Source organism: Pholis gunnellus (genome assembly GCF_910591455.1).
Source record: "Pholis gunnellus genome assembly, chromosome: 15".
In the NCBI taxonomy this organism is placed as follows: Eukaryota; Metazoa; Chordata; class Actinopteri; order Perciformes; family Pholidae; genus Pholis; species Pholis gunnellus.
In genome coordinates, this window is record NC_136542.1 from 5,627,902 (window position 1) to 5,916,259 (window position 288,358).

At 41.8% G+C, this 288,358-nt stretch overlaps 7 protein-coding genes across 7 annotated transcripts; 2 read left to right on the plus strand and 5 right to left on the minus strand.

Moving 5' to 3' along the window:
- Positions 1–36,109: 36,109 nt before the first annotated feature.
- On the minus strand, positions 36,110–41,867 carry mbip (MAP3K12 binding inhibitory protein 1; the record flags this gene model as incomplete). Its single annotated transcript, XM_079174310.1, has 9 exons — positions 36,110–36,424; positions 36,515–36,553; positions 38,553–38,650; positions 38,848–39,006; positions 39,452–39,517; positions 39,885–39,981; positions 40,550–40,759; positions 40,945–41,061; positions 41,748–41,867. 9 exons carry the CDS (start codon positions 41,865–41,867, stop codon positions 36,317–36,319), a joined length of 1,014 nt encoding a protein of 337 aa, XP_079030436.1. The 3' UTR covers positions 36,110–36,316.
- Positions 41,868–60,898: 19,031 nt separating this feature from the next.
- nkx2.1 (NK2 homeobox 1) lies at positions 60,899–62,558 on the minus strand (the record flags this gene model as incomplete). The annotated part of the gene is made up of 2 exons (XM_079174117.1): positions 60,899–61,572; positions 62,192–62,558. The coding sequence occupies 2 exons, from the start codon at positions 62,556–62,558 to the stop codon at positions 60,899–60,901; spliced, it is 1,041 nt and encodes a 346-aa protein (XP_079030243.1).
- A 7,670-nt stretch (positions 62,559–70,228) lies between these two features.
- On the minus strand, positions 70,229–71,352 carry nkx2.9 (NK2 transcription factor related, locus 9; the record flags this gene model as incomplete). Its single annotated transcript, XM_079175254.1, has 2 exons — positions 70,229–70,797; positions 71,193–71,352. The coding sequence occupies 2 exons, from the start codon at positions 71,350–71,352 to the stop codon at positions 70,229–70,231; spliced, it is 729 nt and encodes a 242-aa protein (XP_079031380.1).
- A 14,217-nt stretch (positions 71,353–85,569) lies between these two features.
- pax9 (paired box 9) lies at positions 85,570–92,445 on the plus strand (the record flags this gene model as incomplete). The annotated part of the gene is given in 5 exon segments (XM_079174666.1): positions 85,570–85,573; positions 86,178–86,792; positions 88,725–88,782; positions 88,784–88,844; positions 92,188–92,445. Coding segments are annotated over 5 exon segments (996 nt in total).
- Positions 92,446–96,315: 3,870 nt separating this feature from the next.
- On the minus strand, positions 96,316–181,337 carry slc25a21 (solute carrier family 25 member 21). Its single transcript, XM_079175293.1, has 11 exons — positions 181,222–181,337; positions 181,015–181,099; positions 123,753–123,801; positions 112,223–112,306; positions 104,824–104,890; positions 104,012–104,071; positions 101,028–101,135; positions 100,760–100,924; positions 98,983–99,164; positions 97,868–97,920; positions 96,316–97,685 (listed from the first exon to the last, which is right to left on the minus strand). Exons 2-11 carry the CDS (start codon positions 181,082–181,084, stop codon positions 97,624–97,626), a joined length of 900 nt encoding a protein of 299 aa, XP_079031419.1. The 5' UTR covers positions 181,085–181,099; positions 181,222–181,337; the 3' UTR covers positions 96,316–97,623.
- Positions 181,338–184,593: 3,256 nt separating this feature from the next.
- plekhh1 (pleckstrin homology domain containing, family H (with MyTH4 domain) member 1) lies at positions 184,594–210,348 on the minus strand (the record flags this gene model as incomplete). The annotated part of the gene is made up of 29 exons (XM_079174160.1): positions 184,594–186,676; positions 187,294–187,440; positions 188,077–188,160; positions 188,423–188,552; positions 188,782–188,924; positions 189,027–189,168; positions 189,384–189,481; positions 189,963–190,118; positions 190,950–191,127; positions 191,249–191,346; positions 191,542–191,718; positions 193,070–193,182; positions 194,140–194,251; positions 194,346–194,525; positions 194,747–194,827; positions 196,303–196,461; positions 196,878–196,964; positions 197,219–197,329; positions 197,451–197,587; positions 198,144–198,291; positions 198,444–198,535; positions 199,635–199,713; positions 200,400–201,151; positions 201,371–201,553; positions 202,123–202,204; positions 202,529–202,612; positions 202,700–202,849; positions 203,571–203,633; positions 210,202–210,348. 29 exons carry the CDS (start codon positions 210,346–210,348, stop codon positions 186,524–186,526), a joined length of 4,266 nt encoding a protein of 1,421 aa, XP_079030286.1. The 3' UTR covers positions 184,594–186,523.
- Positions 210,349–275,390: 65,042 nt separating this feature from the next.
- On the plus strand, positions 275,391–279,968 carry zfp36l1a (zinc finger protein 36, C3H type-like 1a). Its single transcript, XM_079174885.1, has 2 exons — positions 275,391–275,602; positions 276,723–279,968. The coding sequence occupies exons 1-2, from the start codon at positions 275,549–275,551 to the stop codon at positions 277,794–277,796; spliced, it is 1,128 nt and encodes a 375-aa protein (XP_079031011.1). The 5' UTR covers positions 275,391–275,548; the 3' UTR covers positions 277,797–279,968.
- Positions 279,969–288,358: the final 8,390 nt, after the last annotated feature.

Genomic DNA, 288,358 nt, shown 5'->3' on the forward strand with positions numbered 1-288,358 from the left:
GTACTTCTGCACAATATTTAAAAAGCAATGCAGATTTTTTTTTATGCATGGCTTTCAATCCACTTATTGTGGTTTCACCCCGCTTGCTTCTACAGTATATGCAGCTATACAGATGGTGCACTCACAGAGCACTTTCGCCTGGCTAATTCTGCCATGCGGATGTCAATAAGGACGTTCAGCAGGAAAAACTCATTACACAGTGTATCCTGTGTGTGTGTGTGTGTGTGTGTGTGTGTGTGTGTGTGCATGATATCTATTTTCTTTGAAATCCCTCTGCACTAAAATACTATCCATTACTAAATAGTGTGTAGTGTACTGTGGTCAAGTATTCAGATGGAAGGTCTGCACTCTAAAATCCATCATTGAGGGTTCTTTTTTTTAGGGGGGCTATTGGCTAATAAGAAAGACAAAATTACACAAAGAAAGACCAACATTTAAAAATCCTTTTCCACAGACTGAAAAGGAAGTGTAAGTATAAGATGTGGCCAATGTATTTATTTATGTTTGTGCCTCAACACATAGTATTGAAATATAGAGAATAAGAACATATTTATTAAAGCAATATGGTAGTAAAGTCAAGACAATGTGAACCTTTGTTTTTTGTGGTATGAAGCATAATTCTGCCTATTTATGCAAAGCACTGTTTTGTTCACCTTCAAAGCACTCTGTAAACAACCTGAAACAATTCCACTTTCATGTCAACATGTATTGATGTCAACTGTATTTCCAAAAGACTCTCCTCGTCTGTCAGTAACATTCATGTTTGCTGATTTTATGACAAAGTTGGAGTTGAATGTCGGACTACTTGTCATTATGGCACTCAAAGGGGAGAAGAAACCTTGGAAATTACTTATTCATATAATTATAACAACCCCAAAACTGTCTTCAGTCAAATCAACAGCTCATCACTAAGATCTAGAAGGTTTTGGATGGGGTGGAAGTAACGAATTACAATTACTCTCTATGCTGACATAAAGTGGTATTTTTGTGAACTCGCAGGCTTTTTTGGAGTATTGTATATTGTACATCGATACATATCATGTCCGTTAAAGAGTAATAAACAAAAGTCACGTGAGAATCTCCTGATAAAGAATAGAGCGGAAGAAGAAAGCCCCGGAAGTGATACAGTGTTAACTGGGGTGCGTTCGCACCTGCATTAATCCCTCCATGACGAAGGCCCGCTCTACTCTGCTTCTGATTGGCTTACCGTAGAACCCTAACCAATCACACGCCTCATCCCGAATCCTAGCCAATTCAATCAACAAAGTGCTAGCCAATCACAGGCAGAGTAGGGCGGGTCATAGCTTCCCTTAACAAGAATCGTAAATTAGCGTCCCGGATGTGGCTGTTTGAGAACAGTCCAAAATGCCGAATTCAATGAAATTACGAACTATATTGTTATGCATTATAGTTAATATTGACCCAAATCAAACGCATCCAGGTGTTAAGTAAACAACAGGTAGGCGTTGAGAATGAACGACCAGAGGCTGAATCTATGGTGGAGCCGGAAATACGTCAGACAGGTGAGTACAACAACACACTCGTTGATGGATGCAACTCTAAATGTGTGCAGCCCTCTTTTTGCTTCTGTGTAGTTTATGTTGTCTTTACATCTCTGTATTGTCTGCCCTGGTGATGTTTTACTCTATATTTATTAATCATCCTTGTTGCGCCTGCTATGCTGTCCTTAACTTATTTTGTTAACTGTTGGTCATTTTTGGAAAATTGTCTAAGCTTAGTCTCTTTTCTGGTTAAATATTGTAAATGTAAACAGAGAAAGGTTTTTTTTTTAAATTTACAATTGATTAATTGGAAGTTGTGTGATGTTGTTCCACTATTGTGTTAGTTAATACACTTAAGATTGTGCTTAAATGTTTTTTTTTAAATGAATAATTATGTCACATAACGTTATTATTATCAAATTATTTATGCAAGTAATTTTACTTCCACTAGAGTACAAATATTCTAATACTTCCATCCCTGGGTTGGAGTCATGGGTCTCTGCAGTTCTTTCACACAAACATTTAGAAAACCTTTTCTTTATGGACCTCGCTTTGTCAATCGTCATGTTTAAACAGGAATAAGTTATCAAAAGTTACCAAATCTGTTAGCAGGAAGATTACTATATGTAACATCTAAAGGAAAAATAACACATTAACTACATTTCAGCATTCGTCATTATCCTGTAACTATCACTTGTGGTCACCGTTACATAGATCGACTTTAAGAGAACCTGAGCGATCTGTCTGGGGCTGTCGGTAGTGTTTCTGTTTGCAGTTGTGGGGAAGAGTTTCATTTTGGGGCAGGGCTGAGTTGAGTTTTTTGCAATTACAACAAACCGTCAATAAATGGCCTTGGTTAACTGAGTACTGCACAGACATGACAACATTCAACACAGCATACTTCTAAAACAGTGGTATGAATTAAATAAGAGAACACATGAAATATAATATAGATAAGATAAGATAAAAACGTTGAAATGCCAAAGGTTTTTACAATTCAGACGTTAAATAAAAATACCAAGAATTCCATAAGCTGAAAACAAGTTCTCCACACAGTTGAATAAAAACCTCCTCCCAGAGGACGTTTCCTCAAATGGGGGAGCTGAGAGATGAATACATAATGGGACAGGACATGATGGAGGAGTTTGAGCTCTGAGCCTGTTTGTGTCTGTGTGTGTGTATGTGTGTTGTGTGTGGGTGGTGGTCTAGTTAAGCTAAACTTGATGGGACTGACTCTCGACACCCCACCAGTCCTGTGCAGATGTTTATGAACCAGCTCACGTCGTGATTTTTGGTTCTGTGGTTAAGATTAGGGACTGAGGATATTTTGATGGTAAGCCAGCAGGAAATGAATGCAATGTTCTCTCAAGTATGGCAAAACCAATGTGTGTGTGTGTGTGTGTGTGTGTGTGTGTGTGTGTGTGTGTGTGTGTGTGTGTGTGTGTGTCTGGTTGCTTGTGTGTTTCAGAGGGTGGGGTTTAGGACTGTAGAGGGGTGAAGTGCCTCCAATCCTTGGGAGTGGAACGCATTTCCCTTTGTTGCCCTCCAATTTTTGACTGGTTTGCCCCAGCACATGAGCATGATGGGGCTGTTTCTATTATCCAGCTTCCCAGACCCCCCCCCCCCCCCCCCACCCCTCCCCTCCATCCATCCGACCCTGTTCTGCCTGTTCCCAAAGCGATTGGCATTCCTGGGGGCCACCAGTGAAGCAGCTTTAGAGGGAAGGCCCGCCGGCTCCTGGGTGGCCTCTTGTGCACGGGCTCCAAGGGGAGGAGACAATGTCTTATTAATTGACTGGGCGTCTTGGGCAGAGTGCAGGAATTTGCAGAAGGGGGAGATGGAAAAAGTGGGGATGAGGGATGAGCTGGGAGGGATGTGTGGGGCGGGACGACCGGGGAGACTCACAGTCCACCATTGGAGATTCATTGACCTCTGTCTCAGATTTATTTCCGTTTGATTCACATTGCTGCGGGGAAGGCGTGAGTTGTAGCGATGTGGAGATGTAGCTGTAAGGACCTGGAACCGCAGTCTTTTCGATCCATTTTCATTTCATTGTGTTGGGAACAGAAGAATGTTCCTTGATTTCCAATCACAGTAACTCTGATTACACTACTACGTTAACCTCATAGATTTAAGCACTAATGGTTGATAAAAAGCCAAATATAATGACAATAATTTGCATGTTGTTGCCAATACTTTGAATTTGGGGATGTTCTTGTAATATATAAAGGGTTTATTGTAGTTTTATACTTAAATAAATTACGTGATAATTCAATTCGATATTAGAGAAAACTTTATTTTCGGCTGAATTTCCTTTAACTTTCAAGCTTATCTAATAAGTTTTGAAATAGTTTCATAAATCCGAGCACAGCATAAATGTCTCATCTCATTATTAAAACATAAAAACAAAACACTAGTGATTTGATTTTTCGACACACTCACATTCTGCAGGTTAAAACGTCATGGTGGGCAGTCAGCCGTCCCTCCACAGCAGCCTCCTGGTTTTGTGCATGTGTGATGGAGTGGGACAGGACCGGGAGGGGTTGTACTATCTCTCCATGTGGTCCCCTCCCTCCCCCCCAGGTGTCCTCACCCTAATCCTGTTACATGTGTCCCCCATTAGCACTAATGGAGCGGCCATTGTCCCCCTGTTGTGTGCTGTTGTGCCCTCGGCCCAGTCACCTTGAGTCAGTAAACTCAGCCCTGTCATGTTTTGACTGCTTCCCACACACAGGGGTCTCCATGACGACGATGGACACCACCCCGCACGCACGCACACACACACACGCACACACACACACACACACTCCTCTCTTCCCACCCACTGACACACAGCGCTGAGGCTGCTGGGATGCCAGATTAAGTGGTGAGGGACTCTCATCATATCAAAAATTCACATCAATGTGTCAGACTGGTGTTTGATAAATCTCTCTCTTTGTTTTGTAGCGTTTTATTTTGCAGGTTGAACATTTTGATTCTGCTTGTTTTTCTGTATTGTTTTGGCTATTTTATCTTCCTGAAGAACACTTTCTTTGTTAAAAGTTTCTTGCTAGTAATTGATAAAGGCAAAAATTAACTCACTATATTTCAAAGTGAACCCAATAATTCAACATTATATCTCTGATTAAATCTCAAAATCAAAATAAACATATCCCCCCCCCCCCCATGATATTTAGCCTTGCAGATATCTTTATGTGTAGTGGCGCCCAAACAAATATGTTTTTGTGATTTGGGTGAACTGATGTTTTTAAATTGTGCCGTTCAAGTTATATTAAGATTATAAGTTAATCAAAATCACAATTAATTAATTACTCCTCTGGCACATTAGTTGGTGCTTTTAAATGATTGTTTGCTGCGTTTCAGCTTTGTGCCAATGTATTTTTCCAACAATCAAGGAAAGTTTTATACTTAATCCTTAAATTAATCTGAGAAATTCAGAATTAACAAATTGAGATTGTTGTAGACGGCAGCGGCATGTCCACTTTTCTATAATATTCTACTAACAAGTTATATAATCAGCTGTTTGGCTTAAAAAGGTGCAGTGAAATGTCCTCATCTGGCTTTGCATGCACTAAAATGTGCTGCCTCTTTTTAAAACAGTGGTGTGTGTGTGTGCGTGTGTGTGTGAGAGAGAGAGTGAGAGTGAGAGTGAGAGCGCAGAGGCTGCAAAAGGAGAGCAGGACGGTGTGTATTGGGCCGCCATCATTTTCAGGTGACCCGTCCCCCGCGCTTCATCCATCATATAGAGACTGATTGAGCTGACCTTCAGGCCTGCCCCGCCGACCCCAGGGCTTCCTGTTCTTTGTCAGCCTCTCACAATACCGCTGGTATCACACAGACTGGGGAGGTCTGAGAACCAACCAAGGGAGTCCACCCAGGCCGAGGCGGGTGGGGTGAGGTGGAGGGGAGCAGGGCTAGAGAGGGTCTTCGGGGAGGGAGCTGAGGACCCCCTTTTCAATTTCACTCGGTCTTTCCAAATGAGAGAAAAGGCAGAGAGTGGTGTTCTCTGTCACCCTGCCACACAGGGACCTTTAAAAAGCAGCCTCAGTGGTTTCTCAAGTGAGGTGTCTTCTCAAGAGACAAAAAAAGAGGAAAAGAATGAGTGGGCGAAGAATTTAATTGTGGTCCTGTGTGAGGGACTGGCAGTGGGAGGATGGCCACTCTAGCATTTGTAAAGGGCCCCGCTAGTTTCCTTGTCCTTCTTCTGTGCGTCTCTTTGGCCCTGTGAAATCTGAGGTGGGCCCAAGAAGAGGAGTGACATCACTGATCTTTCTCAGGTAACTGTCACTCACAGTGGTGGACGAAGTAGACGGATGCTTTACATATGGAACTAAAAATATTCAATTTCAAGTAAAGGTCCCGTATTTAAGATCCTACTTATGTGTTATCAGCTAAATGTATACTTAAAGTATCAAAGGTTAAAGTACTTAACAAATGGCCCCAGTGACTGATATTGTTGTATATTACATTATTAGATTGTCAACACTGAGGCATCTATGCCTAAGGATCATTTTACTGTTGTATCAAGTTGGAGCTAGTTTAACTACTTTATATGCAGCAGAAGTTTAATCCAGTGGTTCCCAACACTGTAACAGGATAAATCTGAGTTGTAAAATGAGGAATTATTAAAAAGATTAGAAACACAAACGTTCCTCTAACCTTGTAAAATATTGGATACTTTTACCTTTTTGGGCCTTGAACAATGACAGTATTTTGATTCCCGCTCCGCTCAAAAACGTGTTCATTGTGCAGAATTTGTCTGAGTTTTTCACACAAATTGAAACAGATTCAACTGCTCTGTGCTCACTTTGAATCTGAGTTTAAAGAAGTAAACCTAAAAGCTGATTTTGTGACTTCCTAACTAGTTTTGAGGCCAGTCATTGTCCATTATGCAACTTACACAAAAGCGATGTAAAAGCTTGAAATCTTCAGAGCACACGCACCAAGTAGAGGACGTATAAAAGAAGATTTGCATGTTGAAATGTATGGATTTTTTCAATGAGGGACAAAGTGACAAAGAGCTCCAACAAGATACTTTTTGTAAGTGGTCATAAGTGTAAAATGGTTGAGAACTACCGGTTTGAATTGGTTTGAGCTGCAATGCAATTATCAACCATCATTTGTAAAGTTAATGTAGTTTTGTAAAAAGTACAATATCCAATCGACCGTTAAACTGTTCATTGTTCCGTACGTTGAGTAAATGTACCCGGTGACATTCCACCACCGCTGACTGAGAGCGCGACGCATAACCAAGAGCGCAGTTGAAGTATAAGCAGAACAGCCGCGTTGAATTGTCTCTCATGTAAATTTCACAGCCTCTCTCACAACGCCGCCTTTGTCTCGGTCCCCTCTGATTTCTGTACGCCTGCTTATGCATTCATGTGCATGTGTGTGTGTGTGTTTGAGTTCTCACTCCATGAGGATGCATGCAGCTTTGTCTGAAGTGCTCACCGGTTACCATGACAATACTTTTTTTTTCGCGGGGGTTTCGGAACAATCGCCTACCTGTACTGCCTCCCAGTAGCAGTGATACTAGTGAGATTTGTCCTTGGGTACCAACAAACATGTGCACAAATCTCACTAGTGATACTAGTGAGATTTGTCCTTGGGTACCAACAAACATGTGCACTGTGTGAAGGTTTAATACATTGTGTTAATCGATCCGCTTTGTATACGGATGCATTTAGCGGATGGCCAAAGTAAATGCATTCCCACTCCTTCAACACAATGTGTGCAGAGTCCTTGCAGCATTGTATTTTTTATGAATAGAAATCAATAATCCTGCATTGGACAACCGTCCCATGAACCGGATAAAAATACTGAATGCGTGACCATTGGCAAACAAACTTTGTATGTGCATTTCCAGTAATGATCTGCCCGTCAACCTAAAACCAAAGTGCCACATTGTGAAAGACGGAGAGAAACATAATTTCATCAAATATCTCAGAAACTATAAATACTAAAGACATCAGGTTTCCAAGATTTTTGCCCTCACATAATAAAAAATGGCATCAATAGCAACATAAATACAGCAAGAAATGTAGTGTTTTGGCTAATAGCTCATGAACCGTGAAGCGTTGACAAGACTATGGATGTATTAAAGGAACTAGGGCTGTCCTCGACCAAAGAAATTCTTACTCGACTAACACTAATTTGTATGGTACTCAATTAGTATATTTAATCGACAGATCTGTTAAACTGAGTTTCTTAACGAAGAATCCCACCAAAGCAACGCTTTAAATCTTGTGTTTACCAGAGATGTGCTCAGAATGTCTTGGAAATAAGTCCCTCGTCATGTAATAAGAAAAAAGCACCAATAAGAACTGGATACTGAAACTCAAAGATGCCATCCACTCCCTTGAAATGAAAATTGCAAATAGCTTCAGAGTTTGCTTCCTCGTCGTGTTGCCCACTGCTCCTTCTCATTTGTGTTTCTGCTGCTGGCTTTTTTGCTTTTCTAGACTCCATGAAATTTTTACAAATGTGAACCTCCATGAATTAACAATTCCTAATAGAAAAAGTAATAATTTACGTGTTTAACGTGCTGCAGCGAATGAGCTAGCATGCTAACTGATACGAGCAGTGCACGTGTCCCCGCTGAGTGTTTGTTTGGCTCGTTCAACTAGCGGAGGTGCAGGACAAGATGTGTGCTCAGGTTTGTTCGTTAGATGAGGAGGAGACTCTTGTGTGCTAATTGTTGATCAGAGTCTGTGTGTGTTGTGTAGCTGCTGTCTGGCTCAGTGTGAGAGTTGGTTACCTCCATTAGTGACCGTGGCCTCTGTGAATAAACAGCTATAACTCTTCAATATTAGCTTCAATTACAACCAAATTTAGGTTACATGTGCACATACGAACATTTCCTTTACTGTATTTCTATTAACATTACAGGTAAGACACAAGTACACAGGTGCCTCCTGAACATCTGCTTCACATACTGACCGTAAAGTTTAAAAAAAAAAATCATTTAAATTTCACATATGCATGTTAATAAGAATGATTTTAGAAATGCAACCAAAAGGCTGATTGAGCTAACTTAACGCCGCGTACACGGCTGACTCCATGTCCCACTGTCAGCTGCTCCTCGTCCCACGGTGTCCTGGCAGCACTCGGTGTGGAGGCTGATCTGCTCTCTCCCAGACTGCCGGCCTGTGGCTCAACACACTGAAGCTCCACTTCTTTTTCTTCCATTTCATTTGCAATGCTAATGCACAGGAGACAGCTGTCATCTTGCAGCGACCATGATCAATCCAAAGCCAGGAGGGGGGAAAAGGAGGAGGGAAGCAGCAGGAGGAGAAAAAAAAAAAAAGATAAATAAAACTGCTGGGTAAATAGGTCGGCCTATTATCTTCTGGCCTTGCTTGGGTGCCGGTCCATGAGAGCATGAATTTCAATGACAGTCTCTTTCACCGGGGGAAAGAAGAAAGGGAATAAAATATGAAAAGATGCCTTCAAAAACAAATAAGAGCAGAAAATAAATAGTGGAATGAAGGAAAGCAAAAAACAGTTTGGTTTTCAGCTGCCTTATTGAAAGTGATCTTTATAAAGCAGTGGAGCGCTTCACGAAGAGTAGGGTGCTTCATCTTCATCATGCATATGTGTGCGAGTGCTCTTCATTTAGGATGTAGTTGCCTCTTTTTCTGGAGAATACATACATCTGATTACTCAGGTCGGTTCCCTATTTCTTGGGAGCCTGTCAGTCGAGCATTGATAATAACAGCAATGTTCAAAAATATGAATTCAATTGGGCATCGCAGTTTTCCAAGTAATTGATATGCTCTTGTTGCAACAAGCCCTTCATTTGAATACAGGGTTTTCTGCTTGAGTGCTCGCATGTTGGAAACATAAAGTCCAGATAAAGAGACTTTCATTTCTTCATTCATTCTTTGTTTTTTGCATTATTTCACATGCCATAAAGCAAAAAATATGCTCAAAGATTATCAATGAGATACTATATAATTACAGTCAAAAAATGGTGGAAAGTATTAGTTTTACTTTACATCCCTCCTTCTTTCCTCTATATTTAGTCAACAGTTATTGTTACTTTTAGACCTATGAATTCAGATATTCCGGTATCGCAGTATGTGGTGGACCGATAAGTAACAAGAAATTGCAGCTCAGAAAACAAAATCCATAACTGGTTGGACTGTAGTTACTTTGGAAAAAATACATATGATGAGCTTTTAAAATATGATTGTTATACAACACATTAAACATAACGGTATATAAAAAGGCCTGCACCTGTAACAAGTTACTATTATTAATGATCAGCATCACTTGCTTTGTCTGAGTCCGAAACCTTTCAGATTAAAAACAGTAAATCCTCACAAGTGAAAAGCTGGAAGTAGATAATATTTAGCATTCTTTCTTGAAAAAGAACCGATTATTAAAACATTTGCTTTGCAACTAGTTGTTTCATTTCTAATACAAGAAAAGATCAAATTAGCAACACAACCATATACAAATGTTTCTTACAATTTCATGCGTCTGTATTAATAAATCAATGCTATAATATAGAATACAGAGAGAGCTACCACATAAAGCACTTTTACTATTTGGCTGATAATTACTTTTACTTAATTAAACATTTTAAAGCAGGACTTTAACTCATAACGGAGTATTTGTACACCGTGACGAGCGCTTCTTCCACCATGGCAGATAGGGAACAACAGATCATAACATTTAAATGGTGGATTAATTAGTTGTGTCAGGACAGAAGCGGCTACACTAGAGGTGTCATATCCAGACGGCACTCTGTCATTTGTAAACCATATGATGACAATGGAGGTCAGTGAAGACACAAGAAGCTATTACTTTTCCTTCATTGCCTTCACTTTCTCCGCTAATAATGTTTGCCTAAGCTGGATTGAGGGAAATGAGGTGGAAATCTCTGAGCGTGTGTGTGTGTGTGTGTGTGTGTGTGTGTGTGTGTGTGTGTGTGTGTGTGTGTGTGTCATGGAGGTGGGGTGGATCTATTTCGGTGTGGTGGGCGGGTTTGGTGTGGGGGGAATCAATTGATTCCTGTTGTTAAGGAGGAGCGACAATGTTTCATCTTAAGATGTCATCTCTCTCTATCTCGCTCTCGCTCTCATTCCCAACCCACACACACACACACACACACACACACACACACACACACACACACACACACACACACACACACACACACGCACGCACGCACGCACGCACGCACGCACGCACACACACACGCACACGCAAGCCTGTTGATGTCAGAGGCTGCAGCAGTAATCCCTGTGCTAGGCCGCCCAGATCATTATAGACTCTGATCTGCAGTCCCTGAAAGAGGGAATTAGCTGGGAACACAATCCCAGCGACCTCTGTGACACGGGGACAAAGCCTCAGCTGCCGGGGGTCCACATCCCTAAACCAGCCCATATGGCTCAGACAAAACTGTCACAATGGCCGCTACAATGGAAACACGGTGGGAGGGTCTGCCGGCCTGCCTCTGTGTGAGAGTGTCCCCGCAAGATCTAACAGTTTGTGTACTAATATGTTGATCTTAGGTTGTGGATTGTCAAACGGACAGCGTGGGGTGCAGGTCTTCTCCTCCAAGTCGTCCACATTCTTGACACTTTTCTTTTTGTTTCCTGACTTCCAGTTGTGACACACGCTGTACAAATATTTCTTCTTTTCTGCACGGAAGTGTGTAAAAGTGTGTTTCTCACAGGTTTCTCCCGTGCTGTTTCTTACTTCTGCAGTATGGAACCCTCAGAGAGGATTTGAGGATGTGTTTTAGTGCTCCACCCATACAGCCAGTTTCCTATAAGTAAAAGTCTTTCCTCTGCCCTCTTCCTATGAGCTGATGGCTTTCCTAAGAGCCCCCCCGGTGTGTTCATGCTGAGCAGCTCTTTGTGTTATGGGCAATTGGAAGAGACCCCCTGCTTTTAGAATACACACAAGAGCCCTCTCACTGTCTGTCTCTCTCTCTCTCTTTCAGACACACACACACACACACACACACGCACACACACACACACACACACACACACACACTCTCTCTCAGACCGGACACCTGTTCTCTTTGTACGTTTTGTCCATGGAAACACATAAATCTTATATTTTGGTCCTGATCAGATCAGATAGAACTTTCTTTAGGGGGAAATTGTTGTGCAGCGGTTTCAGTACAAAGTAGGAAAGAGTGTAAATATAAAGAGTGTAAAAATAACAAAATCCTAAATATACTCTGCAAATATATAAACAAGGCCGACGTTGAGGGTCATAAGTTTCCTAAGGGGCTCAGTTCTTTGTGAGTTGTATAGATATGTATGAGAAGGGGCATATAGCGTGCACAATATTACATCTCACGCACAGTTTAGTGTAAACGGTTAATTAGAAAAACATTTGATGTTAGTTTCTATTAAAGACAATCACAGCCATTCCCAAACCTTAACTACGTGGTTATCATTGTAATTATGACAACAATGGTCCCTTAACAAAGTAGCATTTATAACCTAAAACATTGTCATTCCAAACACCAAACAAAGTTTTTATTTTATTATTCCTGACCTAAATCTGAGCCTCAGCAGAGTAAGATCTCATAAAGTTTTTATTTTGTTCTAAACATTGTAACTATTAAGGTTGAACACAAAGTTTATGCTTCAGTTTTTCAAATCAAAGGAACCATTTTGGCAGTGACCAATAATTTAGGTTTTATACTTTATGTTTGTTAATGTTTAAAAAAGGATATAATCCCCACAGGAGTTGTTATTTCCCTCTCATATAAGATCTGCTTTAATGATGAGAAAGGTGCAACCCAAAAGATTTACACAGATGACCTTGTTTTTTCATAACTTTGTTCGTCATATTATTGTTCATATATTCAGATAGTTTGTTTCTAGATATTACAACATAGATATACATGCTGTAGTTGGTTCAAGAGTTTGTTTCTACAGTGAATAACAAAGCAGTGATGGGAAAAAGAGCTTAATATATAAGTTTGTATTCTTACCTTTTAGGTTTTATGTCTATTGCACGTCCAGAGATGCTTTGCATAGCTTATTACCGGTGTACCTGCATACAGATCTAGTTTTGTTTATCATTATAAAAGTCTTTCTGTCATACACACACACACACAACAAACAATCTTTTAATACCACATAGGCCATTAAGCACAAACAAACCGCAAAATTGGGGAAAACGTGTGTATTTTGCACTGTTTACTCACAACTCCTATGTGTGTATGAAGTCAAATTATTTATTATATTAAGAGTTAGCATATTGATCTTGCGTACTAGAATACAATAAGGTGAAATGTCTTTTTCTTTTGTTGAGATCTGTGTGTTTTCTGGAGCTTTTAGAGGAGGCATATAAGGAATAATGGGCTCTTCTAATCTTTCAGTGCTCAACAGTATTTGTAGCTGCTGTCAACACGATGAGCCGCGCTCTCTTTGTGGATGTTTTGCACTCGCTCTCGTCTGTTCATGCTTCCACAAAGGCGACAGCGATGGGAAATCGTCACTTCTAATCTATTCATGAATTTAAGTGTGAATTCATTTCATGCCTGAACTAGTCGGATATTTGTTACTTCGAAACTGCAATTCGCAGTCGCAATTCACTACCAGGAAGTGGCGAGTGCTCAGTGCTGCTAAATGGCTCTAAGGCTCCTGTTGTCACCTCTCAGGCCGAGTTGTTTCTCTAATGGTCCTTTGATGATGTGAAGTGGGTTTTTAGAGCGGGAGACTTTTTGCTCGTGTGGCGCCCTTCATCAGATATTTAAAACACTGAGAACAATTACAAAAAGATTTATTGAGCTGCTTTCAAGTTGAAAATATGAACAGTGAGCCTCCACATGACTTATTTCCCGGGTATTAACGTTTGGCATGATCCCCGTCTAGTCAATAGTGTTACAGCAGAGGTGCATTTTCTCTGGGGGCAATATTCTCTCTTTCTCTCTTTCTCTGCGCTCTCTTCTCCACTCTTCACCCTCTCCAATTAGGGGAGCTCCAGCTGTGCACCAGTCAGGATCAGAGGCTCCTTCTATTAGCCAAATCCATTTGTGTAGCGATTGAATCATTCCCCAATCTTCTCTGTCGGTCCCCCAGCCCCCCACAACCCCAAATACACACGCGCACGCACACACGCACACACACGCACACACGCACACACGCACACAGCCTTTCTGACAGAAATATGACAGGAATATATCCATCTGAACAAACAGTGGAAATGGCCCTGAAAATTGTATTACTATTTCTTCAAAAAACACAACTGTTGAAGTTCTTGTTATTATCTTGTTATTAGTTTATTTTGAAAAAAGTTTCTTTAAAATGTAATTTGCGACTTATTATGCGGTAAAAGGAAAGGCCTTGAAATAACTGCTCCACCGAAGTAGGTATTCATTCATTATTAATCTATAAGCGGAAAGATAATTCTTCATATTTGTGGGATTTTATGAGATTATTTTGCTTTTTTGCATGTTCAATAGACCTGCTGTCTACTGACTGAAAGACTGAATTGGGATTAATTAATATGAAGGAATGTCCCAATATCAGATTTCACTGCATGATTATCACGGTCAAAATCATTTATGATAACATTCTAACATCTAAGTCCAATTCATCTTTAACTTTGTTTATTGTGTATTTTGGCAAATTATTAATGACACTCAACATATGAGTGTAGGGAGGTGGAGAGAGAGTCTGTATCCGTAACTGTATAATACAATTATTTTATTTTATAAACACTTCATCAATATATGTGTATTATTAGGTATCAATATTTCTAATTGTTTCTCATTCCCATAATAAGGTAAGGATACTATTTATTCACCACCAAGTGGAACAGTTCCAGAGGAAATTATTAGTAAATGCAAATTAATTTATTATCCTTTAACTGAATTAGAATTTCCAGTAATATGTTGAAGCACGTTTTGATGAAAGGGTTTTGAAATTGCAATAAACTGAAAAGAAGCACTGAATCATAATAGATCTATACAGCCACAGAAATCCAGATTCTTTCTTCCTCCTCTTCGCTCAAACAAAGTTCTCCTGAAGCTGAAGCCCCGCTGAAGCCCGACCTGTCCTTGACGGGTTTTCCCATTTACTCCAGAAGGTGGCACAATTGTGTAGGAGCTGATCACAGGCCAGCCATTCATCAAGCTGTCATTGGTTCAATATAAAAAGTCTGTCAGCGAGGTCTTGTCCCTTTTAGACATAGTCCTACTAACAGAATCTACATCTTTGTTCACTGTATGTTAAGAGACCTCTTGACCCTCCTTTCTTTTCACCCAACAGGGTGAAAAGAAAACCTCAGATGAAGAGTACTGTATGTGACCCTTCCACAAAGTCACATAATTCAAACTCGCCAAGGTCAAGTCTTTTGTAAATCCTCTCCTCCATCAAGTGTTCTTTCCTGTCTTCCGCTCGCACTCTTATTTTCCCTCTTTCTCACACACCCCCACTCACACACACACACACACACATACACCCACTTGCTTTTTCTTTCTTTCTCTCCGTCCTTCTTGGCTCTTCTGACTGACAGTGGTCCTGGTTACACATAAATTGTTCCTCAACAACTGTAATTGCGGTCTAATAGCTCCATAAGATACGACTAGAAACCATCTCTGTGTTCCCGGGGACTTGTACTGCCGCACTGTATTTGTGGGACACTAAATCGCATGGGCGATAATTCAATATGATAATTTTTTTGCATTTCAATCAAGTCATATTGTGATCAAATCATATATATAGAGATGTCTTGATCAACAAATTGCATCGTCTTTCTGAATCCTGCGCATTGGTAATCGCCCGGTGTAGTTAAATCAAACCATTGTCCTAATCTGATTACTATGTTTGTGTGGATGCATGTAAATATAGACAGTGTCTCGCTGTAAGTATTTATTCATTGATTACTCTATAATTTCTCTTGAAACTGTTTATGTAACGGTCTTTGTTAAGCGAGAAAATATTTGAGACGTTTTTTTTTTACGTCTTCAAATGACACGGTATACAAAAATAGGCGTTACCACGTGGTCATTTCATATCTCCACATATTTCACAATTTAGCATGTTTCTTGGTAATTTAATAAATAAATTGTTTTCATGAAATAACCACACTGTATTTCACATATGGGGATAGAAGATTTTGGCCATATGACCCATCCCTAGAATAAACACTAATTATCAAGATGATTTAAGAACAGAACAACCTGCTCACATAAACCCACAGCACTGGGAGAATCTGCATTGAACTAAAGTTTTACTCTTTTACTGGAGGAGCTCTTTTATGAGATAAGCAGAGATTTTAAAATCAAACATAGATTTGAAGTGAATAGATCGGCCTCATTGTCACAGATATCCGATCCAGCTATTTTGAGAGTAATCGGCCCGATTTCCGTGTCGCTTTTGGTGCATCCCTACGTGCAACGTAAGGCATGGAGATCAAACATGGTTCAGAGTTCAAAGTTCTGGTGCCGGCGAGTTTGTCTCAGCAGCCCGAAGGCTTTCAGTGGAAAACAACTGTGCATCATTCTGTTCATCCTTGGATGGACCTGTACCTTCTTCCTGGGGGCAGGAGGGTCAAACAAGTATATTTATAACCTATATGGTCAGTTGTTGTTGACAGTGAGGTCATAGTGATGGTGTTGTACTGGACTGAGAGGTGTTTCTAATATTCTGCTCCCTTCAAAATGAGTCCAGTACAATTTACACATTTACAACAATGAACATTATTGGCTTCACATATATATATTTATGCATATTATGGCATGGCTGTCGTCTTAGAGTGCATTAGATTGTACAGATGTACCTAATAAAGTGGCCACTGAGTGTATGCTTCCCATGTCAGTCCACCCGGGCACCTGCTCGGTGTTTTTGGCTTTAGTGCACCGTTCTGCTCTGTGCTACAAAGCTTCATGTCTCTGTGAGAAAGGGTACGGTTGTGCTTTCAGAGAGGCTGATCTCAGAAAGGTCTGAAGTGCCCCTTTTCTGTGCAACTATATTCCAACTAATTTGGTGGCATAAAAACGTTAGTGGTATCCTTGCGGAATGATTTTCCTCTTTTCAAAAGACACCAGAAAGAAAACATTTGGAGGGTGAGGCATAAAATGTATTCATGGGGGAGCACACCTGATCCTGCGAACACTGATGTGTTTCCCTGCCCGTTCGTTGGCCCACTTCATCGCCCCCAGAAGTTCAAGTCCGAGCAATGCCTCTAGTTCTCTTGATGACATGAGTTTAAGAAAAAGAGCTGTGGCTAAAAGGCTTGGCAAGGTGTTCTGCATGGGCATCCGAGTGTGTTTGTTTGAGGGGGTACACTTGACCTCCTCCCTCTCGAGGAGCGATGGAGGAGACAGTGGAGGGCTTCTCAGGGCTGTCTGTCAGACTGTTTCCTCTCATGCTGCTGCTGCTGTTCGGCTCACAGCTCCACACATGTAAAACAGTGAATACATTGACATGTTGAGTATCTGATTTTTACATCTTTTTTTCAGTGCAGTTCTGCACTTTTGTGCTTAAACACAATAGCCTGTGGTTTTACTGTTTTCTTCTTGCCTCAGCATACGGTATGTGGTTGCTTCAAAGAGATGTGAAATGTGAACAATAAGCATCTGTATACAAATGCATATAAGGGATAAGATATGGAAGAGAACGTATTAATAGACTGACAATTGCTTTAAATTTATAAACTATTTGATTCATTTATCCGTCCCTTTTTGGTGAAATTTGGTTGTTTCTTTATTATTCTATTTCACATTATCATTTCAATGAGTTTCAATTCTTTGAAAAAATCTTTTTGATATGCCCTTTTCTTCTTATTTTGCATGATACTTCACAGAACCCATGTCCATGTAGTCCTAGAAAGCTGAGGTTTTAAAATGAACTATCGCACAAAATAACCTAAGAACAGTCTGCACATTGCCTTTAAATACAACAAAATATAAAATATCTACATATAAAATATATTTGTTGGTTTACAGTCTATTTTAATAGCATTAAAGCTTAGGATATGTGGCCATGGAGCCTTAACGTAGCGTAAAACTAAATTAAAATTAGATTTTTTACCTGCTTCAATACTCTTTCATCTTTTTCTTTTTACTTTTTATCATTTTTATTTATCTGACCAAAATGTCAGATCAGAGGTCACACGTTGTCCAAATACTGTATATTTCCTCTGCAAATAACCTCTAAGAAAGTAAAACTATCCGCCACCATCTTAGAACTTGGTTTTGTTTTCATCATCTCTCATCACTCTCAAGATGATAGTGCTGATTGTGATTTGTATTTTCAAAGCTAGGGCGGGAAAGCGTGTGGGTGTTCAGGGGGTGTAGGTGTTTGCAGCAGAAAAAGACAATACAATTAAATGATTAACGCACAGCGGGGCCACTGACAATTAAAACTATTATAGAAATTAAAATGGCATTATGTCACAGTGGAAAGCTGATGATACCCGTGCCGTCTTTTTAAAAGCAATTTTCATAATTCCAATAATTGAAATTACGGCATATTCATCCATTTACTGGGTGAGGAGGGCTAAGAGCGGCTACTAATGAAATGCAATCATTAGCATCCAAACAAAGTAATTGGGTAGTCTTTTATCCTTGGAGATAGGTGATAAGGCACAATCACCCCCGTCACCCCCCTCCATCAAAATGCAAAAGCAAGTAATTAAAGCACAGACAAAGATGAGACCAGCGCTGCTGCTGTGCTGTACACCTCTGAAAACAGCACTGATTGCCTTGATTAGAGACCTTACTGTACCCTCTGATTTTGTTTATGGATACTCTGACATTCTTGGGGAATAGAAGGGGTTGGGGGTAGATGGGTGTGAATTAGGAATTTGTCTCGGAGATGGCTGAAAAAAATCCAGAAGAATGGGGAAATTCTCTGAACATTTTTATATACACTGCACGCTACGTTGCTACCCAAGGGTCTCCCCCAGTTCAGCTTGAAATCACAACTAAACCCACATTTAGCTCAGTTAGGTATTAGCTCCTTGTACATACTTAGGTTAATGGAAAATAGTGCTGCTGTGTGTGTGACAATTACCAACCTGCTCCAGAGGACAGAGCAGCAAGAAAGGGGAGGATGGGTGGAGGTGGAGAGGTGAGCCGCAGAAGAAGAGAGAGATTGAAGTGAGAGGAAGATGGGCACATGAAGAGTCTTGAGAAAAAGAGCTCCTTCTCACTTGTCTCTCTAGTGCGGACACCCTTCTCTCTCCCTTTTCTTGGCTACCTCCTCTGTGGCGTTTCGGGGCGCTTCTTCCTGGTATGTCAGCCCCCCCCCCCCCCCCTCCTCCTCCACATGACCGCCATCCTTGGAGAGCGTCATTAGACCCTCCTGGAGGGGAGTCAAGAATATAATGCGAGAGGGGCCACCTTCTAAAAAAGAGCCCAGTGGAACCTTTTCTACTTGTGCCGTCCCCTCATTAACACTCTCCTCTGCTCCGCCTCAGACTTCTTTCTCTGCTCTTCCTCTGCTCCTATGTTCATCTCCAACGTGAGGTAGCTTATGAACCCCCCTGATGGCCGTGGAGGGAGCCCATTTCTTGCTGGTGGGGCAGTTGTCATATACCCACCTCCTCCCACGCCCTTCGCCTCGTACCTCTACCTCCTCTGAGATGGACTGATGAGAGGATAACAAAGGGACCTGGAGGGGAAAGAAAACTCTTCTTTTACAGCCTTGGCCCTGAAGCCCACCATTCCATTTTGCAGCCTGTGAAAGTACGGCTTTTCATCTCAAAAGATCAACACATTTCTCTCCTGCAGGCACCTACACCATTTCTCTCGCCCATTTTCTACCTCTCCCCTCTTTCTATACGCCTCTCTCTTTCTTACTCCTTGGCAAATGGGAAAACTGTCCTTGGTTGGATTCTGTTTTTCAAAGGATTCAATTCTCCTTTGTACACACTTGATCTGACCCTGTGACAGGCATTAAGTGTGTCTTCTGCCTGATACAGAGGGCTCGTGCTCTGTGTGCTGATGGACACAGCCCATTATCACACACGAGTGCAAGCACACACTCTCTCTCTCTCTCACACACATACAAAAAGTCTACCCATTTCAGGTACACAAATGCAGCCACATGCACAATACATACTGTAGGCTACTCACACAGAGCCGGGCAGTGTGGCCCGCGAGCCGATGTGCAGAGAATAACGGCGAAGATTGAGGTTTGAGACCATGAGATATGTGCTGCTGAGGACAATCTAATGGCTTTGAAAGGAGCAGGGAGAGGGTTGAAGAGGTCACAGGAGAGAAACATTCATTGCTGAAGATACCTGAATCGTGAAGAGAGGCGAGAGAGTGGTGATTAGACATTAAACACAAGACACACACCACCTCAAAGCAAAGATCTCTGGGTCCTTTAAGGGCAGCAACCAGAGCGACAGGTAGATGTGCAGTACTCTCATTTCCTGGACTTGAGTCAGCTTTGATGACTTCAGAGTCTTGCAACTCTAATAACTTGAAAACTAAAGATCTGTAACTTTACTTGCAATTGAAAATTACGATTTAAAAGACCTGTTACCCTGCTCAAAGTGGACACATTTTATCTGCAGATTATTCCGAGACAGAGCAGGTCAACTACTGCACCAAAGTAGTGACGGTGAACATATCTAGAGACAGGATTTTAAAGGTTTTATGGAAAAAACTACCACAGAAAGAACTACAAAAGGTTATTCTCTTCAAATTCCAAAGCTGCAGTGTAGTCATAAAAACATACAAATCAAAAACACACAGAGTAGTTAGGTTAAAGAAAAGTTTTTATTTGTATTTATTACATTTCTTTTTCAAACTGTTTCCTTGTCATTGTATGAGCATGCGCTCCACAGCTTTGGGTTTGTGTTGTGCTGGTGTTTAAGTATTTAAATTATATAAGTTTTGTACATAGTGGCTTATTCAGGACTCAATCTGAAAGTTTAGGGGTTGCACCAGCTATCTGAAAATCACCAATACATGTTTGTATGACGTCTTTGCAAAGATCTTCGTCTCTACTAGCTTGTTTCATAGTGATTGACTAAATGGATTGCACCATTTAAAGTTTGTTAAACCTGCAATACGTGATCTTTTGGCCACTTGTGGGCAGCGGAAAGTTGTGATAACAACATTGACATATCATCACCTTTTTAATGTTCACATATTTACACATCCAGCAGTTATGGAGCAACAGAACTCATTTGGAGTCGTGTTTCTGTCCAGCTGATGAATGTCGGTCCAATATTCACTCTCTTGTAGCTCTGTTTTTGGTTTCTACCAACTCCTGAGGGAAATATCTGACCTTTTTTTTTGACGAGTATTTGACGAGTTGAAAGTAAAAGGAGTCTAGTGTGGAGAGATGAGACTTGCACCTGTGACGTTCAAACCGATGACTACGTCCCACATTTTGACTGATTGCGACGTGTTTCGTATTCCCAAGCTGCTGATTGGAGGCCAGCTGACCACTAACTTGTAAAGAAAGAGACCAAACTCAGAGCAGCTCCATGTAAGCAGAACTGTAGTCAGCTAATGCTCTGAAAGGAAAGACTATATACAGAATAACAGCCTTGGTACGCATCTCATACATGAAGGTCAATTGCAGCCTCCGTGTTAAAGCAGTGAGGACACTTTTTTCTTTTGCTTAAGGCTACTATAAAACATGAGTGCGTATGTGTGTGTGTGTACATTTCTTTTAAATGGTAAAACATTTTTTTAATTGGATTCAAATCAAAATCATACCAAACAAGTGCAAGTATTTTCCATTTTGAGGATTACAATTAACTAACAGCGATATGAAACTGGCCCATGTCTGCTCTGATTTCAATCTTCAGAAGAAAGAAAACAAGGATCTCCATCACTTATTTCTGTCTTTATTCTCCGCTCCACCTGTCTTTCTCAATGCGCTTTAATTTCCTGTGATTTCTCCCTTGTTGGTGTGTCTCACAGCTGATACAAAAACCCACAGTCTTGAAAAGGCAAAAAAATGAGAAAAGAGGCTGAGGAAAAGAGAAAGGCAAAGACGGAAGAATGCGTTTGATTAGCGCAAGTTTGCTGTTCATGGCAGACTGTCTGAGAGCCGTGGAGCCATTGTGTTCCTCGTGCATGTGTGAATGTTGCAGCGAACAGAGGGGCTAAAAAAAGACAGACATGGGAAACATGCACACTGACATTTCTTAATCAAATATGGCAATCAGGGGGCCAACCAACAGCATACCATTTGCAATCCCTTTTAATTCATAATCAAAAGCTGAGCAAATGAGGGAGAAATTGAGAAAGACTGAGAGACGGGGGGGGGGGGGGGGGGGGGGGGAGCGAGAGAGAGGAATGAGGGAGAAGGAAAGAGAGGGAGAGAGACATGCAGGTCATTACATCTCTTTTTACTGGCCCGATGAGAGCAATGTAGAATTAATCAGAGGCCATTAGGCTGTATTTACTTACCACTGCAGGGGCTCGGGTCTCTCGCCCTCTCCCTCTTTCTCTGGATACAAGCCCTGATATGTTCGTACTCTGCCCGACCCTATAACAGAAGATGGAGCAGGGCTAAGAACAAGGGTATAACGAGAATGATCCCGCATACAATTGTGTGCGTGTGAGCATGCACGTTGTGAGATTGAGTCTGTAATCCTGGATGTTGTATCAGGTGCATGGATGTTGTATGCACCGAGGACCCGAGTGCTACACAGAGGAGGGGAGCTGGAGAGATGCTCTTAAATCACAGTGTGTAATCCCCTGTGGGGTCAGAGCAAGGCCTCTGATGTTGACTCACAACTCAGGCTATCACACAGCTCTCTCCCTTTCTCTCCTAATGCACCACTGCCATTACTCACCCAGGTTCTGTCGGTGCCAAAATCTCTATAATAATGGGCCTGGGTCCCCAAAAGCATTTTGCCACTAAGTTAGTGCCATTTAAGAAAAAAAGGGAGATAAAATCTTTCTAAAAGGCCAGGCTTTATAAGTTGCAACTAATGTATTTTTTAATAGTTAAAAAATAGTTGTATTAGTTATTTATGCTTTATAGAATAGTAATGAGCCAGGAATAACTTGTTTTGCGTGTTCAAAGGGGGAAGTAGCAGTTGAAATAATATCGCTTTTCAAAAATAATTGGCTTCAAAACATACTTTGAACGAATCAAATAAACTTCATCATCATCCAGCATAACTTTGGTTTGTCTTTTTATTTAGCTCTTTAACCTCACTGACTCACTGTTGGGTCCCAAATAACTAATGTTTGCAGCCAAATACTGTTCAAACACAATGAACTTTATTTGTAATTCTAGTGAAGATCCCAATGTTCACACGAGAAAATGTTTAAACTATTTTTCCAACCTGAAAGCTGCTCAACTAGAGACACAAGGTTTAAACTGTATGCTAAGGTTACATCTGCACATCTAAACCCATTTATTAAGAATTTGTAACATTTACAACTGTGATTTGAAGGATGATTTTAGAGGTGAAACCCTTTATTAGTAATGTGCCAATAAATCACATTTGAGACTCTCTTAACCATAAATTATTTTTTTAAATGCTCACATTGTTCTATGTTTTTGTTTTCCTCATAAATTACTTTTTGCAGTATCATGTAAATAATGGCTGACTGTCTCTATAACAAAGCCAGAAATAGATCGAGAGCACAATATGTTCCTAACCGTAACAAAGAAGTTGTAGTTGTCTAAACTTAACCAAACTTTGAACATAAAATTGGCAGCGTAAGTTGGACATGAGAGCTCTGTATTTAGTGCACTAACTTGATGATGATGGTTTATAGTTCAGTCAATTTCATTTGTATTGCCCAATATCAAAAATCACAAACTTGCCTCGAAGGGCTCTCACTTTTGTAATGGTGGTAATAATACTTTTGTAATAAGTGAGTAATCTGTTAATATCAACACTATTTCATAAGTTAACAATTCTGCAGTTATAAATGTCAGCAAGTCACTTCTAAAATGTCTCAGGTTTCTTACTTTACAACAAACCATCAAGTCTGTAGTTATATATGTGCAAGGTATTGTTGTGGAATAATCTTTTATTAAAGTTTACTAACATTTCTAACTACTCAATACTTGAAAGTGGCCAAACCTTTTATTAATAATGTTTGACATGTATAGCTGTTTTATAATAAACCAAGTCTGTAGTTATAAATGTGTAATTCACAAAGAGTTGGGTTGCTACAATATCTGCACTATAAATATTAGTAATCACAGGTTCCTTACTTTACAATGTGCCATAAGGTCTGCAGTTATAAGTGACAGTATGTGTTTGATAAAAGTTTTATTCTATTCTATTGTACTATTAATAGATAGTTTGTGGTTTGGATGCTCTGCAGCTCAAGTGGTCAAATGGTTCATTGAAATGTGGTCTTTTTAATAAAGAGACGGCACAGAAAAAAGAAAGTTACTTTTGAGGATGATGCACACCAATCAAAGGGGTTTTTCTTAACCTGACAAGAATAAAAACCTCCTTTTAGTCCATTAATGGCTCATTCATGACCATAAAGCATTAATAAATTACTTATTAATCATTAGTTACAACTGATAACGCCTTCATAAAGTGTACCGTATTAGAAAATGATACAGGCTTTCTTCCTGCAAAGGTGTAATTGTGAAACCACGTGTTGGAAAAAAAGTTATTTTGCCACGTGACAACCTGAAAAAGCAACGTCAGGGTTTTAGTGAACATAGAGGTTAATTCTCCAGGTGAGACGGCACTTCAAAGCCGCTGGCACTGGCTGACCACGCCATTACAGCACAAACCTCTTTAAACAACTGATAGTGAGACAAAGGAGGCTGCAGCATACTTTCCGTGGGCGATATGAGCAAACAGTTAATGATGTTTACTTAAGATTACTGGGACTCGCAACCAAAGGATTCTGTCTTGGAAAGAGAGAGCCAGCAGAAAAGAGAAATAATGGAAAGAACAAAAGGAAGGCAATTCAACGCTTTAGTCATTTAGTCCACATTGTTGTTTGTCTGTTTGTTGGGTGTGCCAGAGGAGTGGAGGAATGCTGTGTTTAGAAGTGAATAATTCGCTCAGGCCTTGAATGACACATACATGCACAATTTTTACCTGCACAAAAAGACACGTGAAAAAAAAAAACATTACATGAATAAGAGATAATTTTAAGTGGAATTGAACGTACTCAAACAGTGTCACGCATCAAAGAATTCAATAAGTTGATTTGGGAGCGAAGAATGCTTTGTCATGTACAAATAATGCTCATTGTCAGTTCTTAATCAGAGAACATCAGAAGCATTAAAGTGTTGCATGAATTTCTGTTAGTCCACACTTGAAATATCCTTCAGCAAAATCCATTACAGTAACATGAAACTGTCTTGTCTGAGAAAATGATGGCTTAAAACAATGACTAAAATTACAACTTTTTGACAAAAAATAAATAAAATACTGACTAAAATGTTACTTTAAACCAGCTACAATTTTCAGTAAGCAACTAAGACTAAAAATAAAAATAAATAAAAAAATATATATTGGAACAAAGTCACATCCACTCCTCTCCAATCATTTATTTGACCACTCTAGAGACAACACTGTGACTGATTATTTATAGATTAATAGTTGATTGATTGCCAATTTAAGGAGCTCATTTGTCTTCTCTGTTGGTTCTCAGAGAAAAGACATGAGGTGTTGGGGGAGGAGCAGCAGGCCGGACGAAGACAAGGACCTGAGAAACAATACCGCTTGTATGTGTGGAAACTGCAACAGTCAAATTACTTTATTTTTATAATGAGTATGCGTCTGTAATGTTTTCTTTTATGTCTCCGTTCCACAGAAAACGCTGGAGAAAGCAGCTGAAGTACCACAGGGAGGCTCTTCAGAAGCAGCTCAACTGCCTTCCAGGTGAGATTGATGCTGGGCGAACTCACAGAGTAAGAAAGCACCAATACATTTTTTATTATTGATAGTGTTGAATGGAACCAGGGGATTTAAAACATATTCGTCAAAACCACTTGACTCCCTGGACATGCATATTTTATGTATTTAAGATTTAAAGGTCTCCATTTAATCATGGGTCATTTCATGACAAAGGGCCTTACACGTTTTTTTATTGTAAGTCACTTTTAACTCCTTGTCATCATTAGACGCATTGTGATTACATGATATAATCAATATACCTACCAGGGATGTTACAGAATAGTCGGCTATCAAAACCACGATCGACGCTGTGCATGGTTGTAGAGTTATCATTCATTTGGGGTTTGAGGCCGGCTGCATGGCAACGTCGGTCTAAATGAGCTAAATGATAAACATGTATTGATAGATAGTAAAATCTGTATTGCCTTCTGATGCAACCCATGGGGGGCTTTAAAAGAAAGGGCTGAGCCTAAGCATCTGAAGGCTGCATCCTCATGGGGTTTGCAGCCGGGCACTGCCGGAGAGGAGTTGTGTAATATATACTAAGACATCAGCCGTGCTGTTAGGGGGCCCGCAGACTTACTGTCTACACTCACAAACACACACACACACACTGAAGGGAGAGAAGATGCTGAGCTCAGACATCAGCGTATTTGCGTCGTCCACATGTGTAAACACAAGAACCTCCAGCTCAGAAAAGCTTGCTGGATTTAGTCCAATCAGATTGCTGCTCATTTGTAAACGGCCTCTCTGAGCCTAGTCTACATTAGTTAACCATTTGTTGGTTGTATTTGAGACTTTTTGATGAGAAATGATTGATGTTCTTGGTCAGTCATTTGATCCAGTGTCAATGTAAACTTTTAAGTTTTATAGATATTCCACTCAGGATAATCATATATTTAAAATGGCATTTTTCCACCATTTGATCATCACAACAAAATGGTATTCACCTCTGCTCTATCGGTGTGGTGGATCCTTAAACCACAGCACGTGAAACAGGAACATCTTGCATGTCTTTAAGAAGGTAGATGTATCTTCTTCTTTTATGGTGGTTTCTTAAGTGGTTTTAAAGGCAATATTCCATGCAAGCAAATATAGGTAAAAGGAGAAAACCTTTTTTCGTCAGATGATTAATCTTATTTATATACATAGTGTATATACTATCAAAGCTTTCCTCACTTTAGCCGCAAATGCTTAGGCAGACTATGTACTGTATATCTAATGGGTGGGGCTGTGAACTGTAGCTCCCACACCTTAAAAGTTTACCTTCTAACTCTCCTCCTTCCCCCCCCCCCCCAACAAACAGAGCCAGGCGGCTGTCTCCGCCACACAGATACGATTGCAGCCGCACCGTAAAAGGCACCCCAACAACCGCAGCTGATTCCTCCCAGAACGTGTAATTTTCTCATTTAGCTCACAAGCGTTCTGCCCGACACCAATTAGCACGGGGCCCTGACCTCAGACGTCTGTACCAGGAGACATGGCAGCGAACGACGCACCACGTGGCGCACCTCAATCAGTCGCTTACACCCTCTTTTCTATTTTGCAGCCATCAAATCATCACCATATACATAATTCATACACCTCAGATTTGGAGGTTTATTATAACCCCTCTCTAACTCTGAGAGTATGATTATATCTTCGACTTTATAAAAATAGGAGGATGGGCTGTCTTCCTGTTCCACCTCCGTATCATCTCTCAAGAACCGTTGTTTTACATAGTCTCAGTGATCGTTGTTACAGCTTTCAATGTCAAGACAAAGACGAGCTTTATGCATGTCATCTCCACATAATCGATCAATACCTATGATTGAGTAATAATAGTAATAATGTACCAAGTCATAGTATATGTTCATGTATATACTGTGCAGAAATGCAGAAAACACCTATTTTTATTTTGCCTGGCCATGTTATGCAATACCAAATCTCACCATAGGGGGGTGGGGTCATACCAAAGTGCTAGTGTTGTCACCCATGTCCTTTGAATATGAGAGAGCCATGAATGTCAATGAGGAGGGTGTAATGGGCTTTGGGGTTATCTAAATTCAACTTTGATGACTGGAGAAATTGGAGGCAGAATCAGTGTCTATTAAGTGTATTAGGAAATAATAATAATAATAATACCTATGTTGAATACACTTATTGTAAGTCGCTTTGGATAAAAGCGTCTGCTAAATGACTGTAATGTAATCATAGTATCTAGTATTTCCTTACTGTGAAACTCCATGTAGAACTATAGATTCTCAGTATAAATCTGCAGCATGCACCATAAGCTACAATTAGATGAACTTTGGTTGTTTAGTCATTAACCTCTTGAGCTCATCTTGTTGTTGAAATTCACATTTAGTGGACTCGCATTATATCTGATTAGTTTCCTGATGCAATTATTTTGATTTAATTTGATGATGTTTGCCCTCGTGTCTACAGGCTCGCGAAGTATACGTGTGTTACATACGTATATGTATGTATGTATGCATGCGAGTGCGTGTCTGTATGCGAGTCCATTTGCACGTGTGTGCGTGCACATGTGTAAGTGTGCAGCATGCACATGTCTCTCCTCCTTGACGTCGTCTGTGCACCCCACCAGGCAGCTCTTGGCCTCCTCCTTTCATTGCTAAGAAACCATCCATTCTGTGTGAGTAATCAGAGCTGTGCCTCCAGGAGCCCAGCCAAGCCTCTCATCCTTGGGCTGCTCAAGAGCTGCTTTAATTAACCATCATACCACAGATGGGATCAATTTTTCCCCCCACCCCCTCTTTCTCGCTCTTTCTCTATGCCTCTCTCTCTCCCTTCTATCCCGGCTGCTTCTTTCCTGCGCCCTTCTCTCCCATACACAAGCCCCATAATTGCACTGGAACAGTGCCAGCCGGCAGTCGGGCCCCAGACTGCAGGCCTCTCCTCTCCCTCTGTTCTCCTCCTCAGCCCCTGGCCTCACCTGCTCAATACCTTATTAGTGTCAGGATCTGTAGAGAGCCATTGCGGATTAACTAAAGAGATGTGAGATTGATTTCTGCCCCTGCAGATAAAATTGAAGTTTTCTTCTTGTGTGTGCATGTGTGCGTGCGTGCATGTGCATGTGTGTGTCAGCGAGGGACAGAGAGTGAGAAAGGAAAGATATTTCAGTAAGAGACAAAAAAGTGTCTTCTTTTCTTTTTTTTTTTAGTCGACGACCTGGCTGGAACATACTGTGTGCACATGCATGTTGCGTGTGTTTGTGCATTACTATTCTCTAGTATGTATGAGGGTTTTTGAAATGAGGGTTTGCTAATTTGCTGTTGGAAGACCCACTTGAGCCTCTGCCTCTCTCACAACAAATTAATCCCCTCTCTAGCTTTACCTTCATTGGTTTTCATGCGGCGCTATGAAGGCACTAGACAGACCTATATCCCTCAGTGTTGCACTGTATTCTAGAGAGAGCTCCCCCATCCACACACATGAACACACACACACACACACACACACACGCACACCAATTTGAAAGTTCAATCTTGCATTCTAATCTGCCGCAGTAATAGTCACAAGAAATGACCTGTTCTGGGGAATATGTTCACGAAAATAGCGCCCTATTGATTATTCATGGCTCGGTCATGGCTATGTGTGTGTCAACAAGGTCTCAGAGGCAGCCAGTTGGGCGAGAGATTAACATCTATTTCAGAGATCGGTGAATTTGTTGTGGAGGAGAGGTGGGTGCTGGGATGGGCGGGTTTGTGTGTGTGTGTGTGTGTGTGTGTGTGTGTGCGGGGGGGGGGGGGGGGGGGGGAGTTGCAGGGGGTTGGGGCTGGAGTGAGGTGGAGGGTTGTCTCCTCAGGATTGTGCTGTAATCACAGGCCTCCGTCTGCATGGCACATCTCAAGAGTGGTGTCAGCTGGGCTCTCCTCTGTTTGCTAATAGCAGGGGGTCAGGACTCTCTCACAAAGAGGTGCGTTTGATCCCCAGGTATGGGACACGAAGGGAAAGAGGTGACACTACTGAATACTAACAGGGAGCACTACGCGGCTGCTTATCTTTCATCTAGTGTGAGTGTGCATGTTTTGTCGACAAAACACAAATACCATTAGGATATCAAACAGTTAGCTTCGTGGGTTTAAAGCTTGAAAATTTGCTGTGGATGAATTTGTCTCACGGTCTAAAAAACGGAAACTACTGATAAAACAATTCTAATACTATCAACACTGATACTAATAAGCAGATAAAACGGATCATTCTAACCGGCCTTGAGCAGCCAAAGAAACTTTTTCGAACAAATCCGTCCCGTTCTTGTTGTTGCGTGATGGCAGGTGCATTGCCTTTGTGTGTTACAGCTGCTGATTTGTAGTGTGGTGTTTGTGCGTTTGTATAACAGCCATTGTGGTGGCGGTTGTGTAGCAGTTCATGGGTCCCAGGGCCCAGCTGCCAGAGTGAGGCAGAAGAGTCAGACATCATTGTGGTGTGATTTCCTCCTCTCCTTGCAGATGGAGTGTTTTTGTCAGAGCGAGGGCTACTGTGATTGCCTCTTCGCCACCGGTGTCAGCCCGGGATAATACTGCAGCCGTCCCCCCAGGAACAAAACAGGATCAGCGCAATCCATTTTCTTTTTCTCTGCCAAAATGGAATAATTTCAAAGAGACAATCCCTGGTAGTCTCCAAAGCCCAAGAAAAATCAAAAGACAACCATTATGGCAAAAATAGTGAAAGAGGTGTTCCACCTTTCCCCTTGGCTCTGCCAAATACTATGCCCAGCTCTAACTAACAAGCACAGCCACAGATAGACAATGAAAGTGGATTGAAGAGCAAAGCTAGCAATCTCACAAAACAGACGGCTAAGGCGATGCATGAAAGATGCATGCACACAGATGAAGAAACGGCAAGTGTAGTTGCCCCTTCCAGTATGGCCCCTTCGTGTTAGGCGCCACACTCAGATCTTTACATTCAAAATATGGTGGTTTTATCCAGTCCATACATCGGTTCTATGGTATCCTGCCCTTTACAAACCTAATGACACTTCAGCAAAGTGTGGTGGCTGAGAGAGGGCGGGAGCCGGGAGGCTTTCCCCTGAGGAGCTGAGAGCATCTTATTGAGAAAAGGGGCTAAGAGTGTTGTTGTGATGCCCGACTCCATATTACCGGGTCATAGATATTCAAGAACTGCACCTCCCTTTCCATTCTCTCATCCTTTTTGCCGTAACACGGAGTTCTATAGTTGGCCACCTGCAAAAGAGTATCCATGCAGAAATGGCGGTATGATAGTCTGATGTGTGATAAATATGGGGACAGACAGGAAGGCTCCTCTAAAGGTTCTTTCTTCTTCATGTTGTGAAGTGTGACAGAAATGATGAAAAGCGACTTATCCACACTCACCTGTAGCTTTTTTTTTTTTTTTTTTGGCTACCTTTTTTAAGAGAAATAACTCTTCCCATATTTCTCAAGAACTTGTCATGATGTTAGAAGCTCGGCTATGCACAGGTGCTTGAAGGACAATATCGAAGTAGTTTTCTATTATTGTACAGTGTGAATGAATAAAGAGTGATTGAGTGCAGTCCTCCACGCCACCTATATAAAGCAGAAGTATTGCAGTGTGAGAGAGAGAGAGAGAGAGAGAGAGAGAGAGAGAGAGAGAGGCCTAAATGAGGGGAAGGGAAGTGGAAGTGTCCAGTAGGGGGTCTGCTGCTGTGGGAAGAGAGAGGGAGAGAGGGAAGTGGGGGAGGGGGTCTTGTTCTACGCAGCGCTTGGGCCAATGCATGAGGGTTTGGGGCTAAGTGTCTCATCAGCATCCAGCTCAGGTGCTGCCAGGGCCCACGCACTAACTATGCCCTGACTTGATTGTAATTGCCTGAATTCAACTCCCGCTGCTCCCTCCTGGCAATATCACAGGCACATTTAACTCCAGAGAGCCTGGGGACCGTGCAGCAGGGCCACAGAGAGCAGCTGACTGCCTCTCGTTGAAGCCTGTGGGCTGCAGGGGGATCCTCTCTTGTTCTGTTGGCTTTGTGGGGGAGGGTCACAGGTGCATGCATCCCCCTCTGGGTGTTTGTGAACATGAAACAAGTGTGACTGCATCGGGCGTACTCCGACAGTGATGGCATGAGTATGACAGAGGTATTTGCTGTACTAATGCCGTCTTATGGGGAATAAAAACTTGCCCCTCTGGCCTGAGGCCAGTTATTCTAAAACACCCCACGGGGATGTGCAGGTTTTTGTTTGTATAATCAAATCCCGGGCAAAGATTATTCATGAAAAATGTAACTTCTTTTTCAATTTTGGTGCTATAAACATAGGTTTTTGGAGCTATGAAATCTATAAATAATTTAACATTACCTTTTAAAATCTCCACACAATCTGACCAAAAAATAAAGCAAACACTTGTTTCTTTCAGCCTGTGTTTATCACGTCCAATTCAAAGCCAAAGTATGCACTTGATTGATTCATATTGCCCGCTACAGTACTTTTATTTTACACAAATCATTACCATGCTGCAGTTATGCTAATGTTTTGGGGGTTGGAAATTGCTCAAATCTGCTTTCAAAAGTAGAACAAAAACACTCCTGATGCTAGAAATATTTGAGTGAAACAAAATGAGACCACCATCAACAACTTTACAGTAAGTACATTTGGGCTTTCTCCTAACAATGCTTATGAATTTGGCTCTAAATTTGTAGTTGCAGAACGTTCAAGCTGCCTACATTCGAGTCCCTTTGTTTGTGACATTTGTAACTGACAAGGGCATGAATGAAGTACCTCCCTCTTACACCGACAAAAGCCCTTATTCAAAAACAAGATACAAATTTGCGAGCAGGAATAGATTTTCCAGTGGCAATACGTAATCTATGTTTTCGAATCGGCCAGTTCTGGAAACTGCAGCAGGGTTAACTTTTAAAAGTTAGCCTGTGGCGCTCCTCATCCTGTGATAATAGGCCTGTCTGTAATGAAGAACAGGCTTGTTGCCAACAGGTGGTCTATTTAAAAGACCAGAGCCACAGCACTCAGGATGGGGGGAAAAAAACTGCCATGGCAAAATGTGTCAGAATCTAATGTTCTGCAGAGTGAAAAGCCTGTTTTCTGTCTTTTGTTCCCAGCTAGAGATTTAGCCTTGTTCGTCATTGTTCAGGGCACAAACGAGCAACAGTCTTTTTTGACACGGAGCCACAGATGAATAAAGACTGGAGCTGACTAGTCACAGGAAAGAGCTTTCTTTTGCGAGGGCTTGGAGCCCATTAAGAGTTTGTGAGATATGAATGGATATGAATCCTCTCCATCGACCTCACCAAAAAAATACAACTGGACCCATAGAAGACAAGGAACACCTCTGTGTCTTTTTACCGAGGTTCCCAAGGACATTACAAGAAATCAGGCAGAGGGAGGACTGATTGACAGGCAGGAATTACATAGAGTCAATGAGGAAGTGGCTCTTTGTTCATTTGAAAGGGTACACTATTCCCACCCAACCTTAGAGCACTAACCACTGACACTAATGTTGACATATTGACTTTATTTTCTTAGCATGAACTGTAGGAAATAAGCCAGGTAATTACAGTGATTACGAACTGCATTGTTGTGATCTAAACTTTTATATTTTACTTAAATTCACTGTAGGAAGCTGCATGCATAATGTGCTCACGCAATAAAACATGGATAAAGATAATGAGATATTTAGTGAGCCACTTCAAGCAGACGCTAGTCAGTGTGCTCGGCTCAATGGGCAGATGATGGGTGGATCCCAGCAAACGCAGCCCACAAAATACAACCTTTTGTCCAACTCCATAATTCATTTGTTCCACTCAGGCCAATTTGTCCTCATTAACCCTCATAAGGGGACTGTGTCTGAGACAAAAGCTCCTGGGGAACAATGAGCAACCCCCCTCAACGTCCATCCACATCGCTGCAGCTCAAGTGCTCCCCTTCTCAGCACATTGTGGCCCCTTGTTGCCCAGAAGGTTCCAGTCTATGAGCAAGAGACAGAGCTGAACAAGCAAAGTACACCTGAAAGAAGGGGCGAAAAAAAAAAAAATCCCATTTCCGTGTTAAGAATGAAATATCTTCCGAAAAAAAAGCACAATGCAACGTCTTCTATTGTATTCAGGTCACTCCATCAATCAACTCTGAAATAAATCTTGACGTGACATACAAAGAGCAACTGCAAAGAAAAGGAAGGGGAGTTACAGTAATTTCCAAAGATGTGAGAAAGTTGCTTTTTCTCAGTTTCTGTTTGTCACACCTGTTGCAGAATAACTTAGAAAACGTCATTTATATATATATATATATATATATATATATATATATATATAAATGTCTTTTTTTGTTGAAGTACCTTTAAACCTTTATTTGATATAAATCAGTTTATATGTTTATGGCATTGAGGAAGTTGCGACTTTCCTCTAAACTTGGCTCAAACAGACAGCTGTGGTAAGCAAGTACATTTATTCAAGTATTGTACTAAAGTTTGCTATTGCTATAGGTGCTCGTACTTTACTTTAATATGTCCCTTTTTATGCTACTTTAATGTGTAATCATTAGCTTGCTAAGGAAATGAAACTTTTTATTTCTAAAATATCTTAAAAAGACTTTCATCATAGTGAGTTCTGCAGTGAACAGTTTATTAAGTTGTAGTGTTCAAATGACAAATGATTTGATGTCAAATGAAATGTTCCGGCTCCGTTGGTCTTTTAACAGTCAGAATCTTTAACTTCAGTTTATTTCTTCTTGCTCACAGTTTCTCAAGCTATTTTTAGTTTAGGTACAGGCAACAATTATGTTGTGATAATTACATCAGCAGATCATTATAATTTCTCAATAACCTACATGTTGTCATCTAAAATCATATTTTTTTTATTATGAAAGACAGACATAAGTTAATGTTTAGGGTTAACCATAAAACAACATGGCCATGATCCAGCTAACTGTCATTATGTCATCAGCCTGCACTGTTACAAGTTTGGGCTTAAGGAGCTATTGCTCTGATGACTCCATGTACAGAACGGAGCCCTGGTTCACTCATAAAAAGTCAAAAGAGAAACATCACGATCGTTGCCTCAGCCGCTTGCTCAGTAAAAGCTTTATGCGAAAACCTTTTATCAACATGTCACAGCGTCAAACACAGCAGCGTCCCATTTAATGCTGGTTTGTTGGGTCTCCAATATGTTTTCCAAACAGAGTTGCAGTAATCAGGTCATTTGTTATAATGACAACCATTATCGTCTCACAGCAGTCAGGCAGATAAATCAGGTGCTCTCAGATTCATCTCAATTACACACATGCATGAACGCACACACACACACACACACTACCAGCATTAGAGATCAAAGATGAACATTTTAAATGCATTTTATATCAGATTTGTTTACTTCATTTTAATGTGAAGTTCAGACTACTGTATCATCTATTAGAACTGAAACAATTGTCAGAAAATGACGTATACTACATAACCATACTATGATCTCCTGTATCTGTCCTTGTGACAGCAGAGCTGGATGAGTCTGTAGGAGAAAGTGCTCCGCTGTACCGGCAGTAGGTGGTGGAGAGGGTGGTCCGGGTTATCCAATATGGATAGTAGTTTCTTCAGTGTCCTCCTCTCCACCACCTGTTCCACAGTGCCCAGTTTGCAGCCAATGATGGAGACGGCCTTCTTGTCCAGTTTGTTGAGTCTGTTGGTGTCTCCGGCTCCAATGCTGCTCCCCCCAGCAGACTACGGAGATGTACAGTGCACTCACTGGCCACAACAGACTGGTAGAACATCTCCAACATCTTGCTGCACACATTGAAAGATCAAAGTTTCCTTCAGAAAAAGAGTCGACTCAGCCCCTTCTTGTACACAGCGTTGCTGTTGGTCTGTTGTGGATGGAGACACCCAGGCACTTGTACTCCTCCACCATGTCCACATCCTCTCCCAGAACTCTCAGCGGTTGTGGAGCCGTCGTCCTCCTCCTGAAGTTGACCACCATCTCTCTGGTCTTGGCCACGTTAATTCATGCTATACTATGACGTTTTTCGACATACTATCCTATGACTTTTTATATTTTTTCAACATGCTATTCAATGACATTTATGACATTTTTCGACGTGTCATACTATGACAATTATCAACATGCTATACTATGACTTTTGTCGACATACAATACTGACTTTGACGTTTTCACGACATTATATACTATCATTTTCAACATACTATGACTTTTTATGACGTTTTTTTCCACATATTTTACTATGACATTTTTACTAAATATTTTCCAACACACTATATTATGACTTTGACATACTACAGTTTTTTATGACGTAATGTACTATGGCTATTCAAATTTTTTTTTTACATTTTCATGAAATACTTTTATAACAAACGACACTATACAGACTACACTGTTTTGACATTTTCATGAGATACTTTACTATGAACTTTTCATGACATACTATACTGTGTTTTTTCACATACTATATATACACACAATACTGTGACTTTTTTTGACTTCATTATGACATACTACGCTTTCCCATTATTATGACAAAATATACTATGAAATTTTATGACATACTATGACCTTTTCTTTGAAACTATAGCTTTGTTTTTTATGGCATACTATATACTACTCCCTTTTTTGATATTACATTTTTCTTTTTATATTTTTATGACATACTACACCGATTTATTCATATGATACTATACTAGGACCGTTGTAGTAAACTGCAGTAAAATTAAAATAAATAAAAGGTTTTCCAAAGGGAATCTGGTTCTTGGAAACACTTCCACTTTTGTTCACAGGGAGCGCCAAACTCAACACAAAATTAAAGTTCCTTATAGTAGCTTTAGGCTCATGATTAAGTTACAAGTCCAGTTTTCCAAGGAAAAGATATCTTTATTTAAAGTAACAAATACATCTCAGTCAACTACAAAAGCTACTTTGTGAAATACATTTTTTGCCCATGAAATGAAGCTCATATTAAATGTTTTTTTGCTTGCATATTGTGAGAACGGTACTAATGAAGAAGTCAGAAACACAAAAAGAAACCAATAATGCATTAATATACAGTGTGTTTGGAGTGTTGTTTGTGGGGATGTTACAGTGGACACTCTGTTCCATATCCCGGCCCGAATTCATTCACCCTCTTCAGTAGTGCAGCTTTCACTGCACTGATCTTCTCATCCAGCTCAGTAAGACTACAGGCCTGAAGGACAAAGTGAGTAAAAAGTGATCAATCGATCGAAAAAGGTTCGATTTACAATGTTCAGTGAAAGGAAACAAAGCAGCTACTAACCTGAGCAGGGGATGTCTTTTGTCGTTTGTGGAGGTGACCCTACAAAAAACAAAAACACAAGTACACATTAGACCTTTTTAATTAGTAAAATGTCTAAACTGTCTCCAGCCTTGAGAAGCATACTGAGGTACTGGTCTGTTGCCATTCTTACTTTGCCTCGAGGACTGAAAGGAGACAGAGACACAGTGCAATGGAAAGACGTTTTGAAAGAAAACCAATGTGGGTTTGGAATTTCCTAATATCCACTTCATGAAATACAAAGAGGTGAACTTTTATAAGCAAAAAACAGCAGACGGCATACACAATATGTATTCATCAAATTGTAAGGTTATTTTTTACGTTAATCTGCCTTTATTGGCTATTTTGACAATAGTTGGAGATGTTTAACATGGGAATTGAAATAACACGGGTACATCATCTTATGAATGTCTGTGCTCTAAGAAACGTGTTTTTACTTTCAACTTTAAAACCTTGTGGAATTGTTTATTTTTAATTTGTTGCAAAAACTGTTGAGGAGCTTCCTTAACTGTTCAGTGTTAAATTGTTGATCCTGAAATATTGGGCAAACTGTGTGCAGCTCTTCAGCAAACACCAAACTACAGTATTTTCAGAAATTGCCAAAAAAAAAAAAGAGGGAAAAAAAAAGTGGTACTCTGAATATAAAAGACCCCATCAGTTTATTCAAAGACACTCGACATCTCTGGCTCTGCTCACACAACCATGCAGTGAGTCAAAAGCAGATGGAGAGCAGCATACTCACAGAAGCAGCGTGCTGTGCTGAGAGACACCAGTGTGAAGAGACATGCAGCATCTTAAGCACACGCTGGACAGACATCGTCAAGACAGGAAATCAAGAGTCGGTTTTTCTCTGCTGAAGTCGGTCGGGTTTGTATATGAAGTCTAATGTATTACTTTCTGTCATGTTTTGAGTCTTTCCAAAAACCACGGTGTAGTAAAAAGAAGTCATTTCCCGAGTGAGCCGTCGGCAGTGACCTAAAAGTTCGGGTAAATCTAACCACGAGCATTTTTGATTCAAATCAGCTTAAGTGTAACTCGAGGAGGGAAACGTGTTGAAGTATCAGGGCATATGAGAGGAAACTCCATTAGCATCAGCGACAAACTCCTCTCAGTAAGTAGATTTCATTTTGAAATGATTTTGCCTACTGCAAACCAATATTCTACATGCTAATTTAGGCATCCTACACATTAAATGCCAAAGTGACTGACAGCGTGTGAAATGGATGAATTCTGAATGCAAAATTCTGTGGTTCTCTCAAAGTAACAGAAACAAGAGGGAACAAACTTACAGGTACCGTGTTGATTCTTTTAACCATTAGTGTTGTCTTTTCCTGGTTTTAAAGGCTGCATTTCAGTTTTCTTTACATTTTCTGAACTTACCAGTCTGTTGTATTATTTGTCTTGTCCCACTTAGTTACTGATGATATTTTATCAAGAAACTCATTGTGTAAATATTGTGTGAAAGCACCGATGGGCAACCATAACATATCGTCACAAAATCGATATTTGATTTTCTTCAAATCGCCCAGCAGAGTTTTTAATCAGAGCATTCTACATATTGTGTAGAACTCAAGAATATGACCGCTGTATATAATAAGTTATGTTAAATCCCTATAAATGTGTAACGGACTGGGAAAAAATATCTCTAAAACTTCAAGAAGCAGAAATCAACTAACTATCTAGTCATTGCACTGTGGAGTGATTTAATCTGACCACGTTTTACACACACACACGTACACACACACACACACACGTTCATTGAGCATGTGTCTGCCATCAATTTAATGTAAGAGGTCTATTAACTGTTAAAAGTCTGGCTGGCAAAACAATCAGAGCTCCAGAGTTCCAATGTATGGAGAAGAAGAGTATACCTATGACTTCTAGTAACTTGATTATATGTGTGCTAATTAAGTCAAACAGAAAATGATAAACAGCACACTAGCACAAAAGGCCTTCGTATGAACACTGACTCATAATTATCAAGTGCCTTTCCCGTGTCCATTTCAAAGCCAGGACTCACCGTGGACTGAAAGTACTCTGGTGAGAGTCCCTCTAGCTCCAAGATACGATCCTCCAGCTTCTTTAGTCTCTGGTAGACACTCAGTGGGACTGGGCCAGCTGGAGAACAAACACTTGTTGAAAAGGGTTTGAATATTGATCATTTCACATGACAAAATCAACATGTGTAGTCGAGGATTACAAGTAAGTGTAAAAGAGAGGTAGGGTAAAAAACAACAACTTTAAAGAGTATCTGTAATGATATACGACACTTATAACATACAGTGAGACACAGTGTGTGTTTGTCCTTCTCTGACCTGTTGGGAGTTTCAGGTGAGTCTCGATGTTGTGAAGTCGTTCTTCTATGGCTGCGTTTCCACAGTCTCTCGCCATCGGCAACCTCAGCTGCTCCCCAGCCTCTGCTTGGCCTCCCCCACTACGTGTCTGGGGCCCGTAAGTGTTTACAACCCGCGTAACTAGCCGGTCAAGGTACAGAATTAATAATATTAACCACAGACGAGTTAACAGTGTGGTCTACGGTCATTCACAAAGCATGCAGATGTACAAAGGGCTCTCACAAAATACTTGACATTTGTTAGCAGTTTAGATTATTTTGATAAATGTGATAAATCTGTTGGTGCTTTAAATATTAAATATGTTTAATGAGTTCTTGCATCAAGCGGACTCAAAACCACATTTTGTCATGATAAGGTGATAACTGTAGAGTGACATGTAAACTTGATATTTATCAAACCAAAAATAATAAACATTTCTTATCATTTGTCAAGTCAAGGATTATGGACCTATGACTATTTCAAAATAATGTGTGAAATTTCAAAAAGTTATGGTGACAGCTTGTAAAAATAAAGCTGTTAGGAACTGTCACATTGATATTTGTGGTGAATATATATATTTGCTTACCTTTCACGTGGCTTTTGAAACCTGGATATGGAGTGAAAACGGCCTCTGTTCTGGCACAGCTGTTTTCTACAGAAGAGAAAATGTAATTAAAAAATATTTTTTGAATGTCAATAAAAATGTTAACAAAAAGTGATAAACATTTTATATACATTTCTTACATTTTTATTAGCATTAGTGTGTCCTGATTTCTATAACTGGCGTCTCACACAGGCTTTGAATTTTAAAAAGATTTCTCTGTCTCGTGTTTTTCTGGACTTAGCTGGTTGTGTTTTAAGGCCGAGTGCGTTAGCTACTTCAGCCCCACTCTTGGAGCGGTTCAGCCTGACCTCTCGCCTGTGGAAATCAGCTCTCTCCCAAACATTGGCAATCTGTGTGCAGGCTCCCTCTCCACCATGCCCCCCCCCCCCCCCCCAAACCTCTTTCCAATTCTCACCCTGATTGCAGTCGATCACGTTGCAAAATTCGCGTACATTGTTTTCATTGATCTCCATTTGCTTGCGTTCCATAAATGCAGATATTCTTCGCTCAATCTAGGGTTACAAAGGAGAGACAACACAGATAATGAGACGCAAAGGACGGATGAGCTATTGATAGGTGTCAAGAATGCAATCAGTTTGTTTTTTTTTGCCTCGGTAAGTGTAATGATCTGGGGCAAACGGAAATTTACGTTACATGGAATGAGAAATGTAGTGGGGAATTACTCCAGGTAGCCAAAAAAGTTGAACTGCTTGCCATCATCACATGATGGAATATGAATACTGTTTGCTTGGCTACCAAAATAAATGCACAACAGAATGGGGCCTCTTGTCCTTCATCCACATGCAATCTCAGAGTAATGAGCATCCACTTCATAATCCATCAAGGACCTGGCCCTCTCTCAAAGCCCTCCAGCAATGTGGTCTGCTCTACCCAACCACAGCACTGAAGGACCCCTTATTCTCTGCTGAATTCGGCTTATCAGATCTCCATCAAACATTTGCTTCACTGCGGCACGTCAAGCAATTACTTATGATTATTCATTTGCTTGACAGGGACTGAGAGAGGGCACTAAACATGTCACTGCCAGAACAGCTGACAGATCTGCTGACGGAGACTAACCTCTGACTTCCTGGCTCTGATCTGAACCATGACATCATCCGCCGCCGACTCGCTCTCTGCATCCTCTGGGCTTGGAGGACGGTGCTCAGACGGCGCAGTCCACTGCTCTTTGAGTGACGACGAGGTGACGGCGTCAACCGATGTGTCGTCTTTTGCAGATAATGTATCGCGGTGAGCCTCCACCAGTGTCTTTAAGCTTTCTGATACGGCCTAAGAAATGATTGCATCAAAGCACAAAATATGATGAAATACCCTACTAACAAGCATAACATGGTATGATACATTAAAACACATAAATAATGATGTATTGGTCATCAATTGAAAAGTAATTCAGCAAAACCTTTTAGTGTTACCACGATGAAATCATGCAATTTAACAAAATGTGGCCACTTTACCTGTAATTGAGTGACATGCTCCTGCAAACAGTTGAACACACGAGCATCTGGAGATGACGGTAGATCCACAGCATCGAAGCTGACTTCTATTCTCAGAGCAGCGTCACTTAATTTGAGCTTAATTTAAAAAAAGAAAAACACACACACACACAAATTAAGGCTACACTGCCCTAGACATTAGTGTGAAGCAGATTCAGTGTTTAACATAATTATAGGTTACTTAGTTGATTAGTCGTTGAGCTGATAATAAACCAGCAGCTATTTTTTTTAAGCCATTAAAATTAGGGTTAAATACTGGTACCAGCTTTTTCAATGTGCAGTATTAAGTTGTAGGTTATTTCTGCTATATCATTTTTAATTGAATACCTTTGGGTTGTGGACTGTTTGGTCAGACAAAACAATTTGAAAACATAATATAGTTGCTGCTTTCTATTGTTATTCTTGATTAAAAGGGAAAGAACTGTAGTAGATATCACATAATGTACTGAATAATTCCAGCAGATGTACAAACCACATGAACATAATTTATATAGCTCACATGTTGAATACGGGTTGCCGGGGTGAGAAGGGAAGAGCTATGTATGTGACGATGACAATAGAGTTGAAGTGATTTTTCTTAAATTGGTGCTTTGATCTACGTCTTAAACCCGCTATGAGCAGTCGCTCAAAATGACTGTTCACCACCTAAGCAGTGCTGCTACACTGGGATGCTAAAAACATTAGCATGTAGCTAGCTCATTAACTACACGAACGGAAAGAAACGTCTCTCGGTGCTACTTCGGGCTCAAACAATGTCAACCAACCTCTTTCCCGAAGTCTGACAACAGCGTCAATATCGCACATATGCAGTCCCTGTAGCTAGACAATTTACTGGATTCATTAGGAGGAGCGTGGTTTCCACTCAGCTTCATTGTCTCCGCCATTGCAGTCGAACGGCCGAAGGAGATGCTCTTGTACCGGCTGCACAGTGCTGCCCGCTGATTGGTTGGAATGAGACCGCGTGAGCGCAGGAGAGGCTGCACGCATGCGTGCACTAACACAACCGCTGATGTGTGGGCAGTTGTTCAGAATTGATAATAGAGTATACCACTTATTACTTTATGTTTAGTTTCATATAATGCGGTTTAATAGTAATTCATTACATTTCATTTGTCTCTCTTCGGCGTGGGTCTTAATCTTTTAATCTTTATTTATTTATTATTTCTGTTTCTATAATTAACTTTATCTGCAAATGTTTCTTTACAATTGTTAATAGGAATGCTCACTTTTAATATCTTTATTTTTTACTTATTTAGTGTAAAATTATTATTATTTAATGTTGTAGAGAGAAAGATATTGATGCAAGCCTGCAGACAGAATATCCTTAGGGAGAAGTTGAAGTGTTAAAATACTTCACACTTGAAATATTAACAGCAAAATGTAATTAAAAATCAAACATAAAAGTATTCCTTAATGCACAAGTGTTGCTGTATGACATATATTTCAATATATTAGATTAGTCGTATTTATATCCTTATATCTTATAGTAATAGCACCACATGGAACAAATCACCAGAGAATTAAAGTTGTGCCTTATTTCTGACCACCTTAAAGAGTAAGCTTAAATTCCTATTATCAAAGTCATGTTTATCACTTTTATTGGTTTTTAGTTCCTTTTTTTCTTTTGTTTCTGTCTCTCTTTTTTCCATTTGTGTATCGCCTCTGAATTTGTTCATCATATTTTATTTCATTCACGGTTTTAAATTGAGCTTTTACTGCATTACATGCAAGTAAACTCATGTATGAATTGACCTACATTAATAAATTAGATTAGCTTGCCCTTAAAAAATAGAAATAAAAATAAATGCAGGATATTGCAGGTATGATTAAGAGAGGCTTCAGCAGAATAATGCCACTTTGTTCTCATTAAGAGCTAAAAAAAAAAGGCTCACTGGTACATGGCTCGTATAGATCACAGCACTAAAGCCTTTCAGTAATTGGTGGAATACAAAAAAGAAAATGATCTTGCAGCTGTACTCACTCAAATGACCATAATTATATATGTCTAGGATAAAACTTAAATAGCTAAAGTACATCATATCGCTGAGGATTTTCACTCTAAATTATAGCTGCATTATATTATATGTTACATTTGCTTTTCAAACAGGAGGAGGAATGGTCAGTTAATTATAAGAACATTGTCCCACGGAGCACAGCGGTCTGTGCAGCAGGGCATTGGAATGGGAAAATGGCCACAATGGTGGATTTTTCTGAGTTGATTGACTGTGGGAAAATCTCCCTCCTCTATTCAGAAATGTTCCCCTTCTTTTCATATAATGAGGAGAGAGACTGATGAAGGCAACAACAGTAAAAGAACAATTATAGGCGATGAGAAAGCACAGCCACTCAGAACTCAATAATTCTCTCTAGAAGGGTTAATCATTTTAGGAAGGGGTCTGAAGACCAGCCTTTTAGTTAATTTCTCTGGCGTGATATCCCCCCCACCCCCCCAAAAAAGAAAAAAAAACAGGAAGGGAGCTGTAACACTTGACATGGTTTGACATGCTGAGCCATTGCTGAATGTTCCCACACAGCAAGGAGCTAAGAAATAATAAAAAAACTGCTCATTTAATTTGCCTGACTGCAGGCAGAGCTGTGATGATTTTTCTTTTCTTTAAACTAGCAGGAAATGTGATTTAAGGTGCGTAGAGAGTTACAGTAGGTTAATTGAACTTTTTCCTTTTTACAAAATTTGAGTTTTGCAGACAATAACATGCAGTCTTTGAATGTTTAGAAAGAACTTGATGTGGTTGAAAGTGAAAAACGACTGGTGGAAGCAAGTAAAATGAATCTTTAACTTGAATAAAACCACCTGTAGTACACTATAAAAACATTAAATTACAAGTGAAAGTCCAACATTCTCAAATAAAAGTATAGATGTATTGGCGACAACAAGTATCCAGAAATAAAAGTATTCATAATGCCGAATGGGTCCTGTCAGTTATGTATTCTATTTTTTTATTTTTATAGTTGCAACAATATACCATGACAAATACTAGTTTAGTGGGATTGGAAGTATTTAATCATCATATCTGCTTGAGAGGTTTTGAGATGCATGTAGGTGCATTTTTAAATATTTAACCTCATGACATTGAACCACAAGAGAATTAAGTGGTTTTCAAAGACAAACAATGTCCGTAAAATCTTGTTATAGTGTGTAATACACATTATAAACTACTTAACATTTTTACATAGGAGGGTGATACCTTTGTGGTTTTCTATTTAAGTGGAAAATGTTCTACTTTGGCAAACAAGAATGCAGTCTTGGCATGGTGTTAAACAAGAAACGAGGTGCTGGTGGTAGAGGAAAGCAAGTGAAGAGGGATTGTTGCTGCCTCTTGCCTTCGTCAGATCAGCCACCTGCAGGAAAATAAAAAAGGTCTGCTTTTGAGCCTGTCTGCTCCAAAGCAGCAGATGATGTTGACAGAGCATGAGACAGAGTAAAGGCCAGACGGGAGGGTCAGGAGAAAGAGGGAGCACAATGTAGAGAGGCAAGTGGATTGCAGTGGGAAGGTTTTTGTCTCGTTGAACTGAGAGGGGAATAATTAAATGTATTCCTCTCTTGTGGCCTTGAGACTGAGCTCCCCATGGCAGCTGAACATGTAGAAATGTTGCTTTTACTAACTATCGACCAATGCTTTTACCAACCATCTTTTATCATGTGATGGGAACAACTTGTTTACCACGAATAAGGACAAAACCACAGTGGATAAAATGCTGAATGTTGAATGCCTGTTTATAGAGTGCTGCAGGGATGAGGTATTTTTTTTACCGCCTTTTTTCTTTAAGACATGTAAAAGCTTCAAAATTAATGAGCGTTATTTACTAATGTATTTGTATCGTTGCAAAATGTTAAAACACCTTAAGCTTGTGTCAACCACAGACCTTAGTCAAGACATCTAACCTATTAAAAAAACCCACTGACTTTCAGACGAACCGGAGGTGAACAAAATGCTAAGTCATTTCCGGGTATTCGGACTCATGCACTTTATGTCATTATTCAGTGTATAACAAGACTGAAGGTCTACAACCGTGCTACCAGCTCTGAGAGGCTATAGCCTACTTTGGCATGGCGCTGCTTTGAGCTAAAAACGTTTGCATGCTAACATGCTGATAATTACCATGTTCATCGTTAGCGTGCGGAAGCAGACGGGATTGTTATATTAGTATTGCAGGTATTTTGTTAGAAATTAAAGTATTGGAGAGATGTTAAGTTTAGGGATCCCAAAGTTATTACAGTTCATCCTCTGGGAAACATGAATATTTGTTTCAAATTTCATGGCAATCCATCCGATAGTAAGCTAATCGCTAATAAGCACCAAACACAAAGTAAGCCTCAGTGGAGGCTGATGTGAATGTCATTTGTTTGGTCACAAATCTAATGTATTGGCCAAATTCTGACCTGCTGATGGTTGAGGGAAAAGTTAATGGATCAGCAAAGTTGATCTCAATCTTTCACACGCCATCATCAAAGTCAATATATTCATCCACTGGAGACCGTGAAGGCCTTTACAGAACTTCATGATAATCTATCCAGTTGTTGATATATTTCAGAGTGCACCAAAGTGGTGGACCGACTGACCAACAGACAACAGATCAACATTGCTATCTATCGCTAAAGACACACTGACCAAAGCCAGACAAACAAAATGGACTGTTTTTGTGTCTCATACAGAGGCAAACCCAGCTCCACCAGACTCTCAGTGAGTTAATGTGATGGGGAAATCACCACTCTTCTGTGCAATGCAGTCTCCACTGAAAGTTAGCCACAGGAGTAGGCATGCAGGTTATTTTCTTTAAGCCACTTCCAACTTTGAAGAGCATTAATGATATGGACAAAGCACTAAAGATCCTCATACAGGTATTAGCTGGCTTTTACCGCAGCACACTGCTGTTCCTGACACATTTACAATCAGCAAGAGGAAGATGCACTAACACTTCAGCCTTCCATATGCAACCCCTTAATCAGTTTAATACATGTTCCCTTGCACATATTGACAGATTCAAGAGGTCTCTTTCATGACTTATGTTCAGATGGTTTCCATTACATGGCTTTGATGGTAATTTTTTGTTCATACCATATCTGACACATTATAAGACTGGCAAAAATAACTGGTGACATAACACAAGTCAGCACAAGTGCTTTTCATAACTTTCATCAGCAGACAAAGTTTGATGTTTCGAATTTTCTTTTTTTTTCTTAGCACTTTAAGAACTTGAACTTTTCATCCATGTTGACTCAAAAGATATAAGGTTCAAAGTTAATTTTTGACCTTGGTTGAGAAAACCACTGAAATCCTCACTGATGCATTAACATATAAGCAGCAGTTTAATGTTGGAGCTGGTTGAGGTGGAGCTAAGTTTTATATACTGTCAGCTAGTTGCATTGGATATTGATCACCTTATATATTACAATGCAACCTCATAGATTAAATAGTTGTATTTTGTGAAATGATCATCTATTTTGTTTTATTGTCAGTTAATCGCGTGACGCGCCATTCGTCATTTCTATATTAACAAAAGGTGAGATAATATGTACTGTGATGAAACGGGAGACAGACAAAGTTAGCAATCAGCTGGTGAAGATAGTGCCGCATTAAGCAGCTAAAGAAACAGATACTTCCCTTAAGGAATGGGTGGAAACCAAAACAGAGCCAAAAGGAGAGCGATATTGGACTATCAACGGGGAACACAACTCTCAATGGATGCTACTGTTGCTCTCTGTCTGCTGGATGTGCAAGGCAACTGCTCGCTAACAAGTTCCTCCTTTGAAAGTCTAATTTAAATTTAGTACAGATATAGTGGGTATAGCTATTATTTAAATGGAGTAAATAGCACAATATTCACTTCAATTACATAGTGGAGTAGAAGTATAAAGTTGCAGAAGTAAAAGTCAAATAAACGGAGTAAAAAGCACAACATTTCCTTTAATAATGTTGTGGAGCAGAAATATCAAATTGCAGGACTGAAAGTACAAATTGTAAAGAAAAAATATGCATGTGCGTAGTTAGTTAACTCATCCTTCAGTAAGGAATGACCAAGTTACTGGTGACTAGTTAGTCCTCCCTGCAGCTGAGGTGGGAACCAGCGGAGCCTAAATGGCCGAAGTGAAGTGCAGTGAGTCAGAGTGCTTCAATCACTCTGCAGTCTTTCCCTGAGTGGCTGTATGTTGATAGTTCCCTTGTTATTACATCCTCAGTCAGAGCTATGGAGAAGCATCTGAAACATGGCTCTCTGCCAGAGCCAGATATACCGATCAAAACATGAGATAAATGAAAGAAAACAAATCAGAAATGAATGTGATGTTGTTGGGAGCAGCAGCAGAAGTCTCAGCAGAAGCACTGAATGTTCAAAAGGGCTGCAAATAAAATGTTGGTGAGGTAGGCACCATTTTTGGCAGTGTAGTCCAAAAGTATTAGCAGGCCTATGTACTTATGCAAAAGAGTATCCAAAGTAGAAGTAGGCTACTCTGTGCAGCAGAATAGCCAGAGTACTATATTATATACAGTTGGATTATTTTTGATAATTTACTGTGTAAACAGCATTTTAGCCGGTTATGGAGCTCATTTTAATTACAGTAGTTTATGTGCTGCTTGGTATAAAAAAAAAGCATTGTGATTTTATAAGCTGTTCATATGTTTTTTATTTCAAAGTTTGATCAACGAAGTAATTAATGACTCTATTGGTAACACTTTACTTTATCGCCCGTCTTTATAATATATATATAAACATAGAGTAAACAGTTTATTACACAATGCGATGTTGTTGTAAGCAGATTTTATGATATTTACATTTTTTATGATTTTATAGTATTATTAACAATTATAACTTCTCCTATGAAGACATATTTTATATAATTGCTAATCTGTTATGATATAATGTCATCAATTATCTGTTTATATACTGGTATTCAGTTATGGACACGCAAGAGTTCCCATTTAATTTGCATGTACTAATCATAAAACCTAAATGTTTCAAATTAATATAGTGGAGAAAAAAGTACAATATTTGCTTCTGAAATGTAGTTTAGTGGAAGCACACAGTAAAATGAAAATCGTAAGTCAAGTACATCAAATTAAGTGCAGTACTTGAGCAAATGTACTTAGTGACTTTCCACCTCAGGTACTTGGAGTATAAATTGAGCCAAATTCTTATGAATCCTATGTATTTAATAAAGTTGTATCAGACAACCTGTCTCACCTCAGTCTGTAAATGTGTCTCCCAGAGGCGCTATCCTCCCACTCCCACAGCCCACACTTCCTCATTTCATGACACCATCCCTGCCCCCACCTTCAGCCGACTGCACCTGTCACCTGGGGGCCTCTTCCTACATTCAGGATCAATTTACATAACCTCATTTAGCAGTTCACAAATCAGAGCCATTAAGAGCTACTAACAGGAACCAAGGGTTCTAATTTAGCTTGCCTTTCACAGTGGGAAAATTGTTCAGTTCAGGCTTACAAATAAAGATCCAGGTCTTGGCTTTGATTGTTGATTGTGATGGTAAATGTACAGATGATTAGAACAGATTTCCCCCCTGTATTGATTTCCTGCCAAAACACAGCAGGCACTGGTCCTGCACTGGGAAACCATTGTAGGTGTTTCGCGTTTGCTGCAGACATTGATTTTTACATATCTTAAGGTATTTAAGGGATATTAAAATGATAAAACCGCAGTGGCAAGGTGCTGCAAAATATAAAATAAAGAAACGTTAAGATGATCTATCAATCGTTTATTGTTGGCCAGTGTTATTTACTATGCCAAAAAGACATGTTTCCAATTGAAACATTACATTCTGACAATTTCAGAAATACTATCCAGGGAATCAAATAAAAGATTTCATAATTAATTCAATATAACAAGTTATTTACAATTACTTAACATACTGTGGTCTTTGATCTCTCTATGCACATGAGAAAGTATCCCAAAAATGACAGCCATCCAGCCAGCAAATCATTTGAAGGATTTTCTCAAGGCTTAAATGCCTTTATTTACATTTGTGTGGCAACGTGACAGTAGCAAAACCAATTCAGGGAGCCGTGAATAGCTGAAGTCAAGAGCTGAAAAATTATTTTCAATCTGCATTCAATTTGGCAAAGATGGGGCTCATAGAATAAAGAGGCTGATTCAAATTTCCACTTGTTCACCACTAAACTTGGTAGTATGGCATTGTGAACATGTGCTTTTGGGGGGCATTTTTGGGGGAGCAATGTTTAATTAATCAACAAATCAGTGCTCTTCTCACTGGTGTTCCAGACGCATATGTTTGCACTTCAGGCTGTAGGATAAGGAGGACGCTCTGCATGAGATGCCACCAGCCGCCTACAGATTTTGTCTGCTGTTATTTCCAAATGTGATTGCATAACATCAGTCATCAGCGGGCAGATAAGAGCTGCGATAACAGTAGGCTCATGGATGGCAAGGTTTGGAGGATATGCGCTGAAAGACCCAGACGCATGCATTGACTGCATAAAAGCTTTGGGGGTCAAGTCTCACAAAAATGAAAATGTTTATGAGGTGTGATTCAGTAAAGTGGCCCTGTCCAGCTCTGGCCCAGCTCGATTTTAGTCGTTTCACTTGAGGATAATTTATTACAAGTGTGCAGAGCAGGTCTATGTGGGGGTTGGGATTCAGCAGAATGGTGCTTGAAAATGCTATAGCAACCAACAAGAGGTTGTGGGCCTTTGGTAAAAGCAACTCTGATTGTGTAAAAAAAGGAGATAAGATATACTGATCATGACGACGGAACATGACATTTTAACACAACACTCGGTTAAACAACAGAGTGCAGGCTTTTTTTATAAGCAAGTAGGCAGTCCAAAACAAATGAGTGTGAATATAAGTGTTACATAAATTGCTTTGAAGTGATAACAAATGGACAACGTGGAGTTTTTACGCTGTTTAAACGGACTCAGACATGACTCTCAGGCTTATTTGAGATGAATACAGATAGTTTAACAGATGAGCTGCTTGCCTCAAAATCATGTTGCTCTAAAAAGTCCCAGATTGAGATTAAATGCTTTAAAAAAATGGACTTGGACCCCAGCCAGTGTCTTGTCCATCACTCCCTAAAGAAGGACAAGGGGGAGACAACTGTTGTTGCTGTGTAGCCTAGACGAATTACTTTTAATGAACATGTAATTAATGGAAATAGACTCAACGTTTTCAAAGCAAACAACGATTCTAATTGATTTGCATTTCCCCTTTTTTTGGGCCGCTCCGATTCCCTTTGTCCGGCGTCTCTATTGATTACCCGCTATGTGTATCGCTCCGCATGTGTTTTCCTTCATTAAGAGATAACGGGATCCTGACTACTCCCATCCCTGGGTTTAATGTTGCTTAATGTCTACTTTGTTCCCGTGTCATGTCGGAGGGCAGCGAGGATAATGAGAGAGTGGGTGGGCCGTGATTGGCTTGCAGTAAGGCAATAGTGTTTAGGACACCGGCTGCAAGGGGATCAGTGGAGAGGTTAGAAAAGCAGAACCTTTAGGGCTGGCTGAGACGCAGCATGTGGCCTCCGAGTCCGATTCACTCTCACTTAGGCTGCTGTTTTCTGTTAAACTGTCATTTTACTATCAACTCCTCACACCCCTTTATTGAGCTGCCTGTCAGCGTCCCTGAGACGTCTGCTATAGACGTTTTAATAGTAAGTGTTTAACATAAATGTGCCTCCATGCAGCCTATAGCTGCTCTTTGGGGATTAGGATACAACCCCTTATTCTGTCGATTTCCGTTCATTTAGCCTGTAAATTGACCAAGTAAGAAATCACCGGAATAACATACAGTGACAATTGGCCTAAAAAGAGAACTACCGCGTTGAGAACCGAATTGCATGTTAGCTAATTGTTAATTTAAGCGGCTCGCAGTGGCTAATTATGTCGGCACGGCCAAGCCATTTGCATGATGGACCAGCCACCTGCCTGAAGGCGCTGCCAGGGCAAACTATGTAATTACTGAACAGCAGTGGGGCAATTTTTGACTGTCGCCCCTTTTGTGTGACATGAATTCCTCGTAATGACATATTTCATTACGGGGCCAAATATCACCCCTCCTCCTGGTTGGTGAACAAAACACGGAGGTCTCAACAGGTCCTAATATACAGGACCTATTTACATCCACCGCCACCCTGTGTTTTTATTAACCTGTAGTTATATGCGCCTTTACTGTGAGTTAAATGTGCCTTTTCTCAGCTCAGCTCATATGTGTTGCTCGTGTTAAAATGGGCCTGGCCTTTTCTTAGTGATTGCAGCCTGAACTCATTAAGCTGTCAAATGTCTAGCCTTTTGGATCTTGATTGCTTATTGTGTAGCAACATACAAGGATTTTTTTTTAGCCTGCACAGAGACATACCCCTCTTTTCACTCACACAGAAGAATGGACTGACTGGTGAACCATTTTGGGTGGTTTGCTCAAGTATCCCTTTGCAGGGAGAATGTGTTCAGTTGTATTATTTACTTATTTGAACAATAACAAAAGTTATTATTATTATTATTATTTCATTTTAATCATGTAGCCTATTATGCTAATTGACCTAAACAAATAAAGAAGAAATATGTAACTGAATATTGATGTTATAGTGACTTTTCAGGGTTTACGCACACAGAAATATCACTGTAGTATTTTTCATAATATTCTCCTAATCATTCTTTATCATATATTTAGATTAGCTCCCATAAAGTGGTCACTAGTCTGCGAGGATCCACACAAAAACAACAACAAAAATGATAGACTATATATGAAAACAAACAAAACTGTCACAAATGTTACAATACAGCAAGAATGAAATTAACATATGTGAGATTCAGCTTTTTTGACTTTTTGAAAGAAAATACTTTTGACTCTTTAATCTACAACCCAGTAAATTGGGTTTAGTGACCTGTTCAACTGATATCCCATCTAGACGAACTGAGTGCAGTAGCATTAGCAAGAACATTGCTACCACCAAACACAATACATACAGTTTTGATAGTGTTTTGGTAGTTTTGGTGGCATCATTTTGTTAAAGCACAAATTCGTTCATTCTCACCCATTTAATATTGGTATTTAATTCAACATGATTCTCTCTCAGCGCCAAGAATGTTGGTGAAGCGCAGAACCAAGTTAAGTCGTCTGCATATAAAAATATATCCTCATTTTAAAAAACATATATTAAATCATATAAAAAATGTAAAATAAAAGAGGACCCAAGCAACTCCCTTGTGGAACACCGGCAGTTATCTTTTTGCTCTCAGAAAAACTGCTATTAGAAAATTCCTGCTGTGATCTAGAGCTCTAACTCTTCATCAAGGCAAGAGCTAAAGGTGGACACACACAAAATATAAGCTTGTCAATTACAATAAAATATAATAAATCCAAGAGAACAGCCCCAACTAGTTTCCTGACAACCATATGTGTTAATCATTAATGAGTTGTAGCACTGCTGTAGCCCTGGTCCATAAGTGTGCTTTGCTTTTGTAAGGTTTCCATTTATACTAACATAATTCAACATTTGATTAAAAATGGTCTTACTCAGCAAAGGGAGTAACTGCCTTCTGGTTAACTTGATCAAATGCAAAACAATCTACATGTGTTATATAGTGAACAATGTTGGATGATTAGTTAATAACATCTGATTGCATGCATACGATAATATATGAGCACCCTGGCTTTGTCCTTTGAAGGATCACCAACCCAGGGTGCACTACTGCACTTGAGAGACCTTTTTCTAAGAGGAAAAGCGATGAAATTATGGTCACAGCTAATCTTAGTGAAAATATGATTAATACGGATTGAAATATGACCATCGTCCATGCTTACAGAAATGATTGTACTAAGTCACAACCTGGGTAAGCTCGCAACTTTAATAGTTCAAATTCAGTTACTAAGAACAAAGATATCTCCTTTACCTTAAGTAGAAGTAGCAATACTACACTGTAAAAAAATCTTCGTTACAAGTAAAAGTCCTGCTTTTTCATTTACTTACTCAAAAGCAAGGACATACTTAAATAACCAAAGAAGTAAAAGGAGACATTGTGCAGAAGGATTACAATTGGATCATTATTAGTGACGTACATGAATGTTGTACTTTTAATTTAACTATTGCTTCTAATTTGAGTCTAGTTTAATCTGTGGATATATGTAATATATCATATAATGTGTTTTGTTTGTAATCTTAATTTGTAAAGTGTACTACAGCCTTAAAATGCATGTTGTGCCGTAATGAAGTACAATATTTTTCTCTTAAATCTAATGAAGTAGAAGTAGAAAGCACTGCTCTTAATATTGCTTCACATACATTTAATGTGAAATAGTCTTTCTTTCTAAAAAGGTATGATATAATCTTATATCTTAAGTGCCCTCGTGTTTATGGTATGCAGATCAATTTAAATTCACATTAGGTCTTGCCATTTGAAAGGGATAGCCTTGGACTATTCAGACTTTCATCAAATGGAGACGTTATTGCTGCAGGCCTCCAGAGCGAGCAGCGAGCAGCGGGACCCGGGTCGGTCTGGAGGGTTTGGTGTTAACGGGGTTAGTGATGGCTCGTTGGTTTCTAAAGGACTCCTGCTGGTACTGTACACAGACATGACAACTCAGCTTTAGTCCGCTCTCCTTTAATTGGCATGTTTAACGGGCGCACTCACACACACACACACACACACAAGAATACAAATACACACACACATTCTTGAAATTATATCCTTGCGAGCACCCTCTATATAGTCTCTTATTAAAAGCAACCCAAGATATTTTATGTAACCTGTATTCCACTTGAACAAAACTGTGTTAAAGATACATTTACTGAAGTTGGGTTTATGCTGTTGGTGTTTGGGGTGAAAAAAAATATGCTTTTGAAAGAATTAAAAACAGATGAAGACGGCTGTTGGTTTTTTTGCAGGAAATACAAAAGTTTGCACCGATTTAGGCCAATATGGGTTTCATGAGGTGGGAACACTGCAGTATTTATACAGTAAGTGGAATGGGTTGATTGAGATGCATGAAAGCAGGCTTGCTGAAGGCCATTTTTTGAGGGATAAAGAAACTAATGGACCATCAGTAATATTAGTTGGTTCGGGTAAAAATGTTTTTTATCCTGATGTAAGGACATTTGTTTGGATTTGGACTAAACCAAAATGTGAAGGACAGGGAAATGCAGGCAACTTAATGCTTCATTAATCTTCATGAGACTAAAATCTGGTAAACAGGGTGCATTAACAAACAGTGGATTGCCCCGTCTTGTTGTTAAACCCATGATTTGTACGTTGTTGCTGCCTGATGCTCGTCATAACACAAAGTTCAATACAGACATTAACTTAAACTCAGGCAGAGTTTATGAAGAGACCATATTAGCTGTTGCCTTCATGTTACCCTGCATGGTTCTAATCCTAATTTTGATCTTTCAGATCTTTCAAACTCAGATTGCGACGTCTAAGGACAAAACAGAAACATTGAACTGAACAATGACAATGAACACAATTGTATTAGCTTTAGTTTAGAGTAAAATAGCCAATCAACAACTGATTGAAAGGGTTTGACTATCTCTTCCAACACTATCTGACCTCACTGATATGACTTTATACATAAATGATAATTATTGTCTTCATTTGAGGTGCACATTTCCAGTCAAATAAATAACATATGTTTAAGTAGCCTTATGTTTTTAATAATGTTGACCCAAATAAACTCACAACTGATTTGTAAGTATCTGTGCTCTTGTTTTTACTTCGTTTGAACCAATGGGAGGCTATGCTCTATCCTCAAAACAGCCCAACACAACAACATTGTGTTTCAGAGGAGGCCATGCTAGCCCTGTATTTAGCAAGCCTATGATCTACCAACTTAAACTCTACAATTCTTTAAAGGAATGTGCATTCATGGTTTTAGTTAAAATCTTTTTTTACCATTCAAGTTTGTGCATAAAAATGTTTAGGATGAAGAAATATTGTGCAAACTTACTCGGTTTGAGTCTGAATATCATTAGAGGTCTCCTTTGGGACAAAGGACTGTGTTGATGGGAAGAGTAATTGTTCTGGGTATTTTTTGTTGTAGATGTTAATTTTCTTACTTTCTAGTTCGTAACCAAATCATCTTAGGACAATTAATCTCGAATGATATCAATGCTATAATAAAGATGGCATGCTAAAATGCTGACGATATGACCGCCATGGTTGTGTTTCTTATGAAAACACAAAAAGACCAATTTTTCTTAACGACCTGTTTTTAAGGCACCAAGAGTTTCTGCCACGGTTAAAAGATCTAAACGTTTTTCAGTATACAGTCTGTGTCACTTGTAGTGGGCCTGTGATCCACTTAATGTGGTGCCACAGGGATCAGTTGGTGGATCAGTTGTTTTCTGTTGTGGTTCCATCTTTACTCTTGGTTTTGTTTCTTGATTTTATGTAATGTAAATCAACTTTTAAAAAGTGACATTTGTAAGCACCAAATCTCCTTTAAAGACACAGTGAAATGAAAAATGTATTTTCCATTATCTAGTCCAGCCTTGATGACTCATCTTGAATTTGAGGGTGGTTTGTAAATGTATCCAGCTAACAATGGCGACCATACAAAACCATACCTGACCATTAGCTCGTGGGTAGAGCAATATGTTAAGAGGTGTGTGGATTTCCAATCCAATCACATTTTAGGACTTGATTTAAATCAGTCTCAGCTAAACCCCTGCACTTGATTTGAATCAGAAATACATCACATGACTGAAGTTTAGGGCACTCTAACCTCTGTTTCACTGTGACTTCAAACTCTATGCAGATAATACCCTCCTTAAAACCTGATTCTGAAATTATACTGTCTGGCCTTCAAAACTCCCAAAGCAGATGGAAAAACAGCTGTAGGTGGTTTATTAGCTGATTGAGCAGAAGGGGTTAGAAAACTAATTCAGTTATTTTGAAATGAGAAACACAATTACATCAAAATCAGAGTAAAGATGAATATTCTTCAAAAGAATGTCAGAGTTATTTTTGTCATTTCAGGCTTTTGGTTTTACTTGAAATAATCAGGAAAAGGTAAAAGAGTTAGGAACAGTTAAATTACATCAGGTGTGCTACAATTTTGCACATACAATTAAGTAATTATCCATCATTAACCCGCAGGAGGACTTTATACCTGATGGTTATGGGCTAAAATCTCCAAGAATTTGCTTTAATATTTGAGTTACTACTATATATTACAATATATATATATATATATATATATATATATATATATATATATATATATATATATATATATATATATATTTATATATATATATTTCTTATATTCTTTTACCATCATTGTGAATATTAAAGAAACCGCTCAGCATCAAGTCTGAAGGATGCATGATCAACCCCTACAGCAGTCTCAGTCTTCCTGTAGACGTTAAAATCCTGCTGTCCAGTATCATTTCGTGAAAGGCCTGTCATATCAAACCGATAAACAGATCTATTTACAAGTTTTCTGTCTTTTGTGGGGGGAGGGCTAAGCATGAAGTCCACTGTTGAGTATTGAATTGTGAAAGCTTGTGATTTGTGCCGTTTCTCCGCCCCAGCAGTATTATTGAAATGATGATAAATTGCAGCCAGCCCCAGAGACGTTTTATTCGAAAGAAACAAAGCCAAATGAATACCGAAGATGTATAAAATGCGCTTTGTTCATCAGAGGGAGGGAGGGAGAAAGGACTCCACTCAGCGAGCTCTGAATGCTGCATTTCATGCCTGCAACAATTATGCTGAAAGGTCAAGTATTACAGCATCTTGTGCTCCGCTTTGCATGCAAAGTATTTCAGCTCACAAATGACCCTCGTTTGCGCTCTTTTAACAATGGCTTGAAGAACCAGATAAACGTAGGACAATTAAAGATTTTTGCTGCTAGCTGACAATAACATTTACCAAAGGGGGTGATTGCAGTTGCTGAGTAATTGTCCTATTTGTGATGCACATGAATGCTTTGGCCATGCTGCAATGAAATGTTTAAGAACTTAAGAAAGAGGAACGAGAACGGATGTGGTTTAAAATAAGAAAAAGTATAGGCTATTATTTTTGTATTCTCTAAACAAGGTTATAAGAAGACTGCCTTGGGAAAAAATGAGTTTCTGGTTATGCAAAAAAAATAATGTATTCATTTTATTATAGGTAAAATCATAATCAAACTAACGCATTATACACATATCTCGTCTCTGTGCTGATTCTCTGTGTATTTCAGCACCATGGACAGCACCCAGGTCCGCCTCTTCCATCTTCCACAAAAAATAATTAACAAAATAGACATAACACAAAAAAACTATAAATGATTTAAAACTATAAGAAGTCTTAAATTCACTGCCATCTGTTTTCAATTTGTATTAGATTTGTCTGTTTTCAGGGCTTCAATACTTAATCACAGCGCCGTGTTGATGACACTCACTTCTGCGTGATATCCTCATATAATCACCAATAGGAATATATTTCCGAAAATCACACTTGGTACGTTCGCTTCAAAGATATCAACGAAAGCAAGGTTGTTTTGTATTTATTGTATTATTCTTAATATTTTACTTTTGTTAGTTCATTTGTTGTCAGTGGATATCTAAAGTGTATCATTGATGTTTTATTCAGTCTTAGAAATGTAAGCTTGAAAACTATAGACTCTTGTTTTGGATGAGCCAATCATTGGTACTGCACACATATCCATCCTCGAGTGATTAAATAATATAAATTATGCAGTATCCTGAGAGTGTGAAATGTACTTCATGTGTACACCGACTCCTCCAAACTGCAGGTAACATTTTACAACATTTCCCTGAAACACTGAAAAGATATCTGCAATTTAGCATTTTCGTTTAGAAAAAATATATAATTTTGAACATGATAACATAACCATTTTTTTTTTGTTTAATTTTTAAAACCCGTCAATTAAAAATCGTATTGCATTCTTTATAACGATGTGCTTTGCTTTCACTTGTCGACGCCACTGTAAAGATACAAATCAACTATCGTGGAATGTATTGCTGCCACCATTTTAAAACGCACACACGTTTGATATCCCCTTAAACTGTAAATTCAGTTTTAAAAAAGCCACTGATACACGAAACAGCATTTATGGATGCTACATATCATCCAAAAGTGATACTGAAGCTAAACAGGCGAATAAAATTCAACAGCTTAGTCGCTAACTCAAATATGATTACCTTGAGATTAGGGACTAATTGCTCGGGGTTCATGGAGACCAGCCCACCATAAAGCCAGGAGGACTTGGGGAGTTGCACTGTGGGTTTCTACAAAAGAGAGCGATGAGAGCACACACGCTTCCAACAAGTCGTTCTCAACAGCTACAAGCTGCGCACAAAGACCACACACCGCGCCAAAGACATGTTAATGTAATCCCAAAGTTCTCACTTTTCTCCCGAACAAAACCAGCTCTGCAAAATGCCGAATAGAAGATAGTTTCTGATGCTGGTAAGATTTCACTTAAAAGTCTCCAAAAGGGCTTTTTGGGAGGATTGCCTGGTGGCCTAAAATTGCTGCTGCTGCCTTAAAGGGATACACACAAAATAGAAAAGGTTGCTTTCCTATTTGGTGGGAAATCGCATCTTCTATAAAGTTCGATGTGCTTAAAAATACTTTTTTTAAAGTTACATGACCGAAAATAAAAGTGAAAGTGGCCTGAAATTATTCACTCGAGTAAAATAGTCACTTCAAATGCTGATAGGCCCTAGTAGGTTACACTTTATACAAATCATAATGTGAGCAGAAATGAGCTGCTGAGACAAAGTCATAATGCCAAAGATTTGAGTTTTTCTTTAAGATTTCTTCAAAAGAGGAACATATTTAACATAAAAATAAGGATAATCGTATTTACAACATAGTATCTTATAGTTATGGATGAAGATGCAGATGGGCAAGAAGTCCACTATACAAATCAGTGATCCCATCTAAAAGTCAGGTATTAGAAGAGAAACAGGAGTCAGGACCAAACGAGGCGGCTTTTGAAAACATGCACCTTAAACTTTTGTATTTGTAGCCTAACTAACTGTTGCAATTGTGGTAACTGTTTTTTAGGGGGCAATGGGACAAACAGCTGGGTCAAACGATTCAGGGCTATTTCCCTTCTTATTCTAAACTTGAATTAAGAACTCCAAAACAAGTCGTGTTTTGGTGAAATAAAGATGATGCAGGTTCGGATAGGCCATATCGCCTACAAATAGCTCACGCGCATACAAAATTGTGCCATGTCCAGGACTATTATCTCAAAACAACCGATAACCACCCAGAAATCATTGTAGGCTTCAAAACGTATTAAATGAAACGATGGAAGCCTTTTTGGGGGGAAATCAAGACAAACATTTGGACCAGAAAAAAAAGAAAAAAGGTCAATAAATATAAATTCATTGAGGTTGGATTGCATCTTATTCAGACCAAAACTATGTGAAATTACAGCTATAGGAGCTGTGACAACACTGGATTGACAGCAACTTATTTCAGCCGTAATCGAAAATCACCCATCGTTACCTCCGTCGCTGAGCAACCACCCTGTTTACTGTTAATACCTATAGCGCTATTAGGTGGCGGGAGAATAGTCCCTAATGATTATTATAGCTTTTATTTACAGAGCCTATAATTTAGAGGAAAAAAGGAAAAAATACTGGTCGTGTGTTTTCATTATTGCGGCCATTAAAAAAAAAGCACTGGGAGGTATAGACACCCTAAAACACAGTCTAATCTTTAAAGAAATGTTTGGGCTGGTTTGCTATTGACACCGGGCACAAACAGCCTTTCGCCGTTTCCTTTCAATACCCCTGATTGATTATTGAGAAACCTGCTGATAGCTCCCGCGCCGACATTTCGGCCTCGCGAGTTATTTGAGGAGAACACCGCGCTGTTTGGTCAGGGATTTCATCGATAAGCTTTTCTTTGAGCAGCGTTCGCGTTTGATGTTGTGGAGCCGAAAAGACCTCACCTTTCTGACTCACACAGTCAAACACAAGAGAAAGAGAAAAGAAACAGCTCATAAAGGGTCCGTTTACTCTGCAGGGCACGCTTGTGTGAGCTTTAGCCTGTAACGATAAGCCAGAGCCGGTGTGATTTGTCAGAGAATAAAGAGGAAAAATAGGCTCATGTCAGAATAAGAGCCCGCGTGTTGATAAAGTATTTAGTCCTGTCAGTTTGCCAAAAATTAACCTATTTAACGGATTTATTTTCTCACAATAAGCCCAAGAATTAATAGATTTCTTTAAAAAATGTCAAAACCACCCATATTAGAAAACGAGCAAATAATAATATATTCAGACCGTACTGGTTTCATTTTTGCTCTATACTGACTTTTTCCCAAAAGGAATATTTCCGCCATTTAACACCGCATATGTTGACATATTTCACAAAAAAAGCTTAACTTTCTTGTTTCCATAATTTATTAATAGGACTGTTTTGTAGTAAGTCAAATATCTATATAAGTTACAAAGAAATAAAACGTACAAATACCAATGAAACGACAACAAACTGGCAATAGCGTCAAAAACTTTGTACAACAGATAGCTAAAATTCAAACCTTTTACAGAAATATACAAGCTAGATCTACGGCTTACATTAAATTCTATATAAATCAGAGTCATGTGTGTTTCTGAGGGGGAATATAACAGCATCCATATACAACAGTTTCCCTGTTCAGGTTCACTTTGCCCGAACTACTGCGGCCTATCTGACTGCTGATTCGCCTTTTGTCTCAATATAATTTACATAAATAAATCCCAAGACTTCCGCAGTTTCATGGTCAAAAGTGTTTTTCCTCTTCCTTCCTTCCTTCCTTCCATATGAGTCACACTTCCTTCCAAAAAAGGTGAAAATTCAAGAAGAGCGTTGCCGACTTCACTCGGCTCTTGTTCAGATGCGCAAATTTACAGTAAAAATATGTCTTTTTTTCTTCTTCTTTCAATATAAGAATTGGTTTAAATAGCCGGCGCCTCTTGTCACCACGTCCTGCCGTATAACAGGGCTGAACACTGCAGGGCTGAGCCGTACTCTGCGCCGGGGGAATTGAGGTGAGAGAGGCCGGCCACTTGGCTCTGCATGGACGGCGGACTGGAGGAGTGCGGCGCCAAGTCTGGAGAGTGACCCGTGCTTCCCACCTGCTGGCTCTGGTGCTGCCCGAGGACGGAGGTGTTGTTGGACATGATCATGACATTGCCCCCTTGCTGGTGGAGGGTCTGTGCGGAGGATGTGGGCGTGTGGCCGCTGCCTTGACACGGCTTGCCGTCCTTCACCAGCACCGGCACGGCCACCCTCCGCGGGGATTGCTGCTGCTGCTGGCAGGAGCCGCTGTCCTGCTGCATCTGCTGCTGGGACACTTTGTCTTTAGCCTGCCTCTTCATCTTATACCGGTGGTTCTGAAACCAGATTTTCACCTGGGTCGGGGTGAGGTGGATCATACTTGCCAGGTGTTCCCTCTCCGGTGCCGACAGGTACTTCTGCTGCTTGAAGCGTCGCTCCAGCTCGTAGACCTGCGCCTGGGAAAACAGCACCCGTCTCTTTCTCCTCGGGGTGCTGGACAGGGAGCCCATGCCTTTACCCACGTCTGCCAGGGAGCTGAGGCTGCCCATGCTGCCCATGTTCATGCCCGACGACGAGCCCATGAAGCGAGAAACTGATGGGGGGAAAAAACATATAATTAAAATACTATAAAACTGCTGATTTTACTAGCAACAATGATGCATAACATAATCGTTTTTAGGCATAAAACAACATAGAAAATTGGCTTTGAGAGCGAAGACTAGTTGATTTTTTTTAATGAATGAAAGTGGTTATACTGGCACTTATGCAACTACAGCCCTGATATTTATTTCCATGACTCAATAGTAAAACAAAAAACCCTAATGCATGTCAAAGTCCATTTTATACATTATCAACTATACAAACTAAATCTCTGAGCTGAAATTGCGAAAGCTCATGACTGACAGCTGATTATTTTTGGTTTAATGTGATCAGGTAGTCAACATGAAATTAGGACATTTTCGGCACTAAGGATCCTTATTGTGAGACTTTGTTTTTGGATGTCTGGATGCAATGGATGCTTTTGCTTTATCTTTGCCCTCCCTAATAATAAAATCAAAACCTATTGGTGAAATAGAGCAGTGCCCACTATGGCGCGCAGGAACATTCACTACAATACAGTATAAACCCGGAGCATGTACACAAAGACTTTTCAGCATTTTCTCAACACAACTCAAAGCTGCAGTCAAATTACAGGTGCAGGCTGTACTCACTGGTGGAGAAGCGCGGGTCCGGGTTGGCTCCATACCAGCCGGTGGCCGTGGTGCTGCCCCTCATCCCATCCTGGTACGACGGCAGTTCGCCCATGTTGCCCAGGTTGCCGTTACAGTAGCCCCCCATGGCCGTGTGTGACAGCTGAGAAACACCTGCCGCAGTCATGTGGTAAGCCGCAGACACAGTCCCATTATGGCCCATGTGGTGCTGCTGCATCGCCGCCTGAGAGACCTGCGGCTGCCGGTAAGAAGTGAGAGGTGCCCCCAAGTTGTTATTCTCCATACTTACTTTCTTATAGCTCTCCTCAAGGGGACTCAAGATATCGGAAACAGAAAAAGGAGTCGTATGCTTAGGGCTCATCGACATTGTTCTGGGGCTGGAGAGGGAGAAATTAGAAGGCAAGGCAATCTCTCCTTCTCTTCTCTTTTTTTTTTTTTTTTTTGGCCAAAGCCCCTCTGGTTCCTGTTGTCTCAACGTCGATCCTGGTAGATGAACACGTAGGAGAGCGCCTCAAGTCCGCCTTAATTGGATTGAGTGGGAGCTCGGTGCTGGCTTTGGTTTGTTTTAGCTGGGTGCCAGGTTTAAGGCTACCATCAGAGGCGGGGCATCGGCAACAATACAAAACAGCTCTAGCCTCCTTTCGTCGAGCGCAATTTCGCTTACAAGACATGTGCTCCCCTCCCACTGACAATAACATAAGCGCTGCACATGATCATAAATGTCTCGTCCCCGCGCGCTGCACGCGGCGTCCGGCCGCGCTGCGGCTGCTGCATTTGGAGTCTGCGACTTGTTGCTGTCGCTGATAAACACACCGCTGCACCTTGGGACCGCACTGACCACAATACACTTTATTAACTGTAGTGATGTTTACGAGGGCCTCTTGATGAAAGGAGGCCTATATGGACTTGAGAGTTGGAGAACCACTCCTCAGTTGAACTACTGACTTTTAATGGCCATGAGAGGCCTCCAGTGATTGCAGGATTGTTTGTGTTATGCCTTATCGTACTCAGACATGCAAAAGTGCACTTGCGGGGAGGGAAATTGACTGATACTGATAAGTAAATAAATACACATCCGCGTGTTAAGTGGCTGCGTAAATGATTAACCCCCCTCGGTTTTTTTTTCTTCTTTTGATATCATTGGACGCAAACAGCGTGTTACCTATATTCAGATGCACACACTCGTCGAAAAGACCCGGTGAAAAAACAAAAAAACAAAAAACAAAATAGAGTCTGGAGTAGGAGAGGCTCTCATGTGAAGTTAACGGTGAAGTATACTCTCATACAGCACAACGCCAGATAGCCCTCAGTAGCATCTTGCCTTAATGCTCAAGGAGCCATAACAGGTTCACTCAATCATATCTCATTTCTAAAATTTTACACATGGAGCACAAAAAAGATTTTGGCTTCATCCAACCAGCTTTGAAGTCAAGAAATTGTATTCTGAGGGCTTTGCTTCGCCAAAGTCCACTTTTACGTTTCTGCCATTCTTTCATTTCATTTTCTCATTCAAGTAGGCTACTCATTTTTGTAACCAAACATGAGTACTTAATCGAAAAGCAATTGTTTCTTCTTCTTATATTTGTTTTGAATTGTATTGCTAATTGCTATTACCACTAGTTTTTCCTTCGTTTTAAAGATGTGCATAAGATTATTTTTCATAAGCAGAAATAAGTCATCATTTTAAGTTTGGCAATATGTTAACGTTAAGCAATATAGTACAATTCTGTTGTTGTTAATATTCAGCTACTAGTGTATGCATTTTAGGCACGAAATTATAAACTACGTTAGAAAATAAGCAGTGAAGAATTGAAATTGACACAATAGCTTCTAACTTACACAATCTGTAGATGTCAGGATCATACCGGAGCTGAACTGGCTACAACAAAACAACAAACCAAGTATTATTACTAATGGTAGTTTCGGTTTTGTAAAGGTCTCGCCAGCAGGTCTAACGTCAAGCAGCAGCAGCAGCAACTCCTAGCAGAAGACGTCTGCGCCTGCAGGTCGTGCCAATATCTCGTTAAAGGAATTAAAGAAACACAGCGTCTTCTGGTGGCAGACATAAAAACGTGAAATGTTGTGTTCAGTTTTATTCCACTGAGACTCTAAACACGTGTTCCTTGGTTCATTTCTAGATTTTTTAAACTATTTTTCTTTATAGATTTTTCTTAGAAACTCAAATGATTGCTGATGCGCCCTCAAGCTGTCACACTGCAGCCAGACTCAGTGGAAAGCTCCATTGCTGCGGTGACATGCGGATCAAGGACAGTTTGTCACGCGGATCATCGGCCACAGTTCCTGGCTGCAGATTTCAAGGCTGCCTGAACGTCATTGCGGGATAGTATGTGCACTATCTGCAGCGCTGCATAGAGGTGCACAATTATCTTTAATGAAGCAATATTAGTATATAGTCCGGGGCTAAATATTACAGTTGAAATAAATTGTTTGGATGATAGCCGAGGTGCAGGCGCATGATTCACAGGCCATATAATCGCAGCAATTAAAATTGCAGCATGTTTTTGCATCCAAGGTACATTTTGCTTATGCCTGCCTTAATTAAGGAATTTCACAAGATGTTCTTAATCATCTAAATCAGTACCTTTCCCCTGTTCTGGCACACGGCTGTTATGGCCAATTAGCGGTAATTAGTCCAAATGTTCCGGCTAATTCCTCAGAATAATGAGGACACTGAAGTGACGGGTATGAGGCTATAGCGAGCCTTTGTTATCGAGGCTTCACGTTGTTGTTTGTGAACTGATTGGTGTAATCCAGAGAACAACTTCAGACGGGGAAACATAAGTTTGTAAAATGAGAACTAAAAAAAAAGTTACTGTTATTGTTTAACACCAAAAAAACAATAATAGTTTCTTATAAAAAGATACAAAATTCAACGCAAATAGTTGTGTCCACATGTCACAGGTAAAGCAGCAACACTGGAGAAAGATTTACAGTCTAATTACGAACATATATGCACCTTAATATGAATCACTTTATACCCGCTAATGAACCACATTGATCTCTAAAGGTACATGAAAACTATCTGCACACGTATCTCCATTGCACATATCATATCAAGGGTATCCAAAATAAATAATTATAGATCCAAACATTTTATATTTAGGCTATTTTTCATTAAAAAAACATATAACATTTGAGGTCTACTTTAATATAAATAGTTATGCTAAATATGCTATCCTGTATGCTAAATATGCTATCCTGTATCCCCAAAACAGACCATACTAAATCTAATTGTAACACATTTAGGTAATAATGGCCGTCTCTAACAGTATTGGCTTCCCTGAGGATTTATTTTTCCCTCAAAACTTTTTTCTGACTTTTTCCTGCCTTGACTCTGACACTCTGTCAACTCTTACAACTGTTGTTCTACCAGGAAATTGTCTGCAGAAAAAAAAACAGACGCTGAGAAGGAGATGACACGAAGAAAGAAAAGCGTCAACATCAAACACGAGCCTTAATTTCTCTCTTTGAAAGGTGAGGTCAGATTGACTAATAGGCTGACAAAGCAGTTATCCAATCACCTCTCATCACAAACGGGTTACAACGTGCAGATCTAATATCCAGCTGTGTCTCTGACCCTCCGTCACAGCGAACTGTAGGCCACATCACAAAGGGGAAAACTGGACATTTGGAAAATACTGACACATGACGTCACGACAAGCAGGCACACGTCACTATGGGCGGCCATCTTTCTAGGCCCAAAGCAGCAGAGTGGAGATTCAAAGAGTTTTCTACAAAGCACGGTGGGTGTTTTTCTTTTTTTATACTAGTGAAGCACGGCCTCTAGTGGATCACCGGCGGCCTTCACCCAAAGACCCAAAACACACCGTTTGGTCACATTCACTGCAGGAGGTGAGAAAGGATACAGTGTGTTAGTGCGCCATCTAGTGGAGAGCTGGGTCATAAACACATAAAGACCTGATCACGTTCAAGTATTACATGAAGATAACAAATATGTCAGTGTGTCACTACAATTAACAGCTTAACATATTTGAATTCTGATTACTATTATTAAACAAATACATTTCATTTTTTTAAATATTCTATATTATTGTTCTGTACTAATCTTTAACTACATTTCACCTTTTACCAGATCTTGCATCCGCGATCATATTGTGTTTTTTGTTACTATGTTTTATTACATTACATACTATATTATATTTTATATTAATACAGATAAACACTAACTCTCATTGCTTAAACATGTTAAATATGAGTCTGGTGTACGCTGTTATACCTTGGTGACTTTTCTTCAACAACTCACATCACACCAGTGTCTCTTTTGCCTTTTATTGCTCTTGTATGTTTTCATTTTCACATTTAATTTAGTTGTGTATATCTCTTATTATTTATTTTTTACTTTCACCATTTATCTGTACTCATTTTTGCGCTTCTGTAACCACATTAGCTACACTTTTTGTCTGACCTTTGACCTTTGAAAACGTACACAAAAACTCCAAAAGTTCTTCACTTTTTAAAGATTTGTCACAACCGACACCATCTTCATTTACCAGCATTAGCCTCTGTTGAGACACAGGACATAAGATAATGTATTATATCAATAACCTTTAACTTTAATGTTAAGTTACTTCTGGGGCACAAAGGTGTGTTTTCCACATCAATGCCATTAAATAGTTCTCAATGAAGCCATTGATGTAGATAGCAGATGGCAGATTCTGGATTTTGTCAATGAGGTAGAAGAAGTTCATAAGCTTTTTAAGACATTCCTACAAAGTGATTTAACTTTTTTGAAGGAAAAAAAAGATACATTATTAGTTAAATTCATGTATCAAAATCTGTTTCCATGTTTAGTCGGAGATGTTTCAAAACAGAGTGTTGACTGTAAAACACAACTGTCAGTTTTCTTAATAAAGCTTTCTGATTCACCTAGTTAAGAATTGCAAATCTTAACTTTTATTAATTACTGTCTGCAGTGCATGTGCAAAGCGTGATGAACATCATTAAAAGTTGGTTCCCCAGTTCCCAACCTGGGAGCTTGACTTGATCAATCTGAGGTGTTGGTGTTTTCTAATTTTGGTTTGATGTCTCTCTGGAGAAACACCAGATATGTTAACCTCCTATTTCCTCTAAAATGTTTCACAATGAAACACTAAAAGAAAAGAGAAATCCCCGTTGAGTTGAGCTGCCCACAGCAACATGCAAACTGTGAATATGTGAATCGGAAGAAAATGTTTGTTTTAAACTTTAAAATGTTGGGAACTTGTTCACTGTATGAACACTTTCAACTGACTTTTTAAATGCATTGGACATCAATGATATCATTTAATTTTAAAATGAATCAAAATCAAGAGAAATACCACAGACGAGTGGGAACAACAGAAAGCATAAGGGACTTGCTTTTTTCATTTTTTGTTTCTGTGATCATATTGAAGGGTTGCATGAACGCTGCAAACAAATCAACACATTTGTTCATCTTCATACATCATACATCTATCACATTTTAATGCAGTTGCACCATTTAACAGTGGTCTATCGCCAGCTTCATTGAGCTGCAGCAGTCCAATCAAAACCTCAACATTTAGCAATTGAAATGGTTATAATCTGACTCTGAGTCTGTAAATTCAATGTGCCCTCTTTTCACCTGCAGATCATTCCGATCATGCGGCACATGACTCAGAGCTCAGTTACAGACTTACACAAGTCAATACAATTATAATGTAGTCGTCAGTGTGGTATCATATAAGCAAACAAACGTAAACTGCAGTAGTTCTTCAAATGATGCAAATATCAAATAATTGAAAGCTAAATAAACTAAAATGATTGTCCTCTTGAAACATCTTTTCTTTAAGTTGCATATCAAATTTAAACCTCCAATGGACAAATGCTTTGACAGAGACAATTAGCCAGGTTGAGTATAAAACCGTTATATTTTGTGAACGTTGTCTCCTACACTGCATCTTTTCAGACATTCATGCTGTTTGTAAATGGAACTAAGAAACTAAACTATAAGAAACAGAGATTTCAAAGGCCAATATTTAGAAAACGTTTACTGTTTGAAATACATATACGTAACAGCAAAAAGCTTGCAGATGAATGATCTGTGGTAAAATTAGAAAAATAAAACCAACTCTCTCTAACTCTGAGGGCCATTAGGACCTAATACGCATTACATGTTATCTGCAACAACTTAACACAACTCCTCCTGTGGCCTCGTTTATGTGGACCTTATAACTTTCCTAAAAGGGGCCCCTGGGGCCGGCCAGTGAGTAAAACTATAGGATGGGCAGGCTAATACAAACCCATCCTTTTCAGACAATTCCTCTGACCAACTTAAAAAACCAATGGCAACCTCTAAAAGCCTGTCTTTGTCACCCTTAAACCCCAAGATGCTCTAAAACACCATTGTGCAGTTAAACCTCATAAATTTGTCGCAGGGACTGATTAAACATCACGGGAATTGAAACACTAAAGATTTTGTCTCGGTCCCTTTTGGATGAGGGACAATGGTCCATTCACGGGGAGACACGCAGACAAAAAGAGTGTTTAAGGGGAGATGCAGCGAGCTGAGGGGTTCGGCCAGTCCCCTCCATATGTGATACAAGGTGGCCTCAGTGAGGGGGACAAAGGACCAGGTGACAGGGACGATGGGCTGCAGGGTCACAGGACGAGCAAACAACATTATAGGGGGCGTGAAAGCAGAAGACCCCCCTCGTCACTGATGAAATACTGACACGATTTTAAACACTGAGGCATATTTTTCATGGTGAAATATTTAAATTTGAGCAAAGACGGATATGTAACTTTAACTTTGAGAATATGATCAAGGGGGCAGCTTTTCTATGAATCTGTGATCCCTGGAGGTCACGTCACCGTTGGGGATATTTAACAGCACAAATAAGTGTCAATGAAACATCAACACTTAATAATGCTGTAAAATATAATGTGTCTTGTAATAAACAGCCAAACATCAACACAAACTTGTCTTTTCCTAAAAAGAAAACTCTTCTGCTCCTCAACTGCACCTGTTCAGTTATCTAGTAAAAATATTGATGATTAAAGCTGGAAGATAGTTGATTATCCAGATTTAATTCAGAGCTTGTTGCACCCTTAAACAATCATATCCTCTTCAAACCTACAGTACACAAACCGAGATCTCCACAAAAAGCCTGAGTCAAACAGACGTATTTATCCCACTCGCCTCAGAATAACAAAAGTGAATTGTATAAAAGTGAAAGCAGCCCAGACAACAGCAGGGTGCTGTGAAAGAGGCTGTAATGTTTACTGGGCATTCTTATGCTTAACCAAATCCAGTCCTTTTTAGAAGTGATGTTTGCTCAGCTTTTGGGTGCATAATTAGTTTTTTAACATTATAAAAGCCTCCAAGCTCCTGTCATGACCTCCTACATATTTCACATTCTACAAATGAAATATGTTTTGGACCGTATTATGATTTAAAAAGCATTGAACAGCCTTAATTAATAGGAGAAATAAGAAAAATAGATAAAGTTAACTTAAAAATTCAAAACAAAGATTTCTTTAGATAGATTTTTGTTTGTTTTCAGAAATTGAGGCTAAACTTGAAAATAAGCACATACAAAGTAAAATGTATCATTCAAAATATGAGAAACTTTTTATTAATAATTTCGTTCACAAAAAGAAAAAGTTTAAACAGTTAAAACCTTTAAAGAAAGTCTCCTCAAAGACAACAAATAACATTATTTTCCTTCAAACATTTAGGCTATAGTGGCTTCTCTTCTATCACCGCCTAAAGCCTATACTGTAAGTCATGTATACAAATATTATGTTTCAACAGCTTCACTCACAAATACATTATCTCACTGGATAATTAAAAATATACAGGCTACACCAGTAAGCCCGAGTTTGAGAAAATATTATCAGCATTTAAAAAAATAGTAAATTATCAAAATAAAATGTGCAAAATATTCTTCGTTCTATAGTGAAAAACTAAATGTTTAAGTTGCTCGAAAATTTGCAAAAACATTCAGAAAACATTTGATGCCATTCTAAATGAGTTTGTGCGTTGAAATGAGGCCTTCACTTGAAAGCATTAAAGTGGACTGAGTCGCTCCAAAAGTCCCTCCAGGCGAATCTGGAGGCCGCCGCGGTGGGAAAGTGCTGGTGATACCTTGGAGGGAGAGCGACGGGGGACGGATGCTGCAGAGACGGGTAGGCTAAGGGAAAAGGTATCGCCTGAGAATGAGGTAAACAGCCAGCTTTCTCCGTGTCAAGTAAGCAGGTGTGAAAAGGTTTCCCATCCCGGACCAGGATCGGAACAACGACCCGGCGCAGCAGCGGAGGCTGCAGTATCTCCAAGTCGTGTAGCAATCCCTCTGTCCGGCCTCTCTTCATCTTGTAGCGGTGGTTTTGGAACCAGATCTTCACCTGGGTCGGGGTCAGGCTGAGGAGCCGGGCCAACTGCTCCCTCTCCGGGCCGGACAGGTAGCGTTGCTGGCGGAAGCGCCTCTCCAGCTCCAGGGTCTGGGCCTTGGAGAACAGAACGCGGCGCTTCTTGCTCTTCTTGCTCTTGTCGGGCTCCGAGTCCAGAGACGAGTCATCCGGCTTGGTCGAGTCAGGGGAGGCCCCGAGACTACCTTCGTCAGAAGCTGCAGAGATAAATAATGCTGGTTAGTCCAAATTCATATTGAAATAATGTGATACTACGCATTTTATCCTCCCTTCAGGACGTTTATCTGTCCATCTATCCATCCATCCATCCATCCATCTATCCTTCTATCCATCCATCCATCCATCCATCTATACTTCTATCCATCCATCCATCCATCCATTATATATCTGTTCCTCATAATTTAAAAACAAAGCTTTTAAAATAAAAACAATACCTCCTGAAGAGGCCGCATCATGTTCTAATAGGCTAACCATGTCTAATATGGATAAAGATTCATTATGATTTCTAAAAGAAGCTACAATCCTAAAATATAAAATATATATATATATATTTCTAGATTAGGATAGATGACTGATATATGCATGCACTCACATATGCACGGACTCCGGTCGCAGTCCATCCAGGAGCTGTACGGCGAGCTGGAGGAGCAGGAGGAGTAAAGCGGGGAGGACCGCGGAGCTGCCTCCGCATCCTGCTCTGGCAAATCCAGGATGCTCCTGACGGAAAAACTGAACTTGGTCGGGGTGGCCATCGCGTCCGTGCGTGCAGTCCGGGGTTTGTTTTGCGTTAAAAGTAGGCTAGATAATCTAGCCTAGATTTATCCAAGGAGGAGAAGAGAAAAAAAAAACTCAGCGGAACCTCTCCACTTTACGCGCAGTCCAAACAACAGCTCGGAAACCAATGTGTGCACTGGACTCAGTGTTTACACAAACAGCACTCCATAAGCTGCAAACACAAGGCTGCTCCGTTTATAAAGCCCCCTCCCACCGTTGAGTACCTGAATGGCCGGAGTGCTGTCACCCAATGATGGTAGGTGCGGAATAAGAAGAAGAAGAAAAAACCTTTAACAATGAGCGAAGGAAACACTCGTCATCATTACAGATTCGTCCCGTATCGTCAAACTGCGAAACAGATAATGGGAATTGTTGGAGCTGAATCACGTCTTGGGTGGCAACTGACAACAGAGCCCGTCCCATCATCAAACTCCCCCCTCCTCCCCCTTGTTCTCGCCCAAACAACGTGTCCAACATTTGCATACAAAGTGAGCAATTAGCGTGATGCCTGCGAGTTGGTTTAACTAATACGTCCATTAGAGGCGTATTAATTGCAGCCATGAGAGGTTTTGACGTTTATGGATGGTGGCGGAAATTTCCTTTGACATATTTAGGGGATGCTCAACGGGAAATGCTTTCCTTTTGAGTTTTGTGGATGATTTATGATTATATGACCATTTTTTTTTTAAATGGTAAAACTTAACGCTAACATTTAGTAAATGGTTTATAAGCACAGATACATGTTTATTAATGTATTTGTCAACAGCTATAACTCCTCATGTGGGCACCAATCAGTGAGGGCTGGTGTACAAACACGATAAATTAGATACAAATATTATATATAATATTAAACCACAGACGTGACATGTCTTAATAAGTTATAAACAAACGTATGTTAAACACATTTACAGTACAAATAAATAGTGTAGCTTTGATACAAAAACATAACAATAATTGAATTACAGAGGCAAATTCATTGTGCAATAAAGAAAACTCCAAACACGGCTGATTTAGCTTCAGACAGATTGGAGCAGTGACAAGATTTTATTAATTGGTAGCTAATCACGATAAATGATTGGTAATTCATCATGCTTCGCGCGCAGAACTCAGAGGAAACACTGCGGCTTCTCATGTATATTCTTGGTTTTTCTCTCCTTAATTTGACATCGACAGCTTTAAAATTCTGATATCCTCATAATAAAGGGTCTGGTCATTCTCTACCCAATCTGACGCCCACAGGCTGATATCTTGGCTCTTTTTGTCGCTCCACACATATAAAACGCATTAAATGCAAAGTGTGAATCCAGCCTTATGTGGGGGCTTCTCTCCCCCTCCCACCGTATTTGATATTGATATCGGCCCTCATCCACTTCAGCGAGGTGCATGAGGCCGAAGAGCAGAGTGGCGGTGGACATGCCTCCCCAGTCGTCCTGGGTGGTCGGACGAGAGGGAACACAAATACATGCCAACCAGAGGAGGGGAACAAAAGGGGAAAATGTAGCCCCGCGTCCGAGACCCGTTGGAAGCATTTGTTCCAGTCAAGATTTTGCATTTGTTCAGTCCCACAATAATGCCTGATTGACGCCCCGGCACAATGTCCTTTAACTTTGCAGGATAAATCCGAGCTTGTTCCGTGTTGTCATGGTTTTGAATGGAGCTGAATGGGATCTGGGACACTATCTACTGGTCTGCGTCTACTGCCGCCAAGTCTATAGTACTAAACAATATTACTTATGTGATTCAGGACGTATTAAATTCCTGTTAGATTTTCAAAGTTCAACAAAGTCGGTGACCTGTATTATCAGCCCAAAATACTGCAGGATCAACATTTATACAGTTTTTACGCACATTACGCACAAGTTGCAAAACAAACACTATTGAGGAACCTTTAAGATGAAATGTGATATCACTGACGCCCGCTTTTAGCATCATGTCTGTTTACACACCAGCCTCCCAGCGGTGGACAAACACCAGGGGATTACAGTAGCGCAGGTTTGCTGCTGGAGTGGATCGTTTACAGAGGGCACTCGATTGGAGAGCGAAAACACGCAAAGGCAAAGAAAAGTCATGTCCAAAGAGCGGGAATTTCTCTGTCCACAATGACCCAGCAGCCACTTAATCTATTTAACACCCGCAGGCTTCAGCCAGAGAGGGTCCTCTGCAGCTCCCAAGAGCTCTCCACTGCCAAATATTTACTCTGTTGTTCAGCTCTCCATTCCCCATCCCCTTCTCAGCCAAATGGAGATTTCTTTCTCACATGGTTCTGGATTAAGCAGCTGAACTGACAGTTTTAACATTTCGGCCCTCAATGAATATTTTGTAGACTAATAATCAACACTGATTTACTCCATTCTTGAAATTTTATATAAAACTTTATTTAATCTCCCTTCAATGCAAAATGTTGTTAATCCACTTGGATGTTTGAGCTGCATAGTGCAGAATAATATTTGTGCTGAGTTTGACAATTTTCTTTCACTTTAAACTGCTGAAAGGGAAAAGATTATCTTAAAATTTGATTTCAAGACATGAACGAGTATACAACCTTTTGACATTACAACTCATTTGAGAGTCAATCATGGCTCAATTGGTGGGATGAGGAGACTTGAAACCTCCAGTACACAAACACACAATAAAAGCTGTGTGTTTAGAAGTTAAACTTTTAAATTGAAAACATTTGCATTCATAGATTCTGAAGTAGAGTACTTTATTCTATGTCTTCAAACATCATGGAGGGCAATTTCTAAACTGTTGTGTCCATACAGAAACTTAACTTAACCAGCATCTATTAGACTTTGCACACCGTTAGCCCTTTGCATTTCTAACATTTGTGTGCACATTTATAAAAATAAACATATTTTTTGTTGGTTCTTTCTGCTGCAGGAAGACAGCAAAAAGACAATCCCACATATAGGAACACCACCATTAAAAGGAAGGGTACAAATAAACCTCTAAATGTAAACACCATTCAACAAGAGTATAAAAAACGTATCTTCCAATAATACTGCATTTATACTTTTTTACATCCATTAATTAATACTGGATTTACACTATTTTACTTCCATTAATAATGCATTTATACTTTTGTATTTATACTTGTGTTATATATCGTAGCATTGTGTACATAATTAACATTTTATTTTCCAAAGCATTATATATATATATTATATTATATTTTACTTAGTCCTCTATTTCTTTTTTTCTTATATTTCGTTGCTTATAAATAAGAGCAACTGTAACGTACACATTTTACCCTGGGGATCAATACAGTTAGCTGATTCTGATATGAAAATGTATTTTAGGACAGGATTTAAAATGTGAGACTGTTTCAAAGCTGAGGTGCACTACAGCATGAGATCGATACAGAACAACCAGAGATAGTCTTTTTTTTTCATTCCAATTATTCTTATAACTTTTCAAACTTAACGACTACATTGCCCACAATGCATCGTGACCACTGACAGTTTAGTCGGACAACCAGATGTGTTATATTTGCGGCTATAGCCTTGAGATGAGCGGAATATAGACTCACTTCTTTGTAATCCACACCCAAAGATTTTTAACATTATCGAACTTGTAGTCTTCAGCGCAAGGTGACGATAAATTGCCTCAAGTGACATCACATAAGGCAATCAGATTCATGCAGCTCCCCAGCAATGGAAGGCTTTATGCAACGTTTTACACAAATGCAGTGTTCCATCCCTGCAACGCCTGTAAGCAGATGATGATGTGTGACAATTGGTGGAGTTCTCCTTTAAGTCGAATAAACAAACAAATAAATGTGAATCTTCTTCTATTCTGCCTTTTATTGTGAAGCACTTGACTCAACTTGAGTTTTGTAAAAGTGCTGTATAAATAAATCTGTATTACTTAAATCCGATATCACAGATCATCCAAGTAAGTGTCCTTAAACCAAACACGCACAACGTCCCCACAATGTCCTCTATTTTACTTGTGTTATCCAGATCTAAACACTATGTGTCGGCTCAAATTAGAGCTTAAAGCCGGGGATGTTTATCTGATCTCAGTCTGACTGGTTATCCATCACATATACACCCACAATGACCCCTCTGTTTGCTCCTCGGTGCAGTTATGGTAGCTCAGTGTAGCATGATGCTCCAGCAGCTGCACCTGCCGCTGGTGTCCTCTCCCTCTCAGTCCTGTAAATACCATTAGCATTTCGGAGAGGGGCTACAGGGGGATAATTACTTGGCAGCCACATCTCTCTCTCTATGCAGTAAACTGAGGTCTTGTGATGCTACTTGATCATGTAGCAGCTGTGTGCGCTGCTTAGTGAAAGTGTGTCCAAAATAAGTCAGGTTTGTTACGCTGCTTTAAGGCACAAAACTTAGTGTGTACCAACGAGATTCTCAATAAAGGAGTTACAAAGCAGGGAAAAGTGGGACATCAACAGGAAAGTAGACTTTAAGAGCAAAGGCACTTGAAACAACATGTCACACACATAGAAAAGAGAATTTTATCCCCCATTTTTAAGAACTTTAAAGTTCAAATAGTTTGATATTTTGATGGAACTTTTCATGTCTTTAGAAATTGTATTTCAGACCAGTTTTTAAGAAAAATAAATCATATTCTCACTGGTCTTAGTATTGAATTATAGCGATACAATTAAAGAGAATAAACCAACTTTAAAGCCATGATGTTTCCTCTAAGCTCTGTGCATGCAACGAAAGGAATTATTGATATTATATCATGATTATCAAATAATGAAGTTAGCAGTGATCAGTCCTTGCTCTAATTAGACACATAGTTTCTCAAAAATAATGAAATACGTCTTACCTTTGAGTCATCGTCACAGTCTGTCAGCGTTGATAGGAGTCACAGTAAGTTGATGACATCAGACTGACGTTGTTGGAAGAACAACATGTAAACATATTTATATGTGCACGATATGTATCTGAAAGATCTTCCCACTCAAGACCAAAAAATAAAGTTCGAGACGGTTTTAGTGTATCTTTGGTTTCAGCTCAAAGAAAAAGTCTCACTGTTCTCACTTCTGTCTTTCAATAATGTTGATGTGATGCTTTGAAATGTGAGATGACTTATATGTATCTTTAGAAGATCTGCAGCTCCTGAAACCCAGATGATGATCAGTGTTGAACGTCTACAACAGAAGCAGCATCAATTAATACAGTTTTTTGAAAGTAGCAAAATTAGCAAAAGGGCTACAATAATAATCTCTCTTATTCCATCTGCAGACATTTGATGAAGAGGATAAATCGGATATATTTGTTGAAATGAGAGAGAGCATAAAGGGAAACTAAAGGAGCTGTTTCAGCTATGTCCTCCAGACTTTATGACATTAGTTTGCTTCGAGATAAAAAAAGGCCGTGATCATTCAGGATGCAGGTATCAGTCACTAAGATCAAGGCATCCTGAAATAAGCCTGTTGGTGTCTTACTTCCTGAACACAAAACATGTAACTTCTGAGCACCAACACCAGCTGGAGACTCTGGACCGTCTTTGCTCTGACTTGTTGGACATGTGTGATACTTGGTTGCCCTCTAGAGGACACGTTCAAACTGACAGACAGACTCCGACCAACCACAAACGTTGAGTGGAGTTCAGCTCACTTCATCTCTGTCGGAAAACAGATGTGACAGTTCCTCAGGAGTGTCTCTTTAGAGAGTTGTTTGTACCTGTTGCTCTTCATTCTCAGGAGCTTGTTGTGTAACTAAAGAAGACAGAGAATCAGAGGGTGAAATTATCTGAAAGGATGAAACAGGGTCTTTTAGTACAGCAGTTAGTGTTCAGAGCCTCAACAAAGAGGAAATTATATTTGACCATCTAGACCTGGACATGATCAAAGCCTCCAGGTATTCCCTCTGTTAGAAAAATGAATTATTAATTTGATAATCAGTGGAACTTTTCTTTTGGGTTGATGCGTTTCAAGGTGCCTTACAGGTGACACAGGTGTTGGAAGAAGTATTGTGACAATTTGCTCAAGTTAAAGTACCACAAACAAAAACTCCATTACAAGTAAAAGTCCTGCATACAGAATCCTACTTCAGGAAAAGTACATTAGCAGCAAAACGTTAAAGCATTATAAGTAAAAAGTGCTCATTATGTATTAACTTAATATATTATTGGATTATAACTAATTCTTTAATGTGTTGGCGGTATTTTAATTGAAGTAGTGGCATAAAAAGTATTTTAGTGAATGTATTTAGTCACTTTCCATCATTACAAGTGAAGGCAAAAACGCGTTTATATGCAGAAGAAGAAGAATGCAGGAATAGAAATACACGTGTAAACAGACATAAGTATGCCCTTTTAAAATTAAATTTGAAAACTTCAATTAAAACAGGACTTTTTAAATAGCTTCTTATGCAGCAGTGAATTGGTACTAAGGTGCTTCTTTATACTTCTACACTTTAGAAAGAAATATTGTACTTTTTTTCCCCAGCTGGAGTTACGAGTGAATTTATAGAACAAATTTATACAAACAAAACATTAACTCTATTAAATATGATACAGCAATATCCGACAGTATATAAAATAGCATTAAGAAGCTGGTCACTTTTTAAATTGTCAGTATTATTATTCTAATAATGGACCATAGTCAACAAGTATTCTAATATCAAAGTCAATTCATTGTTTTGAACTTTTACTTTAAAGTGACAGTGACGGTATTTTTACAGTGTTATTGCTCATTTTATCTAAGTAAAGAGTACTTCTTGCACCTCTGCTAAGAAGTTATTTATACTCCTTTAAAAGTATTTGTCTGATGACTGGACGTTTGATTCCTAAATGTCCACCAGATGGCGCCACTGTACTTTAGTTTAAACATGCTGTCTGGTTTTAGGACGCTGCAGCATCATTGACCCTCCGACTACACAAGGACACACAGAGAGACTTCAGATAAAGAAAGAAGATGCTTTCACATTTCTGCCTTATCGGCTGCTATAGGAAACACATCAAATGTCTGATTTCCGGAGCATCTGTTGCTTAACGAGTACTGGATGTTCCCTGTTATTATCATTCTTGCAGTAAAATCAACTCAACTCAATGTACCTGAGCCGCCTGGCAACGTACTGCTTCATATTCCTCTAACATGTCGTTTTTTTGCAATAAAACGCATCGGCCTCACCTCATTTCCATGCTGGGAGTGTCACCGCGGTGTATGCTGAGCGGTTCGAGGAGGCCTCGGTGCTGCTTCAATCCTGTGAACTGTTCTCTTCTTCATTGAGCAGAGAGAGTTACATCACAACTGAACTGAGAAATAACATATGAAAAGTTTCTATTTTTCTAATTTCTACCATTTGTAAATTGTATTCGTTTATTTGTGCTGACTGTCGGTAAATTGAATAACAAAACTATATCAGAGGACACAATTCTCAGTGACATTATACATCTGACTCTCTGTTTGTTTTGGGGGATATTGAACTCTCGGTCCACTCGGTAATCTAATCTGACGCTCGTGTGCCCAAAACTGACTAATTGCAGGAATTGTTCTGCGCTTGCAGTGATCTTAATGGATGAGGAAATTTAATATAAATCCAATCATGACTCAACGATTCCTCGGGTTTGCCGCATAACGCGGCGGTGTGGTCTGTATCAACACCCCATTTTCAACAAGTACATTTTTCCCAGTGTCCTTAGTTTGGGACAAAGAGCGCACCAAATTAGGGCGGAATGAAATATCTAATACTAATGGATGCCAGGTGCCAGACGAACAGATGTCAAAGTGATGTATGCTTAAAAGTGTCGTAAATATTGTTTCTTTTTGTCCCTCTCCGCTGAAACCCGGACTTGGCCTCTGAAACACGACTACATAGTCGTTAACCCGCGTTCGTCCTCATTAAGGCCGCACTAAAGTTACCGGGAGAAGTGCTAACCTGCAGAAAGACTTTAATGGTGTCACCGCCGTTTGGGCTGCAAAGGTGAGAGTCATCAGTGCGGGTCATTTTAAAGTTCGCTCGAGTGATGGCGTTGTCCTAAAAAAGTAGTGGCGCTCCTTACATTAAAGCTTCACATAGTCTTATATTATTTGTATCAAACAGCTGGAGGCGACACCACTTCTCTCTGCGCTTTAATAACCCGGATTAGTGGTGCTTTCAGGTGACAAACTGCTGGGCCTTGAAAGCAGCACACGTGCGCGCGCACACACACACACACACACACACACACACACACACACACACACACACACACACACACACACACACACACACACACACACACACACACACATATCTTATTGCATATGTCAGTCAGTTTGGGAACGGTTAGCATGAGATGACAGACCTCCTACTCATCTAAATCACTGCGCGTCCCCATAATAACTCGTTAGTGGTGACTTGGATTTCCCGCATAGGATCATGGGAACATTAAAACAGGAAGTGTCCTTTTTTTTTGCACCGCTCTGCAGCTTTCCTCCACCGATAATCTGAACGGCTCTGCACGTGCGTGGATGACAGATATGGAAGTCTGTCCTGCACAAAAAAAAACTGTATTTATTTATTTTAAACCACAAAGAAGAATCAGTTGACGGATTACAGTTTCCGGTTACTTCTCTCTCGATACAAAAAGTGTTTTGAAAGTTTTGGTTCTGAAGTTCAGGCACTGATACAAAGTCATGCATTATTTCGCAGTAAATTAACGCGGATGGATGTGATTATGACAAAAACAAATCCCTGCATGGAAAATAGAGTCCTCGCCGCTGTGAGGATGACAGTGATAATAATAATAATAATAATAATAATAATAATAATAATAATAATAATAATAATAATAATAACAATGTAGTTTTTGAAATAGCATTCATATTGGGTATGTAATAATAATTAAATACAGATTCTCAAAATGACAACAACTCAAACTACTGATATTGTTTTTCATCTATTTTTCAGTTGACTTGTTAGAGGCTCTTTTCTGAATCGGAAATGTTATTTATTTTATTGTTAGTATAATTTTAAGTTACAGCAGAGAAACACATTTTCATTGAAAATCCAAAATGACTGAAGATCCAATTGAGTGTTTTTTACTTTTGTTTTTTTACTTTAAAATTGTATTATGCCATCTAACCAATATTTCAACCTCGGAAATTGTGTGCTATTTATCATTTATGTCTTATTGTGTACTATGATTGCGCGTTGCATAATGGAGTTAAAACTGTAGGTTTGGTGATGAATAAATTGTCAAGTACGTCAGTTTACTTCTTTATGTCTTGGGTTTCATGCAACTTCCTGCAGACGCGAGAGATGAAGATAAAATGTGATTGATTGAGAGACTGAAGCGCGAAAAATAGATGTTTAGTAAATCAGATTATTTATTACAAACTATGAGGGAATATTTGTGACCTGCATCGGAGCGTATTAAGCTGTTTGGTGAAACAGTAAAATGGTCGATGGCTGATGGAGGAAGCTGAATCCTATCTCCCTCATCATCATCATCATCATCATCATCATCATTCATAGAAATAAAAGCATTTGACAGATGCTGAATAGATCATAACAATAAATCCTCAAAACACCTTCAGTTTAAAGTTTTGATTCTGACTCTGTGATTTTTTTGTTTTCAATAAGATGAGAAAGTATCGTATTGAGTTTGTTGCAGCGTTGCATTAATTCAGTCACTGATAATAACTAACTATCACAGTTAGATGAAGAATACTTTTTGGTCGAGATTCATTTTTATGAAGTGAAACAAATAGACGCTCTTGAGGAATAAATGATGTTCGGAAGATACAAGCGATTGATTTACGTTTGATTTCAGATTATTATTCATTAGACACGTTTTGTATTTAGCACAACATCGTGATGACCCCTCTCCACTGATGAGGAATGGAAATGCATATATTTAGTATTTCCATTACTATTGGAAATACTTACTATATTAAGTATTTCAAATACTTAATATTTAGGTTATTCGATCAGACTTAATCGAAATCCTGCAACTCTTTTCTGTCTCTAATCTTATACTTGATGTGAAAAGGTTCGAGCCTCATAAACCAGGACAGGTATTTGTGTTCACATAGAGCTGCACTGCATCTCTCTCATTGTGGCGACAACAAAAAAAGTTCCATCAAGTCCTCACTTGTTGGAAAATGTGGAAATTAAAGACAAAAAAGCGATTAGGTAACTTTGTTCACACATGAAGATATTTGAGTTGGGAGAGGCTGTTTCACAACAGTTTATAACTGTACAGTATGTAGATGTAAACAAAGTCTCTCGGATCTTTTTGGAACAGCAGTTTTCTCTCCTCTGGTCACATATTTTAGACTGAGGCCGCTGTAGGACTTAGACATATGTATATTTGACATGGTAGCACGAGATTCTGAATTTTCGAAAAGTTTATTCTTGAGAGTGCTTCATTTGAGCTAATGTCAGTGAATAAAGTAGGTGATATGACCTCCAGTCACAGTTAACACAACTTAGAAGACGCTTTACTCAATATTTACAATGTCATGATGTGCAGGTTTCTGATAAATGCCGTCATGAATTTGAGTTCCTCTGCTGGTTGGCATCTTGTCAACTTATTTATTGTTTGGGACCAACAGCACCTTAAATACAGGAATGTAAAGCAGCACAATATCTTTCGCCTTATAGTCAACACGTTTCTTCCATCATCTTGACTCAATATGGACCTTCTCTCTATGAAATCAATTATGAGTAAAGCAAACACTTTTCCCATGAAAGAAAGCTGTGAAATAAACAGGTACGAGGTCAGCCAGTACAGTAAAACAGCTGTTTGCTGAATAAATTCCACAAAAGGTAAACAGAAAAAGGAATCTGTAAACAAAAGAGACAAATAAAATAAACCCCCATAATAGATTCATCATTTAGAATATTTAAAATAATTATCATTATCCTGATATATATAATGAGCTTTCTTAGGTTCATATATATTCACACTGTTTAAACCCTTCACTGTTTATTCTATATGTACATTAATATGCACTTTACAGCTTCCTTGTCTCAGTTATCTGTGCGATGACAATAACGTTTAATTTAATCTAAAATATCTGGCCTCTCCAAGAGTTTAATAATTACATAAAAACTTGATTACATGTTCTTGTAATACGAATGTAAGTATTTTTTAATAAGTTGAGCCATTTTTACAATACAACTTTTTGAAGGCATCAAATATATTTTTAGAGAGAGAAATGAGAAAGTAAAAATGTGCTGCAGGAAAAACAAGAAACTCACGTGTGAGAATACATTATTAACAGAATGTCCATCAAGAATTAAATTAAGATTATGGAGCCCCAATGAGATTGTGTGCTTTAAGATCTGCATTGCTAATTTGTTGCACAAAACCCGTAAACACTGCAGTGCTGTGCATGTTTGCGCTAAAGTCCAATCCAGCAAACGTTCTGCAGGATTTAGCCAACACACACTTTTTTAAGTAAAGTACAATTTAGTACTGGGCCTTTATATGATAATAATAATCAGATCTGTAGCAAATGTTCGGATAAAGTTTGCTACAAATCTGATTATTATTATGTAAAGGCCCATAACGGAATATGTACATTACAATAAATCTGCTGCCAGTCACAGAAACAGTATGAGATGAGGGAATAAATCGGCCCGTTTGTCTCCTGCAGAGAGCTACAGTCGAAGTCCATCGTTACACAATTTGTCTGACAAGTGATGCGTTGCCTTCACAGGCAGTTTGAACAATTCAATTCGACATGGACGAGTTTGGGCTTGTGAGCTGCACAGGCATGTGACAGCCATGCAGAGTCTGGATATCATTATTAGCAAACCATGGCAATGCGCTTTCAATTCTAACGCATAATAACAATAATACTATAATAGCCTATAATATAATAATAATAATCATCGCTGTGCAATGATTCGTCCGAGCGTAATAATCACATCATTTGGCAGACTTTTGTACAATGATTTCAATTACCTGCATTTATTTATGTCCACCATTTTTCCCAGGTGCGGTGTGATGTTAATAGTAAACACGAAAAACCGGTGATGTGGCTGCAGCGTCCTCAGGTGGACTCTCATCTATTATATCACAGACACAAAAGGAGGAAGCTCAGGTGTCCGTTCAGTCTAAAAAAAAAAAACCCGCTGAAGATGGAGCAGTTTGCAGAGACCTTTGATCCTTCACCACTGACCTTTTGTTATTTCAGCCACCAGAGGAACTTCAGTGGAAACAAGTCGAGCACGTTTCCCCACGGTAAACATTATCCTTGACGCATTAGTGGCCTGGGAGCTGTGCAGGGTTGGCAGGTGGGGGCATAAGCGGTGGTAAATATGAAAAACAAAAGCTAACTCAACTCAGAAACTCAGTTGATTGTTGTTAGGTAAAAATAACGCGTCATGTAAACAAAACTATTTCCAGAAAACCGTTAAAAAATACGCATCCTTAAGAGACCGGGCTGCTGACTTGTATGGTGTTAAAAGGAACACGCTGTAATCTGTGCACTTTCAGAGATCTATGCCATCCTGAAAAGGTGGGGAAACGAGATGAAGAAATGTAGGTATACGTTAAACCCCGCAGCATCCAGCCCACAGAGCCGAAACAAACACAGGGACACGTTGTGTACACGTCGGGCCCTCACAGCCGCCCCGGTGTATAATGTCAGCAGAGGTTTGCAACAATATTCCTAATTGCACGGCTGTACAGGAGCGCCGTTTGATGTTTACATGCACGCTGATCCCTTTAGCTTGCACGGAGATGAAGGTCAGTCATGCGCCGTGGCCTTTTTAAAATATGACACGAGGAAAAACCCAAAGCATGTGTCAAAAATTGGGGAGAGAGTGAAGGCGCAAAGTTATGGCGTGTGTTCGTTTCTGGTGTCGGGAAGCAACAAATCTTTCTTATTGCTTGCAAGTGGGGTTTCTGTACAGTGACAGCATGTCAAGTTAGAAATAATCTCTTTACGAGATATTGGTCTGCAGACTTTTAGCCTGAAAGCTAATTACCTAAAGGTTAAGGTAAAAAGGTAATTTATTTATCGAGCTGTTTGCCTCAACGCCTGCAGAACATAATTGGCAAAAAAAGACGACATGTGGCCTGTCCGGTGCAAAAACCGTAATGCAGATTAAATGGATTTGCAGTTTGAAAATTAAAAGGTGAAAACTGTTGAGCGCTTTTAAGTGTAATGTTCGTTTTGCACACGTCTAAATAAATCACACCATATTTAATTTAAAATTGGCACAGGAGATAAAACTAACGTCTGTCATGTATTTTCAAAATGCACGACCAGTAATTCTTTCCAAAGGTTAAACATTTTGACCGCTTCGCTTTCAGCTAAAGATCATCCCCGTGAAGGATTTGTTTTTGGAAAGTGTAGCAGTCGGTTCTTAACGCGTAAAGGAGAGCTAAAACATGGGCGACAAAATGAGGGAAAAGTGTGATAATCCTCGAACGCACTGAGATACAATTTAAAAACATCAGCCAACTGCATTACTCAAAACCAATCAGTCATTTCCTCCCATTTCCTTAATGATGCCATTCAAAAGGTTGCGATTAATGGTGGTGTAGTGGAGCGTAAAAGCCACCCAGACTCAGGTGTTTCACCTTTTTTTTTATTATAGAACTTCAACTTTTGTTGGGGGTTTCATCCCCGTTATGAAAACAAAACAAACACAAATAAATGATTACATGTATTATACGTTATATGGGATTTAATGAGCAAAAGATTGATCATTTATTATGAAAATATTTGTATTTTTTCAGGTGATGGTTCCTTGTGATGGTCACCCACTGGAGCTTTTACGCATCTTTTTATTTAGCGCCACATCGCTGTTGAAAAGGCGAAGATCTGATCCAAAATCTTGATATTTCTTTACTCACCATCTGTCTCAATAACAAACGCATTCATGGTGGTATATCCCCAGTTTTGCTTTCTGATGGGAGCAGGACGAGGAGGAGGACGGGGAGGGGGGGGGGGGTATCCGTGGACCTGTCATGTCAAACTTTTGGACCAATAGCAACGCAGCTCTGAGAAATCTGGAAAGTCTATTGGAGGGGTGAGCCAATCAGCGGGGGAGAAGCGTTGGAAGTCCTGCCTCCTAATTCCAACAGATTGAAATGTAAACCTGTCTGCAGCGCCGTCAGGAAACAGATCGAGCATTTTCGTCCCTCTTGTTCCTTATCGCGCAAGAAGATTTTCTTGGACGCGGTTTTGGACAGCGGACACGCTGGACGCGGAGCAGGATCCACGCAGGAGGCACAATCCGGACACCGTGTTCTTCCTTTGCGGCTTTAACGCGATGGGTGAGTTCAATGTGGGATCGTTTTTTTTGTCTTGTCAGGGATGCAACACACGGTCCAACGGCAAGGTGGTCAACTGTAGCGAGATACCGGCTGTCTGTGGTGTTTTGGCGGGTCGGGTTATCTGATAATCCAGTGGAAGGACACCAGCAGACTGAATTATGACATGTGTCAGTTACGCACGAGTTTTGACTTTCGTCTGAAGTTTAGCGCAATAACAACTCTGTCAGCTATTGGTGTGTGCGTTTCACCCGAACAATACACATAACTAAAAGTAATACATTTGTATTTTAGAGTGAAAACTTTTTTGGGGGTGAAAGCACTTAAAAAGATGTGATTTTGCGTAATGATTGAAATTTTAAATGCACTAATAAAACACGTTAAAGAGTTCTGGTTACACAATGCACTTATAAATGGAAAAACTTAGAATGAGTAGATTAAAACACTTTTGCAATATTTGAATGAAGCTATACAATTATGTGTTGAAATAGCAGGCCTTTTAAATGTGTGGTTTAACCCGGGTTAAAGCAGTCTGTGGTGGGCCATAAGTCGGTTATGGTCGCTGTCTCATTGTTCCGCCGGTTTGTGTGTTTGTTTTCGACACCAGAGCCAGCCTTCGGTGAGGTGAACCAACTCGGCGGTGTTTTCGTGAACGGCAGGCCGCTCCCCAACGCGATCCGGCTGAGGATAGTGGAGCTGGCCCAGCTCGGGATTCGACCCTGTGACATCAGCAGGCAGCTGCGCGTCTCCCACGGCTGCGTCAGCAAGATCCTGGCCCGCTACAACGAGACCGGTTCCATCCTCCCGGGGGCCATCGGGGGCAGCAAGCCGCGGGTCACCACGCCCACCGTGGTCAAGCACATACGGACATACAAGCAGAGAGACCCGGGGATTTTTGCCTGGGAGATCCGGGACAGGCTACTCGCCGACGGGGTTTGCGACAAATTCAATCTACCCTCCGTGAGCTCCATCAGTCGGATCCTCCGCAACAAGATCGGGAATCTGTCCCAGCAGAGCCAGTACGAGTCAGGCAAGCAGGCGCATCACCCACCGCCCCAATCATCGATACCCTACAACCACTTGTACTCATACCCGACGTCCAAAGTGCCCACTCCCCCTGGCATGCCCACCCTTCCCGGACACATGGCCATGCACAGGATATGGCCCTCCTCGCACTCCGTGACAGATATTCTGGGGATACGGTCTATTACAGAGCAACAAAGTAAGCATGGCGGCACCGAGGGCGGTTGCATTTGTTTATTGCACTACATTTAAAGTACGTTTGAAGAGGGTTTTGCGCGCAAGAGTGTGAATGTATGAGAGAGAGAGTGGGTGCATTTGTTTCCATTTTAGTTACTGTGATTGTTTTTTATAGGCCTCAAAAAGTTGGGACGTTATAAACTCTAAGGTCTCTATGGGAAGAGAGAGAGAGAGAGAGAGAGAGAGAGAGAGAGAGAGAGAGAGAGAGAGAGAGAGAGAGAGAGAGAGAGAGAGAGCTTAAGTACCAGTTGACCTGCCGCCTGATATTGATTTGAAAGGGAGGCAGGTTAGTCCAGAAACAGATGGTCCGGCTTGCAGTAATAATTAAGAGGCGGATGTGGAATATTAGAGGGACAGCGGAGGGAAAGGCGGTGAGATGAAGTGCATCAAAATGAGGTGTGCTGAATGTTTGCCATGACTTGGAGCCAGACATTTTGTGCAGGACTGCGTATTCAGCAGGTATAATTAACCTGGATTTTTTGTGCTGCACGTGTTGCGATTGTCGCTTACGTGTCACATGCAGGTATGGGCCCCCAGATAGCGTTGGCTTGCACTCAGCGAGACCACAACTGTTTTGGAAACAGTGAAACGGGATCCGGCATAAATCAGTGTTAATGGTCGGCTCGATGTTGTGAAAAGGGATTTTCTCAGAGCTTGTTTTCCAGTGGCAGGAAGCGAAGTGCTGTCAGTCCATTGCAAGCGGTCCTGCTGTCAGGATTCATGGGCTACCATGCACACAAACACGCCCCGGCTCCTCTCCACCTCCACCGCCATGCGAGAACTTAACTCGGGCAATCTAAACAACACAAATGTAAGGCAGATATTTCACGAGAAATCACAAGGGCAGGAATGTGTTTTGAAACGCTGCCTTTCTAAACAATATGTGTATTTCCAAATGATTAGCAGATGTTTGTGGCATGTTTTTGTAATGCTTAGTTTTACAGTAGGCCTAGTTTAAGGTGAGAGCTCATGTGCACCAAAGTGATTTCACCAGTCAGATTAATAAAAAAATGATTTTTAATATTTATCCTTAATGAGGAATAGCAAAAATCAGGACAATATGTACAGGATTATTAATCAGGCCTAGTGATTTTATTTGAGCTATTTAATTTAACGCGCATGCGGGGACACACTGATTTAAACGCACATGTATTACATTTCTGAATTCATCCAAAAATACTATTTCCACATGTACACAACGCATATATTTGGAAACAAAGGTATTTATCGAGTTATAACTTTGGTGTGCTTGGTTTTCCCAGAATATCCATCACGCACAAAGGAGGGAGACGGTGAAAGTAAATCTAATTTGTCCCCCGACAGGAAGACGCTTTGGTGGGCTCTAATGTCCCTGACCAGAGAGTCGTCTCACTTCCCCGCCCATCTTCAACTCAATCTGATCCTCAGGGGGAAACTAAAACATTTAGTTTCTTTCACTCTGTATACTTGAAGGCACGTAAAAAAACAAATCACAATGTTCTAAGTCAAAATCCAGATCAGAGACAGTTAATGCCTGATCACGTTTATTGATAAATATTGATAAATTTACTGAAACAAGATAATTTATGTTAATATCTCACGTGCAAAAAATTAGAAAGTGTCTCTTATGTAAATATTGTACTGGACACTAAAACTGCTATTCTTGTTTAAATAACATTTGATTCAAACTTTACGCACACGAAAGCCCATTGGCTGTTTGAGCTATTTGATTTGTGCGTAAAATGACAAATAATCGTGCTTTAGTGCAAAATGTCACGGGGTTTATGGTCTAATGCAACCTGCGCCTCATCGATGCATGAGAGGCAGCGGCCTATGCGGGTCATTTCATAATCTTAAAATCTCTTCTTCCTCTCTTCTCTTGCTCTCTTTTGACCCCCCCCCCCCCCCCCCCCAGTTAGTGACAGTGCATCCTTTTCCAGCGCCAAACTAGAAGAATGGAGCACTATAAACAGACTCTCCACTAGTCAATGGCGTGGATAAACCGCATTTAGAACCTGAAGCAAAATACACACAGGTAAAAAGAAAATGGACACCTCATTTTTTGTAACCTAAAAATGCTACATTAGTGAATAGAGTATATCCAAACTGCTGGCAAGCTGGCTTTTAATCTCACTGAACTCTTGAGTATTTCATAACATTTTAATAATTATGTGGTTTGGAAATTTCACAGCGTTAATGCGCTCCTTATGCTGGCTAGTTGGTAATGGTGCTTTTTAAAATATCTTATTATTGTTCCATTTCCTGTACAGCCTGCTGCATAGTCAGTGAATCATCTGAGTGTAACTCATTTAATATTTAGTAGGTTAAATAGATTTGGATAGTCTAGATATTCTCTTGATTCTTGTTTTCAAGCTCGATATGTTATAATATATATATTATATTATTTTTAATATTATGCAGAGTTCCACAAAACAAGAAGATGAATATACCAATCGACGCCGAATTTCACACTAATTTAAAATACTTAGTTTTCCTAATTATAATTATTAGAAATACAATTTATTATAAAACCTTAATCTATTTAGATTTTTAGAATTATTTTTCTCAATCAAAATTAATTTTAGTCGTTTTATAGTCTTTTATTTGTGGTTTTCTGGAGGGATAACCCAAGTGTGCGCATGCATTCGTCCTCATTTTCTCTTATTTTGACAGGGCGTGTGATTATCGTTACATACAAAAAACAAAAAACTATTTCATGCCGCATCATTTATTTTGCCATTTTATGATGGGGGGACTTTTCATGCCCGTTACGTAGAAAACAGGACCGATGCTGTGAGATTGTCAGCGCTGCACAAGTTGTCAAGAATGAGCCAGAACAAGAAAACCAACCGTACAAAAACAGAAGTGAGCCATTAAATGCAGAAAATAACAACTCTATAAATTACAGATTTTATTGCATGAAAAACAAAAGTAAGTAGTGTTCCACCATAAGAACTTAACCGAGCCTTTGTACAGGCAGCTTCAGCAGCCTGCGAACATCTAATGTTAGATCTGCGTTTGTTCTTTGAGGGAAACGCAGTAAAATAGAGATGTCATGCAAGGAGCGTGCTGAAAAGTGTTCAAACTGCAATTCATTGTCTTCGAATTTCCAAAACAAAGTGTCACTTGTCTCCTTCATTTTTCGTAAAGTAGATTGTGTGTAGAAAGATAATTCAAATGGGACCCTGAACGCATCATCGGCCTAAATCATATCCGCTGATTTCTGTATGAGGCCTGAGGGCTGCGGTTAGTAGCCTACCATGTGGCCTATAGGCGCTGTTTGGAGGGCAGATGCACCCACGGGACTCTCAGGTTTTTTCTCTGGAAGAAAGAAGAGGAGCATCACTAAAATAGATTTAAGGTTGAGTCACGAGCTCAGTGCGCGCGGCGCCTCGGAGTTTCGAAAACGGTTGAAAATGTCAGTAAAATGGACTACCATTAAAAAGACTAATGCAACTGATTGACAAAAGAGCTGTGACACTGTTCACACAAAAATGTTGGTAAAAAAGTTGGTAAACTCTTCAAGTAAACACACACACACATATATATATATCGTTTAATAGTTTTACACGCTAAATTAAGGTGCTTTTAAATAAAAAAATAAAAGTTTTAATGCTTTGTTGCTAATATAAACTATGTGATCAGAGTGTGACAAAGCAAATAGGTTTGAGTTGTAATTATTTGGATGAATGGCGTCAGTGCTTTTATTTAATATTCAGCTCTGATTTGACTTGTTCTAAAATATTACCAAGTCAAGAAGCCATCAGAACACCAACACAAAGAAAAATATATATTTTGACTAAAATGAACTAAGATTAACCTAAACAATTTTATAAAAAAGATTATTTACATACAATACACATTTATTTTCTTAGCAGGATATATAGGTATAATAATATTTGTATAGGTATATTAATATGAAATAAAAACCTGTGTGTAAATTCTAAGATATAGAAAATATACAATACATTCTTATCCACCTCTGAAGTAAATATACTTGTATAACAGGTACACATATCTGTCGGTTTGATAACAGCCATAAATACATGCAATGAAAACCTGTATTTGTGTCAGACAGGTGTTGATTCATCTCTGCAGCCATTTCTGAGGCTGTAGCGTTCTTGATTGCATTATACTGTAGTTATGTGTGTGACATGTGGTGCTTTTCATTAGTGGAAGATGTGATCATCCTATAGTCTAATTAAACATTTTTCCAACTGATATAATTGAAAAAAACAAACCCATTATTTTAGCTCAAAGCCTGTGTGGCTGCTTCTGAAATTAGCTTCAGTATCGTTGAGCCGAGTGAAGACACACAATCACCCACAAACACCAACAGACATCCACAGTCACCCAACACAGACCCACAGGCACAGACACACACACACACACACACACACACACACACACACGCACACACACACGCACACGCACACACACACACACACACACACACAAAACTAGGTTTCTCTTTATAGTTATGTTCTATAATTGCCACAAATGTCAGCTCAGAGTATAATTTAAATTTTTTATTTTAAAGAAACAGCCAGTGACTGGTGGACAATGAAGTTAACCAAACTGAAAAGATCCCAATTTTAGAAAATAATTCTCAGTAGTCGCAGACCACCCAGCAACAGAAATTCGGCCTCCCTGCTGAAATGCTTTGGTGAATTCCTCAAGTTAAGTCCTGTCGCTGTGCCAGAAAACCAAAGCTCATTCATGCTCCGAACCCCATGTTTGCCTCACTCTCTATCATATTTCCCCTCTTCCTGCCCTTTCACTCTCAATCTCTCATAACATCTGTTTTGTGGCGCCCCCCAACCACCCCGTCTCCCATCGTCTGACGTGGTACAACAACGCAGCCGGAGTAAACGTCCACTTTTGGGGTAGAAAACAAGTCCCATAGACAGACGGGCAATCACGCATGTATGGTTTTTATCCATCTTTAATATGTTCCAGGGGCATGAGTGCGCATAATTGATCACTCATGCTTTCATCAAAATTGGCAAAATGGTTTTTTTATGCGGTGGCTGTGAAGTTAGAATTATAGTTTCTGCTGTTTTTAATTCAATCACTATTCCTTTCACTTTCCCCTACAGCTTGCTTCAGCCTTTTTCCATTATAACTCAGCAGCTTGTGTGTGTCTACCTGGGTTGGGGGGTCACCAAACAATGTAGCTAAAAATGAAAGTCTTGCTTCTTAATGCACAGCCAAGAGTAGCTTTTGTGGCAGAGCATTTTAGGTTTTCAATTCTGAGGGAAACCACAGACTGAAAATCCCAATCTGTGATTTCCACACCGAGCATGGGGGCCCGAAAAGACAAGTTGTCGGTGACCTTTCAGACATTTAACGCCGATTTCTCTCTCTTTTGTTTCCAGACGCTGAATGGCTTGCCCACAGTGAACAGCTATGTCACAGCACCCAGCATCCCTCCCTACCACCCTCCCACCACCCAAGTGTCACCCTACATGGGGTACAGCGCCACCACGTCGGCCTATGTGACCGGTCCCACATGGCAGCCGCCCAGTGGCAGTGCTCTATCTCCCCACAACTGTGACATCGCCACCTCTCTGGCCTTCAAGAGCATGACAGCCAACCGTGACGCCATGCACCCCGTCACTGCCTCGGCGCTGTGAAGTCAGACTGATGGGAGAGAGCGAGGGAAGGGGGAGAAGGGGGGGGGGGCTTGAGAGACAGCGAGGACAGGAGACAACAAGTCTGTCCCCTGTGGCTTCATTTCATTCCCGCTGCCCCCTTTCCATGAAGGACTCGGCCCCAGGACCCATATTTGTGCCCCCTCCTCCTCCTCCTCCTCCTCCTCCTCCTGCTACACACAGTCAGACCAAAGACACACAAGGAATAAACTGTCTCTTTTTTTTTTTTTTTACAACAAACTTGTTTGAAAGAACTTGCAGGACAGACAGGTGTACTGAAGGACTGATGTATGACTGCTCCTCTATCCATCAACACAATTCCTCACAGATTCTTTATTGCACACTTCTGCAAATGTCTTTGGGCGAAAAAATGGGGTAATGTATAACTTCACAAGTACGCAATCAAAGAGGGGAACAACTTTGCATTAGTGTTTCAGGGTGCTTAATAATTGCTATTGTTTTTTTTTAAATATATATATATATTTGTTTGTATGCTTTTTTTGTGTTATGTTTTGATAAAAGCAACTGGCTTATGGAGCATTGTTTTCCCACTTCTCTAAAAATGTACCTGTATGCGAGAGCTCCAGAGAGAAGTTTATTTATTAGATTAAGGTACGTTGAATGAAGTGCAATTAGCCTTACAGACAGCATGGGACTCTCCACGTACGTTTATAGACAAAATTGGCATTGGTCTTATGTTGGAGTCGAGAGCATTAACAATTGACAAATGTTGCACAATGAAATTGAATGTATCTTATTAAATTGTTTGGCTGTTATTGGTCTTCATAGAGTCTGCCGGTTGTTTTGTGGGAATCGCCAACAGTTTTTATTCTGAGAACAATAGACGCAATATTTATCTTCCCTCTCCCTTTCTGTTAGTAGATAGCTTCAGGTAAATTCAGGGTATTGTAGCCCGCCGGCCTGTTTTACATGAGCAGGAAACCGCTTTTCATAAAAAAAATCCATGTCCACGCTCACGCGAGGCCTGAATTCTCTATTACCGAGCGTCACGGCTCACTAGGAAAGTTCATCAGAAATGCTTTGAGCACAGCTTTTGTCACCACATAAAGCTTTTCTTTAAAATGTTTGAGTCATTAAAATAACCTCACCTCATTACACTTAATATGGCCCTTTCTATATTCATAAACATTTATGCCAGATTATTAGCTCAATGCTAAAGAAATACATGGTTTAAACAAATTAACATATTTGTGAATATATAAACTACAAAATGCAATTTTGCACATTTGTTTCTCAAATAAACTTAGGGTCTTTAGCGCATATTTTATTTATATTTAAAAAAAATATGAAGCTCAGTAGTATTACAGAGATAAAGAGAAGAGATATTTTCTAATATTTAAAAACAATATTTTGGAATTTATTGAAAAGGCTTTCAGTAAATATCTCATAAGTGAGGTATGATTTTGAAAGCCCTACTATCTTTTGTAAATAATGGCAAAAGTCTAATGTCATGCACTATAATTTAAAGTCATGAAGATTTTTTTAAGTTGCATCTCGTCGTGTGCAAGACACAGTAAATCACAACACATCAAATTTGAGATCTGTGAGCGGTAGACGAGGTGGAGTCCGTGTGCCTTCAGAGATCCACAAATAGGCTCATTGGCCTGCGGTGTCCAAGGTCATCAGACATCTGACCCAAACACGAACCTCCAGCAGCCACAAAAAGGCCCCAAAACAGGGCTCGACGAGGCCGACTCAACGTGTTCATTTACAAAAGAAAAAGCACACGGCCCAGTCGACAAATGATATGTTTGCAAAAATGATGCAAAAATACTTTCTGAAAGTTTGGAGGGGGGAAAGTGTAGAGTAATAAATTATGAGTGTGTCTGGCAAGCCCCGTCTAGCCCTGCAGTGGAAACCAGATATTCAAACAAGCCGGGCTCCGGCGTGGACGTGAAATCACAGATTAATAACTTGATAAAACTGCTCACCTGCTCTTTTACATAGCATTACCTGCTGCTGAGGGTTCTGACGGTGGTTGCTTTAGTTATGTTTCCAAACCTCCTGTGTTACAGTGTAAACAGTCGCCCCCGTGTGACAGTGTCAACATTCTCCCCGATGCAGGGGCTGATTTGACTTGGAAAGCACTCTTCCCCGCATCCAGCGGTCACGGACCGTTGCTCAGGGATCGTAGTGTTTCTTTGACCGTATGTGAACCACATCACAGGGACGTGACGATCATGCACTCGCTGTACCAGCCAGCCCTCACGGCCACCCCCTTTGCCATACATCAGGTACAGTAAATGAGGGTTGACTGTCGAGTGGCATGAAAAAGTCGTTACACGCTTCTTCTTTTTTTCCCTCCTTTTACCTAAGCCTACACGCAACAAGGCCAAACAACTTTTCCTTTCAACTAAGCTTCACGAACTGAGCGCAGCCTTGTTAATCCCCTCTGACTCATGCACCAAAATTAAAATGTGGTCGTCTAATTGACACCAGTATTTAAAAAAATAGGAACATTGTGTTTTCTAGACAGGAGGAATAGCTTCTCGAAAGTCTAATAATCCGTGCTCTTGCAGTCTAATGTTGGTCTGTGGAGGCGTGGGCCTACAAGGCATAGCTTTAAAAATAGGGGCAGACACGTGTTTATACTTAATGATGTCGAGTCTGACTTCAGTGTCATATGGTTATCTTTACTTCTCCACATGCAATCAGAAACAAGACAAGCCATGCAGAGTAACACAGAGCAGAGTACTGGGTGAATACAGTGCCTCATGCGTGTGCCTGCTCAATGAACATTTCCAAAAGAAGCTGACAGCAGCCAGACTGTTTTCTTAATGCCTTAAAACAGCAACGTTGAGCACACAGGTGAGCAAAAATAATAAAAAAAATACTGGGCTTGGGAAAATCAAACATGTCTGGTTCTGTGTCTTCGCTACGTACGCACGGGACTCCCGTGTCCAATCACACGGACATGAATCACTGCTTCTTACATCTAATGTAAATGCTGGACATTTGAATCTATATTAATCATTAGCCACATTGGGAAAGACAGGTACGGCCATGTCCTAATTGCAGGCTTGTCTAAGTGGAGCCACTGAATTGAGATGTTGCCGGTGCCGATGAGGAGCGTACATGGCCAGGGTGTAAGGAAAATGAAGACAAGGGGGGACTTTGCTACGGAAGAGTTATGATGAGCACGGTGTGCAGGGAATTCAGGTGAAGGGTGGGTCCGTCGCTTAGCTACCAGCAATACACGCGGCACATGTTGCAAGCTGTCAGGTCTGAAACAAACATACACATTCAGCACCCCATTAGAGAAAGGACAGGTTAAGCGCTTACAATTCCATCAGTCTGCGAGCCGCAGTTGTTAGTCTATCACCACAGGCCCCTGGGCAAAAAACTAGGAGCCGTTGCATTTTGGCGAAGAGAAACTCCCACATTAATGATGACTGTCAAATGCCAACGTGGCTCAATATCAGCTACTGCCAGATGAGGTTGAGATGACTCTCATAGGGCAGCCAGCACCCCGAAGGCTGTGCAACAGGTGTGTGTGTGTGTGTGTGTGTGTGTGTGTGTTTGCACATTTGCGTAAGAAATAGAATGTGTGCGGTAAACCCCCCCCCCCACCACCATTCCTGCAGCCACATTTGCATTTCTTGAGCTTGTTGTTTTAGCTTGCACTAAAACTAAGCGCAGGCACCTAATACAACCTCTACAGCTGACAGGTTCTCAAAAAACTAAGTGCTCTGATGGGGGGGGGGGGGGGGGGGGGGGGGGGGGGACAAGGAGGAGGGTGAAGAAGTGGTAAAGTGAAGGAAGGTGATACGCATATATCAACGCCAAGCTGAAACGCTCCCAGTGAGACACAAACACGCAACAACACACAAACAGTGAGGAACCCAGTGAGGAGTTTAATAGTCTGCTTTTTTAATTTGTTACGATACATACACAAGTACATTTTCACAAAAGCTACATTGAGATAAAAGTCAAATTAAAAATGTCTTACCAATCAAAGATTTCATATTACAATTCAAAGGTTCATAAAAACATCAGTCATGCAAAAGGATCTTCATTAGAAACCTTCTGCAATAGGCCATAGCAATATCAGTGAGAAGAAGGTCTTTTACACAGTAATTATCAGGCACTATTGCGGCTATTTGCTTTGATTAATATACAGAGTAAGGCACAGTATTATAGATGTGATCACAGTATATTTAAGATGTATATGAAGATGTGTACACACACACACACTATGTTTGTGTGCGTATAGACAGTCCTCTGCTGCTGTGTGCACTGTAGCTGACTTTAGAAGCAGTTTATATTACTATTATATTATAATAATAGTAATATATCTTAATATTATTAAGATACGAGTGATGTTTGATAGATATTCATGATCCACTGAGTGCAGCAGAGCTCAGAGTGAGACGCATCTAAACTCAGTATGTGTTAGTTTCATCATATTTGTTATGTACTCAGCAGCTATATATTCATCATCTATACTTTTTTGGTATTTTGTAACAATGCCTTCATTCCATTCTTGGTGTTTCATTTCATTTGAAACTGAACATTATAACCCCTGAAAACTTTGGCTTCAAATATTTAGCATGATAACATTTAGTATTCATGACTAAATAAGCTACTTCGTAAAAGCGTTCTTAGTTAGTTTCAGTCTCAAAGACATCATTTGCTTCTTCAGGGCTGTTTGGGTTTACTTGCTCAGATTTGACTGACTGTACTGGCAACATACTGAGCACTGCCCTCTTCAAACCAGTGAGAGGAGCACGAAATGCATTAACCTTTCATGTAAAATAACCCAAAATGTTCTAAATTTGGCAGAAAATTCAAGTAAGGCCCAATTCGTAGGAAGCTGGTTGAGAAAGGTTTTCAGGGTCTTTGATCCACGGTTAAAAACCTGTTGTCTAGTAAAAAAGTACTGGTCAATTTTCAAATATTGCAGCTGTTTCTAATTCCTGAGAAAGTTACTTCAATGAAGATGTAGTTTTTCCTTAGAAAGCTGCATTGAAATACATGGCACTGCTGATGTGTGATTACGCAGCGCAGTATTGTGTATTCAAGGTAAAAACAAACAACGTATTTGGTCGGACATTACTGGAATCAGTTAACGATATTGGCGATGAGGCACAATCCATAAGGCACTCTTTTGGTTTTCCTTTCTGTGCTTTTTGTGTTTGGTTACCAGTTCTTCTGCAGCCACCCGGACACATATTCATAGACCAGCAGCATCACTGCTCCACCTGAAACCGAACAGAAGACAGTGCCAGAGTGAATCAATCCGTGTTTCCCTGCTAGTGAATGAGCAGCGTGAATCAACAGGAACTGAGTTTCAGCGTCATGTGTGGGCTTTCTGGAAATGTCCATAATAATGGAAATTATAAGGACGATTTAAATACCAATATAAATAACTTTTTATTGTTACCTGGTCCAAGCCTCATTATCTTGGGTACCAACCCCTTGTATAGCGCCAAGTACCTACAGAAAAAAAAATAGGATGTTAATAATGTGCAAATACAAAATACCATAGTTAAACCTCAAACTATGTAGATCCAGTTTTTAATCTATGTATACCTTCAGTGTGTGTACTTGCATGTGTGTATAGGCTGGAGTGTGGCAGTGAGTTCTTGCCTTGTCTGTCCGTCTCTCACCCTGTCGTCAGGTACATAGTTGAGGTCTAACGACGCAGCGGGGGCGAGTACCTTTCCCTTAATGCATTCAAGGTGATCAGTGGCTGCCTGCCTCCACCTCGTGCTCCCTGTCCCGCTCCCTGCCCCCGCCACTGATGGCGTTAATAAGGCTCGACCCACTTCCTCCCTGGCCCTCTGTCTGATTAGATTGACCCGTGGAGCGCAGCGCGGCTCGTTAGGGTCTGCTTAACGACGTCTCCCATAGGGACCACTAATTAGCTGGGACTGTGTTGTGTTAGAGCAGGGGACTGGATGTGGCGGAGGGGGCACCCTCCATGCACCCTCCTGCGACGACAACGTTTCAGTGCCGTTCCTGCAGCAGCCCCCGAGGCTCCTTCGCCCACTAACTACAAACATCTCGCTGGCCCTTGTCTAGTGGAGCTGCATGGGGGAAAGTGGAAAGCCGAGGGCACTGGCTAAAGTAACATACACCTTTTCCTTGAAGCCTCCATTTAGAGCAGCCATTCTCCGAGGCTTGAAAATATGTTAACATTTACTGTACGTCTGACAGAATGCAGAAATGTATGGTCACACACGTGGGGAACACAGCCCGGAACGTAACGTCACTAATTAGCTTCCATTTATCGGATCACAGCTTTGCGTCAAGCTATTCATGCACTTCTCCTGTAGTTAGTGCAGGAAACTCACTCTGCACAGTGAAACCCTGCTAACTTGTGGCTGCAGCTGGTACATTTGTCTTTTCTGACAGCTAGTTTGGCAAGCAAACAGCTATCAATTGCTAACAAAGCAGACAAAGTGCCTCATTAATTCTTGGACACATCAGTGCCAATGTTTCATTTTTTTCTTTTTACTTATGATCCCCTACCTATCCCCCCCCCCTTGTTCTTACCCCTCTTCCCGGTACACCAGTGTCATGGACTGGAAGCAGGTGCGGTACTTGATCTCTCCGGGCACAGGCTGGGGGCCCTGGATACGGCTCTTGGCTACGTCGAAGGGAATGTTCACGCAGGAGGAGATGGTTCCCGACACTAGGCCAATAGCAAACTTCCTCATGAACTCCAGGGTAGGGTCCTGGTAAGGAAGAGGAGACACCGGATCAAAACAAAGTACGCATGTTCAACGAGCACCATTTTACTGCCGATATTTCAAGAGTGGGCACCAGGTGTTAAATATCATTGCCCAAAATATAAGAAGTGAATATAAATTCAGCAATAAAGAGAAAGTAGTGTAATGGAGTCATTGTGTATGTACTGTAAATGTGAGTTAAAGTGGGGGAGAGCATGAGGGGGCTTGTGCATATGACTGCAAATCTGGCATGAAAGCCCTGATCATTTTTATGGTAGCGGGGGGGGCAGATTAGTGCTTCCTGACTGTGGTGCAGCATTCTGATTGGCTGAACAGAAGCACATGTTCTTTGGGGAGCCAAGATAGAGGATTTATAAACAGGGTGCATGCAGGCAGACTGGGGAGGCATATGGGGACAATTTGGGTAATTGGGCTGTGACTCGGTACAGGGGTATTACTGTACCAAAGAAGCCCAGACTCAGAGAGCTCTGACAGCTAATTGGCCGGGATATTTTTACAAATGACAGCAGCCTCTCTGGTCCAGGCCTTTCTCAAGCGGCTGGACACCCTGAGAGTCGAGGTAAATCAACAGCTAATCCCACTTCTTCTTTTTTTTTTTTTCAAGTGGGATGTGGGGAAGGGGGTAACATACCCTCAGGCCTAAGTACACCCATCAACCCACTTCCTAACAGCCTTAAGCAAACATCTCCTCACACATTCACTTGTGTGTGCTATCTGCCTCTTCTGTACCATTCAAATTGAGATATGAGAGAAGCCTGAACTCGGCCAGCTTAATTTGACTATGGACATGTTTGAGTTGCAAGCTCATTGCTCATGTTGCTGACAAATGGGCTTTGGAGATACGCCTCTATCAGCTCAGCCTGTAAGCTATGGGAGGCCGCAATATTTATCCTTTTCTCCCTCAACAATAGTCGTTGTTAGCCTCTCACAAACAGGATCATTCCATCAACGTACATACCGATGGGTAATTCCCAAAAGCGACGGCCACAATCTAAGAAGAGAGCTATTTGGGTCATCCAGCCACATAATTATCATTCACAGAGGATGACCACTTGCTTCTCTGTATATGCGTCACTGGAAAGATGTTGGAAATATAGCAGGGCTTTGGCTCCCACTGTAACCGTCTCTTGAAAATAGTACCGTTGCCTGCTTCCAATTAGTTCATTGGAGTTAATCTAATGCTCCGGTTTGTACATATGGAACTGCCGCATGGTAACGTTTCCATTAAACAAAATTAACTTTTGTTTGGGCCATCAGGCCCTGCCGGATGTGTAATCTGAAACTTTGAGGATGTTATGACGAGCAAACAGACGAGGTATTAGCGGGGCTGATCTTACAAGCTCTCTCTGATTTTTGCTTCCTCCTTGCCGTGGCAGTCGGGCAAACTAATCACACTATCAAACACATGCAATTCCCCACTGGCGAGATGGCTGGGACACGTGCGTACCATATAGCCTGAAGTTAGCGAAAATGTTGTTTCGTCAAGGTTACAAACACCAACGCAAAGCTGAAGTGTCTGACACTTGGCTTGGGTTGCATTTTCCCCCAAAAAACAAAACAGAGTCAGAGTGTGATCGTACCGGGCTGGAAGGAATCGCATCCTTGACATTGAAGTAGAAGCCAAAGTAGATCATGTTGAATACTCCATGGCGTCCCAGTGTCGATGTTAGTCCTTTATTCAGGCCCCTCCGTCCAAATCCGTCTGAATTAATTATGTGCCTTGCTTGAGCGAATGAAGAGAGTTGCTGTATTGGAGAGAGGGAAAACAAAAGAAGGACGTGTCACATGCTGGCGAAAAACCCACTGGGCATCTAGAGAAACACATTATGGTATTTTGTGTCTATCAACCTTTGTGAAGGAGTCTCTGTTGGCCTGGAGACTGACTTTCACCACTTCGAACGGATTGACGACAACGGCCTCAGTCAAGCCTGCGCCAAGCCCCGCTACAGACAGCGCCTGGAGGGGAGATGATTTAGGATTGAGAATGTGCAAATAATATTTGACAATTTTCCTCTCTGTCTACATGAGTTTGTCTATTCTGCGCCGTCTCCACCCAATGTGTCCGAGCTACAAGAGCTTAACGGCGAGTCGCAGTTTCGCTTTCAGAAACTTGTTCCCCGAGTTGCTTTTGTCTCGTCTAAAATGGACATTTGTTTCTGTCAGGCTTGTCAATGGTGTCACGTGACAAATGTTTGAAGACACCTGTGTTCGTTATCATTTGACAAAATGTTAGATGACAGACAAGAAGAGGGAGAAGAGGGTCAAGGAAAGGAGAGAAAAAAAAGGAATGTGAGCAAAGTAAGCTGTTTAAGATTTATCTTTAAAAGGAAGAAGTGAAAAAAAAACACATAATAATCACTTATTTTCTAATAACCAAAGCACTTAATTTAGTGCCACCGGAAGAGTCCTCTACCTATTTATACATGTATAACCCTGACATGTAATTAAGAGTGGATATTGCAACAGTGCATGTATTTGCATGGGGAAGCATACGCTTGCATGTAAGTGTGTGTGTGTGTGCGTGCATGTGCGCGTGATCAGAGAAGCGTAATGGGAACATGTCAAGAACGTGTCTATAGCTCATTACTCTTCCTGCCTCTTTATCCTGCTGTCAGGGCCCCGGGACCCATCCTCTCAGACATGCCTCGCAATGTTTACACAGCCAGCCAGCCACAGTTTAATTCCTTATTTGTATTATTACTGTGTGTGTCCTCATTAATCAGAGTGAAGGCATTCAGCTGTGCCACGCTGAATAGGAGAGAAAGAGAGAGAGAGCCATTCAGAACCAATCCTTAATTCACTCGCACTAATGATCTTATGTGATTACAGTATACTTGATACGCGAGGGCCTCTGGGGGGGAAATGGGGTTTGGAGGCACTTGAGGAAGAGGAAGATGAAGAGATAGAGAAGGAGGTGGATAGCATGATGGATGGAACAGGTAAACATTTCTCCACCAATGGCTGCGAAAACAAGACGAGGATACTCGCCGTGCCGGGGCGGCCTCCACGTTGAGTTACAGGTAAGCCATTCATCACGCCTGACACTTGGCTGCCACCCGAATACGTGGTGTGTGTGTCTGTGTCTGTGTGTGTGTGTGTGTGGTGACCGCACCCCAGCAACGCAGATCTGTCGAGCTCAAAACTCTGACTCAGTATAACAGAAACCAGATTGGTCGAGAGGGATGGAACTACTTGTAGATTCATGGCCTGAGGCGTAACCATTTTCCAGAATTAACGACCGCCAAGCAAACATACATAAGAGACTGTTTATTAGGACTGTGTTATAATTGCCATTATTTTGGCTTCACTCCAATACTGACTTTGAGGTCTAGGTTACGAATTTCAGCTGTAAAAGATGTCTTGCTGTTCACGCCCTTTTACCTTGAGTACTACTAATTTGTTTTAATGTAAAACCCCTCCGATTACATTTAATCAGGAAGTTACATTGAGATCGAGATCTCATTCACAAGTGAGACCTGATTAAACACAAAAACAAATTGCATCGAAAGGGACAGTGTACAGGATTGGATTGAATCTAGCAATGTGGTTTCAGACTGCAACCACCTGAATACCCCTCGGCTCACTCCTGCCTTTCCAAGACGTGAACTGCCAAGTGCAAAATCTTGGTATTGCTGTTCTCCTCGCTCAGAGGCCTTTAGGAAGCGATGGAAGTCCGACGGCAGCTGGCAGCACCACGGTTTTGCACACGTTACACAAGTTTGTTTCACAAGCGTGTCGGAGAACTACGGTGGACTTTAAGTAACATAAAAATGCGAAAGGCGTTCGCTAGAGTTGGTTGTCCGTTCAGGACTACTGTCGAAACATTTTTTAAATTCCATTTTTAGCGAATAGATCCCCCAAAAAGCTACACACCGTCTCTTTAATTTAGAATTAGGATGATTATAAGGTTACAAAAGTACATTCAGCATCAATCCAGATGCCTACGTATCTAATTAGGAACTTGCTCAATCGGTGTACCATTTAAAGTGCAGATTTGAAGACGAATGTTAATTTCCTTTGTGTTATCTGTACTCTAAACAAGTTTAAGGTTGAGAAGTGCATATGGTAGAGTATTAAATGAAAGGTGCAGATTATCATTAGTATAATCTGTTTGATTAGCCCTCAGCTCATTTTAGAATTGGACGGCATTCCTCCACTAGTAAAAATCATATTTGGTATTAGCTTGTGATGTTTAAGGAGGATTACAGTTGCCCGTGCTAATCACGATACATTTTCCTCACACTTAAAGCACTTAAAGGATCCTTTTGTTAATTTATACCCGATATTTGAATGTTTTATTTAGCCATCGAGGACGTTTTCACATGTGCTTCAAACCTAACAAGTGTTATTTCAGGCTCTCTTCACTTAATCCCTACTTGAGAGGTTTACTGTCTAACCTGTCCAATGTGAGATGACCTGTTTAGGGATCAAAGCCAATTATACATTACCACAATAATAAACTCGAACAAAACCATCCAACAAAACAAGCTGAATGTCTTTTTTAAAACTAGCAACAGCAGAAACCGTATGTTAGGGTTCTGCTCAGCAGGTGAAGACAAGAATGTAAAAAGTTAACTAAACTCTCCAAGTGTACTCATGCATTACCTGCATTTGTACATGAAACAGTACATTCACTCTGCATTGACAGGAAAATTACCATTAACTTATTTGGTCGGTAAAGTTATTCTTGGCATTTATCTTTATTTTACCAGCATTTGGCAGGTGAGCGGAAATGTTGGATTTTTGACACTGGGTGCAACGCTCTTTCTGGTCCCGTGCGTTTATTTTTCAGGTGAGCGTGTATTCAGGTGCCTCTGTGTGTAAAGACTCACCAAACCAGGAGACAAAGGGGTCAAAGTCAGCAACTTCTTGTATTGCTCAAAAGTGAAGAACTGCAGAGGGAGGATCAGGATAAACAAACCGTCAGAAAGTCACAGTGCATTCTCAGACATCTGAGCACACATACACACCCACATATACACACACTATTAAAAGCAGCTACTTTAATAACACTCAGGAGGAAAGGGGAACTCGTGTGAGCATCGTATCAACTGTGAATCTTAGAGCACAGTCTCTGTGGAAAGAGAAAGGTCTAATGCACATTCTGAAAAGGAGACACCACTGATTTGTTTATCTGAGCAAAGGGCAAAAGCGGCAGCAGAGGCGTTTAAATCGGAGCTTTAATTTGCTTAAATTCTTCGCCCCAGACATTTCTCACCATCGGCAAGCTTTTTTCGGTGTGTGAGCGATTACCCCCATCTTCTCAGTGTGAGCGTTTATTTTTAAAGTTCACACATCCTCGTCTCCAGTATCTCATTACAGAGCAGCTCCATGCCAGGCATCAAGCCTTCTTTGTGTCACCCCAATTATATGTTGTAAGCCTTCCTAAAACACATATGAAAAGATGGAAGCTCAGGGGAAGGCTTGATGTAAATGGTTGTAAGTCAATATTTAGTAGGCCAACAGTACACATGGGAGTGGCTGAGGCAAACATGGCGGAGGACTTCATGTGTCACGTTGGAACAATTGCGGTAGGAGTGTTTTCATACAGCAGTTTACGGTTAAACAGGAGCCGGAGCATTGCATCGTAGCGCAAGGAGCTCTGCGGGTTCCTACGAATCAACACGAGCATCCTTTTTCTCACCTTGACTGCTCTCTTCGGGGTCTCTGCCACAATCGGAGGAAGGATCCCTTTGTAGAAGCCCAAGATTCTGTAGAGAGAGAAAGTAAACACATTACGATTGTATTATGATGATGGTTACTGTTGTATAACCTTTATGACTTGTCAAGTTCCACCAGGATGTAGTCAAGAGCTGAAACAATCAATCGCTGAGTTGATCGACAGAAATTTAATCAGCGAATACTTTGATAATTGATTCATCACCCAAGTAATGTTTTAAAGCAACATTGCAAAACTTGACCAAGTTCTAACTTCTCAGTGAAGAAGATTTACTGCTTTTCTTTGTCACATGTGATAGTAAACCAAATATTTAGAAGTTTTGGACTGTTAGTTGGACAATTCAAGCCATTTGAAGATAATGAATCAAGAGAATAAACTAATTGATAATGAAAATAGTTGTGTGTTGTTGTAAAGTAGTGATTTAATTTAGAAAGTAGGCCTTTTGCAAACACACCAGTTGTTTTGCATGTGTTATTCCATTTATTACAAATGTGCAGTTTACTTCACACTAGGGCTAACGATGCACTTGCTATGTTTTCATTCAAGGCAGCCGTTGGTTTCCATTCATATCTGTAGGATGTTAAAATCAATTAGAAGACTTGAAATCCACCAGTTCAGTAAATTTGTTCGTCACTTTTGTCCAAAGCGACACACATATAAAGAGTGAATATCAAGTCAACATCCATTTTTGTGATGATTACATCATCACTGAGTCTTTCAAGTTAATTCACACCTAATTACCATCTGCTACACTAGCGCATTAAATGGTCACTTCAGCCGAATGACAAAACCTTATATCTTTGCAGAGACGCTCTGTTGCCGTTTGGCAACATAACTACCAAGATATATTTTCAAACCACAAACCCTGGCTACGAGTTCCCCAGGAATCTGCGGGAGGAAATGATTTAAGAGTTTATGTCAGTCTTTGATATACTGGATGTTTCAAAAGACGGTAGCTGTACAATTTTACTCAATTTGGTAGTTTGCCTTTACTCAATCATACGTCCAGCCATGATTTAAAGCATACTTTGAGGCAGGAAAATGTTATGTATATGGAGATGTATGCCTACATTTTACACAGACTGTATTTGGTAAGCAGTCCATTTCATAGAGTATATTTACAGTAGAGTAAATGGTCAGACTGGTTAGATTGTTACTCACTTGTTAAAACAGACAGAAATGCAATTGGATGTCTCTGAAATGTACACAAATTAATTTATCTAGAGTTAAACTATACAATGCATCTAAAAAAAAAACATGTTTCACTCTAAAACTGCAATATTTAAACCTACATTTTTCAATATCGAAGAGTATTTTCATCATGGGAATACAATGAGAGGAGGTTATGATTTCCCCTTCTAAAAAGCTCTTGGTTGATATTGATGAACATCACACTGGAGGTTTCCCCCAAAATACGCCTGACCAGTCTTTCACGTTTACGTGTAAGAAGATAGTTTTCTGTTTTGCAAAGAGAGCACAAAGCATGTTTCGTATACATTCAGAAGTGCATACATGTGCTTTTCCCCCCCACTCCTGCATTTAGTGAAAACATAGGTGAAATAGTTCATCTGCTTTAGTTCCCACTGACAGGGCCAGGCAGACGCTATGCGACAAGATTTCAATCAAATAAAATGATACGCAACCTTCTTTCTCAAACCCCACCTATCCGTGATATTTGGCAATAATAACGTGGCGGCTCAGGCCCTAGTTCTTAAACACAGCACACCTGAAGCATCAGACACTACTCAATTATTAGCTGTTGGTTTGATAACAAACTGTCGCTGGCAACAGCAAACTACTTTCCTCAATACTAGACGTTGTTTTAAAGGGTTAGTCCCACAGTGAAACCGGTAAAACCGGTCTAAATATGTAAACAAGACAAATCACAACATCATCTCCTTACATTTTGGAACTGATACAAATGTTCCGTATCGGACCATTGCTGCGATGACTATATGTAAAAGGGAAACACAAGACATTCCATGGACTTGATCAGATCATTGGGATGATTTTGGACTCTGCATATTTGATGTGATCAGTATTGTGATGTGGGTTGAAATGAATGCGTTGTCTGTGGTGAGCTGGGCTACTCACTGCGAGTGGCATTGTGGTCTTTTTCTAAACATGATATTATTTGTGGTTGACTCCAGATGTTGATTTTGTTCCCTTCCTCTGTCATTATCGATGAGCTCGATAGAGTAGATTCCTGTTCCAATACGTTTTAAAACATCTTATTTTAAATATAAAGGCCCTTTTATTCAACTCTATCCATATAGAAGGTATTAAAGCTACTGGTTTGCTGTTATTCTTATGAGCTGTGAGGTTCTTACCTATAAATGTGTTTGTATGTTTATTATATGTATAGATGAGCTTTTATTAATATGTGTTTGTGAAGTGGGTTGTATGGTTCACCGGTATTATCATGTGACTCTTATGTGACCAGACTGAGCGTATGTATTTAAAAGATGGCATCTCTGTTATTACTTAGAAGTCTGAAGATAAGCATTAGCTTGAAACAACACTTCTGGATGTGCAAATAAACTGCACCTGAGGCAACCACATTGTGCAGACCTTTATTTATATTTTCATTGCTGCGTAATGTTGGTCCAGCACCTACCTTCAACGGTTTTGAATGTGCGTGAGCACTTTCAATAGTTTGACAAATTGTTATATTATAGATCTTTATGTGAAACCACAGTTTTATAAAAACATGTCCGTGTGAGTGACATTTTTAAAGCATATCTGCGAGTTCAGCCTATGAAAAATATGACCAAGATGTTAAAATGATGAAAAGCTATGAAGTCACATCATTTCTCTTGCAGATTTTGAAGACAAGAACATCACCAGTCTCACCCTTGTTAGACTATAATTCTGAGTAAGATTTAAGGATAAAGTCAAATAATCCAAAGCAAAGACCGAAACAATTAATAAATTAAGTAATCTACTAACAAGTGTTGATATAAATCTGTGTAGCAAATACCAGATTCATCTCCTATTTGTTCCAGAGAGCTCCACTGTTGTTCTGTAACTATTTAAACACGCTGCCTCACTGTGATGAACACGAACACTGTAGTTCATTTGAAGTCGCTTCAAAATACACCATCCTGCTATTGTAAATGCTCACTGGAGCAGCAAATTGATATGAATCTGTAGCTAAATATACTGTAGTACCCAACAAATACTCACTTCACTCCCATCTGAGTGATGGTTGCTAAAAACTAGAAAGCACTGTGTTTAAAAGAAATGAAAGTACATACCCATGATCAGTTTTAAAGATACATGTTTTCATTAGGATTGGATGGTCTTGGTGCTCAGAGGTACAGACGGCAAAGGGAAGTCGTAAAGAAGGGAGAGACACATTTCTGTTTTTGTTTTTTTTATGAGAAGTGTTGAGAAGAACATAAATACAGAATATCACCAGCCTCATCCTTTAAGTCATCAAACCACAATAGAAATAAAAAGCAGAATGGCAAACAATGTTTAACTTTCCACTTAGCTGCTTGCAGGTTACAGGAAGAGAGAGAGAGAGAGAGAGAGAGAGAGAGTTCATATTGATACTGAACACAGCTCTGTGGACAAAGAGGACAACGTGGCATGACCGACTGTATCTTGTGAACAGGCGGCACCAGCTCTGTTGTGGCAACATTCTCTACAAGTCAACATAGATGATTTTGATAGATTGCGTCCACGTGTAAATATTTTCACTGCTGGCACACCTTGGAACCGAATATAACCCGAGAAGAATACACACAGCAGCGAAGCCGCCTTCCAAAAACAGCAGTGAACCACAACTAATTATCAAAACAATGATAGTGGTCAGGGGATAGAGCCAACACCTGAAGTTGCACACTTGGTACTGGCTCTGGTAAATCATGCCATCAACATAATAACAACGTTGGAGTAAGGGATTAAGGATAAGGAAAATTCCTACTCTAAACAGAGAATTAATCCTTTGTATTGTTTGTGTAAACAAGTTATTTCAGTCAGACGGAAGACCCTTTCCTCTGCTCTCTTTGTCCATGCAAATGGTGGCCACAGATTTCCCGGGTGTGGTCAGGTTGGCGAGCCACCAGGTGATAAAGGAGGAGTGAAATTTGCTACAGAACAAATATGGCCTCTAGTGAGTTGCCATCATTTGAATCCTCATTTGATTTCCAATGTAAAGTACACACAAAGTCCCTTTTTGTCTTTCCTAAACAAATGGCCTCCCGACACAGAACGAGGGAAGGGGACACACACATACACACAACACACACGTGTGCGTGTGTGTGTGTGTGTATGTGTGTATGATTTGTCTTTCATTTTCATAAACCTTTCCTTTTTTAACAGCCTCCATCAGTTTGGAGAGGAGCGTAGTACAGGCCGGACCGATTAAATAAACTGACCAATATCATCGGTCAGATAAAAGTTCTGACTTCTTAACAGCTGAAATGTGTAAATGCATAAAGGAAACAGATCTTTTCCATCAGCAGACTTATTCATTTTCACACCACTGCTGTGGGGAAATACGAGCCTCCCCAGGAAACATTTTAACACGTAAACAACCGGCATGCTTCATCTGCAAATATTTTCCCTTTCCCAGCGTCTAATGTAACCTTGACATTGTCACCGACAGAGACACTACAGCAGAATTAGCAGTGATGAGGGTTCACAAGATAAAAAGGCACAAAACCTAAAAATGAATACAAAAATAATTATGAATTCTCATCTAAAGTGAGCACAGAAATGTTCCGAATATATATACAGTATATATAAATAAATGTGCTATTTATGGACAGGGGAATTGCCTTTTTGGAAGAGTTCTTTCCTGCTATGAAACGATGAACTTAAATTTCTTGCTTTGGTGATTAAACGTTATATCAATTATATTTTGTGAATTGGTGAATTTGTCCATCGGACAAATTTTGTGAGTAATGACATTTTAAAATGCGTCCTTTTGCCTAAATGAGTTAAGTGTAATTTTGCGCTAAAGTAAATCAATGGTTTAGAATTTCACTTAGACAAATAAGCTCTTGTTTTTGAGTTAAAATAATAGTTTGGAATTTTGTAAAATGCGCTAATTCGCTTTCTTGCACTCATGTCTGTACGCTACATAAGACTGACACCTGGTTAGCTTAGCTTAGTATAACGACTGGAAACAGAGGGAAACAGCTAGCATGGTTCTGTCCAGAGGTAACAAACTACCAGCACCTCTTAAACTCCCCAATTAACACGCTGTATCATTTTTAATCCATATAAGAAATGAGGTGAAAAATCGACTCCTGGCAAAGACACGAATAAGTTACTCAAAATGTCGAGCTATTCCTTTAACACGATTGCTGCTTCAAACAAAACATGCCTGTTTTTCCATAGCTAAAGATAGATAATCTGATGGACACCTTTATCTGAACCTCTTCACACTTCCATGAAAGTATATTATTTTTTGCATGAGTGGTCCCAGCTGGAATCAACCGCCCTGCTCAACCCTGCACTGTCAGTTCCAGGCATTAGTCATTGATCTACTGTCTGCGGGCCAACGCGCTCTGCTTTAATGCAAGGACCCTTTTAATATTCCTGTGGCCGTGCTTTGGGTCCCGACCCACTCTCTGGATACCACACTGGTAAAGAATGCTCGAGAATAGAGACTTTTTGTTTCCCTCCAGACGGAAACACTTAACACATGCTCATGGCTGCTGCACCCACATGCAACAGAAAAAGGAGCGCGGTCTGTAAGGCAATACACCAACCAAGAGCTGGTGAGCATAGTTCACACTGTCACACACTTATGAGCACAGCTACAGGATTTCATGCTCGATTTTCCAGATTAAATAACAATTTAATGTCTAATTACTTTTTAACTAAAAAAATCTCCACCATAAAGCTCATTTCTTAACAACAAGCGTTCAAAACGTATTCTGTGTCTCTATAAAAACTAAAGTCTATTGTGTTCAGGCTTCAAACCGTCTTTAAAGATGGTGTCACACATGTGCACATTTCCATGTCTTTCTTCAGTTAAATCACAGCGCTGGAGCAGAGTGCTCAGGTTTCCTCCCTCATCACCTCAGAGAGAGAGAGAGAGAGAGAGGCCTGGTGTTAGCCCCGTCCTGCCATGAGCTGACGGGAAATGTTTATTTTTAATAATAACTCAAAACAGTGGGGCCTAACGCTATTTGTATAAATTATGACTAAGTGGTTTGGCCTGGAGGTAATCCACAATGTGCTACTGGGGAGACATTACAGCCTCAGCAAAAATATACTGTTAGTGATAATTGGTCGACAAGAAAGTGGATCTTCTGTCTGTAGGGACTGTCTGACACACACACACACACACACACAACTTTGTCGAAATCAGTCTACAGTGAAAACATCGGTCACAGTTGATGATGTCGATGTAATTTGACAACCATTGTGTTGCGTAAGATAAATGTCCTGCAATCCTAATCCCAGGAGACACACCCGAAAGGCATGCAGCCACAATGGCATTAACTTTCACGATGTGAGTGTGTGTGTGTGTGTGTGTGTGTGTGTAAGGTGAAGAGGGCCCTGCTACTGTAGCAGGATAGCTGTGTCTGTTGAACTGCAGCCAGGGTAAGATTTCAAACTGTCACTAGCCGGCCTCTCACTCACACCTCGCAGCAGATCAACTTTATATCCGCTGTAAAGCTGTCGACTCGCCGTAAACAGAGCGAGTGGAAAACACTTTCCCCTGCACCTGCACTGTCTCACAGTGCTGTCACAGGGCAGGCAGAGGAGGAGGGAGCACAGCAGGACGACTGTCTTTAGTTAGTTGGGAAACCTGTAACACTTTCAGCTTTCCAGCCACTAGACCATCTTAATGCCAACATACCCGTTTGTGACATTTGAATAAATCAGCATGACTTTCTATTATATTTCACTACACATGTATTACAATATTTTCCTCTGCAGCTTATTTTTGAAGACAAGAGGCTGAATATACTCTCATATGGAAGCTACTACATCAACACTTCCAGTTAAATCAGTCCATTTATAAATGCTTATGAATATTTTTACATGATGAGCCTTTGTTGTGTTGAACACTGTCAGCCAGTTACGGATTGGCTACTTTTTTTTTCTTCTTTTTTTACATTATTCTGTTTTTCAAAAATGATTTCATGTGTGTGAATGAATTGTTTATGTGTAATTGTGTTTGCAAATGTAAATTGCCCCTTGACAGATAAAGTATGTTGATTTGCATTGAATGAATACATAACATTAAAGCCACCTTATCACTAAGCTACCCGAGTGAAGACGGAGAAATTGATCCTTCCCTGCATTCGTGAAACAGGAAGTCTGACTCCATTGGTGCTCTTTGACCAACTAGTGACCTTTTTGTAGTTGGAAACGCCTGTTGAGGATAACCTACCCCTCATTGCGGAAGATGGTCCGGAAGCAATCACCAAGGCTCTTGTAGCTGTTGGGGTCACTGGTTCCCCTTTGGATCTGGAACCTGCAATGACAAAGATTTCATTAAAGCTTCCAAACTGTAAGTATAACAGCGGCTAGTCACATTGTTGTTACTTTGTTTTATCGCCCTTATTGTGTAAATTACATTGGGACACCTGGGTGAAAAATACACTAAACCAATTTGACCTTATCATAAATGAGCTCATTCCCCTTCTTATGCCCCCCCCCTCCCTTTCATCCCCTGTGTTTTCCCGCTCTGCTAAGATGAGAGGCTCCTACCACCAAGTCCTCCCAGCGCAGGGGAGAACTCAAACATTTATTTAACCCAACCGATCCAATTAGCCACCCAACTCCCCAGTACCAGGCCTTTTGCAGCAAGCTTTTCGACTACTAACATGCTAGTAAGCCAATTGTAACAGCTCTTTAGTTACGTGTAAATTTTTAATATGATGGAGCCAGTCGAAGGACCTTACCTTGTATGGCAAACATGCTGGTACCTCCCTAATAAAGGCTGGTGAGCTGTGTGTAAATCTTTTACATGAGAGACCAGTTGGGGGTGAAAGAATGAATATAAACGGTGCCTGTTGGAGATGATATATCCTGCCACATGGTTGAGACAACCAAACGCCAACAAAACAACATGTTGAACTAAGTGGTCTGATGATATGACTCAGTGATATTAGACCCAATAATTTGGGCGATTAATAAAACCCAATAAACTAAAGCGTGTTTCAGAATGTGATCGATGATAACTCAAGGAATTATTAGGAAGGGAATCATTTCCCACGCAAATAGGGAAGTAACATCACAGATTCTTAGGTAGTAACAGAAGTAGAAAAGAAGAGAGTAGGAGGGAGTGGGACGAGAAAGATTCCCTCTTCATGTGGCTTCAACTGCCAGGTCACAAGGTCAGCAGTAAGTCGTCCATGCGAGTGCCTGATGGGGCCATAAAGGGCCCCCAGGTTCCAGTGGAGGGGGAGTTTAGTGGGGTGAGCGGCCTTTCATATCGCTAACAGATTAACATCTTAGAGGGGTGTCCCTCGAATCCTATTTGGTGGATTCCCAAATAGCTTGTAACCCGTTCCTAAAAACTAGTTAAAACAGCATAATAAATAGATGTCTGACACCATATTAAAAAGAAGAAGAAAAAGAAGGACTTGAGGTATGAGACGATGGTGGAATACGGGGTACAGAGGGAGGAAGGGGGGGGGGGGGGGGCAAGGACCCGTAAGATTTAAGACTACTTGGGCTTGTAAACATATTCAAATCTGGCTTAATTAAAGGCACATGATGCTGGGGTCAAGGATGGAAGGGATCCTGTCCACAGTCTGCACCGGCCTCCTTTGCTTTGCCTGCCTCGACCCGAACCGGCCCTGAGAGTGTGGGGTTGGCAGGGACGTGGTCCGGTTCCAGCCCCCTGACTCCACTCGTGACCCCGGGGTCACCTCATTTCCTCATGGCCCTCTTCTACCCTGCCATAAAAGTCGAGGACCAAACAGCAAGGCACAGGGAGTGGGAGATAATAGGGAGGAGCAGAAGAACTTGAAGCAGCAGGGGAACTGTCAGCCCCTGGCTAGGAAGCTGCTAATGTCGCTTTTCACAGCAACCAACGGTGGAAAATAAGAGTCAAATCTTCAGTCTTTCCAATTTGAATGTTATGTTTCAGAGGATTCGTACAGACAAAAGGCTCTAGTTTCTGTTTATAAAGCCTCAGTGAGTAAGAAGATATACTGGTTGGCTGAAGAAGGGCACAAGATGGCCTCAATGGCAGAGTCACTTGGCCTTGGAGTCAGCCATGTGGATCGTAAACGGTGCAGACAGAAGACCCAAAGAAAACCCCGGGGCTTCCTTAAAACACGTCGCTTAGAGCAACTCCTTCAATCATCAGCGAAAGCTAGCGGAGATACAGTATACTCAGAGGTGATGAGATCTGTGAGTTCTTCAAGGGTACTCCTTTCTTCTCCTACCCATATCCCCTCTGTGTTTGTGCTTTACAGGCCCAGAGCTGCCCAGGCGAGGGTGAGGGCGAGGGCAGGTTGGTGCTTCTGTGAACGAGACAAGCACTCTGGGGTAAATTAATCCTTAAGACCTCGTCCACCTGACCTCCACTGCCTATAAAAGTACAAATTCTAGGCGTCCACAAAGAAGTCAAAAAGGTAAATGAGGGCGGAGTACCAGGCTAGAGCCCCATTCTTTGTATTTTTATGGATGGGAGCGCGGCGTTTGAGGCCCTTACAAAGCCGTGTCCGCTCCCAGACCCCAGTGGTAATGGGCTCGAACCGGGGCCCAACAAGACGGGCTGTCACCCCACAGAGGACGAGATGTTGAGGCGAGGCTCATTAATGATGGTGTTAAAAAAAAATGCCTTTGGAAAAGGGGAAGGGGGGGTTTGATCAAAAGGCAGAGGTTTGATGGGTCTACTTTTAAAAGGGGCCGGCCATGGAGATTTAGGAGATCTCTTTAAAAATATGCCCTCAGTGGCACATTTTGATGACTTGCTCACTTTAAAATGTAAGATCTAATAAGGCTGATCATATTTATAGCTATTCAGACAGATTGACATACAAACTAACACTCTGTATAAAGAAGTAATGACCCAACCTACAACAGGTAAGCATATTATGCCATCTATTATGCTGTAAGATTTCAAATTGTGCCATTTATGTGCCAAGTATGAACATGATGATTTATGTGTGTTGCTGTGTATTTGGACTGGTTGCTACAGTGAGAGCCTTGATCTAATCATGCCTTCCCTCTAGGAATGCCAAGTGCTTTGACAAAAAAAAATTAAATAAAAGGAGAGACACAAAATATATGATTGAAGAAAAAGAAGAAGTGAATCACCAAAGGGAACGGCTGAAAGTTCAGCAATTTCACACGTTAGATCTGAAGTGCATAAGACAATCCAAAGGGCAACATAAAGGGGGAATCTATTTTTACAGCCAGACAATTAATTTTAATGAGCAGGATCATAAAGATGGTAGAAGTCCATTGCATTGGTACATGAGGTTAAGAGCACTTTTCCTATCCTAAATGGTCCAACATGGCAAATGTGGCCATTTGTGTCTTTAGCCATCCAATCGGGCTTCAGGGTTAAAGAGTGGAACCATAAATAAAAAGGGTCCCCTTTGGATGAAGTGGCGGCTTGTTCTCACATAGTGGTTGTCAGTGCTGACTGACTGTCACTGAGTAAAAAGTGCTTGACGACTAAAAAGAACATAAAACAACGCGTTTGACACTTGATGTACTGAGCACTTTTGTTTATTTTTATTTTTTTTAAAAGGGACACAGTATACTACAAATGTTGATGACATCCAGCTCTTGCTCCTGTGTGGTTTGCACTTATGCAAGTTGCTTTGGACAAAAGCGTCAAATAAATATTATGTATGACCTTCATCCTGCATAAAAACATGGAATTAAACAAGTGAGGAAAACATATATTGCTATATGGAATCGATGGCAAAACTGTTTAAGGGCAAAGTGTTTGAGCATGGCAGGAGGAGGCCAATAAAGACAGACTTGGAGAGCGGAATAGGAAAATAAAGTTGAGGGGAAGAAGATGCAAGATGGGAGCAGAGGGGAAGTGATAAACCTTTGGCGCTTGTGACACGGCAGGCTGCCAGAGCTTGATCTGGACCAGGCCAGGTTGGGTTTCACCAGCACCACAAACCTACTGAACCTGGGACAGCCCCCGTTATGAAGCAGGTTGTGGTGTGGATAAGGGAGTTCCTGTGACTGTTGAAAGTGCTGCGACATTGCTCTTTCACTCTGGATTCTTTCCCACTCTGATAAAACTGACTCCCTTGATTCCCTATGGTGACGTTGGGACCAGTTTGCCGGTCCAGATGTCTGCTCATATACTGTGACCTCTGTGACCTGAGATCAGGCTGTGTTAGTGTGTTAGAGCAGGAAAAGAGCTGCATAAAACAGCGTGAGGACAGGCTAGGAAGGGCCAAGACTCAGATGTTTTCAGCATTACAAACCTCTGGTTGACTGACAGATCACTCTATATGTTAAGAGAGGACTGCAGCAAATTAAGAAAGCTGCTAATGCAGTGGAGCAGATGGAAAAAATGAGTACTTTTACTGACATATCCAGTAAGTGGTTGCATAACAGAAAGGATTTCTTGGGTGTTTAAACCGGAGTCCCTTAACCTCTGCCAAATGCCGTTAACTGCAATTATTGTGCTAATGTTTGAGCATTGTTTTTATTATATATATACTGTATATAACATTACAGTTGAACAGATATAACAGTAAAAGTAACATTAAAAGAAATAGTGTATCCAAAGTTCTGCAAGTATTCCGCTTAGCTTAGTTCACAAACAAAAAAAAGAAGCCGTGACAGATGACGGCAGGCCAGACAAGCTAGGTCAGGACTACCCGGTGATAGACTGGTCCGGGCCAGCGACAGTAACAGGCACTTTGATGTGAGGAGAGGCTGCAGGATTTTGGAGACTTCCCTGACAGCAGGTAACCACTGGCTATAACACAGCGCGCTCCAGACAGAAGACAACTGCCCTGCATGCTTCCAGAGAGAAACCCGAGAGTCACCAATACTTCACTAAATTCAGCTCCTTGTTATATTCTTTGTTCTATACAAACATGTGTAACTTGATGTGTTTAGTTGTTTGGTCACACTTATTTAGACTGGAGCTGTTAAGGCAGACAGTTGGGCAGAATGTAGAGAGACCATCTTCCAACGATTGATGGATAAAGAGGTCTCTAAATGAAAGGCTACCACTACTGTGATCTTTCTCTCCATATTCTCCTTGTAGCTTTCCCATTCATTGTTTATCTGACAAATTCATCTTTTTTTCGGGCAAATACTATACTACTCTGTCGTCAACTGGTATTACTGAGGAAGAACTCATAATGAAAACTTAAGGCCAGTTCAGATAGTCACTTTTACTGGACGCTAACCAGATCTTGTACCTTAGATCCAATTATTTTAAGTGCATCATGAGTGACATGAAGTATTATGGTTCCAGTTAGTGATGCAGACCTCTGAAAGCAACATTGCAAAAAAATCATTTTCGGAACCCAACGGCTATCGGTCTGACGACGGATAAGCCTCGAGGGCGAAAGGCCGTATTTCTGAGGATTCTGGTGTAGGCAGCAGATATCCGGCGCTGCTCATTGTTTACAGTCTAATGAGCAACTTGAGATGCAAGTCTTGAGTTGAAGTTGAGAGACGTGTACAATCGGGTTGTTTCACAAGTAGCCAGTTTACAACTGGCTGTTTACCTGCATTAATCCAAAACCTTCTCGAACCTAATTAGTCAATACTACTCGGACAGCAAAACAGCGTCCCGTTGTATTCTGTATCTGAATGAAGCTTGAGCTGGGAGCTAGCGGCAAACGGTTGAGTGGAATTATGGAAGAAGTGGAAGGCTTGCTGTAATATTTTTGTCCTGGTCTTTGCAATCTGTGTATGCCAGTAAACCTCTGCAATTACATGAGTAACTGTGGAATGTGGTACAACGGAGCCAATCCCATTCTCTTCCACCATCTTAAAAAAATACACCGGCAACCACATAGCCACGCTATTATGAAAGACTCAAAAGAATGAGGAAGCAAGCAAATTGCTGTGCAATGGCCACTTGCAGCCATTGTGAATATTTACACAATAGAGTCTTGCTGTGGATTTGTCCACAGAGACATTTTGATGAGCAAGGGCGACTCCAACAAAGACGAGAGAGCGACCTGTGTGAATATGTACCCATATTATTTAGTTTGGCTCAGCGACAAAGCTGAGACCTTTAGTGTCTGTTCAACACTTCAAGTACAGATTATAATAAAAGCGATACAGATTGTGGTTGGTGCCAAAAAGCAACAGTTTGAATGGGTGAAAGATCAGAGGTGTTCCACTGAGCACAGTTGTGCCATTTGAGATTGCCAAGCAACTGTGACGCCTGCATCCCCTGCAGCTCGGTCACATTCTGTTGAATGTAGTAATGCCCCAGTGACAACAATTTTTTGCCTAGTTTTAAAGTGCCTTTACGAATGAGTCAGAAGTGCAAAAAGCTGCTTGCAAGAGGTTGGAAAACGGGTGATGAAGGCTGGATAAAGGACATAGAGACATGCATGAGTTTTGAGAGTCAAAAATAAAGAGCGATGGGACAGCAGGGGGGCAGCACTGTGGTTGTAGCACAGTCAGGGTCTAGAGAAATCAAAGCACAAAATGCCTCCACTCTGTAATTAGTATACTGGAATGTGAACCCCATCACTGATAATGATTACAGGTGCGCCAGTACGACACACACACACACACACACACACACACACACACACACACACACACACACACACACACACACACACACTGACATGCACACACACACACATCTGCTCTTTATGTGCACCTCTATCTAAAGTGAAATCTCTCATTTAGTCATCCATTTGTGACTGCAGCAACATCTGTCACAACATTAAAAGTAATGGGTTAGGTTTAAAAAGTTTATTTTTCTGGCATTTTGCTTTTATTAGATAGTTGACACTAAAAAGGTGAATAGAAATGACGTTGCAGTTACATCATATGCATCATATAATGCTGGGACCACCAGGATGTCCAATTGTTACGTAAAAAATGTCACATGGTCATAATGTCCGCTGAGGCTACATTGAAGCTGTAAAGGAGGCGGACAATTCCCGGAGTGGAATTGTCCGCCTCCACACATTATGACCCACTTCTGTGTATTCATTTTCTGTGACGGATGTGAACTTTTACCTGCATGACTGTTGGACGTGCTACAGGTCCATCCCATCACCCCAACGGACACACCCTTACTTTCGGTCTTCACAGAGGGCACACAGCTTCCTGCATTGGCACTAAATGTGAATAATGAGGTGAGGAATGACTCAATATGGATGTAACTCTTGGGGATACTGGGCTGGTGGGTAGATACATAGGCCTATTTATTCACCTGTGCATCTTGCCCATGATCAAAATGTTCCATATTAAATTAAATTAAGCTAAGTCACATATTTCATACAGAAGACTGAGGCATCATCCGAGAGAGTGTGACTGGAATGCCAAGGCATCCTTTTTTAATCCTGCCAAAAATGCTGCGTTCGTGAAAGGACTTGTTCTCCACCTTGTGCACTGGACTCACCCTCGCTAATGCTTGTGCAATGAAGCGAAGCACAGACTGAGCTCGGTTCATCCTAGACGTACGCTGCATGTGTTTTTGGCTTTACACTGTGAGCGAAGTCTCGCCCCGCAGTCTCTCAGCGCCGGAGGGATTAGGAGCCTGCTTGACGACCGCTGACCCGCCTGCTCCTTTACAAGGCAAGATCAGCTATCAGGCTGCTGCTGCTGCTTTGTGCCCTGCTGTTTGAGGGTTGTGTCAGGGATTCCTCCATAAGTGCACTGGGGTTCACCAAGCAGTTGGGGGCAAACGGAGGTGGGAGGTGGGCGGGAGGGGTGAAGCCTTTGGGCCATCCTCAGCGCTGTCACACGTTCCCCCAAAAAGACTGGACGTCATCTGTCAAAGCCCTCATCAAAGATCACTTTCAAGCCCCCCAAGTGGGACACACTTTCATGCATGCTGTGACCAAATGGAGGTAGTGTTGCCATGGATACCGCCGCGAGCAAGGGCCAGTACCAGGTTTTTCTAATCAGGCTTGAAACAGGCTTAGTGCTTTGCAATGACTCTGACAGCCATGTCATACAATACAATTTGCAGAATTGCATAATTCAATACAAATCTTCTAAAACAACATTACATAATCACTCAACACACTATAAATTCAGATGGAATGATGGCAGTTTAAACAATACACTCAACATGATGTTGTTACACAATATGGTTTATATTAGCTAGAGTAGTGGCTAATTCAACAACAGGCTGACTCAGATGGTTGCTGAAAAGCTAAAACGACAGAAGACAGAGTGTAAAAACAGTAGAAACGGTTAGTGCTCAGTGCGAGGAGTTTAGTAGAAGCTGGATGAAGAGTGGATACCTTGGAGAGAGAAAAGACGAGAATAGGAGGAACCAGAATGGGAAAGCATTAGAGAGAAAGAAAGTGTGGGTGCAGAGGGAGAACAGAGGCAAAGAAGGCGTGGCTTAGTCAAGAGTTATGGCACAAAATACATCTTTGGGGCAAACGCATCGGATCATGTGCACGGCGTAGAAACCGCAAGAAGTTCACGATGACGGGAGAAGTTGCTCACGAACAAGAGGAAGATGTGGTTTCACTCTTTGGCCGGAAGTAAAACGGGTGATGGGAAGCTGCTGAGATGAGCGTGAGTATGTTTGCGCATGAATGTGTATAAGGGTGGAGCTCCATGTAATAGGATCTCGACATGAAGGGAAATGCAGGCTCAGTGCAACTCTCTAATGAGAGGGAGAACCTGATCAGAGTCAGATGGGGTGCCCCGAGCACACAGCCCCCTGCAGAAAGTGCCGCCCGACACCCTTTGTTACCTCCAAGTGAGCTGAGACCAGCCCATGAACCATGTAACTAGGTGGTTTCCAGGTTAATGAAAAGCTGTAACTCTGGTCCCACCGTCTCTCTTTCTGCTAAACCAACGACTGGCTTCCCTGCACCGCATCGCGCCCTCCACCTTCAGCCCCCCACATTCCTGCCCCAACCCACGAGAGGAGGGAGGGGGCAATTAACGGTTTACTTTGTGTGCAGAAGGCTACATTTACATATTGGGCTGATTATTATCTGGATTGACTCACGATAAGAAAACAAAGAACAAGAAACGCAACTGTTTCCGATGTGAAGCTACATGTGTAATAAATAGTTGTCCTAAACTTGAAATGGTTCATAAAAACAAATCATGGCACACAACGTTTCTCCAACATACCACGCTAAACATCCCGAAACATTTTGGCTATTTTGCCTTCATCCAACCTGACGAGCTGTTATTGACACAGAGTTTGGTCAGAATCTCTGTGTGTGTGCGCCTTTCTCTGATTTCTATCATCGTAAATAGAATATCTTTGGGTTTTGGTCTGTTATTTCAGACAGAACCAGCACTTCCTGCATTTGATGTAGCAAACAATTAATTCACAGTGAAAACTAGTGGTTCTGTCATCTGTTAAAAAGGACACTTCACACTACAGCTGATGCTATTAGCCATTTGTCCAGTAAATAAATCTCAAGAAAGACACAAAACCTCTACCAGCCTGTTTGTTGCATCGCTGAACTTACCGATAGAAATTTGTTCATGTTCAACTCTTTCATAACGATGAAAGAGGTAGTAAGTCACACGGATGGAAGGTGGGCTCTGCAGGAGTCCCTCAGATGTAAGATAGATGTACTTGTTAGCAAAGGTGAGTTACAAGGGTCATGGCTCAACTGGTCAGTGAGCCCGCAACAGGGAGTAAGTGCAACAACAAAGGCAAAGAGTCTGACAAGACGTTTACTTTCCATCTAAAGCAATGTCTAGTGTGGTCTAGTCAAATACTTTCATCATTTCATTATTATCGAAAAACATTTTCCCAACAGTATTTTGAATACCGGGCTGATACTTTTGTCATAAGGAACTTGCTTTTGTATGCTTTGAAATATAAATAGACCAATTCTTGTTTTTCAAATCTGTGGAACACAGCTTTTCATTTATCTGCCAAAACAATCATCTTGGTTGGTGAATCAGCACTTTTTATTTAAAAAGGAAGAAGCTGTCAAATTCTCCCGACATATTTTTGATGCAGTATTTAGCTACTAGTGGCGGTGCCTCGACACCAACTACTGCAGCTAATTCTAGATCTAAAATGCACTGCCCCTCCTCCTCGCCCTCGGAGGAAGAGGAGAAAGATAAACCCTCATTTGGAAAATAGGTAAACATCAGCTCCCAGGCAGGTACGCATTTAGTCAAGTTTACCTTGCAAAGAAAAGAAAAAAAGTAAAAAGGGAGAAAGAAAGGGGGGGGGGGGAATCCCTTTGATTCTGAGTTGGTGGAAAAAAGTAAATTTACTCCAGTTGCTGTTCAATTTGGACCGGTGGACATTAAAGCAGGAGCCGGTGCCTAATAAGAGCCATGCCTGAGAGAGAGAGAGAGAGAGAGAGAGAAAGAGAGAGAGCGAGAGAGAGACCCAGTGAAGGTGTGTCTGTGTCTGACTCTCGGCTCCAAGGTTCCTGCTAATAGATTTCCGCTCCCTCAGTGTCCCAATTAGCTGGTATGTATGCTTGGTTTATGAATTCATGTGGGTATGTTAAAGTGTGTGAACATGCATGTACAATATGATCGCATGTATACGCGGCTATGGTGGGTTTCTGTGTGGATGTCTGCCATCAAAATAAAACAGCAACCTCCTGGTGTTAAGACACTTTTATGACATCATCTAAAGCTCCCAATTAAAAAGAAGAAAGACAATTCTGTTTGTTCATTTTGTAGATAAAACAAACAAACCCAGATCATGACCAAAAGGAATCAATTTACACAGACCCCTTCTCAGCAACAGAAAGCCTGTCGACGTGAACACATGGCGACACAAACAGAAAACAAACAGATAAACCTGTCCAATTTGAGAGCGCCTTTTACCGCTTTTTAAGGAAGAGCGTTACAAAGAAAACAGTGAGTGCACTTTTAACCCTGACCCCGTCTGAGGACGGACAGGCAGAGCGCAAGCCTTACCTGTAATAAACCCCCATAGTTTCTACACGTGACAATAAATCACACTGTGTGCCTTCAAAGTATCAAATATCGACTAATACGCCACCGGTCACCTCTGGCTTTTATCCCTGCGCTTCCCCTGTCTGTGTTCAGGTGGTGGCACGGCCTTCAAAGTGCAACCATCTCACTGTTTTTAAAAGGCACGCCAAGCTATTTATTTACCAAGAAACTGCTGCCGTAAATGACAAAAAAAGTAGCACAATTTACTGACAAGTAGTGAATGGGGCAGGGGGGGGGGGGGGGCGGGGAGGGGTGCAAAACGAAGCCAGAGGTCTTGGCCAGGCCTGTGAAAGACTATAAAGCTTTAGTAGTAGCCCACGACCTGTTTATGGCCGGCTGAGACACTGAGGTGTGAGGCTCCTGATCACTCTGCAGCTCAAGACTGCTGCCACTCTTGCATAACACACAAAAAGGAGCACAAGATATTAGACACAGAGTTCATTTAGTGATTGATCCTGCAAGCCATTCCGGGAAAAAAAAAAGTATGTACTCATAAAATATGTAATAAGGTAAAAGATTTGAGTGGTTTCGCCAAAAATAAAAACGTCTAATGTTAACATTGTGGGGGGAATGAATGGTGAAATGATGCATTTAATTTTCCACATCTACGGCTCTTGGCCTTGCTGCTCACTTGTGAGGAGAATGAGCGCAGAGTTGGCCAGCTGGGGAAGAAGAAGAAGAAAAAAAAAGACCTGGTATGCTGGGAACTCCACTACACACAGACCCAAATACCCACCAAGAGGATTCAAGGCAGATGTGGATTAAAAAATGGCTTTCTTGTAAGAAGATTATGAATTAGGCAAAGTTACACGAAATATGAGTTCATGTATGAGTTGTGGAGTTATGAATGGGTGGCTTACCTTGTCTTCACTACATCGAGGGGATGCATCAAGCAGATCTCTACCAGACCTGAATGGCAGAAACAGTCAGGATAAGTCACTTTAATAACCATGAACATTGAGGTGAATGCTGGTTGTTATGCTCTCAGATTTCAGGACAGTTCTCTGGGATCAATATCTGATGTTGTGAGCGCACTAGTGCGAATACAATTTGTTCATTAAACCGGAACTTTGGGTTCAGAAGGAAGAACACCATTTAAAATCCTTTTGATATTTCCAACTATGCTAATAATAAATAATAATCCAACCGTGGAACTGACCTTACTCTACAGTGTGTTGTCTGTTTAACTTAACTGGATAAGGGCAAAATAAAAAAACTATAAATTATAATGACGGGTACGATGGTTAGGATACGTAGGTACCGGCGGTTGTAAATTACCATGAGAGCTGCAGTTTTTTTCTCTGCTCACAACGTTATTATTGTTCAACTATATTAAACTCATGAAGGTTTACATTTCTATGTGCTATAGTGGATGCTAATTTGTCTTAGAATATAGAAAGTAAACCCCAGGAACAAGTTTAATTGTTTCAGAAAGTTGGATGAAAGTAATACTGAATGGGAGATTGTATCTAGTTACTCGCCAGGACGTGACGCCAGGACTTTGTCTTTCTGTGAAGCATTATTTATTAGTTGTGAGGGCTTATTTGTCCTGAAATGTCCTCCTGACTAGTCTTTGTCCCGCGCACTCTTACAGTTATGCACATTACAATGTTGCTGTACAACAGTCAAAGCTACCATTGAGCCAATATGAACTTGTAAACTGAACTGCACATATCTCTTAAAGCCCTGCAGGATCAGACAGCAGATACATATGATGTTTTATGTGAAGTGTGACAGTTCTACTTAAAATAACCTGATAAGACTGCTAATATGGGCAAAAGTCAGTGAATGCTTGTTCATGACATTTCTTTTCTCTTTCCTTTAAAATGAGTTCCTAAAGTTTTAGTGTTGGACAAATGCACTTTTTGTTGCTACCGAATGGTTTTGGACAGACAACCAGCGCCAGCCAACCTTCTCCCAGAACCGTATCATCACGCTGATTGTCACTCTGCCTAACTTAAATGCCAACCACCAGTTTTGAGCCTTGTGCCATCTTTGCAAGAACATGGGTCTGAATGCGCGACCCAGTGAGACTTTGTTCCAAAATTGCTGTGAGTGACTATAATTCTCGACATTTTGAAGGGCCGAAGCCACCGACCATATCGTCCATAAAAACCCAGAAACATCAGCAATGAGCCAGCAGCTGGCGAACCAATGCATCCGGGTTGATCAGCGAGGGCCTCTGAGGTTTCACACACACACGCTAACTATGTGCATCTGTGTTGAAAAAGCCACTGCTTTGGCACGGAGGCCTTCTGACTCCAGTTTTTCTCACTACATCCCTTTCCTGGTGCCGTGCAGTGTGTGTACACAGCTGCCGTGCAGTATGGACTCTTTCTAATTAGCTCAATTAAACATATTGTCTATAAAAAGGTGCGTCCTCTGGGTTTTTTTCCCCAGAGAAGTAATTATCGAGTAAAATACCACAGAAAAAAATGACTTTGTCTACAGTTGCATCTGAATGTACGAATGGGAGGACCAAGAACTACTGAACCAAGCTACCAGCAGGCAAGAGTCAAACAGAATTCCTTCTGGTACGGCTCAGTTGACCTGACTATGGTTGTTTAATGATACTGCACTGAAAAGGTAACAGGACGGCTTTGGACGCATCGTTTTTCTGGCGTTGCTATTTATCGGCCTGTAGTGAAGATGAGGCGCATCACATCTTTCAGCAGGTAATCAGATTACACGATGAAACCAAACCTGCTCGATCAGCCTGTGCAAACACAAAGATGCTGGGAAGGGACCGAACATGCCCCAACAGGTGATGAGGGGTGGGAGAGTAAAGTCTGGGGAAAAGGAAAGCTTCTGCCATCCCATAGAAACTGAACACTCCATTTCTTAGGGAGAGTCTCTCCAAACGAAGGTAACTTACTGGCAAAAAAGCTAGTGGTGGAAGATGTATTTTGATCTTTTATTACAAGTTTACTTAAGTTTTTGGATTACCTAACCTTTTGTATTTTTGTACTTTTGGAAAGTATTTGCAATGAAACTACTAAAGAATCAAAAGTTATAGTACTCTTTAGGCAGCAGAAAAGCCGCCGTCATTGTAATGCTAAATCATAATACTGAATCATTAGATTATTATTTCTAACATAACTATTATTGTTGTAGCCGATAAAGCTGGAGACCACCATACTTTACATTACTATTTGGTAGTTTAACACTGGACAATATATCCCTTTAGGGAACTCAATCCAGATGTTTACTGTGTATGTACAAATGATCCACCAATCTGCTGTTATTGTGAGTAACTATTTGAAGGTTCTTTAATCCCTCTTGATCTGTTATGATTGGACTACTAGGTGCACAACATCCTGTTTTTCTAGGATACTATTCTGCCATTAATTATTAGTTGTACTGTTGCTGTTTGTTTTTTAAACAGGTAAGGTGCGAGTCTCTTACATTTGTAACCTGAAAAAGGTATAAAATGGGTTAAAGTCTGGAAAGTAATACAGATAATACCACAGAGTTCTAGGGTTTGAAACAACAGCGGTTAAAAAAAAGTTAAGACTCAGATTATTATGGTGGAAGTCACGTGTCATCAACAAGCTATAAAACAAACAAAATTATATTTTCGTCAAATATCAAAAAGGAGTGCACTGCTAGAGGCTACTTGTACCTGCAAGTGACCAGAGCAGCTGTGCACATCTGGATACTTCACTTAAAAATGATTCACACTAGATTTTGGGCCTCATCGTAAACCTCAGATTACAGGAACTCTAAAGGATACAGGTTACCAAATGCTTCATTAACTTAGAAAGGTAACAGTAGTTAACACTCTTTACTAATTAACAGGCCTGCCCTGCTGTGCCATTCAGATACGGTGATTAGTTCAGCGTGTCGAGTTCAGTTCTCAGGCTGTCAAGAATTTGTGTCTGGGTGCACTACGAGCCAGTGTCTTCAGATGCGGGGTTGACGTCAGTTAGCAATGCATGCGGTGTCTCCAGGATGTCAGTTGCCAAAGGATTAAGCAATGACAGGCATGAACGCAAAACTAGGTTGTGTTTATTTTAGCATCAGCCTAACGATCTTCCACCTTAAGAACAGCTGATGGCAGATGACTTGACAGGCTGTAGGGGAAAATTAAAACAACAGAAAGTGCAACTACAATCTGAAATTGACCTTTGTATGACATGTAGTACAGGTCTTGATTGAGTCAATTAAAATGGGTCCAATTCTGTCTATGCTTTGCCACATTAGACTTACTGAGTTCAATGTACTATGATTTAGTTCACTTCCTAACTGAGGTATTCTAGCGTCAAAACAAACAATCACATTTTTTTTGTGACGAAGTGTAACTTTAGTGATTACCTTCATGTCCCAGAATGCATTCTGACAACTTCCAGTCACAAAGGTTTATCTGTGCTGTATATGTAAATGTGACAACAGCAACAGTTCAAAGTTTTTCCAGTCGAGAAATAGTGCAAACAAATGCTTTTGTGTGCCTTGTCAATCAAGTGACGAAAAAATACTGCAGAAGAGGGCGTTGCATGTGTGGAACTGATGACAGATCCACAAAGGATGCAACCTGTCGCTGCATTACATTTGGATCTTTTGAGGCTATCGTTAGTGAAGCAATTAATTACCAGCCAGGACAGCGACTTTGGTATTGTTTTTAATTTGAGAGTCTGTAGAGACACTTTAGCTGGAACTCTCACAGAAGCCCCTTTGACTACTACACACTGCCAGGTGTGTCTCGGTCTTTGTCTCTGGCCGTGTTGGAGCCTATTGACAGTTGTTGTCATCGCAATGCAACCGTGCAAGATGCAGTTACAAAACTTTACAGAGGGTTCTGTTCAAAATGAAGGTGAAGTATGTCAGCCTGGGGGTAAGAAGTGGGGAAGGAGCCATTTACAAAAATACAGGAATTATTGTTTAAGAAAGAATATACTCACACAATAACGATATTTTCTTATGCTTCATTTATGCAGGGGGACGTAATGATTCGCTTATTTATGATAGTATGTTTTTCACTAAAAAGGATGTTTACTAAACACAATTTTGACAATTATCGGGATAAAATGGTGAATCCCAGTGTTGACGAGGATAATCGCGTCATGAAATGTTCTCATCGTTCCACGCCTTGTGCTAACATGTCATGGAACTGCATCAAGGTCCTCAAGAAGCCAAATATGTAATTTCCTCGACACCACTGAGAGGCAGCTTCTTTGCGCCACTGTGCCCCAGTGCATCATGCTCTTCCACTCCAGCTGTCAGCACATACTGCTGTTTAATCACAGAGCGCGGCAGCAGTGAACCCACACACTCGCGGGAGCACTTCACACCCCTCTACAGCCTCTGATGCGCCGAGCATGGTGAGGGCAAAACCAAGGAGATGATGATGATGATGATGATGATGCTGCCGAGTTGCTTCACTCAGCCTTCCCTTCTCTGGTCTTCCAGCTTCTCCTGCAGACATCCCGGCCTGCTCGAGCTGAGAGGAGGGGCATATTATCCCAATGACCTGCCATCTGGTTGACGTATATTCCTTTGCTAGGCATCAGTGAGTGACATATTGGGAGATTCCAGTATTTGAAGGTTCTTTTGTTGCTGAACCACAATGGTAGTGACAGGGCTAGTCATTCAGCGCCTTGCAGACACACAGAAACACTCAGTCAGGAACAAGAGCTAATGACAAAAGAGTGTCTGGAACACAGCCGTTAAGGCACACTCTTACGTATACACTGAAAGACTACTATTTGCCACAAAGGCATTCTGTGCCAAGCCGCAGTGTAAAGTTGTGCATTAGAAACAAATGAGCTACAAGGATACAGTGAGATTTCACACTCTGACAACATATAGTTCTGGTTTTGTTATTGCACAGAGCTGACGTCATATGCAGTGTTTTAACTGCATTGGAATTTGGCTTTTGTTTCATGTATTTTATAAGAAGACCATATGGTAGAAACAATGGGGCCGGGTGTTTAAAAAGTGCTGCATCACTCCTGGTTTCGCTGGGAGGGACTTTTGCAGTAGGCCTCAGGGACGGATCCAACAAGTAGAGCCTCACTAGGCCGGTATCGGCAAGACATTCCAGTCCTTCCGATAACTTGTCTTCCAAAGAGATAAGATCATACATCACGCAGATGAGGTGATTATCTGGGTTGGTTTTGGCAGGGGAATGCACACAGTTTGCTCCCACGCAAAAGTGAGAAAAAGAAAAACAATAGTGTGCCAGGGAGCGATTGCTCAACGGGTGCAGGTGTCATCCATCATACCAAGACACACACTGAATGACTGTAATTCCCAGCAGCCACAGGGAGAAGGTCACTGCCACAGGAAGCACAGCTCCCCCAGTTAAATGGGCTAATACATGAGAGACATACTGCTCGCTCATTTCACACGCTTACTTGACCTGGTAAAGGCTACAGTGTCTTATGATAGCATATTTAAGAAAGTAGAGTGTAAGCTAAGGATAGTTTTTTTAATTACGCTCATCAAATAATGGAGAATTTCATTAGAAACAAGTTACAGCTGCATAACTAAACATAACATGGACTTTTTATCAAAAGTAAATTACATTTTTTTTAAATAATGTAATTCAGAAATGAAGATAAACATTGCTAATTGTTTTAAAAACATTGTATTGCACGATACATTCCTTGGTTCATTGAGAGCCGAAGCAGAAAGTCACAGCTCGTCCTGGCGTTACGAGATGCGAGATGAAGCATAGGAGCGTCATGATGACAAAGTTTCACCACACAGGCCCACTCTGGTTTTGACAAGAGCTCCTGACTGAACCTGCAGGTGATAAGTCATGCCTCCATGTCCTCCATTAATACTTTTCAAAACACATCGGATCTGGAATGCTAAACAAACCCTGCGAGCTGCTGCTCCCTCGCAATTTGTCATCTGAGGTAACAAAGCCAACGTGATATCCATCAGCGACTTGGCCAGGTGCTGCGATTTAGAAACGCAGATTAATTCTTTTAAAAGTACAGCAGAGGTGAAAGAATGAAGAATGGCACGGTGATATATAAAGGATAAAAACATGCAAACTCCAGGGAGTTAACAAAGACAACCAACAAGAAGATTTTGATTGCAAAGAGCATATTTTCACCTTTCAGACTTAAATGTCTTTTATACAAACCCAACCTGCTCCTCAAACATTATACCAGGTTGTGTTGATTTTAGTCGGGTTTATCTTTTACAACAAACAATTAGAGCCTTTCTGACTACATGTTTATGGGATATTTATTGTGTTTAATAGAAAATAAATGGACTATGACATTAGCTTACACTGTATTTGTAAGAAGACAGTTCAGTTGTCAAGAAGGCGAATCAGGGAAGTGGGTGAAATAAATGTAACATAAAGAAGTATCCAAATAACATGAAGCCTGGGTGAAGCCAATAAACTATAGTTACTACCAAGTGAGGCAAACTACAGTATTGAAATACGGCCTCGGAGCCAAACCTGTTTTTAAAGCAAACAGGCGCTTCCAACACTTCCAAAATGATAACATTCAATTTGAAATTTAGTATAAACCATTTTGTACAATAATGGCACAAGAAAGGAATATATGTAGTTCTATTAAATATGAAAAGTACAAAAATCAATTACTGCGAAAGCAGGCAACCATTACTAAAAGTGATTTATGCGCCCCCTCTAACTTTCCTCTTCTGTCCTAAACCAAACACTAGCGAGAGGGAACCGATTATGTTGGAATTTACATATTTAAAAAAAAAAAGTAATAGCTCAAGACATCTGGGAGGTAGGGGGGAGGGAGGGGGGGAGAGAGAGAGAGAGAAAGAGAGAGAGAGAGCTATTAATCACAGATATCACCATCATCAGCCTTCCTGTCTTGGGAGTGCAGAAGCGTCCTGGTTAACTCCCTAAACAGTCCCTAATTCTGCACTTGAAAAAGCTCAAAGGGTGCTTATAAAAACAAGCGAGGCCATCTCCAATGACAGCAGGGGATTTTTTTAAAGTGAGGGCCCCCCGACATGAAGTGCAAGTATCCCGGCATTCCACGCCAGGCCTGCGTCGGCTACTGGTGCTGCTGCTTCGTCTGTTATCACCTCCGAGGGCTCACAGGCTGGATATCTATGAGTAGTTCTAAATTAAATCACTAAATTCTGGAGTCTGGAGACTTTATTCAATGTCAAAAATTGAATTAAATGAGATTATCAACATTCATTTTGTGACGATTTTAGGAAACAAGATTTTCACGGGAACTATTTTTCTACGACCGTAACTTAGCGCACTGACTCTTTGCCTCGTAAAAATGTCACAGATACAAAGATATGATCGAAAACGTAACTTTAATTCTCCTCCTTGCTAAACTGAACAAGATCTTAACAATAAAAGACATAGCTCACATGTCTCCTGTTTACAAGTCAGCGGTCGTCAATGCATGAGATGAAAAGAGTGAGAAAAAAGGGTTGGAGAAGAAGATTTATTGGTTTACTTCATCTGATACCTTTGCCTTTTATTGCATAACCGTTGGTCAACACCTTTAAACATCGATCATCTCCTTTACCTCGTTATTTGAAACACTTAAACAATCTGCAGATAAAAATGATCGTACAACGTGTGGACTAATATATGACGTTTGTAATCTATTGATTTTTCAGCTGAGTGTGCCGTCTCCAGTTTAGATTTTCCGTTGGAAGTGATGCATCACGGAGCATTTTCCCCGCTGGCTAAACGCAGAGACAGCTCGGGTATGTCCCTGTCTGTCAAACTTGAGATGAACTCTGTGATATTGATGGATGGTGTATAGGTGTGTGTGTGTGAGGTGTGTGTGTGCTGGTGACTGGGTCAGGGCCTGAGCTGCCTGGGCTGATGGGCTAATGATAAATAGTGAAAGATTGACAGGCAGACCGTGCCGACAGTGCACGCTGTCATCATCGGAGCCTCTCTCCTCCATTACTGTCACTGTTTTCTTGACACCTGTGGTCACATTTCTTTTTTTTCTTTTCTTTTTACAAACACAGACACAAACACACACACACGTGATCTGATGCAAATACACGCTCCAGCAGCACGGAAGCAGGTGACAGGAGGAGAAGAAAAGGGGAAAAAATTAATGCAAAACCTGGTGTAACTGATGTTTGAGAGGAAGTGCTGCGTGTCATCTCGGACTGATTCTTTCACGAGGATCGCTTTTTAAACAAATTGTCTCCAACTCCTGCAGGACACCTGTCACCATCTAAATAAACGGAATAACCTTGTAACAAAAGACATTGTTCTGCAAATATGAGCACAACACTCAGCTAGAGAATCCTTCAGGGGATTTTAATAACAGTTGCCTGCATTGTTCACTACAAACCAGTGGTTTCACAAACTTGGGATGGGGAGACGTTAAGGGCTCACAACATATATCTTCAGGGTCAAAAGATAACTAATTAAATACAATTTAAAAATACTGCATTATTTTTTACATGCTTTGGTTCTTTCTTTCGAAATACTGAGCAATTTCACCCCTAAAATCTCTCAGTTGAACTGCTCATTAATCGTACAACCTGCACCGGTTGTTCCCGGTGACTGTAGACGTACCTACAAAAAGTAATGCACTATATAATTTGTATATAAACTAAATGTCATGAGCTGCCTCTAAGGGGCCAGGTGAGGTCGGGGTGGAGCGAGGGGTCAAAACAACACTTGACTTTTAGCCAGGAGACTGCTGTTAGTGTCCCGTGTTACAGCAAACATGAACGTGAGTTATGTAACAAAAGTAAGGTAAAATAAGTCAATGTTGACAACTATGTGAGTTACATAACATACTTATAAGAACCCAAACCACAATCTTTCCGAAACACAACCAAGTAGTTGGTTTGAACTGCAGGCGCACTGTTCACTTATGTTGCTGGACATTTGTAGCACAAATAATGAAAAATAACTTTTCGTAAAGATCTAAGAACTGCAGTATGAGGATACATTGACCTGTTTCTTCATATTTAGAGGTAACTAGCAAAAGAAAAGTCAGAAACTACTCGCATGAAACTGCAATTGAGATGGACAATCCCAATATTACTCTGATATATACTCAGCACTAATATTAGGACATAGTAATTTTGTGAAATTACAAGTAAAAAGACACGGACAAAGTGGGCAGCAGCTTTATTCAAGAAGATACTGAGGTCATGCTACTTATACTGAGGTAGCACTGGAGTCCAAAAAACATCAGAACTCAAAAATGTTGGAGCAGACACCAAGTCTTTAAAATGTTTGAATTCTTTGGATTTCTCATATTTCATTCATATCATAGGCCTACTGCTGTAATGATGTCTACCAAAGCTTGTTCTCAAAGGCTTCTCGACACCGACGAGGAAATTCTGAACCATTCATTGATTTCTTTATTAGCCTGAATGTAGCCACGTTTAAATGTACTATATCAGTAATGTAATCAGTCTATAAAATACCCAGTGTGTTGTTAGTCTTTATAGAATGCAACTCCCAACAGAAGACATTATCTCAGCGTCCTCAAGGCAAAAGAGATCTCCACACACATCTGTCAGTTTGAAAACTAAATGGTATGGAAACACAGTATTAAAACCTCTGGCATCGCTGTTCAATTCCTTTAAAAAATTCTATTTTATTAAAAATTGTATTTATTAAAAATACAACGTGTTTGGTTCAACGTGTCACCAAACTGCCAAGTAGAAGATCTGAAATCCTGTTACTTTGTATCCTAGACGCCTGCAGCCTAAGTCCTTAATGAAACACTTCAGGAGTGTTATAGTGATTCTTTAGGCAGCCACGTATTTAAGACACTGCCTCATTAGCCCATCATAAGATTTTCAAAATCAACAGTTGAAAATCCATTTAGTTTTTTAATTCAAATAAAATAATTTTTTTTTTTTTTTTTATTATTATTTTTTATTATTATTTCACAAGCCTACAAGTCAAATCCAGTCTGAAAACCACACAATCCCAAACGTCTTGGCTGTTGACACCAATGCTTTGATTACCAGAATGTAATTACCGGTACATGAATTTCACTAAAGAGAATAAATGGTCCTGTTGCAACATTATTAAACAGTTATTCAAATGTGACAAAAGACGTATTTTTAACTAGACCATAAAGATGAGTCAGTGCAGCAAACCGATTTTGCTTTCTCGATAAAGAGATAACCTGTAACCGAAACAGTGAGAAAAAAACAAAAACAGCCCGTCCCACCAAACTGCTCTCTATCAACATTTTGCAATCAGAGAGATCCAACGGTGTGTTTATTCTGCTGCATCACAGTTGGCTTTATGAAAACACAAGAAACAGAAATGACGCCGATGTGTAAAACGCTCAATGACCTTTCACTATTATGAAATGTTATCCGTTTGTCAGAACAACTCAACTGGGCTGGCATGCGTGTGTGTGTGTGTGTGTGTGTGTGTGTGTGTGTGTGTGTGTGTGTGTGTGTGTGTGTGTGCATGTTATTGCTGTCATTCATTAAATATCATACTGCGGTCACCAGCCCACACTGTTCTAGTTTGCACATGTTTGATAATTACACCAGACAACGGTCCTCTGTCATACTGGAGTCAATACTACGGTATTTGTCAATCAGGCTGCGCAATATATTATCAGTTGCGATGTAAATTTGCTCAATAGAGCTTAAGAAGAAAATTTAACTTAAAAATGTAGCTATCATTCCATTTTTATTGATGCCTTTTGTGTTCAGTTCAATATTCAACAAAATCAAGTTGGAAATCCTTTTATTTAATTCAACAAGCAATTTGTTGTATTTTAGCAGAATACTGAAAGCAGCAGCAAGGCAGAACTATGAGTATACATGTACATTATTATGCAAATAATATTGTTATTACAATATACAACAACGCTATCGCATATTTTCCTCCTATCATGCAGCCCTATTGGGCAAGGTGTATGTCGGCGCTTCCCAACCAGAGGGGGAAACTGCAGTTGCCAGAGTGTAGAGATGTGGAAAGATTGTGGAGCATCTCAGCCAATTAAAAAACTGCTTTTCAGGAGGAAAATGAGCCTAGTGTATTTACTGTCTAAATATATTGCTTAAAGTGTTAATAAAGTTGTAAACTGGAAGGAGCTATTTGAAATCAGTGCATGAAATTGCATGAAACAATGTTTATTTAATTGATATATCTCTGATTCTATGAGAACAAGGCACAAGTCTGTGTTCAAAAATGTTTCTGGGGAGAAGTTAACTGTGACTCCCGAGGTGCATTGTTCCGTTGAGAAAAGATGAATAATCTGCAGCTTAGAACAGTTTGCTTTGGATTTATGAGTCCGTTTTTGGAGAATTTACCAACTGTGGCGTTATGTTTCATTTACAACTGCGACAGCAAATACTTTTTGAATTCGCTACTACTTCCATATGCGCCTGACCGTCTTCTTCTCCAGCCGAGGCTCACAGGTAGTCTTCAGAGCCATCCGACCATAACAAAAGTGATAGGCGAAGTTGAAATAATTACTAAACTGGTGGTCATAACATGAACCTGCAAGATCATTTCATTGTCCGTAAGAGTCGCTTCTTTCTAAGATGAAAGAAAAGATGTAAATGGGAATAAAGAACGGGGAAAAACCCAAAAGTGACCCCTCCCACTGCCCCACAACTCTATAAATGGGTGAACTGTCCAACAACAATTCCAGATTCACTATGTCTTGAATGAAAGCAATGTTACAACATCCACTTTTATAATAAGAGTTAAATAACATTCAAATCTGTTCACATAAACGCACGAGTAAAGTACGTCCGACAAGGCTGTGAGGTCGGACAAAGAAAGGTTGGGAGGTGCTACTACTGCTACTAAAAAAAAAAAGCCAGTCTCTGTGATCTATGATACTTTTTTTTGAGATTTCACAGAGCACAACAAATGGGCCATTATGGTGAGCCTTTATATGCTGCTGAGTGATGTGAAGCAGAATAGTAAATGGGTAGTAAGTGGACTTCCCACTGTAGACACGACTATCATTAACTTCACCACCACGTCACCACGTCACCACATCACTCCAACATGACCACCGCCGCTGACACACCCACCCAGTCCACAACCTCTGGTCTTTAGCCAATTCACCTTGTGTAAACAAAGATTACACCTCGTCTCATCCCCAACCCCCAGAGGGGAGAACTGTGTCGTTACTGTCACCTAGTGGACGGAGGGGAGACAGAGATTGATTAACACACAAAGAGGTGAGGCTGAGACAGAGACAGAGAGAGAGAGACAGAGAGAGAGAGACAGAGACAGAGAGAGAGAGACAGAGAGAGAGAGAGAGAGACAGAGAAGAGAGAGAGACAGAGAAAGAGAGAGACAGAGAGACAGAGACAGAGACAGAGACAGAGAAAGAGAGACAGAGAGAAAGAGAGAGACAGAGACAGAGAAAGAGAGAGAGAGAGACAGAGACAGAGAGAGAGACAGAGAGAGACAGAGAAAGAGAGACAGAGAGAGACAGAGACAGAGAGAGAGACAGAGAGAGAGACAGAGAGAGAGACAGAGAGAGAGAGACAGAGAGAGAGACAGAGAGGGACAGAGAGAGAGAGACAGCGAGAGAGAGAGACAGAGAGAGACAGAGAGAGAAAGACAGAGACAGAGAAAGAGAGAGAGAGACAGAGAGAGAGAGATGGAAAGCACATGTGGGCACACAAAAGATCTCTCTCTCTGCCTGAGAGAGAAGAATGAGAAGCACATCTCATTTAATGTAACAAGAAAAATACATATGCAGTAAAGTGTGTCACTTCAGAAACGATAATCTGTTTTTATCACAAAAACTTTAGAGATTCTAGCATCTGGGCTTCATCCGGTTATTTTATACGGGGACGGAGCTGACCACTCAGCCAAAAACTAGCACAACTTTCTCCAGAAGCTCACCTGAGTCCATAAAAGCTGATAATAGAGCCAATAATTTGGAGGGAACAGCAATAATGGAGTTTTAGTGAGGCAGTAAATTCTTTAATTAGTTGTTAACACCCTGTGTCTATATGGATAGGTGGAAGCTTGCCCCATTTATAGCTGCTGTCTAGAGAAGGCTGGATGGACATTCAGGCGGAGGGCCAGTGACTCGTCTTTAAAAAGAGAAAAGGGCTTCAACTTTACTGTTAACAGGCCGACGAGCACCTGTATGTCATAACAGCAAGCTGCTGGGAGACATTTGCAACTACAAAAGCAGTCATATGCCCGCTAAGTTGTAACTTTGTAGCTCTCAAGAGCTTGAAATCTAGCTTGAGGTTGAAGACATAAGACAGGGAAGAGGTCTTATGTGGGCCCAGGCCTCTTGCCACGCCTGGAAGAAATCCCTTGTTGGCTGACATTTCGGGATGCATCATGGGCAGAGACCTTCTCCAAACATACAATCTTTGCGGGCAGAGAAAAAGGCTGCAAGGTAGATAAATGCAAATGATGCAGGGATTGGAAAACCAGCAGACATTCCTGAAGAGTGATACGATCGTTCAGTCCACAAACTATCCATGGCAGGAGTGATACAACAGAGGAGAAAGTGAATAATTGGCCAGGGTGGTCCGTGCTTTCTGTACTGGGTTGGCTGCCGGGCGTGAAGGGGGGGAAAACAGAAGAGCTGCGAGGCTGCAGTAGTAGCAGAGGCAGGACTTGCGGCAACAGCAAAAGGGAAGTACCCGCATGGTTCACTCTTGTCCTAAGCCAGGAGAGTTAAAGGCAGGAAGCCATTACCAAAGTGTAAATGCGCTCAGCCATCACTGCTTAAACACAGTGGAAGTATGTTCCAGCACTTGAAAAAAGTAGAGTGTGGGAGGAGGTCCCATTCAAACACAACCAGGCTCTCTGGTCCCCTTTAAACAAAAAGACTCTAGGACAAGTTAAGGCCCGACACAAGCCCACCAGCTTCACACATATTGATAGCAAGCTCGCTGTGTCTCTTTCTAAACATTGCATAATGCCGCTCCAGATGCACGCCAGTGGTTTGAGCCTGATGAAAGACAGTGATTATGTTACATACGCCGGTGGTTTGATGCAATAATTATGCAATCAGCAGCACAGCTTAGTGTTATGTCTCTGATTTATCAACATTATTTGAATTGGGGGTAATTAATTGTCGCAGGCGGGCGGGCTGTGTGACAGGGCATCTCCGACGGCTTTTGTTTTGGCAGATGGCCCTGTGCCACGTCGCTCACCCAGCACCAGGGAAACCATACTCTGGCGTGATCACAACACAGGCCTTACCCTCTGCCTATTAGTGCTTTCTAAGTCACACACAAACAAGACAGAAACGGGTTCTTCATGTCCCGTAGGAGTAAAATGCAGGGGAAAAAAGTCGAACTAGGGAAATCCAGCACAAACCAGAGCAAACAAGGCATTATTCCTGCAAACTTAGACAGTTAAGTCAAGATTTGTATACACGATCACATGTCACTCAAGCTGGAAATGAGAGGCAGAGCTCTCTAGTTGTTAGAGACAAACCCTGTAGCTGCTCCATTGGCACTGAATGACAGACAGACTTTCTGGACTGCCTCAGTGTCTGAGGTGATGCGAAGAAAGGTCAAGCAAACATTCTTTGAGTCCATAAGTCTCCGATTCATTGTCAGTGGAGCAGATCCACGTTTTGTCTCGTGATGGCATCAGATTAGCCTTGGTTCTCTGGTTTCTAGCTTGTAGCAGGAGGTAGCGGAAGGAACCAAAGATCACAGACCTACAGATATATTCTGTTGCATTTAGACGGAACGAGTCGAAAAGTCTTTGTGAGAAACACACAACAGGCAACAAATAATAGGAAAAATTCAAAGCTTCACCAGGTTTATTCCACATGTGTGGATGCGAAATTGTTAATAAATTCAGCCACACGCAAAAGAAACAGCTCCATCATCCTGTAATTGAGGGGTCAAGATCTCCTCGTTGGACAAACTCCAACTGAACCGTGCACGGATGTGGTGGTCGCTTTTATCCTGCTTTTTGTCAGAAAAGCTGAAATAACTCCAAACTGTCAGCAGATAATTATGTATGGGAACCAGTTTTTGGAAGAAAGAAAAAAATGGAGAAAGTCACACAGTAACCAGACTAATAAAATCAAAAAGGAGGCGTTTGAGGAGTTTCAAAACACACAACGCATAACACACCTCATTTGAAAACGAAAGGATTGGGAGGATCAAACTTTATGGAGTATTGCTGAGGTTTTAAGCTATTTCATTCAATAACAAAAGTATTTTCATTTGGATACGTAAAGGTTCATAAAACTAACAGATGACACCTTGGCTCTGACTCACTGCTTTGTGTGGGGGCTCTTGTGCAGGAGCCAATCGGGTCTTGGGACAGATCCTAACATGTCCTAAAAGGATCCGTCAGTTTGCTTATGTTTAGCCATCGCTGAGGCCAGTTTGGCGACAGTAGTGGCATGGCCTGTGTACATTTGAAGCACGAGCGAGGCGCTGCGGTGCGAGAGCAGCAAATGCTTTTTGGGCGCTGGCTTTGCTATGACAGATGCTGGCGATGAACTCTTGACACTGGCTCAACCGGTTTATGTTCAACATGTGTGTCTCCATTACTGTCTCTGGTTTCCAGGAGGGCTGCCCTGGCTGGCTCACTGTGGACGTAGGGGTGTGTGTGTGTGTGTGTGTGTGTGTGTGTTTGTGAGAGAGTGTGTGAGGCTGGGGGAGAGATGAGAGGAGCAGCAGGATCTGTAGCTATCTGGGAGGTTGAGCGTAATGACACACCGGGGACAGATTAGGTTCCTGTCCATCAGGGTTCCATCAGGAATACTCTGATTTACAGCCATGCTGACCAGCCAGCTTGCCCTCCACCCAAAGCAAACACACACGGAAAACACCACCGCCTCTGTGTGGTGGCAGCTGGTGGGCTCGCACACATGTTGCCGTTGCCTGCCCGGTCAGTTTTTCACTTGAACACCAGTGCAGAAGTACGCATTGGAGGAAAAAGACAAGCTTGAAATTACAATGAAGTCAATTTTGATATTCATTTCTTCAAGTGAGTACATATGTGTACCAGAATATACAATGCTATGCATGCTGCTGGCTGCCTACCTCCCCAGAACAGTGAAAGAAGGGAGACGGACAGATCCATTAAACAAGATGTCACCCCCAAACACAACAATGATTAATCACACGCTGCAAATTATAAGCACCTGTATGAATGAACAGCAAAGCAAAGCCCACTCCCACTGTCTGACTGCATGCTTTCACTCTCTCAGACAGCCACGCCACCACCTCGGCCCCTGCAACCCCCCAGGCCCCCTTCTCTCCTCGCCGACCCTCTGCCCCCCCCCCCACCCACCCACGCCCCCTCCTCTCACGCGAGCCAAGAGGAAGTCTGCCTGAAAAGAAATAACTCACCGCGTACACAAAAGGCCATTTTGACTTAAACTCTCCGTGAAATGATAGATTTTGATGTTTTACGCGGAGTCGACCGACAGGAGCTGTGAAGCTCAAAGCAAATACGTGACATTTGATTTTATATCAAAAGGTGTGGAAATCATTGAAGGCAGTTCAATAGTTTTGTTGCTTTTAGGTTAAGGCTGAAACAACTCTGTAGGAAAGGTCACAATTTTAAAACCGGAAATGGAAAATTCTGCGTTCAACCGAAACAAAAACAGCAAAGAATAAAGTTCTTGATTTATTCACACCCGACATACTGAATACACTTTTAGAAGACTGTGGCCCTCTGTGTGAAACCAACTGAATTCATTATGCTAACAAGCTAGCCCTGCTGATAGGCACACAGGCTGATGTGAGGAAATGTGAGTTTGATTAATGTGGGCAAAATTGAGCTGTGCTGACCGCTCCCCAGCCCCAGTTAAAGGAGTCGCCTGCCATCAGGCTCAAAAACGGCTGTGAGCTCAGAACAGGCTCTCCGGCCCGCCACTGCATGCCCAACGCTTCACAGCAAATCGGCAGCAGACATTCCCTCTGCTGCCACACAAAACAGAAGTGGCCCCTGCCTGGACCTGAATAAATCTAGCTGGCGCACAAAGCCCTAAATGAAAGCCATATTCCTGATAGGTTACACAATGAGAGAGATGTGTTTTATGTTCATGTATATATCAAATAGACCTGGGCTGGCTTGTCTCTGTCTGTGATCCACCATTTAAACTAGCCAGACCACAGCAGACTCTCTTGGGAGCCGGTCCCAGGAGGCGGACCATCTCACGGAGACCAGCCGACCAGCCGGCTGGATCCAAAAGCAGCAACCCTGGCAATCTCTAGCCCTTAGGGGAGCGTGGCCCACCGCAGAGCATGAAGAAGGCATAGAGGTGGAGAGGTAGAGGGGGAGAAGGGAGGGCTAGAGCGAGTGGGAGGAAGGGGAAAGCAACTAACAGAGCCCCCAGGTACCTGCCTGTACAGTCGCCTCTCTCCAAATGTTTACTTTGGACCAGACTTGCGGCCAACTGGTTGCAATTGACCCTCTACCAGGACGAGTTAGAGAGTGAACATGAGACTTTTCCTTCTGGGAGAAAGATGGAGGAAAGCCACACACGTACACAGACTCTAGAGCACACACATGCATACAAATGCACATCAACAGATGAAACGCACACACAAAAATACACAAATCACTTTAAATCACACACAAAAAAAAAGGAAAAGTATTGTAAGAAGAACCTATTTTTTCAGCCCAAAGGATAAGAGTAAAAAAGCGAGGACAATAAATATAGAACTGAGTTGGAAAGAGGCCAGAAGTCAACAGCAGACCCGAGACCTACACAAGTCCACCTGCCACAGGTGTTAAAGCTCAGGCCTGCTGACTCTCAGTCAGTCTGGAGGAAAACAGGGTGGCTGGCACACAGTCACCACCAAAAATACTAGTGTACTCTGAGCCCTCCTCTGCCATCCCACGTGTTAACTGGCTGGTCATCCACCAGGCGGCGGCGGGGGGGGGGGGGCTTGGACGCAATGGAGGAGGGTTGCAGAGAGGACGCCCGAAGACCCCATAGACTAAATAGAACCTCTTAATCCTCATAAACTGCTCCATATGAGTATTACATCCCCAACTCTGCACACGACTTCCAAGGGAACGGAATTCATTTCGTGGCTAAAACATTACCGGGATGCCTCCTGTTGCTGCCTGGCTCTCATAATAGGTTCCGTGTTCTGCTGAGGCTCGCGCCGATGCCAACTCTCAACCCCCCCCACAAATATCGATGACAGAACGCGCTTATGATGAAAAATGCGCCAGAACATGTAAATGAGGTGGGGGGGGGCGGGGGGCTGAGATGAAATGATTGCTGCTCATGAGTAAGCGTGTGTGTTCAGACAGGCAAAGCAGGCTGCCCGTCAAGGATACAACCTGTGTGCTCAAGCCCTTTTGGGATTCGTTGCACCAAAAGAAGAAAAAAAACAAAATAGTAAAGCCGACATGCCACCCACTTGCTAAGCGTGATCATACAGGCCAGAGTTGATATGATTCATCAATAAAAATCACATCTAAAATAAACACGTCAATGTAATCACTTCCCTTGTCAGCCGGCCTATTCATGCTCAGCACGCAAACCCTCTCAAACGTACACCTGAGCAGTGTAAGCAAGCGGCGGCCCGGGCAGGAAACAAGGGAGGAGGGGGCAGGTTGGCATTTCACTCCAGGCCAGTCATTTGTCACAATTGTCACTGAATGCACAAACACAAATTACTGAATTATAACTGCGGATGTGTGTGTCCTGCCTTGGCTAAATCAAGACAGCGCTGGTAGCTGTCATAACAGGGAGTGGTGTCTGGGGCCACCATGGGGGGGCGGAGGAGAAGGTGGCCCGAGTCAGTCTTAGTGACTCCTGCGTTAGCCGTTAGGTGTTTATTTAGGTAAACACAATGTGAATGCATGGCTGACATGTTAGAGTGAGGACAACTGGAAAGTCATCATGTAGTGAGAAATAAAGTCTGGGAAGCAAGACTGAAATTGAAATACTCCCGAATAAGAATAAAGTTTTCTATTAAGATTGCGATATTTACATGGAAAGGAAACTAATGCATATTAAAAAGTGCTACTATTAACATTTTAAAATAGCAATACCTCATTCTCACTTTGTGATCCATCACTTATTGTGATATATTGATGTAATTACCGTGAAAAAAATAATAAATCAGGAAGTGAGACGGCCAGCGCCCTCCTCCTATGTGAAAAAGCAACACATCAGATTTCCTAAAAGACGCGACCCAGTGGCATACAAGGTATGATGCAATGGCTCTCTATCCTCTCAGTAATGTAACCAGAATTATGATCTGCTAATACCCTAAAGCTACAAATGTAATGATGTTGAAATGCTACAATATAGTAAAGTCACAATAACCATATTAGTCCTGCACAGGACAAATTGTCTCAGCCATCTGTATCCATCCTGAACAGACTTAATCCCCAGTGTTACTAAAAGAGCTACCGGTGTGCGTCTGACTTGCTCTGTTGTACAGCGAGTGTGCGTCGAGGTGAACCACACAGGTACGGTGGGCCAGACACAGGAAACGTATTAACATGGACCAACGTTTACTCTCCTGACCGCACTGCGTCCCACAGGGACATGTATAAAAAGCTCAAACCAAAGCCTCTTCTCACACACACACACACACACACACACACACACACACACACACACACACACACACACACACACACACACGTATACAAACAAATCCAAACATATAAATTCAGATATACTAGGCAGTTGCACAATCATTTTAATATATACTGCAAAAATGTAGACATAAAAATGCACCCAGGCACTCACTAATAAATGCAGCTAAATATGAATAAATACAGAAACACAAACTAAGCCACGCACAGACAAACTCAAATACGTAAACATGCAAACAGATATACTCACGCATTCAGACATAAACTAAACATCACACACACACAGTGACAGTCTCACAGACAGAGAGGCATCGGATTCTTTGCCTCTCCAAGTTAACACCTGTCCGCAAACTATCCATTAACACCAACATAAAACACATACAGGCACCCGTATTCTATAAGAGGTCAACGCCCAGCTCCTCAATTTCATGGCCCATGCATGAGGGCGGCAAAAGGTGAATGTGATGACAGGCGGATCACTCACTGATACACAAACTAAAAGGCACATTTGGTGGCGGACATGCATGAAACGGCCTTTACATCTCAACTAAAATCAGGTTTTTACATAAAACACTACATATTGAACAAATGGATTCTTTAAAGCTGAAATTATTTTGATGCCAAATTGTCTAAAGGTTTCATCAGCCACTTCGTATTCTTTAGATGGCAATCTCTGGTTTCAGTTGTTGCCTCTTTTCAGCCACTCCGCTCTCTCTCTCTCTCTTAGAGGTATTGAGTTGTTCTCTTTGGCTATCCGTCTCTCTCCGAGCTCTCCCCTTCTTTCTCTCCCCTCGCCCCTCCCTCTCACTCAGGAACTACGTCTCTTCCATGGCTGGGAGGTTGTAATTTGTTACAGGCGGCTGGGCCGGCAGAGAGGTCTCCCCTCTTATCTGGACAGGGGATCGCCAGGAAAATCATATCAGAGGGAAGGCGTGTTTAAATATAGCCGTAATTGCAGCAATCATTTCTTGCCGTCTCTTCAACCCCCCCCCCCCCCCCCCCACCTCCTGGTTTGAAAAGGCTCCACCCTCCGTTCCCCGAACTTTCGCCAATCCCCCCCCCAACACATTCACCGAGGTTTTTACCCCTGGCTTTTCAGAACAACCTCCTTCTTCCCCAGTGTTTCCTCCTCTAGTATCCAGTTAATCCTGGCTCGTGGTGTGGGCTCGGGGGCTGACAGTTGCATGACAAGGAATGTTTCCCTTTGTAAGAGCCTACTTCCTCCTTGTGCAGTTTTAGCCTAATTGAAATGTTTCCTATTGAGCTCAATCAAGGGAGCAATTACCTGATTATTCGCTTATGCCTAACTCGACCCTGTAGAGAGAGCCGGGGAGGAGGACGGAAAGAGGGGCGAGAGGAGGAGGAGGAGAGAAGTAGAAATATTGATGTAAAGGCATAAAAAAGGGAGGAGAAGGAGGGGCAGAGGATATATAGGAAGAAATTAGTCTAAGAGCATTTTATTTTCACTTGAGGGAGAAGATTCTGTACCGGTAGAGTTTCATCAGTAAGCATGTTGAAAATGATTGAAATGAGCACATTACAACAAATGTCCATTTTAACCAGCTATTTTATAGACACATAAAGTTAGCAATAGGAGCGATTAGAAGATATTGCCACTAAGAAAATAAAGTGAAACTAGTCCAAAAATATAAAATTGAATTCCAAGACTAGCTTAAGATGCACATTTATTGCAGTGCACAGAGGGGGAAAAGGTGGTTCTCTGAGAAAGCGTCTCGTTTTATGGGCTCATAAGGAAAAGTATTATCAAAGAGAGGAGCGAGGGGGACGGGGGAGACGAGAGGGAGACATTAAAGGAGCTGGAATGTTTTGTCCCAGCTCAGCCGGCCTCCAACACATTTAATAATGAGACAGGTAATAAAACACACTGGCACACGCACCCTCACACACACACACACACACACACACACACACGCACACAAGGCATATCCCGGGAAATGAGAGGACGTGTTTTCATATGTTTTCTTCCAGGCTTTCCTGACATTAAAATAGATTGCCTATGTCATGTTCTGAACCATAATAAACAAAATTGTATAGCTCATTTGAAAATAGAGTATGTTAAAAAGCAATCAGTACATCATTAAAAGTATCCATCTTGTGCAAAGTAAAGCTTTACTTCTGAATAATTTACTTCAGCTCTGTGAATAATGTCCCTCGGCAGCGCGATGGATGGCGTAAATATCACTACCTGTGTGAGAGAGGCCGTGTGTGCTCTCTGATTTGAATTCTGTCCTCCTTCTCTCTCATCTCTGTGAGCCCGCCTCCATCCGCAGCTTCAACAAGTGTTGGCCGGACGACTCTTAAATCAATCATTTAAATATATGGATAAATCAGCGAGCCGTCTGGGTTTAAGCACACATGCCGTAGCTTAATTCACCCGAGCAAACGAGCACAGCAGCCATATTTCAGCCAACATGTGCACCACTGTTGTCTAAACAAGCGCTGCGAGGCAGGCCGCAGAGGAGGGTCCTGGCTGGAGGTCATGGAAAGCAGTTATAATGCACGCACACAAACACACACACACATACACATATATATATATATATATATATATATATATATACACACACACACACACACACACACACACCCCGTGAAGGGAGTGAGGGCCCTGGCTTGAGGTCATGGAAATCAGTTATAATGCCGCCTTTCACCAGGGAAAATAAGAGGAGCAGGGATCACAGACAGAAGTTGCTTTCCTGTGACACATATGAGCATGTATGCACACACACACACACTAACATATGTACGCGCACACACATGCTCTGTGGCATTAGAACAGACACAAAATAGGCGCAAACATATGACGGTCTGATATGCACAGAGACACACACACACACACACATGCACACACACAGTCACACACACACACACACACACAGTCACACTGACCTCTACAGTCCGCAGAGAGAAGAAAAATGGAAGCCCACTCTCTCACAGGCTGGGTGGGCTGGTCAGCTGGACTTAGCGGGGCAGTGCATTTGGGAATTCTGTTAAAACGCTTTACACGCACGCAAATACACACAATTTCATAGAAACCTGGTAATGGCCATCCACTTCCTATATTTACTGAAAACAAAATCGAAAAGCTAAACTAGGATGAAAAGAAATTTTTAAAAAAAAGACAGAAAACTCCCCTTTTTTCAACGTGAAGTTGAAACACTAAGCAGTGCGAGCAGGCAAAGGAGGGAGAAAGAGAGCGGATCTGTGGATCGTCCAGGTGGTCCTTACCCCCGGAGCCTGCATGGGCACTACACTGACATGAAGGGCAAAACCTGAAACCCATGCAAATGTGATCACCAGAGCTGGCCTTGATTGGGACGGCCGCATATGATTAAATATAATTGCAAAGAACCTTTTCCAAATGCTTCGGTGGTTTTGAAAAAGTAGGAAGGAAGGATTTAAAACCAATTCCAGGCTTTTTAACAGAGACGAGAGAAGAGAAAGGAGGTGTGTGCGCTTGTGAGAAAAAGTGAATTTTGTAAGAGGGAGAGACGGAGACAAAAATGCTATTTACTTCTTTCAGATCGGGGCTGGTTTTTACATGCACACACTGAGCAGGGAGGCTTTGCTGGCTGATAAAGTACGCTGGGGTTCAGGGGCAGACCCGTCACACTCGGATGATTGATGGCTCAGTCTGAATGCTTAAGTCAACAGAGCATGAGCACGTCTCAGCAGCCCAGCCTAGGCCCTCCACTCAGCACCTATTTAAGGGTCAGGTGCTTCAGAACACACTCACTGTGCAACTGCTCCCATTATCTTATCAAAGCCCGCACTGAGAAGCAAAGGGACGGGGAATCGCCACGCAGTTTTTAAAAACTATGACGTGCATGATATAAGTGTTAAGTAGCACATTTGACCTCTTGATGACAAAGTACAACACAATGTATCTTCAAATTTCAGGTAAACTGAAGTATTAAAGGATAGATTCATATTTTGTTAAAACAATACTCACATGCTCATATGTACATTGCTGGTCGCTTTAAATGTTCCTCTAAGAAGATTCAGCAATTTCTTCAAAGAGCATTTTAAAAAAGTTCTATTTCTGTGCAAACTTTTATTCCAAATTTTAGCCCCAAGCCAATTTGACGCTGCAGAGTCACAACAAATTAGGGCTGCGTCTCAAATCACATACTTGTACTTTTAGTACATACTGCGGCTGCCCTGCATGCAGTTTGCACACTACTTCTTCGTCATAAGCCTTAAACACTTGAATGCAGCTTCGGGCGACGAGCTGTCATCATTTGTCTGTGCTCTCTTGGCTGCTCAGTTGATGTGACATAGCTTCCATCGAGCAGAGGATTGTGGGTCAGAATAGCCAGAAAAGCATGCTGGCTTGACATACTGCAAAATGCAACTGGATGCAGTAGGACATCCTGTTATTTTTAGCATTCATGAATAATGAATGTTGAAGAAATACTTGTGATCTGAAGCAACTCTTTCAGGAGCTCTAATATTACATAAGTGAGTGCATCGGCAGCAAAGAAAGAGAACATTTTGTATGTGAATGTGCATGCATGCTCCCGTCCTCTATTGTGTGAGGAAGGATTTGGAAGGTTCTGGGTCACTTGTTCCTGGGGGCAGGTGTCCACCCTGCTGATCTGTGGGCTGTTCAAGGCTTCAACACCTTGTCACCAAACCCCCAAAGCCTCCTCCACACTCTCCACCCACTGTCCACTCCATCATGCCATAAAAAAGGATCCAGGTGAGAAATATGTCTCTTTTTCAAAGACTTTAAAGTACTTCAACCCTCATGTCACAGTGGGTTGTAATTAGGAACGTGTATTTTACTCATCTGCATCTGGGGAGATGAACAGGTTTACAGTTTGGCTTCCCATTGTTTTAAGTAAAAACTGCGTCTGGTTTTGGCCCTTTTTATGACATTTCACTCACCAGACACACTTTACAACAGACTCAGAGTGCATTAAGGAATGTAACAGTAGTGGTCAGACAAACAGATGATCATTTCATGTGGATAATAAAGTTCAACTGAATGTCTGACGGCTCGTGATCCTTGTTCTATTGAACTTCTCTATAAAGTTTAGGTTGAAGCCGTGATCCCCAGACATAAAGTAAATAAGTGAATTCTTTATAAATAACTGATTAAAAGATCTATATGAATAAGAAATCAAAAATCAAACTTTACTTTGATATGAGACTGTTGAGGGGATTGAACCTTTGCTGTTCCGTTTGCATCCTGATCTCTTGAACCAACCCTGTCAGAAGCATATTGTGCAAAATATTCTACAGCAAAAGTTTTCAAACATTGTATAGATGATGGACAACAACAAAAGAGTTCTAGAAAGTCGCCCATCAATGCCTCAGAGTTGCATTGGGATCTTTACCCATTCAGTTTCCACATGTCAAACCTACAGAAATCAAACACAGATGCACTACAAATACACGCATGCATCTGATTCTTCACTGGGGTTCGCTGCAGATTGGCGACATCGCCGAGGCAGCAATGAGAGTGTGTTTAAACAAAGTGAAATTCAATTGTGGAGATGTAGCTGGAGTTTCAAATTTAGTCCATGTGCTGTACAAACATGTGTTTAAAATGCAGTAGATATGCACTTATACAATGGAGTAACCCCCAGAAAGAGAAAAGAAAAAGAAACGGCAAAAGAAGCAGTCAGGAAGTTAAGAGAAGGACACAAATCCAGACAAATGGTCCTGTGGTCTGAGTCATTTTCATCAGTGTGTTTGTCTTCCACTCCAAATGAATGGCAGATGCTACAAGGTGGGCTACTAACAACAGCGAGGCCGCTACAACAAATAGCACACACACGCTCGTCCATACGCAGTTGAGATCTATCTCTGTGTTACAGCGTTTGATTCGGAGCAGGCCCGAGTCAGCTGCGAGGAGATAAGCTTTTAGGGGCGGAAGGACGAGGAAACGGAGACGGCTTTGACATGCTGTAGGTCTTGGCTGGAGCGAAGACCAATAAATCGCCTGGATTTCAGGCTCCGTCATGGTTCCACCCAGCCCTGTATGTATGCATGTGTGTGAGTGCATGTCTAGGCCTATTTGCAGATGTCTCCCCAATAGGCGTACAGGTCTGACAGGACCTACACACCCCTGCATGTGTGAGTATAGTTTGTGTGTCTTCCTGTGAGGCCTGCAGCTGTGACAGGACCTACATCACAACACAAACATCAGGAAAACAGCTCAGAACACAATCACTGGATCACACAAGATCAGATTCGGTGACTCAGCAGGGGCCTGGGGAGCACTAACGAAACAATCACATGTAGACAAAACACACAGACGCCACGCACACACACACGCACGCACGACAGGAACAGCATTTAACCTTCACTCTGCAGGGGGAGTCTCAACTCTGATTTCCCCAATTTCCCCCCGTTGATTCCCTCCCTGTTGGAGCCAGATGAGGACGAGGATGGCACAACAAAGCCTGGCGCTCTTGATCTTCCTCCTGGTCATCAGTGTCCACATCGTCATCCCGACCAAACCCCCCCTCCCAGCCTTCTCACTCATCCACCCGCTCACCCGCTGCCACCCCTCACCCCCATGGGTTGGGTGCCTCCCAGCTGCAGCCTGGCTCGTCCTGATTGCGCCTGATTTGGGTTAAGTGATTATTACCCTGCTGCGGTTTGGGTAGGGACTCTCCCACAGGCTGGAAACAAGGAAGGAGGGAGACCTCTCCCTCTTACACACGCACACACACGCACACGCACACGCACACACACACACACACACACACACACACACACACACACACAGTCTGTTTAGGTGTGTATCTAAGGGAGGACAGAAAGAGAGAAACTGCCTGAAGGGAAAAGATGACTGTAAACACACATGACAAGAAAGCAGACATCAGAGAAATGTGTCTGTTAGTGAGTCTATCCAAATCTAGCACACATTAACACAATTTCTAGAAAATCGGGAAAAAAAGAATGTGCACATTGAGATTGAGAAGAAGACAATGAGATGACATAAAAAAAAAAATCAAACAATTGAAAACTATGATGGAACTATAAAACAGTATATGTGTTTATATATGTATATTTATACAGTATAAATAATATATAATTTGAGAAGTCTTCTTATCTCTCCAAATAGATCTGATGTTTTCATCCACCGGCATTATTCAACTTTCATATTAGATATTTTGACTTTTTTTTTTTTATGCGCAAATTGAAAATGTGCATTAAAACAGGTGGATGGAAACACACTTGGTGAGAGAGTTGAGGAAAAGAGAAAGACAAAAAGACGCAAGGAGAAAAATAGCATAGTCGTAAACTTAGATATCACAAAAAAAAAGGCATGAGTCTCGACAAAATATAGCCATAAAGACATGCACGCTAAAGACACCATATAGCACAGTAACAAGGACGCTACAGGAGAAGCGTGGAGGGAAAAAGCAAAAATGTTCCAAACATATTTACGACCCGGAGTTAAACTGTCTCTCACTCTGTAATTCTCAGAGCTTTTTACTGCAGGCTGGGGGTGAACAAAGTGCACGTTCTGTTATTCTACCGTCCGTCTCGTCTTACATCCACCCATCAGATTTAAGGCTGAGGTTTCAGGGCCTCCGCTACAGAGGCCCGGGGCCTTCGCTGCATTAGGAACACCCTGTAAATTGGGTCGCGTTCAGGATGGGTTTCTATTCCTGTTCTCTTCCTTTCTGATTTGCTATTTCTGGAGAGACAGTGCCGTTTCAATTGGCAATTTCTGTCTGCACTTTTGCTAAGATGTTTTTTTTCCGATATAAATTTGGTTCAAATCGTTCAGACTTTGATTCATGACTCATGTTAGAATAATGACAGAATGGTGACTTTGGTTTATTGTGCCCTCTAAAAGGTGACTTGACCTTTCAAAAGCCAAAAAAAAAATAGTGTTAAAGTACTCAACTGGATTAAATTTAATCTATTAACATCGTGAATACTGGAATTCGTTTTTATATTTCCCATTATTTTTCCAGGCCGGGAATAAAACCTTTTTATCAGACGTTTTTAAACAGCAGTAGGATCCATCTATTATTCAGTTTTCCATTCATCTGTGGTTATTTTCCGATACTATGCCTTCCCACTTGTAGGATCCCAAAACATTTCCATATCTCCTTCCGCAAATCAAAAGCAGAATTTCGAGTTAATGTACCCTTCCTATCAGATGTTCCTTATATTATGAATTCATGGTGTCCCGAGTTCACGTTGAAGATATTAAGTGGACAGCTGCAGTCCAGCTTTGGACGCAGCCTATTTCAGGCCGTACAGCTCCCAGCAAAGATAGTCGGCCCGGCAGCATGTGAATAGAGAAACAGCAACGAGTTCAAAATGAATCCACACAGATCCTCAGAACGGCGGGGAGCCAAAAAACACACCATAATCTAAAACATACCAATTTAATCATGGTGGGAAAGATTCAACAAGGCATGCACACCTGCTCCACGGAGCATTTCCATACGGCATTTCACAAGTCCAACAATGAATTTTAATCATGTGGCTGCAGTGGACAGAATGCAAAGTAACTGTCAAAGCCAAAAATAGTTTCATCTATGGAAATATATATATGAATTACAAAAAACTGAACTTAAACACAGCTGAGTAGCAGAACAGATGGTGTCATTTTAATACACAATCTCTAGAAGAATAAACTAAATACAGTATGTTGGGCTTCAGGCTACTATGTTACACTCTGCTTTCAAATGTTTGACCAAAAATACGATTTCTGCTTCAGGTTACTGTGTAGTGTGGTTGCAAACACATTTTAACATTGTATAAGCCTGCACCAATATTGCAAAACAAAAACTAATTTCCATAACACAAACAGTGCATTGCAAGTTTCAACACAAGCCAATTAAAATGAAGTTGCACTACTCTTCCTCATACTTCCTCCCGCAAACAATTTAATGTATACCCCAAATGTATTTACACTTCTTATCATCTACTTCCCAAAATGACAAACATTTGGGATGTGTAGCATTGTGCACTGGAGACAAGTTGTGTAAAACTATTACATTTTGATTGAAAAAAACAACAAGAAAAGACAAGATGTTGAAGATTATTTCCAAAAATGAGCTTTCAAAACTATGTCACATGACCAACAATGGAGATTAAAGTCAAAACATAAAATGTAAGTTATCATAATTTATGTTACATTTTCTTTTACTTGTGTCTTCAAATTCCATCACATATTAAGTGTCTTCATTTCACTTCATTCATTTTTTGAATATTCAACAAGTTGTGAGACTGGAATCATTAAAATGATCTTACATGTTAGAAAGCATTCATTTAAGAGTATTAAATCTAGTTCAATGCCAAGATTAGTATTGATGCAATTAAAAATAAAAAAATTAAAAATATTGATCTGCCAGGACGCCTCAATCAGATAGTTATCTACATCAGCCTCATCTTCCTCAGACATACACATTCAAACAAACCTTATTAATAGACCACAGCACTACTTAACAAATCCTCAGAGTCACTTTAATCCATCATTGCATCTGTGGCATTTGTAGAGACATTGCTCATTGTTGCATAGAAACAATACTTGCTCACAGCTAAAACACATGGGAAGATACGCACTAATGAGTGAGATGGGGATGCGTGAGAGGATTCTCAGCCTTGTGCAGCACGGCCACAGATCCCGAGGCCCAATTACACACACTAAAAACATGGTGTGAAGTTTTTTAGGAAGCCAATTGGTCTGCTTTTAATCATGTAGAAAAGCAGTTGGACATTAAGGCTGGAATGCAGGGTGTGAATAGATTCTTCAGCAGCAACTAATTTCAGATGTTTACCACGCATGAGCTGTTTTAACAGTTGAAAATGGTGCACCAAAGTAACACCGTTTTTTTTTTCCCGGGGGATATTAAGATGGACAAGAAATGAATTATATTTGACACTGATCGTTTGGCATACAGCTATAAACATACAAACTATACAGCAGCTTTTTAAATGTGCGTTACTTTACTATTATGCGGCTTTCACTTTATTTTCATCAGCCAGCAAAACCAAAATCATGACTGGCTAAATTAGTGCAGAGCAAATATATATATTCATGTATATGTGACTGTTTGAATTGGATCATCTCTATGGAAACAAGTGTTTACATTGCCGTTTTCCTGACTCGCCCCGCCTCTGTAAGTGCACCTATAGCGACTTGTGACAGCATGAAATTAGACTGAATTAATACCAGTGGATTGTGAATAAACAGTAGTGTATTCTCAAGCAAAGCAAACTACGAGACTGGGCCACTGGGGACATCGCACAACACTGCACACTGTTGTCAAAACAAGGGCAGAGGAGAGAGAAAACATCAACTGAGAGCGGGGGAACCCAGACCACCAGGGTTATCCCCCCCCCCCCCCTCCTCCTCCATATTTGCTTAAACTTTCATGGTTTGGCTCGGGTCCTACAGGGCCATCTTTCACCCCACGTTTTCCCCCTCCTTCACACCCAAAAACAGCATGCAGCGCAAGAGGTTTCCTGTAGCAGCCGTCTGACTAACAAGTACATCCTAAACAGACCAGCGTACACACACACACACACACACACACACACACACACACACACACACACACACACACACACACACACACACACACACAGGAAGGTAAATAATCCCCCTTGGTCAGTCTGACCTGTAGGTAAGGTCAAGTAAATGGGAATGTTTCCCATCGAGGGCTTCGTAGGGTGAAAGATGTTATTTTAGTGGCTCTACTCTAGAGGGTTTGTTGCTTGAAGCGGATAACATTAGTATGACTTCTAATATTGCAGATAGTTCATTTTATATTGAAAGCAGATCTGATCAGACATAGCAACTTGTATTTTTTTTCAATACTGTGATTACCACAAATTCCATTCACCTCCACTGTATTGGAGAGGCAGCCGAAGTAAATAAATATGACCGGGCAAAACAAAACCCAAACAACCTGTATGGTCCCCTAAACCAGGGACAAAGCCGTCTGGCTGTTGTAGTAATTATGATGGGAGCAAAAGAGGAAATAATGTGAGGGTGACATGGAGCCCGATGTTCATTTGCTGTCGAACCGCATTTATTTTTTTGCTTTTTAAAAAGACATATAGCCTACACATATAATATACAGTGCTGTGAAAAAGTATTTGCCCCCTTCCTGGTTTGTTATTTTTTTGCATATTTGTCACACTTAAATGTTTCAGATCATCAAACAAATGTTAATATTAGACAAAGATAACCCGAGTAAATACAAAATGATGATTTCATTTATTAAAAGGGAGAAAAGCTCTCCAAATCTACTGGGCCCTATGTGAAAAAGTAATTGCCCCCCTAAACCTAATAACTGGTTTTACCACCCTTGGCGGCAACAATTGCAATCAAGCGTTGGCGATAACTGGCAATGAGTCTTTCACATCGCTGTGGAGGAATTTTGGCCCACTCTCCTTTGCAGAGTTGTTTCAATTCAGCCACATTGGATGGTTTTCGAGCAGAAACGGCTTGTTTAAGGTCATGCCACAGCATCTCAATCTTTTTGTGTGCCGTTTTTGCCATTTCAATGATTATTGCATCATGCCTCTCTCTGTGATGGAGTGTGGCCATTCGGATAGCCTCAGTGTCTGGCTGGGTGAGGCAGCTTACTGCTGGGGGAGGACTGCTGTGAGTTGCCCTCCTCCCAGGGGACCCGAGACCAGGACGGCTGCTTGTTGTTCTACAATCCCCTGAGATTCCCCTCACTGCCTATCACAGCACCAAAACGACTAAAATCACTGAGGAGTATTCAGATGATGACATCACGTCAGAAACCACCAGTCTGTGTTTTCTTGTGGTGTGCGGAGGTTCTCCCGCCCATGTCTGAAGTAAGACCTCCTTGTCTGTGTGTGTGTGTGTGTGTGTGTGTGTGTGTGCTTGTGCACATCTTCGCTCTCTCACACACGCCTCCGTACGATACAGACTTCCCACAAAGGTCTTGTGCTTTGACAGGGGCAAGGCTTTTTTTCCCTTTCTTCGGTCTGTGGAAAATGGAGGCGAGTTTTATGACCCATGTTCCCTATCCTCCTGTAAAAATCACACCAGCCGTTTTGCAGCGTTGCAGCATCATTGGTTGCGCAGCCAATGAAAACAATGGAGCGTGTGGAGAAGAAACAAGGCAAACAAAGAGAGAAAAAAAAAAAAAAAAGACCTCTTGGAAGGAAATACCTGCAGGTCTACTTTACACATATACATCATCCTTTCCCTCCCCGTCAGACTCAGAGGTAGACCCCTTACCAACTCACACACACACACACACACACACGTAGAAATCTTTAAGGCTCATAGCCTTAGAGAAGTTCTCATGGGTTTTCAGTGGCAATCCAACCTGGCAATCTTCCAACACTCTCTGCAGGCACTTTGTTTTGCGGAGGGGGGTCTTTTGGGTCAAACCCAACAAAGATGCATCACTGCATGGGCCCACCACGTGTGGGTGGATAACTGGGCACAGTTTTGTAATTCCATATTACGAAGGGAAAGCTGCCAGGCTACTCTGCCTTCGCACTAATTGTGATTGTCAAACCTACTATTGAATTATGCGAAGAGAAGGGGAAGGCATGTCTCCACTAAGCCTTGAAGATGAGAGAGCAGGAAATGCCAAAGTGGCTGTCCTGTGAGGTCCTGTCTGTAGAGGTCGGATGAAGACATGCATTGTGTGCATGATTCATATGCCACATTGTGTTAGCGTACAACAAGGGCTGAGAGGAGGCAGATTGGCTTGGAACGCTAGAGGAGAGGGACAAGGCATTTGTATTCTCCTGTGCTGGTAATACATGGTAACAAGGGTGATTTGCACAGCTAAATCAAAACCAAGTGATGGTGACATTGAAGTCCAATGCATCTTAGGATGATGAAGCTCTACGGCGTGTTTCGCATCGAAGCCCACTGCAATCCATTTGCTTCTCAGGAGACTCAGTCACTCGAGGTAACATGAAGAGTTAGTTAACCTGCGAGAGCGTGCTTGAACCCTAATGCGCTGCAGATGTAGCCATCTTAGAAAGTCACACGTCTTATTGAAAGCTCGCTGCACTGTTGCTTCGTTGCTTCCCTGTCCCTTGAAGGAGATGTTCAGAAAATGAGAATTTATCTGGGGGATGTAAGGAATGATGCTGCAAACACTTTTGATTGAAGACGCACACGTTTTGCGTTACGATGACATGACTGTTTGGTTATTTGAGAGCATTTAAGTGAGAACAGGCTGCAAGCCGCTAAAGGCGGCACAAATGCAGGATAGGTGCAAGATGGATGCATGATAGAGGACTTCTGTTAAGGCTTCCAATGGACATGCCTGCCAGGCAGCCACATTACTCATGTAGTTGGAAGGTCTATTATAAAATTGGCTATGCATTACAGGGACCTAATGTGGGCTGCTGGCAGTCCTGCACACTGCCTGCGGTGTGGCTATCTAACACAGTCAGTGGGATTTATCTGCTGTTACGATCAGACCCACAGCAGACCTGCCTAAACACAGCTTATCTGCCCCCTCTATTCCAGATCACATCCAGCCCAGGGAAAGAGGTTTGAAAGAGCGAGGATGTGCGAACAAGTCCCAATCGGCTGATTCAACCTGAAATCATATGAGGAAGCTAAATCTAGACCTGACACACACCTCTTTTTCCTCATCAAACCCTCCCTCCTTCGAGGCTCCTCCTCACCCACCCCCCCCCTTCCCTCGCTCAGAGCCCCCCCACTACCTCCCCCCCCTCTACCCGGCTCCATTGCTCCAGGAGATCCTATCGTTTCTCCCGCAGACTAGATTTCTTGGGTGACTTCAAAGCTTGTTCGCTAAGTGTTTAGAAGAATGCAATGGAAACAGGAAAATAATGTTCTGATTTCTGTAAACTTTATAACATCTGCTTTTGCTTAGTGCTGGTGCAGTGTGAAGCAGGGGCTCCGTACTGTGTTCGTTTCGGGACATTTTTTTCCCACAGTTTAGGCGGAAGGCATCATGGAAAGGGTACAAAAAAAAAAAGTGTCATGAGTTTAAAAAAATTATTCTTAATGGTTACAAAAAAATGACATTAATGAAGCTTGGGTCAGAGCAAGAGCTTTTTTTTTTTTTTATGCCAGGCAGTTTCATTTTCAGCCACGTCACAGACCATTTGAAAAGCAGGTGAGGATGAATCCCACAAGAAAGGTAATAGCTTAACCCTCTAAGACCTAATTTCCATCACTGTTTGTATAACCTTCATCTTCTGAGAATTCAGAGGATGCAATGAGTACATTTCCACCGAGAGGGAAAGGAACCAGGCGAGGCTTTGCTTGTGTCCCAAAAGGCCTGTGAGTAATGTTGCTGGCACCGTACAAGCATACACACAGACTAACGCTACCTCCTTGTGTATACACAAGATGACAAGCCGTTTTCAGGGCCAGGCCAGATAACTCCATCACAATCTCCCATGCTAACAGGGCAGCATGTCAAGAGCGCCATGTATACACACACACACAGCATCCGACTGGCAGCCTCAGGGCTCCTGTCTCCTTTCCCCTAACTCAATCATGCTCGGGTTTCACTCTCGCCCATCCGAGGCTAACTCGCTTCCTCTCTCTATCCCGTCACACTATCCCCCCCCCCATCCTTAAAATCCTTAACCCACATCCCACCCATACAGTATCAGTTCCTAGTCCAACGTTAAGTAAAGGCAAGTCTTCCAGAAAATGCTTTTTCAGATATTTCATCTCTCCAATTAATGACATTTTTTGAAAATAATTGAGTATAATGTCTATTTTAGAGAAAGGGAGCAGCCTATGTAGCTTTTAGCAGTTCATTGTATTTGTTCAAACTGCTTAAAATAGAAGTAGAGACAGAGGACAGAGATTTTTGGCAGGATGAAGTTCTAGGCCAATGAGGACGAGCGAGTGGCTTCAGAGACAGCAGCCCTCAACACTGAATTCTCCAAAAAGGAATAATCCTCCTTAAATCACTCCGACACTGCTGAAGAAAAAAAAGAGAAGCATTGGCAATACACCTTGCACTTCTCAATTTCATTGTTTGGTTGTATGTATTTTCCATATTCCAGTGAAAGTGCCAAAATACCGAAAACATGAAGTCACAACGTTGAGCTAGCTCCAGCGGAGCTACAAAGGCGTTTATAAAGTCTGCAAGGAAAATAGTTCAGCTATTTAAAACCCCAACAGGTCAGCTTTTGGTGTCAGCTCCTCAAACTTAAAGAGCAGGAGCATCTTTCTGCAGGCCTCATTTTGCTCTGATGTATAACAAATCGTTCTGGGATGAGGAGCAGCCTCAATAAACCACAATGCATTGCAGCCAAAAAAGATACAGACCTGTGGACTTCACAAGCCTGAAGAAAACAGACTCTCTGACCTGACAGTTTTGGCATCCATACACACAGAAGTCTCTCTCTCGGTGTGAACATTCATCAGGTGGGCTGGACTTGTATGGCCTGATCATAAGTAATGCCATCTTCAACCCAAAATACTATAAATCATAGCTGAATGCAAGTTTAGGCAAGCTCTCTCTCTCTCTGAGCTGTCAAAAGACAATGAGAAGTGTAGACCATACTGTTGTTTTTAGCCAACTCACAACAGACACTTCACTGCTGACACAATTGTTTTTCGGCATCATGTGGACATTTCCTGAACATCATATCACATATTGTTTCATGATTGTTACACTTTTGCAAAGACAAAGAATGTTGGCTGAGATGAATTACCATTCCGGGTTATTTTGACACCTCTGCAAATGTATTTTTAGACATCAATTCAATATTAAAAAGATACTTCCTACCAAAAACTAAATTTTACAATATTTCAATAATCTTTTGCTTCCAGACCACACCATTCTGAGGTTAACTCGAGCTGAACTAGGCTACAAGTGTGTGTGTGTGTGTGTGTGTGTGTGTGTGTGTGTGTGTGTGTGTGTGTGTGTGTGTGTGTGTGTGTGTGTGTGTGTGGGACCAAATCCTTGTCAAGTTTTCTGTGTGAGGTTGAACATGTGCTGGGTCCACCCTGCTTGTACCTGCTCTGTTCTCTGTTAGCCAATACTTCACACATTTACTTGTTGAAAGTGTGACAATGCCATTTTGTTTACAGCATTGTTGTACTGCACGTGTTGAAGGGTTAATGACTTGCAGATGCAGTGTCGGGTTTGTTTCTAGGATGAGGAAACTAACAGGGTGAGGGTGTTAAACACAGGACAGGTTTGGAGGGTCAAGTATGTTGTGTTGTCAGACTTGGTGCAACAGGCCAGGCGCTGAGTTGGGGGTCCGATGTGGGACACACACAAGTGTTGACTTGGCTCTGGTGGTGCAGGAAAAATCTCTGAAATATCCTCAGTCACCTGTATAACTGTGTTCGTTTAATATAGTGTGTCAGTAGAGACGTTCTATTACCATTTTTTGTCCCCCTTTTCAAATTTCAAAACTAATTTCGATACTTGAACATGTGTATGGGCCGATACAGAGTCGATATCAGTACATTAAAAACAAAATAAGTTTAACAGGTCATAATTCCCTCTATATCTATTTTGTATTATGAAAACATCTCCTTCAAACAATGGTATTTATTCAAATTTCTCACCAAAAACTTAATTCTACAAGATTACATTTGAACATGATTGATAACATTAAAATTGACCTTCCGCAATACTATTTTTTATTAACAGCTGCTAGCCCTGTTAATTAGCCTAACAGGACTGTTACCCACCAACTGCTAACAGCTAACGGTAGCTCTCCGATGATCAATGTGGATTTGTTTTTCACAATGTAGCATTATCAGGGAAAAATAGGGTCCATGAGAGTTTTTAACCACAGGTTGTAGTACTAGATTGCTCATGCTCAGTACCGAACGAGCGGGATATACAGTTTAGGTAGCGAGAGAAACGTGTTGTTGTCGTTCCTGTGTAGCATAAATCAGCTGATCAATTATGATATCGGGTCAGTGCATAGACTAGACTTGCATACTCACTGCTACCTAATCCAGCATTTTAGGCTCTATAAGAGGCATTCCTGATAGTGGTATGAGAACATCTCCACTGGTCAGGGCAAGCACCAATGCATAGCTGGCAGGCTTCACAGGCCTAACTGTTTCTTATACTAATTTTCTCACTTTTTTCTTTCCCATTTTTCTAAATAGGAAAGAAAAAAAAGTAAATGAGAAAAAATACATTTTTGTGAGGCAAAAACAAATTAACAAGAGCAATACTGATGGGAAAGCAACAGGCTAAGTGCTCAAATGGGGAGTCTACACACAGATATAGACTTCAGGTAGAGATGCAATCATCAAAGGCGATTTTGGATTCTCTATGCATCGGTTTGGGTTGTAAGTTGAAGTTCAGTTTGCTCATCATGAGGAGTACAACTCCGTCTGAGAAAACAGTTGTATAATATCTTCTGCATTTGAGGGAGTGCTTCATGTCAGAAATTTCTTTTTTTATATCTAATTGCTATCTATATCTAATCTATATTTAGCATCTCACATTTTATATCTAATTGCACAAGAAAGAGCACTGTTAAGTTAACCAATACGCATAGTTGTATGGTTAAATGTTCTCCTTCAAAAGGGAAATCTGTAGAATAAGCAAGAGAGTGAACATGATGTGGTTTCTAGAGGAAAGCCCATGCAGTGACACTTTCCCTAATGGCCATCTTTTGCAGTTGGCCATGTCTGTCAGGCTGCGAGGGAGGAGTTTAGGAGCTGCTAATCATCCCTGGTCAAGACTCGCTAGGTAAACATTAATTTCATGGCCAGTTGGACTCAGGTTGTGTCTGTTCTAATTGGCCTGGAGAAAAAAAAAAAAAGTGACATCTTCCTTCTCCAACGGCCGGCTCTCCCTCTGTCACCCACTGTTCCTCCCCCCAAACCTCTCCATCCAGGTCCAGCAATTTGTTTCCTGCCCTAGACGCCCACTACCATGATAAATAGGCCCAAGCTCCATTCAATTACGCCCAAAGTGCGAAGACGCAGGAACAATGGAAACTGGCCTCAGCCGTGCGGCGCAGACCCTCGGCATTCTTCGCAACAATTTAGTCTAATTAGCATCAACTCCTGCACCATCCATCATGCTCCTCAAGAAACATAAACAAACTGTCAGCTCTAGCGTAACAAACAGATCGCCCAGCTACTTAGCCCAAATTATTCTTACATGAAACGCAGCTTCTCAGGCAACCTTCCCCCCCCTTCAGGCCATCTGGGGGAATGGAGAGCTATTAAAATTGAAGACATATGTTTCCGTCAAGTTCAACTCTCCGGAGTGCCACGGTGGACACAGTGACAGTTTCCTCTGCTGGCTGGGCTCTGATGGGCTGGGGCTGCAGGACTGACTGAATGGGGTGTGGTGACCGGAATCAGTGTGTGTAAGGGAGTGTATGTTTGTATATATATGTGCAGGCATGTCACAATTGTGTGTGTTTGCACACGATCTATGCATACATGTGCAATTGTAAAGGCATTACAAGAACTTCATGTCTTTGCTTTTAAAAGGATGACTCCATGTTTTTCCATGTTTCTGACCGAAAAGGAAGATGTTTTGGACTGTACTATACGTCAATTACCGTATAAACATGAACGTATAACAAGAATGTTTCAAGACAATAAACAAACTGTTGATGTTTTTAAGTTTTTCAATGAATAAACTTCTTCTCAACAATGATAGCGACAATGATTTAGCCCCAAGTAGAAGGTTGTGACTTGTGTCTTACTCCTTTAATCTAAATGTTGTTTTTAGACTGTAGGCCTGTATACAGTGTATTGCAATTTCAATTGAGTCACATCCACCTGTTTTTATGGGCACTTTTCAATTTGCACATAAAAGAATTCCTGGAAATTTTGAATTTGAAAAATCTTAATATTGTAAAAACAAACATTGGCTGAGATGGGAAAGTTGTTGTATCAATAAAACATTTGAAACATTTGGATGGAAACTACTGAGTGATGCTTAAAAAAATGTCATGTCATTATGCAGAGTATCCAGTAACCCTTTAAATGCTAAATATATTCCATGCTGAGGATTTTCCTGCCTTCAGCAAGTGCAATCATTACGAAGGAGTTAATAATCAGAATGTTAATTACCTGGCAGTCCTTCTAGGCACAGACTACACAAACAAGTAGATTAAACAATCAACACTTAACAAAACCAAACCCTTTTGATCACATTCCAGGCTTTATGTTTGATCGCGTTGTAAGAGCCTATCTGACCCACCCTGGAAATGCTCCGCCCCAAAAATCCCATTCAAGACATGCTGTGGCTGCATTAAAATACAATTAAGCACTTTCTTCTCACACTTATCTTGGTGCATATAATCAGTTGAGCTATGATTCAACTGTAAAGAAAAAGCTAATAAATTCAGATAAAAAACAGTTTTGGAAGAACAAAAACTGGGCATTTAAAAACCCACAGCACTGCAGATTGGTGTAAATTGGACTAAGTTATACAGCAAGCTTGTTTTAAAGTGACCATGTGCTGCATTGGAGCTCCACCAACCCTCCATTCCAAAAAAACTACTCTACACGGAGCATGCTTAATTTGTCAATTTTCCATTTCCTTTTTGATGTTCTGCACAGTGTGAAATGCTTCACTAATTATCTAGGAAGTTTGGCAGGCGAGGCTTGTTGTTTTTAGAGAGCTGATGGCAAGCCTCACTCATCCCAGCACTGGAGGAACTGTGCAAACTCACAATGACAAATAAACCAGACCTCCCCCTGCCTCTCTGTTAACAGCTAAAAATGTTCCACAAAATAACAAAATCGAGCTAAACGAAATGTCAGCACCAGTGTTAATTTTTCTCCCTTGTATGCACATATTCCACATCAAAACACACCACAACCACAGGGGTTGAGAGAGGCTTTGACGGGCAGACTGCAGGGGAGTTGGATGTCTGCGAAGAGGTGAGAGTGGAGGGTTATTCTAATCAAGCTAATTCCCTCCAAACCTCAAAATGAAGTCATCCAGTGTTTGCTCATTAGAGGTTGTTGTCAGGAGGCCAACACGAATTCTCATTCAGTCGTGAATGCTTCTTCTTCTCTCTTTTTACAGGAGAAATTTCAAGATCTACACGCTACATGAAATTATGAAAGGGAGGCGATCGGCTTCACTAGAATGATAAATGGATTTGATCAGATGAAATGGCGCTTCATTCACCTACATGCAAAGACGCCAATTTCCCCTTTTGCTTTCCCACAAAGTTTTTTTAATGCACAGCTTTCTGCCCCGTTTCTTTCCTGGTGGACATCACTCACAAGCCGTTAAGCTTCTGAACTGCTCTCCAGCCCAAACTGTCAGTACTGTGACTCAGCTCGCAGAGTGATCTTCAGATCGAATGGACCAGGAGGAGTGTCGGATCGCGCCAGAGCTCTCTTGTGCTTTCTCTTTCTGACCGCTGTTGCAGCTCTTTCTGCTCTCTCATTTTTCATCTTCCCCTTCTCTGTTTCTCTTTTGCAGGCACTCTTTTCCATGAACACATCAGTTTGTCTGCACTCTTTGTAGCAAGGCAGACACAGCACTGACAGGCAAAAAAGATATTAGCAATCCCAACTAGGGACGCAACTGATGATTGATCTGTCAACTGTTTTGTCAATTAACCGTATAGTCTACACACAATGTCACTCTGATATCATGGGCGGCCTAGAAAACGAGCAAACAAATCCCAAACCATCATTTTTCTGAACTTCTACTATCCGTGTATTATCATGACGGAAATAGACTTCTCTTCCTTTAAAAAGCTTGTTCGTGTGTCTCTTGCAATCAGGGAGATAACCTTCCTTCCTCAGTTGCTATACTTATTTGCCGAACATCTTTTAAGGTTACATTTGAAGTACAGAGCCATACAAGTACAACTCAGAGTGATGCGTAATATCTATAACAGCCATGAGATTGCAGTTAGTGTTGGTGACTTGTGCTCGGTTCAATACTAACTTAAGTACCTGTTGCTTTAGTTTCTGTGGTGTCAAGAAAGTAACAAGCAAAACTTCTAAAAAGGTCAAATTGTGGCTAAAGGCTGTGACTCATGATTGTTTCCATCAATTAAATAATGAATTTGCCAATTCATAGTTTTGTCTATAAAACAGCAGAAAGTGTTCATAGAGCCCTGGGTGACATCTTCAAATATCTTGTTGTATCCGATCAACAGTCTAAAACCAAAATATATTCAGTTTACGACCATGTAAGACAGAGAAACACTTGCTGTCTTATGGGAAGCTAGGAAGGGAAAACTTAATACTCTATTCATAGTTTGTATTTTGTACTTTTTTATAACTCAATTTTGTACAATTGAGTGATTTTTATGATGTTATCGGTATGTATTGAGCAGGTTTGTTGGTAGTGATGTCGCCTTTTCATCTCGACTCCTGTATCCGAGCCATCATCAAGGACCACGATAGAAATTCTTGTCTTTATTGTCTTAACGCTGACAGTGGTTCTCTTTCGCCTGAATGTCAACTAAACTAATTTTTTCTTTCTTTCCGGGATTGGCACTGTATATTTCCTTGTGTAAAAACAAATGACTAAACTTGTTTGAATAATAGAGAACATAATGGGAAATAGCCTTGAAGGAAACTTAAAAAATAATTTTACAGGTTAATAATATGCCAAAATAAAATCAAGCCACAGGAACCACATTTGCTTTTTACATTCACATGTCTTCATTAGGTTGCAATTCTGCCAGTTGTATTGTATATTGCCAGCTTATTACATAGTGCAATACGCTGGCAGTATTATGTGGGTTGTGCATGTTTATAGGTCTACACAAACACTTACGAGCCGCCTTAAAGAGACGGCAGAAGAATAACATTCAAGGCCTCGACTACCAACAAACTCCCTCCTCCCTCCTCCACTCTATTGCTCAGTGATGAAGCTGACGAAAAGGATTTCATGCACACAAGCACACCTAACTGGCTCCAGTAAATCACTCCCTCTACTGACGGTGGTGGGAGAGCTGCTGCGTTTCAGATGCTGTTCATCTGGCAGAAGTTTCAGAGGCCTGCCTCCGGAGAAAGAAAACAAACCCTGATCCACTTCCCCATGAACGGCTCCCCGCGAGCCAGCCAACGGCCTCCAGGAGGCTGTCCAGCCGCTCCGGCCCCTCGGACCAGGATGTTTGGGTTAGAAAATGACTTTCCTACTCCCTCAGCCCCTTTCTCTAATTGCCCCAAGGGTAATTACCTTGTCTCCTTTCCACTTAAGAAAATCCAAGAGCTGTAGTGTTATTGTATCAAGTAGATTTTTTTAATTAGCATAAATAATATTTTTATGATCATCATTACAGTTAGAATAATAAATGTATTAAATCAGAACGCGTAGGTGATGGAAATATCAATGAACTATGAAAATAAAGTGTACCGACATCTTGTGGTCTAATAACTGATGAACTCACATTCTCTTGTTTATCCAGCAGTTCACAAAATGACTGAAGCACTACAATTAAATAATTCTACAGATATTTTCCTTTCTTTTACTAACAAAACATTTCTTCAAGTAATCACAATAAAAACAACATCTGCAAAACTGCAAAGGCCCGCGTGTGATCACTCACGACGTTTCCTTCATGGAGAAAAAAACTCATACCATTAATCTAAAGTAAATTCTGAATATGATGGGGGGGGGCATGATCGCAGAGGCCTGAGTGTGTCATTCTGCCTTCCTCCGGCTGGGGACTGATAGATCGGTGCAGAGTGCAGGTTCTCCCCCGGGTGCGATATATCAGGCTGCAACGGTCCGAGTACCATTATGAAACACACCCGAGAGTACCGCAATTCAGGAAAGACCAGAACACCAATGGAGCTCTCAAAAGATTTCTTCTTGTGCGGTTCAGGCAAAGACGGAGGAACATTTTTGACTGATAATTCACCTCTAACCGCCACAAACCACGTGCAAACCTGGAAACACAAATTTAGACGAAGAAAAAAAATAAAAAATACACCGGGGGAAAGAAAAGATCACCTGCTCGGATACATATGCGCCAGACTAGAGGGAGACTTGTGCCATGCCTTGAAAAGAGACATGCTCTGCTACAGTTGTTGTTGGATTCCCGTTCTCCTTTTGAAGACTGTAACATCAATGCCTCACTATGGAAACAGCTGGCCGCCTGTGTGTTCCTCCAAAGCTTCTGGGGGATTCTTCGAATCGAGAAAGCATCTGTCAGAGCCTCTGATTACAGAGCAGCCCAGCTGAGCGCTCGCCCTGTTGGACCGCTGATAACTTAACCCTCCTCTGTCCCGTTCGTCGGCCGCCGCTCTCTCCCTCCTGTACCTGCTTCAAACGCTGCGGAGCCGGCGCCCTGTGTGGTCTCTGTTCTACTAAACGCATCTCAGTGTGGACTCTTGTCTCACAACTGACACAGGCCATAGAAAACACAGCCTGTGTTACATCTGAGTCATGGCTTGGATCTCGATGTGGGATGAAACTATCTCAAGAATCAGTGTGCTGAATCAAAGCTTGGAGTCCTTTCAGAATAAATATGCATTTCTTACTGGTAATATTAACATTTCCAGTGATACCTGCAGCAAACTAAACACAGTTGTGAGGGGGATCACCTCGTATTTTGAGAGCTGTACGTCTCGGTTAAGTGAAATAATTTGTGCACACAAGCGCATCAGCAAAGTTATCCGTCTTTATATTACCTTGAATCCAAGAAATCCACAAAGCTGCTGTTCTGCTGGGACAAGTAAAAAGCATCAATATGGCTCTCTTCTGCCCTCTAGTCCCTCTATCTGACTCATCATATTCAAAAAAAATACTTGGATCAGATTCTCCACTTAAGGCATAACACTTTAATCCTCGTTAAATAGCTGTGCAGAAAATTAATGCCAAACCAGATACATTTAGAACATATTGCATCACTCGCCGGACTGCAGCCGTACAAAGCAGTGAACATGAACACGTTGCTCGTTTTCTACAACCCGGCAGCTTCCTCCACGTCTCCGTTCCGTTCAAACACACTAAAAAAGAGGACTGGTGCATTACCTCTCACTGTTCTTTATAAGCTCTTTCCAGACTGTGACATTTGTGTCTGCTTTGATTTCAAAATGATAATGAAACGGTAAACAAATTCCTAACATGACCTTTCATTCAGTTTTGTTTCTCATTATCAAAAATGTTCCTCATCCTCTGCCAGCTTCTTTCTCTTAAAGTATGTCATCTTCGTACCACTCAAGATCAGAAATAATACAAAGTGTCTATAAATTTGAACTTCCCTAATTAAAGCCTTGCCCCAGGACATGCTCTCCCATGGCCACCAGGCACGGGATATTTCCCGACACAAATTGGCGCATGAGCACAACAAATTACATTATGATTACTGCACTGGCCCAAACGCTGTTCATCTTGATAGAGTTAACCCAAAGTGGGCAGGCCTGTCTCCCAAGTACAGAGCTAAAAGGGGAGAAAGAATTACAGTTTTTGGCCGGGGCTTACTGTAAAAACCTGTGTTGTAAATTTCCAGCTCATCCAGAGAATCACAGGGCAGACACACACACACACACACACACAATGCACACATCCGTACACGCACACACACGGAAACAGCCATGTAATTCAGGGTTTTTAGTTTGTCCGGTTTTGTTTTTGTTTTTTTGACAGTACTTATTATGTTTATTTATATTTCAGCACTTAAAGCAGGAGCACGGAGGCTTTGTAATTATTGTATCTGAAGTCTTGAAACATGTATCACGTTCAGTAGAAATAACATGGGGTTTGCCTTGGCCTTGACTTTTTTTTTGTGGAGATTTCCTGAAACAAAACAAAAACTATTAAATAAGAGATCAAAAGCCGGTGAGCCTGAAAAATCAGCGCTCGGAAAGCATCCGGCGGTTGCTTTTACCGCAGTGCAGCGGGCCCATATGTCTGACCTACTACCAACTATGGCTATGAGCTACAGGGCAGGAGGTTAAATGCCCAATTCGAGACTTTTCAACACACATGTCAGTGTTCATGAGCAACAAGGTGGTAGAGAATAAACAGAGAGCGCGTTGAGCGGCTACGTTGGAATCTTTAACAAGTACATTTTTGCTGGTTTCTGCATATTCATATTTACCGGTATTTTAAAAACACTGAACGCAGCAACATCCCATCAAAGATGTACTAAAATCACAGAGTGAGATAATAAGTCAGCTGGGATGACAGACGGTAGCTCTCCACAGGAAGAGCTTGTTCTTACTTAATTAGGAGGTTCAAGACAGAGCCGGGCTCAAAAATATACACTGAAAACATAATCCAGACGCATGTAGAACACACACATACACACACACACGCTTAAAATATATATATATTTCCTTGGATGCATGTGCACGCATGTCTCGCACAAACACATGCAATTATAAGCAATTTCCCGGCATAAATGTCTCACTCGGATGCACACGCACGCAAAAGCAAACAAACAAACATGAACTCTTGACCACTTTGTGGCATAAAAACATCGCAGAGGCACGCACACACACACACACACACACACACACACACACACACGGCCATTTTTGTTTGCACGAATACATAGCCCAGATGCATGCTAAAAACACACACGAAGTCCATTCGCACAACTGTAAACTTTCATTTTCTTACGGGGTCACTTTCTTTTTGCTCCTTGACTACTTAGTCTGAGTGCTCAATTAAGCATCGCTTGTTTAGCTGATTCTCCTCCCAGTTGTATTATTGTTGCCATGTGCTTGACCATGCATGCCTTCACTTTTCACTTTGACTGCCATGGAATTTCTGAGTGATCTCAGAGCCTACTGTACATCTGTCCTCTTCCCCCGTTTAGCATGCTTTCCTTGTGCTGAATAAAAGACTCTCCCTCTGCACCCATAATCATGACTTGTACTACTGTAATGATGACCGGTGAAGGGTCATGTGGCGAAAAAAGGTGTAGAAGACCTTTGTGATCTCTTTGTTAACAGTATGAAATCTAAAGTGGTGTGATGAAATACTTCCTGCAGCGCGGTGTCCTGGTTTTAATAACTAGTACCTCTAAATAGACGGCAATGAACCGGAGAAAGCCTCCCACGTTGGGCAATCATAATTATCTGACTGAATGTGCCCTTACCATAACAGTATAATTATTATTATTATTATTATTCGAGGAACTCCCTTGCATGAATGATAAATGTCCTGTGTGTGTTGCCATGAGTGACAATTATATTCACCATAAGCCGTTATAAAAACTAAGTAGGTTCTTAGATCTGACCGGACAAAACGACGATAAATCACCGAAATAAATGCTGTTAATGCACCAAACCATAATCATATCACTCCTTACTGGAGTGCCCACAAATAAACCTTTTAAAACATTTTCAAGTTAACATAATGGTCCCTTTTCTTTTGCCAGCTCTATTAGTGTGATTGGGCCAATAAGTGATCATGGGACATTCTGTTACATCCTCGTTCTCGTGTGATGACTCAGTTTGTAATCCACACATCACATTTTTAACACCCATTAAGCGTTTTTGTCCCCACAGTTAGATGATCATATAATTTTATATAAATCCATATGACATACAAAGTTTATAGCTACTGTTTGGTGTAAAAATAGTATTCAACTAAAGGCCCATTTACCATCAACTACAATCAAAGCTTTATTGGACATTTGTAAGCCTATTAGCATTTTAATGACATTAGTTCTGCTTATGAATGCAAGAATGTAATATTATATGTGATGCAATAATGCCATCGTGTCATTAATGATGCAGTAGTGCGTCACCTGAAACCCAATAACCCACTGGACTCCCTGACTAACAACAGCTGATTCAGAAGTCTCTGCCGTGCAGGCCGTCTCTCTTGGCTCTGAACTGAAGTTCAGCCGTGCGCGCCGCTGCGAGCTCGAGCAAGTACAATCCGGTAATTGTGCGTTGCGTCTTGGCTGGACTCATTTCTCACATGCGGTAACAACAGAGGAGTCCCCCCTCCCCGACAACTGGCCTCCTTCGGTCCCCCCCCAACCTCCACCAGTGAACTGTTTTCATAAATCATGTTATTAAGATAACGTCGTGAGTGTGACTGGGGCTCATACATCACAGACCCCAACTGAACTGGGACTGTCTAGACTTTCAATGCCTCAACGTATGTAATTATAGGCTGCAGCGTACCTGCATACAAACAGGTCATCGTCTTAAAAATACCCAAACTGAAATACAAAACTTGTTCTATTTAGCTTTGGCCTAACATGTTGAAAACTCACAATACGGACCATTTAAAAAAAACAAAAAAACATGGTGTTTGTAGAATAGTTTCTACAGTTCATTTTATTATTTATCAGGCAGGTTAAACAAAAGGAGACGATTTCGGCTACAAGGCGTCACTGTATTTGAGGATTCGGTTCTCTTTGTTTGTTCCAACATTTGACACAGACAGATCTCCGTCCGAGGCAGCTGTAATTTCAGTGAAAATTGATGGCGCTTGTCAAAAAAGGATGAGTCACACATGCAGCCTAAAGCCTGGAAGAGGCCTCACCTGCAGACACAGCTGAAACGCAAAGTCTAATAAGATTCTCATGCATGTTTATGATTTAGCAGCTGGCACGACATGAGATAAAATTCGGATTTAAATCGATAAATCATGTCATATGCAGTCTTGATGTTTGCTGTAATGGGTATGCTTTTTTTTTTCTTTTTTTTTTTTTTTTTAGGCCTCAACAAAAATATTTTTTCCATTATTTATTTTTAAAAGTAACTCTGAAATATTAGACAGGGGCTTAACGGACACTGCCGATCTAACAGGCAGCCATTAGAGACTTCTTGTTTGACTGTATCCGACCTGGATGACTGAGAATCTTCGGAGGCATATTGCTGTCAGAACGCAGTCATTAGCTACGCTGATTGTAGCGGAGGAAGTCAGCCAAATGGCACACGACCGCCTGCACACAAAAGCATGAGCTGAGGAACATCTGTCCCAAACAAAATAATGGTAATGCTCCCCTGGGCTTGGTAATAATGTGTGTTAAGTGCCAGAGGTGGAAGAAGTACCTTTAGATGTAGCAATAACACAGTGTAGAAATACGTCCTGCATTCAATATTTCACTACATTCAAAACGTATTAGCATCAAAATATACTTTTATTAAAAGTAGCGTGTTGAAGTAAAAGTTGTCATTAGGTAAAATGGCACATTTCAGAATAATATATACAAATTATAAAAATTATAATATTAATTTAAAGCACTGTTGGGTAGTTTAATCCATAATAATGCGTCATAATGTTTTAGTTGATTTTATTTTCTCAATGTTCAAAGTAACTAAAGCTTTCAAATCGATGCAGTCAAGTGGACAAAAAAATACAATGTCTCCTACTGAAATGTATTTCAGTAGAAGTATAGCAGAAACAAATAAAGTTAAGTACAAGGACCTCAAAATTGTACTTAAGTAGTTGATTTAATGTACTTTGTCACTTTCCACCACTGTTAGTGCACATTAGCAGGGGCCAACTTATGGCATTTTTGGGTAATAGTATTTCAAGCCCCAGCAAAAGTATCTCTATTCTAATAAAACAGGAATACATTTCAGCTATGATGAATAATCCAGGTCTAATCATTTAAAATATCTGAACCAACCCCACAGAAATTGTGCAAACACACTCATTGTTTTATTATTTTAGTGCCAATTAACCTTTTGAGTTTACACAATGTATGTTGGGATGCCAGAGATTTGCAGTGCATTAACGAGACCACGATTAGACTCGATGCCTGTTTGCGTTCAACTCATTTCTTATGACATTGTGATCGTTCACATTTGCCGAGGACGGTAATTAGTTGACGGAGACAATAAATCTTTTGTGTTTGTTTTAGAAATGTTGGTGTGTTGTAATTTCTCCATATGAAATGAGGGGTTACTTTCATCACATTGCCTGCACACCCTGCAGCGTGCAATTTATATGTGAAGACACACGAGGGGAAATTCACTCAAATGAATCAGTAAATTATCAGTCAGAAAACTTCAAATCAAAGTTCATAAGCTTGTCTAAAACACTGCCTTGATGGTAAATCCACCTTGTTCTCAAAACCGACACGCATAAAGAGAAGCATTGAGAACAAAAGACAGATGTGTCCGGTTAAGTAGCCATCCTTCAGCACCATCATGGCTCATTTTAACCAAGCCATCCACGACCCCCATGCGTGGACGTCTGTCTGTCAAGGATGGAACAGAAAAATGTAAATGGATGCCATTTAATGCGAGCCAAAGCACACATTAAATATGAAGGACGCGAGGCGCTGCATGCCCTCCCAGACTGAGAAAGAAAAAAAAAGATGGGGAGGCAGCAGGAGCAGATTCAGAGTAACCGGCCAAGAAGCAACCCATCCAGAATCAACATTACTTCAAACATGAGGTCATCTAAACATCTGTCTACAACATGTCCACCGGGAGTTCAATCAAAGCCCCACCGAAACATGCACAATTGTTTCTGGAAATAAATATTAGGCCTAATTCGGCTGTGATTGGTGCAGCCACTTGGGAATCGCTCATTGCTAAGTGCAGTTTGTGTCAATGGTACACAAGTACACACACACACACACACACACACACACACACACACACACACACACACACACACACACACACACACACACACACACACACACACACACACACACACACACACACACACACACACACACACTTTATTCCCTTTTCTTCCTCTCCTTCATTTAGGTTAAGTGGCTTTATTTGTTCTTTCCCCGACTGATTTTTAGGTCCACTGTTTAAAACCAATTAAATCAGCAGAGCCGCGGTGCAGTTTGAAGGAGGCTCTGACAGTCTGGAGGGAGAGCGGCAGTAATCACATGCCGTCTCATGTCGTCACAGTCCATTTGCTGGAGACGGATCGATTTACTCAAGGAACTTTAAATAATGCATCCACCAAGGAAATAACAAAGGACTTAAAGAAAACATTACAGCAGTGAGCATGTAACTAGATGGATTTACAGTTTCTACTTTTAAAAGATTGTTCGCTGTGTATTCAACCATGATGGCATTATTTTAATGACTTTTTTCTGCCCCTATATCCATCTTTAATTGACGTTTTGTTCAGATAAGTGAACATAAATTCAGTTGAGTTTTTTTTTCCTTCAAATTTTTCATCAATGCCTTTCTTTGCGGAGCACACATGCACCACTTCTGTCTGCCTTTAGCCAAAAGCTATGACTGAAACATAAACATGAACATGCTGTAACATCCCTTTACTGTGAAAAGCGATACAGCATGCAACTACTACCACCTTGTGGACAAGATGAGAATGGACATTAAGGTACGAACTGAAAGAGCTTCATTACCCATCATGCACACTTCTGCACTGCAGATTAAAATGTTACTCATGATTACACAACCAAGTGGAATTTAGACTTTTTGTAAATACAATGTAAACAACTCCAACAAACATACTAGGGCTGAAACTCTATTACATTCATTGTCGATTTCTTGTTTTTGGCTATAATATTTCTACAATATACTGCAAAAATGGCCATGACAATTTCCTGAAGCCCTAGATGATGTAATCAGAGACCCAAGACCCACTATTTGCATAGTGGAAATGCAAATAGTGGGTCGGCATTATCTCGTTTCCTTTGATGGTGGACTCTATGCTAAAGGAGATAAGAAAGGAAGCATTGAAGTATCTTTCCGAAACATTTACAGAATTTGACCAGCTGTAGATGTCACTTAAATACTTCCGGGTCATTTCATAGTTGTGAACCCTTCCTGAGCAGAACATAATAGACTATTTGACTGCAGCCCAAATGTCCACTTTCACAGACTCACGGACTCGTTCCCATGAGTCCATGAGGGTTTAGGGCCGTCCCACTGTCAAATCACCAAGTGCTTGGCAGCTCTCTCGCAGACATCTTAAGCACTTCATTCACACTCTCCGTAAGTCTGCATTTCTGCAGACTTTGCCTGAGGATATTACCCACAATTCATAGCTTGGTGACAAAACTCAGATTTACCATGGGAAGCCTGGAGGCTTGAAAAGAAAAAAGGTAAACAAAGAGGACGGCACCTGGGTATTAAGCCTGGCCTATTAAATTTACACAGAAATAATAACATTAAGGATATAAGATGGGACATAAAAACGAATTTATTACACACCTGGTTTAATTATCAACTATTTACTTTCATTTTGCTTAATGATGCCGTTTTGCAAGAAACTATTAAATCATTTATTTGACCATTTTACTTTTCTCGTAAGGAAAGAACCTGGAAGACGTTCAAATCGGGCAGTAAAAAAAAACTAAAATCAAAACCCACAAGTGTACACATTTTGGCGTCATTAAAGTAACGCAATATGTTACTGCAAATTGTTGTCCCATTTGTAATTATATCTTTTCAAGCCTTTCACAGTCAACCATTTACTAGATAAGGTCAGTTAAGTCCCAGAGGGTTCAGGGATCAAGGCCTTAAGGGGGACATTGAGATTTGGCAAAGCAGCTTATTTTATCAGACCAACACTCCAGAACCTAAATGATATTACGTTTACTATTCCATTCAACAATTTTTCCCCAACCTTTTTTGCTAGTTATTTATTCAAATAAAGAGATGTCAGCGGTTTTAGAAGTTACAACTTTCGACCTCTAAACTTCTCACATTGTCTCATTTTAATATATTTTAATATATTTGAGCTACAACTATTCAATTTTTGACAAAAAGGCAAAGATTGGCTATAATGCATTATTACCCACTGGAGGAGTCTTGACCCCGCTGGTTGGGAATCACTGACATAAGACAAAGAAAAGCAAATCAGTTTGGAAACTGAAACTAGAGAACTAAAGTTAGCGAGTGTTTTTCTGACTGATCGTTTCAGCTCAAAAATATGTCAGAAAATGCGTATAATATCATAAAATCTGCATACTGTATTCCAGGCATTCAACATGGGTAAAGAAAAATAACCGGTGCCAGCTAGCACTTACAAACTGTGGCCAAAATGCAGCTTTTTTCCCCTTAATTCACATTTAATTTATAGGCTCGAAAGACCTGCTCGCACGTAAATTAACAACAGTCTGTCTCCATCCTCGTAAACGGTGAATCAGGATGAACAAAATAATAATCTCTGTAGGGGAGGGAGCGTGAAGCCGTGGAAAAACACTGAGGTCATTGTGCTTCGGGTTAAAAGCTCGGTCCCATCACTCTTGGTGAGGACAGACGAGAGTCCCTCAGCCTCCCAGGGGGCTTGTGAGGCGTAAACAGGGAGGGACAAGCAACAATGTAGTTGTTATTAGTTGACAGCCTGAAAATAAGTGTTCACTGAAGCACACATACTGTAGATCCAGCATTCATTAGCTGATCCTTACTATATACTAATGATGACAATGCGGCCTTCTTTGCAGAGCTCCCGCGAGTCAAGAAAAGCCAGAACACTACGCGCACTACCGTTAGTTAGTTCCTTCTTAAATAAACCATTGTATGACAGCAAAGTATTGGAGCAAATGAGGTAAATATTGGACTTTTGGAACCAAAATCATTCCGCTGTAAAACACCTGGAATATACTGCAAACGCTGTTTAGAGAAGCATTTGAAATTGTGTGGGTTTTTGGAGCAGTAAAAATATTACACCATTAACTTTAACTGCATGAGCGACTCCGCGGCAACTTAACACAAGAGTGTCGTGAACATTTCTACTGACTGTAACATGGATTAGAAGTAGATAATGACACTTAGAGGGATAGTCTGGGGTTCCACAAGGTAGACTACTTATCCACAGTCAGTGTATTACCTACAGTAGAGCCATGCACCTAGAATGGTTCACCTTAAAAAACCAAACATCAGTTAAAGTGTATTCAATGTTTAGAATACTTTCACCGCTGTACCTTGCAGTCAGGTAGCACATATGGCCTCTTCAGACCCACCAGACTCCTTTTGACATAAATAGTCATTTTACCTCACAAACACAAGAGTTGCTGTTCTACCGCTGCCTCGATCGATAGGTTTGTCTGTGCTACTGTGTGACTTTGTTGAATATTAAAAAAAACTCCAAAGTCAGCCAATAACACAAACAAACCTACCGATCGAGGCAGCGGTAGAACGGCAACTCCTGTGTACTTCTCAAAGGAGTCTTTTGGCTTTTGAAGAAAGCATAGATGGTAACGGCTTCCGTTCCTCATCGGAAAGAGCTGCCTAGGTGGCTAAAATATGTTTCGCTGACGTTCCCGTCCACAGCAGTACTTTGCTTCCAGTTTCTCCAAACTGGGGGCGTGCTGACCTGACCGCCATCTAGTGTAGGCAATATGCCGACTATGGACTACCTCGTACAACCGCACTTCAAAGAATCTGAACTCTCCCTTTAACAAGTGAGACATTCACTTAAGTGCAATGGGACCTCTTTTAGTAGCCACAGTCGCATTTGAAACAACCCTTTAAGACCCGTAACAGCAAACTGAAACTAACACTATCATTTTCACAATTGACACAAGTAAGCTACAGACAAACTACAGAGATCCAATGGAAATGTAGTAGAGGGCTAGTATTAGCAACGGGCTAGTATTAGCAACGGAGTAACTGCTTTATGACTGAAAATCTGTTGGTAGATGAAGGGAAGATAACATAGAGTTCTATAGTGGAAGAAACTTCTTAAGCATTTCTGGAGTCACCCTGGAGTCAGTATTGTCACTTTGTGCAATGATGTTATAAAAAATATCCATTTAACTGTTTGTATAGAGGAATCTAAATATGTGAAATTAACCTACATCACTAATAGTACAACTATGTTTCAAGGGGTGCACGCATTTGGAAAAATGTATAATTCTGTCATCTCTAATGTAAGATTTATAATGTGTTACTGTGAAAACGATACATCGTGAAGCCAGAAAGACTTTGCTGAAGACCTTGGATATTGTGCACAGAAAGATTTTCTTTAAAAACTGTGTTGATAAACTTAGTGAGTGAGCACAGCAACAACACCGGGAACACAAACATGAGGAAAGAGTTTTGTGGTCCTTCTTGTTTTCAGCTGTTTGCTTGTTCAGTTGGGGGAAAAACTAAAACCGACAGACAGTCTACACTGATAATCCGCTCACAGGCCGGCTTGTTAGATACAATTGTATCGTCACGTGTTCACAAATAGGCAAGATAAAAACAACAGTCAACAGCCAGAGTGAGTCAGCAAGTATGAGCTACTTAACAATTTGGCTTATGAAATAAGAACTCAGTGAAATATCAAACCTACACAAAGATGTTTAAAGATGCATCAGCAAGAGGCTTTTATAAAAAGAAAAATGTAAACTTGATTTTGTATTCTTGTTATAGATTGCACAACATTTAATAATGCAATAATACACTTTTATTGAGCAGCCGCAATGTGTGTCATCTGCAAAAACCTCTGACAGCAGCAGAAAGTACTGGCCTACATTTGTAGAGATACACTTCTTACACTGGTGTGACCTTTCCTCAATGATTAACTACCGACCTTGACTCTGGTTTCACAAAAGAGAAATCCTTATTCCCTTTCATGCAATCAACTTTCTTCGACTGTTGACATTTTCTGAAACACTGCAACTGATAAATCTTACTAGGCAGAGCAGACAGAATAATGCAACAATGAGATTTAATAAGCAATTCTTCCCAACTCACAAATCAGTCCACGACTCCTTCACTTCACAGGTAATTTAAAAGTATGTTTCAACTCTTTCCACATATCACCAATAATGTTTGGTGCATATTGTTTAACAAGCATTTGTTTTTTTGGACTCAATGATCTCATGTTCATCATCACTGTTCAGTTGGTGTGATCATGTGGGTGTTATGTAGGTTATGGTAGGGATACTGGTAATATGGAGGATATATAGCCTCTCTGGCACTGCAACCAAAATACATTTCCAGAAATGTGTTATTTCCTGTTTTTTCATCTCTGAAGCCGGAATACACGGACTTCCTTTAAATGCCAGGCTTCTCTGTCAAATACTAACCAGAGGTTGGATATTTTTGGTGCGTTTCCTTCTCCTCAGCATCTCTTATTAGGGTCTAAATCGTCAGCATATTCTTCCCTCTCCGCCAGCTGTCTCGCCGCTTTTACTTTGCACCCTTTGCTTCAATAAAACACGAGTTGACAACGTGTCCTCCGTGTTACGCAACCTCACTACAGCCAATAGCCTCCTTCGGGATGAGCTGCGCCTCGTCTGGAATGTGAAGCAAAACAGATGAGTGGGTTTTTTTTTCGGGTTAAAAGGGTAAAGTCAGGCAAATAAGCGAGAGGGATGACTTCGGCTCACTTCCTGGTTGGAGACAAGGAAGGGGCGCAAATCACAAAGTTTGATATGCCTCAATGAATCTGACCGTGGTTAAACACCACATCTGTTCTGCCTGGAACTGTCCATATACTCTTATCTGTGAGCCCAGCACTCTGTACTTTAATCCGTGAGTTGTATTAAATGGATAATTGACGTAGGGAGAGGTTATGTCACAAAGGAAGGCCCAGCTAGTTTCACATGAAAAGTGTTTAAGCTAACAGTTACCTTCACAGAGCTTAACCTGTAAAACCAATGATTACATATGAGGCACAACACGGAGGCTATAATGTCAGTTTACACCCACTTCATTGTCTTCCTGTCAGTCTGAAGGGGTTTTAATGTTTTTGTCTGCTAACATCTATTGTTGGATACATTTTGTTAAGCTAGCATTACAGGTTCTGCGATGACGGAGTGAAGCCTACGAAAAGGCCACTCAAATGATGCATACGGTGGATTGACACATTACATATGCAACTTTATCATGGAAAATACTTCACATGTCATATCTCCTTTCGGATATAGCACACAAATCATACGGAATATGAAGTGCAACAATAGTCTCATTTATATTTCCTCGACCACTAGTGGCCATTCTCCTTCCTCCGAGAGAATCATTTCGTTCTACTATAAATGACACACATCTAACGCTCCTAATTTCACAATTTTCACAATAATCATTTTGTGAATGCCGAATAAACCCACATGTTTGGTTTCTCCCCAGCTCACCAGTGGGGTAAAGTAGATATTGTAGTAGTTGTAGTAAATTAGTGGTGGAAAGTAACCGATGGCATTTACCAAAGTATTTGTACTTAAGTACCATTTTAATAGCTTATTTTCATTTTCTTCAACTCTTCTAGCATTTAAATGGAAATATTAGAAATGTTTCTCAGAACAACATGGTATTTCTACACTGTCGTACTGGTACTTTTATTAAGTCAAGGATCTAGATCTTCTTCCAACACTGACATTCAGGCTTTTCACACTGCACTTCTATTGCCTGGGTCCATCCTTTGAATCTGCCAACTCCACCGAGTTCGAGTGGCCCTGAAACAGAGTGCAAGCACTTCTATAGCCTTGGGCTAAATGTCAGCTGTAACACATGACTACTGTTTACCTTCTAGAATTTCAAACTGTTCACTTTAGCCCAGTTTCACACTGGCAGCTTTTATCCCTTTTAATAGGCGTTCGGGAGATAACCCCCCAAGCCCATAGGCTACAACTGGCGTTAGCCAAAACTGTGCCAATGTGAAAGCTTTCTTAGCCTCATGCTAACAGCTCCCTGTGTGAAAACCCCTTACGAGCTATTGGTAACAGTCAATGTCACATAATGAAATGTTTTTTTTCTACCCAATTAAAGTCCTGCTTCAAAGTTTGATATTTGAAAGTTGTTATTAACATAATTTCCTTGCATACAAACCAGTGGTGGAAGAAGTATTCAGGTCCTTTATTTAGATAAAAGTAACAATAACAAGCACATCATAAAATACAACACTACGAGTAAAAGTCCTGCATTCAAAACCTTACAAAACCTACTAAGTGAGTATGTAACTATTTTCAGCAAAATGTACTTAAAGTATCAATTGTTCAGTAAAATGTTCCCTGTCAGTGTTTTACTATAATATATGATGTTTTTGGATTACTGCTGCATTAATGTCTATGTTGTGTATGTGTGTAAAGTTTACACACTGTTGGGTAGTTTAATCTTCAGCGATGCATCATATTCTATAAGATCATCATAAGTTTGTGTAGCGTCGCTGTCCTGTGAGAACCACGTATCTCTAAAAAGTCACCTTTTCATCAGCACAGAAAAACAACCAGCTTTGTGGTGATGCATTTTCCAGCTGATCCGAGAGGCTTTTTAAATAGTTTCTTAAGTTTAAGAAGAAGGGGAATTTTCTCAAACCCCAAAAGGAACACTTCCTCCAATTCACAAATGTTCAAATGTCCAAATCTGGAGAGACTGGTTTCACTGGGACAGGAAGGGGATGGAACAATTGTAATCTGAAATGCAACAACAGCTGTCAGACAAAAGTAGAGAAGTCAAAAAAAGTAAAATATTTGCCTTGAAATACTCAAGTAAAGTACACGTTTCCCAAATGTGGACTGAAGTGAAGTACATGTAGCCTACCTAGTTACATTCCATCACTGATAAAGAGTACCTAAGGAGGTTTAAAACAAACCTCACTCACTGGATGGCTACACGCATGCGCGAACTGATTTCCTGGTGCCTCTTCCGTTATCCAGCGTGTGAACTATCTTGGTGACATATGTATTATCTTTGATCACCTAACGAGCCAAAGAGTATATATTCGGTAGTTGATCACCTACGCATGTGCGCTGAAAGACACACACCTTTCTGTAGGCCAACAGTAAGGTGGCCGCCGCTCACGTGGGAAGGTGAACGAGGCGGATGTTAAATCGGTAACTCTTGCTACATAGCTACATGTAGCATCGTGCACACTCCCCAAACTGTTGCGTAATGCGACTCGGTCGTTTTAAACAATAGAAGTGAAACCGTTGTTTTAACTTACCAGCGGATCCGCCGGCGATAATCTGATGAGACGCTTCCCGGAGCATGCTCTGCGGCTTCTTGGTTGTCATCTTTAAAAATGTTTCCTATCAAAACAAACGCATGTAAGAAACCCCCGTTACAAGTAATGCTCTGTTTTGTTGTAGCCTTGCGTGAGTTCACATGTCATAAGACTCTGGTTAACCGCGTGGGTTTACACCCGACCTACCCGTGCTGCTCCTGCTCGGTAGAGAGGCGGCTGTGTTGTCTTGTCTTCAGGCTCCAGTGAAGTTGCTCTGCTGTGGCTGCAGCCCACGTAGGAGAAAGTGCAGCAGCGATATCTCTCCGAGTGCTCTCGGGCTAGGCTAATATGGAATCAATTACTAGCACACACACACACACAAAAAGCGTCCCAGCGCCTCCCAGCCGTGAAGAAGTGTCTGGATATTGTAAATACACACTGGATGAACCCGCTACTGGAGATCAATATGAGGCGAACAATCACATTAAGTGCATGAAAGGTCATTTTTTTTTATCACAAATGTCCAATTACGGTTGCACATTATGGACATGGGCATTCTTTTAAAACTATGTTTCCTGTTGTGTTTTCATTGAAGCTGCTGTGCAGTAGAGCAGCACACATGGGGGTTAAACTGGGATTCTCCCTGTTGCAGCAGGTCCCAGCAGGTGTCTTTGTTTAAATTTGAAATGATGCTCCACCCAAAACTTTTGAGAGTCCAGCTCAAACGATTACCTTACAGTGTGGCATGTGAACTGTAATGTGCAGCTCTCGACTAAGGATTATTTCATTCATTCATCAAATCATTGACGACTAATCAATTTATCAATTAATTTTCAGGAGCTCATTAAGTGTTTGATGCCAATATATCCATCAAATATTGATAGACAATGGACATTTCACAGCACATGTCTTAAACAGATTATATTAAACAATGACAAGCATCTGAATAATAACTTTGCATGTAACTGGTATTTGCTCTTGAACAAAATCTCTAAAAATGGCTCTCAGGGTCGTCAGGTTTGCATAAGTGACATGCACGGTGTGAGGCCACCTACGTAAACCAGATACAAACATTGTCCCCCGTCTCATAGATTATGTAATGTGAGTCTCGTGATTTAAAGAAACTATTCTTGTTCCTTTAGCGGTCAAATGTTGTGTTAGATCAGCGAGGTGTATAGTAGGACTGTCACTCCTATTGGGTTACTGCCATTCTAAATCACGTCCTATAACACAGACATGCTGCACTTTGACATGTGACACCACAAACATATTATATAGAAATTATGTTTTAGTTGCTTTTTCATGTGTTTATAGCTGGAATACAGCATCACAACAGGAGCGGGAACAAAACAGTTAACGGGATAATTAAAGGGTCACTTCATCTGCGATAAAACATTACAAGACTAATTTTATGTGAGAGGTTAAGAGCTTTGACATGCTCACGTTTGGTCAATCAGAGAACTCATGAATTATGATGCAGACTCACTACGACACTAAGCACACTGCGATTGTCAGCGTTTGTATAGAATTCCTGGTCAAAATATATTAAGATGAAATTATTAGTCAGTTCATTCGATTTGATTTAGTAAACATGACAAACCCACCGGCTCCTCTCACATGAACATGTGCTGCTTCAGTGATGGAAAGTAACAAAGTACATTTACTCAAATACTCTACTACTTGTACTAGTATTTCCCGTTTATCTTAACACTATCAATCTATCAATACAGTGATTTGTTTTAGACTGAACTTCCTAAATGTATGTTTATTTTACATAAGAAGGAGCAATGGACATTATGAGCACTTCATGTTTGTGCCATATTTAGCCATACTGGCTCATTTTTATCTTCAGTCTCTGGCAGGTTGACGACATTAAAATACTTCATACCACAGCAGCACTTAAGCAAAGACACATGAAGCTGTTACAATCGGCTCCACCTCCACCAATTACACCAGTAAATGCATATGCATGCAATATTAATCATCCAGTAATTTATATGTTGTGATATTAAACAGAATATCTTAAGGTTTTTGACTGTTGGTCAATATCAAACAATTACTATTAATGTAAAGGAAATTTTCACTATATATTTGTACTAAAAAACAAATTCATAGAGAATAATGGGCAGATTAATCGATAATAAAATGAATTGTTAGTTGCAGCCCTGAAATATAGTACAACCATATGGAGGAGGCAATCACGTGTATTAGAATAAACACCAGGCTTTCATTATTTAGATTAGAACAAGTTTTAAACTATGCACACACATCTCTGCACACACCCTCAGGTATATACATTTAGTTTTTTTACGTCATACCTCTTTCATGATTCATATAGCGTACATAATGGTACAGTCAGCCAGTAAAATTAAGGATTTACAGTCAGGGTAACAAAATGACCATCTATCCAACAACACTGGAATCTTTTATCCTAAATTAAATTTGATTTAAACTTTTATAAAGCATGTGGCCTGAGCCATTTAGTGCACCACGGAAAAAATAAGAGGAGTTATTTTCTTTTTTGATGAGCAATGAAGGCATGCAGAAATTCAGCAGTGAGCCCTGTAACGAGCATTTCATTTAGTAAAAGAGCAGCTTTGGAACAACAAGAGCTTCAGAGGAGCAATAAAAATGTGGGATTTACAGCATGTATTTTGGCAGGAAAATGCCATTACCACTTTTGACCCACTTTGGATAAGAAGAAGCAGAACAGCTTCCACCCCAACAACCTCGACTCCAGTAAAACATCATGTCGACTGGGCAGCACGTGGACAACCAGCACAGAGGGTAAGTGTATAGTTTATGGATGTGTCGGATGAGAGAAGAAGGTTTTTAGGAACAGAAACAGAGTTCTTCTTTTCCAAGAGTAACGTATGAATTTTGTCAGTGTTGCATGAATCCTGTGTTTCCTGAATAGATTACACTTACAGGCAAAAACATGTTTTGTGAGGGAAAGCCAATTAAATGTGTTGCTCCGGCACAAGAAAATTATTGATGCGTTCAAGCACAGCCGTTATTTTGAGACTTTCAAGAGTTGGGACTATAAAAACACTCTTTGTATCACAGAGAAGCTAATGAAGAGACGAAACAGCAGAAATCATCGGGGTTTTCATGAGATTTAAACCTGTTGAACAAATACTTAAGGTATCAGTGGTGGAAAAAGTATTCAGTTCCTTTTCTGAAGTAAAAGTAGTAATACCACGCCATAAAAACACTCCATTACAAGTAAAAGTACTGCATTCAACATTTAAATGAAGTTTAAGTAGAGACGTAATATTGGAAAAAAGTACTTCAAATGAATAAAAGTAAAAGTACACATGTATTATTAATGATTAATGAACTTCCACTGTGGACCATAATTATATTGAACAAGAATGTATTTAATATGTAAGTTTGCATTAATTAGTTATACTATGTACAGTCATCATTTTAAAAAAAACGGATAAATATATTGATTTCAATTATCAAAAGTCAAGCAGAGTTGAAGCTCTTTGTATATTTTGTATGCCCTTAGTTACTGTACACCACAGTAAGGTATAAAATAGATTAAATTAAGATATAAGGAAGCACACGGGAACACAGGATTGTACCGTTTATTCTATTATCCCACAGACAAACATAAAGACACCGTCTTTCAAATAACCAAACATACTCTGCTCTTAAATTACTCTGTTACATAAAGGAAACTAAGTTTTCCAATATAAACGTGACAGTTGTGAAAACAGAAAAATTGGGGAGTAAAAATAAATAACTAATATGGACACAAGCAAGACAGTGGTTTGATCCAAAACAGTTCAAGTCTTTTTCATTTTATTTGTCCTCTCCTTTTGTTCTCATTAAAACACTGAATGACCTGATTATGAATACGCTGCATGTCTAACATGTTGTTAGATGACCATCAGCAACATAAACACAGGAACACTGCTTAACGTTCACAGATGCATTAAACATACAGTCTATCACTGTTATACACCTTTCATACCCCATTGTGTTATTGTGTACCTCAGTAACATCACATCAATAGCAGGTACTTCACGTACTTCACTTTTATTTGGCCTGCTTCAGGGTAGATAAGTGAGCTAAATATTAATTATCTTTAAAAAAGAAAAGAAAAGGATTACAAAAGGCTCTTTAGATATGATCTTAATTTCTATGGGGTCAAAACTGTCCTGCACCCTTTTTATGAGGAAAACCAAATTGTATCAGGGCAGAGTTGAAACCATTAGTTGGTTAACTGATTAGTTGACAGACGGAACATTTTTCTGCATCTTTTTTTGACAATCGCTTAATCATTTGTCATTTTTTAAGCACAATTTAGTGGTTCCAGCTGCTCAAATGCAAATATTTGCTCTCTTTTTAAAAGCTTCGATGATATTAAACTTAAAGTTACTACAAGGAACTTTCATTTTGTGTTGATTTTTGCGCTCCTTGTGGACAAAAGTGGTAGTGTTTCAGAAGACCAGATTCCCTTTAGAAAACCTCTCATTTTACTGCAGCAGGGTCGCTCAGTCCTGGTTCTGGTTCTCCCGTGCCTCCCTTCCCTCCAGCGGGCCCAGCAATACAGCCTGGGCCTCCAGCAGCCTGGTGTCAGTGTTTGCTCCCAGCGGGGAACGGCGGATCAGCGAGGCGAAGTTCTGAGCTTGGCCGAGCTGGATGCAGCTGGAGGCTGAGCTGAGGAGTTTCTGGTGAAGCTGCATGATTTCATCTGATTTTGCATGGAATCTGACCCGATGGCGACGATGACCAGCATAAAGAATACGTTTTCTCATTGATGGTTTCATAACCAGTTAAAAGTTCCTCACAGTAACTTTAATATTTTGGGGTTTTGGACTGTTATATGTACGTCAACTTTTGTATTTTCTGACATGTTACGGGTCAAGCAATTCATTATTTAATTTAGAAAATAATTGTTCATTGCCGATCTAAATTAGAGTCATATTAGATGCAGATGATATCAAAATAAGATGCTAAAAAGTATCACATGCCATACCATTCCATTTCTAATTGCACAGTACCATATGAAGGAATTTAAATGCTGGTTCATTGTCAAGTACGAGGGATCATTCGTGGTAAAAAAAAAGACAGCGACACACAACACTGGATTCCAGTCAAACCAGCTCTCAGAAAGCAACAGCTTGTGACAGAAAAACTGGAAAACATGTTAGAATGAAGGCAAACATCTGAGCAGCGGCCAGCGACTAAAAAGGATCGCACCGCAGGTAGTAAATGTGTCCTCAGACCACTTCCATATTTCAAAAATAATTCCAACGAGGAATTCAAAACCTTAAATCTAAATAGAGCAGAGTTGAAACACTCTTTTGTTGTAGAAATAAATAGTCTAACAAGACCTGATCCTGACATTTCTAAATCTAAATCTTCATAAAAAAGGAATCTCCTTGTACCTGTTGCGTAAAAATGTAAAACCCGGACATGCAACCCAACGCACTCCATATGAAACGTCTGTCATCAAGCCTCCCTGTAGGTAAACGGTGTTGTTTCTTTGCACAGTTCACAGTAGTGTGGGGCCCTTGGTGGTGTAGTTCATCGCGGGGAAGTGTTTGCTGTCCACGTCCCAGTGGCCGAGGGGCTGCAGCGAGGCGGACGGGAGGCTGGGGTTCCAGTGGTTGATGTAGCTGGCCATGAGCAGAGTCAGCTCCAGTATCTGAGACAAGAGATCAGGCTTTAAACATGATGACATGATGTTTCATTTGATTCTGGGGAGCCGGAGGCCCAGAGTGGCTCACAGAAGACGTGAAGACCCGAGACGCCCCAAAACGATCCGCTTATCAAGGATGGAGTTACTCTCATTAGCTTCACCCACAGTTGTAAAAGGACTGTGCGTTAAAGCTCCGTTGAGGTTTCTGCACTTGAAATAAGAGCAACAACCTGTTTTCTCCATCAGCTCTCGGTGGTGAGGGTATGTGGAAACAGGAGAACGTGAATAAGCTAAATTGTCCTCCCTTATCGTCAGAGCTCCTTTATACGACTTCAACACCTTGAACATTCGAACCATCTACCCACATTTCCTTTACGCCTCAGCTGCTGGTGGTTTACATCAGTGGTTGCCGTTTTGACACAGCCCTGTCAGATGAAGTCCACCACCCCTCCTTCAACACCAACTGTTATTCCAGTGGTGCAATATTGGTTGGGACTGATGATCTACGAGCCCAGTTGGTTCGGAGAGATGGGCCCCCCTTTACAGTCCGCCTGAACGTAACAGCTCGTCGGCACTAAATGCGTGACGGGATGCCTCTCTAACAACGTACTTGTGACACTTACCTTTGGTTTAGCCATCGCAAAGACCAGCTTCTCCACGCTCCTCTTCCCGACTCCAGGCTCCCTCTGCTGGCTCGTCACCACCATAAAGTCATCTCGGCAGCCACCGAAGGTAATCACAGACTGGTAGGAGTGTGTGGCCAGCGTGTGCTGAAGAATGAAAAGCATTGCCAGTGTGAAATGTGCAGCGACATAAACATGGAACACGCTCAGATTTGATTGCTGGTACCAAAATAGAGCGTGGAATTCTTTTGGGAAATCGTTTTTGGTTTTGGGGTTGTTTTTTTTAAGGACAAATTGAGTGTAAAGAAGCGTGACATTCCATCCAGCGACTTCTTTTGATTTTCACTTTGTTTTCTCTCTCTCTCTCTCTCTCTCGCCGACGTTCATGAAAGCGCACAAGCAGCACCGCCCGCCAGACCAAGAATGAAATGGATCTGCACGGACCGCTGGAAATTACAGAGCCCAAAGCTAACGTGGTTTCCATGTTGGAACGGCTGTCTGTCAGGGTCAAGAATGGTCAATCGGAGGCTGGCCATTTTATTTTACTGTGGATTTCTGGTGTTTGAAACACCACAGAATAGAAACCATTCCAGACCAGCGGGTCGACACAGCTCCGCAGCTGTGGCCCACCGCTGCACTTGTAAAGAGGGACGTCACTTTTTTGAGCTATATACTTAGGCACGTTGTAAAATGTTCTAGATAAACATGGGTCTCTCTTTCCATGTTTTGTGTAACAACACAGGGCAGAGACAGTGTTGATGGAGGTAGTTGTTTGAAACTCACCATTGTATAGTCCAGCACACACAATCCATCTTCATTGACTGCCAGCCACACCTGGCTCTGCTCAACAGGAGAGGGGGGGAGCGGCTGTGGACAGAGGAAACAAAGAGAGGTCATATTACAGGTGTGACGTAAACATTGCAGCTTCCTCTCTCACTGGGTCTTCTTCGCTCATCAAAGCTTCATGAATGGGGCTTGTTAGGGTTCAAGCGCTCATATCTAGAGAGCGTGCGTGTTTATAATAAGACTTCAAATCAAGTACGCAATGTAACCTGCAGCCTGCATGAAGTTATACAGAGTGTAACATTAAACGCAAAACGAGGAGAGAAGTGGACTTTCTTTTTCTTACCTTTGCGCTGAAGAGTTTGGCTCCAAATAGGGGCCATTTGCGGGCCACAGTTAGGTATATTCTCACACACTCGGGTGCACTGCACCCACGTAGCATAGACCACTTAGTGGCCAGACGCTCAGTAAGATCCCTGAGAGGAGAAGGGTAACATCGTTTAAAGTTTAAATCTCATCTGTAGCAAACAAGAACATCCTGCAGTATTTGTGTCTGATCGGTTCACGGCAAAATGCCATCACTATGTTCGTCAGACCTTATTTATACATCAAACAAATCTGTATGAGGACATAAGGTTCTCTGGTTCAAGATTTAAAAAAAAGAAGTGAGTATTTATTTTGACAACAGCAGTGTCTTTGTTTTACCTGAACTGCTCTGAGCTGCAGTCCTGTTTGTAGCGTTTGGGGTAGAAGCGCTCTAAGGCCTGCAGGAGAGTCAGCTGAGATTTAGGCTGAGGGGAGCCGGTAGGAGAGGAGGCAGCTGGTCTCTCCAAGTCACCATGTTCAACCTGGAAGAGGGGGTTGGGAAGAGAAAGAGGAGTTTAAAACATAGCAATCCTTGCTGACAGTGAGCATTTTGAATCCTATAAATTGACATAATCGTCACAGACCTGTGCCATGAGGGCGGCCACCTCCAGAGCCAGCTCTTTGTTCACGGGGAAGTGGCCTTGCTGAACTTCGTCATTCAGCTGGTACGCCAGCAGGAGGCGCTCTCGGTCCGTCTCTCCTTTCACCTGAGATCTGAAACACAACCTGTGCATGCACAAATGAAAAAAAAAAAAGAAAAGTCGTCATGATTTTCCTGGTAGAGGCTGGAATCATGAACACACAAATTCCCAAAACACGCATCACATCACCATCTATTATTGTGTGATCCAGGCTGAGACAAATGTCTGTGACCACGTAATGACAGATAATGAGGTAATGTGTGTTTTTGCAAAGCCCAGATGTGACGATAGAAATCCTACCTGCTTTTGTATGTTAGACGCACTATCCGTGTCCCCTCATTTTTCCCAGGATGCAGCTCCTTTAGGGCCTGCTCCCACTTGGAAATGACATCACAGATCTGTCAAGAGGGATACAAGTCAGTCTCCAGTCAGACGAGTAGTTGTTATTGTATCTATAGCGACAGAGAAAAACATTAATCTACTCTAAAATGTCCTGCATGCTGTTCCAGCTGTTCGACAGAGTTATAAATGTGGTGCATTCACTTTCTTTGGTGGGCTGGTTAAACGTAATGGTTTCAGTTTCAGTAACCAGAATGAAAACGAAGTGCAAGCACCACTTTTATCCCGATTGAGTGGAATTATATTACAATGGTAAAGCTTTGGTTTGCTGACATGTGACTACATCTAAAAAAAATCCAAAAGTCACCAAAATGTTTGGACAAACTTAATTTGTCAAATTAATCTTTAACTACCAACTGTCGATCCCCTAAAATATAAAGTAACACGAGACAAATTATATGAATAAATGCACCACAAAAGCCTCGGTGGTGTGTAGAGCTTTTCTTCCATCCACTTATGTTCAGTGACCCAGACTCTTACCTTGGCAGACGGCTGCAGGCAGCGCTCCAGGTCTTTGCCAGACGGATCATCAGTGAAGAGTGCAAACCCAGACAGCTGAGGCTTCCTCACGCAGATCCTCTGATTCAGCGTATTGAGGAACTCTTCCACTGTGGTGGAGCCGTCGAAACCCACCACCTACATGAGAAAAAAGGAAAGGACACGTCTCATTCTCATTGATGAGGAGCACCGGAAACCAGAACCAGCCAATGTCGTCCTGCCTTTCCCGGCCAAACTGCGCCACCTATTAGCGAGAAAAGTAACCGCAGCAGCAGATTAGAACTGCAGACGCAAGAGGGATTTAAGTCCAAAAACAGCCTTGCATGAGAGTCGTTTTGTTTCAAGTCCCAGTGGGATAATAAAATGTGATCCAGGAAGTCCAGTTTGAGAAATAGATCCATGGGATCGAGGGCTCGTTGGTGCCAAAACGCTTATGAAACAGGATTTTGCAACTCTGGAAAGTTACAACGAAGGCAGTGATTTTATTGTCCATCAGGATGATCTCAAAGCAAAGAAATACAGAGTTCACATTTTAAAAAGTAATCTGATTGCATATATTTGAATAGCAAATCCTCGCCAAAAGAGGTTTTTGTGTTTTTGGCACTGGCCCTGCAGGTGACACTAAATATTGAAGCAGCTGTTGTTGTTTTTTTGCCTGTAAGTGGCAACATCAACATGTCTCTTCACCTCTGCAGGAATAAACTGATGCTGCCGTTAGTTTCCTTCCCTCTAGGCAGAGCATGTTGGAATGTGTAGAACATAGTACACATGAATTCCCTCCCTTAAAGTGAGTGAGTTGCAGAGAAATTCGCTGATTTGACGATTTGCTTCTAAAAAGAGGACAGTGTAACGGTGTCTACGAGACATCAATAAGACATGATTATAAAGGGAGATGCAGCTTGAGTTAGAAATTGTGTTTGCATTTCAAGACAGTCACCACAAAGACAGCGTGTTGTGCTTTTGTGTTACCTGGTAGGTGTTGTTCATGAAGTGGACTGGGATGCTGAATGGCAGCGAATGGTGGTAGGGGTTCCTCAGCAGGATGGAGACGATCTCCATACGGGAAGGTTTGGCCTCCCGCTCTCCATTCTGCACTGTTCTCTCCACAGACCTCTGACAGTACACCGCATACTTCCCCACCTCACTCCTGTGCGGGACGAAAAGGGGATAAAGGTGTAAACAATGTGTAAACACAAAAACTGCCCCAGATCTGATTATAGTTACTTTGGACGGAGTCATGTATCAGCTACAGGCTCTGGGCACCTCACCTTGGGTCAGCATTGCGTTGCAGGTACTGTCTCAGGTACCAAAGGAAATGTTGTTGAGGAAGGAACAGAGCCACACACAGAGACAACAGCTGCCAGCACTACAGGAAGAAACACTTTTATTAGGATCGTATTTTATGCATACTTTTTTAAAACTTGTGCCAAGAATGCAGCTTCACATTCCGAGATAACGACCTTGGGTTTCTCATGTTAATGTCATCATCATTTTTTTGTTGTGTTTAACCACTTTGCGCTTCACATGCATCTGTTTTGTCCTCCGTGTGCACCAGGCCGACCTGTGTGAGGGAGTAGTTGTGTGGCGTCCGGCGGTTGGTCTGCTTGATCAGCTGACAGTACACCTCATTCTGCAGCTCCGGGTGGGTCAGGCACACTTGCAATGCATTCTGGGCCAGAGAGGTGTGGTAGTCGACAGACGGAGACTCAACCAGCACGTTGATGAAGAGCTGACAGGACTGCAGAGAAGGAAAGACTTCTGCCATTAAATTCCACTGCATCACCAACAGGTGGAGGCAAACACACACCAAACTACAAAATAAAAGTCTAGAACGGTGATGTTAATATTTAGGTCAGAAGAAATTATTTTAAAAAACAAACTGAAATACATGGTATGAGGTCAGCAAATATGTTTGTCATAATTGTTTGTCGTAGCTTTTGCTTTCATCTCTGGGATTTCTCCTCTCTCATTTGTTCTCTTGTCTTAAATCTTTTGTCTTAAATCATAGATTGTTTATAAGAAGTAGACACAGTATGTCCATGGGTTTTTGCACCGCCGCTTTGAACCCTTGAGTTTGGCATTTTGTCCGTCATCTTCTTGGTTTTTGGTCGTCGCCAGCTTGGCTTTTTGCAACCAGAAAAGAGAGGGTGGAGCTAAGTACAGCCGAACGCTGAATAAGACATTTTTGGACAATCAAAATGTAATCAAAATGAAGTTGCAAGACGAGAACGTGTACAACTCCCAGATCAGACCGTGGTAGCGACCGGTCAATCACAAGGTAGCCACCCTTATGGCCATTAGAAAGAATGCAAGTTTAGTGCACTTCCTTTTCAGACTCTTCAGTCTTCAACCAATTCAACCAAGTTTTCATCAGCCTTGTCAGATTCATTAATACTTCAAAGGCAGGAAGTAGAGTGTAGACTTGAAAAGCGTGTCACTTCCATTCACTCTGTTTCTTTTGTGTGTTTGTGACTGTTTTTTAAGGGCTGGCTGCTCAAAGAGAGGGCCGATCCATTCAACTTTCTATCCCTTAGTGCAGTGACTGTAGTGGAGGGGGCTTCTGGGTGGGCGCACTGAAGGGCTACAGAGTTGAAAAGAGAGGAAAAGGATCTTCCTACAAGGTCCCCGTTCTGCTCTGATCCCATTTCTCCTCCCCCATCTCGTGGCTTCCATTTCCATTGCTGCCACTCTGCGAAGGCCCTGACCTCCCATGTCTCATCTTTAAAGGGGGACGCCTTTCACACTGGCTGTAAACCAGAGGAACGGTTAGCCTCAATCAGAGCAGATAATCAAGGCCATTATCTCTCTTCCACACTTTTAATGAGCTGGGGCCCTCGTCCTCGAGCCTTTGATCTGGTTTAGAAGCAGAGGGGAAGAGGGGAAGAGGGCCACGGTGCGTATCCAGGAGTGGGAAGGGATAATGGGGGGGACAAACTGGAGTAGGACGGATGATGCCTTGAACAGACCCTCGCAGTGAGAGCTGCACAGAAAAGGAAAGATTTGGAGAAAGGGATGAAAGGAAGAGGAGACGAGTAAATGGAAACAGAACGAGAGGCACAGAAAGAAGGGTGAGAGGTGGAGAGACTGACCTTGAAAAGCTTGAGAGCTTCTGTCTGCAGAGCTTCAGAGGGCAGAGTTGAGAGAGGCGAACGCAGACCCTCCTTACAGAAGCTCAAGGCCTCGCTCCTCCACAAGGCAGAGTCTGGGAAAAGAAGAAGCACACACACACACACACACACACACACACACAGAAACCCACGCGAACACATGCACGCACACACAAACAAGATAGAGTTTCAAAGCCGTAATCACTCAACAGCTGACAGTTATTCACACACAGCGATCCAGTCGTAAACACAGTCTGCAGAGTGGATTAAGGCCGTCAGACACAGTGGATCAAAATAACATGTAGCATGCTACTGAGTACATTTCTATCCACTTATAGAGAGACTTTGCAAGCCTTCAACCTTTCAGTCGATCTACTGTGAGTGTTACAAACACATCTCCAGTGTTGTCAACAAAGAATGAGCATTGTTCATGTACTTTGTAACAAACAAATATGAAATATGACATTGTTGTGTCACCAGCCATCGCTACCACTGAGGACACTGAGGTTGTGTCAGGAGGTACTTTTTTGTGTAAATTTGTGTGACTTTTAGGCCAACACAAAATAACTTTTAATTAAAGAATCTCTGTCCTTTTACTTCTCATTTAACAACATATTTAAAACAGCTCAATGCATCAGTGTTAAATAGAACTTTGTCTGAATAAAACGCAGTATAAAAGTTCAGACATTTTTGCAGATTCAAATGAGAAAGCATTTGAGCAAATATAATTTAGATGTTTAGATGTAAATAATAAAAGAAGAGAGGAGGTGGGGGATGCATTATGGGAATTTGGACCTGCTTTATTGTGTTAAGCTGAATATTTTGGACAAAAACAAGTAACTTTGATATGCAACTAGTTACTTCTAAGTGACATAAGAGCCCAAAATATCATATTAAATTGAAAAATCTCTTCTTTGTAATGCTCAACACAAAAGGCAGTTTAGCACAAAGTACATTTGGAGTCAAATACATTTTCAACCTCTTCTTTTTAACACTAATAATAATGCAGTTACTAATGACGCCTCTTTGCTGTAGAACAGGGATTTTCTCACCTGGGTCTCCCTCTGCATCAAGGAGTTTACCAATGAGCTGCTCGTACTCTGTGCCCACTTTGAAATATGCACAGCTGCCCGCTGCCACAGTCAGGTGATACAGCCATGTATCCTGTGTAGAAACAAGTGCAAACACAAATGAATGAATCCCAAATCCAAGGATAAACATGAAAACATTTATCAATTACATGAATATGTCACATTACCTTCTCCTGCTTGGTGCCGATGAGCATGTAAGTAGGGCTCTGGTCTCTTGGTTGGACCACCAGGGTGCAGTGGGAGGAGAGGAAACCTCGACTGCCTGCCTCGTAGTCCTCATCTGAATCACAGGAGCGATCCACTTCCTTTACCGAGGCCTCCCGCATCTGCAGCTGACCCAGAGGCAACTGAGAGAAAAGAAGTAAATCAGCAAACAGGGAGCCAAACAAAAGATGGCGAGAACTAATTTGTCTTGCCTAAGCAACATCTGTAAGCACCCATCCTCTATTTGTGAAAAGCCTATCATTCTGTAGGAAGGAGCCTGTATTTGTGAGGTGGTAATAATCACAGACAAAAGACAACATTAAAAGCAGGCGAGGGCATGTTAGGAGAAGGGAGCCTTGTTAACCTTGTCTTCCTGGTTACGATAGTAGTAGAAGACTTTTCCAACCAGGGAACACCACACCAGCTTAGAGTGTCCATGTTTGACCTGAAACAAGAAGACAATGGCGTAGAAAGTATCAGGACAATGTTCCAAGACTATCTGGTTGTTGTTTTTTTTTAAACGTAGCAAGACTATATTTTGTATTCTTTGTTTTTTAAAAGCATGACAAATGTCAGTCAGGGAATTTCTACAACTGACCAGCAGATGTCCCAAGAGTGTGCAGGTAAGTTTGCAAATCATTATTTACTAATTTATTTTTTTCACAGTAAAGAGACAACTAACTTCTTGTCAAATGTTAACTGTCCTGCCGCTGATAATTACACGTTACTTTCTGCGACAGACTTCTTTCAGAGACTTTTAGAAATGTGAATGGAGCAATGATTTCACTGAAGGATGCCGTCGACACAAAGCCAGCTGTGCATCCCTTAAATAGGGGTCACCGGGGTTAACAGCCCCCGTCTGGACTGAGATCACGTCATAACTTGCAGATCAAAGACGACGCTCAGGAAGGGATTTTGGCGTTTGGTGAGAGGACACGGGCTGTCTGTCATCAGACAGAGACCCATCACACACACCTGTCAGATGTTTAAGTGTCTTAACTCCACAAACAGACGACGGACTTTGGCCGAGGAAAGGTAGAGAATAGAGGAGGGTTTGAAGGGAAGGAGCTCTCAAGCATTCCAGCAGCTCGGCCTCACTGCCGTGTCCCAACGTGAAGGAGGTTTTCAAGAATCTGCTTCAAGTGCTCCGTCAAAACCCTCCCCACCCCAGTGGGTCTATATCTGTCTGAAAGAGGACGTTTAGCCTGAAAATCTGTTATTTCTGGCATCCTCTTCGGGGGGAAAGCCTGGCTTATCTATACCTCTTGCATCTATGCAAGGGAAGCGGGGTAGTGGGTGTAAGGCTACTTCACATAAAAGTAAGAAATCTACTAAATTAGTTGCATTGTTTCAGTAAATACAAACATGTAAACACAAAAAGTTTAATTATTTCTATAGGACTGTTTGTGTGACTCCAGATGTCATAGAAACTTGAGCTGAAAAAATGAATCAATTAGTAAAACGGTAGAAAAAACAATATTGATTATCTATTAATCGTTTAAGTCATCTATTTGTTAATATTTTCCCCATTATCAATTAACAGAAGAAAAATCGTCATAGAATGAAAATTATAAAATGAATCATTAGTTGGAGGCCTAATAAAATATTAAAGCATTGAGCATTATACTCCTGTAAATAAATAAATATGGAGGTTTTGTTTGTTGTATTTGCAAAAGTTCATGAATATTTAATACTATACAGAAATACTTTCTTCCTGAGAGATATATGAGAAGCTTAACACCATACTAATACTTTGCCAGCTGTTTAAGTCTTAATGCTAAGATAAGCTAATTGTCTCCTAGCCGTATAGCTTCACCTTTAGCTTACAGACATTAGAGGTGTTGATGTAGTCGAGTAAGCAAAAATAAGTTTTCAGGTAATTTATTTGATCTTCTTCTTCTACTACTTCTGTCTCCTGACCTTTGTAAGCCAACCCCTCACGGTGGGCTTGGCGGTGGTCTCCACAGTAACCGGGCTGCTGGCCTGGACTTTGAGTATGTTCTGCAGGACCCTGATCCACTCCTCCAGGATGTTGGGTGAGTCGGCGGTCAGATAGAAGGTCTTCTTCTCTGTAATCAGCTGATTAGACGAAAAGGGAAGAAATATGGGAAAAATGCCCGACTGAGATAGCATTATCGTGTCAGAGGAGATCAGAATCAGCTGCCGAAGAACCAGGAAAGCATTCCAGACCACTGCTATACCTGACGTCATTTTAAGCTGCTTCTGTGGTATGCAGCAGTAACACTCTATGGCGATGCAGTGCTATAATAAGAGAGTGTGTGTAGCTGCATCTGCCCTCTAACAACTGTTTTTCTATATTTCTTTCAAGTCCAGGTTTCAAATAAAAAAGAAAAAGTGCTTCCATTTCATTTCCTTACATAGCCTGTTGAAGGATATAGTCACAGTGCGCAGCGTAAGTAATACTCTCCTTCTTACACAAAGTGAAGCACTGTTTGAATCCTTTGCTAAGAATATCAGACATGTTTACTACTCACTTGAAATGTCTGCGCTCCCTCTCCTCGAACTATACGGCAGGACGAGTTCAGCTCAATCTGACCCTGAGGTTTCCTGATCACGTCACTCTGAAAAAAAACACACAAGAATCTTCATTTCTGTCAGAAACTATAATCACAAATGCCATCACAGAGTTTTACTGCGGTAACGTACATCTTTTTATAGTCTAGACTGACAACCCTGCTAGTGATGAGGTGTTAAGATGGTGCTCGTGCTTTCGACTGCAGCCGTCTTGCACGCAAACGTTTGAAATATTCGTGCAATGTTTTCTGTGCAGACAGCAAAACCATAGAAGGAAGCAGGCGTGCAGGCTCTCACTCACAGGAGATTTGTAGTAGAGGATCTCTCCATTCCTCAGGATGAACCAGCGGCGCTTCCAGGCTTTCACCTGACTGCCCATCTTCAGCAGGTACCCCGACTTCTCCAGCATCTCCTACAGACACGAACAGCACAGGAGTCATTTAAACACAACTGACTGCTCATACAGGATTTGACTAATTCCATATCATTACATTTTGTCTGTAGAGACGATAAAAAAGAAGGATTCCACTTACAGGCCCGGTGCTCTCGCAGGAATAGGAGGAGGTTCGCTGGACTTTATGTTCCGGTTCGGAGTAGTCGCTGTCCAGGGAGTAGGCGTCAGGAGGAATGGCATAATCACTCTCTGAGCTGATGGAGGACATGGACACACCTGGGGAAAACAGTTGATTGAGAGCCAGCAAGCAACAGGAGGTTCAAGGCAGAAGGCTCTTAAATGGGAAACCCAGACTCTGAGATCACTGTTAGATCTCATCAGTACGCTGTGTTCAATGCATTCAAGCAGGTCATTTGCATTGAGTGGTGAATATCTGTAGCCACTGAGTGTTTTCCCTTAAGCTGCATCACCTACTTCTACTTCAGTTAATGATTTATAATGTTTCTCGGTACTTTCCGTACTTACAATGCAGCTTCTCGCAGCTGCATACCATTCTGGTGAGCAGACAAGCCGCTGCCTTTGGTAAATGTCGAGGCAGAACGGTGCTCCTCCTGACATTTATCATAAATCCTTTTTTTAGTGTTGCTGTACATTGACAACCCTAAGTATTACAGTACATGCTCAATACTCTGGTCCTACCTTTAGGCTGATAAAAACACTGGAACCAAAATTCATGGACTATCTTAAACTTTCAGGTTTGTCCTGAGATTATGAGATTTTAGATGTACATGGTTTTCACTGTCCTGTCTGCACTGTAATGCGTAATCTTCACCTCTCTTGACGGCACGCGGGCTCCCCGGGACGCTGCCCTTCTTGTCCGGGAACACGGTGGAGGTCCGTAAACTGGCCAGAGAGCTGCTGTCGTCCTCAGACCCAGAGTCGTCATCAGGAAGAGGTACACTGCTGATCTGAGTGGCTTTCTAAAAAAAAAAACACACACACATTTGAAAGAGTAGTGAAAAATAAAACACCACCTAATTTAATGGCAGTTCAAATGATAATTAGTTTGATGTTTAGCTGACAAGCTGCATCAAAAGTGAAGCACAGTAATAAGAAGTAAACGTTCACTCACTCCTTTCAGTGTGGTATAGACTGGTACGTTGATATTCTTATAGATCAACTGGGGGAACGGACCTGCCGCTGGGTATTGGGGTAAGTTGGAACCTGCAAACAAACACGGGAAGACAATTTAGAATTTATTTGACTCAATGTTTATTTCATTATGGACATGTAGATGGAGGGCCAATGCAACATTTATATCATTTAGATTATGTGACTTTTACTTAACAGCTGCCACAAATGACAATTACAGGAAAATGCCAACGCTAGAACATGCTGTAACAGTAGCACAAGGACTCAAGAGTGATAAAGTCTGTAAACTCACCGTCTAAATATCTATAAGTAACATTAGCCACCATGAGGTTATTATGGTCTGTAGTAAATGGATTTGAACTATGGTGCATACTGTTTTAATTTAGCAACATAAGCTAGCCACATCCATCGCTATATAAGCCTTCATATATAAATACACATATTACATGATAAATGATACATGATCTTTCACATACAATTAGAGCCAAGACCATATGCTTCTCAAGAACTGGTCCATGATATTCATTCTGCCAGAGGTCTAAATGCTCCAACAACAGATGCACCTAAAGGCGCTAACTCGACAGAAAGCTGAATACGCTGAGTAAGCTATGACTTCATCCACAGCAGCCACTTGGCAGTCAGCTTCATCTCTCTGGAAGTCAGGAAATTCAATAGTCGTAGTGCTGTCAAAGCTCGCTGTCTGCGCCCTGACAAAATGGATGAGGCCGGGACAGAAAGCAAAGCAGTAATTACGCCCAGACCGCGTCCTTTCATCGCAGCTGATTAAAAAGCAACCACTCTAAACCTCACCGGTGTTACGCTCTTCCTCGGCTCTTTAAAAAAAAAAAGAGCAGGGAAGAGGAGCTCACACCTGTACAGGTGTGAGGAGCCCGTGGGCCAGAGGAAGTGACATCAAAGGTGGCAATGACAGATCCAAACCAACCACACAGCTCCACAGCAGCTTTAGCATCAGCTGAATGACATGTCACCTCACAGTAATGACTCATCCTCTACACCACCCGGGCTCATGCAGACAGACAGGCACACACACACAGGGTTAGACTCTGCCGCTGTCTTCCTCTCGGCATCACACTGAATATAAATGGATGTAGAAGAAAAGCGGATGTTAGTGAAGAAGGAGAGGATGGCTAGTTTTCTGCAGGGCGCTCACCTCGTCCGGGGCCCCTGGCTCCAGGACCGGCCTCTGATACTCTCATTCCTGACTTTGCCACAGCGTAGATCCGACTCTCCTGCAGAGAGAACAAAGTCAGGAATATTCCTCTTCACTCCACTCAAACATTCATTATAAACACCTTCAGACAGTACAACAAGTTGGCATTGAGATCTTTGCTGTTCACATTATTAAATGAATAGTTTGACATGTTCGGGAATACACTTATTTGCTTTTTTTGCCAAGAGTTCGATGAAGTTACAACGCTAGCAGCTGGTTAGCTTAGCTTAGCACAAAGACTTAAAACAGGGAACCAGCTAGCCTGACTTGGCAACTGGTCCAAAAAATAGTCACACAAATAGCCCACCGTAAAATGGCTAACTGTTGGTTTTACAATTCAGTTTGTGTGCAGATTAAACACACCAGATATAACATGTAAATTATGATTTTAGCAAACTGTTTCCCTCTGTTCCCATTCTTTGTGCTAAGCTACGCTAACCAACTGCTGGTGGAAGCTTCATGTTTACCATACAGACATTGGTATCATCCCTTATCTAATTCTCCGCAAGAAAACAAATAAGCGTATTTTCCCAAAATGTCAAACTATTCCTCCAATGGTTTTAAAGAGTCCTGGGCCTTGGGAAGTAATTGCAACAAAAAGATGATGGATCCGATAGAATTGCTCATACTTGTAGGTAGGACTTTAACAACATAAAATAAGAGCGGGAGCAGGAGTTGACTGCATAATACTGGTCTCTCTCATACCCATGAAGGGAAGCGGTGTAATGGGGGTGTTGGTGGTGGATCTAGCTGCTCCAGTTCTTCTGGTAGTCCCACAAAGGAGACTCCATTCCGGCAAGGCTCCTCTGACCCCGACCCCTCCACCACGCCGTCCATGCTGTCAGGAAGCCCATCGTCAATGTCTGTTTCTTCCACGACCTGCGAGAAGGGCGAGGTGGCGGTGCCTGTGCTCTTGAGGGTGGAGGAAGTGGAGGACGGGGTCATGATGTCTATGTTAACGTTGAGGTGGTGGAGTCTGTCCAGGCTGGGCTGCGGCTGGCTGTAATGCTTCTTGACCAGCTGGATGCTGTCTCTCGGGGTGAGCGGAGTCCGTACTTTGGGGAGCGTCATGCTGGTGCCTGACTGGTGAACTGAAGGATTCGGGAAGGGGTTGTTAGTGGAGGGGGAGCGCGACAGGTGCGGGCTTTTGGGCGTTATCCTGAGGGACGACTCCAAAGAGCTCGGTCCGTGGGCCATCTCGTAGGCTGAGGAGGAAGAAGAGGAGGAAGAGGACGAGTGAAGGCACTGGGAGCGGAACTTGCTGTTGAGCTCATCGGAGGAGTTGTCTCTGTCAGAGCACCCTGACAGACCCTCTGGGCCCACTGGGAGCTCTGGTCCACTTATGGAAACTGGGCTGCAGGGACCCTCCCTACTCCGACCCTGAGAGAGAGCATCATGGGCTCCAAGGTCTCCGAGACAAATCCCCTTACTGGACTGTTCAGGAGCCCTTTTCACATCTGAGGAGACAAATTATTAACAATTGAGGAAGCCTTCATACCACATAGGAAAACAATTAACTGCATTTTTGCAGACTGGATGCTGGTGAGGCTACCAATCCGTCCATCATTGCCGGTTCTGTTCCGGTTATGTGATCCGCTAGACTTGAATTAAAGAACACGGTCTTTGCTTCAAAAGCTTCCTGCTTCCCATCCCAAGATAATACAAATTAAGCTCACCTGTCTGCGAGGTCTTGATATTAGAGGCGGCCCCTCTGGGACCTGCCTGTCTCCAGCTGTCATCTTGGGCAGGTGGAGTGCCGGGGCAGCTGGGAGGAAACAGCGGACTGCCGGGTACCAGGTGGGTATCCATTACAGGGGAGGTGGCTGGAGATCCAGAGGACGCAGGTTTCTCTAAGAGAGCTGGAGCAGAAAGACACCACCAGTAACTCAGCCTCTTTCCCACTGGAGCTCTGGGAATACGTTCTATCAGATACATTAATTCCCTACTTGTCTACACGACCTTTTACTGTTCTACTGCTGACGAAATACTTATACAATACTGACAATATTATGATCAAGAAATACAATGCAATGCCTAAATATAGCAATGTATACATTCATGTAAATCAAATCATTATGAATTCTAATCTGATGCTACTGGCTACCAGTACAGCACATATTTTAATGTATTAAACTGCAAATTATTTAGTTGTATCAATTTAACATTAATGTTGGACTGTAATAATAAACGTTTACTTTCTTAATAGATGAGAAAGCTAAAAGAGGAAACATCTTGTTTGTAAAGGCAGCACTTCATGAAAATCATCCAGAGAAAAAGTGCAGTATCTGCATTTTTCGGGGATATTTAGTCGGAACTGTGGCAATGATTTGTTTTGGGGATAAAATAATAATCCTACAAAGACATAAAATCATACATTACAGCCTTTAATTCTTTTTAAATGTCATTGCTGTCTTCTGTTGGTATTCACCTTGCAGTTTGTCCTGCAGCAACATTATCTGTTCTGTCTGCTTCAGGTTGGCCATTTTCAGCTGCTGGTTCTCTTGCTCCATCTGCAACAAACCACACATATATATAGTATATATATATATATATATATATATATATATACACACACACAGTCTATATATCTTAAACGACAACAGTTTTGGAGCACCTGATTTTAAAGCTGATATTGTGAGTGTTATGTCTTATTTACAGAAATACATTTGATAAATAGGCATTTTTAAATGATCTGGCTGTAAACAGCTGTACGTGGTACACGTTCAATCACAAGCATCTCTTGTTGCCAACAGGTGATGTCTCTCAGCAGAGTGAGGTGTTTCCCAGAGGCTCTTACTAGAATCCGTGTTGAATCTCTACATGTGTGAGATTACCTCTTTAAGCTTAAAGGTGACCCAGTCTTTAATCTTGGCTGCCTTCTCCTCAATATTTTTTGCCTCCTGGGCTCTGACTAAGATCTGTAGTCAGAGAAAACAGGGATTATTGCAACCTACATTTTATGAACATAAATGGACATTTCTGGTCTTTATCTGCTCCGTCCATACCTGTTTTTCCAGCTGCACCTCTAATCTCTTTATCACAGCATCTTTTTCTTGAACCCGATTGGTCAGGTCTTGATACCTTCTGTACAACGAGCTCTCCGTTTCGCTGGTTTGTATGTTTGCAGACTTCAGCTTTTCTTCCATGACGTGGATCTGAAAATGCATAATTAGAGGAGTGAGAAAAGAAAGCTTAAATTTGCATGGTCCGCTTCGTTTTTGATGGGCACCAGAAGGAAACACTTTTGCCAACTCTGACAAGAAAAATCTGTCTAAGCCCTCGGGTATTTCTTGTTTTTAAAGAAAGGGCACCATTAAATTACCACCTACAGAAAACACCTGGAAGACCAGTGATGACAGCAAATGGGAGATTAAAAAAAAACAACAAAAGAGACAGAGAATGAGAGATGTGTACTGTCGGAGGTTTCCTATCCTTCTGTGACGCCCCATCAAAGGTTCTTCTTACTGGTTAAGAGTCCACAAAAGATTCCACAAAATCCAACGGACTAAGTGACTTTTTGACAAACAGTTTAGCTGTTTAAAACCTGTGTGATCATATGATGGCTTGTCAGGGCTCAACTCTAACTTTCAAAACTGGTTACCAGGCGGCCAACCAGACGTCTGCTTTTGCATTATGTATTTAGTTTGGGGTGCATGTTTTACAGTTTGTTGTCCCTATTTATGTATATGGTAGAAAGTGGTTGCCGCTGATCAAAGGACAAGAATTGGTTGCCAATTTCTCAAAATGGTTGTCAATGCAACTTGACAACTGTTACTGTCGCGCCCTGATGTGTTTCTTTAGTTGGTTGATGTTGTGGAATCAACCTTCAACATTTCCTAAGATGTAAAAGCTGTAGGGTGAGAAGTGCCTCCCGACCTGTTTCTCAGCACTCTCAGCCCGCTGGTCAGCCTCGGTCACCCTCTGCTCCAACTCCAGCATCTGGAAAAGAGACAAAAGAGGTTACTGTGATTTCTAACACGTCAAACATCAGCTAATCTTCAGGAGTTACATCTAACTTAAGGAAAGAAAAAAAAAAAAACATAGACCAGAACAACAGGTTCTGGCAAGACACATCCCATAACCTGCTACAAAAGGCCTTATTAGACCACCAAGCCAGACGACCACACAAACACACATTCAATCCTTGTTGCCATAGGGAACACGTTTAAAAGATGAATATAATGAGAGGCTTTAACAAGGAACACATTCCTCATTACAAAAAAAATCTTGTAAAAGTGGATGAGAGAGAAAAAGATGAAAATATGAATTTGGCGAGGAAAGATGGTCAAGCATCAGCAAGTCGGAGGAGAAGAAGCAGCACAGGAAGGATAATCTTCTGTAAAAATCAAATAACTGACTGTTGAACAAGGAGCGGCGCTTTAGGCAGAAGGGCACAGAGGCCCTGAGAGGAGGCTGAACATCTTCTCAAACAACCAGCGTGATAGAAGAATGCTATATATGCGTGTGTGCACAAGCTTACGTCACCTTCTGTGCAAGCATGCATACTCATGCTTTCAAAGGCAAACACTGCAAGTATGCACACATCTGCAAGTACCCTCTCTCTGAGCAACACACACACACACACACACAGTTCAACACAGGACTCCCTTTCTTCTGAGTTCAGTGACCCAGGTGAAAGGAGAACAAACATACTAATGGATTCACTCTGCTTGAGAGATGCATTCAAATTCCTCCCGTCATCTTTGTTTCCCTTCCCTTTGTTTCTTTTCGGTCTTTCTTTCTCGCCCCTCGTCACCTCCATAAAAAAAGGCCCCCTTGATACCCAGAATCCACCACTCACAGCATTTGAACGCTTCCTCGCGGCCACATTAACACTCACTAAAGCCAGAGCGAATGTGGACAGTTAGTGGCTGGATGACTCCTCACCTCGAGGTCCATGGCCTTCATCGCGAGTCAAAGGCTTTACCGGGCTTGAGCCGCAGAGCAAACAGCACTTTGTTCTTCATTCAAAAACAATAAATAGGAGAGGAAGGCGAGCACTTCAGGTGAGTATAAAGTAAGTAAGAAGTCACAAAGTAGAACAGATGGGATCAGCCGTCTATATCATTGGTTTGCAACCAATCTTTAGGACGTAACCTGATGATCTCAACACAATCTGTCATGTTCCAAATAATTATAATACCTTAGTAATTTCTCCGAATAATCTTTGATCTATCTTAAGTGTTTATCCATTACTTTAGCCAACTACTGTTATACATTACTTTGACCTGTATATTCTTTACTTTTAGCTAACTCAAGCATGCATCCAATACTGTTTGCTCTTTCAAGTCCATTACTTGGAGCTAACTCGTTAAACATATCAGTTATTTTTCATTATTTTACCATTTATTCAACATCTATCTGTTTATTCTTTACTGTTGGCTAACGATTTGAACTCTACATTATTGTTATCCATTATTTTTTGCTACATTTAGCTTTTTAGCTGTTTTTAGCCATTTAGACTTCTTTGCTCGCTTGCAAACACATTTGTATGAACTAACTGCAGCAGGTTGTGTGTGTTCAGGTTACAGCAGACTCAAAATGCAGATTCATATTTTAGTAAAAATGGAAAATGTCTATGTTTTCAAATGAGTTGAGCTACTTCCAGCTACCCCTGGTTGGGTCAAATGGGTGACCTGATGGTAACGGACTATCAGATATGGACACAGACTGTATCTGTCCGTCTGTTTACAGCAGAGTCCAACTGTTGAGGCCTTAGTTGCTGAGCAGGCGTGAGACAACTATGTCTGCAATCCAGCATCTGTCAGGCCACAGTGCAACTCACTAGCTTCTGCTGCTGAGAAGGCAGTAAATGGACGAGGCGGGAGTCATGTTTCGTAAAGCTTTGTATTAGCAGTTTGACTTGCATTTATCACAGACTTAAAGATCTCTTAAAGGTTTTGGTCTTTCCATGGGATTTACTGACTCAAACAAAAACATAGAATATCACCAGCCTCATCCTTTTACTTTATGCCTCTTAACAAAAAAAATATTATTAAATATTGAACTTTGTTTCTGCTCAGGTATTTGCATAATAATCTTGTAGAAAAGCGGAGCGTCTTAGCATGGATTCCAGAGGGGCTGATAATATGGAGATAAGATGAGAGGCGGCTACAGACAACAGATCATCTGCTCCAGAGACAGCAAACAGATCTGTCACAGCCAAACGACTGTTCACTGTCAGAAACTAACTGAAACATCTGATCCTGGAGATCCTGGAGGCTTGATTATTTTAATCCATCAGCATTTTTCTCACTTTCACCTTCCATTTTCTTCACACCGTTCATTTAATCAGGATCCGAGAATGTAATGCTAACTACACTGATCACAAAGGACGTAAAGTTAAACAGTAGAGGAGGTGGTTTGATTGTGAAATATCAATTCCTTGAGTGCTCTGGACTTTAATCATTAACCGCTGAGCCCAGCTGATGGTTAGTAACGACTACAGCTCAATCTGATGGTCAGAACACGCGGAAGAGAAAGAAGACTGGTAGAGAAAGAGTATGACGATACTATGATGACTAATGCCTCAGTGATTATCTATTGACTCCACTTTAATCATTAAATATACATGGAGACAAATAACAGAAAGCTGATAAAGTGGTCATTAAAAAAATAACTAAAACACAAAATCATAAAACCTCACAAGAAATCCAGCTCTGAACTTTTCCTAAAACATAAATAAGAAAAACCTTACAATGAAAAGCAGATTAAGACAGTTGGACTACTAATGAGAAGCTGATCAAAACAAATCCTCTCACGAAAATAAATGTTTATACACACACATGAACCTGGTGACCTTTCTGCAGTGTTTTGCTCCTCAAGACACACGAGCTTTACGGAGGAGATTCATCCAATTTGTCCAATATTAGATTATCCAAGCAATGAAAGGAAACCTTAAAGTGGAGAAACAATCCAATAAGAGAATTCCTCTGAATAAGCTATTGATTCACTGGATGTTTTGATTTGGAGAAAAAAAAAGGCCTGGTACTGTACAGGGACTAAAATGTTTGAGGCCAAATTATTTATTTCTAATTATAAAGTCTGTGCCAGAAAATAAACTGTATTCTCTCCCAGTCACTTTTCCAGTTCTTTCTGCATGAAGACGTTTCTGTTTCTTTGGGTCCACCAGCTGACAGCCGTCGTTTGCACTTTTCTAATCCACAGTAAAAAACTCTTAAATGGAGAACTTGCCTGTTAAACTCCTCACAAGGCATATGGGGCATCTCCTTCCCTCTCTTCTCCCCCACACACACACTCAGCCTCTGGGGGGATAAATGCCATGTCACAGGCACCCTCCTCACAACTTTTTTTCCCTTTTTTTTCCTCCTCCATGTTTTTCCATAGCAAAGTGGGTCAATGCGTTAAACACTCCTAACTTGGCAAAAGAGGAGATGAAGAGCGCGAAGCAGACTTTCCAAACAGTAATAACATGACGCCATCGTAGTCACTCAGCAACCCCCCCCCCACACACACACACCCCCCACACCCCCCCACCCCCGACTGAAAAAAAACACTGTCAGCAGCACGGGCCTCCACTTAAACCCCGCTCAGCGCTGTGTGTGTTTGTGTGTGTAAGGAGAGAAAGAAAAACTTAGAGATTAATTAGCCTATTTTCTAGCCCAAAGGAGAATATTTAACAATAAACACTGTGTATGCAGGGACATTAATTAATCTGTTTTTAGAAAGCTTGAAATCCCCTCGATTTTTGGCATCATGGCTGAAATGAAAAGCTAACATGTATATGTTCAAACACTGCGTTTGTACAAGTGTGTATGTGTGAATGTGGGTGCCACTTCCTAATAAGGCTAGGCAAGTTGTAACTATATGTCTTTTTTGGTGGTGAAGGGATAAGGCTGGCATCATTAGATATTTTTCTTACTGTCAAAAAATCCTGAAAAAAGACCAGAACCAGCAATGCGTTCGCAATCAATCCACCTACTGTATCATTACATGCTGCCTTCCATACTGACACACACAAAGCCCCAAGCCTGTTCTGTCCTTCTGAAGACGTAAATCTCTAAAAAGCAGCTCACACATATGTACTGTACTATAATTTTAAAAAGGGCTGAGTAAGCCTGCAAAGTTCTGATTGGTCGATCGCTTCTCCAATCGGTTGAAACAGCCATCAATGAGCACAAAACCAGACCTGTTGACATTGTACATGTCTGTCATAGTGTTTCTGATTATATCCTTTTCATATTTGGATTCTTTATTTATGTTCTTCACTTTGTCTGTATTTCTATTTCATCTTAATCATCATCTGAATAACCTACTTGGTAATAAACCTTATTCTGGTTTGACTTGATGAACAAAACGGAGACGTGAGAGATGATTTAGAGGTTTGTGACCTGGCTACATGTTCATCTTGATGACGGGAAAGTCAACCACAGCAATAATGTGGCCCTTGGATGTAGAACAATGGAGCTCTAAAGCACAAAGGAATGAGGAACATTATTTTAGCTAAACAGACCACTTGTTTGTAGGATCAATTGTTAGTTTTGTTGGATTGCTGGCAATAAAAAAATGTATTTGATCATGAGACGCATCCTTTCATGAATCATTTTGTAATGTTTTACAGATAGGCAATAAGAAACGGGAACTTTTAATGACTTTCTCGTTCTTAATGTTAGTAAGTGAGTGTGTGTGTGTGTGTGTGTGTGTGTGTGTGTGTGTGTGTGTGTGTGTGTGTGTGTTTGGGATCTCACAGACGAGCTGGAGGTCTGACAGAACCTGACAGAGGACACAGCAGGGAGTCATCCTGCTCTTATCAGACGCATGGGTTATGTTTGGACTGTAAACATCCTGTTGACAGACTGAATGAACCACTCTCGCACTCCAGAGTTAGAGATGAAGCAGAAAGCGAACCACAGTGGCACTCCAAACAAAAGCAGCTTCGAGCCACTCGAGTCCATAAAAGACGGCAACTCGTAAAGCTGCAGAAGAAAACCATCTGAAAACTGCAGAAAGGTCAAGACGGGAGAAGCGTTTTTTCACTCACTCCTCCTCGCTCTAATCCAAACACTTCCACTCTTTTACCAACAAATCTTCAGAACGGAGCTGGATCTCCTGATGGCAGCTGATTACTTTCCAAAGTGTCTGGTAGTCAGGCTTTACAACAGCCACAGCTTCACGAGCATTTGGCCGGCGGACGGCGGTTATTCCCCCGGACTTGAGAGGAAGCACCAGCAGTGATGAGTTAAATGTTAAATATTCATCTTGGCTGAAACTGTAGCCAGCCTCTGATGACACAGAATGAGTGGAGCAACTGTTTACCAAATAAAATGGAGTAATCCCATCTGTCTTTATGCACACACATAAACAAACAGTCATCCAAACCTGTATTTCTAACTGATTCACTTGCTTTAATTGTATCCTCGTGCGTAAAACAGTTAAAAAGACAGCCAGAAGAAGAGGATGACGATGATGAGGCAGAGAGATCTGCACATTGTTTTGCAAAATAATCCACCCCGCAAGATATTTGGACCAGATGAGAGTGGACTAATTTCCGCAGGAGATCAGCAGTTTAAACAGCCACAGATTCAGTTCATCTTACATTAGTTGTGCCCAATCAGAGTCCGGTACAATCGTCAGCTCAAGCATGTGACACACGCTGAAGTTAAAGATGAATAAAAAAAAGGTAAAATCTTACTCCAGTTCACTCTTATCTTTCTGTCCTTATCCTTAAGTGTTTCTGAACATTATACCCGATTAATTGAAGTGTTTTATGATAAACCTGCGAGGTGTACTGGCTGTTTGTTACAATGGCAACAAAGAGAGAGAGCTTTAAATGTGCAGGTCAATCTTTGTTCTGATTGTCAGCTCCAGTCTCAAGCTTTTGTTAGCGTCTTTCTGGTTCGTGGCTGAGCTCAGGTTTTGACCTGGACTCAGTACACTCTGGAAAGACTACATTTCCCATCTCTCTCGGGAACGTTGTCCTCATCCAGGAGAAGCTGGAGGTAGACTCCCTGAAAATGACGTCTTGGCTGCTCTTCTTACACAGACTTGAATGTTTTGAGGTAAGTCATAAATGACTCTTGTCATGATTGAGTTGCTGCAGCTGCTCATAAATCAATGATTTGGTTTCAAGCTTGGTAATCGACTTTGGAATGTCCTCATGGTTTTAGACCATGCGTGGTCTGCAACGCCCCGGTTTGAGTCTGATAGGGGACATTTTCATCTACAGATCTTTCCCAAGTCTTGCCAGTTTAAATGATCAATAAACAGCATTCTGATCAAGTTTCAGGTCAGATATATCGTGCATATTCCCTCCGACCTTTTCAGTTTGCTACACAACAGTTACACCTGCCAGTTTCTGGGTGTAAATATTTGGTAGCTGGTGTGCCAGTTGTGTGCCTGTTAATCTATTAATGCTTACATCTCCACTTGGTAAGCACCTACGTTATAAGTATGCTTCGTTTGAACTCATGAAGAGTTGCTGCATCTGGCTCCAGAAGTGTGGAGCTTCTGCTTGCTCTAGTAACCATGATGATTCTCTCTCTCTTACTTTCTCTGCCAGCAGCTCTCGGATTTTCCCGGCCTGGAGCCGGAACCTCAGCAGCTGCATCTCCAGAGCGATGCAGCGTTTCTGCCAATCCACGCTGGCCACTCTCACATCTCCGGACCCGCCGCCGCTCTCCAGCACGTCGGCCATGGCGAGGATTCAGAGCTCTGCCTCTGGACTCAGACTGCACTGGAACACAGAAAAACACAAGTCTACTCGTACATGGTTCACTAGTAACTTTGTCACAAATAACTTGAGTCTAAATATCTTTCTGTTTACGATTATGAGGCAGCAAATGACACATCAGCCCACACAGGATACATAAAGTCATCATGTGACGGTATTTCCTGACATAGTCCAGCTTCCAGAGAAACATGATTCAACCCCTATAAATGCTCTTTGTTGACCGCACTTCCCATGATTCAGGGAGGACATGTGAGCAAAGCAACGATGAGTCCACAGCGACACGAGTCCAACGAAAGCTTCCTCTCACTTTCTGTGTCGCTCTGTGACACGTAAACCACAAGGAAGCACACACACATTCACCTGAAACTAAACACAGGATCTTTCTTTCCTCTTTCGTCTGCAGTCTCTCCACATGCCCACACACACTGAACAAAACCTCAGCAGGGAGGCTCTGTGTCAGTGGGGGAGTTGGGTTCATGCGTGCCGGCTCCCAGGCCTGCCAGCTACAAAGCAGGTCAGCGCTCTGCTTTTTAGCCAAATTACCTACTAACCCATTCCCCCGGTCTCTCCCCACCCACAGCTCACTAGCCATGCAATCCCTTCTTAATTACAAGGCAAGAGTGAAACGGGATCCTGCGCAGCACAATAGTGTCTTTCTGCATGACAGTCCCATCACAGCTAGAGAAGGGGGGGGGGGGGCGTCAGCTCGCCTCGGCTAAGAAAAGAGGAAAGAATGTGTGAGAATGAATGGGCCGAGTGCTGAATGTGGGAAACTGGGGCGCTGAGGTTATTTTTACCTGCGGAGGATTGACTAGTGGTTATTTTTTCTCCGGGCCGATACTCATTCACAAAAGGTTAAGGTCCGACTGTGTGAACTCATTACAAGTCTGATTATCTTGGGATAAAAGTAGCCGTGACAATCAGCTTTGGGGGTTAGAACTCACAAGAGCCATGTGATGATTTGAGATTTTGCATTTCATTAAGTAAAAATGAAAATAGGTTCAAAAAGGAGTTTGAAGTTAAAAAGTTAAGCATTATTCACACAGACAGACTCAAAGTGCAGCCAGACACCGACAGCAGAACAGCAGACGTTCAAAGTCCGGCAACTATAGCTCTGCACCACGGCGCTCCCTACAATTAGCATGCTCATAAATACAGGCTTAGCAAACAAATTACAGAAGTCTTGCATATGGAGGTTTCGCCAGCCGACCGCTGTAACCAGGCTGGACAGTCAAGGTTCATCTACCGACGTCTCCCACTCGCTCTCTCTCTCTCCGGGGGCAGAATGGAGGGGTATGAAGGTCAAGTAAAGCGGGACGCCGGCATGGGGAAAAAGAGAAATCAGGCCGCTAGAATAAGCCCTGCTGGGACAATCACGGACGGACGAGTCCAGGCCCTCCTCCAGGAGCTAAAACAGCTGGGTGCAAACAAGCCATTTAATGGTTAAACACTCTCTGCAACGCCATGCTAATTCTACCCGGGACAATTCCTTTAGCCCTCGCTGCTTTTTTGAACATAAGGGGGATGTTCAAACTGTGCCACAAACCCAACTGCATAATAAGCACTAAAGTTAAACTTCCTACTGAGAAGGATGAGGACGAAAGGCAACCAGAGGTTAAAAAAAGGTTCCTCTCTGCAACAATGAGGTCATTCTCACGGTGTGTTTGCAAGTAACGTAGCTTTGGTTACTGTTAACATTTACACTGGAGTCATTTTCTCCTGTTGCATTGAGCTTAACCCTGCAATGTGGGACGGTTTATAGAAACGCAGAAGACAGTTTTCCACCGAGTCTACTGTGCGATCTGATTCTCTTCTGCAGCATCTCCTCTGTCTGACATATTACGCCAAAGCTGGAAGTATTCAGGTGGGAGGAAGAGGAGGGGGGGGGCGAGCCAAGACAACAAAAAGAAGCCTTCCAGGATCTTCTGTTTGGTAACACTCGGGCCACCCAGAGTGTGAGGTGCATGATGGGAAGCCCAGAATGGTGACTCCTCTCCTGGCTGCAGACAGACACGGAGGCCCTGGTTGCTTCTTTACTTCCATCTTAAGCTGCGAGAAATTGCACGCAGCCGCCGCCAGAGCAAACACTGGGGAGGACGACTGAATGGAAACGCCACCGCAGCGATCCCAGCAGGCCCGTTTCTACGGCTGCCATCGCCGTCAACCGCTTTCCATTGACTACACTGACAGTTATACTGCGCTATTCCTCGGACTAAGTGAGATTCGATATCCGGCGAGAGAGAGTTTTTGTCCAAAATGTGGAAGCTATCAGAGCTTGTTATAACATTTTCAGGATGGGGACAGTGTGTGGTGTTTCTGTCTGGCTGTTGCAAAAGCAGATTGCTTGACTGCACCTTTACTCAGAGGATGCAAGCAGCACAAGAACAGATCTCAAGTCAGTCCTTCCATTGACTTCAACCTCCTTAATCACCACGTAGTCAAAACCCACACTACGGCCGTAACTCTTCAGCGCTTGCTTACCAGAAAACTCAGGCAGACACAGATGGAGATAGACACTGAAATAGATTGGAAACAGACACATGTGCAAACACACACACACGCGCACACACACCTAGAGCACGCTGACACACTGCTGAGCATGCAGCTGCGGTGATGTAAGCGATTAGGTGGTTCAGTGATATCATCCCCACCAGACGTTTCAAATCCTCGCTCTTGTTGTCTCTGCAGAGGTCCAACTTGGCTTCAGCACGTTTAGCGCCCCCCCGTCCGTCCGTCCGTCAAGTCAAATAACTCCTATCAAACAGGAGCATGTGTGTAAATCTGGGTCACTCGCTGCAGATTCGTGGCAGCGTGGCAGATCTCTGCGCGTACGAAGACAAACTATCTGAGAGCACGAGGAGTCAAGTGTGGGGGTGTTAAATATTGCTTTATCTCCTCCGTCGGCGGCCCCGTATGTTTAACAAAGGGGACCTCTGTCGACTCCCATACGGTCAAGGAGGCCTGTTTAAATTAGTGCCTCACTATTTTGGTACAGCTGTACCAAATATATTGCTATAAATAAATAGGAGGGGCGGCTACACATTTCTTAACCTTTGACCCTTTAGTTAGAAAACACGGAGGTTAATGTTATTTGGCGCAAAAGGAGTGTTTATAAATAGCAGTGTTCGCCCAACTTTTTATTATTATCTTGAAATAATTCACATTTAAAAGGCAATTTCCACTGCGCAATAACTCAAATCAGACAGTCAAAGCACTACGGAGGCCAATGCAAGTCTTCAGCCCGCTTTTTAAAATAATAAATACACCTGGTGTTAATCCTCCTGTCATTCATAATCTCTCTCTCGTCTTACTCCTCCTCTTTCTCTATCTGCCTCACCTCTCCTTCTCCCACACCTCTCGCTTTCCACTCCCCCCCCCCTCTCTGTGCTTCTTCCCTCTCCTCCTGCAGCACCTTTCCCACCCTCCTCCTCCTCCTCCTCCCTCCCTCCCTCCCTCCCTCCACATCATTTCTTCCCACCTTTTGCCGGCGAGCCAACCTGCAGCTCTCTCCCAGCTCAGGTTAATGACAGGCCTCTGCAAACTGACCACACTCATTATCAGTCTCAGCCTTAAATACAGGCCCTGGCATTCTTCTGTGCTGAGGTGTAAACATCTACCTCTGCAGCTCCTCTGTCCTGGACACACACACACACACACACGCACACACACTTTAAAAGCCTTGACTCTCCTGCAGCACTGCAGCAGGGTATGGAGAAAGGCTTTGTGTGCATGAGTTATAGTGAGAGACAGCCCTACCCACACATCTTCTGAACCTGTTTTAGCTTGGGGTAGATGTTCGGTAACAGCTATGGGGTCAGATTGATGTATGAAGCAGGAGGATTTATCCACATCATGATGAGAAGAGCCTGCATGTGTGGCACATAAAAAAACACACACACACACACACACACACACACACACACACAGTGTCCTCTGCAAGCAATAAAATGTATTGTTGTCTGGATTCACATATAGGGTTAGTATAGCTTGAGCCACCCCAAGGGCAAAGCAGTGGACACGATTTTGTCCAAAAAAGGCCACAGGGAACAGGTGTGCCAGACGCGCACGGCTTAGTAGAATAGCAGTAACCGTAAAACCGTCAGTCAGCAGAAAAAAAAAGAAAAACTTCAGCCAGACTTCTCTTAAAATACTCAGCTGTGGCTTTTCAGCCCAAATAACCTCCTGTGTGTTGCTTAAATGTATCCTCTGACAACTGCGTTAAAAAAACACACAGAGCATGATATAGAAGAAGCAAAGAGATACATCGGTTCTCCGGCGGAGTCCTTCACAACTACTTTACCTTGTGACTTTGTTGTCTCTCTCTCTCTCTCTCTCTCCCCCCTCCCTCCCCCCTTCAGTCGGCTTTCTCCGCTCACAGACACCTTCCCCGGTAATTCGTCGCAATTCGGCTCATAACTTCCTCTTCACTCCGTCGACTTTTCTCTCCGCTTTCATTGCTCATTCATTTCCTTTATGCAGTGGTTCATGTCTAGTGTGGAGCCCCGGTCCCGGTCCCGTCCTGGTCCCGCTGCTGCTGCTGAGCTGGTTGTCCGTCGCTTTTTCTCTGGAGCGCAGACTTCAGTGGGACTTCACTCTGAGCTCCATTCAACAGACTCATCCCATATTCCTTTAAAGGGCCCAATGCAGGATCAAATTTCTCCAGGAGTCAGGCCCCCCTTGTGTGCAGGAGCTCTGCAGGATATTGCATTAAAGGCTGGCTCCAGTTTTTTTCTCTTTTTAGGATGTAAACACAGTCTTGTGAGGAGGAAAAAGTGTGTTGCCTATAGCCTTAAAACTATATGACCACAGTTAATTTTATATTCTTGAGGGCTACTGGCATACTGTGAACTTTACACATTCGCTGGTCAATATTTTGCACATTTCTGCAACAAAAGTGTGCAGTTCTTTTACTTTGAAAAACAGATAAGTCTTTATTTTTAGGTATTTCTTGTATTTTTACATAATTATTTTTATAATTTATTTTATTTGATGTTATGTCTCTTGACTTTTGCACTGAAGCCTATTAATCATTGCACCAAAACACCAATAAATGTATCTTCAAAACTTAAAAAATACTGTTTCTAATTATTATAGCTTGACACATTGAAGACGCCTTTCAGACATGTTTTAAGACGTATTTAAATACTAATTTGAATAATAATTTAAAAAAAGTTAAATTAATGAGTTAACAAGTCTGCAGTCGTGCTAGTAATGTTATTTTTTTTAGGCGAGTACACAAACGGCAAGTTTTATATCACGTATGAATGCTAACAAGAGTCTAGCCTTGCTAGCAGCTCTGTGAAGTGCTTGAAGCTAAATGCTAACGTCAGCAGGCTAATATATTTGTGATGGCGTGCTGACAAATTGAAATTTGGACCTAATCATGGGTCTATATGAGAACGCAAATCATTTCATAGCAATCCATCCAATAGTGTTTTTGAGATATGTATGTTAAACCAAAGTTAGCATCCTGCTAGCTAACATTTTAAAAACACATCCACTCCCTCAGTAAAAACTGAATCTATGAAACTGAATTAACAAAAATACATTTTTGAGTGGAGGGGGTCTTGAAGTAGTCTAATTTGAAGCAGTCTGTATATTACCTCTGATTAAAAATCAAGACCACCATGAGGGATCGTTGAGAGGCCCAACTTTAAGGTTTTAAGTAGCCTAATTACAGTATGTTTATTTATATGCAAGGCTTGCAGGCTAGGCTTTACTGGAATCAAAAGTTGTTAAACCACTGTGTGGAGCTTTGCAACTGTAATGAATCGTTATCTGGGTGGTAGAAGAATTGCGAGGGGATAATTTGGGAAGGTTTGAGACCACACCAACAAAACACAAGTGCTCTCTGGTCTCAGAGGTCTGGCCTTCATTCTCTGAATCTCACAAGGATTCCCTCAAACGTCAGAAATAGTTCACCGTGAAGCTGTTTTAATCAGCGGCGCAGTTTAGAAACAAATGGAGCCTAATCAAAAAGGCAGACTTGTGGCCCTGGTGGGATGGTCGGTTTCCTCTCTGTAGCCTTCGCACATCTCCATCTGGAACATTTTATAATGTCGGTCTGAGCATTTGAATTGTTGCACGCAAATAAGTTAGTGTCTAGCTTTTACTTGTCATAAAAAAGGTGGTTGCTGAGACTACAAAACGTCATCACACTAACTACTCACTAAATAGACCGAGGGTGTAGTTCGTTTATAGCCCAATGATAGCATTTTACTGATGCCGATTGCACTCACGCTTCCTAAAAATCTTAAAAGTGGTGTTTGTGAAGATTATAGCACATTAAAGTATTATAAAAATCCATTGGCTTTTGTCGAGGGAACCAGTGCGATGCTAACTTCCGGGGTTGGACTGCAAATTTGCATCATCCCTGCAGCAGTCTTTACCTGCCATGACAGAGTTGCGTCTCCCGGCAATGCTATGCGTCAAGTGCTAACAGTTAGTTATTTGGGACCAGACTACTGATGGATGAAATGTTTGCGTTTGCTAAAATGTAACATATCCGGTCTCTCTTTCTCTGTCTGTTCTTGAATGTACTGTAGGGAGCGACGGAGAGCGAGCTGTACCCAGCATGCCTTTCAGTGGTGTGACAGTCAATATGGGTCTCTGCTACGACTAATAAATATGTCCCGTAGATCTGAAGACACTGCACTTCCGCAGCAACACAAGCACCGCATGTGAAGTTGTTCAGACGAAATGGAAGGACAGACAGACAGACAGACTGGTCTGGTTCAAGCGGTATTTGTTCACCATTCTTATTATAACCTGCTCGGACAATATGTGAAGTGTTACTTATGTAGTGCCTTTAAATCCTTATTGACTTTTAACTGAAAGTTTAAGGGTGTTTGTCCTCTCACAGTACCGATACGGCTCTGGATGCCAAATTGACCCATAATGGATTTCTCTGGAACACTGCTGAGAAACGCTCTCTGCTGTTCGTATCAACATTTTCTGATATATCAACTGCACCATTCAAGGGAATGAGCTCCCAAACGCCATCGTGGAAACAAATCTGCTCTGGAAGTGGGAGGCGTGAGTTTACTGCAGGGATTTCATCATTATAGCTTGTGAGGCTAAGGGCTCCGCCTTGTGTTGCACAATAAGTCGGTGCCTCAGTGCTCTCAGTCAAAACAACTGGGGTCAGGCCTACACGGCTTGCATGCCTATTCTCGGGCACGGCTGCCAGCGCGACGAGGGGGAGGCAGGACAGTAGAGAGGGAGTATAAGGCCAGTTTCACCAAGTGTTTGCAGATTAACATGTGTTCTTACAGCTATTTAACCTCCAGAGCTGTGTGATGATCCAGACTGCGACCGGCTCACTGAGCAGAGAACCAAACGAACCCGATTGTAAAACCAAAGGAAGAGCTGAACTGAAGATACGTCATACATAATACAGAAGACTTAAGACAGCAAACATCAGGTGGAGGAAATGAGAAAAGATGATGATTTTATGACAGAACATTTTTAAAACACAATCAAAAACCCATTGATGAGTGACAAAGGTGCACTTGCTGTTCGGGACCGTTATAACACACATTCAGTTCATCAGGTTAGGAGACAGAGAGACGGAGGGTTCACACCGACATAGATTTGTTAGGATTGTTTCATTTTCAAAGCTTCCACACGCCACGAAAAATCTGCTTTCTGTTTTCATTCACTTCACATCTAAATGGAACAGACGGCAGGAAAATCCCAACACAGACTCATTCATTCCCCTCGCATTTTAAAGCCATCATTTTAGCAAACGCAGAAGTTGAAAGTGCTTTTGTTATGATGACCTTGCATGCATTTTTTTTTATTTGACCAAAGCTGCTTTTATTGAGTTATGTTCTTGTTTTTTATGTGTTTACTTTATTTTCTTGCATTGTGCATATTTTCAGTACTTTGTATTGACCTTGTACATAAATAGAGATGACTGAATTCAGATGTCAAAAGGTTGGTTTATTGACTATTGACCCATCTTCTGCACAAACATAGACACTGATTAGATGCTTCTCTGCGGCTGTTGTTCGGCCACTTGTCTTTCCCCTCTGAACAGCACTGAAGCAGAGCATTGCCCCCTTATATCGCATGTTGACTGCCTATTTAACCACTGGAGATTTTGATAGGCTAACAAATAGGTCTCCTTTTCCCTCTCTGATGTCCTTTGAGCATTTTATTGCCATTTGGCCAGCCGCACTGGAACCACAGAGGGAGTGGAGCATGATGGAAACTCCATATAAAAAGAAAATAAACCAAACTCAGTTTAACAGCAACATTTTGAGAGAGAGGACAGCGCAGATGAGATGCAAAGGATAACACGTTTGACACTGAACTGAGGGGGGAGTGGTGAACATACATTATGAGTTTTTATGACGGAAAAAACGACTCACCATTTTCATTTTTCACCCTCTGTGATAACAAGACCGTTAACTCCTCTCCCCTTTGCCTCTTTATCCTTTGTATTTCTTGTTCAACATTGTGCTTCCTCCTCACTCCGTGTGTGGTCTGCTTGATGAGCTGCAGTGTGGCTTCAAGTTAACAAAAGCGAGTGTTGCAGGTAGAGGTCATCTCGCTTTTGGCCACTGCTGTGAAAGGGAATAGGAGGAACTAATCCCGTGTCTCTACACTCCAACACCGCACTTTGAATCAGTGAATCTCTGTCTCTTGAGTCGCTAAACGCTCCACAATGGTCCCTAGCTAGTCTATAATTGTGTCTGTCTGCTGTTTGGTGATATGCAGGTGGTGTACAGTTGGGTTTTTAGAGCTTTTTCTTTGCTAACAGCTGCCTGTTGCAGCTGGAAACCACGCCATGAGAGTGCTGAGAGAGATCCAAAACAGTAAAGTTGCAGCTGCACAGCTAACAAATTAGCTGAAACTCACTTTAAAGCTCTGTAAAGCCGAGTGGCGCTACAGATAGGTCTCTGTAGGTTCATACAAGCAACTCCTTTCCTTTCATAATGTCTCATTGTTTTCACGTTGTCATTTGCTTTAAGGTGAAACTTGGGCCTGTTGTGTTGAAGACTGGGTCAAAATAATCATATTTTAGTTTCGGTAAATAACCCAAAAGTTAGATAAAAAAAAACATTGCTTAAAACAAGCCATTGGTGTAAAGTTAAGCCTGTAGTGTGTCGGTTGTGCTATGTTGACCCAAACCAGGTCCATTTTGGTGCCAACAATCTTTTATTGTGCACACTATGTGACTTAACACTCGGCATGTGTAATAGACATTAAAGCATACCGTCAACATCATCGGCTGGTACTGGAAAGTACGTCTGGTGAGTGAGTTGTAAAGCAGCGTGCCTGCTCACAGTGCCGTTGGAGGCAGACAGCGCGAGTGTGGTCAGATGATGATCCTTAAATCACAGGTCCAGGGAGTGATGACTGTTTAGCCACTTCACAATAACACTCATTACATAAAGCTGCACGTGGGACTGCACGCATTTGTGTGTGTGTATCTGCAAAAGACATAAGTGGGTCTGCAATGTGTAAACAATATGCGTCTACGTGCATAATCCCGTGGTCCTGTGTCGCAGCGATTTACCATTTAGGTGATCCAGCAAGAGTGTTTGCAAAATCGCAGCCAATCCTCAAACCGCCGGGCCACAATTGTTGAATATAGTTTTCCACGCCGACTAAAGTTGTGAAACTTTAGCCACGTTCACGTCCCGCGGTCAGAAATTCACAGCTATAGTCAAAAAAGATTTCACTCTGACAATCCCCTAGTGTCATAACTGATACTTTAAAAGCTCTATCCTCTTATTGGATTATGCATTTGGGAGTTTGACTTTCCTTTAAGAAAACATACATGTGCACCAGAGGGGAGAGTTCAGTGTCGATGCTGAAGGACACTTAGATGAGGAACCTTCTAACCTTGCAGCCTTGGTCACATTTAACACCGGCTATCCTAAAAAGATGTGTTGCAGCTGTTGCAGGGCAGAATGCTTCAAGGAGGAACACATGGACATTTTGGGAAATACGCTTATTCGCTTTCTGGCGGAGAGTTAGATGATACCACTCTCATGCTTGTACGCTAAATATGGCGCTATACTGCCAGCAGCTGTTTAGCTCCGCTTAGCATGGAGACTGAAGATTAGCGGAAACCACTAGACTGGCTCTGTCTAAAGGTAACACATTTAGCCTCCCAGCACCTCTAAACAAATCAACATAATATATGACTTTTGTTATGTGCTAAATTATTTCTTGGTCAGGATCAGGTTTCTGCCGGTTGGTGCTCTATAAAACGGCCAATTGTCGTTTTCACAGTCTGCAGAAAAGCCCAAAAATGTGTTTCCTAAAATGTGAAACTATTCTTTGAAGTGATCCCACAAACTGTCCTGATTAAAACTAGGAGACAACAATAATTAAATCAGAGTGGCTGAGTAAACCGTCTCAGCTGTTAGCAATAGCTACATTATGGTTTACATGAGATCAATCTTCTCACCTTACTTTCCCCCAGAACCTTCCAAAAATTTCAAAGTATTCCTTTAATGTTTAGATGCCTCAACAGGAAGTGAAGTATCTTTGACCTTTGACTCTTATGAGGATCACCTTTATGAGGGCACAGAAATATCACATTATTGGCAGAAAGGAAATTCATCTTAAAATGATTTGTCACTTCACTCGCTGTCTTTAGAAGGGGAAGAACAAGCAGGCGTAGTGCACCAAACTGAACACTGCTGTTGTTTGCAAGACTGTCAAAACAGAACGAGGGGACAGCCAGTGGAAACGTCCGCTCGCACACAACGCAGGCATCAAGGGGATCTCAATCCATCATGGTGATTCACACAGACAAAACAGTCAACACCGAGGACAGACAAGATCTGTCCGGGCACAATACGCTCTGTGTTTGCAGTGGGACATCGTGAATTAAGTGGGAAAGAGCGCATGGCGATGAAGAATGATGGAGTGAGAGATAGAATTAGAGTGCAATGCCAGATTGCGTGCATAATATGTGTTTAGAAATCTGGGGGAAAAAAAACACAGTAAAACAGGGTGGAGGTAGAAAAGCAGGGCGTTTTGCAAACAGAGGATGAGGCAATGTTACATGATCTTTTGAAGCCCTACGGTTGGGGAGCTGTGAAAGCTCGGGGACAATGGAGAGTATGAGAGCATGAAATGGAGAAAACCCAGCATTGTAAACTGTGACTCTCCGGCCCAAAGCCTTCGCTCCTCTGGGGAGATTTTGGCCGCGGTCCTGCCCGGCGTCTGGCCCGTTGTCAGCCGCCGCAGAGCGAGAGTGTTTCGCATGAAGAGATGATAAGATCCGGTTTTGATAAGCGTCTCGTTTGACACAAGCAGACAGGATGTGAGGGTCGGCTGCTGTCGTTTTACAGAAAAGCAGAAAACAAGAATTAAAAGTTGACATTCAAATGCACTTTCATCGCTGCTGTTTCCACATCAAACTTCATATTACACTCAAATCCTTATGAAAGTAAAAGTACTTATTCAATCATGTAAAAACTCTGTACTCTGCTACAACTCAAAGTCCTGCAGTATAGTATTATCAGCATGCTATACTTAATGTAAAAACACTGGCTCTGCAGAAAAGGCCAGCGTTACGCTATCATCAAATTCATTGTCAGTACTGATCTATCAATTCATAAGCATCATCTTACTGTTGTTGCTGGTCGAGGTGGAGCTAATTTCAACTACTTTAGGTAGTGGTTTCCAACCTAGGGGTCGGGCTCCCTCCAAAGGGTCACAGGATGAATCTGAGAGGATATGAGATGATGAATCGGGCAGGAAAGAAGAAAAAACAATGTTCTGCAAAACAAATTTATATTCAGGTTTGGGACTTTTCTCTAATCTTCCATTTTTGTGGAATATTGGATAATTAGGGTCTCAAACTGTTATTTAAAGGAATAGTGCAACATTCTGAACAATAAGCTTATGGGTGAACAGGTTGTGGCTGTGATGGGTATTGTTCAATATAAGGCTTCAGCCAGCAGAGGGTTAGCTTAGCTTAGCACAAAGACTGGAAACAGGGGGAAACGGCTAGCCTGGCTCTGTCCTGTCGCGACGAAAATCCACCAGCACCTCTAAAAGCTCACAAATGTACACATTATATCTCAATTGTGCAATCCATACAAAACAATTCACTGATTTATGGGGGGGGTTAAGTGCCTGACTATTTCTTGGCCTCGCGGTAATCTCCTAGAGTCCATACATGCAGTCGTTTTCACACTTCACACTGAGCTTTAGAGATGCAAAACAGACATGTTTTGTTTTTCTCCAACTCCACTTCCTCTGTCAGTCCTCTGGGGATGCCTGTGTGAATGTGTGAATGCATCTGTTGTCGGTGCTGAGTAGCACAGAGTGAGAGGTGAGCTTAAAGAGAAGGTGTGAGGCGCACACAGACCTTCACACAACCTGAATGAACAGCAACTTTGCTGCCGTATGCTCCACCTGTTGAGAGCTCGATGTCTTTTTACCCCCACATGAGGACATAGAAGAGTGTGAATGCCCCACAAAGGGATCAGCACCGACACATTCTTGTTTTTCTCAGGAGGCACCAAACATACCACACACATGCTCCTGATTTGGTAAGAAAACATCCCATATACAATTATTTAGACAAGAAAAGTTTGGTAACAAACTTCAGAGAGGCTCATCTCAGCCGTACAATCCCAAAATACTGTTGCTGCAGACTGGTCATCGTCACTCGCGGTTTGTCGTGTTGACAGCGCAGAAAACAGCTAAAAATGACCTCCTGAAGGGAAACTGTTAAGCACATCCCCAAAACCAGACACTTATGAAGCTATAAATCCCTCGGTCAGTCAGCGCTGAAAGGTGTTTGTCATCTGCCAGTTTCTGCAGAGGAGGAGAGGAGACACCGAGGGCGGCTTTGTGTAAACACATACCAAACTGGCTTTGTTGTTAAAAGGACCTACCAGAGGTCCACACAGGCCTTTAAGGGAGATGGAACGACACAGAGAGAGCTGTGACAGGCTTGTAAACCCAAACCCAGCACACTCTCATACGCTGTGCAAATGCAATTCAAACACCGTCTCTTGTGGGCCACCGTAGCTGACTCATAGAAACGCGTGACCAAAGAAAGCGATTAGTCAGCTAAAAGAAGCTTTTTTTTTTTTATAAATAGGAACTACTGAGCCTATAGTCATGCTAGCAGCTCTGTGAGGCTGAGGCACAGCGGTGCTTACAGCTAAATGCTAACATCAACATGCATTTAGTATGCTCACAATGACAACGCTAACATACTGATAATGTTTACCGTGTTCGCCATCTTAGTTTAGATGTGACAATAGCATGCTAACATTAGATAATTACACTAGTAGAGCTGAGGTTAGTTAGTTTTGCAGGTATTTGGTCATAAACCAAAAGATTAGACAAGTAGACTTTTGAACTGATGGTAGATGAACAGTCAGAGGATCATTAAAGCTATTTAAATGAATCATGTGGGAAATATGAATGTCTGTACCTAATGTTCCAATAAATAGTTATCAAGCAAAGTCAGAGGATCACCAGAATCATTCAGATTCATCATCTGGGAGCCACGAATAAGTGAACCAAATTCATGTCATTCCATCGAATATTGTTGTGATATTTCAGTCTGGACCAAAGTAGTGGACCAACTAACAGACAGATGTTACCGTCCCTAAAGCCATGCTGCTAGCTAAAAACTGTGAGTGTTTTTTTATAGACTTCCTTAGACCTCCATAAAGGATCTAACGGTAAATCAGATCAAGATTCAACAGTTGAATGCTTTGAATTTGTGTGAAATGTGTTCTCGTGATAGTCAGCGGGACATTCATTCTGACCACACAAACTTTAACATTTAACAGATTTAACAGTCCTGACAATGAAGATAATGAAGTTGTGATTTGTGGAACTCGACAAACATGGAGCTGAGTGTTGCTTCTGCATTCGGTTAAAGTAAAAACCACGAGTTCTGTATCCTGACAGTGTTGCATCTTCCCTGGCGGGGAAAAATGTGAGAAATATGAAAGAGGTCTGGTAAGAAGAACTCACACATTGGACTCATCCCACCTGGCCTTTCTTTTCATATGTCAGCTTCTTTCATCTCAGTGAGCGCGGGAGCTGACGTCATCCACTTAGAGTCAACGGCTCTGACAGCGTTTGGTCCCAGAGAGGAAGAAAAAGATAGATTTGTAGGTGAAGAATGAAGAGAGAGAGAGAGAGAGAGAGAGAGAGAGAGAGAGAGAGAGAGAGAGAAAGGGGGGGTAGCAAAGGAAGAGAGATGAATGAGGAGAAAGCACTGAGGAGAGGAAAGTTTTCATGGAGGGAGAAAAAACAGTGTGTAGGGTAGATGGGGGGGAGTGATGGTTTTAGCAGATTCAGGCTGAAGAAGACAGCAGTATATATATATAGAGGAGAGGAAAAACAGCCTTCTGCTACTCAACTCAAGAAGCAGACCATATGGTTTGTTTGCCCGCCTGTGTGGTATTGTCTGTCTGTGAGCAACTTTATCAAAGCTGACAGCGAAAGAGCTCAAGAGGGAAGATGAAGAGACAGATGAAAAGGGACAATGGAGGGAGAGAATGTGTGACTGAAAGAGAGAGAGAGAGAGAGAGAGAGAGAGAGAGAGAGGAGGAAAGTAGGCGAGCTCAAACGTTACTGTATCAGTGACATGCTGTCCTCTGCTGGGCAGTAACGGGACTGTCCTCTATGTCCAGTCTTTTTTCATTTTCACCACGAGAGACCGCCACACCTGCAGCTCCCTGTTCCAACACACAGGACTCTGGGACCAATCAATTCACAGATGATGAAAACGATCTCTGAATTGATTTTCAGTTCAAATGGATCCCTTCTATTTTCTAGTTCCCCTCCCCTGACCGAAGTACTGAACTTGAGCATTTCCATTGTACTCGACTACATTTCAGAGGGAAATATTTCACTCCATACTAACTCACAAGTAACCCATGCATATATAATTACAACTCAATATTATAATATACATGACTGGTAATTTAAGTAACATTTTGAAGGAACATTTAGTGCCTTTCTGTTTTATGTTAGGTACTGTGAATTGCCTTGCTGTTGAATGGTGCAACAAAAATAAACTTGCCTTGCCTCCCCGCCTTTTGTTTCTCTCCCTCTCTCTATGGTTACTTGATTAAACACAGATTTATTTGGGAATATGTATCACGTTAGCATAAACTAAACAAAAAAACAAAAAAAGGCCATGAAACTACATTTTAACTCGGGGCCACTTGACAAGACGGGGCCTCAAGGTGATGTAATCATTTAGGCGTCACTTTTAGTTTATATTCTGCTTCAGTGGTGAATTCAGCATGAGAAAAAGATGATTTCTGCTCTCATATTTCCAACCAGAGCCACAGAGGACACTATGTAACTGCATTCTCATGCACAGTACTACATGCCATGACTAGAAAAAAACGATTTGCATGTGTAAAATCTGCAGAGTTCCCCTTTAATACCGCAAGCACACAGCCAGATTAACCGACCAGGGGGCCTTATATGTCGGAGCTGCCCTCAGATTATGTTGAGTCATGCACACATCACGAACACGCTAATAGGGTAGATGCAGCTTGACATGCACCAAGTCATTAATGTGTTTATTCAAATACATCAAACCTTTATCAGATAAATGGTTTCAGATGTATTAGATCAGTGTTTCCACCAGTATTGTTTGTCAGTGATTCATATTAAATCAATTATAAATTTGAATGCAGCATTGTTTTTGCAATGCAGTGCAATATGTCGTCATGTTGCTGAGTTTGATGTTATTTTGGTTTTCTTCCCAGCAGACTAATTTGTTTGACTAACCAATGTCACTGTTGTCAGACAAGGACTCCGAGTCCCTCACATGTCTGAACAATAACTAGATTTTCTTTTTTTGTTATTGAAAATTCTCCATTGGTAACATGTTGCATCATGTTTTCCACATGCTGGATATCTGGTGTTTTTCCTCAGTTTTCATGAGTAAATGGAAAACCTGAATGTTTAAGGCCTCATCTATGCATCTATGCATCCTATACACGGAGACTGCAGATGCTTTCTTTTTGTGTCGACATATTGCTTGATGTAGCACTCACCACATGAAAAATATGTTATACAGCTGTCAAACACAACTATTCTTTGATGGCCTCGGCTGTACACACACACATATATAACAATAGCGTAAATAACACCAGACTCTCGAAACAAACCCTTCTGCTGCACCCCCCCTTCTCCATTTCTCAGAAAACGTTCTCAGTCCTTTTTTCTTTCTTTTTAACTATCACCACACTTGCAGCAACAGATGCTGCCTTAACTAAAACACACTGACAGAGTTAATTTGTCTCATGTCAGTTTTTGTCTTTAATCTACTCCAAAAAAGAATAAAGCCCCCCCCCCACACACCCCCACCCCACCCTGCCAACGCATCAACCTCAACCTCCTGAAAGAAGCAGGGTGGCAAGTAGTTGAGTAAGACAGTTAGAGTGTATATGTTTCTGAAAAGGGGGTCGTTCAGCAGTTACACGGGACAGAAAGCGTCCTTCATGTACGAGCCCCGACGGGGCGGACGAGAGGGGGGGCTGAAGGGTCACGACCTGGGTATCGGCTTCTTGGTGGGGGTGTGCATCCCGAAAAAGAAAGGGACAAGACAATTGAGCACTCTCTCCCTGAACTCTGCCCCACCCGCCTCCTCCCGCCACTCCGCACCCCCAGCAACGCCACATCCCATTGACTAACGGACACTCTGATCAAAGGGGAATTCCAGCTCTCCGTCTCTCGCTGTCCCTATCTCGTCGTACTCAGTCAAGTGGAGCGAAGGATGGAGGACATACTGGTTATTCAGTTCCCGGTATACTGATTAGGACACAATGGCGCCCCATGCTGCGTCAGTTATGTGTGTGTGTGTTAAAGCATCCGTCTATACGCAGACACACACACACACACACAGTACACATCTCTCTTTGACCATGACCCTACAGCAGGTGGTGTGAGGGCCACAATTGCTTGGGCTGGAATCTGTTCTCGGGGGCCAGCTGTGGAGACGCCGGCCAACGGCAGCGACTGCTTGAAGAAATGGCACTGAGGGAAAAAAAAAATAAAGTTTAACTGGGAGTTTAACACCAGACCGGTGGACTGCTGTGCACAGACATGGGGACAGGGGCAAAAAGAAAAACTAGCTCTGTGGGAAAGTTCCATAAGATATAACAAATGGCCTGTATTACTGACTCCAAGTGGAATTCAGGATTTAAGCTACTTTTTGCAGCATGCAACATGGAGACAGCTGGGGAGATAAACTCGAGGCTTGTAAAGTAGCATTTCCTTTCATCTGCTATTCGGTGTAGAATATATTTGACATTTTTCCACATAAACATGTTATTTGAAGTTATATACAAATATTATCTTGGAACAGATGCTTTTTCTTTTTGGTTTTGTTAGAGGTTTTACCGGAGGACGCGTGTTAGATTTTTTCGATGTTTTTACAAATACTTTTACAAATACTTTTGCAGGATTATATGTTTCTATTATTGTGTTTACCCTCTGCGTATGGACTGTATGTTGAAGACAGGGTTAGGCACTTTGATAAATTTGGGGTACTTTGGTCAGATTAGAAGAAATTGAGTAATCACAATCAATGCAGCCGAGTCATTGTGCTCCGATAAGGGCCGAGCTCAAACACATCGGGTTCCTACACTACTACACAAAAGCTCCTCAAGACAAGAAGAAAACTTTAAGCTACTACACCATGACTAGAAAACGGATTTTGATGTGTGAAATCTGTGGAGTTCCCAGAGTGCCTTGTTAAATTATCGTTATCCCCCCCCCCCCCCCCCCCCCCCCCCCCACCACTTCAACTGCAGCCAGAGCTGTGAAAAGAGACACTTCTACTTCCTGCACTGTGGCTGTCATCAAACACTTCAACAAGAAAAGCCCTGTAGTTTCCCCGAGTCACACTGCAAGTACATGCAGTCACATATACACCGCTACTTCACAAACTGTAATATCATGTCGTCATCTTATATATTCACGTTGATCCGACGTCCTCTCAGGGATTTGTGCCTTCTGAAGGGGTCCTGTGCTGCTTTCGTGCCGCATTAACCACACGTTTTCCACACCAACCAGGACTAATACAAGAACAGAGGGGGCTAGGCAGTGATGGTCGTACTGTTCATATTGATTCAATGATGCATCTGTTTAATTAGTCATGACCTACTTTTTAAATGTGCTGCACAGATTCAATTTATAGAGGAAAACAACATTTTCTTTCAAATTCTGGTTCATTTAAAAAAAAATAAAAAATATTCTTCAATTTGGGCCCTATTTTTAAGAGCGGGAACATGGCACAACAGTTACCCAGATTTTCTAAACTACTTTATCTGGAGGTAAAACCCAAAGTGAGTGCGCCCAATCGTCAAAGTCACTACTCATTTGAGAGAAAACCTACACAAAGGAACTTTTAACTTGTGAAAAAGTCTCAATCTAATACTGATGCCGCACCTTTCGTCTCATCACGTGACTCCTCTTGTTTCTTGCCCTATCTGACTTATTTGTAGTGATGTCATCACGTTTCCAAATCTCAAATTAACTTGGTGACTATAATGTATTAGCATTAACAATATAGCCAATAATAGGAAAATGAGACCAAAGTTGTAACAAACTGGAAATATTCCCTTTGAAAGAAATGTTCTACAACATCAAACTGGATTAATTTGCATTCTCTTCTCAAAACTTGAGAAAAACTTAGAGGTTTTATTACAGGTTGGGCCTGGAGGAACTTTTTTATTGTTCTGTATCTAAAAAAAATAAATATGAAATGTACTTTCTTAGGAGGGACCACTGATTGAAATAAAGTTTCATCTTTTAAGTTTACTTATCCACATCACATGTGACAAATGCAGAAGCAGAGATGGTTAAGATGGGAGGATTTTGTTATGAAGGGCTGGACCGCCACACAGGGCAGCCAGTGTCTCCACTCCCGCCAGGGCCAGAGTTTCCTCTCCCCACCTGATTCAGCACCCAACATCTGCCCTGAGTTAGCGCGCCGACGGTCGTACCCAAACCCCAGGAGCCGGCCAACAAGGGGCCGAGGCAAACAGATCCCCGTGACACACAGACTAATGCAGCCAGACGGACGGCCCGCAGGAACGCCTCACATGTTCCACAGAGGGAATGCAAAACATCCTGCGCTCAGCAGCACCTCAGTGTGGCGCACATCTGGGCTGCAGATGTGTCTGTCAGCGGAAAAGAGGCGAGAGGCTGCTGTACGGTTCTGCATGCGCGCTTGGATGCTGGTGTGTATGAGTCAACTGTGTGTATCCCTATTTACACAGCGCAACGTTTTTGTTTTTTTCGACATAGAGGCCGCGAGCACGTGTGTCTATGTGTATAACCAAATGGGCCGTGGCAGAAGCAGCAGTTTTTGTGGGTGGAAGGAGAGAAGGTCCGATACAATCAGCCATTGAGAGCTGGATTGTGTTTAGAAAGGCGTGGAGGCTCGACATCTATGAAGGAAGAGGAGTTGTTTCAGGTCAGTGGAAGACAAACAGACAGATGGACGCAGATGTTCTGACCACTCTCTGTAAAAAAAGAAAGGGAGGAGAAACGACAAGAAACACCTACAAATAAGCGCCTAGTAAAAAGAAGGCCCGTCCTGTTACTTCACATCATCACTCCAAGTCTTGAAATATGCAGGATGTAATGTTGGACCGATCTTCAAGAGGGAAAGTCTTAAATTCGTGGGAAGCTGGTGCACAGGCCAACCTATTTCATCCTAAGTGTTAAAAGCTTTGCAATTTTTTACGAGGCAGTAATCATCATGAGAGCGGAGCATGAGTCAGCAGCATTAGATTAATCTATTATATGACCATGGGGGAACAACAGGATCTAATAACTCATGATTCATCTCATGACCCAAGATGTCTGTCAACAGCTTCACCGTCGTGTTCAAGTCTTGACATGAGTTGCTGCAGAAATCACTCGTCTTGTCTTCAAATGTACACCGATCGTTTCGAAAGAGACGAGGTCAACGAAGGTCAAATCAGACCAGAGTATCTTCTTGTTTGTGCTGCTTACAATTTCTGAATGGCAGCTTTGTCACATAAACATGTTTTGTTGGGCTCACACGGTGCGGTTTTAATTGGGTCAGGGTCGCAAAGTTGTAGGTTTTCTGTGGTTATTTTTGTTTATTCGTTTGATTAGTGTCGGTATGTTGCAACTGGTGCTTTGATTTGACGGAGTAGTTTGTCATTTTGGGAAATACGCTTATTCGCTTTCTAGCCGAGAGAACGATTTTATTACCTTTGGACAGAGAGCTGTCTCCCTTTGTTTTTATGCTAAGCTAAGCTAACTGCCTGCTGCTTTATATTTAGCTTACGACGATGGGAGTCGAATCATTCTTCTCAAATATCTCTTGGCTACAAAGAAAATAAGTACATCCCTCAACATTTGAAATGATTCCTTAACTCTTCACAAGTACAGCTTGTCTGTGATTTCTATTTTTTATGTTTTTTCTCTCGATATATTCACAACTGTCCTGAACAAGAATAGAGGTCAACCTTAACAAGTAGAGTGATAAAACAGAAGAGAGCGTGTTCCAAGAGGTAAGACCTTTTGCTGTGGTCATGTCTCACTAAAAGCCAGTGAGATGGAAGGAAAGCGAGGCCTCAAACAGCCTTCCTTCTGTCAGTTGAGAAATCAGACAGGGTGCAGCGCTGCTTGTTTCCACTAGGTGCCACTTGTGCTCTGTCTCTGCGCTGGTTGAGAGAGCAGAGGTTCACTTTAAAACCGAGAGCTCTGGAAACAAATCCGTTTTCTGCCCGAGACTCGTGACCTCCACGAACACTCATATATGATGGAGACAAACACCAAAACAAACAACCAAGCGCTGTTTGCTTTTCCTCTGTGACAACAGACTAGACATGTTGCAGAAATGTCTAATTTTCTCTCTTGTTTTTTTCCAAACAGACCACACAGACTTTACACAACACATCTAACGTGCATGTATATACTAAGCATCACAAGTGTTGTGTTCTTTCCTATCCTTTTACACTATCATATTTCTGCTACAGCATGCCTGAGGCATTTTTCCTGGCACGGATGAAACACCTGTAGGTCTCCTAAATGACTGGAAACACACCACGGCAGAATGTGGGTGAACTTTCCAGCCATTGTTGTTGTTGTTGTTGTTGTTCTCAGATCACATTAAGCTACTGTTTCCCTCCCTCTCTCCAGCATGTTTGCTTCCCCAGAGAGAGTGTTTAAGAAGTCCTGGGGGACACGGAGATGAGAGCAAGGTAAACACAGTGAGGGGAGGCTGTAAAAAGACAAGAAGCTGGAAGCTGCGGTCACAAAGTCAGTCAACTTGCTCCAGAAAATGTTCCACAAACAACACAGAAGTAGTTTAGTGCCCAAAGTCAGTCACGTAAAAGTGATGAATGGAGTTTAAAAAACAACTTTCTTCCTGGTTATATTTTTCTCCAATGAGATTTTGAAAGAGGTTGACTGTGTGCGACGTCTGAAACTCAAGGGTGCAAAAAAAAAAAGGTTGATGATTCGAAATGAACAGTCTAATAAATGACTTTGTTTTCTTTAAACCTAAAGCAGTAGCTCAACATCTTGGAAAAAATACTCAATGTATTTTGATGAAGATCCCCTGCTGTATCTGTCTGCAGCGGTTTAGCTTAGCTTAGCATAAAGACTGGAATCAGGAGGAAATAAGTTCTAGTGAGTTTTAGAGGTAATAGGCAGATTTTGTTATCTATGGGCAGAGCCGGGCTAGCTACTTTCCCCTTTTTCAAGTCTTTGTGCTAAGCTAAACAATGCTAACCAGCTCATATTCAAACACCAACACTGGCATATTAGTTGATATGGCTGACTTGTCAGCCAACAATTTCTTATTTACACATCTATAGGAGATATGATTTGGGTCGTTTTTCGGGCCACCTGGCAAATGTCGCTCTACTTTTAGCTCTTTTTGGTCTACGAGAGCTGGCTCTACAGCTGTTAAATGCTCCGCTATGTTCACCAGCTAGCAGCTGTACTTTGTACGTTTGTACATTTGTTTATTGGTAGTTTATTGGTTTATCATAGCTCGTTTGGTGAAAACATCTGCCTGGTGTGATCAAAAACAAGGCAGAGAGCGATGAGTGTGAACCAAAATGGTAAAATGATGAAAAGTAATGAGCTAAAAAGGAGTCAAGCTCATAAACGGACAAATTATCCATTGTTAAGCATAAAAATATCAATTACAGCTGCTTTAGCGGACAGAAATGAGAGTAGTCATGAGAGTAGTCTTGATCCTCTGATCATATCTCAAGAAGAAGGCAAATAAGCGCCTCTCCTACAATGAGGAACTATTCCTTTAAGCTGTCCCGATTAAAACGCAAAGACAAAAACAACAAAGTAAGAAATGTTTATCTTCCAGTCAAACACTGTTCTGCTTTGGAGGTATAATGAGTGAAGCGAGGTGGGGGGGGGGGGGGGCAGCATGACTCAGAGCGGGGAGGGAAAATAAATACCATGATGAAGACACTTAAGACAAGCCTTTCATAGCTCATTTCATTTACCGGCATGAACCGCATCACTCCGACTGATGAGGGAAACCCTGCAGTGTGTCTTTATGTCTGCTCTTCTGCGTTAACGTGTTTATGTGTGTTCATCTGAAGGAAGAAACGGGACGAGTTGTCTCCCAGTGTGTGGTAAACACCTCTGTGGGCCAGGTTAATCTCCCCTCTCCCTCCTTTCTTTTCTCCTCTCCTCCCGCTGAATGAGAGAGTAAGTGGGCTCAGGTTGTAATTACAGTAATGAATGATTTTGCTCAACCTTTCCGCCCATGTAACATGTTTTCTGACCCCCCCCACCCCCTCCTCTAACCCCTTTTCTGAAGCCCCTTTCACCCCTCCCTGTTCCGCTGGATGTGGGTTGGCTGCTCAGGCCTCTTTGTTTTTGGTAAGGAGATCCCCTGTTTATGTGGAGGTGGGTGTCCCAGGGTGCTCTTTTTTAACCACATTTTCTTTGATCTGCTCCTCCTCCTCTTGCCTCGACTGTGTGCACGCAGTTCTGATAAGCCTTAAAAAAAAAGCATCGTCTTTATGTGTGGTTTTAGTGCGTCTGTGCTCTTGTATGTTGTGTTTTAATGTAAGCGCAGTATGAGAGTGGTTTCAGTGGCTTTGGGAGCCTGCAGGAGTGTAATAATGTGCTCCTACTCTCTTTACACACATGATCACATCAGTCTGTACCTCTAAAACCTGGGAACAGCACTGCAGCCATACATATATGGAAGAAAAAAAGCCATGTTTACATATGGTTATTATTACATGCAGACTTCTTGTTTTAACCTCTCAGCGTCCATTTCCCCTTTCAGTTTTCCCTTAAGGAGCTTTAAAGCTGCTTTGATTAAATATTTGTAGTTTTCCTTTCAACTTGTTCTAATTAGGCTAAAAAAACACAAAAACTTAAAGCTGCACCACTCAATTTTTTTTATGTTGACTATGAATCAAATGACATAATCTTGGACCCATAGAACTGTATCAACCAGCACTGCAGTTCCCCTCAGCTCTATGAAGGGTTTTAATATCTCTCAGCTCAATGTTTTGGTTTTGAGGCTCATCAGCAGCGTTCTTAGCTGCAGCAGGCCGCTTTGTGACTTTCTGACTGATGCTACCTGCCCTGTCCAGTGACTGGGTGGACAAATATATTGAGTAAATACTTGACTAACATTTGTCAGATGGCCAGAAACACGACTCCAAATGTATTAAGATGTCGCTCCTTAACTGGGAGTGGGAGGCCTATTTACTGGAGGTGTAAACAGTTCGCTAACACGTTGGCCTTATCAAGTTTATATGGTGAAAATATGTCAATGTTGTGCTTACAGCTTGTTGTGTTGCTCCCAGGTAGCTGGAAAATCCACTATTTTAAATTCAGTGTTGTGTAGTGTCTGCTTGTTCCAGCACCTCATTTAAGCTATAAAATATTTATACCGAGTGAAATGTCCAAAGCCAATGGCTGCACCGTTCCATCAAATAACAATATTATAGATGTATTATGTGTATGTATGTATCATTTATTACACATTTACCCAAAATTCAGCCTGCCATATTTGGCATCTTTGGAAACTTTTGGATCTTAACTAGAATTTAAAATGTTTGGCTGCACAGGAAGAGAGTCTGTAATGACTTGTTGAAGAGTCAAAACATATTTTCTCCAAGCTTCTCTGTTTTTAATGTCACACCAGATACTGAAAATCACATTACAAATTGTGACCAATTCACCTGATTCAGCATATTAAAATGTTGCTATTAGCAAATCCTTTACTTTGCATTTGAGGAAGTAAAACCACACATTTGTACAACGAATGCAATTAAAACTTCCCCTCCGCTCTGCAGGAGAAAGACTCTACTCTTATAATACAGGAAGGAAGACAGAAATTGCACCGTTAGGGAAAGAAAAACAAATTGTCTACAAAATCATCAGTAATGTTAGCATTAACAGGGAACATCTGTTGCACCCGAGTTGATAATTTATGCTTTTATTTTCCCCACATCCTCTTTGCCTGATTGTAAAATCTAAAACATGTGCAGAAGGAGTTTAAATCGAGTGAGCGGGGCTGAGGTCTAATGCTTTACACCCATCTCTTGTCTGCCCTTTTCGCCCTCACACCTCCTCCCTCTCTGGGTCACAGCTGGGCTGCACAGACAGGCGTGTTGAGCGTTACCTGTCAGACGAAGCGAGCAGCCAAAATTCTCCTGAGCTCTGCTGGGATCAGGAGCGGAGAGCCTTCCTGCCTCCCAAACCCTCCTTAACTCACCCCCAGCAAAAACAGCAGAGAAGTGGGAGGGGAAAATGATACGAAAGCCAGAGCCGCTGACCCCTGGTTCCACAAGCGGTTCACAGAGAGTTGAGTCAGAGGTGCAGGGCAGCTAGTTAAATCCTCTCGTGCTCAGTGGGCTCCAGTGTGAGCTTGCATACAGTTTTATCCTCTACAATTACAGTACAAGAGGAAATCCTGTTTCCATTAGAGGGACTTTTGGATAGAAAATGGACAGCTGGACACTGTTTCAAGGCATTGTATGTTAGCTCTGCTGGATACCTAGCATATAGAATGTTTAATGCAGCATTCACTACATTACAGGAGTTATGTAAAGAAGTGTTTTAATATTTTACATATCTGGTGTGGAAACCTCAAGGCTGTAGATGAGGCATGTGCTTCTGTTTGGTATTTGGAAGGGGCAACAACCACATTTAAATCATAGACTGTATATAAGAAGTGGACGACGTCACCCATTGGTTTGCAGATTGCGGTTTTGAAGCCTTGAGTTCGACATTTTAGCCGTCGCCATCTTGTTTTTTTGCAGTCAGAAGTGACAAGAGAGGGTGGGTGGTGCTTGGTTTTGACTCGACTGTTTATAACATGGCGGACGGGTCAGAAACATGTTTCTTAAAAGATTTGAGGGGAAAAAATAGACACGTTTGATTAGGAGTTCACCAGCTTCACGAGCTGTGATTGAAAGCTGTGTTGGAGACTCCTCGGCTCTGATTGGTTGTTTTTCACAGATTATCTGTCTAATGAGCAATGAGCAAATACTACAAAAATGTACTTTTATTAAAGTCACCAACTGTAGCTTTAAGCTGGCTGCATGGGTAGTAACAGAGCCGGCATGGCTGATGTGTTACACGTCACGGCAGCATTATGCTTACATTAGTTCAATGTACAAAAGCAAAGCTGGCGTATCTTCTTTTCTTTAGTATTGAAGAATCACTGAAGAAGGACAACTAAGGCACATTGGCAGCATGGTTGACTTGCTCTCTTAAAGGGCCACGCCAGTGATTTAGTACTGTACTTCCATAATGGTTTAAATGAACAAGAAACTGATTTAAAAAAAACGAAAGAAGCAGAGGCAGAGATGTCCTGACTTTTAATTACTAGTAACGTCTGTAAATTTCCCATAATGCATTGGCTGGAGTATTTCATTAGACCTTCTCTGCTTCTTTAATGCCCACTTCTTCCTAACTCCAGTTTTTGTAAAATCAGTGAATTATGATTCTTAAAATAAATCACATCTTGCGGCTGTATTGCCTTCAGGTCTAACGAACCTACTGTCAGCAGAGCAGTTAATAGTGCTTCATGCAGCGATAGTGAAAAATGTCTGGAAAGAGGTCATTATGGTTTGAGTGCATTGTACTGTTGATGTTTAAGTTACATGGAGAACCTTCTGTCATTAGACATTATATATTACATACAGTCTCTCAGCATGGTGTAACAATATGCCAAATATGAATGATTCTCTTCATTTTTACTGTAATATAAAGCTGGACTTGCGTACGACACCCTACTGAAAGCACCTGTTTGTGTACATTATCTATTCATGTCAGTGTTTTTGTGTATCTACATGTGTGTGAGTACAGCACATTACGTTACGGCTTACGTAAACCATGATCGTGTTTAAAAAAAATGACATAACCATTGGCGGTTTGTCACCGCAGAGAAGGCAGGGAGCGAGCTGTGAGAGCAGGGATCTATCGGCTCACACCAAGCCTGTCGATGAGAACGACGGGGCTTAAAATGAAACACCCCGGTTAATGGGGGGGGAGTGTTTCTCATTAGGATGGCAAGCTGGTAAGCAGGGAAATGCTCCAGCAGAGCACATGACGCTGATCACCGAGCAGCAACTAATGGACTAGAAAGTGGACTCTGTGAAACTCTCTTCTTACGTTCCATAACCATATCCCGTCCCTTTCAGCCCACTCATCCCTTCCTCGGCTCCCCCTAGCCGAGCTTCACAGCAGCCCAGGGAGAGGCATGTAAATCTGGCCCCCTTCGAGCGAGCAACAAGCTCCGGAGAAAATAAATCTGCCGAGGTTCACGGTGAGTTCAGCCAAGCCACAGCTCCAGGCTTTCTCTCTTCTATTTCCTCTCTCTCTCTCTCTCTCTCTCTCTCTGAGACTGCTGCTGTCTCTGTCAATGCATCCTTCTTTTCCATCTCCGTCTTTCTCTCGTTCCCTTCATCCCTCCTTTGCTCTTTTTCCCCCGCCAAGTCCTCACCACAGATTTGGTAATGCCACAGACAGACAACACTACAGTGATGTCATTGTTCGGATAACGTCCTTGGGGAGGAAGAGGGACAGTCCCCTCGCATGTGTTGCGTCTGGTCTGGTTTGGTTCGAGTGTCTGAGTCAATCTCGTTCACTCTAGTTTGGATCTACTTTGATGCACAACGATAGGCCTCGGTTTCCCCCAACTTTTGGACTGAAACCCAGAAGGTCCTATATAGTGGGAGCAACATGACAAGAGTAATCATGTTTCCGCGAGTTACTCTCAAGAGAATAAAGTTTGCATTCAGCGGGTTTGGAGGAGTGCTTTGACATTTAAGATAATAGACGTGTGTGTGATGTTATTTTCCACAGCAGCTGTTTTGGACTTGCATGTTACGGTCAGCATCAGAACTCCAAAGTAGAAACAGTTTGAAGCTGTTTTTGATTTTCACAATACTATAACCAGTGTTTGTAACGGTGCGGCATACTTTGACTTTTCAAGGAAATAATTAGCTTTCTTGTCGAGAATTAGATGAGAAGATTGGTGCTACTCTCATATGTGTACGGTAAATATGAAGCTACAGCCAGCGGCCGCTTAGCTTAGCTTAGCACAAAGACTGGAAACAGCAACTAAATTCACCTGCAGTACGTGCACCTTTACAGATCACTAGTTAACATGTTGCATCTCGTCTGTTAAATCTGTACAAATAACAAACTAATGGTTTAGGTTCAAAGAGATAAAACTAGCCGGTAAATCACACACAAAAAGTTATTTTGGAACCACTGACTAAATGCTTTCAAGATAATATGTTGTTTGTTCGTTTTAATGCTAACCTGTAGTCATATGCCCACATTTTTAAGATTGATTTGTTTCCAGAATACATCTGATTTTGGTAAACTGTACAATATCCGACGATTACATTTATCTTGGTACAAATTTCAACTGTCCTTGCCAAGTTCTCACTCACGCGTGTGATATAACAGCTGTTCAAGTAGCAGATCTTGACCCATAGTTACAGTTGAGGAAGAGTTATTGTTAACTTTTGGTTATTTGTAGTTAAATGTGCACTTGAAAAGGCAGCATGGTCATTCCTTTATCTCCACCTTGCAAGCCCAATTAACATATGGAGAAAAAAGCAGCATTAACACAAGTTGTTGTTTTAGTACAATCTGTTGAGCTGCAACACACAAAGACACAAGGGCAGTAGTAAAAGTTTATGTGTATAAGAGTCTATTTCCTTGGCTATGACGTGATGTGAAGCAGTTTGTGTCTCTTAAGGGAACACTTTTAATTCACAACAATGTATAATGAGAGAGCAGACACGGTTGGACACTTGGCTGTGTAATTTAGGGCTTAAAACAACTCTGAAATATGCTGTCATATCCATCTATCTCCAATAATGTAAGCAATGCATCATCCGTTTCGAAAAAATGAACTAATTACAAAAGAAACTCATCCCATTCACCACAGAGATAGCATCTCGGAGGGATTAAGTTTTGTTTACTGCAGAGTGCATCTCACTGGTGGATCATGTCAGGCAGCTCTGTGTTGACACTGCAAATCCCCGTCTTCTGATGTAGCTGTTTATCAGAAATGGACAGATAGTTTTGAAAAGAAAGAGGAGGAGGAGGAGGAGGTCTGGTCACTGAGTACTTCCAGACCTCTAATGAAGACGGATGTGAGGACACAGTGTCCACCCTAACCCTGTAAACTTTGACCTATGACACAACATAGCACAGAGGCCTATATAGCTAAAAGAAAAAAAAAAAAGAGAGAAAAGAGAGCTTTGGCAGGACAAAGACGGCTTCATTTGCACTGGATAATTACATGACATCCATCCAACACATACGCGGTTGCACTATCCCACTGGAAGAAACGTTTTCACACCATAAACCAGCCGAAATTGTGGAAAATATCAGCTTGCAAGCAAACAAGCAAGACAACAAAGGCCTCATTGTAGCTTCCAGGCCAGATATATGAAGAGAGTCTCTAACCACGCATGTGCACAATGTGTTCACATTACGCTGATATACAATACTGTTCATTATTTCAAACCACTGCTTCGCTGTTTATGCTTCCGCGACAAATTGTGTGAGTAATTGTAGGCAGCCCTTCTCCTCGTCTGTCGTTAACTGCCCCGTCTCCTTATCTTTGGGCCTGAGACAAACTCCTTTCCTCTAATATTATTGATATCTCCCTGACAAGTGTTAAGGGTGTCTCAGAGTAATGTGCAGCTCATTCAAAAGGGTCTCATTCTAAACCCTGACCTAGAGGAGGGAGGACTCTCAGTTTACACAGGGAGTGCTGGGAGTGTTAGATTACACTGAAACTGTAAGGATTCAAGATTGATTCAAAAAAAAGGGAAAAACGCTAACACACATTAACACACATTGCACGAGTGTGTTCGATCATGCACACACATGCATGCATGCATGCACTCAGGTACACATGCAGTGCTGTAGGTATCAGGGGCGAGATCCCATTCGATTCTGTAGCCATAACACTTCGGTTCTTCTTAAAAAGCACCATATGACCTACTTCTAATTTCTAGTTCTGTGATGTTTTTATTGTTTAAAGTGAAAATCAACCACCTCAAATTTGCTGCTGTTGAGTCATCTCACGCAGACACTAGCTTCATCAAAATAGCTCTACACTCTACATAGACGTTACAGCAATACTGTGTGGGGTTAAAATAACCAGGCCATCTCAGATCAGTTTAAATACTGACAATTAAGCAGCACCTTGACATAGGAACATGTATAAATCTATCTATGCTACAGTAAGTATGCATGACCTCACTGAAACCCTCACGGCCTTAACCTTTATGGCGACAAAAGGAAAACGGCCCACACATTAGCTTTAAAAGAAGCTTGACTAAGCGAAAAGATGAAGTGAAATGGGTTTTTGATGTCCATTAATGAAAATCAAAGGCAGCGCTGTCAGAGACAACACTGATCTGAGCACTGCAGCGTCAACCAAAGCCACAGGGGTTAGAACTGACATAACAAACAAGAACCAAAACGGGCCTGATCCAATCCTCTTCAAACAGCCGCTAATTTCATGTTGCATCTTTGAGCGTGAATGCCCAACTGTGTTTGCTCTGTGTGCACTCTGACCCCATGTCCCTCATCCTTGTGACCCCCTCCTCATCCTGCCGAGCTCAGCCCGGCTTAGGCCGGCCCACTCAACAGGACAAACTGCAGGCCCCCTAATCAGCTCATTTGGAGCAGATCAATGGCACTGATGACAAGCGCCTAAGCGGAGACTGCAGGCCAAATGAGGGCTGAACAAAACACCCTTCTTAAACGATGGCCTCGGAGCAAATAACCCCCGGGCGAGGGGGTCAGGAGGTTGGTGACCTGGGCGGGTGCAGCGGTGGAGGTGTCCGACTGGGCCTGAGAGGGGGGTTTTGAGTCCCTGGTGTCCCCGCTGGTGGGCCAGCTGAACAAACAGCTGGGAACAAGGCCGGGCTTCAGCGTGCAGAGACACAGAGCTCCAGCCATGCAGGCCCGTTCTCAGACCAGGCCAGGCTAGACTTCAGACCCAGGACAGCAAAGGGACAGTGAGCTGCTTTCTTCTCCACATAAAAAAATGCCACTGATCGACACACACACACACACACCAAAATGGACGCATACTCAATATGCAATTGAACCCACGCACATGCACGGAAATGCATGCACACATCCTCATTCACACGTACATTGTTTGCACGTCTGCATTCTCGCACGTGCACAACAACACTATCTCATGCAAACTCCATGAATTCACACAGCCTCAGTCCTCTCATCTTTTACACAAAAGGCCTGTGTCTGTCTGGCTTCTGCTCAAAATAACACTCCTCTATCTCCAAGCTATTGATCCTAACTGGTCTGTTCCTCCACAGGACATCCACTGTTTCTGCTCACGTTGCTGCTCTCCGGCAACTCCTCAAAATTTGGCCCTGTTGACATCACCCCAAGGGTAGTCACATTCCAGGAATTATTCCAAATTTGCACAGCAATTTTCAAGATCGATGTCCTTTTGCAACACCGATTATGTAAGAGCTTGGAGCTCAGACAGCTGGAAATAACTGAAGCGATGCTGTGGTTATTATAGGCTTGGGAAAAGGAGAGTAAAACTACAGCAAGTGATAGAGGTTGTCCAGATAAAACAGACGTTCATTTGCCATTCCTGCTGCTCCTCTTTGATGCCAAACAAAACACATTCAAGCCTTGATCAGCTCAGGTCAACCTGAGTCGGATTCCAAATTGTATACGCTCCAGTTCTGGCAAAACAGGGTCACTGGCAGATATAAAATACACACACACACAGACACACACGATCGGACACACACACAGACAGCCTTGTTTAGGGCAGCGGGGGGCACAAGCTCTGATAATGAGTGGCAGAGATGAAGGGGTGGCTCCTCAGCAGAAAACAAACTTCACTAGTGGAGCCGTTGTTAGCAGGCTGACCTCTGAGCGCGCACATTGTCCCCCGATGGATCCCCTCTGACAGCCCGTCACTCAACTCAACCGTCTCCATCAGCCAATCGGGGCACAGCAACGGCAGCCCTCTGGGAAAACTCCGCCCACTGAGAGGACTTTAAGAATTTGGTGTGAAGCCATGTTTAGACGGCGGTGGAAAAATGTTGCTCTGTGACTTCTACTCAAGTGCAATTATAAGACTGATGACCCGCTATAATAAATAACAGAAGATAAACAGATTGAGTCCTTGAACTAATTATAAGATTATACTATGATTTATACTCTGTAACTTAAAATAACTTGCCTCAGACGCTGAAGGGTCAGTCCCTGCATATTGCAAAAAAATAAATTGTACTCCCTGTCTCTAGGCAATTAACACACAGATGTCTGTCACCATTCTAATGGAGGTGAATAGCATGTTTTTTTGTGGTACTCAAGGCATTAAAAGATGACATTAGATGTGAAAGTAATGTAAAGAAAGTCTATTATCAAGTCCTAAAATTCTGCCAGAGCATTGAGATGAAAACTCACTCCAGTTTAATTATTTTTAATGCAGCAATCTGCCTTTACTTGTTTCAAGACACTGTCAGTGTTTTGTACAACATACAGTACCTAAAACAAGTCATTTTGCATTGGCAACAAGTTAAAACAAACCTTTTCTCCTAAGTTTCAAACCTGCAACAAATTATTTCGTGGGCAGCGCAGGAAGCTGTTAACACAACACTGACATATCGTCATCTTACAAAGATCATTGAGAGTGAATACGTCAGCAAACTGTCTTTGACTGTCTGCTGTTTGGTGCCGGGTTCATCAGAGCTTTTTTCGCTGAAAACTGCTGCCTGCTACGGCTTGAAAGCCGACAACATAGTTTGATTTGTGACGTTTTTCACAGTGAAACTGAATATTTAAGCGGAGTACAGTTACAAGAGGGATTTAAAACAAAACCTTTGCATGTCATTGGTCTGCTCAAAAGTGGGCCGGCTTAAAGTTGAACGTGACACGGAGTGTAAGAGGTCTGTTGGCTCCACACAAACCTCCCTCGATCTGCAAAGTTTCTCTTGAATGAATTAGATCAGCCACATTTTGTAAATGAAAACACAGTTTTTTTGCCCCCCTGATATCCAAACACACGTCTTCCAAACCTTCCAAAGTGCTCTGCTAGCTAACTACAACCCACACATGGTAAAGTGTGATTTCATATGTGTGGCTATCTAGTCGCCCAAAGTCTCATTTGACTGTAGGATATTTTTTTGGTAAATGATCCTGAGTGCAGGATAAGTCATCACACATTTGAAACCTTTCTACAGAAGAGAAAAGACAGGGATGCGATGTAAAAATACAGGTTAAAAACTGTAAAAATACATTTTCCATTTCACTTTAAAACGCTCCATAACTCTGAGGGAATAATACATTACTATTCTTTTAGTGTTGTGCGAGGAACCTGTTCACTGTACCGCTCCACATTGTGAGGAGACAATAGACAGGGAGTGGGGATGACAGGGTGGAGGGTCACTCCTGCTGACTGCGGCTCCAGTTTCAGGTCCTCTGAGGGCGGCCGTGGGCGCACGGCGTAGGAGGAGTAGATGCTGGTTGATTGTGTCTCGTGAGCAGGGAGGGGGAGGGGGAGTGTGCGGCCTGAACACTGCGTGCAGGATTTTCACGTGTCACCAGCACCATTTCGAGAATACTTGTGGTTCTTGTGGTACGTGGCGCCAGCGTCCCCTTCCTCCCTAACGCACACACTCATCTTCTTTGTCGCCTGTCATCACCTTAATGTCTCAGAGATGGATGAGAGAATCCGTCTGTGCTGCTGAGTGTATCAGTAAGACTTCAGCCTCTGTTTCTAAATAACTTTAACATAAATCATTTGACTTTAAAGCCCCTATAATCAATATACAAGGTGTAACACATTCTGACAATGTAAAAGGGGGTCACTCATAGGGATGAACCTAAAGAGAATTATCATCCAAAACCTCAGTTCCCCTTGGCTTTACAGAGTTTTATAACGAGTTTCAGCTCACTTCTGTGTGAGCTTTACCGTTTCGGTTCACTGTCATCGCTACCATATCGCTGTCTTTTGGCTGCAGCAGGCAGAAAAGGTTCTGATAACCCACCGTACACTATACCTGCTCAGCAGCACACATCAGACAAACATAGTTCACGGCAAGCTAGTGAACATAGTGGAGCATTTAGCCGCGAAAGAGACAGATATCGCCCTCAGGAGTTGGTGGAGAGAGAGAATATTGGAACTTAAATTTGAGAGAGAAACACGACTCTAAATGAATGATAATGTTTCTCCATAACTGCTGGATGTTTAAATAAGCAGTGTACACAACTTGTTTGCCAAGTGGCCCAGAAAATAAATCATAAAGCAGAAATTCTCAGCGTAGTCTGAAGAACAGAGCTACAATATGAAAGTCCTTATGTTGAAATCCACACCAAAAGGGAGTGACGGTGAACCAGATGCATGAAGATAACAGCTATATTTTATCATTTCAGCTCCGTATACACTGTCTGTATATCCCAGCAGTTTATAGCTTCCAGACTGGGAGTGTTGTTTGATTTGTTTTTTTCCACTCCTTGATTGATTGCATCTGTCCGGTCTGCTGCTTTAACTGTTTCCCTGCACACGCCTCCTCCTGCACAAATACAAACTTATCATATACTGTGCTTTATTATAAACAAACTGAGAGACAAAACAAAAACAAGATGTGCGTTTTGAAATCCTGCAAATCAGCTGCTGATTGTGAAACTCGGACAACTGCATCCTCCATTGCCGACCGAGCTCTAGCTGACCCCGAACTTCCCTTTCCAAAAGTGGGGACTTCCTTCATTTCACAACAAGTCCTCTTGTGTCTTGACTCCTCTATCTTCCATCAGCACAGAAAAACATGTCCTCCCGGTGAGCCCCGAACATCTGATTCAGCCGTGTGAGAGCAGCTAATCTGTGCCGCATGGGTGAGACTACTGAGAGGATTAAAAAGGGAAATAATTTTCTCCATTGCTGCTGAAACCAAAGTGGGCTTTGCTTTAACCTTCTCCCTCTAAGCGTCAATGGTAGATAGAGGCTTTTTGTGTCTGCCTCCCATTGTCTTGTTACCTTATACATCTTCCACGCCGACACCTGATACCTGATATCGTGGCCCATTTGTCACCTTTGTTTACGTCTGGGATGTAGAGTGCTGTCGGGACGGAATGCCCCCCCCCCCCCCCCCGTGAAAACCCTGAAGGGTGCGGGTGCTGCTGGGACAGGCGACACTAAGTGAACTGGGGGGGGGAGTCAACTTCAGGATGGAGGAGTGCAGGGACAGACCAGAGAAGTTAGGCCGACTCCTCTGAGCTGCCCTCAGGAAATACAGGTATTATCGTGTCCCGTAGAGAGAGAGGGAAAAGAAGTAGGTCAAGTCAATGGGTGACTGAAACATAGTGACTTAGTCACAATAAGTGAGGAAAAGACAGTTTACCAAAAATTAGAAACTTTTGTGATAGGTGTGATATAAGTTATGGTGATACAATGCATGAGGGGTTTCATTTGTGGTGCTCAAAGATTGAAGAAATGGCCTTTAAGATATTCAACAGCAGCGTCTTGCCGGATCGCCAAACAGCGTCTGGAATCCACTCCAATCACCTCGCCTCTCGCTGTGGTTCACAGTGTTTTGTTGTCCCACATTCCCAACAATCACAGTCCACTCACAGCGAGCGAATGGCCAGGTGTGTGGAGGTGAGAAAGTATGCAACCAACCAACCAACTGAGTGAGACACCATGAATGACTTTTAGGAAAGACTGTTGGAAAGTGAGCGTCCTGTGTAACTGCCTTCTAAAACGAAATGTTTGTTGGTAGATAAATATCTCAAAACCTGGGAAAATAAAAGTAAAACTATCTGCATGACTTGGTACCGCTAGAGGTAAGTGACACACTACGTGTTTAGTAGTTTGGGCAAGCTGACCTTTGACTTACTTTACTACAAAGTACTGACCATAGCTCAGATCTGTGCCGAACAATATGCATGCCCTTGTTTATTCAGCAGCCTCAGCACCACCCCTCCACTCCGCCTTTTGCACTCCATCCAGTCTCGAGCACAATAAACCCTCAATGCCAGCGCATCGGTAAATACTCGCAGGCTCTCTGGCATAAAGAAAATAGCCGGGCAGGGAGATGAAAAGAAAGAATGGAGGGAGGGAGGGGAGCAAGAAAAGAAGCCGGGCGAAGAAAAGATTAGGCTCTGGTGAAGTACAACTTTTCCAAAGCTGGCTCGGTTCTTGGCAGAAGGCCAGGGAGGGGAGACAATGCAGCGCTGTGCGGATCCAGGAATCTATAGACGCCCACTGGAGCATTGGGCTATTGGAAAGAGGGTTAGGGAGGGGGGAGGGGGGGGGGGGGGCTAAGCACTCTGTTTTTCAAAGCCAAGCACAGAGGACATGATGGGGCGCTGCGGTGGCTGCAGTAGGGGAGCTTGGTTGAATTGATGCAGCAGAATTAACAGTGCAGTCACAACGTATAGAAAATATTGACCTGACAGACTCCATCGGGGGGGGGGGGGGTGTTTAGGCCTCTTACTGTCCTGCCTTCCCCCTCCCCCCTGACAAACTCCCATCCCTCAGCCCGTATTGCAAACCTTCCCATGACCGAGCCTCCACGTCCCCCCGGCTCAAGTCTCACCCTGGCAGCACCTGCTCAGTGTCAGCAGAGGGATGAGGGGGCCGAACAATATACCACAAACAATCTGTCAAAGGGCCATCTCAGTACGTCCCCCGGGCCTTTTAATAAGGACGGACAAGAGGAATACAACAACTGATATTTGTTTCCCCTACTTGCTTTGTTTTCCATCCTCCAGCGCCTCTCTTCACTTCATTACATTTTCATTCATTTCAATCAGTGTTTCATTTCCTTTTTCCTCCTCTTGGCCCTCTTGGCGGTACGTGGAGGGTGAAGGCTAATACTGGAGAAAAAAGCGAAAGAAATAGAACAGAGGAGAGGAGACGGATGATGAGGAAGAGAGAGAGAGAGAGAGAGAGAGAGAGAGAGAGAGCGAGAGAGAGAGAGGTGGACCACTCTAAGATCAAAGGCTCGGCCCCATTGTGAGGACTGTACAATGGAGTGCTGCATGGAATATGGTCAGACAAAACACCCCTCCGCTGCTTTGGACCCCCTTCCCCCTCAGGCCAACTGACAACATAGCTAGAAGAGGGCATCAGGGGTAATTGGAGGAATGAGTGGGACTGTGTACAGTAAAGTACAGTTGTTTCAGATAGGTCACACTCACTCGGGTCACGACTTATATTCAGGTAAAAAAATACTGAACAATTACATTTATTTGTGCAGATGACACTGGTGCCTCGTTAGATGATTCCCAATGACCAGGCCCCAACCCTGCCTCCTAAAGATTATGTTCATATGCAACTAATAGTGTTCATATTCAACATCTCTGCAAAGGGTTTACTGCATATTCACACATTCAGCAGACAAGTTTTTAAAACTCGTGATCAGGGCCGGTTAGGCCAAGATCATGTTCTTGGTAATGAAAACACACAGGCATTATTAGTACATGATGTAATAACCTGTACAGGGATTCATATCTTTCTGTTTCTCTCTCGCTGTCGCATGAGTTGTGGCGAGGATGTAACCGCAATCTAGAGCACTGCAGTGGCATGACATACAATATCCTGCCTTGACACAAGCTACATACAAAGTGGTGGGAGCCGCTCCCTTCGTATCTATGATGCAATGCCAGATAAAACCACAGTGTCAAGGCTTGCGTACGCTTCATTTAAAAAGAAGAAAAGAAAAAGTCCCCAAAGATCCCCCACAGAGGAAAGCTGGCGGTTGGGGTTGTGCTCTTATAGCTGTAACCAGCGAATGACCTCGAGGCGAAGTTCTACGTCCACACAATGAGAAATAAATTCTGAGTGCCTTAAAAGGTCCTATAGCTTTAAGATGTTCCCCTCTTTTCAATTTAAAGTTTCAGGTGCTCGAGTCCACTTGTGAGTATTGCCCTCTTGTTAGTTCTGAGTTTACTTCTCTTCCTACCTTTCTTTTCCTCCCTCTCCTCCTCCCCCCTTCCTCCCGCTCTAAGCCTGCGGGGCTTATCTGCGGGGTTGAGGGAGAGAGGAGAATGGGGAAGACAGGCACTTTCATGGCTGAGTTGGGAGCCATTAGCCCCCCTGTTCTACCTCCTCTCAGTATTAATCTGCAGTGACAGCTTCACTGTTTACCAAATCCACCCAGGATTCTGGGGGATGACTGGCCGGCGCCACTCTGCTCCATTAACCTCTGACCTGCAGTGTTACGGCACCAGAGCCAGGCCCGGGGCTCGGGGTTAGCCGGCCCGAGCAACCGGTCGGACACCTGTCTGATGTCCGAGACAGAACTCCCGTCACACAGAGACAATCTGTGCACAGAAGATGTAGCTCAGCTGGACTTTAAGGGATGGTGTCATCTATAGTTACAGCTTATTTACCTTCTGTAGTTTACATTCGTCCAAAATAAGAAGATAAAGATGTGGCAATACAGTTTGTAAGGAGATTATTTATTACAGGTGGAGATTTAACAGAGTGCCGCAGGAATGAGTGCTGTGTTTGTCAGAGTTAACTTTCTGCAATAATCCAAAATCCAATGGAAAAATAACTTTGTTGAGAGAACCAGCTGACTTCTGGGGTTGGCCTACAAAAAATACGTCATCCCTGCAGCACTCGTTTTCTTTTTGTTAGTGTCTTTTTGTATATTCAGGCATTTTAATGGGACCAGTAACTTCCTGGAGTCTCAGCTGGTCGTGGCCATGACGTAAAACTGCAAACGGTCATATTTACACTTATGTATTAGACTAACAAGATAAATCATGTTGATAAGTGAACTTTATAGTTGCTGGCAGGGCAATGTTGGTCTTTATGCTCAACTAAGCGAACCTGCTGCTACATATTTACTTTAAAGACATGTTGGAGGTATTAATGATTAAAGTCTGAGGGTCTTGTGCGCTGAATGGCAGCAATGGCCTTCTATAGGAGGATAAACATGACTGATCATGTCCAGACACACCCAGGTATAATGTAAACAATAGATTGACCCCAAATAACCTGAAATAAATGTAATTAAATATGATTAAATTCAAAATAAAGTAAAATGTATTATCCTTTAGCACTACAATCCACGTTTGTCAAAAGTCTACAGCTGAAGATCATTTTAAAGGTTTTTACTTGGACCAACAAGAAATCCAAAAGAAGGAAGCAGAAGTCTGCATGGAGGCGGCAGTGCTGCTCCTTCTTTTGAATATATCCATCCACATGCCTTCCGATCCATTTCCCAGGCTGACTGCTGCACGTGAGAGGAGTCCTCTTTTGAAGAATCTGCCACGATAAATCTCTTTTAAGGTCAGTCTTCTGTGCTGCAAACGTTGAGCTAAAGAGTCTTGCTAAAAGGTTTTGTCTTAAAGCTTGACTACTGCATGTAACCTCTGGAAGTTTATTGAACGTTGCAAATAAATATTCAGTATTCTCAGGAGTTTTGGTGGCTACAGCGTTACTTGGTCGGGTATGACCGGTAGCTCGCGGGGGCTAATGTTAGCGAATGTTTGCTGACTTTAGATATAGACTAGTAGTGCTGTGCCTGTTCAGAACGTCAGGTCGAGCCAATTGCGTTGCATTACAGTGTGTACATAACGCAGTACTAATAAATAAGTCCAGTGGATCTCAAGAGCTCCCACTAGACACAGACGGACGGACGGACGGACGGACGGACGGACAGACAGACAGACAGACAGACAGGCAGACAGACAGACAGACAGACAGACAGACAGACAGACAGACGGACAGACAGACAGACAGACAGACAGACAGACAGACAGGCATTTTGGTTAGATTTAGCTGTGACTCCTGACATCACCAAATGTCTTTGTTGACTCTCTGACTGTTACACCACATTATATTACACCACAGATAAACACTTCAGTGGTTTCATCACACAAGAAAACAAGAAGTAAACACAGTGTACCAGTAAACACAGTTCACACACACACACACACACACACACGTACACACACAGACCTGATGAAGCAGTTTTTTAGCTGTTTTTTTGAGTGCCAGACCCAAAACAAAAAATACCTAAAGATGTTTATTTTCATGTACTAGGCTCTGACTTGGTGATCAAGTTGGATTAATGTCCCTAAAAAATCGTAATTATTATCTCCTGATATTCTTACATTAGCCTTAAAAAGGACTTGTAATTCTTACAATGCCATCAAAGTTTCCCGACCCATCACAAACCTAACTTCACCTCACACAGAGCCCTGCAAAGCTGCGGCTTCATTTAACTTTGAGGAAGATAACACATTGTTCCTCCTCACCACTCGCCTCCGTTAAAGCACAAGTGCTCTGACTAAGCCGCCCTGGCTGATCTTATAATGTTTACCTTGTGGTTTTACATGTGTTCACTCTGGGCCAAACTAGGTCTCAGGACAACTGACTAAGCTGTAGTTTAACGGCGTCACACCACAATGTAAATGCAGAGCTCTGACATTTGTGCTGGTGTGAATCTAGAGCACTAGTTCTCAGCAAAGGTGTGTTAAGGTTCAGTTCAGTATCAACAAGCTTTCTGATTTCTTTTGTGATTAAAAGAGGAAAAATAAGCTTTTTGACACCATCATACATTTTAGGGCTCATCATTTTTTTTATACATTTTGTATTTTAAGATGAGTTTTATGTGAGTGAATTCTTAGAGACTGGAGAGAATGGTATGTTTATATCAGGGTGCAGTTTGTCTGGAGTAAAGATCTAAAGATTTTTAGATTTGTGAATTCATTGATGCAGTCTCAGACACATCAGGCCGGTTCAATCTGAGAATCACGTGTTCAGAAACATTAACCAGTAATGTGATCAACTAACTAAATTAAAGAAACTGGGATTAGACCAAACATGGAGGCGTGACTGCTGATGTTGCAGATCTGTGAGTCTGCACAATGTCACACTGTACAGTCATAACACACGCACAAAGTTCCCAGCAGTGTGTTGGCTTGCTGCAAAGAAACACAGGCACGCACAAACACATGCAAACATGCACGCACGCACACTCCTCAAGCCAAGCCCGACACACTCAGTCTTCTGACCAGACATGAGGAGTGACAAAGCACCATGTCTCTCCATTAGCAGCCTGCAGACTTCACTCCCCCTCCCCATTCCACCTCTGACCTTGATGACAACGGACTGTCATCACCGTCACTCCTGCTAGGTAAACACAGCGTCCCACAAAAACTGGTGGACAAACAGAATGGTGTACTGAAGCTGTGAGTATCTTTGTGTTCATGTATGCTCACTTGTACATCCATGTGTCCTCTTCAACCATTTGGTTCGTCCTTTAACCCAGTTTTTTTTTTATTAAGTCGTCACGTATCCTGGTTTTTTTTTTATCTTCTCTGCCCTTTAAATAACAGATTCCTAAATCCAGCCCACCTGCAGTCGGGACCAAAGCTCAGTTTGAACCAACCCTTTTTCTGCTGAATGTTCAGGAAAGACATTGAGGTTAAGAGCACACAACTGTTGCCAAAAAGAGCAATATTTACCCAAGGTGACGCAAGCGGTGCCCTGCTATTGAACCGCTGTCAGCTATATTTAGAAGTTCCTCACCACCAGACCAAAGTGCTGCACTCATCAAGATAACATGAAAGGCATAAAATGAGTCTCCTTAAGCACATAACCCCCCCCATCAACTCAATTTACGTTAACCATCTCAGCAGATTCTCAGTCACGTCACCAAACACATGCTGAACACCAAAGCACTCCATGCTAGCGACGCTAACAGCTCATGTCCTTGCCTCTTTACCTCATAACCTCAACATGTCATTAAAGATATTGGACGTAATCAGCATGTGAAATTTGGACTGCAAATACAAACACACACGCAGCCCTCCTGCTTGCACACTCCCCCTGTCAGCCGCTTTCCACAAATCATACACAAATGTTTATGGGTTTTTCCACAAATTAAACAAATAAAGAGGCGGGTGGGGTTGGGTCAGGGGAGTAGAGGGGAGTAAGAGTTTTTTTTTTTCTTTTTTGGACGATGTGCAAGTCAGAGCCTGGTGCCAGCTGAGTGCTCCTCCTCTCCCCGGAGAAACCGCCACGCCACGGCCAGCTGGAAACCATTGACAGGAGTTTGGGGTTAGTGAGCAAGAGAGGAGAGGGGCTTGACTGAGAAGATCACGGGGCCTGCCTGTCTTGATGAATCCGCTTTCCACAACCAAAGTGAGACCAGAAACCAAGGAGGCGAAGAACAAGTATGTGTCATATATCTGTGTCATATATTTTCATGCTGGGAGAGAGAGAGAGAGAGAGAAAATGAGAGAAACAGAGCTGTGTTTGAAAATCATGAATCACTGGCTGTTTTTCCCGAAAGAGGCCTAAAGAAAAAACTATAAGAAAATAAAGAGGATTTTCTCCAAATGGGGTGTATTGGTCATTCATGAAAATCTAAAGTTTACATGACTTTATAAGTCATAAGAAGAAAAAAAGTGCTCAAGTGTTTGTAACATTTTTCATTTCAGCACAAAAACAACCTCGGCAGACGTGTAGGATGGAGACATTATGCTGCTCTGAGTCATTCAGCACTTGACACTTTGGCACAACGTACGAGCAACTCAAGCCTGCGTTGAACTATTGCCCATTTTGCACACAAAAAAAGAGAAAAAGTGGCTTTTGAAACTTTCTCAATACTCAATTGTTGATGGCTGCAAGAAGTGTGTGGGTGCACCACTGCTGTTCTGAGTTTATCTTTGACATTTTTAAGGTTGGAATCAAGAACCACTCAATGTGGCGTTTTGTCTCAACTTTTGTCGAAGACCATGTAGAAAAATAGAAAAAGACAAATGAAAGAGAGGAGGAGAGAAGAGACAGAGGGAGACCGACCACCAGCCATTTAAAAGCCCAACTATGAAGAATAGAGGTTTTACACCAAACACAACACAAACATCCTCCATCTGTACCACTTCAAACCAGCTGGACACACCAGCGTGAGCAGCAGTAGTCAACTCTGACATTACTGCATAAAGAAGATCTACTCTCGTGACATCAGTCATGCACTTGAACAACAATACTCAACACTTAAACATACAAATCTGATGAGTGAATCACCCGATTCTTAACAAGGAAGACACTTAAGGAAAACAAAAACAGTCCTAAAATGTAGCAAATTGGTGAAATAAACTTGATGAAGTTGATTTAGAAGTTCCTCCTCGACCACCTCCTTATATACTCTGGGTGTTCAAGGTGCCGACATGAATAAGTCAACCATGATAAAACTCAAGCATGAAGTATTTCATTTGTCTCCTTGATCTCCCGCCTCATCTGGACTTGTGCACACATGTGGAAGTCTATTTTTACTGGTTTACCTGCACCTGAACCATGTGGACAGCTGGTTTCCATTTACATTGGTCAAAAGGAGAAGAGGAACATGGCTTCCCTGCTCCAATATATCAGTTTGTAGCTCCCAACGATGACTAAAATATAAGCCTTTATAAATCCATCCTTTATAGTCTTCATAGCACAATTTATTACATGTTTATGCCCTTAGAATATTGCTAAAACGGACAGCTTGTGTTGTATTAAAGAAGCAAACAGTGAGTTTCATGATAAAAAAAAGTGGTAGTTCAGTTTATTAAAGCAATAAGATCTTGGGAAATACACTTATTTGCTTTTCTGACAAAAGTTAGATGAGAAGCTCAATGCCACTCTCACGTCTGTCTGTTAAATATGAACCAGCGAACATGCGCTGTCTGAAGGTAAACAGGTACAAAATCTGCCTGCCAACAACTTGACGTTTTTAACCTTCAGTTTTTAACTATCAATGATACACTTGACATGTCAATGAACTACTTAGGTTTTGCTCCAATTTCTTTCTCTATGAGCTGACGGACTGAAGACTGCTCCACCTTTAGAAACTATGTATTTTTTTTTTTTAACTGCATCTGTGACTGCAGTCAGCAGGCATTACAGTTCTTGTTCAAGAAGACATTCAATTCCTGAGTTCTCAAGACACGCTAATCCCACAGCACACAGAGCTAACAAATGATTACAAGAATATGATCACAGTGTTTGGGTTTCCTACAGTCATGCCCCTGGGACAGTGGTCACAGCTTGGTGGGAGTCTAGTCGTGGTTTTATTCCAATTGGCTTTCTCTCTTCGAGTTGATTAGAAAGTCTGTTGTCCATTATGTTTTTTTGAGAGGAAAACAAAGTAATCCTCCAACTGACTATTTTGGTTTGCACACGACTGCAGAACAACACGGAGCTATAACTCGTCTCTTCATGTCATGCTTCACTTTAGGAGCACGTGTGCGGTTGCATGTGCACCTGAAACAAGATACGGTATTCACTGCGAGTGGAAAAATACCCAACAGCAATGGCATCAAAGGGAAGTGCACCAGGAAGCTTGTCTCAGTTATTTTTTTAGGTATTGCCCGAGAATGCCAAAGCGCTTCATCACCAGTGTCTATTCAGAGGCGCACGGTGGTTCAGTAACATTAGCCAAGCTCACCTTTATGAGATCATCAGTTATCACAAAAGGTATTTGCTGAAAGAGTTCAGAGGAAATTAAAAGAGAACCTGAGTTACTGTCACCAAGTGGCGGAAGAAGTAATCAGATTTCATTCGGCCCTAAAGTAATGAGTGGACGACTGTCTGCTTGTGCACTAATCGCTCGTCACCGGAGTCTTCCTCAAGCTGCTTAGTTGACAGCGGTGAGTACTAACAATAGCCATGGTTGTAGTTTATGTTGATTAAGTCTGCAAAGTAACTATAGTGGTTAAATAAATGTAGTGGAATAAAAAGTACAATATTTGCCTCTGAATTGTCGTGCAGTAAAAGTAGCAGGAATTGAAAATACTCAAGTTAAGTATAATCGAGTAGAGCACTTGTACTTTTTATTTATTTTCCACTACTGCCGTCACATCAGAAGTATTAAGGATATATCACCAGGCGCCCGCTCCGTGCAGCAGATGATGACACCGGGGAGGGACCTCTTGGACTTTACTTTGCCTAACTTGGTCATGGAGACCTGCTCCACCAGCGGCCTTGTGCAGCTTTCAGAAGGATAAAAAAAACGACGAACACACCTCAGCAGCGAGGACAACATCTGTGTCAGGGTGTTCTCTCCATGATGCCCTTAACCTCACTCCTTTATACAATCATTAAATCACTGCCGGATGTGAGAGAGGAGCAGTGTGTGAGCTGGGAAAGAGAAAAGAGGAAGACGAGGACAGTAAAATAAATAAACAGGAAGGTGCAAGGTGTTGTTCCGGCATTGCAGACGTGGTACGTCGGTAAGCACAGGTCTGACCTACAGATAATGACGTGAGGTGTAGTAAAAGGCAGATGTGGCTTTAACATCACAAACAAGGTCTGTTATGACCGCGTGTCTCCGTGTGTTTGTGCTTCATAATTAAAACATTTACAGACCGCGGAGGCCGTGCTTCTAATTCAGCGTCATCCCTTCCAAAAATGAGTCATCCAGCACTTGTTGAGCGCATCAGAGAAATATTCTAACATTCAAAGGTTTTTCATATCTAAGTCTGTCGGGGATTGCTCTTGAAAAGGCAAAACATGAGTTACATGCTTTTGCTTAAAGTCAAGTATTCTGCCTGTGATTCATTTATTTGTTGAGGTTAGAAACTCATTTTTTTTCTCGCCACAATCACGTCATTAATTCCACTCACACCTGATCAAATACTGTTTCAGTTTGAGGCTTCTTGAGAAATTGCTCTTTGGAAGCGTTAACAACCACAACACTTTCACAAAATGTGAAAAAATGTCAGCTTCTTAGTAAAATGATATCATAATTATTTTTAGAGGATAAGTTGTTCAAGTTATTGGTTGAGACAACTACAGACTACATTATTTGTTTAGTGTAGAGATATTTCTTTCAAGAAATCTGCGTTGAACAAGAGAAACAATGCACTTTTATGAGACTAATATTCAACTTCCTGTGTAGTTCCTGAACTCAGTCTATTGTCACGAGTCTAGCTTGAGATGTTGTGACATGATTCCCTTTGCTGAGCCAATTCAGCCCTTTTAAATGTGAGCGAGTGGCGAGCAGCGTCCACAGGCGTGCTGCACGCCGCCAGAACCTTTAGTGCAGCACGTATGGAGGAAACTGCTCCAGTTGGAGAAATCGGATCCATCTATGGGGAATATCCTAAAATAAACCCCTCTGTTCTCCCATATCAGGCCTTGTATAAATAAGATAGCACTGCAGGCACACTGCTCCATGGGAATTAGCCAATCCAGTCCTGTAAACATCAGCCAATGACTTCTGGCAGGCTGGCCGGCTCTCAGGAGGGGAGGTTCTGCACTGGAATTCATAAATAAATCACTTTTCTGGGAGTATTATGTGTCCACAGTCCCCGTCCTCCCGGCCCCCTCCCCCAAAAATAAACAGGGCCAAGCAGAAATAGCAGAGTTTAAGCACCACTACAGGAAATGATTTGGGCTTGTTGCTTTAATTTGGGGACATTATTTTCATAGCATTTGCATTTAAGTAAAAAAAACTTTTTTTGGGACCGTGTTACACAATCTCCTCTTTCCACGCCCGACTGTACATTCCTAACATGAATAGAAATAAAGCAAAACAGAATAAAGGATCCTCTGTAACATTTCTGATGACTTGTGATATGATAAGAAGCACTCACTCACTTTCTCCAATTCTTCAAATAGTTTCCAACACAAAACTGAGGTCAAGTGAAGTTTAGCTGTGTTGCTTGTGCTGCGATCCAGTGGTTGTTTTTAGGGGACGGTTTGTACCGTTAACAGGTTCCCAGAGGAAGTAATGCAGCATATTGCATTACTTCCCACTAAGCCTGGCCCTTCCTAGACAAACGAGGGGCCCAGTGACAGATGCTAAATAAAGGTTTATATACGTACAGAATGTCTGAATAAAAGGAGGAACTGATTTGTTGCTCTTAAAGCAATTGTTTTAGATGCCTCCCCCTAACCATAACTTAAGTTTATGCATTTGATGTAACCACAACCTTTCACTAACCTGTTCCATACTGTCTTTGGCAGATACAGATATTGTGAAAATCCAGAATTAAAAAACTGGGTTTGAATGTAAAGAAACAATAAACATCATTGTTAAATATATCAACAGCTATTGTCTAATAATGACGATCCAAATTGTTCGATAAAATTAATATTTTGTTTTAAAATGGATCGGTTTTTGAAGCGAAAAAAGTGATGCAGGAAAAAACCCTGCGCCAGTAAAAGCTCCAAAGTGTGTGATGAGGGAATAGCACCCAGAATACATACAATTTGGATTCATAATCTATTTTGGTCATTACAGCTGGCAGTGGCATAAAACTTATCCTATTTTTTGCCATGTCAGGTTCTTTTTTTTATTTATTTTGGAAGGTTTTATTGGCAATCAGAAGTGGGGCTGAAGTCACAAAAGGTTAAGAGGCCCTGTCTTAGGAAAAAGCAGGGCTGCCATTGCAGAACAACAAACCTTCTGACCTAAATAACAAGACCTTTAGCCCTGATGATCCACAGACATCATGGAAATGATAATGAAGCATATCAAAGTGCTTAAGTAAATGAAAGGCAACAATGGAGGGGGGGGGGGGGGGTTTCCTAATGGAGGAGGCTGTTGTTGTTCTTGCTCTTTCATGCTACTAACTTATTCTTGTGTGGGCATGAATGGGTTAAACGGCTGAGCGGCCCATATGCACGCAGAGGCATCAAAGAGTGGAGCGCTCCTCGCCTCCTCTGCATGTTCCATACAGTCTGCAGCACAACTTTTACTCATACAGTACAAGGCACTGGTGGGTGGTACGAATGCCTGCAAGAGGAGACACAGAGAATCACCCCCAGCATCCTGTTTGATGCGTTTTCACAGTTAATGTTATGAGCCAGGAAATAAAAAGCGAAATTTAAAAAAACAGGTTATTTCAGCTCTGAAATAACATCACCACACTTTTTTTGTGGTGCTGTGATAAGTAGGTCTGGGGAAAGTAAGGGGGCTTCCTCTTTCCACATCAATAAGATAAGAAAGGAAGTGACATAAGTTCCTGCAGCGAGCGGCGCTGCAGTGGCACGAGGCTGATAGCGAGCGCTGCATGTGTTTTGTTCACAGATAAAAAAAAGTGACGCTGACTTGGACTGGTTCAAAATCTGCAAATGATCTGTGGTCCTCATTTCTATCATCGTCAAACTCTATTTAATGCTCTGTCCTGATCATTGCCTGAGGATTTCTTCTTCTGAAACAAATGCTTTTAACTGTGAGAATATAAACCGGATGGCGTGGAGGCAATCATGTCCAACCTTCAGCTTATTAGTCATAACCTGATGATTACAGATAAGAAAATATCCTGCAGTAACCTCTGCCAACCTCGACTGTAGGACCAGGCCATTTTGGAATTTTTTTGTGACTTCAACTTTATCAGATCAGTCAATATTTCTACAACCCTAATGCGATTATCAGCAGAAACGGACCTAAGTGGCTCATAACCTTAATATTAACCTCATGATGTGCTTTATCATCATTGATTTTGACATCATTGCTGTAATATTATAGAGGAGGATCTCTCATTTTTGAATTAAACTCAACAATACTTGTATTATGTGATCATGCCGGGAAACAAAATGACATAAAATATAACACATTTACTACTGTGACTCACGGACATAAAAGGTGATCTTTAGGGTCAGATCTCAGAAAACATGAAGTGTGATCGTGGCCAGAGAAACATTGTTTGTAAACTGAGCCCTGTGACTGCCGGGTTCACAGCGTGAGTCACGGCCTGTTGAGTCGCCAGTGTTTCAGCAGCTCCGTAAACAAGGCCACATATTGCCAAACAGGAGAAAGTGCCCTGGAAAGTACCCAAGAAGAAGCTCCGCTGTGCAGACATTGGGGGGAACTCATCTTCTGCCTTTAGCCGATTGGTCTCAGACCAGACTTAATCTCTGAGGAAGAAACCGGAGATCAAAAGTTAAGACAAAAGGTTACGTGCAGGCTGAGTGCGTTTTTATCTTCTTGTGTCAAAAAAGAACAAGCCAGACTGAAAGAGAAAGAAAAAAAGAGGAAGTTAAAGGAAAGACTTGAGAGACGCATAAAAAGAGTCGAAGACTACAGCTCTGGTCTGTGTTAAGTCAGGAGTCAACAAAACAACCTTTGATTCAACAAAAACCCACTCGATCTGAGAGGGTTTTTTAGAAAATATCTAACCCAGACATGGTCTCACCTTTTGTTCTGTGGGTGATGGAGTAATGACTCATAGTAGACGCTGCACTTTCCCCAAATCAAGGTTGGCGAGGGTCAGCGTGCCCCTCTAGTTCTGATAATGGGCCACATGGGTCGACACACTGTCAGAGTCAAAAGTCCAGGGTTTGAACCCGTTCCACTTTTGCCTTGGCTGAAACTCAAGAGAGGCTACAGGCCACTCGCTCCCACTCTGATAAACAACTCCCGGGCAGAGAAATGAAAGGGGGGCTGAGCTGGATTCAGGCACAGCTTATAAACAACAAAGAGCTGGTGTCAAATCATGCATTACATATGTGCAATTAAATTCACATTATGTATATTTGAAGTATGTTTACACTATATTCCACAATTGGAAAACTTGCAGGCCTGAAAGCATAGCTGCCCATATATTCAATCGTCTACCTCCAACTCTAAGCAGACCTCAAATATGCGACAAAAGTGATCAAATGAAGTAACTCAAAGATGTCACAGGAAATAAAAAATTTGCTTGATTTTTGAGTTTACTTCTGATGAATACACTGCAGAAAAGTAGTAGCAACTCAGAATTACGAAAAAACGTAATACTATTTAATTATTCTACCTTCCTGCCCAAGGACTACGGGCGGAAAATAGCCTCTTGCTAAAACAGGTTACATTACATCGCTCCCTATTTTATATGAGGTAAATGTTCTTTGTGCATTGTTCCTGTTCAAATAAATAAACACAACATAACAAGAGAGAGAGAGAGAGAGAGCGATACTGCAGTGTGTAGTCTCTGGGCGAGACCACATCGAACACATGAGTGTTTCCATTGGCCGACCATGCACGTCCCAACGGTCAAAGTTGAACAAAGGTGAATCCCAGCGAAACAGGAAACGCACTCATGAATTCACTCAGTTTCAACTGAAGTGAACTGGAAATGGAGACAAAAGTTGCAGGACAAACGTTTAGTGTGACCCTACATAGACTGTGTCTCCTAATTTGTGCTGATGTAAATTTTGTTTAGACATGTGCAGCAGACCTTGAAGCGAGTAAATTTGGTTTCAAGACTCGCATCGGGCCTTTATAACAAGCAACCATTTTGAATTGTCGTGGCAGAAAAAGCACAGGGGTCACTAATAACACAAATAATCTCTGTTCTATTCAGTTATCCCATTATGCCATGAGAATGCGACATTAGGACCCTGAATCAAATGTATGAAACTAATGTGATGAAGTGCCCTCTAGGGGGCCCTTCCAGTCTAAAATATTTAATGATGAAGTACCCACTAAGGTGCCCTTGCAGTGGAGAAAACCGTGATGAAGTGCTCTCTACTGTCTCTGTGCTGGTTCCCCTCAGCGTGCAGCTGGTGCCCTTTCTATATTTGTCGCCCCTGCCCCTCAGACAGCCTGAGTCCACCCCTGGGCCCGGACATTTTTGCCATAGCAGGTTGACCTGGCCAAGTCTTGTATCATTTCCTGTTATTATAAACGGAAAAGAAAAGTGCAATGATTTGCTGTAGCTGCAAAAACTGCATACTATTCAATTAGATACTGAACACAATCCGTATTTGGAATGTTATTGGGACACAGCTCGTCTTTTTTCTGTTTACGAGGATAGACTCATTGACGACGGCCCACGGGGGACAGGAATGCTCCTTTCATCTAAATACTTGAAATTACAGTGACAACATCAGTACTTCTTCATTACAAATTCATCTTAAGTTCTTGGGCATTTTAGATGCCGTCATGGTCCTTTTTGCCTCGAGCCCCCGTTGACTTCTGAGCCTGTTGTGTCGCATTACATCAAGACCTGAGCACAGGAAGTGGGCAGAAAGGGGAGTTCTGTTAGAGGCCTAAAATAGCTTGTCAGACACCAAGATGTATGCTTCTAAAGTTGTCTGCCATGGGCGCGTCCTCTATTGTGCTTTGGTAACAGCTCATTGTAAAAATATAAGTGGGAGATATTTTTAAAATGAAGGTGAGGAGGCCTCTGCATTGAACCAGTTCTCAGGGAAAACTGTATGCAGTTCAAGCAGAGGCTTATGCAAGGTGATTTATTTGAACTCACTTAGGAAAGAAAGACATCAGTGTAGTGGCTGCAAAGTTCATTAGCTAGTGACACTATTTCTTGGAAGTCTCGAGGGTACTGTCTGTGTTCGGAGGCATGCAAGGTTAGCGTGAAGAGTCGGTACTTCAACTTCGAGGAGGTCACCTCTTTAACAGCCATGAATCACCAAAGAATCAACAAGCCAAGTCGTTCCCACTAGAGCCTTTTTCCATCAAACTACCCAGGGTCACATAAAGTATGTGTCACTGTACACTGTGGAAGGGAGATACCGGTGGGTCATAAACATATCTCACCGCAGAACCGTAATACCTTAATCTGTGTCAGGAAACAATAATTCACATCACGTTTATTTTCTTTTTTTATCTGTTAAGGGTGTGTTACGAGTGACAATCGTTGTTGTCATCAGGATTTCTCCTTTTTATCATCACTTTTCCTGATTCATCAAATTTAGTTCATCATTTTTTACCTACAATTGGGAGGATGGACACCTTTGTCGCAGGACAAAACATAAGAGAACCTCACGTATAACGGAAGGAAGATGTACCGTAGTGCTGTAGACTAAACATAAACACACCAGGAGTTTACATGTGGAGCTCTGGGGCTATAAAAGCACTGGCATGGCTGGTAGCAGCAGCGTTACCACAGCCACAGATGTGCAAAGTACAACTACTGCACTGTAGGCTGATTCTTATTACAAGATGCATCTGTTCCTGCTCTGTGATAATGCTCTTAATATTACTTCAGTACTTTTAATAATGTGGGTTTTAGTTTGAGTTCTTTATATCCCTGCTCTATACATGTACGCAAGGGATTGTGCACTCCATACAGACGTTGTCTAAGAGCTTCTGCTTTGTCATTCTTCACTGTAGACGTCCCAGGAGCAGCAGGAAGGCAGGAAGCTCCACCCTGCAGCCCCCCCCCCCCCCCCCTCCACCCCCCTCCATCCTCCTTTAACCTGGCTCAGACTGCAGCCGGGCCGAGTGAAGGCCACATCTCCTCCTCCTGTTTACTATTGTGCCTTATCATGCGTGCACAAAGGCGTGTTCACACAAAGACACAGATTTTTTTTTTTTTACACTTTCATTCCAGAGGATTACCATGATTCTTTGCAGGCATTTTCTTTAACACAACTCTTAAACCCGGAGACACACGGATATTAAGAAATTAATATCACGAAAGCTCGACCAACTTCTTCGTATTCCTTGCCTTCACCCTTCTTCCTCGCCTTCTAACTACTTCCAAAAACCCAGTACTCCCACTCCTACCCCCCCCCCCCCCCCCCCCCTTCATCTTATGGGCCTTCTCACTGACAGCTGGCTCTGATTATGGCTGTGAAAAATGGGGCAGTCACGCCAGCAATCCCCCCCTCCAGCATTCCTACAGCATGACTCAGCACTTTCTCCCTTGCTAGGCCTGTCTCTGCCTCCCTCCCTCTGCATCCCTTTGTCTTTCTTCAGCTGTCTTTATTTCTTTCCCTTGATGTTTTTACCATTTATATGCGGTATGAGAAAGGGCTAAGGTTTATGCAAGCAGCTGTTTGTCTGAAGGGATCCGTGTCCTGTAGAAATGGACGTTTTTTAAAAAATGAGCTTGAGAGCGTAAGAGGAAAAAAAACTTGAATGGAAGATTATGTTTGTGTTAGTCATATGACAAAGACAGATGGAAGAGATATTGAAGCAGCAGTCTTCACATATGGAGCACAATTCAAAACCCAGCGCGCCCGCACAAGAGCAAACGCACTCCATCACCGCCTCGTGCTACGACGTTTATGGTACATTACAAGACTGTATAATGACTACAGCATTTCGAAGAGCACCTTGTTTTTCCATACATACCTATTTATTTGTCTATGCTGAAAAAAAGCAAAAACTGCCAAAGCATATTGGCATAACCAGTGAATGCCGGTTGGGTTTTGTTACACGACTTGGCTCCGTTGAAGCAGTTCAAACCATAAAAAGCTGCAGTTTTAGCACATCCATCCACACCTGTGCTAGTTTGCCAAACTTTCCACCTTGGTTGCGTCCACTCTCTCCTGCTTGATATGCTGGAAAATAGGAAGACTGCCCAGAATTCATAACAGAATCTTGACGCCATAAAACATAAATAGTTGGCTGGGAATTTATTTTCTCGAAGAAAAATAATCAGGGGATTAATAGATAGAGTTTCACAGTAGAGCAACACGCCTAAATGTTACAGCCGAATGATAGAGTATACTATAACATCTAATGAAACATTGCATTATATCTGCACAGTCCTGGATTTACTGTGAAGATCCACAATAGCTTTTCCAGCAGGTTATGATGATGTGGCTACATGACTTGATCTGGGGTTGCGCACGCTACGCCATCACTCAAAGTGTTGCGTCTTTTATTAACAAGGTGTTTGTTTGCTGAAACATGAGGCATGAAGACAGGTAATAAATTCAGGTCTGTAGGCTACTTTGTGGAAAGATTTATTGTATTGCAGAAGAGCAGATATGAGCTTTAAGTCTGCCTTTTTCTAATTTATGCCACATGTTAGATATAAGCTAGGTGTTGCTTAAAGGCACAGTGTGCAGCATTTAGGGGGATTTATTGGCAGAAATGTATAATATAGAATATAATACCAATAAATATGTTTTCTTTAGCGTGCAATCACCTGGAAATAGGAATAGTTGCGTTTGCGTTGCGTTAGAATGAGCTATTTCTATCTACATATGGAGCAGGTCCTCTTCACAGTCCCCGCTGCCTACAGTAGCCCAGAAGGGACAAACCAAACGCTTCCTCTAGATAAGGCCATTTCCGTTTTCACGTTCCGCATCGGCCCCCGTTGTTCTCCTACATGCTTAGCAGAGCGGGAGAATTTCAGTTGGTTGCAATCAGCAACATCACCGCTAGATGCCACCAAATCCTACACACTGCACCTTTAAAGCTAATAGTCGAACATCGAAAGGGATTCAATTCATTTGAAGTCTTTGAGCCAGCGGTAACATTCTTCTGCCTGTTTAACAGGTGTAATGTGTACGACGGTCACAATCTTATTTTAGCATGTTAGCATGCTAACACAAATTAGCGCTAAACACAAAGTAGCTGAGGCTGATTGATCTTTGACCTGACGATGGAAAGCCAGGGGATCATTAAAGTCATTAGGGTTCATCCTGAGGGAGGCATGAATGCTTTTAGCGAATTCCACAACAATCCATCCAATAAACAATAGTCAAGACATTTCCACTCAAAATCTCAAATGTCAAGTCTGAAAGTTTTAATGTGCTGCAACTATGAGATCAGATATGTAAATGGTAGTTTCCAAAAAGACAGAATAAATGTAAAGTCCTCCTACATCTGAAATACCTCTATAATCTCTGTATAGGGAGCGGAGAGGGTTATTACGGCATGAAGTGAGTGCTCCAGAGGCCAGCAGATGCCTTGTGTCAGGTTGCATAAACAAGATAGAACACTTTTCATCCATCATGCTGCTGAACTGGGCGCTTTAGGCCCTCTTATCCGGCTCAAGGCATCTTGTTGAAGCAAAGACATTTTCAGGGCGCCGACCTTGATATTACCTCAGCGGAGATAAATCATGACAGAATACTGAGCTCTACAAATACCCACTCGATGCCTCTCTTCCTCTCTCCCTCTCTCTCTGTGACCTCAGAAAAAGGTTTCAACATAATTATTTCCCAACTCTTCATCCTCTAATCGCGCCACAGTAATGCCACCCATTGAAGATTCTTAAGATAGCAGAAGGCAGTTCTAATTTCACATGACAGCAATGTGATAGAAGCTGCTGATTCAGAGGCTCGTCAACAGGACGGACTCATATCCTGTGTGTGGGGACAGGCAGAGAAAAACAGCCTCTGGCTCCGGTCCATTGAGGCACTCACTCAAAGTCCCCCCCCCCCCCCCCGGATTGTGATATTAGTCTAATGTCACATTTTTCATTTACCGAATGAGCAAATTGTACGTCAATACTAATGCGGTCGTTCAATATGAGGGTATGTTTCAAATGTGCATCCGTCTCATGTGGTGAGTCATGCAGTGAGAAAGTTGCCCACAGTGGAAGCTCCAGTACTGTACTGGTCCCACCTACACATCTGCCCTTTGTCTCCACCGCTGCACGCTTATCTTTGCTCCTCGCCTGCTAACCCTGTTCCACTCGGCCTCCCCATTCACAAAGTAGAATCAGTAGACGACATTAAAGCTTGACTTGTTTGGTCTTTTAGCCAGTGTGGACGATCAAAGCAGGTCAAGGTGAGCTCCCAAGGTGCCCGGAAACAGCTGTGGAGATTTTATGAAAATAAGGTAAATACTAGTGGTCCCCATGTTAATAGATTTCCCGACATAGGGATGGTGCTCATGTGGAACTCATTTCATCCGCCTCTTCATTATATCTTTGATTTTATTGGATCGCGCCGACTTGCGTGTCAGCGTTGTCGGAAGCACTGAATGAGTGCCTCGCATAGAAATTGACAGCATCCTTATTTTAAGCATTGGTGTGGATATAAGCCAGCTTCACAGCAGAGCAAAAGGACATTTTTCTAGTTTGAAGAGCACGGGGGAAAAAAAAGATGCGTTATTAGCATCAAAAGCTCATTTTGTGACTCACTCAATACAAATCATTTTCTAGCTGCAAAGCCTGGAGTGAGGTTTATTACCCTTGGAACAAACTTGCACATATTGTAGCTGGTGCGACACAGATTGTCAAAGAGAAAAAAATGGCAGCCCTTTGATGCATGCACACGCCTGGTAAAGTACTTAAAGCTCTTTGTTATGATAACAAAAGTAAAAAAAACGAAGATTGGACTTTAATGGTGTCCATACAGTTCCCACCGACAGCATTTGGACGGTTCTTCCCTCTGAGTGTCGAGTTGGAGGGCTTCAACGGAGTAAACACTGTTAACAGACAGTTGGAAGGTTTCAATGAGGAGAAAGGGGGATTGTTTGGGTGTATTTTGGCAGCGGTTTTGGCGTATGGTACTGGTAATGGTATGAAAGTGGGGGCTGTCGGCTTGGGATTTTTGGTAAATGCGCCATTATTTACGAGTCGAGTGGGCTGAGGGGGGACAATAAACTTTCATTTCTGGGAAAGCCATTGGATTTTACTAGACTTTGTAGACCCTATAAGAGTCCAAGGCAAGAAAAAAGGCAAACCAGAAAGTATTTAACAAGCGCAAGAAGTGTTTCCATATTCAGCTGTCACACAACACGGCAATAATGTGAGTACTCCCCTGGGCTGAAAGAGTCACCAGGGCCTGATGTGACACTAATAGTGCTTACTGGAAACACACACACAAGCAGTGCTGTGTATGTTTCCATGCTAATGACATTAAACCACTCACAACAGCTACAACCAAACTCAGGGCATAATTCATACCAATCTTTGCTTGTTAAAGCTCTGTATTGCAAACTCGCTGACACACATGTTGCTGGTCAAATTACAATAAACACCTGCTTTGACAAGTCATTTAGTCTCATTATCGACCTTTGGAGCTTATTGTTCTTAAATCAAGAGAAAAACTAACCTGACCCCGCCAGATGGTTTGTTACACAGAACCATCTGAGAAGCCGCCATTGGAAACTGTTTGGAAAAGGGCAGCCACGTTCAAAAATAAATTGGTGATTGGATGAACCATCCGTCAATCAAAGTCCTGCTGAAGCGAGTCAAGAGAATAGAAGAAACCATCGAGAACAAGCCTTCAGTGCCATTCTTTTCTCTTCTTTTAAGGAAGAATTACTCTCCGGTTCTGATAAAAAATGATGCTGTTGCGGCATCTATAGATACGCTAACTTCTCCGGGGGCAGCCATTGTTGTTTTGAACGAACAGTCGCCTCTCCATGTCGTCTCGGACAAGATGTATTTTCATGTGACATATGAATATATGACATTGCAAGAACACAGCTGCTGTGCAAGGTAAACAGCTGTAATGCCAATGGGGAGAAGTAATTCCACTTGTTCTCAGTTAAGTTTCTTTTGTTAAAAGAATTCTTCTAGAAAATAAATAAACCGTCAGTACCTTGAAATGAGACATAACCAGGCAGCAGCATGAAGGAAAAGACATTTTGGTTCTCACAAGTAGCTTTGTGTCAGAAACAAGCCATTTTAATTGGACTAATTGGCTTGTTAAGAAGGTAGTGGTTTGGTCTGGACCCATAGATGCTTCCGCATTTTGGCAGACAGGCAATTGGACCCCTGTGTGGTATATGGCTGTAGGACAATCCCCATTGTCCTGTTGGATACAAGCGGCTGGAGCCCAGGAACTGCTCTGGACTGGAAGTTAAACCCTGGCAGAAGGAAATTATAGCTTTGGCCAGGAAAGTCAACCAAATGGGCTGATTCTTCTCATTCAACCTAAAGGGCTCCACACAGCTGCACCTTCTTTCACTGCCAGGGGAAGAAGACAGTCTGAAAGAGGGAGAGGACAAAGAGAAGCAGAGCGGGGAACAGTTGGAGCAATTTGGACTGGACCGGCCTCGAAGACCCAGAGGGTTGTTTTCGTTCAGAAACAAGAAAAAGCAGCAGCTTAGACTCATCTTGGACATCATACTTTATTTCGGGCTGTGCTGTGTTTGGACTGTGGGCAATCACACAGAATCCCTACGACTTGTTTTCTTTGAGTGATTGGGAGCACTTTTGCAAAAATTACAATCAAAGCGGTTAGATGGTGATGTATTCTGGGCCCTGTGGGAACGTAAAAATGCTGTTTAAGTCTTGTCTATATTCCTCTCAGGAAATCGTTCTACCATAGGCTCCTTGATCTTTATCCGCACAGGCTGAGTTTTGCTCATTTCCTCGTCGTTTTCCATTACAGTGAAGACGGATCCACTTCATGAGCTCATGTGACACTGCGGGAGTCGCGGCAGGTCACGGAGAAGAAAAGAGCAGAAAGTTATTCGGACTTTTCATCTCAGGAGGGACAGGCAGAGGTGCAGTTTAACAGATGAACAATCTGCTGCTGAAGCCGAAAACACCTGTAGCTCTCAGAGTTCACCGCTACACCCACCTACTGCTTTTCTTCAGCTACACTACCGCCTCAACCATAAGCTAAGTGTGCTCCGAGAGCTCAGCACACTGCAACTAAAGACAACACACACACATTCAAAAAGACAAATCCCAAGTCAACGAAGAAAGCTTCTTCACCAATTCGACAACACACTGACGGATTAGGAGTTGATCGGTTTGCGGTGTGGACACAAAACATAACATGACACACACACACACACACAGTGGAATCAGACACATGTTTTCCCTACGTGATCTCATCCCGATACTCGTCATATTCGAACTTTTGTAGTATTTTGACGCAGAAGGTTCGCACGTTTTTTAACGTAGCATGTGGTTAACATTTTGTTAATGATGTGAAACGGTCGCAGTTAACTTTGTAACACGTGGTTATCGTTATGAAACAGTTGCAGGTGACGGCGTAACACACGGTTAGCGTTGACTCAGGGTGACTAATGAAAGTCCTGTGTCCACCACTAGTCCCTTCTACCGTTTGCGGACTTTCTCCCTCTCCCTCTTTAAACACGTCCGTTGGTCTGAGCGTCTGATAATGGGTTTACATTGGAGTTAGTTGAAAGCCCATGTGCGTCTCATACTGACACTCGAGGGTGCCTTGTGTGTGTAAAACGTGCTGTAGATACAACAAACACAACCAGTGCTTTTGCATAATTTGTGTTGTGTTTTCTGGGATTTGCAGAGCATTTCTTTGAGCTGCATATGTGTTGTCAAATTGATGAATGTTTTTTTAAAACTTGCATGTGTTTTATTTTTTTGCCGCATTTGTTTCTAAATGCTCAGCATGTGTTGTTTGTGTTCTTTCTATTTGTGTTTTCTTCTAGTTGCAGTACGTTGAGCTCTCGAGGCTATAATTTACACTAACCAGACTGCATGGAGAGTAGTGCTGGGAAACAACAAGCGACGTCCTGCAGAGGTGCATTCATCATGTGATCTGTAGCATCCTATCATCAACAAAGACAAGAATCAACAAAGTATTACCAATTGAAAGCACGTGTTTTCACAATAAATCATCACACGCCTACAACAAGGAGGAATCTGACATCGCCATGTGCCCTGGGTCGACTGAGGATGGCTCACAAACAACTGTTATTCTCACAGCTCGACAACAATTTAATGATAACCACGCTGCCATCAATTCAGACAACATCAAAAGCTCATTTCACAAAGTCTCTTTCTACGATACGCGAGTTGTTGTCAAACACAAAATACAACCGTGTGAGAAGTGCAATCCTCCTCAACGGCATCTGGAGGAATATCAATAACGTGAGCGGAAACGCGTCCAATTCGATAAATCTGCGAGGGGTTAAGTGTGAGAAAAGTGGGCCGGGTCACACGAGGCGGTTGGCTTTGTGTATTGTCCGGAGCCGGACACATGGACTGTGTAATTCTAGTCCAGGAGTGACCACACAGGGCCGGTTGTGAGGTCTGAGAGTGCCGGCGAATGGAGACAGATGGGACAGGAGTTTTTTGGTGAGAGAATGCTTTCCACTGTTCCGACGCAATACAAAGCCCATTGATTTTTTTTCTTCAAGCGTTGAGTGAGGAGCCGAGGAATATCTCGTTTCACCGTCCGCCGCATGGTCGTGACACCTGGACCAGGGTCAGGTCTGTCCGGTCCCCCAGCGACTGGACACAACAAGCACTACGTCCCTAAACCCCTTTTCTTCCCTAAGTGTGTCCTCACATGCGTATCATCTGCCCGTTGCTTCACCGTGAGTGTGCCGCATTGTGCGTCACGTCGCTGTGGTCTTCGTCTCATTTCTTTAGCTTGATGGCTTTGACCTTTGCTGCGACCCCTAATGTGCGAGTGGAAACCCAAACTCTCCCTTCCCATGAGCCCTCTGGACAGACAGAAAGATTGTTCCTCAGGAAACACGGGTTAGGAAGTCAGAGGAGGAAGCTGGCCTTTCGTTCTAAATACAACCCTCCTCTAGAGGCCGGCGTGTTGGCGGAGAATTGGACAGTAAATCTCCGTTGAACGCTGACCCCTCACTTTCTTGCTTTATTGCCATTTCTGCGACCTCGCATTCAACCAAAGCATCATTATCATCACTCTGTTTCCCTGTGAATTGACACTGACGGGGCCAAAAGACTCTCATTACCAAGATGGTGTTTGTTTTGAACTGGGGTCGCGGTTGTAATACGGCTGTGACGCGTCGAAGGCGTCCAAACGAGCCACCGATGCCGCATCCCACCCAGTGTGAGACGGAGGGCAGTGGAAGTGGAGCGGACGGGCACGCTGGAGCGATTCATGGGAACAACATCAGCAAGAGCGGCCGGTGGTTCACCACTAACAATGCTGTGGCTACTCTTACGGACAATTAATCGCTGCTCGTTCTTATTCCCCCCCCCCTTTCTCCCTCTTTCTCCCTCCCTCCCCCTCTTCCTCTGAGGCTAGTTTCACCCTGCAAGATGACCACAGCCCTCCCATATGAATATGGCAAACATACCATGAGACATATGAAAGAAGGCAAACATGGATGTCCTGGGAAGAGGAACGTACACAGAAAACGAGGGGAACGAGGGCCGACACATGACAACATATTCAAGAAATCAAAGATTGTTTAGGTCAAACTTGAATATCCCTGAAGCTGATTGCTCAACAATCCGTCCCGTCGGTGTTACGAGAGACATGCTCACATGCTCGGAGAAAAAATGGGAAGTCATTGTGTTTAGTAATCTATGGCTTTAAAAAGGGCTGTTTACTGTAATAAGCCATGCTTCCAGTGGTGAAATGTACATATTTGTGCATCTACTCAAGTATTGTTCTTAAGTACAATGTTTAGGTACTTGGATCTTACTCGAGTATTTGCATTTTATGCCACGTTATACTTACATTGTACTTTCTATTTCACTACTTTTATTTCACATCTTTAGTTACTTTGTACATCAAGCTTTTACATAGAAATGTCAACTTGATTTCAACTTAAACATCCAATAGAGCGCACGGTTACAGGTTAAACTACCACATGAAGCAGTTAAAACTACAACAGCAACAACAACACTTCTTGCACATTAAAGCATCCTAAATAATGATTAAATTATAAAAAAATATGATAATACAACACTCAAGGTGGCCATTTTTCTGTAGATTAAGTACTTTATACTGTATATCTTAAGTACATTTTGCTCTGTACTTTTACTTATTTATACTTTAACTTTTAACAAAGTATTTGTACATTATGGTAATGCCACTTGTTCTTAAGTGAAAGGGTCTGATCTTTCACTTCTGCATACGTAATTGACACAAATCATTTTCACCACAAGACACAAGATGCAAAATACATTTCTGGTGAAGAGGTAATGTTCCACTTACAGTTGCTCATAATACCCTTCAGTTTTACGGAATTGAAAATACAAGTGTGTGTGTGGGAGACGGTTTCATCCAAAACAGATACTTCAGCTGGAAAAATAAACTTTATAAGAAAGCATAAATGCCAGTATGTGGCAAACAGCTAAGTCACTGGTATTTATCGACAGACCTATCAATCCCCCAGAACGTAAATAACCACGAGGCAGTTAAAAAATACTACTTATTTATCCTTTAAGATGCCGTTTAATGAGCCTGCGGTCACATTAACTGATGTGGTGCAGCACAGCTTGAGATTACCGCGCAACAAGTCTGAGCGTTTGTGTTTTGTGTCGCTGATAAGTCTGTTCGCTTCATGTGAGGCCAGTGAGTTAGTGTGTCAGTGAAAAGGCTGATTACACAATACAGAGGCTTGTGCTGAGTCCTGATTCCCCGTCAATGCCACACGAGCACAGAGCTGCGTTTGACTGTGCTGACCCAGGTGTCTGATCTTAGCAATTCTCACTCACGGTGTAACAAATTTGATCATCTAAATTTTTGCTTTAGGCAAACAAGGAGACATTGTAAACACTGTACAAAGGGAGGCGAGTAAATAAGAAATGCCGAGCACTGAGGAAAGGAAGAACTCTGCCCTCTGTTGGATGTGAGGAGGAGCAACAGCAAACTGTTGCTTGAACAGACACCGCAGACAACTTCCAATTTGTTGAGTTTCCCCAGAACTTCTTTCATCTCCTGTTCGGTTAGATAAAAGATCTAACATCCAGTCATCCCACTTAAACGTTATCAGTGACCCCGTCCTCCCTTCTGAGGACGGGGTCGTCGGCGCAGGAGGCAGAAATCAAACCCTGAGGAGGCTGAGGAGGGACGGACTGCAGCACCAGCAGAGACTGATAGGGCCTACAAGCCAGAGGAGGACAGCTTTGACCTGGAGGAGCACAAATCCTCAGAAATCAAGTCTCCCGGGAGAGAGAGAGAGAGAGAGAGAGAGAGAGAGAGAGAGAGAGAGAGAGAGAGAGAGAGAGAGAGAGAGAGAGAGAGAGAGACTCGACTCTGTCAACAGCGAGAGGAAAATCCTGCCTGAGGAAGGAGAGCTGACATGTAGATTGTTCTTTTTGTTGGGGAGTGGATGGAATGATTGGACAGGAAAAGCTCATAAATATTACACCCGTGACTTTTACAAGCTGTGATGGAATATACAGTATATATAGATATATATATATATACTTGAAGTCGGGACAATTAGTCCATTAATAGATTAAGTCAACAAACAGAAAAACAATCTACATTGATTGTTGGTTATTTGTGTCAGTCATTTTCCAAGCAATAAATGCCAAACATTCTCTACTTATGGCTTTTCATTTATGAGAATCTGCTGCTTTTCTTTGACAGATGTGATAGTACATTGAATGTATTTAGGTTTTGGACTTTTGGTTCAGCAAAACAAGACATTTGAAGACGTCAACTTGGGCTTACAGACAATCTTCAGTTGCAGCCTTCATTTTCAGTAAATTTCAGTGTTAATGGCAAATGTCACCTTTGGGTGAATCCTGTTATGTAGGTGTTCCAGATTACACCGTAAAATGCCACCAAATACCATTTAGGGACATTTTAGAAAAGACAAGTTCTTGACATGTTTTTTAAAAACAAAGTTGACAACTGCTAAATATAACCTAAATATGACCCTTTTAAGAAATATGAAGTATGTCTTTGTGTGTGACGTTAAGATACAGAAAACTTGCTCCAGCTTTATTTTCCACTGTAACAAAAGTGAATTTAGTCCGATAGGACTAGTTGAGTTTGCACTGAAGTCAGTTAACCTCAGACGTATGAACGCATCTGCTGACGACCGCTGTGTGAAAATGATGCCGCTTACTGTCTGTACGTTTAACGAAGGAACACATCGGACAATATCCCCCGAGAGATTTTCATTTGGGCAGGAAGCAGGTGCCTCCTCGTGAACCTGGAAGGACAACTGCACCGCACAACAAGCAAGCAAGCACGATACATCTGAGAGTGTTAAAGTAAACAACTGCAGCGTGTGAGGCTTCTTGAGGCCAGGCTGCAGTAGAGAAGAAGTCTCACATCAGGGTCAGTGGGGTTTGAACCATGCTGAACTTGTAGAGTTCAAATCTGTACGAGAATCTATTTGCTCCAACATCACATGCACTTAAATAACCGTTCGCTCTGATTATGTTTAAAGTGTGACATATTATCCTTTAGGTCATTCCACTCCAGCTACAGGTTTTTTTATTTGCTGTAAAGTCCCTCCCCTACATCCCTGCTGTAGTTTTTCCTCAGAGGAGAGACGATCGATCTGATCTACTTCATCAATCTGGGACAGGACCTTTGAACTGCAGACAGGATTTCAAGCAAGTCTGTCATCCCCCCCCCCCCTGCCTGTCGTCTGTGAAAACACTCCAGGGGGAGATTACGCCAAACAGCCCTGGCTCGTAAAACTCTTTTTATGTTAAAAACACACACCCTGGCTCTTCCCTGACGGAGTCCAGAATAGGTCGCAAAGTTATAGATACTTTTCTTAATGCACGGGGAGATTAGCATTGTGGTTCCTGAAAAAGGTCAGACCTAGATCTGTTTGAAATGAAGATGCTGCATTCAAGCCCTGTATCTGGCCTTTTTTGCTAACTCAACTACATTCAACACTTCAGCAGAAAAACAAGTTCCCCTTGCCTCCTCCACGGCTGAGACAAAGCTCTCCACCCCCTGTGTGGCTTCTGTATGGGCAAAGAAGAGGAAGGGAAAAGGGAATGTTTTGCCTCCCCCCCCCCCCCACACACACACTCCTCTTCCCTCACCTCCCCTGGGGCAGCGCTGTGTAGTAATAAACGTCCCCCATAAATCTCCCCCTCACTCCATCATCCCCTCCTCCATCTCTAACTTTTTTTTCTTCTTCTCCTTCTCCTGGTTAACAGCTTCTTTTCTTCTCCCCCAGCCCTGCCTTTATTTCCCCTCTTCTCTCCTCTATTGCAACCCAACCCTGACATTGACTCTGCACATGGCCGATGGGTGCTCCGTCATGGACTTAAGAGGGCGGGAGGGAGAGAGAGAGGAAGACGATGGACCACAATGGATTTGTATAGGTTTCCCTCTCTGCAGCCCAGCTCTTTCACGTGTGGCTGCAAGCGTCATTGTCACTGGCTGTGGTTGAATCTGGTGAGATCACTCGTGTATCAGGTTACGGCCTGCCTGATGGAATGACACATATTCAGCAGCATTGTGTATACCTGCCGGTGAAGAAGAGGAGGCCGTGGTGTGAGAAAGAAGAGTTGAATGGGGAAATAACTGTGGTCGGGAAAGAGTTAAAAGCCCTGGCTGCCTGAATTCACCGGAAAGTCCCACAAGTGACGTTACAGTCCAGCAATTAGGAGTAAATTAATTACAGAGTAGTGGATGGTAGCTGAAACCCTGAGGATAATGCAGCGCCTCCCAGTAAACAACTCCAGACTAAGTACCAGACTTCCATTAGGAAAAGAAGGAAATAAAGCTGTAGCCCAGCCACTGTGACTTTAAAATAGACTGAGAGTAACAAGATTTACTTAAACATTTAAGTTAAGACACTATTCCTCCAACAAAGTTAATACACAGAACATGTACAGTACGCTTAGAGTAACGAATACCTATGTTGAATACACTCATTGTAAGTCGCTTTGGATAAAAGCGTCTGCTAAATGACTTTAATGTAATGTAATGTAATGTAATAATAAGTCACTTTCATGTGATAAACCAATAAACTGGCTGACTATAGAGATACAGCTATTTCTTACTGCACGTTGGTCCGAAATAAAAAAAAAAAAACTGCTCAGTATTCATACTGCGTGCAAACCGTGTAGTAATCTCAAACAAACTGACAACCCACTGAAAGTTTGTCTCCCTCCAGAAGAGGAAGGAGAAAAAAAAGAAAAAAAAAAGTTAACATAAAAAGTTACCGCCCAGTGCTCGAGGCTCCTCCTGCAAAGGATTATAAAGCAAATGTCGGAGCTGGTGCAGGGCAGAGGGGGTGTTTCTGCAGGGTCAACAAATATCCAGGAGCTGCAAATCAGAAACTCAGCAGACCCGCGCAGCTTTTCGAGCAAGCACACTTTATTTTTTTTGTTTGGGAGTTTTTTTTTTTTTTTTTTTTTACTACTACTTTTGATTTAACCCTGGTCCGCTGCAAAGATGACCACAGCCGTGCTGTCGCCGTCTTTCTTCGACTTCGAAATAATGAACAAGGTAGCTTTACAACTTTTCCTCTGCCTGCCTCTCTCTCTCTCTCTCTCTCTCTCTCTCTCTCTGGTCTTCTCTGTTAGCACGTTAGCCGCTGTGGAGGAATGAGGAGCTGCACGCGGCCCTCCGCCGTGACGCGCCTGTTTTGGAGGCTTGTTTTGTTTTTGCTTGTTTTGGATTGTTGCTCTTCGCTTCGCTGTGAAGTTATCATAAACCTGTTTGTTTCCCGTCTTTGCCCTGAACGCGTTGTTTGTGTCAAACTAGTGTGTTTTAAAAGTGTTGCCCAAGCCTGCCTGCCAGTTAACATGAACTGTTAACAATTGTTTAAATGTTAAAACTTTTTATAGTCAACATGTGCCACGTCAGTTAACCCAAAATGTGTAGCTTTGCTAACGGGCAGTTTCCCACGTTACTGGTGTCCCTCTTTCTGTTAATGAGCGCAGTTTTGCGCCACTTTTAATACTCTTCACAAAGCAGCCACATGCTCGCTAATCATTGACTGGATTCGTCTGGCTTGTACTTGCTATTGCCTCCATAAACCTTGTTTCTGTGATTAACCGTGTTAATATTTGTTAACACTTAACTAGTTTTCGAAATCGTTAACGGTTCACCGGAGGGTTAACGTCACTGCAATGTTTTCGTCCGCGTGCATTTTAATGTTTTCAGTGTCAGATTTTTATAATTTGTTTTTAAAAACTGCGCCTTTTTCCTGCGCGGTTGGTTTTTAGTTCTAATACTAATGTCAATCAGTGAAGTCTTCTAGTTTGTACGTGTATTGAGAAGCAGATCAGCTTCCCCTTGTAATTCATTCAGCAGGATGCTTTGCCACCTTCATTATCTCCCAAATGATGCCGCCTCTTTGTAGCCACTAGCGGCCCTGTGGCCCCTCATGTGCTGCTGCTCCATTTACTAAACAGGCACACATTCCTAACCGGGGCAACTTGCCAAACCAGCTGCTGCTCTATAGGCCTGTATCCGCTTATGTTGTCAGAGCCAAAAAGAACACAGTCATGCAAGGGGAGCCTGTTCCCACCAGCTCTCTTTTTAAGACCAGGACCACACTGTCTGCCGAGGTGATGGTGTAGATTATTGATCCTAATGATATGTATTCTTTGTGTCTCTGCAGAACAACAAACTGCTCGGCTACAACAACAACCTGGGCGCCCCCCATCCCATGTCTGTCCCTTGCACTGGCACTAATGTGCCCATCTCCAGCCCCGCCGGAGTCCTGCTGGACAGGAAGGCGGTGGGATCTCCCTCGGTGGGAGGCGTGTACCAGCGGCGGCACTCCGTCAGCAGCACAAAGTTCAGCCAGAACCAGTTTCTGAACAGCCTGAAGGCGGCGGACCACTCCTCGCTCATCTCAGGGGTTGGCAATGCCAGCAGCAACAACAACAACAAGGAGAACCGCATGCGAGACCGCTCCTTCTCCGAGACGGGCGAGAGGCTCCTCAACAAGTGCCTGGGCCCCGCCAGCCCCACCGGCGGCAGCCAGGTGAACTCCAGCCGCTACAAGACGGAGCTTTGCAGGCCCTTTGAGGAGAACGGCTCCTGCAAGTACGGCGACAAGTGCCAGTTTGCTCACGGAATCCATGAACTACGCAGCCTGAGCCGCCACCCCAAATACAAAACCGAGCTGTGCCGCACCTTCCACACCATCGGGTTCTGCCCGTACGGGCCTCGCTGCCATTTCATCCACAACGCCGAGGAGCGCCGCGGACCTCCCCAGCAGTGCTCCCCTCTTAACTCCTGCAACAAGATGGACAGGCCTCGCCTGCAGCACAGCTACAGCTTCGCGGGCTTCTCCAGCTCAGCCGGGCTGAGAGACAGCCCCACCTCCGTCACCCCTCCGCCCATGTTCTTCCCCGATGAGGTCCCAGACTGGCCCAGCTGTAACCCCTTCACCTACTCCAGCCAGGAGCTGGCCAACCTGTTCGGGCCCAGCCTCGGTGCCGGTCCTGTGGGCACAGAGCCCAACGCCCCTGCACCTCCCTCTCCGACGAGCACGCCTTACTATTTCAGACCCATGTTGGTGTCCCCCCAGATGTTCGAGTCTCCATCCAGCCCTCCCGACTCTCTGTCAGACCAAGACGGCTACCAGAGCAGCTCCGGAGGCAGCCTGAGCGGCTCCGAGTCCCCCACGCTGGATACAACCCGCCGCCTTCCCATCTTCAGCCGCCTCTCCATCTCTGATGATTAGGCCGCGAGCATCCACCAGTGACTTTAAAGTTCGATGACACAAAGAGAACACGGCACTCCCCTCTACCTCTGCACCCTTGTCCCGAGCCCCCCCCCCCCCTCCACCCCCCCACCCACAAACAACACCGTGTTAGCTCCTTGTTAGCATTGCAAGGATGTAGTCAGTTAAGGGAACGCTCTCTCTCAACTCATTCCACCTCTGTTAAGTTTTAAAAAGTACCCTGCCATGTGTCATAGTGCCAAAAAAAAAAAGGAGGAAATTGAACAATGAAAATCATGAGAACAAGAATTGACTGTTTTGCCAGGTGCCACTTGTTTTTTTTTTTTTCTTTCTTTCTTCATTTATTCTTGAATGTGTAGCAGCACAAGTGGCCTTGCAAAGGGGAGTGCTTTGCACTAGCCCCCCCCCTCCCTCTCCCTCTCTCCTCCCGCCCTCTTCCCAGACGATACCACTTCCCCCGAGTTAGCTAGAGGGTGCTCACTAACGTAACTGTAGATCTACCGCAGCCGTTTTTTACAGACTTGAGTTGAGACAAAAAAAAAAGGAAAAAAATAGACCCTGAAAAGATATGAATAGTTTTTAAAAAATAAAAATAAAGTGCCTGGGGAGGTTTCTGCATGTGTTTAGGGTGAGTGGACTACTGTTTTTGGTTCTTTCTCATTACCCCCCCCCCCCCTCACGGTTGTTCTAAAGCCCCGTCTTATGTAATTGTGGACTGGGTGAGTCTGCAGGAAGGACTTTGAACTGGAAGTTGGTTATGTCCCCCCCCCCCCTCTCCCTTTTTCTCCTCCTGTTGCTGGTCACTGGCTCTTTATTGGGAAGGAAGTCTTGATATCAAACTGATCATTAAACCTGTAAGACTTTGTCCCGCCTCCCCACCCTGCCTCCCTGCCTTCATCCTCGCCGGTCTGGGGAATTCCAGCATTCCCATGGTGCAGTTGTACATCCTGCAATCGGATTTCCAAGCTATCTGACTTTACTTCTTCCCCCACTTTAGTACCTGCTCTGAGGAGCACTCTGTACTCATTACATCTTCTTTTTTTTTTTTTTGCTTTCTTTATTTGATAATTATTTTTTATTAATGTTATTATTACGGTTATTGTTTGAAAAAAACTTTCCAGACAGAAGGTTTTTGCTTGTCACTGCTTATTTAACTTATCAGAACATATTTATTGCTGATCATATGCATTTTTTTTTTTTTTTTTTTTTGTTAATTTTGTTTTGTATTTATCTGGATAATGAACAATAGAATATATTTTCTTTTATGTTAAATTATGATCTTCCATATTAATCTAAAGATTGTGAAGACGTTTTTGTCAGTTTTCCTTTTTTCACAGTTTAATATATTGTACTTCAATGACTTTTGTTCTGCAACTACACTTTGTCAAAATGAACCTTAATTTAAAGCAAAAAAAAAAATGCAAAAAAAGATGTTTTGCGTTTTGATTATTTATTGTACTTTTTTTTTTCTTACTCCCTCTTATCGGACTGCAATTCCATCTGTACTAGATTTGCTTGTATTCATTCCTGACGTTTCCCCCTTCACGTCTTCCAATAACCTGACAGTAACGGTAGCTAACTGTTATTACATTGATTCACTTCCGTCTGTTTTCGTCTCAGATCTTGAGTATTAACTCCCAACACTTGGGTCGACGGTAGAGTTAAAGGGGTGCTGGGAGACGTCTCGCCGGTTAAGGGGAGTCTCCGAGTCAGAGGACTGGTTTTGTTGAAAAGTCTTCTGTCAGTAAAGTCTTGTTATTCCAAGCAATAGCTGTGACCAAATGGGTTGAGGAAAGTTAACTTTGTTTTCCTTTTAATTTGATTGGATGCTTGATGCACTTGCTTGGCCCCCTCTTGACCATTGGAAGTGCCTCTTTGAATACATTCCAGGTAGCTAAGGCTTCTCTGCCTTTTATATTTGATAAATGGAGGACGATTAAGTTTTTTTTTTTGTTTTTTTTAAGTCACTTGTTCTCGGTTTCCTTCACGTGTTTGGAAGAGGTGAACAGATTTTGACACAAAGAAAGTAAAACAGTTGAATGTATTTTTTCAGCCATGTTTTTTTCACTACAGTAATTTCTGTGAGTTTATATGAAAACCAGTTTTTTTTTTTCTTTTGTAAGTATTGATTGCAGTTAAGTCAATAAACCCCGTATTTTTTGAAAAGTTAAACTGTGTAATGAGTTGTGTACTTTGGTTGAAATCTGATTTTAGATGCTCTTACACCATAACGCAGTTAAAGATGCGCTGCACACGCATGATGCTACAAAATCTGTCAGACAGTCTTTTCTTCTAATCTGTACAATGAAGATTACATTCTATCAGGTTACTTCATATTCCTTATAATAGACCTTATTCTGGGTGGCGTTAGAGGAGACCGGTTATTTTAATATTCGTATAATACAGGACAAGAGGGAAGTTGTGTCAAAGCTTTACATCAGAGGTTTTCAAACTGAGGCACGCCCCATAAATCCACTTTGAAGTCATAGAAAAAGGACACTCCCTTATATCGCCACAACCTGCCTGAGAATCAACACAAATTGAAAGTTTTCTTCAGTATCAAAGTATTCCAGTGATAGTTGTCTACATTGCAAACGGGAACTGCTAACCGCTAATTCAGCATACTTTTAAATATGCCAAAATGTAATCAAATAAAGGCTTAAAAAAACAAACGGGGCTCACGTTTTAGCCCGCAGCTAACTAAGGCAACATAGTACATCAATGTCAGACTGCTTTACATAAAGGGACAGAATATGTTTACAAATGTTCTATTTAAAAATGGGAAATAGAAGCGACTGTGCTTCTCTGTAAATAAAGCAGAACTAAAAGGGAGTTTCACTGTGGTGGAAGTTGATTGGTGAGCTGCACGGAGGAGCAGTCAGGGGTATTGACCTGGGGATGATCAAACCGAGCAGGTTTTTGGTTACGCAAAAGACGAGGCACCGCTTGTTTCAGCAGAAATATTGATCAGGGGGCTGTAACCGGTACGTTTCCGAGAATGAAAAAAAGAAAGTGTAATTTGCTGAGGTTATCGCCTGATCAGTGATCCTGAGGTTACACGCGAACTGATCGATACATGTGTGAGGATAAACAATTGAGTAATAGGTTGATAGGTTTATCAACAATATGTGGTCAATTTGACATAGATGCATGTAGAGAACGATCACTGTTTTCACCATTAATGAAGCAGAGTGGTGTTTGATTTCAGTAACAACACACAGACAGCTTCCCCCTTCATACACTCTACATCCACACTGCTTCTGCTTTCGCTTGCGCTCTCTGGACACTTCCGTCTGTCCATGTTTATATTCTCTCAGATTGCAAAAAAAACGAGCCGGAACAGGAACTCCCTTCCCTCCATACAATGGTGGGTGCTGACCCGTCACAGCTGACCCGTGGAGGCCTTGTTGTTGCTTTACTCCAGAGAACCTGGGCCCGGTGGATTCCTGTCCTGTTCCTTTACTCCCCCCCCCCTCATTGACCCAACCGCCTGCTGAGAGCCTCTCTGCATTACCAGCAAGTTAAACAAGGAAATGGCCTTCCAAACATAGCTTTTTTTTCTATACTCAGTTGATTACTCACTCGCACATATTGTTTCATTTTGTGTCAGACATTCTTTTAAAAGCAGAGAAAGCTAAAAATACCGCAACATGTGGTCCACAAATGGAATACCTACGAGTATTTATGATGTACAGCTAATAAAATCCTCATTTCTCAAGCATTGAAGAAGAAGCCACAATGCAACAACACAGAGGTAGTCAAAGGAGTAACTTTTAAAAACAAACTTTTTAATGCTATTGGAGGGAAGTGATTACAGAAAAGGCCGTATTGCAATGGTTTTCACTGGAGCATTGGACATGTACAGATGCTGTGTTTGGGGTCCTGGAGAACACAGGCCACCTTTAACAGTTTAAAGAATACACATTGTTTCATCACCTTTATACGTAGAATTGCTTATCAACACGATTTTTAATTGATAACATGTTGCAGAAGTTTGCTACATAGCACGACTAGTGAATACAATTTAATACAATTCATTTTCATCTGCTAAACATCTGTGTTTGGTGTTGACTACTTTTTAGGCAGCACTACCCCTCCTAAAACCCAAATCATTTCAGATTTCTATTGTTCACTAGAAGGGAGTTTGATCTAATTGGCCTCAATACATAAATAACGTCACTATATACACTAAGCAAATTTCTTGGTCTGTGAATGAGTTTTTGGCAAACAGAATGAATATATATGTGTTCATGCATAGAGCATATAACTATATAAATGTGTATAAAAGAAACATTTCCTTATTTGTTGTATTAACGGCGGTTATGTTAATGTTTTGTTACCTCCATCAAAAAGCCTAGTTTGTGGCTAAGGGAATCAATTTTCCACATATTGTGTTTTCATTACATAAATATAAAGGATCGTTTTCCGTATCTCAAACCAAACCAGGTGAACACAACTTGAGAACTTCTATTTTTTTTTTTTCTTGGTGCACCCTTCAAGAAGAACTTCAACTGCATGCAGTTTGAGGGACATGAAAGACGGCCGTTTCCTGTTTGTGTGGTGTGCGCGCGTGTGTGTGCGTATGGAGACACCTTGAGACGAAGCACCAGGAAGTGGGTTTCTGAACCTCCAGCAGCAGGTCTGAAGGGTGGTGGAGGGAGGGGGTCGTCTGCTCTTTCATATGTGGCAGAAACACAAAAAAAAGAACCAAAAAAGAAAAAAAAATTCCATTACTTCATCACATTTTACAGCAGGTTGCTTTCCAACATGGAAAGAGTACGGCGACACAGATCAAGTTTGTGGTTCATTCATTGCTTCCTGCACAACAGGATAGAGCAGGTGTGCAGCTTTACTCTCAGTATCTTCATTCACCTTTAACCCGCACGGTTGAGTAAGAGAATGTGGCGGCATGTACACTTTGTAGTCGTGTTATCAGAGGCAGGTTCACCTCTTTTGTCTGGGAAAGAGGTGAGCAAATACCTTCTGGATGTGCTAACTGTGCTATTTCCCCTATCTACACTCACAGCTGAGAGCAGGGTATAGCTGCAGCCCCGCGTGCATGCATGTGTGTGCATGTGTCTGCATGGCTGCAGTGAGACAGGTGATGTGGGAGGGATACTTAATCACCAAACAAGGGCTGAGGTCGACACTGAGTGATGAGGCTATTCAGAGGCCGCTTTGTCTGTAGAAAACAGAGAAGTATGATTAACCTCCTTCAGACGCACATACCAGAGCTCGCAAACTTGCATTAGAAACAAGTAAACACTGCACTTTTAATGTCAGTGGTTGGATTAGAGGTAGGAGAGAAAGTTGATACCACTCTTTTGTTTGTATCGGAAGTATGAAGACACAGCCGGCAGCTGTGTCTTCATACATTCATAGACATGCAACAAAGGTCCCATGGTTGAAATCGAACCGTAGACGTTGACGTTATGCGGTGTGGGCAGTAACCATTTGGCTACCAAGGCACCGCCCCCAATAGCTAGCTTTTATGCTAAGCTAAGTCAACCAGCTGCTGGCTAAAGCTGCATATTTAATGTTCAGACACAAGAATGGTATTGATCTTGTCAACACTCACCAAGTCTTTGCAAGAAAGCAAATACGTGCAGAAAACACAGCATGGTGAGTCAGATGTTAAAGCTGTGACAAACAAACTACAACAATGAAGAATGAAGTCACATGTTTGACAGTGACCTTGATTAATTGACAGCAACATATAATCACCATGCAGGTATGGCTTCAGTGTCTTGCTAAAATGCTCCTCATGTGTCTGTCACAGTGCTCAAACCTTTGACATTGCTGTTAGGGGACGGACCCCCGAACCTGCCACTGCCTCTGAAGCGCTCGTCTTGCTTACATATAGTGAAAGTACAGCTTTGTCACCTCTGTCTGCGTTCCCTTTTAACTCTCTGTGGTTGACTCGTCTGTGGCTTCACGGGTGGGATTGTGGAGAGTTAGAGTCTTGTTTTCCCAAATATTGAAATTCTTAACTTAATTATGGGTATGTGTTTTATAATTCGTGTTAACAAGGGGCCTCCTCATCCCATCTCTAATTCCTTCCTGACTATTATCTGCCTGTAGAGTGTGTATATGGGTGGTTCACCGTCTGGATACAAAACAATAGAGATGAGTGACGGAGAAAAGTGGATTACCCCCAAAAGTGTGGCCACTTTAATTTACGTTTTGATAACTTTGCCTCCAACAGAATATAATTAAATATGCAATCTATTGTACTGTAGTTGTGCAGTATTGTTCTATTGTAAACCTGCTGTTTAAGCAGTAACTCCCAGCCTTCACAGTCAGCATATTAGTAATACTCTAATCTCAGTATATGTAACACTTTTCTCTCCAGTCATGCAGATTTCTCTGCTGCCTGCAGCAAAATGGCAGGCTTTATCTTTGTAAGTCTATGGCCATATGTGTCACAGGGAGACTGATTGCAGATCAACAAAGACAACAGTCACAACCACTCCCTGATCCTGTGGGTTTAACCCAGGCACTCCGCAGCCCTATTATGTAGGCGACTGAGGCCATGACACACTGCTTACCGAGTAATGACCATTAGCCCTTCCAGGATCCAGTGTCACATGTGCTTTTCTTCTCCCCCCCCCCAAGGCTAAGTGGCAACCCCTGACCTGTAAAAGAAAGGAACAGAAAACACATATGTGTTGAGCAGAGGAGCAGAGAGGTGAGGAGTCTTCCCGAGGAGAGCTCCGGTGATGGCCGTCTTACAGGTTGTGGAAACACACCCTTCCACTCCTCGCTGTGACAGAAAAACAAACACAGAGCCACTAAACTCTGGCTGAGCCCCGCGCTAATGGACAAGCGATGACTTTTTCCAAACGAGACGTGCTGGCACGGCGGAAACGGGAGACGAGGACCGGCCAATGGGAGAGCCCGTGCCGAACCCGACACTGTTGTGCTTTGGGTTTCTGGTCCACTGGGCCGAGTGAGTCTCTCCCTCTGCTCTCCTGAGTACTGAACCACTTAACTCTTCCTGTCTCATGACTCCCAACACCGTGGCCCGATGGGAGGAAAGTGGGCTCCCTCGGCAGAGATTAGAACACCTGCTGTGCATTTTGACCCACTCCTGCTCTAATTGGGACCTTACAGGATAATTCCAGTTTTTTTGTCTAGTTTTGGCCACAATTTCCATGGCTTATAATAACATTTGTAGAGATCTGGGAACATCGTGATAACACAGTATGACATACAAGAAACACATTAAAACAAAGCATTGCCTCGTTGCTTGTCACAGCGTGTTTGTGTTCAGGAGGAGTTACAAGCAGTGCACCCAAAAGAGTGATTTCCCATCTGTCAATACTTGAGGCCTGAGGAGGTTAACTAGACAGGAGTTTCAATAAACAAAAAGGCAAATATTAAAAGGGACAGTTCACCCCAAAATGAAAAAATACATATTGTCCTCTTACCTGTAGTGCTATTTAGCAGTTTAGACTGCTTTGGTGTGAGTTGTGTAGTTTTGGAGATAAGGACCGTAGAGATGTCTGCCCTCTCTTAAATATAATGGGACTATATGGGACTAAAATACTTTTGAAGAACTCCACAGCAATGTCTCTTTCCAGAAATCATGATAGTGTTACTCAAAATAATCCACAGACCTGGTTGTGAGCAGTTTCAATCTCCAGAAACTAGGCAACTCACACTAAAACAATCTAGATTGACAAACAGCAACAAAGAAGAGAATAAGTATTATAACTTTGGGGTGAACTGTACCTTTGGAGACAGAATCATTTTGTGTAACAGAATTTACTTTATACGGTAATCACCTCGTAACCCTTTTTGGGGTCAAGACTCCGACCTAAACCACTTTATTTGGAGGTCAAAACAAAAGTTCCCGTTTTGCTCAAGAAAACTGTGAGCGCACAACTAGAACAAGTAAGGCAGGTCAAAGTTGAACCATGAAGTTGGTCTGTAAACCATGACAGACATTTACACAGATAGTTACACCTGGAGGTGAGTTTAAAAGCTGTCTGGTGGTGTTTCTTGCTCTTCTTTTCATTTTTATTAACCTGGTGAAAAAGTAATTATTCCCCCTATATATGGTGACAGAAAATACAAAAATATGATGAACATTGTGTACGTTTTTTTGTGTGTTTCACATACACACCATGACTGAAACACCAGGACAGACTACACAGCTTGACAACTCCTCGCTTATATGTCCCCGTGTGTGATGCATGATAGTGAAAGAGGTTAGCATGAAGCCACTGAACCATGCTAGAGCTAAAAACAGCGTTTCCTCCCACATGATTTTGCAGCATCTGTTTCCTCTGGTGGAAAACAACCTCTTTCTCACTTCTGAAACGCAGTTTTCAGTTTCTCTCAATTTCAATACTGATTTATATGACCTTGGCCTGTATACACACACACACATAGAGACAGACATCACACTCCTAGAAATAAATACACTCCTACTCCTCTACCCGCCTACAGATATGCACTGGACCACGGCAGACCTCTATGGTTAACTAACCAGCCGCTTTGAGTCACTCAGGCCTTTTAGAGGTATAAGCAGAAAGATGATGACATCAATAGCAGTTTTACAGGAAGTCCTTGCTCCATCTTGTACCGAGGCCAAGTCTGCGCTAAGCACAGTTGATCGTATCTTGTGTCAGCGATCTAACACTCAGCGCTGTCACATGATGTTGTAAAATGACAAAATGTTGATAAAGTACAAAAAGGAGTGACAGCTTGAAAGACAGGCAACCTGAGAGGATCACTGGACTCAGGTCACCCTGCTGCTAATACAACCATGGCTGTATCATTTTTTTGTTTGAGTTGTAAACAAGGCCTAGATATCTGGCCTTGGGAGGTTAGGGAATAGTGAAGTGAACTCTGTATCTCTGTCTCTCTTTCTGTGTATGTGTGTGTGTGTGTGTGTGTGTGTGTGTGTGTGTGTGTGTGTGTGTGTGTGTGTGTGTGTGTGTGTTTCACAATGATCTGCTGGCTGAGGCTCAGAGAGACGAAGATAAGAACTGACTGTGAGAAACCGCAGATCTCACACCCACTCACTAAGAAAAAGCACACCGAAACACACACACAGGAACATGCAAGTACACACACACACACACATGCGTGCATGCTCCAGCTCGTATGAGAGTCTGAGCGCACAAAGCAGCAGGCCTTATGGAAAGGCACAGAGTGGATATTGGGTTCCCTCAGGGACGTACGTGGGGCTTCACATGATTGAGGAATTTAGCAGTAAAAAAACGTGTCAGACTGAGATTTCTCAAGAGAAGTCTTCCATGGAGATAAGGCCCGGCCTGAAACCTCTCCTACGCTCACCCTCGAGCCTCACCTGCTAACCTGCTGCGACATGCACTCGCACAGGTAGGCAGGAAAAAAAGGATTAGAGCGTAACTTTTACACAAAGGCCTTCAGTGACGGTGGTGTCAGGGTATTAGTATAAGTTTAGCATCGCAAACTCAGTGTGCCCACAGTGAACTGTTTCTACCTGAGACCTTTTGTAATCTTTATCAAGAGGGTGACAGACAGAGGGTGTAGACTCAAGTTGAGATTATTATTATTAGACCAGCGATGTGACTTGAGAGTTGAAACTTAAGATTTGTGTCAGATTTAAACCACAAAAATGAGGACTTTATACTTGCCTGGACTTGACACTTTGAAGCAAAAACATGAGGCCATGTAACACTTAAATGACTAAATACACTCAAGTCATTCGTCTTGCTGGTTGCTGACTTACTACTGCCACACAACTGCACATACACGTATACCTGTTACCTATTTTGGTAACTGCTGCTCATGTTCATGCTGTTTATAGCTTATCATCTTCACATATATCCTTAGTATTTATATATATTATGTATACTCTGAACATTACTCTTATTATTACATAAGTAAAAGAAGAAGAAGAACTTAATTCATAAGCAATAAAAAAAAACCCACAACTGCTCAATTCAATACTTTGTTTTCTAAATATTTTATTTTCTTTTACAGAACATTACATTATAGCAGAAACAAAAAAAAGGACAGAAAAAAATAAGAACAAGAGGTTCCTCGTACTTTCACTTTTTGTGCTCGGGCGCTAAAAAAAATATTACTCTCATATGTTTTGCTGCTACAGCCTCAGATGGTCTTGTATGACTGCTAGCTAGCTTATGGAGGCTAATAGAGCATGTTAGCTGACGATGCAGGTCACACTCTGAAATATGCCACCTTATGGAGCTAAAGACACTAACTGCTGCTTCAGTGTGACTCAAAAGCAAGAGACTCTTGATTTTCAACTTTTAAAAAATCCCAGATAAATTAAAAACAAACAAGACAGCATTAGGCAGGCTTTGCATGGTGACCTCGGGAAGGCTATTTAACTATTAAGCCGATGCAGAGGAAACTGTTCAAATACTATTTTAACATTTAATTTCACTAGTCAGCATTTACACCTGACTGACTCGCAATTTAATTGCACTTTGCTTTTGAAAACCTGACTTGAGCGTGTCCTCGGGAACTGGAGAGGTGATTTGAGATTGGTTTTGACAAGGTTTGAGACTTCTACTTGCCCCTAAAGACTTGTTAACATCGTT

Coding starts and splice junctions, on each gene's coding strand:
- slc25a21 (XM_079175293.1), bottom strand. CDS start 181,084: ATGACAACCAAGAAGCCGCAGAGCATGCTCCGGGAAGCGTCTCATCAG. Junction 100,925..101,027: donor ACAGAGACTCCTTCACAAAG/GTTGATAGACAC, acceptor TCTCCAATACAG/CAACTCTCTTCATTCGCTCA. Junction 99,165..100,759: donor ATGCGATTCCTTCCAGCCCG/GTACGATCACAC, acceptor CTTCCTTACCAG/GACCCTACCCTGGAGTTCAT.
- zfp36l1a (XM_079174885.1), top strand. CDS start 275,549: ATGACCACAGCCGTGCTGTCGCCGTCTTTCTTCGACTTCGAAATAATG. Junction 275,603..276,722: donor ACTTCGAAATAATGAACAAG/GTAGCTTTACAA, acceptor GTGTCTCTGCAG/AACAACAAACTGCTCGGCTA.